We start from the raw sequence: 272,458 nt of genomic DNA, 5'->3' as shown, positions 1-272,458 counted from the left end.
TTTAAGTCCCTTTGTCTCAGAGTGTTTTGAATTTGGTTTAGGTTTTTCTTGTTTTGATCTTTTAATTGCTGAGGCTGGATTTGTCCTCTAGTTTGGTTATTAATTGGGTAAACCATTTGGTGTTTAGTATGTGGAACCCTTTTCTTTGTAATAAATCCTTTTAAACTCCACACCTTTTCATTTGTTTTTCCTCTGGACAAATTTTTATGTTACCATAAAAATGTGTCCAGATCCCCTAGGCCTGGGGTCGTAACAAATTTCCTCCATCACATGAAGTAACACCCTAATGATACTATGTTGTTGTTTTTTTATTTTATAATGGATGCTATGAAGACTTAAGATATGTGGGACAGATTGTCTTCAAAGGTTCAATACTTAAGAAGTACACCACCACCAAGTGATGCCTGCACATTTTTCTTGATGTAAAATAAAGAACATCTTTAACCTCATGTTGTCTCTTATTGCTGCCTTTGATGTGGGCTGTCAGTGAGATGAAATGTGATGATTTCTAGAGTTTGTGTATAATATACTATTTTTCAGTGTAGAGCAAATAGCTTTATCACTATGTTTATTTTTGGCACATTAAGAGGCAGTTCTGCATGGTCATTATTACTGTTAGAAGATATACAGGTCCTTCTCAAAATATTAGCATATTGTGATAAAGTTCATTATTTTGCATAATGTCATGATGAAAATTTAACATTCATATATTTTAGATTCATTGCACACTAACTGAAATATTTTAGGTCTTTTATTGTTTTAATACAGATGATTTTGGCATACAGCTCATGAAAACCCAAAATTCCTATCTCACAAAATTAGCATATTTCATCCAACCAATAAAAGAAAAGTGTTTTTAATACAAAAAACGTCAACCTTCAAATAATCATGTACAGTTATGCACTCAATACTTGGTCTGGAATCTTTTGGCAGAAATGACTGCTTCAATATGGCGTGGCATGGAGGCAATCAGCCTGTGGCACTGCTGAGGTCTTATGGAGGCCCAGGATGCTTCGATAGCGGCCTTTAGCTCATCCAGAGTGTTGGGTCTTGAGTGTCTCAACGTTCTCTTCTCAATATCCCACAGATTCTCTATGGGGTTCAGGTCTGGAGAGTTGGCAGGCCAATTGAGCACAGTGATACCATGGTCAGTAAACCATTTACCAGTGGTTTTGGCACTGTGAGCAGGTGCCAGGTCGTGCTGAAAAATGAAATCTTCATCTCCATAAAGCTTTTCAGCAGATGGAAGCATGAAGTGCTCCAAAATCTCCTGATAGCTAGTTGCATTGACCCTGCCCTTGATAAAACACAGTGGACCAACACCAGCAGCTGACACGGCACCCCAGACCATCACTGACTGTGGGTACTTGACACTGGATCTCTGGCATTTTGGCATTTCCTTCTCCCCAGTCTTCCTCCAGACTCTGGCACCTTGATTTCCGAATGACATGCAGAATTTGCTTTCATCCGAAAAAAGTACTTTGGACCACTGAGCAACAGTCCAGTGCTGCTTCTCTGTAGCTCAGGTCAGGCGCTTCTGCTGCTGTTTCTGGTTCAAAAGTGGCTTGACCTGGGGAATGCGGCACCTGTAGCCCATTTCCTGCACACGTCTGTGCACGGTGGCTCTGGATGTTTCTACTCCAGACTCAGTCCACTGCTTCCGCAGGTCCCCCAAGGTCTGGAATCGGCCCTTCTCCACAATCTTCCTCAGGGTCCGGTCACCTCTTCTCGTTGTGCAGCGTTTTCTGCCACACGTTTTCCTTCCCACAGACTTCCCACTGAGGTGCCTTGATACAGCACTCTGGGAACAGCCTATTCGTTCAGAAATTTCATTCTGTGTCTTACCCTCTAGCTTGAGGGTGTCAATAGTGGCCTTCTGGACAGCAGTCAGGTCGGCAGTCTTACCCATGATTGGGGTTTTGAGTGATGAACCAGGCTGGGAGTTTTAAAGGCCTCAGGAATCTTTTGCAGGTGTTTAGAGTTAACTCGTTGATTCAGATGATTAGGTTCATAGCTCGTTTAGAGACCTTTTTAATAATATGCTAATTTTGTGAGATAGGAATTTTGGGTTTTCATGAGTTGTATACCAAAATCATCCGTATTAAGACAATAAAAGACCTGAAATATTTCAGTTAGTGTGCAATGAATCTAAAATATATGAATGTTAAATTTTCATCATGACATTATGGAAAATAATGAACTTTATCATAATATGCTAATATTTTGAGAAGGACCTGTATCTGAAAGATAATCTGCCTTTACCTTGACATAAAGCTAAGTACATTATGAAGTAAGTGCAAAACGATATGTTTGGCTTAAAAGCAACACAGCTCATCACCCTGAACACACCATCCCCACTGTCAAACATGGTTGTGGCAGCATCATGGTTTGGGCCTGCTTTTTGTCAGCAGGGACAGGGAAGATGGTCAAAATTGATGGGAAGATGGATGGGCCCAAATACAGGACCATTCTGGAAGAAAACCTGTTGGAGTCTGCAAGAGACCTGAGACTGGGATGGAGATTTATCTTCCAACAAGAAAATGATCCAAAACATAAAGCCAAATCTACAATGGAATGGTTCACAAATAAACGTATCCAGGTGTTGGAATGGTTAAGTCAAAGTCCAGACCTGAATCCAATCAAGAATCTGTGGAAAGAGCTGAAGACTGCTGTTCACGAACGCTCTCCATCCAACCTCACTGAGCTCGAGCTGTTTTGCAAGGAAGAATGGGCAAGAATTTCAGTCTCTCGATGTGCAAAACTGATAGAGAAATACCCCAACCGACTTGCAGCTGTAATTGCAGCAAAGGGTGGCGCTACAAAGTATTAACGCAAGGGGGCCAAATAATATTGCACGCCGCACTTTTCAGTTTTTTATTTGTTAAAAAAGTTTGACATCCGATAAATTTCATTCCACTTCACGAATGTGTCCCACTTGTTGTTGATTCTTCACAAAAAATTTGAATTTTATATCTTTATGTTTGAAGCCTGAAATGTGGCAAGAGGTTGAAAAGTTCAAGGGGGCAGAATACTTTCGCAAGGCACTGTATCTGGCACAGGTTGGCTTAAATCTGTGAAGGGTGCAATAAGAGGTCATGGCATATAAAGCGAAGTGTGCTGCCTGGTCTCAGTCAAAGGTCATAAGTCCTCCATAAGATAATGACCCAGAACCAAAAGCTAAAACTAAACTTACTCTCGTGTTTTAGCTGAAACATGGAGTGGGAAGAAGTGACCTGTCAAACCTGAGAAAGCCGGCGCAGTTTACTAATGAGATGTGAGCCAAAATACCTGCTCCAGTTGCTGAAATCTCATGTTTGCAGCAAGATGCTGCATATCTTCTATAAGTCTGTTGTGGAAAGTGTGATCTCTGCTACCATCATCTGCTGGGGAAGCAGCATCAAAACCAGGGACTTAAAAAGCTCAACAAGCTAATAAAGAAGGCTGGCTCTGTTCTGGGGATTCCTCTAGAACCTTTGGAGATAATTGTGTAAAGAAGGATTCTTTATAAAATGAAGAACATTATGGAGAACCCTGAGCATCCTCTTCATGAGACTGTCCTACAACAACAGAGTGTCTTCAGTCAGAGGCTTCTTCAGATCTGTTGTAAGACGGAGCGCTACAGGAGATCCTTCCTGCCCACAGATATCAGCATCTACAGCAGCTCTTTGAAGAAACCTGTATATTATGAGCTACAACAACAATTAATTACCCTTTGCGATTAAAAAAGTATTTTGAATTTGAATTGGAATTTAAATTGAAAATGACAGTAATCACTTATGAGAGGTGACTGCTTCAAAAGGTTGAACGAGAAAATATGAAGTCATGGGTACCATCCTTTGTCTCCAAGCTACTCTCATTACAGTTATTATTTTTTAAATGATACATTTTTATGTCTTCATTATGATTTGTTTCAAACTACTTTTGTGAGTTTCACATTATTTTCATACCCACAACGGGTATATGTACTTTTAGCCCTCACAATATCTCTGAAAAATCAATACTGTTGATTATTAAAAGATCAACTTTATGAAAATAAACAAATAAATAAAAGTCCGATGCCAGGGAATAAACTACTGAAATTAGGAAAAAAATATAACAAGTCCGTAGAGACCTTTTTGTTTATTTTCTCATTTTATTTTATTCAGATTCGATGTAAAAAAAAAAAAAAGGGGGGGGGTTATAGAAGATTATAAGTAGAAAATAAACTCCAATGGCAAACGTCAGTTTAAAAAAAAATCACTTCCTGGTATTGATCAATCATATGTTGCGGTTGAGTTACGCCCATAATCATATGCTTGTCAAATCATGTGCTGCGCTTGATTTCATTCGTCCAATCAGGATTGGTGATTGAGAAACGCCCACTTCGTCTGCAGAGACCCCTACTTGGCTGCAGTCGCTGAGGTCTCCAGGGCTTTTCCACTCAGCTGTCGGATCGTATTTCACCGGCTGCAGACGTCAACACCGGGCAGGTGTCCGTCTAAATGACCAGGCCCTGCATGAGAGTGAGCTGTTATATTTAAAAGCTCTCAGCAGCTGTGAAACCACCATGAAGCTCAGTCTTTGGCAGAGCTTTACTTCACCACCACCCAACAAGAAAAGCGACAACTGCTGCTTGTGGCAGCCGCTTCATCTGTAAGCAGCTCCCCTTGCGGACCCGGTGGTCTTTTTATTTGTTCCGCTTTTAGTGTGATATGTTAAGAACCACTTGCTATTGGTCTTTTTTTTTTTTTTGAGTGAAAAACAACAACAGCCGGAGCAGCAGCAGCAGTAACGAATCTGCGAGGAGGAGCGTCCACCTCCGAGGTTTATTAAAGCGCAGCAGAGACAGCACACAGACAGACCAGGGCGGAGAGGAGTCAACATGTTTGAGGCCAAGGGAATCCCATTTGTCCTGCTCGATATAGCCTGTTTGGTTCTAGGTATGTGTTTAAACATTTAATTCACTGCTGTGTTTGTTACTCTGTTATTAATATAAGCTGATTTGTGTGCGGGTTTAACCCTCCTTTAGGGGCATTTACAGCTTACCATCACGTGGAGGGAGTGACGGATGTCTAGGACAGGGTGCTTATAATTCAGCCACTTGGCAAATAACGTCTTTATGTCCTCTGTCATTTTTCTTTTATTGCAAAATACCTTTCAGCGTGTTAGATGCTGGTAAACATGTAACAACTCCTGCTGGTTTTAATGGCAGAATAATAATTAGATGCAGAATGACAGCGGTCTGTGTTGTGCCAAAAAAAGTCAAAACTGATCAGCGCAACGGTTGCAGGTTAAAATGCGCCCTATCAAACAATATTAACACAAAAAAACCCACATGTAACTAAAGGAGAAAAAAAAAAACCGCTGTCGGGGGGGGGGGGGGGGTGGTGGGTTAAAAAACAACAACAACAAAAAAACAATGGTTAGGGTGAGGATAAATAAAGAGGGTAGGGGTTAATAAATAGACAAACGTAGGGTAAAAAAATGCTGTATTTGCCATAAGGAGACATTACATCTACTAGACAGTAGGCACTGCTGATCAGTTTTTGGTAGAACATCTCTTGTACTGTTTACTATCGTTGTATTTAGTTGCCCTGGAAAGTGGCAGAGTGGCCTAAGTTTATTTGGCTGGATTTTCCTTACTTGTTGCTGCAAAAAGTCGGTCAGCTGGCTGAAAAAATTCCTCAACAAATTTTGCTGTTAGGAAATATAACATGCTTCAGTACAAACAAAAAGCACTGCTGCTCCACCCTGCTATGGAAGAAAATCGTTACCATATATGAAAAAGCATTTTCAGAAATGCTTTTTCATTTTAAGAATGTGGCTGCATTGTTTGACTCATAAATGAAATTAGTAATCAATCATCCTATTTGCATTTAAATTTTCTTCTTCACGACTGCACATTTTATGCCATAATCAAAAAGAAAACAAAGCAGACATTGCTTTTTCGTTTTCGTGGTCTGCCCTCAAAGTACTGCCCAGAACTCGAAAACGAAAAAGCATTCCGAGCGGAGTGCGCAGCAGAGTGACGTCAGCAGCCGCTCTTCCTCAGCTCCCTGCTGACCGAGCTACCCATCTTGTTCGGTAGGGGGCGCTGTGCACGTCTGCATTGCATTGCAAACGTGCTGAGAAATTGATTGAATTGCAGCAGGGCCGAGCTCAATTTGTGGCAGTGGCAGGCAGAACTGGCACTCTGAGTCTCTAAAGACACGCAATTGAATTTCCTGAGTATAAACGAGGGCGATACTTGGATACTGTTCTGAGTCATGTCACTACTTTAGAGTGCAGAAAATTTCCTCTCAGACCAAACCACAAGGTTTCCAGTTTAGGGTCTTTCATCAGCATGTAGCTGTTCATTTTCTAACAGCTGTAACTAACTATGCAAATGCAGAAACGGTGTAACACACACCAACACTTAAATGCGGTGTTAGATTGTCAGCCATGGCTAATATTATGTCATTATATTTAGACTGAAGTGCACAGAGGCCTGAACTGTCTCGCTTTGGCACAGTAGGATATTCTCTTGCTGGGGCTGACTCCAGAGATCTGTGCCACACTCAAGCATTTAAACACTGCTTGATCCCGATTTGAAACTATTTGCTGTTTCTTCAGCTAGACATAAGCTGACTAAAGTTGATTCACCTGGTATGACAACCTTGAGTAAAACTAGCACATTTCTATGGCTTTTACAGACAAAACATGATATGATCTTGTTGCAGTCGTTTAAAACAGGAAATCAATCATTTTTCATATTGCTGCTAAAACAACACAACCTATTCATTAGCACTGTTATTCATATTCATTTATTGATACATATGGTGAGTAAAAGGGAAAGGTGTTTTGGAATCTGTTAGCTTTATCAAGAGCTCATGACAGGGATTTACCAGTCAGTTTGTTACAAATATTAAGTTTAAACTCTGCTTCCCTCATAACCAGTAGTGGAAGGTTTAAGCAAAATATAGAATAATAGCCTGCTGGATTTAGTAGTTGCAGTGCAGAACTACTAACCTTCCCTCCATCCAGGACTTATACAGGTCAAGGGTCAGAAAAAGAGCTGCAAAAATCTCTGCAGACCCCACACACCCTGCACATAAACTGTTTAGAGTTTTACCTTCAGGCCACCGCTACAGAGCACTGTTCACTAAAACCAGCCGCCACAGAGATAGTTTCTTCCCCCAGGCTGTTTCTCTGTTGAACATTCAGTAGAGTACAAAACAACAGCATACTGAAGTTGCAAATGCACCTTTTTATTCATATATGTGTATATTTGTATATTGTATATATGTATATTCTTTAATGCAAAAAAACAAAAACCAGAGATCAAAGTGTACCGGAGTCAAATTCCTTGTTTGTATGTACGAACTTGGCAATAAAGCTGATTCAGATTTTTTTTTACATTCTGCTGTTTACAAAGTGGGCTAACACTGGACGTCTAAGACAGAGATTAACTGGGGGTACTGGCTGTAGCAGAACATGTAGCTGGCTGCTTTACAGACATGTTGCTTGTAGTTTGCAGACTGTACTTTCAAAACTTTGTTACCTAAATACAAGATCTTTAGCTGCTACACCAGTGGCATCCCAATGTTTTGTCACAAGGGCCAAAATCCTCAAGTTGAACATACTCACAGGCCACAGGAACTATTAAAACACAAAAATCATTTCATTTTTTCTTCTTTACCCTGTTCAACAGTAAGCAGAGCGCACTTGGTGTTCTAATTTGGGTAGAAAATTATTGTAGATCCAAAAGATAAAATGTTTGTATTATTAGAAGAAATGCATACAATTTCCCACATTTTGGGTATTCTATTGTTTTCTGTTTGTTTGGTTTAGAAACTAATTAAGCCTAACCAAATTCTTAAAAGGCATCCATCTGCAAATGGGCCGCACCCCGGAGAGCCCTGTTCTACGCCATGGTTTTCCAAACAGTTGAAAATAGTGGAGTTGTCATATTCAGCCAGCTGAGTGGCAGTGTGCAGCAACAAGTGGCGTATCCGTATCTGCCACTCCGCATCCGTAAATAGCTGGGGTCGCCTTTTATAAAATATCTAACCAGAAATACATTAAAATTTTTGCAAAAAAGTGATTAATGCCTACTGAGCTGTGATGCTGAAACATTTGACTCCAAGCTGATCTACTAGGCACTTTTAATTGTAGAAAGTCTCTCCAGCAAAGTGAGCATCCATTGAGAGGCCAGCCAGCTGTGTGCTAATTGGATTCATCTTCCAAGTAAACCAGATTATTAAAGTATAACTGCAGATCTGATGTGAGATGTGAAAAAGGCCTTAAAAGGAGTTAATCTTTTATTGTAGTAACGTAATCTAAAAAAAAACAGCCTTTTACAAATTTAAACGGTTAATTTGAGCCTATTTATAAAATGGGGAAACAAATTCAACGCTAAGAAAGCAAATTTTTTTAATAAAGGTATCAGTGTATTTTTGATTAGTAATCCTCGACGTCTTGTGTCCCTTGAGAATAAATACGATGTGACACAGAAGCCCACTTGACTTAGTGACCCTTCAAATTGGGAAAGACAAGAGAACATGCTGTTCAGGTAAAGCAGATAGTTTTGTACACATCTTTACCAGGGGTGCAAATAATTTTGAGGGCGCTATAAATGAAACAAGGAGGGGGATGTTTTTAATAAGCATAAATATTTCACATGGAGCAGAGAAAATGGTACTCTACTTGTTGAGGCTGCATCGCTGAAATAATTTGCTGAATGAAGTTACTGCTGGCTGCCCTGCTTTAGCCGCTGTGAAATAGTTTTGGAGACTCAGCTGCATCTTCATGTGATGGTCTGTGTGTTATCTTGCCAGTTAATGTGTGTCACAGCTCAACAATTAACTTGGCTTCCGCATGAATGAGCAGACCTACTCTTTACTGCAGCACAATGGGCTAAACGGGCCAAAGGCCAGAGAGATGACAGCGGTATTACGCACAGACTTTGCACTGTCAAAACCAATTAGTATGATCTTTTATCTTTTATGACATTTTATCTGTGGGGAGTGTTGAGTCATGACTACAGCTCTTTTAACACCAGTGTGCACCAAAGAAAAGCCTCTCAGTTCTTTCATGAAAAAGTAAAGTATAAAGAATTTGAGTCAATGTGGTTAATGTGATTGGGTTTGTGTTCTTCCTGTTTGACTCACAATGCTGCCAAGTATCTAATTGAGGGCAATAATGTACATTTTTGTGGTTCCCAACTTTAAGGCATTCTCTCATTAGGAATAAACCTACTGAGAAAAACAAGTAACGATTGAATGATCCTATTGGTTTGGGTTTCCAAAGCCTGACAAGTTTTTCCTTATGTTACATAAACTGTTGCTGTCTTCACCTCTCTAGGTGATATAATTATGCTCTGCAGGTAATTTTTATCCATTTTATCATGTAGTGTGTATTGCTTTTTTCACCTTTTTTCATAAGGTTTCTTAAACCCAGCTGCTGTGTGAATGTCAGAAGGTTTTGCAGGTTTTAATCAGTTTGGAACAAGTTGAGGAAAACCAGCTAAAACCGTGTTTAGAGAAACAGCCATATTGCTGCCAACGTTTTAAAATAAAGTATGCAGGCTGGGAGAAAAGGATTGATATTTAAATATTTCATAGAATAATTAACATAATGTGCTTTATATCAAGCTAAACATTAGATTACCTGAAAAGTTGTTCTTTACAAATAAGTTTGTAAACGTAATAAATCACTCCATGTCTTCGTATTGTGTCACTTGTTTTGTTACCAGTAGCACGAGGGATGCACCGATCTGATACACACCTCTGACATTGCTTCTTTGCTTTAGTTGAACACCCCAAAATCCTGTGCTGGATCACTATTACTGTCACATGTCCAAACAAATACCACATGGCCAACCCCCTCCCGAAACACACACAAATAAACATCAGTAATTAATACTGGCCCAGTTTTACTTACTGGACTGATGCCAATATGTTAAAAATAGAGTAACATCGGCCGGTACCGATGTTAATGTCAATATATCGCGCATCTCTTAATACGACTACTGGCTTCTATTTTGAAAGAATCTCCCCACTATAATGATGATGTTTTTACAGCCTTTATTTTGTTAACCCCTGACTTCTTCTTGTGGTAACCAGTCCCGATCTTTCCTTCCGCAGGGGGTCTACCTCTGGCAATCTTTAACCTGGGTAAGATCCGCCCTTACCAAAGGGGCTTTTTCTGTAGCGATGACAGCATCAAGTACCCTTTCCACTCCGGCACAATCTCCTCCACGGTGCTCTACACTGTGGGCCTCAGCCTGCCTATTAGCTCTGTAAGTAGTAGCATGGCAGCCTGTCTCATGGTTTGTATGTTGACATGTCAAACACAAGCGTAACACATATGCTCCAAGGAGTGCCGAGGCCGTTGCCTCAGGTAAAACAAATGCGGTTTACCAGCCACGCCCGCATTGGAAAGCTGTCATTTGTTTTGTTATCGGCTACACTTTAACTTCGTCCAGGTTTGGCAAGTCAAAATATCCACTGTGAGAGAGTTTGTCGGAGCTGATAAAGCTGCACATTAGTGAACACTAGTATATTTTGATAGCAAAGTGTGGTGTACAACAAGCTTAGGGCGAAGGAGGATGTCCACTTAAAAACATCAAATAAAACAATAAATAATAAAAAGAATCTAATCAGTAAAGACCTTCAGTTATTTGTTGAAGTGAAGCAAACAGTCTGATAGTGTGAACATGGAGGACACCTACAGATTTGAGGCTTTACACAAGGCCCTTAGTTGAACTTCCCCTCACTGTTTTTAATCAGTACGACAGGCATGCAGTCAGCTGGAATGCACCTCTGGGCCAGAGCACTTAATTCTGCAGTCTGTAATGGAAGCTGGAAGGACTGCTTGCTGGTGTATTTGTGTTTTTTTTTCTGTCTTTTTATTAGTTGTGCTAGGGTTTTGTGTATTGTTGTTATTTTGGTTTTTCAGGAAGTTAAGGTGCGTTTCGACTCTGCTATGCTAATACCTTTTCCCCCTGCAGCTTAATTGCACTCAACCTCTTATATTAGCCCGGCTGTTGTGTGGTTTTTAGCTAGAACTGCACAATATATTAAATTACAATTGTCATTGCAATATGAATGTGTGCACTATCACAATCGTAAATGACTGCTTGGGTGCAGTGTTTGCTAGGAAATTACATTTTAAGTGCCGTGCATGGAAATTCTTCGTGGCAAAAGTATATTTTGGCCAATTAGACAAACCTTTACTGCCTTTATGCCCACAGAATATGTCTATTTTCAGTGGAAGAGATGCACCTCTCACATTGTGATCTGAACATAGGGATTAAGGAAAAGAAAATCGGGGTTAATAGTAACCCATATTGTCATTGCAATATTCAGCAATAGTATAATAATTACTCTTTTCCTAATATTGTGGAGTCCTAATTTCAACAGTATGTCATAAAGTAGTGGATTGTGAAAGTTATGTTACATGCTTTTATGGTAGAGAAGGAGCTTTTTCACAGCATTTACACTTAGAATCAGAATTAAAATCCTTCCAAAACTAGAGAAAAAAGATAACATCCACAGATTTTATATTCAACCCATCGGAATAGTTTCACACCCTCCCAGCAAGAAGCTCCACCCTGAAGGTTCAGGTTAGTTTTTTGGACAAATTTTACCTTTGTAATGTGATTTGGCCCTGGTTTTTGCTGGAATAAACAGAGGTTAAAGGATAACCCGGGAAATGTTTCCTGGTTAATGGAAAAGTCAAAACGCACCTTTAAGCTGTCTTTTATTTGTAGAAGTGCAACTTGCAGGGGAAGATTAATAAACTTGGACCTCTATAATCAGTTCTCAGGGGGAGGAAATTTCCCTACAGAGAGATGAGACAATCCCTTGATTTCAGGCAAACATGAATGGTTTGGTCTGAAGCCTGTTTGGAAACACTGTCCCTGCTGCTCAGATGAGAATGCATTGGTTTTTAACTTCATGAGAACTGTGATTAATGTGTTCTGTCTTTTGTTTTGTTTTTTCTATTAACCTTCATTCTTTACCAGCATTTGACTGTCTTTTAACCATTAACAATGTTCTTGAAAAGCTGGGGAAGACACTACCTGCAGGGGTTGCTTAATTCTCTGGGACCATCTCACCGGGCAGCTGTCTCCGGCTTTCCAAAGGGGTGCACTGTTGCATGATGGGAAGATGTTTCGACCCCTCTTATAACCCATATTTTCTTTCTCTCTTATTGCTTCTCTGCTAGTTGGACTCCCATTTGCAATACTCAATTTGCAGCACAGGCCTTTCCGCCGAGGCTTTTTCTGTAATGACGAAACGATCAAGTACCCCTTTAAAGAGGACACCATTTCCTATCAGTTGTTAGGAGCTGTTATGATTCCCATCACAGTACTCATTGTAAGTGCATTTTTTGTCTGCTAACGGTTCCCCTCCGTGCCTCTTCTAACAACTCTTCTTGCCCTTTGATTTTCTTCCACTTTTACACCTCTCTAGATGTAATGTTTCTACTAAAATTATTCTATTAAAGTCTATTAAGTTTTTCTATCGCTTCCCAGAATAGCTATTAATCATGTTGGAGCATGTTTTAGAACAAGTTTTTATCTCCAGTGTTAAGAGGAAGAGGTAAATTTAGGTTTTACTTTAAGATACAGGTCCTTCTCAAAATATTAGCATATTGTGATAAAGTTCATTATTTTCCATAATGTCATGATGAAAATTTAACATTCATATATTTTAGATTCATTGCACACTAACTGAAATATTTCAGGTATTTTATTGTCTTAATACAGATGATTTTGGCATACAGCTCATGAAAACCCAAAATTCCTATCTCACAAAATTAGCATATCATTAAAAGGGTCTCTAAACGAGCTATGAACCTAATCATCTGAATCAACAAGTTAACTCTAAACACCTGCAAAAGATTCCTGAGGCCTTTAAAACTCCCAGCCTGGTTCATCACTCAAAACCCCAATCATGGGTAAGACTACTGACCTGACTGCTGTCCAGAAGGCCACTATTGACACCCTCAAGCAAGAGGGTAAGACACAGAAAGAAATTTCTGAACGAATAGGCTGTTCCCAGAGTGCTGTATCAAGGCACCTCAGTGGGAAGTCTGTGGGAAGGAAAAAGTGTGGCAGAAAACGCTGCACAACGAGAAGAGGTGACCGGACCCTGAGGAAGACTGTGGAGAAGGGCCGATTCCAGACCTTGGGGGACCTGCAGAAGCAGTGGACTGAGTGTGGAGTAGAAACATCCAGAGCCCGTGCACAGGCGTGTGCAGGAAATGGGCTACAGGTGCCGCATTCCCCAGACCTGGGCTACAGAGAAGCAGCACTGGACTGTTGCTCAGTGGTCCAAAGTACTTTTTTCAGATGAAAGCAAATTCTGCATGTCATTCGGAAATCAAGGTGCCAGAGTCTGGAGGAAGACTGGGGAGAAGGAAATGCCAAAATGCCAGAAGTCCAGTGTCAAGTACCCACAGTCAGTGATGGTCTGGGGTGCCGTGTCAGCTGCTGGTGTTGGTCCACTGTGTTTTATCAAGGGCAGGGTCAATGCAGCTAGCTATCAGGAGATTTTGGAGCACTTCATGCTTCCATCTGCTGAAAAGCTATATGGAGATGAAGATTTCATTTTTCAGCACGACCTGGCACCTGCTCACAGTGCCAAAACCACTGGTAAATGGTTTACTGACCATGGTATCACTGTGCTCAATTGGCCTGCCAACTCTCCTGACCTGAACCCCATAGAGAATCTGTGGGATATTGTGAAGAGAACGTTGAGAGACTCAAGACCCAACACTCTGGATGAGCTAAAGGCCGCTATCGAAGCATCCTGGGCCTCCATAAGACCTCAGCAGTGCCACAGGCTGATTGCCTCCATGCCACGCCGCATTGAAGCAGTCATTTCTGCAAAAGGATTCCCGACCAAGTATTGAGTGCATAACTGTACATGATTATTTGAAGGTTGACGTTTTTTGTATTAAAAACACTTTTCTTTTATTGGTCGGATGAAATATGCTAATTTTGTGAGATAGGAATTGTGGGTTTTCATGAGCTGTATGCCACAATCATCCGTATTAAGACAATAAAAGACCTGAAATATTTCAGTTAGTGTGCAATGAATCTAAAATATATGAATGTTAAATTTTCATCATGACATTATAGAAAATAATGAACTTTATCACAATATGCTAATTTTTTGAGAAGGACCTGTACATGTGGCCTAAATGAAGGCAGATGGGAAAGTCTTCACTTGCAGAGAAAGTTTCTACTTTTTATTTATTTATCTGAAAGCCAATATCATTTTATTGTAGTGAACAATCTTTGTAAAAAACATTAAGACAAAGCCAAAATACAAAACACATTTACAGCAATTTCTTTCAAACTCAAACACACAGACATGTAAGCTTTATGATCCCTTATAGTTAATGGGCACCTCTCAAAATAAATGATTTTTTTTATTCCAGCAGCATTAGCTCACACTATATTAAAAAAAAAATGAAAAATGTGTTCTTGTAATGTGGGTGCATTTCTATAATGTGGGAAAACATCCTATGTTGAGAAATAATAGCTTTTTTAAAGAAAATCACCAGTGCCACAGCTGCTATAAATGAATGAGACTGAACCATTTTTATCTAAACGTTTAAGTTGATCACAGCATGAAGGAACATTCAATTATCAATTCATAATTTCCTGTTTCCCTGTTTTCCCTTTTTCTCTAAATGGGAAAGACAGGAAACCATGATACAATTTTAGATAGATTTGGTTTGCTCTTCCTAAGTCTAGAAATACCTGCTCAAAAGAAGACCCAATTTTATCCACAGTGAGGATGATGGTAATAGGTGCTAAAAAAATAAATCTCCAAAGAGTAAAGAAATACTATAGTTTTTGTGTTACTGCAATAAAAGAATAGATGTTTCTTACACATCTCTACCAGGGGTGCCCATTATTACACATACTGTACAATTAAGAAACATATTAAGGTAAGGACAAAGATTACAACTAAATATTATGTTTAAGTGGACATCTTCCTGGAATAAAGATTATTTTCTTCGGGAATCTCTGGAAAGTGGAGACACTGAGCTATGGTGTCTTTCCATAAGGGCTTCTCCAGGTCAACACAGAGTGATGACATAGCTCAGCAAAAAGAGAGGAAAACAAAAAGCAGCTGCTCTGGTTCTGTCTAAAGTTAAGAAAATGTACTTAAATAAATAATTTTTATATTCTGGCTTAGTAACATTAGGCAGAACTGTGCTTCATCTGTATGCTCGACTTTAATGCTTATTGCTTAGTTTTTTGTGACTGTACAGGCGTAGATAACCCTTCTTCCAATAATGTAAATTGAGGCAGAAACCTCTGTACTTTTGTCAGCTTTTTAACATCACGTAAATATTTTGAAGATTCTAAATTCTTTTCTTTGCTTTTTCTTAAAATGATCATTTTTAACTTTTTCCTTTTCTCTTAACTAGGCTCTTACTTACTCCTCTCCTTCCTTTGCAGATGGTCGTTGGCGAGTGCCTTTTAGTCTATCTAAACCGCCTCAAATCCAAGTCAACATTCGGCAGCTATGCCGCCTGTGTTTACAAAACCGTCGGTACCTTCGTCTTTGGTGCCGGCATGAGCCAGTCACTGACAGACATCGCTAAGTATTCGATCGGCCGCCTCAGGCCGCACTTCCTGGATGTGTGCAAACCCAACTGGAAACTCATCAACTGCTCCGCAGGGGTATACATCGAAAACTTCACCTGCACTGGAGACGCAAAGATGGTCAATGAGGGCAGGTATGTGTCGATCAAACCTCATCAGCCTTCAGATCTTTACTTTTTTCTTTGTTGGATGATATGAAGTTGCAACATCTGTGCTATTCATGTTCTTATCCAGGCTGGTGAAACTAGGGGAACTTCAGTGTCAACTACATGCAGTGTCTCTGTTGAGGGAATGAAAAAAATAATGAGCGATTGTTTCTAAAAGAGGAAATATGTTTTGGAAAGTTGAACCTAGAGTAAAAACGTTAAACCAAAATTTCCCAGTTATATTTAAGAATTGAAACTGTATTGTTGGGGAAAATAACATTTCTCCACATTGTTTAATATCCTAAACAGAACAAGGTTATACATAATAGATGGTTAAACTATGACTAGAGGATCTAGAAGTTACTACATTTAATCTTTCAATTTTTTTCCTATCTTTTACCTTCCTTGATCAGATAAAAACCATGTCCCATTTTGAGTGATCCATGAAAATACTCATTATAAAGGGTTTGCAAGTCTTTTTAGACTTGTGCTAAAATTTCAACTTGGAGGACTCAGTTTCCTTTTCACCCTAACGATTACTGAAAACTGAAGGGGTAAAATAAAAATCCGTCAAGTTTTATGCTCTGATTTGCAAAGGTTACACTGTAAACTTTTAATCTACATTGAATAAATTAAACACCAGCACATTATCAGTTAAATCTGTCAAAGATATGAGGAATATTGTATTTAATTAAAGAGTCAAATACATTTTTTTTTTTTTTTAAGCTATAAGCAGATGACATGTACAAGTGGAAGCTGGTTGGATTGTAATGGTGATGGTTGGACTGTGTAACACCACAGGAATGTAAAGCTTGTTTTCATTAGGTCTGTTATCAGCTCAGAGCAGCGGGAAGAACGTTGGGAGGAGAGGATTTCCTCTTCTCATTCTGATGTAGATGAAACCACAGAGAAGTACTGAGGGTGGAGAGTTTATTCTGGGATGTGACGAGTATTCTGCTCTTTTGTTACTGAACAAACTTTGTACTTTCCAGGTTTCCCTTTTGTTTCTTTAACCAACCCAAAGCTTCAGCCTTTATGCCTTCAGCTGATTTTGCATTTGACCACCCGCTCGCCAGTTTTTACTGTTCCCCACGGTATATTTACAAGGGTGTGGTGCATGTTGATGTTTTCCTAGTCACACTCCTTATCTGCGGTCTGCTTATTTTAAATGTAGCGTAGCAGCAGTCCAAGAGAGGGATCCAGTGATTCACGGGCAGATATCCGGTGCTTTTAAGATTAATATTGGGGCACAGATTTCCAGCTGCTTATGTTTGGGATGACCTGCTAGACACTAATAGTGCTACAGAACAAGAGAGGGAGAGAGAGCAGGTCAGGGTGGCCTGCTCAGCATCATCTTACAGTAACATGACTCTAGAAGGCAAAGCTTCTGGTCAGAGCTGAGGTCGTCTGTCTTTGCTGGAGGGTAGACAGACATTTGTTTGCAAGGTGCATTACAGGAAGAGACATATGTCTTCTTGGAGGATAATGACCAATAAGTGTGGCTCACTGCAGGGTTTGCACACATTTATTTTAAGGTGGTTTCTAAGACCTGCAGAAATCGGTTTTAAAATGCCTCTGCTGGTGAATAAAGTGCTCAGTTACAGTGCTTGATAAGGATACATTGTTGACAAGTTTCCCACAAATCTGGAAGATGTGGCTTACATTTTTATTAAGTCCCTTTTACTTTGGTGCCCCTGAATAAAGTCCAGCAAACAGGTCAGGGTTAGGTTATATAACAATTTTCCAAGGTCTGAACATTTCTTTACTTTGTGTTGCAGAAAAAAGCACTGCAGATTGACCTGAATAGACCTTTCCCACCTTAAAAAATAGTTGTGGCAGCATTTTGCTATTGGGATTGCTTTTCTTCAGCTGGGGCAGGGAAGCTGGTCAGAGTACATGAAGAGGTTGATGGCACTAAATACAGGGCGATGTTGCAAGAAAACATGTTAGAAGCTTTTAGATTCATATTCAGAAAGAAATGGAAATCCAATGAGTCATTATTCTTCCACTTCAGGAATAGGAACAACTTTGTTGGTCGGTGATATAAAATCCCTCAAAGGGAAAATTACATCATTTGTTTCAAACAGGAAGTAACAAAGGCAGAGGGGGCAGTTGAAAAGAGCAGCTCTTTTTAACCTCAACATCCCTGCTCAGTTATTATTTCTGTGGAACGGGCATGAACAAAAGCCCACTAAAGCAGGTTTTGCGCAGCCTCTCCTGTCATTTGTTGGAAAGATTACACCCGCGGTCACATTTCTGAGTCATGCTTTTGTCTTTCTGTTGCAGACTGTCCTTTTACTCCGGCCACTCATCATTCTCCATGTACTGCATGCTGTTCCTCGCTGTAAGTACCCCCAACAAGCTGCAGAAATTCTTTCCAACTATATTTACATTTTTGTTAAAGTTGTCTCATTTATTTAAAAGTGTTAAAATAATTTCTAATGGTATGCAAGACAAACTTTAGGCAGAATCCAGTGATAAGTTGAACACCCATAATCTATATCGGACACAGTATACATCATCTAACTAATGGCACATGCCTTGTTTTACCTCATCAGTCCAAGCTAAGATTAATGTCTAATGGTTACGGATCAACAGAACTTACTGATAAAGACATCAGAACACTGATAAAGACATCAAACACTGATAACTGGATATAATATCCAGGCCCGGGCAATAGATAATCTTGAAAGCAGTTGAAACGGATATATTTCCATGTAGTGGGAAGGTTTATCCTGGAATATTTCCGTGATAACATCCCTTTAACTCCCACTAAGCTTGCAGCTTTGTGTTTTTATATAAGATGCCAACAAACCAAAGACAATACAGTCAGCCCTCTGTTCAGCATTAAGACTGGAAACAAACTGGTGGTACTGATAATGAGACTTCCTAAAGAGATGGGTGGGAAATGACAGGATTGTCTAATCGTACTCTCCTCGGTGAATGTTACTTACTGACCTCCTAAAAGAGTTATGAAACAATAGAACCCTTTGCATTTTCCTTGATGGACAGATCTGAAAGATAATAATACAAAAACAAAACAATTAATGTTTATGTGCTAATTATGATGCTTTATTAAGAGTATTGCATCCTGTTGCTCACATGATGGTTCTTTTTGAAAATACTTTATTTCCTTGAATAGCCTTACCTGTGGTGACTGTCTATGTTGTCAGATTTGCATGACGTATTGTCCAAACATTACATGCACCAATAGCTGCTCAGCTCTGCAAACCGTCAAGCAGGACGGGTCAAAAGTCGTGTCTGAGTTGCTTCCTTTTCTTTTTTTAATTTTTGGTTTCCTGTTGGTAGATTTTTGATATGGGGAGAGGCTGAACTGTCAGGTAGACCTGATTAGTAGCAGAATACATTATGCAGCCCCAACGCAGGTTCACCTAATCTCTACAACTTAGTAATAAAGTAAACTATCCAAGACTAAAATCTATTAGATTGGAAAAATATGCTGCTTGATTACTGGTGAGGCCTGCCTTTACTGCAGAACACTGTTTTAAGATCACCCTCTACCTCATGATCAGTATTAGTAGCACTCTGCTGCGATTGTTCAGAGCTGGTTTTACCGCAAAGCCCTGATAAACTTTGAGCTGCTGATTCATTCAATACTTAGCTATAAATAGACCTGGGGACAAAGTCTCAACAATAATTCAATAAGCTCCTTTCTCCTGTGCGGGGTGGGGGCTCACTTATGGAAGGCACAAGCTTTTGGTCAGCATTTGCGTCAGAAAAGTGCAACAGGAAGGAACTAAACCCGGATCAGAACAAAGGTTGATACAAAACTATAAATGAGAGGGAGAGAGCCCGAGACGATACAACTTCATAAGGTTGTCTGGTTTATAGTTCAATTAAAACATGTCTGGCAAACAGATTATTCTGTTGCAGACGTTGTGTGGCATTTATCACATTTGGTATCAGATTCATTTTCATACCCCTGACAAAATACTGATTACTTCGATCAGTGACCTAGTATTTTTTTATCAAGAAAGGTCAGCTTGACATGCTTGCAGCTATTTATTCCCTCTACAGCTGATGAGTTTTGCTTGTTAGTGTGGTCTGTATTAAGGTTATGAAACTTGAGTAATCTATAGCTAATTTTCTTTAATCCTGCCAAATATGAATAAGTAGTGAATCTATCTGAAAGTAAAAATAACCAGCCCATGTATTTCACAGCTCTACCTGCAGGCACGGCTTCGGGTCCAGTGGGCGCGGCTGCTCAGACCAACCCTTCAGTTCTTCCTGATCGCTGCCTCGGTGTACACGGGCCTGTCGAGGGTGTCGGATTACAAACATCACTGGAGTGACGTACTGACAGGACTGCTGCAGGGGGCTGTCATGGCTCTGGTGGTGGTACGTACTACGTTCATCTTGCAGTGATAAGATCAAGGCAGAGTAGTATTGTGAATTCTTTTCATATTTTGTCACATTACAACCTAAAATCTTTAATATGGAGATTAAATTTCATATTTGTGCAATGTAGTCATCCAGGGAACGCTGTAAACACGTGGAAGGTTCTCTGGTCAGTTGACACAGAAATGGAGTGCATGTAAAATGCTGTGTAGAAGATCACTCTTGTACCTTAACACACCTTCCCCACCTTTAAACATGGCGGCAGCATCATGTTGTGGGGATGCTTGTTTTAGAGCAGGGACAGGGAAGCCAGGCGGAGCAAAATACAGGGCTTAAGACTAGGGCAGAGGTTCACCTTTGGCCAGGATAACAACCCCACCCATGCTGCAAGAGCTACAGTGGAATGGTTTGGCCATCTCAGAATGGTCCGGCCGAAGTCCAGATGTAAATCCAATTCTGTAGCAAGACCTAAAAACTGCCATTCAGATGCTGTGCATTCAATTTAACGCTATAGCAACTTTGACTAAGTCAAAAAAAGGTGTCAGTCTCTACATGTGCGAAGTTGGTAGAGATCAAGAAGACTTGGTATATAGTGTTGATCCCTTTTAGGATTTCAAAAGCACAGCAGTTTTCAGACAATTTGTAAAGACTTTTAAAAACCATTTTCTTTCCAGTTCCAAATTCTGCACTTGCGCAGTTCTACTGTGTAAAATATTAAATACATTAAAGTTTGTGGTCTGTGTAGCAAACTGTGAAAAAGATAAGCATATGAAAACTTTTGTACAGCAATGTAAAAATTGTCTTTTCATTTTCAATTCTTGCAGGTGTTCTTTGTATCCGACTTTTTCAAATCAGCTGAATCTCGTAAAGAAATGGAAATCCCTCATGCAACGCTCCAGGAGACGCCTACAAACGGGAATCACTTTGAGAGTCCCAACTAAGCTAAGTGGGTGGGGCAGCCCTCTCCTCCCGACGCACACCCAAAATTCCAGCTCTGAAGCCTTTAATCCCAAACAAATCCTGCATCCAGTACGCTGCATGGACGTCCAGTTTAAACTACCTGATTATTCCTCAAATAAGCTGAACTTTCTGAACCACACATGGCCTCTTTTAATTGTACTCTAGTGAGTAATTTGCGCTTGTTTACCAGTGTTTCATGTGGAAAAACAAAATTGTGATATGTGTCTAAACCCCCGAAATGACTGATGTGGATGTAGGTCCGAGGCTGGACATTCAAAAATGAGGCGGGGGGGATCTTTTAGCGCGATCTACTGAGGTGGAGGAAAAACTTTCATCCAAACACTAAAGGGTCTGACCACTGCTAGGGCGGAGGGGTGTTAGAAACCTGTGAATGTAACCCTGCTTTAGTGCTTTTTCTGAACTGCAGTCATTGTGCTCAAGGATCTGATTTAGAGTCAGCTTTATGTCGTCAGGATCCAGTTATGAGTAAATTAAAAGGGTATAAGAGGAAATGATTTGTGTCATCAGAGAATGAAGCTGACCCTAAAGCAGAGAAGTGCACTGCTGCACATCCAGGCTGCTGCTGTCAACCTGATATTATAAAAAAAAAAAAAAAGTGTTCATCTTGGGTTATAGTGATGCAGAGCAGGCTGTTAAGTCCTGTGTTGCCTTGTACTGGACTGCTGTGGCTGCGCTTACAGCTCCCTGTGTATATCTAATGTAAAACAACAAACACAACAATGTGCTTTTGTATAATCTGTATGTAAACAAATCACCATACAGACTTTTTATTGAAAAACAATGTTACAATTATGTACAAATGTCTAAGATAAGGAAAAATAAAGCCATCTTACTCATGATGCATGTGTCTTATGGATGAAGTAGTTATGAAGTAGTTGGTCTTTGTAAGCAAACAGTTCAATAAAAGCTTGAATGTACAATGTTTTCTGACCACTTGGATGCCTTCAGAATGAAATAAATGTTAAGTCAAGATGTGATGGAGAAAACAAAATGGAGTGGAAACCTATCCATATGAAAGCTGTTTAGATAACTGGGTGGGATCGAATCAGGGTGGAAGACGTCATCGGATCATGTGTCTCTATAAATAGAGACTGGCAGCAAACACTATGTCTCTCTTAATCTTCGTTATGCCTGCAAAAACAGAAACAAAGATAATTGTTCACTGGTGCTGTTAAACAGCCGGATTGTTTTGTTTCAAAGCTCTTAATTTTCTGTTATATTCAGTAAAGAAGAACTAGTCAAACGAATTTCACAAGAACTTTAGTAGATGACCACTAAGGCCACTGATGCTGAATTAGTGAAGTAAATCCAAAGTATTTGTTTGGTGGTTTTGTGAAAGGAAGAAATGTGTAAAATTAGAAGTTATTTTTGAATAGGATTACGTTAAATACATCTTCCACCAACATTCAACTTGTCTTGTACACATGGGACGGTTATCACCATCAAGGTTTTTAAGAGCTACGGTTTGAAAACCACCAAAATCCTCCATCATATTTTTTCTACAATTTAAAGCCCTTTTTATTGAGCTGCTAAAGAAAGTGACCCAGTGATCTCTACCTTCTCTGGTTCTATTTTGCATGGAGCATTAGTTACCACACCCTGAATCCCATACACACTAATGCCTACATGCATGGGTTTTTACATTTTATTTCTCCACAAAGGGATAAAAATATTTGCAAATATATTAACATGACGGGCAAGATTCTGTGATTTTATGAGCAGCAAGTTAAATTTTTTCAGTCCCTTCTGAAAAGGCTCCAATTTTGCTAATTTGATTTGTTTATAAACTATTAAATCTTGCGTAAGACAACCAACTATTTAACCGTTTCTTTACCTTCTGCAAACTTGTTCTCCAGTTCAGTGTTGCCGATGGCTTTGGCTGCAGAGCACATCTGTCGCAGAACCTCCTCCAGACGTCGCATACAACGAATAATGCTTCCTGCAAAAAAAAAAAAAAAAAAAAAGGAATAAATGTTTTGCAGTATCGGAGATATTTACACAGAAATTAAAAATAAGAAAACACCCTAGGGGTCATATTAAAGTTAAATGAACAGAACTGAATAATCGTAGAAGTTTCCTCAGTTCTGTTTCGGTTGCCAAAACACACACAAGAGCTCATTGAATCCTCCCTCGAGTTTCTCAACCCAGATCCATATTTCTTATTACGGTACCATCCCATAATTTACTCATCAGATCACTTTTAGCAAATAAGGAAACTTCTGGGAAAACTTTGGATTGGGAATTAAACCACACAATATATCACTTTTTTAACACCCTAAAATGCAGCTTTAAAGAAGAAAGAAAATACAAGAATGTAGTGAGAGAAATGTTGGGGGCAGGTAAAAACCTTCGAAGACGTCGGTCATCTTGCAGATCTGAGCAAACGTCGCCCCGTTGGCCCAGGCAAAGACTACATCCATCAAGTGGGGTTTAAACTGGTTTAAATAAGTCTCCTCATCGACCTCCAGCTTGGCGTCTGCAGACACTTTGGCAATACGCTTTGCACACTCCTGAAAGCAACAACAGCAGTGTTCACATCTCCACTAAAGCTAGAAATCCTTCTAACAGTTTGTCCATCATTTAGTCCCACCTGCATTTGCCTGAGGGGTGCAGCCAGCTGTTCAGTTAGTTTTGGCATCTCGCTGGCCTGCAGGGTGAAATGACCTCATCAGTGGTCAGAGAGCAAAACAAACAGAGCTGTAAATTAGACCTTATATGAGCCTGACTGGGGAGAAACTGATAAAATGATGAAGCCCTGAAACTGGGTTTATTTAAATAACTATTTTGACAAGCTGGATAGAGTCTACCCAGGATAATAGCCAGAGAAAAGCTCTGCTCAAACATCTGATGCTGGCCCACCTTTTTTCAAAGAACAGGTGTCATTAGACGAGCCAAACAAATCAAACTTTACTTTGTTTAGCTTGCAGAGCGATGAAACAGGCTAAGAATGCAAGCTAATCTGGACTCTGCGGGAATGGGATTCAGATTGTGTCGGGAATGTTTGTACAGAGAATTAGAGGAACTGTGCGAGGTTTTGTGTGTTTGTTCATACGTTCTCCTGGAATACGAAGCAGGACAGCAGGGCGGTGGCTTGTTCTACCGTCAGGTCGTTGAAGAGGCCATTAAACACCATTTCTGTCAGCAGGAGCTCATCGGCGCTGCACAGGTTAACACACAGAATCAGCACTTTGTAATGTGTACAAACAATGATGGCCATTAAAAAAATAACTGCTGTAATAAGGAGTTCCAACAGCAAATTACAAATCAATTGCTCATTGAAAGTTGTTTTCATATCAATCTGCAGTATCATAAAATCCACAACACCAGCTATTTGGTTTGTTATAGCTGAAGCTAAGCTGCCATGTTAAACATCTTAATGGTTTGGCATATTTGACTGAAATTACACTCAGATAAATGTACATTACTGGGAAATCAGATTATTTTTTGGATTATGCATTCATGGCTAGCAGACAAGAGTCATCAACTGAGCCGCTCAACAGTGGAAACTTCATGTTTACACTGAAAATATCTAACTTATAGCGCAAATGGTCAGTGGGGGGTGAATGGCATGTTAAGGCTGCAACAAACACCAATAAAACCTGTTTATTCCCTACCTGCTGATTTCACAGGCGACCCTGCCTTTCATTTCGATGACATCAGAAGGGCTGGCGAAGCCAAGTCTTCGGAGAACTCTCTTTCGACACTTCAGCTCATCCATCTGCAGGACGGTCCGAGCTTTCTTCAGCTCCCGTTTGGCGGTTCGAACCTCGGTTGCGATCTGAAACACAACGACGCGTGTTTTTGTTGTACCGGGGGATTTGAGACCAAAGTAAGGTCTAGCGGTGCCAACAGGAACACAGTGTGGGGCTTAAAAAGTCAGGTCATTCTTACCACCGTCTGTTTTGTAAGATAATCTCAAACAGTGAAGTAACTGTCATAGTGATCAAAAACGGTTAAAAGGATATTGCAACACGACTAGTGCTTTTCTCACACACATTATTCTGTTTCTCATTACAGAACAACTCTGTGCCAAAGACGCAAAACTACACATTTCATCAGCAGGGCCTCTTGGGAGACGAGACGTTACCAGCTCTTGCTTTATTTAACTGAACTCACAGTTATGTGTGTTGTTGAGAAATTGTCATAGGAGCACAAAATAAATAGATTTAAAAATGTTTTGATGTTTTTGGTCCAAGTAATTAATGTAAAAGACAACATCCACCATTTCAGAAACCAAGTTACACATTAATCTAGTTTTAGAGTTTCAGTAGAACATGCAGCTCATTAGGTGGGACGACCTTTTGTAAACATATTAGGTAACAAATAAGGTGAGTTCTGTGGTTTTAGTCAAAACTGGATCTGATGCTCAACGCAGGGGGTTGCTAATAGACAAGAAGGTTAGATTGTTGCTGCAATGACCAAACGGTTATTCTTCCCGATTTTATAATACCACAGCAAAATGTAATCCGACCAGTAAAACATGTCTGTTCTGTGTCTATAAGAGAGGAGGAAAAGGTTAACTTGATGAGTCATCACATTTTCTGGTCAAATTCAAATATTTGGGCAAAACTGTTGAAATGTGGACAACAAATGGCCACTGTTTTGTTTTTATGTCTTTCACTGAACTTGTAAAAATGTGAATTTGTACAAATTTCTGTAAAGGATGATGCTCTGTGCTTTGATTTTTATGTTGCAGACCATCTTCTGCCCCCTATGCCCCTCTGTTAAGTTCTGCTACCCTTGGCATCCCCACTTGGATTCCACACTCTCCTGTGATTCTTACAATAAATCCATCTACCTTCTTTCCTCTTAAAAAAAAAAAAAATCATACCAAGAATTTAATGATCCCTCCACAGATGTATGACAGAAACCCTCACTTTCAGTGGAGCCTTTTTGGTTGGGTATCTTGCAAACAGTTTTAGGTTCTAGCAGATCCAAATCTCTGGAGTTTCAGCTGCCCCAGTCACAGACGGACTTCTGCTGAACCTCGTTTTGTCTTCAATGACCTGCCATTTCACGCCCTTAGTCGTTATCACCTACCCACACTTCTACACCCTCACATATCCTGACTCCTTCTCCTAACTTCTGATTTTAACATTCCTACCACCCAAATCGTCTGAGGGCTAGAGCCTCAACTCTTTGCTCTGCTTCATCTGTTAATCTTCACAGCACCTTATCCCTGAATTTCTTTAACGAAACACTCCAGCTGAGCACTACTGGTGGGACACAGTGGAAAACATGACATCTTCTAGCTGGCTAATAAAACCTGGCTTCCTGGATAAGATAATGAGTGAGAACCATGGAAAATCTAGATAGGTTTTAAAGGTGCCATTAAACTCTAGAGTATTTACCGTTTATCAAGGGTCATATGCAGCTCTAATTAATCAACAACTTGTTAGAGCGGATGTGTAGCTTCTAACTAGATGTTTCCGTTTTTTCTGAGATTAGTCCATCAAATTCCTCTGGTTAGGTCCCAGAACATGGATGTTTTGGGACATCCATGTTGGCAGATGGTGGGAATGATTTACTTAACTGTAGGGGAGAAAAATAAAGTGCTGGTCACTTGGAGGTCTGAAATACATCAAATGTGTTGTTTTAGGGCAGTAAAACATCACAGATCTGATAAAGAGATGTGACGTCATAAAAAATGTTGGGTTTGTCATTTAATGAGGCTGGTTTTATGTGACCTTTGACAGTAGATGTTGGAATATTGCTGCTTTCTTCCTGTGTTTGTAAAAAGTTTTACAACCATAACGACCTTCTCCAAATAACTATGTAAGCATTTCATTACAATAGCAGAAACTTCCATCCATTGTGTAATTGTTGGCTTATAGTGAAGACTGACCTTTACCCAGGTATCCCCAGATACCACATTCTTACCTGGGCTTTCCTCTCACAGAGGGAGTAGACCGATTCCAAGCTAGGGTCACTGTGGAGCGGGTGTGTGTACATCCGGTGTTCGAAGGCCTCCACCTTCTGAATCACCTTCTTCAGGGCAGGGTCTTTGATGCCCATGTCGTCGATGGGGTCGAGTAAAGGAACACCATCTGGGAACCGTTTCTGCACCTCCTACAGACAGAATGAATAAAAGGAAATTAAAATACTTGGATAAAGATTTTTGTCAAAACTTGTAATATCATTATTCAAGCATGAAAACACTTTGTACCTGTATGGACTTAAGCATGAGTTGTCTGTTGTCAAAAGGCCTGAGATCTTTAGGGATGTAAAGACGAACTGAGCTGACAGAAGTGAGGAGGTGGAGCATCACTGGGACCACCTGGATAGAAAAACAGATTAAAAAGTGAGACGGATACATAATGGACACAGTTCAGAGTTTGTGTGTGAGTTTCATCAACCTGCATCTCTCCGGTCTCCCCTGGAGCAGCAGGCTTGGCCGCTTCAGTTGCAGCATCTTTAACGCTTTCCTTACTACAATGAAGCAAAACCTCCACCAGGTACAGCGGCTCAGAGTCTGTGCTGGCCTAAAGGGTGAAAACACATTAACCACAGCAGCATTTAAGTAGACAAATACATGTCGCTGTGCGGGCAAATTCATAGACTTTGAATTACAACCATAAGCTTCAACGAATTTTATTGAAATTTTCTGTCAGTTTACACAAAGTAGTGCATAATTGTGAAAAAGGCCGGGTTTTCCATAATTTGTTTTACAAATAAAAATCTAAAAAAGCATAGTTTTTAGTCAGTCCTTTTCTACTGCTTATTCCATAGTGGGTAGTGAGGAAGATGGTGCGTATCTCCAGCAGTCTAGGGGCGGGAGGCGGGGTACACCCTGGACAAGTCGACAGTCCATTGCACAGCAACGCAGACACACACTGGACAAACAACCACACATACACTCATTCACACCTAAGGGCAATGTCCATGGTTCTTACCCGGAAGCCACGCATGCACGGGGAGAACATGCAAACTCCATGCAGAAAGACCCCAGGCCGGGAGTCGAACCCGGGACCTTCTTGCTGCAAGAAGGTCCCGGGTTCGACTGCGTCGTCGTGTAGCCCTTTTAGTCAGTTGATTTCTATTTTAATTAGGGGTATCAATTTTCCTTGAGACGTCATCCCAATTAGTAAATAAAGTCCACCTTAACTTAGTATACGGACTTGAACTAAGAACATCATGAATACCAAAGAATAACGCAGACAGATCAGGGAAGATGATGTGGAGAAGTTTAAAGTAGGATTAGATTTTCCAGTGGTATCCCAGGCTTTGGCCATTCAGAGGACAGAAGTCCAGTTGGCATTTTGCACAAGGAATGTATAGCAGACAGCAAACCTGTGAAAGAAGGTGCTCTGGTCAGATAAGACCACAGCTGAACGATCGTTTATGTGGAAAATGCTGTGGTGGAAAACTAACACTGCAAGTTACCGTGAACACACAATGCCCACAGGTAACCCTGGTGGTGGCAGCGTCATGCTGTTGGGATATTTTTCAAAAGCAGGGACAGGGAAGCTGGTTGCAGTTGATGGAAAAGATTGATGGACATAAATACAGGGAAGAACACCTTTCAGGGGGTCCATGTAGGGCAATGTCCTCAACATAGAGCCAGAACTTCGATAGAACAGCTTTGACCAAAGCATATTCACAATTTTGAACAATTCTGACCACTTAATTCCCAACAAAATATACCAGCACTAGTGACCATAAAGTCTGGCTTACCTTTGTGTTTGCTTTTTTGCTAAAGTTTACAACCACTCCCCAGCCAAAGTCAGCATCCTCCTTTTTCACCTGTGGCAGCAGTACAGGAAGTTATCTTTAATGAAATGTAAAAGTCCAGGAACATTGCCAGAATATGAATGAGTAAAGACGTACCTTCACAAGTCGCCCAGGCTGTAAGAAGGGCAGGCAGTATTTGGGTTTGTGGATAAATTCTTGTATCTCTTTACCCAGCTTAGCCAACTGCTGCCTGATCTTAAAGTAAGTAACCACACTCTCCTCATTAGGAATCTCAATAGTGTGGTACTGCTCCTCTAGTTTCTTAATTTCTGCAAAAAAAAAAAAAACAGAAGCAGCAATCCGATTAAACCTGTACAGGTTAATACAACTTTGACCCCTTACCCAAAGTGGTATTTAATAACCAGTTATTACCTAATCAAGTCTGGCCTGTGTACAAATAATAAGAATGCTTACTGTCAACAACCCCAGGCAAAGCCCTGTAGTGCTGAAACTGGTAGAACGACTTCTCCAGCATGTACTCTGGGTTGATCTCCTCTACACGCAGCAGGTTAAGCACCATATTGTAGGTCAGGTGGAAAGCACTGTTCAAAGGGTCTGCTGAGCCCTGCAAAGCACAATGACAGCAAAAATGTACACCTTTACAGTAGAACACAGTTGGGATAAATTAAAGAACGTATCTAAGTACGCCAAAGTTGTTGATTTTGTAACCACAGCAACTTGTCAGTGCCCTCACCACGCCAACAAACAGCTACAGATCAGAACTATGAACTTCAAACGGCACACAACTGTACATTTACAGCACTGTGCCTATAAATCTGTCAAATCAAAGACAAACGATAAAGACTCGGGCTTCTCTGTGACAATGTTGCCAAGTTATGACAGCACACCGAATGGCCTGATTATCCTCAACAAGACCACGTAGTCAGCTATGATGAGGTCCAAGATTTGCAGCATCCAGATTTACTGTACCTTCAGTAGCTGTTTGCCCACAGCTGGACTCATCTTCTCATCCACCATGAAAATAACAATTCCTCTGTCATCCATTCCTCTCCTCCCAGCACGCCCAGACATCTGGATGTACTCGCCTGATGTAATCTGAACGAAAAGAAAAGGGACGGTTAGGATGTAACAGAAACTGCTCCTAAATCTGCAGGATATTGTGTGTATATTGTCTGGACATATACATCTTATCTACAACAGACTCATCAAAATAAAGAAATAAAGACAATTATTATCATATATCTAGATGTGAATATAGCTGCTCCACAAACAACACTTATAAAATAAAGGACTCCAGGGTGACGAGATCTCTTTTTATCAAATGTGCCACAGTGTCTCATCATGTTTTTTTTGTTTTTTTTACCACAGCATGGATCAGGAATGAAAAGCAGAGTGTTTTGAAGTGCGAGTGCCTGCGTGGAGCTTTGGCACAACCACAGGCACCAGATGTTCTTCATGGACTGGAGGATGTTTCCTTTTCCCTCTCTTCAATCATCAGTGTGTTTGTGTGTGCAGGTCAGCTGCTTCACACACGGCTCTTATAAACAATACGTGGCTGTTTATGAGGCAAAGCAAGCGGCCACGTTTGAAGACCTTATATAGACTTCAGAGCGACAGGCTGTGTAAAAGTGAACACTAAACACAGACCAGAGCTGTTTTAAAGAGATGGGCATGTTTACAGGATGCTTTATTTTTACCGACCACTCACTGAAGACACACAAAGTTAGCTTTCTTTTTGAGTGTTTAACTTCTCCAAAGACAGATATTTACACGGGCATCACTGTTTCTAATTACCTTCTTGCTTCTGGAAGGCCACAAAAATCAACCATGGAAAAGGTGACAACCAAAACTAATTTTATGTAACAAGCCATTGGGTTAATGTAATAGTCTAGGAAAAAAATTATTGCTTTGAGAGATCTTACAAAGCGGTGATTCTTGCCATCGAACTTGCGTGCGCTGGTGAAGAGCACGGTCCGAGCTGGCATGTTGATGCCCATGGCGAAGGTCTCTGTAGCAAACAAGGCCTGGAATAAGAAGACAATCAGTACCATTAACGTCATCAGTGTTATTTTTTTTTTTTATCCCGCTTCCAAGGTCTTGTAATGTCAACCTCCGTCTATTTTGCTCTTTAAAATGTCGCTAAAGTATTCATATCCCTTGAACCTCTTAACATTTTCTTATGCTACAGAACGATTTATTTTATTTGGTTTTTCTATGACACTAACATAAATGAATGCATTTGTATTTAAGCCCCTTTAGTCTGATACCTCTAAAATTTTGCCAGTGCCACCAACTGCCTTCAAGAAATCAGTCAGTTAGTGAACAGACCTTTATGCAATTTAATCGCAGTATAACTAGAGCTGGTTTGTGAAGGTCTGAGTTTTGTTGGAGTACATTAGTGAACAAACAGCCTCTATAAGACCAGGAAACCCACCAGACAGGTCAGAGGACACCACAGGGCAACATTCAAATCTGCAGAAAATACGGTATAACTGCATAGCTTCCGAGCCTTGAAAGGGAGCATTTAATCAGAGACACAGCCAAGTGGCCCCTGCTAACTCTCAAGGAAAGGCAGAGATCTCCAGCTCAAATTGGAGTCTGCTGACAGGAAAACTTTAGGTTAAGGATTTAACCCCGGTTCTCTGAAACATGAGTGAGGTATCTCACTATGGGACACGCCTCCAGCGCCTGTCCCCCAGAAGCTCTATTACATTACGCCAGTCTTGACTGGCAGGCGGAAGTGACGTCCGCTCCCATGGGAGGACTTCCTCCCAGTATAAAAGTCGACGTCACGTAGGTGATCTTCAGTTTAATAAGCACACCTCTTCCTCGCTCCCTTTGAGGAGGGTGATCTGGTGAGATACCTCACTCATGTTTCAGAGAACCGGGGTTAAATCCTTAACCTAAAGTTCTCTTTCAACATTCGTTTCGGTATCTCACTATGGGATATTTCTGCTCCCGTATTGCCAGATAAGCTCACTCTAAGACCAACAGATTGCATCTTGCATTCATGGCAATGTGGAACCCACACCCAGAACCGTGTGAGCCAGTGTGGGCCTGGTGACATCCAGTTTATAGAACCTAGTGAAGGTGTGAGGGGTCGTCCAGCTGGCAGCCTCACATATTTCCTCCACAGGTATACCCTGGAACAACGCCCAGGATGAGACCACACCACGAGTGGAATGAGCCCGCAGACCTGCAGGGGGTGCAAGGCCTCTGCTCTCATAAGCTATAGTAATAGCCCCCACTACCCAATGCGAAAGGTGTTGCTTTGTGAGAGGTTTACCTTTATGTGATGAAGCCCACGACACAAACAGCTGCTCTGATTTACGAAAATCTGCTGTTTCTTTCACATATAACCGCAGAGCTCGTACTGGGCAGAGCATGTGCAGTCGTTCATGCTCCTGAGAGGAGAATGGTGGGTAGAAAGCCATTAATTCAAGGGCATGTCAGAGCCGTAGCAACCTTAGGTATAAAGGCAGGATTAGGTTTCAGTAAAACCTTTGACTCCCCCAGAAACTGTATGCAGAACGGGTTAACTGAGAGCGCTTGAATGTCACTCACACGCTTAGCAGAAACCAGAGCAATCAATAAGGCCGTTTTAAAGGAAAGCACTTTGAGCTCAACCTGCTGCAACGGTTCGAATGGTGCACGTGACAACGCATCGAGTACCATAGATAAATCCCATGAAGGAGTGAGGCTCCTCGACACTGGACGGAGCCGTCGTGCACCTTTCATGAATTGACACACCAGCGGGTGCTGCCCCACTGTTTTGTCACCAAAGCCAACTTGACAGGCTGAAATAGCAGCCAGGTACACCTTCACAGTGGAAAAAGCCAAGCCTTTATCCAACAGTGCCTACAGAAAAGTTAAAACGTCCGACACAGGGCTTTGCATTACGCTCACCATAGGTTTTGCGCACCAACCCACGAATGCCTGCCATTTAACCTCATACACGTTACGCGTGGAAACGGCCCTTGCATTTTGAATTGTGTCAATAACGTTCTGGGGAAGCCCACTGGCAGCCAGATTTAACCCCTCACAGGCCAGGCCCATAGGGCCATGCGCTCTGGATGCAGATGAAATATTTCTCCGCGTGCATGCGTCAGGAGATCTCTGCGGAGGGGAAGCCGCCATGGCTCACCGTGTAGCATCTGAAAAATCTCCGCTAGCCAATGTTTCCCTGGCCAGCGGGGAGCTATCAGAATGAGTGAGTGTTTTCCCTCTCGCACCCTGGCGAGAGTAGGAATGATCAGTTCCAGCGGGGGAAAGGCGTACAGTAGGGCCGGCGGCCATTTGTGCGCTAGAGCATCCAAGCGGAGCCTGTCGCTCTGTCAGCGAGAAAAACATCGGACACTGAGCATTTTCCCCTGATGCGAAGAGGTCGACCTCCGCTCGGCCGTACCTCTTCCATATCTGGGTCATCACCTCGCTGTGGAGTTTCCACTCTTTGTAGCGGGGATTGCCCCTTGACAGCAGATCCGCGCCTCTGTTCATTACCCCTGGCACGTGAGTCGCTCTTAGCGACAGCAAGTGTGAGCTGGTCCAGATTATCAGTCTGTATGCCAGCTCGTGTAAATGACGTGAGCGCAGACCCCCCTGTCTGTTGATGTAAGCAACCACTGTTGTGTTGTCCGTTCTGACCAAAACATGGTGCCCTTTGATAAAGGGCAGAAAGTGTCTCAGTGCCAGCATCATGGCCAGGAGTTCCAGACAATTTATGTGAGCTGTCTGTGTTTGTGGACTCCAAACGCCGTTTACCATCATCCCCTTGTGAGTGGCTCCCCAGCCTGTCAGCGAGGCATCTGTGGTAATTACCTTCCTCGTCAGGATGGTTCCCATGGTAACGCCGGTGTTGAGAAAACCGGGACGCTTCCACGGGCTCAGCGCGCGTGCACATATGAGAGAAACCAGGACGCTGCGGTGAGCATGGCGTGTGGGGCTCAAGCTGAGTGACGCCACCCACCTTTGAAACGGGCGCATGTGTAGACGGCCGAGTGTGATGACCGCCAGCGCAGATGCCATCAGACCGAGCAGTCTGAGGCATAACCTGAATTTCACCTGTGTGCCTCTGCGAAAGAGTGCCAGACAAGCCTGAAAGGCTTTTACTCGTTCCTGTAATGGAAAATTCTTTTAAAGTGCTCTGACATTCCCTTCACCTCTCTCATTTGAGTCTGTGTTTTATCACCCACAGGTGATTTTCCATCTACCCCTCACCTCTGACCTCTGTGTTTTGTTAAGTGTTCTGTTTTTATGTGCAGATGGACTCTAAATTCCAATGCTGGAGAGTTTATCATTTAGGATGATGTCAGGAAGGGCAGTTAGGTCTGTTCCTAGATAACCTTGTCACCTTTGAACTCAAGAAGGGTTTGGGTCATAAAGCACAGACTCTTGGAAGTTGAGATAACACAGTCATGTTCTGGTATAAATACTGTGTGTAAATGTTGTTCGGGGCTCTGTTTAACTGACTTGCTTGGTGACAGAGTCATTCAAACGCTGAATGCCTTTGAATAAAACTTATTAAGACAAAGTCCGGATTTTCTCTCTTTGTGAGTCAACTTCTCTCCACTTTGATAAGAAATTCCAGAACAATTTTGGCGTCACGAACAGGATCTAACGTGCCAGAGGAGACCGCAGGGGGGACACGGACGCCTGGCCAGCCTGAGACGTTGTCCTCAGTCCACCTCCATATTACGGTAGTGGAGTCCGGGTGTCCGCCTGCGGCTTCTGGTCGATTGGATCCGAACTAATTGTCTACAAATATATCTGGGTGAGAAGTTGCTCTGTATGATATAATGTTATTATTTTTATTACACATTGACCATCATCTCCTAACTAATTAATTAGGTTCCAGAGTTGCGAGAGGGAGGACATCAGCTGAGGGCCCGGTTACCCTGCAAAAGGAATTGCAGGGAGGTTCTTATTGGTAACAATAAGATAAAGCAAAACACAGGGTTTTGCGGGTGGTTTTTAGCAATTTTCTACACCTTATAAAGGAGAAAAGCCAGTCGGCAGACGTGCCGCTGAACAGGTAAATAGAACAAAATGGGTTCCGGAACCTCAAAGGCATCAGGGGTGTCTCCTTCTCCAGACTCTGCAATTTATAAAATAATGAAAGAAAAAGGGGGAGATGATTGTGTTACATGTGCTTTAATTTGGGAGGACAAGTTTGGTTTTCCACAAGGTGGAAGTTTGAGTGTAAATCAGTTGAATAAAATAAAACAGTTGATGGATGGTGATTGGGAGAAAATAAAAAATAAAAAAAGGATTAAAAAACAAGATTTAGATCAGAGAGAAAAATGGGTAAAATGTTGGGATGAATGGATTACGGAGGCTATACGTAGGGAAAGAAAATCCGAATTGAAACAGATGGCAGGGGGAAAAGATTTGTCCGGGGACGTGGGAAACAGGTATGACAATGCTGGTCGTGCCGTTGATGATCCCACGTTTCCACCTCCATATAGACCTAGTGATGCTTCACCCTCCTGTCTATATCCATCTTTACAGACGGAGTTGCGGGCCCTCCAGATGGCAGACCTCGATCTAGACTCCCGTCCTCCTCCAGCTGCGGGCCAACCAGCAGCGGGCCAACCAGCAAATCTGCCCGCAAGTCAGCCAGGACAACTCGCCAGTCCGCTTCAGTATCAGCCCGTGAGTCAACCCACACATCCACCTGCAGTGCAGGCTGATGTCACTCAGCACAGCGGCCCCAGCGGAGTGGAAGGTGTGATTATGCACCAGCCTACAGATGAGCAGCGACCGGGTTCATCAAAGGACCACAAAATACCTTTCCTCTCCTCTCCTGTTAGCTTTCATGAGTTTACATGGCTACGAAGTGGAAGACAACGAGGACAAGATAAAAAAGAGGAAGAAGAGTATCAATGCCCTATGTTGGAAGTAGCCGGAACAAATGAGCCTCAGTTGGTGTTTCGACCGTGGACTGCAGCAGACATCCAAGCCAGTGCCGCGTTACTTCCGGATCCCGTAGGAGACGGAAGAAAGTTTGCTACGGAATTTAAAGCTTTATGCCATGAAATGAGACCTACCGGCACAGAAATTCGCCGGCTCCTTGCAGCAAAAATCAAACCTGGAGATTTGGTTGGTCTGAGATTGCCAGATCCTGCAGTGCGCCTTGGCGTGACAACTGGAGGTGAAAATGGTGATTTAAATCATCGTAATGGGCCATGGTATAATGCCATAGAACATTTGTGCGCTGACTTGATCACAAAATTTCCACAGAGGAGTGATTGTGCCGTGCTACAACAAGTTAAACAACGTCCTGATGAGACTGTTGCTGATTTTCTTTACCGGATGGAAGAAGCGTTCAATAAACATTCAGGTATGGAGCGCCCCGCTGACTTTACCGTTTTGGGTCCCTGGGAAAAGATGCTGTGTGGATATATTATGGAAGGACTTCTCCCTGAGATCGCAGCACAAACTAAGACTCTTTATGTTGGTTGGAGACATGGGGTGCGTTTTGAGGAGCTGAAAAGACATGCTTTACACAGCGATGATGTTATCAACGACAGGAAGAAGAAAAAAGCGGACAAAAGAGAGACTGATTTGCATAACGCTGCCTTGACCCTGTACTGCAGTACAAATCAACGTGGTTCTTTTCCTCGAGGACGAGGCCGGGGACGCCGGGGCAGGGGTCGGGGAAGGGGACAGTGGTCCCGCTCCGATGCTTGCCATAAATGTGGAAAGTTGGGACACTGGAGGAATGAATGTCCAGAGAAACTGCAGCAGCCGGACACCGGTAACTGACGGGGGGAGGACGGGACCCTGGATCTGGCTGTCATTCGCATTGAGGAGGGGTCTCTTAAGGAGCGTGAGGTTTCACAAACACATACACAGTTGCATGAAAATACTGATTCACATAGGTTGCTTACAGAGGCCATATTACACTTAGAAGGTGCCTCCGTAGTTTTACCAGGCACATATCTCCATACACAGAACCCTGCTTTTAAAAGAATGCCTATGTTTTCTATGATGGTGATGGATGAAGAAATTTCTTTTGATGTAGATTCAGGAGCGACACACTCTGTTTTATCAGCTAAATGTATCAAAGAGCAGCCAAAACTGAGTGGTCGTTATGTTCATTCTGTCTCTGCTTCAGGTGAAACAGTTAGGGAAAGTTTTTCTGTTCCTCTAAAGTGTTGCACTCCACAGGGAGTGCAGTTAAAACATTCTTTTTTGGTGTCTCCTTTGTGTCCCTTGAATTTGATGGGTAGAGATTTGATGTGCAGATTAAATATTGCTATTATTTCAAACCCTGATGGACTGACAGTTCACACTCAGAAGGACTTTGACTATGACTACACTGCAGTACATTGGGCCCCAGATCAACCCTTATATGCATATCAGTGGAAGCTTCCAGTTGGTCCTGTACCTCAACATTTTGTCACATTGGCAGTAAATGCTGTGACACCTGATAGTGAGATAATGAGTGCAGATGATCTGCATTGTACTTCACATGTATCTGAAGGACCTGATTTTGATTATGAGGACAGTTGGTACAAAATTACAAATGAGAGAGTGCACCTCTCTGACATGTACTGGAATGATCACACAGCAGCTTTATCTGTGACTTTAACCTCTGAATAGCTGCATTTCTTTCAAGTTTCTGGTTCGGTGCCACATGTATCATTGGCCAAGTCTGAAAATATGGAATGGATGGATGTGGGGTTTTTTGTTAGACGTTGTCTCCTTGCCACGGATTGGAGGGAGACAGATGTCCCATATGTGTTTGTGTCTCCTTCTCAAAATGCTTTTAAAAGACATTGTCCCACTGTTGTTTCCTGTAATCGTACAGTGCAACTGATTTCACATTCACATCTGTTTTTAGCTACGGCTTCTTCTGCGGATGCAGATCTTGAAGAGCTGCCTGATTCATTGTGGGCTGCTCACAAATATGATGTTGGTCTTATTACAGATTGTGAGCCAGTTGTTGTTACTCCTAAATCAAACTACAGGCCATGTCAGAAACAATACTTATTGAAGAAGGAAGCTTTGGAGGGAATTCGTCCCGTTTTTGATTCCCTCCTTAAAGCTGGGGTAATTGTACCCTGTCCAAATTCACCTGTGAGAACACCGTTGTTCCCTGTGAAAAAAATTAGGCCCCCTGGAGAGCCTGACGAATGGAGATTTGTCATGGACCTTCAGGCTGTCAACCAGTCTGTTGTGGCCCGGGCACCATCAGTTCCGAACCCTTCTACGATTCTGTCACAAATTCCACCAGAAGCTAAATATTTTTCAGTAATTGACCTGGCAAATGCGTTTTTTTCTGTCCCTGTACACAAGGACAGTCAGTATTGGTTTGCTTTTGAGTTTGATGGAAAGCCATATTGTTTTACTCGTCTTTGTCAGGGCTACACAGAGAGTCCAACTATTTTTAACACAGCTCTGAAGGACTCTTTGGCTGATTTGACTCTGTCTCCTGGAACTGTCCTTACACAGTATGTTGATGATTTATTATTATCAGCAGGATCAGAGGATCAGTGTAGGAAAGACACCTTGAAACTGCTTCAACATCTTCATAAGAAGGGTCACAAAGTTTCAAAATCTAAAATGCAGTTTGTACAGGAAGAAGTGACTTTTCTTGGTCATGTTCTCTCACATAAAAGCAGAAAACTGTCCCCTCAGCGCATTGAAGCTGTTCTGAAAATCCCAAAACCTGTCACCAAGAAACAAATGATGTCATTTTTGGGTATGACAGGTTATTGCAGAGCTCACATTCTGAATTACTCTGAGCTGGAAGCGCCTTTGGCCAGTTTAATATATGGGCGGAGCTTGGCAGCTGCAGACAAAATTAAATGGACAGATGAGGCAGAACTGGCTTTCATTGATTTAAAAACAGCCCTGTCTTCTGCGCCTGCATTGGCTTTACCAAACTCTGACAAGCCATTTATTCAAATGGTGGATGAAAAATCTGGTTTCATGTCATCTGTGTTGTTGCAATCCCATGGTGATAAATTGCGACCTGTGGCTTATTATTCCAGTAAGCTTGATGCAGTTGCAGCTGGGCTGCCTGGTTGTTTGCGAGCTGTTGCTGCAGCTGAGAAAGCCGTGTTGGCATCACGTGACGTTGTTGGATATAATCCATTGACAGTTTTTGTTCCACATTCTGTTTCCATCATCCTCCTGGAACAAAAGACGTCTCATCTATCAGCAGCAAGGTGGTTGAGGTATTCTTCAATATTATTGGACATGCCCAACATTACAATTAAACGTTGTAACACTTTAAATCCAGCCACACTACTGCCTACTGAGGAGGATGGTGAAAGTCATGACTGCGCAGCTGTCTTAAATGTTGTTTGTACCCCTCGTCCTGACTTGCAAGACACCCCTTTGACTAACCCTGATCTTATCTTGTATGTAGATGGGTCTTCCTCCCGTTCTGCAGTGGGTCTGAACCAAGTAGGATTTGCAGTGTGCTCTGACTCAGCTGTTTTGCGCTCAGGTCCTTTGCCAGCGCATTACTCAGCTCAAACAGCTGAATTAATTGCTTTGACTGAAGCTTGCAAGTTGGCAGAAGGAAAGACTGTGACTATTTACACAGACTCAAGATATTGTTTCGGAGTGGTGCATGATTTCGGGGCCTTGTGGAGACATCGCTCCTTTTTGAAATCAGATGGAAAACCTATCTTGAATGCTAGACAAGTGTCTGATCTTTTGGATGCTATTATGTTACCCGCACGTTTGGCTGTGGTTAAGTGTGCTGCGCACACAGGACAGTCTGATTTTGTTTCTAGGGGTAATGCAGCCGCGGACTCGGCAGCAAAAACCGCAGCTTTGAGGCCTTTCTCCTCAGATGAATCTTTTCTTTCTCTGACTGATCCGCAAGGTGTCACTGTTCCTGAAATGCAATCTTTTGCTACTTCACAGGAAAAAGAAAAATGGCGAAGAGCTGGGTGTATCTTTAACAGCAGTTCTGGCTGGCATGTTTCTGATGGTAGACCATGCCTGCCTAAACATTTTTTTCCCTGGTTTGCTAAATGGACGCATGGTTTGGATCATGTGTCCAAAGGGGGAATGCTGGATATGGTTAAAAAATATTGGTATACAAATGGGTTTTCAGTGGTAGCTGAAAATTATTGTAAAAGATGTTTGATCTGTGCTTCTCACAACCCCTCGAGGGTTCCTGCACAATCACAGGCGGCACATCCACCTCCACGGTTCCCATTTCAGCATTTGATGATGGATTTCATTGAATTGACACCTGCTGAAGGGAAGAAATATTGTTTAGTGGTCGTGGACATGTTTTCTAAATATGTTGAAGCATTTCCAACAAAACACGCAGACAGCAGTGCTGTAGCAAAGTCTTTGTTGACAGAGATTCTTCCCCGTTGGGGGGTCCCAGAGGTGATTTCCAGTGATAACGGGACACATTTTGTCAACAAAGCTTTGCAAGAAATTAGTAAGCTTCTAGGTTTCCAGTTGAAGACACATTGTGCTTACCACCCACAATCAGGTGGAGCAGTAGAACGAGAAAATGGAACAATAAAAAATAAGTTGGCTAAATGCTGTGAAGAAACAGGTTTGTCCTGGCCAAAAGCGCTCCCTCTGGTTCTTATGTATATGCGAATGAGGAATAGATCCAGAGCTAATTTGAGTCTTTTTGAAATCCTTTTTGGGAGACCTGCAAATACAGGGGGAAGACCGAGTACTAACCTAAGCACACTAACAACTGCTCATTTTGAACATTCCATGTTGGAATATTGTAAGGTTCTGTCACGTTCTCTCTCTCTCTCCCATCAGACGGTGAAAGCTGCCTTACCCCCAGTAGCTGACAGACCTCTGCACCAGTTCCAGCCAGGACAGTGGGTGCTGATTAGAGATGCCAGGAGACGTCACTGGAAAGACAAGCGGTGGAGAGGTCCGTTTCAAATTCTGCTGGTGACTCACACTGCCGTAAAGGTCCAGGAACGTGACACCTGGGTCCATTTTACGCACTGCAAGGTGTTCACTGGAACACCACCCGAGCAGCATCCTGGTTCTGAACCTCCTACCTAGAGGAGCTTCCAACGACCGCCCACCTGTACCAGACTGGTAACAGGGCAGCTTGAAGCGCAGAAGCCACTCAGGAGGGGCAGCAGGATTTTTGTTTTTCTTTTTTAAGTTGTTTATAATTTGTTTTCTTTGAGAAAAAACTGTTTGCTTTCAGTACCAGAAGAAAGGACATTCCACTTCAAGGTCACGATGCAGTTAAGTGGACGATGGTCTGTTCTGATGCTAATGATTGGTATTTCAAGTATTTTTATAACTCTTGTGTTCATTTGGGAAAAGGTACAGCAAAGACAATGTAAGGCTAATTTGAGGAATTGTGCTAATAATACTCATCAGCGGATTCGGAGAGAGATCCATCACTTTTCTGACTACTATGATCATGCTGATAATGTCTGGTGGCAACTGATGCATCAAACCGTGAGGAAGATAAGAAATGATAGTTGCTATGTTTGTTGTTTGATTCCATATGCTATTAATGATCAACCATTTTTGGTACCAGTTCCTATTGATACTGCTTATACTCTAGCTACTTTCTTTCCAGATAACCGGTTGGTGGAGGTCATTTTTCCTTGGGTGAGGAATTATACGGTACGGAAAAGCAGAAATGTTGGTAAATTTTCTAGTGAGACTAATTTAACGTGTGCGTCTACAGGAACTCTTTATAGATTTCGGGGTAATAGAAATCCAATTAAAGATCCAGATATTTGTATTGCTCAGGAGGAAAGCACACCTTATTTCCTTGGAAAGACGGTGGGTTGTAAAACTATTATACCAGTTTCATGTGCCTTGATCCACAGTAATACATCTAGACCTTGTCCTGTCAGAACTGATCCGTATACTATTTCAGAATCTTTGGCTCCAGATCCTTTTGTGTTAACTCTTAATCTTACAGCCTTACCGAATGGAAGTCAATTGTATGGCATGGCAGGTAAATTAACCAGGGTTCTTGTTACTTTTCCTAGTAGAGATGGGTTCTCGTGTCCTAAGAACATGGTTTGGATGTGTGGAAACAGATCATATCTGTATCTGCCTGCTAATTGGTCTGGAGTATGTTATCTAGCTCATTTACTACCTACAGTCACGACTTATGATTCACTCAGCCCATTATTAGAGAGGAAGACAATGCTCAAACGGCAAAAGAGAGCTAGGATCCCACATTGGAAAGGGATTTTGGGTACAATTTTTCCTAATTATGGTGCTGCTAACGCCGCCCATAGGATTAATGAGTTGTCAGTTGAGTTAGAAAATCTTACTGCTTTATCTGAGGAAGGTTTCACTGTTCTGACTACGGAGCAGCAGGCTATAAGAACTATGAGTTTGCAAAATAGAATGGCTTTGGATTATCTGTTAGCTGAGAGGGGTGGTGTTTGTCATTTAATTGGGGAACAATGTTGCACTTTTATTCCCGATGTGTCTAAGAACATGACGAATATCCATGATAAGTTTGAGGACTTGCTGACGACCCAACAGAAGGAGAATATGAGTTCCTCTTGGACTCCTTGGTCTTGGTTCTTTACTGGTGGATGGACATCTTGGTTAGTAAAGATTGGTGTGATTCTTTTATGTTTCTTTTTGATTTTGATGTTTCTTTCATGTTGTATTATTCCAATGGTTAGGGGACTGGTGATGAGACTGGTACGTTTTTCTGTGTTGCCTGTTGATAAGGATGTGAACTTAATTTCTGTTTGTCATGATTGTGATGATTCTGCGTTTAAGGTGGCAGATGGTATGGATACCGATGGATTTTATGTTGCTTGAGATGCTTTAATGATGTGCTAACTCTAAAGTGTTTAGGGAGTTATTACTGATGTTCAGCATTTTCGTGGTATATATAGAGATTTTGAGTTTTTTTTAGTGTTGTTATCCTTATTGTTTTTTGCTTTGTTTTGGTTGTAATTGCGAACAGTAGATCTTAGAGGACGCCATGAAAATAACACATGTATTTGTTATGTATTCTTTTCTTTTATTAGTTTTACTTGGATTATAAGCTTTGGGTGATGCTTTTGTAGAATTTTTTTTAGTTTTGTGATTATCTTGTAATCAGAAGAAAGGGGTGTAATGGAAAATTCTTTTAAAGTGCTCTGACATTCCCTTCACCTCTCTCATTTGAGTCTGTGTTTTATCACCCACAGGTGATTTTCCATCTACCCCTCACCTCTGACCTCTGTGTTTTGTTAAGTGTTCTGTTTTTATGTGCAGATGGACTCTAAATTCCAATGCTGGAGAGTTTATCATTTAGGATGATGTCAGGAAGGGCAGTTAGGTCTGTTCCTAGATAACCTTGTCACCTTTGAACTCAAGAAGGGTTTGGGTCATAAAGCACAGACTCTTGGAAGTTGAGATAACACAGTCATGTTCTGGTATAAATACTGTGTGTAAATGTTGTTCGGGGCTCTGTTTAACTGACTTGCTTGGTGACAGAGTCATTCAAACGCTGAATGCCTTTGAATAAAACTTATTAAGACAAAGTCCGGATTTTCTCTCTTTGTGAGTCAACTTCTCTCCACTTTGATAAGAAATTCCAGAACATTCCGCTGAGAGGCGCGCTCTGAACTCGACTGAATTCAGGGACAGGCCAATGAAGGTGATTGTTTGTACTGGGGTTAAAATGCTCTTTTCCCAGTTTATTGTGAATCCCAGGGCTGTCAGATGTAAAATAAGCATCTCGGCATGCGTCCTGAGCTCCTCTAAAGACTGAGCTGCAATCAGCCAATCGTCTATATACGTCGCCAGACGCATCCCCCTTTCCCTCAGAGGCGCGATGGCTGTCTCGGTGCATTTCACGAACACACGTGGGCTCAGTGAGAGGCCAAAAGGAAGTACCAGGTACTCGTATATCTCTCCCTGAAACGCAAATCTGAGGTATTTTCTGTGAGGGGGGTATATAGGAATATGGAAATATGCGTCTTTCAAGTCTATGGAGACAAACCAGTCTCCTTGACGCGCAAACTTTATCAGAGCTGCGTGTGTTAGCATCCTGAACGAATACCGTCTCAGATATGTGTTCATAGCCCGCAGATCCAATATCGGTCGCAGACCCCCGCCCCTTTTCGGCACGAGAAAGTATCTGGAGTAAAACCCGTCTCTGCTTTGCTCCTGCGGTACCAGCCGGACAACTCTTTTGTGCTGCAGGGAAATTATTTCCTCTTGCAGGACGCGAGCGGACTCTCCCCGGGCGTATGACTGTACTATGCCCTTGAAACGGGGTGGGGCTGTCACAAATTGGAGCCTGTATCCCTTGGATACAGTCTTTATCACCCAATCTGACGCTCCACACGCTCGCCACAGCTGAGTGTTGTTTGCCAGTGGACCTAAAGGTGCTTCCGTGTAAACACTGCGCAACACCGGCTGAGGGATCTGCTGTTCCGCTACAACTGCCAGCTGCGCTCGTCCCAGGTCTGCTTCTTCCACAGAAAAAACAGTCTGCTGTGTTAGAGGTAGGGTGAGAGCTCCCCCTTGAGGCCTCATGTGCAGCTGTGGCAAGGGTGGAGCGGAAGCTCCAGCCTGCCGCTGTGCCAAAGCTGGAGCGAGAGCTCCCCCTTGTGGCCTCATGTGCAGCTGCACGGCCATGTCCTGTCCTTGTGTTATTTTTAACATATTTTTCATGTTTTTTTGTTGTGGCTGCGCCCTCGGCTCCAGGCCTGGATGCGTGCCAGAAAACAACTTTATTGAACATGTTGTGAAGGGGGAAGGTCGTGTTTTTAGACACTGGCGTGTGTTTGTGCACTGGTGTGTGCTTTCTGGCCACAGCTGCGGCTCCACTGAGCTCTCGGTGGCTTTGATCCTCCTCCGCTTCGATCGGCTCTGAACGATGAGCTCCAACGTCGGCTCTGCAGGCCGTTTGAGTTGCCTTGAACGTGGCGTTCTGAACTCGAACTGGGACAGGACGTGTCCTGGTAGGGGGGGTGCAGGTGTCTGGCAGATCCTGCTCTCCCACCCCGAAGACGGCTCCCTAGGTAGCGCACCTCTTTTTCTTTGCGCTCACAGTAGCGGAAGGGGTCGCTTGGTTCCCCGGCGTTGTCGGGGGAGCGAATGGCTTCCTTCCCCAAGCACCTTTGAGCTCGGTATGTTTCCCACGGTCCGCTGACTGCGGCTGAGGCTGGCGTTTGGGGATGCGGTAGGCCGGTCGAGCCGCCGCTTGAGCGAACGGCACACGGGGTGCTGGAGGGGGAGGAGGCTGCGCTTTCCTGGGCAGACACAGCTTTAGCGCTTCACCTTCCCTCTTCTTTTCCTCACAGCGTTTTTGCATGGCTGCCACAGTGGGTCCGAATAAGCTCTTCGGGTCCACGGGGGTGTCGAGGAGCTGGCTCTTTTCCCTCTGAGACAGGCTAGAGAGGTTCAGCCATCTAGCTCTCTCCTGAGTGACCATCAGGGCCATGGCTCTCCCGGATGCTTGGACAGCACTTCTGTGGAGACGCAGGCATAGGTCTGTCACCACGCACAACTCGTCCCACAAATCGGCCATCGGTGTGCCAGTCATCTGCTCCTGTAATTCCGCTTGGTAAGCGAGGAGAAGAGACGAAGCGTTTAAGGCTTTAACAGATGCAGCCACCGCCTTGTAGCTTTTCTCATTCAGAGTGGACTGAAAAGAGTCAGCTTTGAAGGGAAGGGTGGGTCCTGCCGCTGTCATGGTTGACTTCTGCGATGGGTGCAGGTGAGATGCCAGCAGAGGTTCTACGGGAGGCAGATGTGAAAAACCGCCGGCCTCCTTGCCAGACTAGTCCAGTGCCGACCCTCCCAGGGCAGGGTTCTTGGCGGTGAGAGGATTGCTCCAAGATCGGGTCGCTTCCTCGAGGCACTCGGGAAAGACCGGCAACAGCTGTCTGCCGGAAGATTTGGCTCTCGGAAGCCGCTTCCCCTCATATCGAGATGTGGTAGTTTCGGTGAGGGTTTCTGGCCACTCGATGCCCAGCTTCTTTGCTGCCCTTCTGCAGACATCATGCAGGTCCGTTGCCGTCGGGTTTGGGGAACCGCAGCGGCTGGTGTCATCCGTCACCGAGGGCTTTGCAACCGACTGGATGGCATAAGGCCCGCAGTCCAGCTTGTCGTCGTCAGACCCGAGACTGATGGACTCCATTTCAGATTCAGACTCGGCATTAGCAAGAGTGCTGAAACCTGGAAGTGCGGCCTCGTCTTCCTCTGGGTCAGTCAGTGGCGCGACAGCGTCGAGCTGATCACCCCAACTGGCTCCAGCCAAAGTGGGCTCTCTCTCATCAGTACCAGGAAGCTCCGGTGGCGGGGGATTGGCTACCCCCATCATAGGATCAACCTCCGACAGGCTAGCTTGGCGTGCTAGCCTGCGCCGACGAGACTTAAGGGAGAGCCGTGCACAGTGCTCGCAGCTCGCCGGTGACGCCAACGCGTCCTGGGCATGTTGCAGCCCCAGACACGAAGCGCAGACAGAGTGGGTATCTGCCCCAGCTATGAGATTGCCACATGTGCAGGTTCTAGATGGTGGCTTGACTCTGTTCATGGTGAGAACGAGTGCAAGTTACACAACTTCTTAAGCTCCGTTAAGGTTGCAGGTAGTTTGATGACCAGTTGCAGCGCTGCTGTTTGGCGACAGACCAGCGTTGAAAGGGACTCAGAACAGTTGAGCACAGTTATTGAGAAGCGCTCGGCGACCGAGTTGTTAGCTCGCTCTGTGAACAGTTAAGCTAGCTCAAGTTACTGTAATGACCGTCTGAGAGGTGCTTCTGGGAGCGAGAAGAGGTGTTAGACTGAAGATCACCTACGTGACGTCGACTTTTATACTGGGAGGAAGTCCTCCCATGGGAGCGGACGTCACTTCCGCCTGCCAGTCAAGACTGGCGTAATGTAATAGAGCTTCTGGGGGACAGGCGCTGGAGGCGTGTCCCATAGTGAGATACCGAAACGAATGTTGAAAGAGAACTATTAGCCGCTCATCCCACAAATCTGGTCTTTATGGAATGGTGAGAAGAAAGCCAGTGGTGAAAGAAAGTCATTAGAAAGACGGTTCGCCACAAGCCATATACGAGGCACAGTTAACATGTAGAAGGTGATGTAGTCAGCTGAGAACAAGTTCAAACTCTTTGGTCTAGAAATAAAACACCACAGCACATCCACTGTCGAACATAGTAGTGGCTTCATCAAGCTATGAGGATTCAAACTTCACTGCCAGCAGGTCGACGACCCTTAAAAAAAAATAGCCAGAGCAACAACAGACTGGGTTGGATCCAAGCATGTTTATCTGTCACTGCCCAGTGAAAAGGAAAACTAGAAGCGTTGTTTGGGAAGTTTCATCTGTGAGGCAGGTCAACAGGAAAAGACAAAGAATGTCAATCAGCCCTTATGCAAGCTGTGACACAGAGGGGTGGCGATGAAGTCACGCAACTCTACAAACTTGATGATGCATCTTGTAGACAGACTCTCCAATGTTAAAGAGGAATTTAAAAAGGTGAGTAAAGCTCCCATATCTACACCAGCAAATAATTAAACATGCTGGGAGGGATAAGAGAACAGGATTTGTTTAAATATTGGCAGCTTGCTGATAACAACTAGCCCCTCTATAATCTTGGCAAATACAAATGAACATATGGTGGGTTTAAAACATCCAATTTTATACCTAAAATACAGTTGGTTAAAACTACAAACGTACAAAAAGGTGAAGAGGCAAAAGGGCCGATACCTTTCCATTATTTGTCTGTGAGCTCATAAAGGAATTAGAGGCTGTGGATCATAGTTCTGTTTCTAACTATTCAAAAAGTTAAAATAACACGTTTTATTGATTTGTGAAGTAAGGAAACTAAGAATACTCGACCACAAACTATTCAGACCTTACTCTGCCATCTTTAGCTTATCGCAGAAGAAAATATGATGCAAAATTCAATTTGCAAAGATCAGATCCTTGTTTACACTGTTAAGAAAACAGTTTCATAAATCTGTTTGACTGAATACAAATGCATGCCACATGGTTTTTAGATTTTTACAACTATTCACCACTATGGGTTGATCGGTCACATAAATCCTGATGAAATGCATTGGAGTTTGTGTTTGTAACATGTCAAAAAGTGAAAGTTCAAGTAAAGTTCAAGGGGAATTAATAATTTCACAAGATACTGTCTCTCTAAATACATAATCCCTGGCCTTCTGGGAGGGAGAGACAAATCAGTGTGATTGAAGAAGCATCTTTTCACAGAGATGGGGGTACCTTGAGCAGACCCTCAGAGAAAAGAATCTCGATGGTCTCTTTCAGGATGGGCAGTAGGCCTCCATGATGGATTCCTATCCCTCTCTTTAAGAGCGGCAGCACATGTTCGACCTGTGGGACACCAGAATACCATGATACTTTACTACAGCAATGAAAACCAATAAAGCACAGCATGGAAATGCTATACTCAGTGTGTGACATGGCTGACGGAGCCATTGTGAACGCTGTAGGGGTTTACTCACCACCACAGAAACAACATGGCTGCATTTAATAAAGAACACAAGCTCAGGGTTTGAACCAGTGATTTAACAAGTGCAGCTATTTTCCCTCAAGCTGGTTAGCTGGAAGTCATTGTGAGGCTTTTCTAAAGTTTTACAATGTGTCAACATTAAGTCAAAAACCTGAGGTAGTAGAAGAGAGGAACGCATTACGGGTGGCGTGCAAACTGTGTGAAAAACACACCAGTCCTGCTTACCTGAGGCAGTTTCTTGTCCTCATCTGAAAGGCAGTCCACTGCATTGTTAAATACTTCTTCCACAAGACGTTTCTCATCATCTGCAACGAACAAAACGTGGATTACTAATATCTTCTTATTGCTGGAAGGGATCCGTCGTGCTGTTAAAAACGTATCTGAAACATTGACTGATGTCTTGATTATTCATCAATGCACTTTGGGAACAAACAAATCCTATTCTAAAGACTTCCTAAAATAATAATGGCTTCAACTGTCAGATGGAGCCTGTAATAGTGAAAAACCTGTGTTTCTGCACCAGCTAGTCCAGGACACTGACTCTAGGAAGAAATCTGTCAGAGCTGTAGTATTTGAAGAGATGGAGAAAAAAATACATGCAGAAAGAGTCTAAAATACAAATAAAACATAAACAGATAAGGGCAGCAGAGAGAAGCAGCAAAGAAAGACAACTAGTAGAGTTAGTTGTTTCAGTCTCCTCATCGTTACCCACCTCACACACATACAGATGCACAAGCATCCTGAGTAAACACATCGGTCCAAAATATGGCTTAACCTGCATCCTCAATCAAATGTCCAACATGAGTTTATAAATAGTAGTAAGTAGCTGGATTTGCAGATTGCAATTCAGCTCTTTCCTTGGTTAAAACACTTGATTTTATACATTTTACTATTGTCTGAGGGTTTTTGGTCCCTTCACTCAAATTATCTGTGTTTCTTAAAACCATTTGGTGGTTTTATAAAGTTTAATTTTCTAGGATAATTTCAAAACAGTGTTCGAAAAGCAGAATTTTCTTTGGCAGAGATTATTTATGTTTTTTTATGCTGCGTTGATAAAGACTGGCAGCTTTGTGCTGGAGGAGAGCAGCATTGAAACAAAATGTATTCATAATAGTGGCCCAATCCAGGAAAAACAAATGAAGATGTGGAAGGAAAACGTTTCATAATATAACTTGTTTGACTTTATGGCAGAAATGTTAACAGCAGGTGAATGGGAGCCAAAAATCACTTTATAGCTTCGTTTTCTCCAAAATGAAGTTTTCTTCATGAAGGAATTCATCTTATCCAACTGAATGAGAATAATAAGTCATTTTCATGACATGACTCCAGTGAGGAGGTTTCAGTCTGCAAACAGTTAAGTGTTTAACACTAGAACTCCCAGAGCCGTCAATTCCCCGAGGGGAGGCCCGCAGAGTTTTAGGAGATGATTCCCCTCGGACATGAGTGTGGATGAGCTGAAGGCGTTTTTAGCACTAATTTATGTCCGTGAAGTGAAAGGGGGGCGTAACATGGAGCTGTCCGGCTTTTGGTCAGATTAGTAAAGCTTTTTTTTTAAATGTACCCACTACTCTATATTATTTTCAGTACTATTTATAAATAATAATAAAATTTAATAGGTTTTGATCAAATACTATTATTAATTCTTGTCAAAAACAACATTTATAGCATTATTGCGATGACGTCATCACCGCCCTCGCATCCAGAATGCTCGCCGTCAAATTGACGGGCTTGGGAGTTCTAGTAGTGTTAGAATTCTGGGAGTCCAAGTGTTAAGTGACGGGTTTTGATTGCCTAATGTCAACTCCTACCCAGAATTCATTGATCTGGTTTAAAATCAACTAGCATAGCAGAAAATCCCAACTAATCTCAACATACCATCACTATTCCAGAATTTGCACATCTACAGGTCCTTCTCAAAAAATGAGCATATTGTGATAAAGTTCATTATTTTCCATAATGTCATGATGAAAATTTAACATTCATATATTTTAGATTCATTGCACACTAACTGAAATATTTCAGGTCTTTTATTGTCTTAATACGGATGATTGTGGCATACAGCTCATGAAAACCCAAAATTCCTATCTCACAAAATTAGCATATCATTAAAAGGGTCTCTAAACGAGCTATGAACCTAATCATCTGAATCAACGAGTTAACTCTAAACACCTGCAAAAGATTCCTGAGGCCTTTAAAACTCCCAGCCTGGTTCATCACTCAAAACCCCAATCATGGGAAAGACTGCTGACCTGACTGCTGTCCAGAAGGCCACTATTGACACCCTCAAGCAAGAGGGTAAGACACAGAAAGACATTTTTGAACGAATAGGCTGTTCCCAGAGTGCTGTATCAAGGCACCTCAGTGGGAAGTCTGTGGGAAGGAAAAAGTGTGGCAGAAAACGCTGCACAACGAGAAGAGGTGACCGGACCCTGAGGAAGATTGTGGAGAAGGGCCGATTCCAGACCTTGGGGACCTACGGAAGCAGTGGACTGAGTCTGGAGTAGAAACATCCAGAGCCACCGTGCACAGGCGTGTGCAGGAAATGGGCTACAGGTGCCGCATTCCCCAGGTCAAGCCACTTTTGAACCAGAAACAGCGGCAGAAGCGCCTGACCTGGGCTACAGAGAAGCAGCACTGGACTGTTGCTCAGTGGTCCAAAGTACTTTTTTCGGATGAAAGCAAATTCTGCATGTCATTCGGAAATCAAGGTGCCAGAGTCTGGAGGAAGACTGGGGAGAAGGAAATGCCAAAATGCCAGAAGTCCAGTGTCAAGTACCCACAGTCAGTGATGGTCTGGGGTGCCGTGTCAGCTGCTGGTGTTGGTCCACTGTGTTTTATCAAGGGCAGGGTCAATGCAGCTAGCTATCAGGAGATTTTGGAGCACTTCATGCTTCCATCTGCTGAAAAGCTTTATGGAGATGAAGATTTCATTTTTTCAGCACGACCTGGCACCTGCTCACAGTGCCAAAACCACTGGTAAATGGTTTACTGACCATGGTATCACTGTGCTCAATTGGCCTGCCAACTCTCCTGACCTGAACCCCATAGAGAATCTGTGGGATATTGTGAAGAGAACGTTGAGAGACTCAAGACCCAACACTCTGGATGAGCTAAAGGCCGCTATCGAAGCATCCTGGGCCTCCATAAGACCTCAGCAGTGCCACAGGCTGATTGCCTCCATGCCACGCCGCATTGAAGCAGTCATTTCTGCAAAAGGATTCCCGACCAAGCATTGAGTGCATAACTGTACATGATTATTTGAAGGTTGACGTTTTTTGTATTAAAAACACTTTTCTTTTATTGGTCGGATGAAATATGCTAATTTTGTGAGATAGGAATTTTGGGTTTTCATGAGCTGTATGCCAAAATCATCCGTATTAAGACAATAAAAGACCTGAAATATTTCAGTTAGTGTGCAATGAATCTAAAATATATGAATGTTAAATTTTCATCATTACATTATGGAAAATAATGAACTTTATCACAATATGCTAATATTTTGAGAAGGACCTGTATATACGACAGGTAAGAAAAGGAAATTGCAAGCAAAATCTACACATACCATTATTAAAATCCAGCTTTGACACCTGCAGGGCGTAGGCCTCACATTCCTTCTTACTGAAGCTAAAAATGATCACTGGCTGGAAGTTCCTCTCCATAATCATCTTCACTATCTTGAAAACACTGGATGGTCCTAAACAAAGTATGCAAACATACATTTTTAGACTAACTGAATAATTTAAAGTGGCATGTTTTGCTGTGTTATTGAGACTCGCCCTTGCATACCCTTAGTGCCGCCTTTTCGTCCTCGATCCCACTTGCCACCTCCACTGCCACCCCCGGAGTCCCCAGCATCTCTGAGAACCTGCATGGCTGTGTTGAAATTATCTTCTCTGAAGTCCCCCTGAGGAAAGGTACACATGCTTACACTATATGCATCAAGCAACTAATGACTTGCATTATGTGACATAATTAAATTTAGAAGAAAAAAAAATTACAGAATCTTATCTTTCCTCAATAAAATTATACAATTATCTGAACTGTAGATAAAAGTGTGCAAGGGGAGATCTACTTCATGTTTGGTGGCTTCGCTCTACCACTTATAATGGTGGTTTCACAGACGTACTTACGTTCTCATCGACAACTAGGTGGAGTCCATCGCCCCCTGCTGGAAAAATATAATGTTGCAGTGGAGTGGGGCGGTAGTCTGTGTAAACCACATGGCAAGGCTGCAGGAAAACAAAAACACACTTTTATTACCAATACCGACAGAAGAGATTAAATGAATAAGCATCAAAATCAATAATTTTAATGGTGATCCTTTTAATGATTGTTTCTTTATTTTATTTTGAACAAAAGCTACAGTCTCTACTGTTAAATTTATTTACATTAGGAAAACAAGGAAATCTTATAATGTTGGTGAAGAGCCTAAATGCAATTGTACTTAAAACTTAAAAAGAAAAAGCTGATTATTGGATAATTTATTGCAGTCCTAGCAGTGCTTTATGAGGTTGATATTGTATACATTAATATTTTGACAACCAGGCATTCACCACATAATGAGGAGCCTTGACAATAACCGGTAGTGGCAGCCCTGATATACACGCAGTGTTAGAAATATGCGCAATGCCCCACCTGCTTGTGTAAATGGCAGATCCACTCAGCAAACTGTTTGGCGTTTGGGATGGTAGCAGACAGGAATACATAATGCACATTATCAGGAAGAAGGATGATGGTTTCCTCCCAAACTACACCACGCTCTGAAATAAACAAAGTAGAAACTGCTGTTAATGACAATAGACTCCAAACAAGAACATATTTATGAACGTACCCTGAAATAGAGCTACTGACAGGTTACTGAACCTGTAGCAGCTGTAATAAAGCATGGAGATAAACTCAAAATATAACTTCGCTCTAATTCATGCTTTTCATGCAGCATTCAAAGTGCTTCAAAAACCAGTAATACAACATTTTTATTCTGACTAGAACTTCACTAATTTGTCTGCTGTGTTCAGGAGTCATGACAACAAAAAATAAAAAGGTATCAAGCAAATCCTGCCTTTATAAACAAGAGTTCCTAACGTTAAACTTTGTGTACCTATCCAAATCCCAGAGCAATCTACTGCCATAAAACCTGCAGTTTATGGACGTTCTACATGATGGAGAACTGACACTTAACTGTAGCAGTCAGCTTACCGTTACAGTACTTTGCATTTGTATCTGCGGTGACAATTTTTAAAACCTGGACAACTTTAACTTAAGAAATGAATGTAATTATACATAAAAGCCACTAGCTTTCATACATTATTGTAGGTTTGTTTACCATTAGCTTTCTATAAAGTTTAGGTTAATCTTTGCACTATTTTAAAAACAACATATGCTCATTGAAAAATACAGAATATCTTTCTCACTGTATTCCCCTAAAAACCTACGGTAAAGGAAATCATCGTTTAAATTATGTGTAAATGTCCTATATCCTTGTTCAAACTCAGGTATATTTACTCTGACCATTTAGTCCTTTTTCATGCTAGTTTTAGTCACATTAAAATGCTTAATTCATGAATGTTCTAGAGGTTAAAAGTCACTGTTAAAAGCTGTAAGGAAACAGGAACATAGTCTTGTGTTAGACATTCACACCGTGACTAACATTTGCAGTTGTATGTTTTTTATATTTGTTACAACTTTATAGCCTAGATTTAAAACGCTCAAACCATAAATACAGAACTTGTCCATTAAGCCTAATGTGCAATGGGGGCTGAGCAGAGTTCAGCTAAAACTCATGTGACCCTTCTGTTGTGTACACACCTGTATCTCTCATGTAATGGATCTCATCAAAGATGACCCACGCCACCTCCCTCATGATCTCAGATCCCCGATACAGCATGCTCCTTAGAATCTAGGCAAAAAGAAAACACAGCCATGTCAGACCTGCTGCAAAATGTAAACAACCGACTTCATTAAGACCATCTCCCAGGGAATGACACCAATCAGCTGTGAATGGACAACACTGTGCCTCACCTCTGTTGTCATGACAAGGCAGGAGGCGGTAGGGTTGATGGTAACATCACCAGTCATCAATCCCACATCCTGGAACTCTTCATACATCTCTCTGTACTTCTGGTTGGAGAGAGCTTTAATTGGGCTGGTGAAGATGACTCTCTGCTTCTCTCTAAGAGCCAGAGCGATGGCGTACCTACAAGAGGAGCCGGTTTATTAAAAATCAAAAGGACAACTCAAAAAAACGTGTGCTTAAAATGATTTCAGACAGAAACTGTTTTATTTTTATTTAGGATTCTTACTCTGCACAAACAGTCTTTCCTGCAGAGGTGTGAGCAGACACAAGCACAGACTGGTTGTTGTCGATACACAGGATAGCCTCACGCTGGAAGGGATCCAGTATGAATGGGTATTCCTGCAGGACAAGTTTAACATCAGGGGAAAGGAAAAAACATGCAACATTAATTATTGCAAAACAATGAAGCAATTCACACTAGGGCCGCACCTTATATCACCAATATATCGTCATAGCAATATCAGTGCAAATATTCATATAGCAGAGGACTGCCTGGAGTGCAATCATTTTTGTGGCTAACATATTTAAGTGTTTGCATTTTACATGCTAATGTAAGATTTAGCAAGTTGGACAGAATTGTACATCAGAAGATGCTCACAAATGACATCACCCAAAATGGTAAAGGTCACAGAGAGCAGGAATAAGAAAAGAGAGAAAAGAAGAAAATAGGTATATGTCGCAACTGATTTGCCATCGCAAGATTTTCTAATATTGTGCAGCCTTAATTCCCACATAAGCCTATAAAATAACACAGTGCTCTATGTTATTTAAATGACTACCCCCTTTCCACAGAATCAAATGTGTTATTGTAAAAACTATTAAAATTCAAAAGTATTGTTTTTAAAATGTACTGTAAATGTAATGAAATGTTGAGACCAGAAAGTTCAAATTAACTCCTTTACCTTAGCTGCTTTCCCCACTCTTGGTTTCAGAGGTTTATACACCTCATCAGCTGGAAGAGCAACCTGTTGGTCACAGAAAACATCTGGAGCAATTAAACAGACAAACTAAAGACAAGAACAAAAATGTTAGTTTTGTTTTTTTTACCTCATGTGAGCATCCTTCCACAGTTTCCACCTGCTCCACCTTCACTTGAGGCATAAATTCTGCGAGGCTGAAATAAACAGGAAAATTCTTATCCAAGAAACAGTGAGGGAACTCTTATATCAACATTTTTCATGCCAGTACACATTTTTATTAATTCACGATATTTATTATTTTGATAGAAAACTCAATCAGTTGTAATTGTTATGTTAATGAATGACATCTTGCATTAAGCCTATAATTTCTTATTATTAATGAAGGTAGAACGAATCTGGACATTAGAGACAGGTTGTCATCCCCATTTTTATTAGGCTGAAATTAAACATTTACTCACAATTAGGATGTGATGTTTGGCTTTGATAATAATTAATATTAGAAATAATACCTACATAAACTGGATAAAATGTAAACTACAGAAGTTATGGCATGTTTTTATTTAATTTCCCTTCGGGATTAATAAAGTATTTTGAAATTGAATTTTAAAAACATAATGAACGGAACAAAATAAATAAAAGCTTCATTAACAGTTACAGACACTCAACATTTTTACTTCATTTTAAAAGTTTAATTAACAGCCTGAGAATTTATTTAATAGTAACAATTAAGCAACAATTCTTAGAAAAAACCTACAAATCAACTAAATAATGACTTATATAATATCTTATTAGTTTGAAATTTAAGCAGTTTCTTCAAAAAATGACCAACTATGTTGTCATCAATGATTGCCACCTTTCCTTCATTATTAATTATTTTGAACTTGATGGTGCTATGTTTTTTCTAGGAACGACTTGATTGTTTTGCCTAGTCTTAATGAGTGTCATGCGTTTGCAACGTTTATGTTTTTATGTTAAACAAGAGCAGGAGTTGCAAACTAACTTAGGCTGTAATGTATGAATGCATGAAATAGAAGAACCGACCAAGCAATATTTTTACACATTCTATGTAACACTGCAACAACAATTACGAATCAATGCAGCTCTAGTTTTAAATGCAACAACTGCTGTCCTAAAACCAACGCAGACAAGGGATACAAATAATTATCAATAACGCGGTCATCGTAATGAAAGTATGAAAATTCAGTTTGCACCATGCTTTTCACAAAGCATACTGAAAATATGATGATTATTATCATGGTTTTTAAGATCATCAGGATCCCAACTTGGAGATCTGTTTAATGACAGACCCACAGAAAATAAAGTTCACATGTAGGTTCAGATTAACCAAGGAAGAGCAGTTGTAAAGGGAATGGAAGTTGATTTAACCAAAAACATATATTATTTACAGTTTTTTAAACAAATTCCTTAATTTGCCAGACACTGGGTAGGCTTCTTCGTCCTCTTTTTGAGACAGGTACAAACCCTCCTTAGTATGGGTCTGTATGACATTTTTACTGTATTAAACATACCCAAACATACCTAAATAATTAAAAATACCATGGTTTAGGGATATCACAGTATTAACAACTGCAAAAATATATACATATAAAATTCAATTATGTTTCATTGAAAATAAGAAGCAACAATTATTGCCACTGCAGCTAAAATAATCCCATACTGATTATTACAGCTGTATTAATTTGATCTATTTTGATCATAATACATGAGTAGGGCTTCTTTTTGTTTCCACGCTACGGCTGACTGCGTTTTTCAGGACTGGGAATATTTCTTTCTTCAAAGTAAGGGGAAAAAAAAGGAGTAGTGGCCTTCTTTCAGCCAGCTGAGCGGCAATGTGCAGCAACAGATAAAAGAGTGGTAGCCAGGCATTTCTCTATACCACATACAGCGCAAATCCCAGTTATGGGCACTTAAACCGCAGAAAGGTATGACGGAAAATCTTTAACAGTTCTGAAATATTTACAAACCTTCGTATACCTTGATATTGGTAACTGGGCCATGCACAGTATAAACACAGAAGAACACTATGAATAGATTGCAGATCAGAAGCTAAAATGCTGGAAGGGTGGATAGGTAAACATATGGATGGATGGATTTATGGTAGAGCTGTACAATATTAAGAAAAGTATTGCTTAATATTTTGACGACTATATTAACTGCAACAAACCCACATCTTCCCCATGAATCTGTATCTTTGTCATCATCACAATGTCCTCACCCCTCTAGAGCTTTCTGGACCTGGCCAATGAGATCTGTATCAGGTGTGGGCATTAAGGACGGTGAAAGTCCATCTAATTGACCAAAGATATTACTGGCATGTGGAGCACCTGAAACATTACAGTCTATCAAACATTGCATCAATACGTTTGCGATATTGCACCCATTGATACTGTTGAGGGCGAATGTGATTAGATATATTGAGCAGAACGGGTGGATAAACTGACAGATGAATGGTACCCGGAGCTCTCTCACCAGAGAAGAACTCATGAACATCAGGGCTACTACACCAGAGGAGTTATTTCCCATATTTGTATTGTATTGCACCGACTACGCCAAAACAAATTCCTTGTATGTCCAAAAACGTACTTGGCAATAAAGCTTTTCTGATTCTGATTCAGTCGTTGGATGAATGGATTCAACATTTATACAACCAGACAATAAACAATCTTTATTTCCAACTGAAGCTCACACTGTGTTGGACCCCTTTCATTAAAGTGGCAAGTACACCTCTTCGGGGATTATTTCTAGAAGAACTTAGTATTTCATCTTACTTTAGGTCATTGGATGAGACCGTTTCATGACGAGGTTTCTTCCCAAACACCACCTCCTCTCCGCCATCACTGTCCGCTTCTCGCTTGACCCGAAGAGATGAACCTGCATCCCCGTCAGCACCACCTTTACCTGCAGATTTCCTGAAAAACACAATAATATAGCAGAGAGGGGGATAGATTAGCTGTCTGCGCGGGATTCAGACGCTTAATTTCAATCCGGTTTCGTTAAAAACATGTTAAACGCCAGGAGCACAGCTTAAACTTCAGCATTATCTGAATAATTCCTACACTTTATTATGTTCAGTGTCTTAAATGAACAAGCTAGCTTATTAGCCGGTTAGGACATGCACGAGCCAACATGATGAAGCCACGTTCACACGACGTACATAAGAAAGTGCGCTAACATGAAAGACAACACGTTTTAAATTTAAAGTATCGCACCCTGTTTCACCAGAGATGCCTGTGGGTGTCTTTTTGCCAGAAGAACTTTGTTGTTCATCATCAAACACGCTGAACAATCCGTCTCCAAAAGGGTCCGCCATGTTTGTAAGGGACGAACTTCCCACAATACAGCATGAGGCTGTTTCGACACTTCCGCTACGGAAGCCGTGTGGTACAAAACGTAAACGAGTGAGACGTACGTCTCGACACCGCCGTTTTCACTCTCCTTCCATATTATATCCAGCGCCTCGCTGATGTATTTAAAGCGTGTTTTCGCGTAAAAGCGCCACACTCAGGCAGGTGTTGTTGACGTAATGGGTGGAAAGAAGAAGAAATCAGCGACTCAGACTGTGGCCGCGGCGGCGGCGGCCAGCTCCGGTTCTACCCCTGCTGTCGGTGGTACCGGTGCGGTGGTGGACCAGAAGATACATACAGCTAGCAGCAAAGCGAGTAAACCAGCTAAAGAGAATAAATCCAAAGGTGGTGATATAATATCTGGCTACGCAGTAAAATGAATCAAGTTGGTTATTTTCACAGAATTACGTGTTAAAGTAATCCGTATGTGTGTGACGTCAAGAAAGCCTGCAAAGCAGTTTATTTATATCTAATAAGCACGTCCTTATGACTTGTCTGATTTTCCTGTGCCATTATTTGCTTTACTATGTATATGTCCATATTTAATAATGTCAGACTCAGAATATACTAATGTGGCAACCTATAAGGGTTTCTGGACCATCAGAATATCTGTCAGAAAACGTTCTTACTGCACCAACATCCAGTAACACTTGCTGGTTTGTTTTGTCCTCCACTCCCCTCAGCCCCAAAGACATACAGTCTTGCCAACACAGCTCAGGTGGACACAGGTGGGGTCTCAGACAAGTCTATTCTGAAAGTAAGTATAATATGTCTACAGTTCCTTAAAAAGTATTTGATACGCCTTGAATTTATTTACATTTCGTATGGGTACAGCCACAAGATTCAGTGTGTTTTATGCGATCGGCCGACACAGAGTAGAACAACTGTAAAGTGGAAGGAATTCAGTTTTCAATTCAGTTTATTTATATAGCACCAATTCACAACACACGTCGTCTCAAGACACTTCACAAAAGTCAGGTACTTACATTCCAATTAATTCTAACCATTGAACAGTGCAGTCAGTTAGTTATTTATTCAAATTGGATAAAAAGTTTTTCTATCTAAGGAAACCCAGCAGATTGCATCCAGTCAGTGACTTGTAACATTCACTCCTCCTGGATGAGCATGTAGAGACAGTGGACAGTCACTGGCGTTGACTTTGCAGCAATCCCTCATACTGAGCATGCATGTAGCGACAGTGGAGAGGAAAAACTCCCTTTTAACAGGAAGAAACCTCCAGCAGAACCAGAACCAGGCTCAGTATGAGCAGCCATCTGCCACGACCGACTGGGGGTTTGAGAGAACAGAGCAGAGACACAAAGAGAACAAAGAAGCACTGATCCAGGAGTCCTTTCTATGGGAAGGAAAAGTAAATGTTAATGGATGTAGCTCCTTTAGTCATTTCACCTGGAAAGAAAGAACAGATAAACTCTGAGCCAGTTTTCAAGGTTAGAGTATGAAAGAGAGCACATAGAGTTAGTTACAGTAAAAGCTCAGTCAATCGCCATGTCTAGGAGAGAGAAAGGGTTAAACACTGAAAGACAGGGCTATGTGGATCATCGGTAGAGGGTGAGCATTAAGTTGTTGCCAGCAGAAGCTCGGACGATTCCCCTCTCCAGAAAGGTGTCACAGGTAGACACAGAGTCAGGCCAGGTGTAGCTTCTAGGAAGAGAAAAGAGAACAAAGTTAAAAGCTGAAATAACAGCAAATAATGCAAAATTGGAGAGTAGTGTGAGAATGTAGCGAAGAGGGTGAAAGTGGTCGTTATGTCCTCCAGCAGCCTAAGCCTATAGCAGCATAACTACACAGATAGTTTCAGTTCAGATTATTTAGTTAAACGGCGCTTATTTACAACAATGTCGTCTCAAGGCAGCCCACAAAGGGTCCCACTGGTGACCACTGTTATACTAAAAACCACAAGGATTGGGATACCTCTCTCTGTCAGACTGATTATAACCATTGGAAAAGAGAAGGGGTCATACAGGTAGCAGAAATAAATGGAGGGTGTGTTTGCACCTCAACCATAACTGAGCCGCTTTAGGCTAAACCTGACTACCTCTTACTCCATCCAACAGGGAGGGAAGAGGGCTCCCTCCCTGATAACCTAAGCCACTCTAACTATAAGGTTTATCAAAAAGGAAAGTTTTAAGCCTAGCCTTAAAAGTAGACAGGGTATGAAGGAACATGAAACAATTTTTGTTTTTAAATAAAAAAAAAGTTTAGCATGCAATTTTATACAGCCCTGTGTGCTCTGAAGATCCAGTGCAACAATTTGCCATCAGAAGTCACCTAATACCACATGTACTAATAAAGGATGTTCTGTGATGATCTCAGAGGTTTGTTAGAGAACATAGAAGACCAAGAAACCCAACAGACACATCGGGGATAAAATTGTGTGAAGGTTTAAAGCACGGTTAGGCCTACCTAAAGTGACAGGATGGGCTAGAAAAGCATTAATCTGAGAAACAGCCAAGGCCCATGTTAACTCTGGAGGAGCTGCAGAGATCCATGGCTCTGCCAGAAGAACCTGTCAGCAGGACAACGGTTGGTCATGTACTCCACAAGTCTGGTCTATATTGAAGAGTGACAACAAAGCCATCTATGTAAAGCTTGATTTATGATTAAGTTCAGTCTATAAATGTGTAAAACTGGCAAAGGCTTGCAGCTGTAGTTGACACAAAGGGTGGTTCAACAAACTGTTGGCTCCAATGTAAACACTTTTCTGTTTGTATTTGTAAAAAACTTTAAAAACCTTTAAAATCTTCATCCCAAATTATTCCAAATCACATTTATGTACTACTTTGTGTGGATCTTTCATATAAAATCCAATTACAATACTCAACAACAATGGTTGGGAGGTATGAATACTTTTGCAAGACACAATAGATATTAAAAATCGTCCCTTTTCAACATAAAAAGTTTGAATATTCATAAATGTTGCGTTTTTTTCATAGGTTTCTATCCAAGCTGAGCTGGAGAAGAAAATCATCAAGCTGATCAATGATTTCCAACAGGACAATGGGGACAAAGGGGCCATTTCTGGCAGACTTACGACCAAGAAGCTGTTGGTAAGAAGAAATCCACCATTCTCATACCTCTTTTACACATGTACAGTTTTTTTTTGTTTAAACCAACTTTTGCATTTTCATGTGCTTCAAGGACCTTTACACAGCTCTGGAGAAATTCAACTTTAAAAGAGAACACATTGAAGAGGCGATGAAGAGTAGTGTCCTGCATGGGGGCGACCTCCACTCCGCTCTCGACTGGCTCTGTCTTAACCTTAAAGATGGTAATGGAGCGTCAACATTCATAACAGTGTAAATATAGCACACATTATTATTTACGCTGACTTTGTGAATTTCTCATCTGTTTTACAAGATGAATTGCCAGATGGTTTCACCCAGCAGCTGCAGGAGGAGAGCCAGACGAGCCGACCTAAATTCCAGCCTCCACCACAGCAGAACCCAGCTGAAATGAACCCCAAAGCATCCATCAACACCCGCAGAGAAACCAACGGGGTGCGTGTGTTTAAAGATTTGCTAGATAAGTGTTTTGTGGCTCAGCCTGTGAGCTTAGTTGTGCTGTTCGCCAGGTTTCAGAGAGGGATGAAGCTGCAAGCGTGAAGGACTGGATCTTAAGGTACGCAGAGCAAAGCAGCGATGAGGAAGAGGAGGAGGAGGAAGGAGAAAAGAGGACACACAATCCTGAATTGGATGAAAAGTTTGATCCTGTAAGTTGAATTTAACAATCTTTCAGCTGAGATGTAGGATATTTTGGAGACCTTCTAAGAAAAATGTGCAGCAGCTTCAAGTCTTTATAGAAATGTCATTATGTGTTCTCTGTAGAATGACAGGTATTTGATCCTCACTGCTCAACTATATGATGCTAAAGAAATGGCAGCTGATGCTAAGACCAAAGGAGACAAAATGGGCCAGAGGACGGCACAGGACAGGATTCGGGTCATACAGCAAGGTGCATGTGTGATTATTTTTCTTTTTAACCACATTTATCAAGTATTTAAAGGCCTCATTTTCTTTTTCTCACATAGCATGCCCCCACACCCAGCGGATAGCTTATTACCAAGTTCTAATCATGAAGTAATCTTAAGTAACCAAAACTTCCAACTAGGAAAAAAGAAACAACTGACAGGATATTTTGGTAATCCAAAAACACTTTTTCTCTCTTTTCTAGAAATGAAACAGCTGGAATCTCATCCCATGTTCAATCCTGCTATAAAAGTGATAGATGTCCCTCAGAAGGAAAAGAAGTCTCTTCCTGTGGTTGATGATAAAGACGAAATCAGCTTCAATCTGTTTGAACAAGCAGGGAAGGACCCTCCAGCAGAAAAAGGTCAACCATACAGTGATGACCCTAACACATTCAATGTTATGTCACCTCTAATGGCACAGAGGTCATATCTATCAATTTATTAGGAGCATGTCTTCATAGTTGGAATAAGGCTATTTCCAGACACACCACTTATACTATCAATTGTTGCTGTCAGTTTGCTTTATGACCTTTTCTTAGATATTTTTTTGGTGAAACATCAAGATCTCAATAATTTTCAGATAGTCCTGAAAGTCAAGAACTGTCAGGGATGCACTCATTCATTTGTGTAGGGAAGAGACGTGTTGCACAGTACAGTGTCTTAAGGAAGCAGAGCAAACTAGAACCATTTACGTGAAAATGTTCACAGTTCACACGGACAACCTGGACAATCAGTTCAACCTCAACAAGTGATGATGAACCGATGTTGCATTTTTCGTTTGCAGTTGTGAAAAAGAACGAGCCAAAAGATATTCGTAACTTCGACTACACGGCTCGCAGTTGGACAGGAAAGTCTCCCAAACAGTTTCTCATCGACTGGGTCAGGAAAAACCTGCCCAAAAGCCCACCTCCAGCCTTCCACAAGGTTGCTGCGGGCAGATACTGGAGATGCAGGTAAGCAAGAGTGTGTGCATCCCCAGAACTAAGGTCCAGATGGTAAAATGACTGACTAGTGCTGTTAGTGTTACCAGACTGAAAAATGACCTCAGAATAATATCCAGAATTCATTTCATGGCTAGCTGAGATTTTATGTCTTCGAGACATTGATATGATGTTTTCGCATCCATCAGGGTGCGAGTCCAAAGAGCGGATGATGTTCTGGAAGTTTGTCCTACCATCTTGACTGAGGATAGCATGCAGGCTCAGCATCTGGCTGCAACATTGGCACTCTACAACCTGATTAAAGGGCAGGTAGTTGGCTTTATTACCTGTCCAGAACGCAGCAGTTTCATTTGTAAGCCATGGGAGAGAAGGGAAAAATAAATTCTAGGAAGGAAAAATATTTGTATGTTTTTATGACATTGATTGCCCTGTTGTTTGTGTGATGATTTTCTTAAAACCTGTTGCTCCAATCAGATAAACATTATGTTGGTTTTATTAATGTGAGCCATTGGTGAGCATTGTGTCATTATTTTCTTCACCAGATCTAGAGTTCATTATTTTAGAGCAGAGGTCTACAACCTGTGGTTCTGGAGCCGTAAGTGGATCTTTGGACCTTCCACATTGGCTCTTAATAACTTTGGATCTACTTTCTCTGTCATTAGGTTGGAAAATGTTTTTTTTTAACATAATTTAAGTTTTAACTATTAACACCCCACGCAAGAAAATTTATCCATCCTTTTTTTGCTAACAAGTTTTGTGTTTTTATTTTAATACCTAAAAATAGAAACAAAATGACTTCTTTATCTGACATCAAATTTCCTGTAGTAGAAATGTATCAAAAATATGTTTTTTTTGTTGTTTTTTTTTCCAAAAGGTTATATAACATTTGGGGCTCATTTGGCTAGACTAGAGGTAGAGTGGCTCTTTGGATTGTAAAGGTTGCAGACCCCTGTGTTAGAGGCTCCATCCATCCATCTATCCATCCTTCCATCCTTCCTTCCTTCCATCCATCCATCCATCCATCGCTCATAAACCTAAAGTAGAAAGACATTAACACTGCAGACTTAGGATTTGCAATAAATAACTTTTCTCTGACGTTATCACACATCACATAATTTTCTCATATCATGCAGCACTATTCATTTTTGCAAGATCGACTAAGAAATCTGAAAATCTGCATCTGGAATTTATTACAAAAGAAAAATGTGTAGGAGCTCTGGATGTTACTTTTGCTCAGTTTTAGCGGTGTGCATCGTTGTGTCTCTGGTGAACCGTTCTGCTTCCTCTCGGCTTTTCTGCAGTCTGTGCATCAGCTCCTACCTCCAACCTACAGAGACGTGTGGCTGGAGTGGAGAGACAGCGAGCAGCAGCAGCAGGAAGCGAGCCGCACCGCAGCCAACAAACCTCGAGACCAGTTTATATCCCGGCTACTGACCAGACTGAAACAGCAGCAGAACCAAAGTCAAGCCCAGCAGCATGTGTATCCTGAAGGGCAGGGGCTCAACAGGGCAGGAGAAGAGGAGCCTGAAGACTCCTGGGAGAATTTGGCAGGTCTCGATATTGAGGAAGAAGATGGTAAAGTTGAAGACAAGAGTGAGAAAAGTAGGCAAAAGGAAGGAGCAGCATCACTTAAAGCAGCCAGAGAGCTCTTACTAGAGCTCAAAGAGTCTGCCCTTGCCCACAAGCTGCAGGTAAATACTCTCTGCATTGTTCACAATTTATTTTATGTGATTTAATGCCACGGTGTGTAACAAGCGTTTTACCTTTAAGGCAGAGAGAGAGCAGCTTCCAGTCTTCCAACACAGGCGTCCCATCCTTGAGGCTTTGCAGCGCCACCGTGTGGTGGTGGTGGCTGGTGAGACAGGCAGCGGAAAGAGTACTCAGATCCCTCAGTTCCTGCTGGAGGAGCTGTTGACGGGGGGAAAAGCTGCTCAGGCTTGCAACATTGTTGTGACTCAGCCTCGGAGGATATCAGCCATGAGTCTCGCCTGCAGAGTCAGCCAGGAACTGGGTTGTGCGGACGGACCAGGCTCCAAGGTGCTTTTCAGCTCGTGGATTTTAGTGTTTGTCCTTCTGTTTTGTGTGCCAATGTAAGCAGATCAGAAGCAATCTCACCTGTTGTAATGACCATGTTTTGGGTTGAATTCAGTCGTCGCTGTGCGGATACCAGATCAGGATGGAGAACCTGTCTGGGGAATGGACCCGCCTCTTGTACTGCACAACCGGAGTTCTCCTGAGGAAGCTTCAGCATGACAGACACCTCAGCTCCTTGACCCATATTATCGTGGATGAAGTACTAAGGAGCCCTTTTTGGGTTCAAAATACACAGATTTATTTTCTTCTCAGGCTGATGCATTAAACTCTTTTCTTTTCCCTCACCGATTTTCTCTTAGGTCCATGAGCGAAGTGTCCAGTCAGATTTTCTACTAACCATCCTAAAAGATGTTGTAATGAAGAGATCTGACCTGCACCTGATCCTCATGAGTGCCACTGTTGACTGTGCCAAGTTTTCCAGCTACTTCAACCGCTGCCCTGTGATCAGCATTCCAGGCAGGACCTTCCCAGTTGAAGTAAGTCGTAGTTTGGGTTAGTTACATGAAGAAACGGATTTAAAATTTTGTAAAGTATTATACTGTCTATTATTTCTTTATATTTTGCTTGAAAGGACCCAAACTTTCTCGTAATGATTTTAAAGTTAGCTTGATCATTAGCTCTCCAGACATCCTGAGGGTCTTCTCAAGGTTTTTCTTTAGGAGCATTCTTATTTATGTTAAATTATTACTTATTAGAAAGTACTTTAGGCCTCTAAGTTAAAGTGCTAAAGTACACAAACAGTTATTGTCCTTGTATGTTTTTGTGGTGGAAATTAAACCTTTAAATAATCTGGTTAGAGAACCAGTTGGGTATAGTAAGACGAAATATTTATTGCCGTTGCAATAGAACAGTATCAGACAAAGCCGTCAGGCTTTACAAAGACATCCTGAAACTCAGCTACTACCCAGAGTCTTTATAAACGGTGCCAAAAACCCCTCCTCCTTCAACCCACACATACACAAAGTTACAAACCGTGGGAATATGCGAAATTTCTAAATTCTAAAATCCCGTCCTTATAAGAATCTGTTTGCTAAGTTCCTGCTAAATGGACTCATATTCTGCTTAGTTAACCCCAAGTTAACCACTAGGTCCCTGCAGCCTAATTGCACAAGAACTAATGTCACTCAGGCAATTTCCCATTTCCTATTTGTTGCATTTAAGCTTAACTTCTACTGATACCATATGTTCTGAGAATATGTAAGGATTAACAAACATAGGTCATTATAAAAATCCTTGTACATTCTTCTCCCTTTTGATTGAAATAAATACATTTTATATTAACCAACTTGAAGAAAGTTGACAAACAACATCAGGAGGACAAATTCACAAAAAATTAAATATGTTTAGAAACAAGAACTTTATTCTTTTGGAAGTTAAGCTTCCATAATCAAGCCAAGCAAAGCTGGAAATGACTTAAAAATGTAATAAGGATAAGTGTCAAGACATAAGAGAAACATGAAAAATTAAACAAAAGCATCAGTTATCTTATTTTCTTTTTTTCACAATAAAACCACAAACCTTAATGCATTTTATTGGGATTGTATGTGGCAATGCAGAGTGCAGTTTGGAAGTGGAAGTAAAAACATGCACAGTTAAAAATGTACAGTAAAACATCTAAAAAGTGTGCCATAAATCTATATTTAGCCCTCTTTACAGGGAAATCCTAAATAAAATCTGAAAACAGCTGTTCACAGATGCTCAACATCCACTCTGACTGGGCTTCAGCTATTTTGCAAAGAAGCATGGGTAAAATAAATTAAGTCTCCATATACGCAAACCTGGTAGAGACAGCAAAAGACTTGTATTCAAATAAAAATGTATTTAATTTTTGCTCCGGTGATGTGATTTTCTAATAGGTATTAGCTGACACCTGTGAAAGATTTATTGCTCTTTCTTAGGGGAATGAGATACAGATTCTGGATATCAAAGCTCTGGTATCCATGGAGTGCATTCTGCTCAATTTGCTGTAATCTGTCAGATTTGGAAATTACTATAGTGATGCAAAAATAATAATATGTAAAAGTATGTCCTAAACATTGTTATTCTAGATGTAAATCTAGTAAATAAATTGATCTCAGATTGACTGGTTAGTCATATGAATTAAAATATGAAGGAATTTAAAGATGGTTCTTGCTTCTAAAAATTGTTTGGCATTATTTAGGGAGAATCATCAAGATCATGATTTATTCTTGTCTTTTCTTAGGAGCTACAATAATAAGTGCTTAAATGTCCAAGGAAACATGATACTGTTTTTCCCAGGTTTATCATTTGGAGGACATAGTGGAGCAAACAGGATACGTCCTGGAAAAAGATTCGGAGTACTGCCAGAAGATTTTAGAAGAAGAGGAGGAGGTCTCCATCTTTATCACACAGAAAGGTGGCAAGACTTTGGAGCACCAGGTAACCTTGGCTCTCTGGGCTTCACCTGAGCCGCCCTAAAGCACTGCCGTAGTTTTAGACGAGCTTGTGTTTCTGTCAGGAGGTTATAGTGAGGGACTCCTCTTCCAGCTGGGATCTGGGTCCAGACCTCGACCATTTCAGCAGCAGGACTCGGCAGGCGCTCCAGCTTATGAACCCTAATAAGATCAACGTGGACTTGCTCGTAGACCTCCTGGACTACTTGGGTATAATACCATCATCACACCACGAGGCACGTTTTGATTTTATTCTGTGAAACTTCCTTCTGTGACCCTTTGGGTTCCCTCTGCCAGACAAATCCCCACAGTTTGCAGATGTGGATGGAGCTGTGCTCGTGTTTCTACCGGGTCTGGCTCATATCCAGCAGCTCTACGACGTGCTTTCGTCGGACAAGAGGTTCCGGGAGAAAAACAGGTATTTCCATAAACTGTGTGGCGCTTTAAGACACAATACATAGTAAAAGAACCTCAACAAATGGACCTGTTCCCTCTCTGTTGTAACATTACTCCAGGTATAAGATCGTTGCCCTCCACTCAACTCTTTCATCTAAGGACCAGGCTGCTGCTTTCACAGTGCCACCTGCTGGAGTTAGAAAGGTAGTTTTAGTTGTAACTTGGGACTTTCATGAACTGGTACCTTTTTGCCTTCAGCTTCTTTTGTTGTGGTGTTGTTTTTTTTTAGATTGTGTTGTCAACCAACATTGCTGAGACAGGCGTGACGATTTCTGACGTTGTATTCGTCATCGACAGCGGGAAGACTAAAGAAAATAAGTAAGAGTTCTTGAACGAATAACATCAATTTTCACTTTCTTGCTAACAAAGGCGTTCTAATGTTCTTTCACAACCACAATGAGTCTGATTCTCTTTTAAATGATTACAGCAGATTTTGCAACTCATAGGCTCATTGATCAAAAACTGTCATAGCTTCGGGTGCAAAATGCAACACAAGTTTCACACCTGATTTATGAAACCATTCATGTATTTGTTAACGTCGCCTTACAGCATGCATTCATAACTCTTGTGCCTTAACATACCACAGCCCTATTTATTCATAGTATTTTAGTGACAACCGCATTTCTCTTACATTTAAAAATGACAGCATCAAAACAGTGGATCAACAATGCACTAAACGACATAAACAAAAAATGAAACAGACTGTTACTAAAAGAAAATCTCTACTAAATGCAGTTTTAATATTTTCTGTTTGTATGTCTCATAATAGTTAGACACAAATCTGGGTATCATCTAGACTAAGAATCTGCAACACGTGCCTCTTATTAACTTTGGCTATATATGATACAGAAATGAGAGGTGTTTTTAATAAAGCTATGTGTTTTTATACAATATCTGCATAGACCTTTCCCAACAGAATGCTATTATTGGCACAAGGAATACATTTTTTGTTAAGTCTGTCTCCAGCGGTCATTGGGCGAGAGGTGGGGTTCACCTGGACAGGTTGCCAGTCCATCACAGGGCGGTGAACAGAAACACGGGACAAAAAAAAAAAAAAATGCACACACACATGCACATACCAAAGGGCAATTCAGAGAGACCAATTCACCAAACAATCATGTTTTTGGATTGTGGGAGGAAGCCGGAGAACGTGGAAAGAACCCAGGGAGAACATGCAAACTCCATGCAGAATGACCGCAGACTGGGATTCAAACCCAGGACCTGCTTTCTGCAAGGCATTAATGCTATCAACCAAAACAAAAATTTTACATAGTTGGTGCTGTGCATTAAGTTTTGTACAGCTAACAAAACAGGCTTGTCTTAGTCACCATTTTGTTTTCCAGGGCATAGTGATATCTATTCATGAACATCTGCTGATGTAACTTATTTCTGTTGTCTTCTTCAGGTACCATGAGAGCAGCCAGATGAGTTCTTTGGTGGAAACGTTCGTCTCCAAAGCCAGTGCCCTCCAGAGGCAGGGGAGAGCAGGACGTGTCCGAAACGGTTTCTGCTTCAGACTTTATCCCAAATACAGGTTTGGAGCTTCCCACTAATCGGCTCTTTGTTTGCAATCAAACAGCAGTAAAGCACTCATCATGTCTGTCTTTCATAAGAAGTCGTTTCATCAACAAAATACATTTAAAACTTTACTATTTTCCTTTTGTAAGACGTGCTCTGCTCCTGCTTAACCTGTTTCACACCAGGTTTGATGCCTTTATGGATTACTCCATCCCAGAAATCCTGCGGGTCCCACTAGAAGAGCTCTGTCTTCATATAATGGTAACTGAGTCATTCTTTGTGACTTAGAAATAAAATAACACAAAGTCGAGCAAACTTTTCCTCCTCTCTTGTAGAAATGTCAGTATGGGTCCCCGGAGGACTTCCTGAGCCGGGCCCTGGATGCTCCTCAGCCTCAGTCTGTCAGTAATGCTGTGAACCTGCTGAGGAAGATCGGCGCATGTCAACCCAACAACCACATTCTCACGCCTCTGGGACACCATTTGGCAAGTCTGCCGGTCAATGTGAAGATCGGGAAGATGCTCATTTATGGAGCCATCCTTGGCTGCCTTGAGCCCATAGTAAGTCCTGTTAGGTATTCTTCAGATTACTTTTGAATGAACGTTTTAGGATTACAGAGCTTTACAAAAATTATTCATAACCCTTGAACCAATGTTTGCCCGTTACAACCACAAACTTTACTTATGTTCAAGAGCAGCTGCTTTTGCAAGACACTGTAGATTCTGCAACTATTTAAATACTGTATATATTTTTTTATATTCTTGTTTTGTGTGATGTTTATAAAAATCTTTGTTTCAGGCAACCATTGCAGCAGCCATCACAGAGAAGTCTCCTTTTTCCACACCGATGAATAGAAAGGAGGAAGCTAACCTGGCCAAAGCCGCCCTGGCAATTGCCAACTCTGATCACCTGACAATGTATAATGCACATATGGGGTATGGTCTAGTTGAAATAATTTAATTATTTGATTGATGTTTTTGTCGAAAGATTAAAGTATCAAATACCTTCTGAAAGTGTTGAAACTATCGATTAAGGCTTTCTCCTTGGAAAGAAAAAACATAAAGAAATTAAGAGTGCTTAACAGTTTTTGCTCAGTACTGTGGTTATGTAATAAACAAATGTGCTGAGTTAAGTTTGAATTAACTGCTAAGAAAAGGTGATTAACTGCTTCTCTGCACTTCATTCGTATGTTTTTGAGTTCAGCTGTGAGGTCTCTGGAGGTCATGAAGTTTTGCATAAAAGTATATTAGGAAACACACAGGAAAAAGTTTTTTTTTTTTGACAGTTAATTACTTCAGATGTTGACCATTATCCAACATTCTGACTACATGACAAACTGCACTCCAAGCCTACATTCTTCTTATAACTACTCCTGTCTTTCTAAGAGGGCTATCAGGTATATAACAAATATGCTTTTATGACAGATAAATTGTAAAATAGTCAAGAATGATGGACAAAAGTATTTCAAGGCCCTGGACAGTCATAAACAGCATGTAATGTAGATCGCTGTCATAATCAGCGATTAATGAAGAACAAAACAGTCCAGATTTGACAACCTTAAGTGTTGAAATAGAGCTGATCTAAGATAGTTCAGGTGGCAAAGTAGCAGTGAAATCGTCCTTCAGCACAGTGGCCAGTCGGAAGCCAACTTCACCACAGTGCTAATTTGAGATAAGAAAACTCAGCAAGGTAAATATTTGCACTCAAGGGTACACGGTGTTAAAGGAACTGTCTGAAAATGGACAAATCTGAGTCTAGAAAAGGCTGGATAAGTTCTAGGAACATCTGGAACAATTAGGCTAGTCTTGTTAGATATTTGTCAGGAGACATTACGCAACTCAACATAGATGGTGCAAGTTGTGCATTGGGTTGTGCAGCTGTAAATCTGCATCATCAAAACTTCCACTGCTGACATTGAGCTGGGACGTGTCTCCAAAAATCCTAACTTAAATAAACATAAAACATTTTCTGCCGCTTCCCACTGACTGATTAATTACACTGATAGGAGTTATTGTTCAGATCTGCTGGGAACTAATGTGATTCATGTGTTTTATTATTGGTTCAAAGTTTTACTGTCTCAATCGGCTCTCTGTCAATCATTAACCATTATTAATGTCAGAAATGTGTGTAGTTATGTTTTCTGACATAAAGTGAACTGATTTCCTACCATACTGTTGGTCTGCAGTTTCTGCTTGTGATATTGGACAAAAAAGGTGAAGAAAAATGCTCATAATCCTACAGGGACACATTAAATTGTTTCTTTTTGTGTTGATAGAAATTCTTGGTTTCTTTTAGGTGGAAAAGCTCACAAATTGAAGGAACGAGAGCAGAAATGTTGTACTGCAGGAAGCACTTCCTCAATCGGACGGCTCTCATCACAATAGAGGTAGATTTAAATTTGAGTTGTTTTAACGAACTTCCCTCTCCCTTCACTAATCGGCATCCCGTCTCGCATCCAGGATGTGAAGCACGAACTGATGAAGATGATGGAGCAGGCAGGTTTCTGGTCCTCTCGCTCTTTCTCTTCTCGCTCGAAGCAGCAGGCAGCGTCACTGTCCAAGCAGCAGATCTGCGTCCTGAACGCGGCGCTGACGGCAGGGCTCTATGACAGCGTGGCGCGGGTGCTGTGCAACCCCCCTGTGGATGGGCTGGAGCGGGTAGCCTGCACGGTGGAGACGTCTCAAGGCAGGGCTCAAGTCCATCCGTCATCTGTTAACCGTAGCCTGCAGGTGCACGGCTGGCTGCTGTACCAGGAGAAGGTACTGATGACCTCCAGTGTTTTCCGATTGCCTCATGTCTATATATACAGCTATTGTTGTTATATGTTCTTCCTTAGGTTAAATACACTAAGATCTACTTGCGAGACACCACCCTGATCTCTCCTTTTCCCATGCTGCTGTTCGGAGGCGACATTGACATTCAGCACAGGGAGAAGCTCGTCTCTTTAGATGGATGGATTCATTTTCAGGTCAGAACCCACATTTGGTTAATTCTTATACATGTATGCATGTACAATATATCATATTGGAACATAATGGAGGATACTTATGAAATAATAAATAGAATCCATTTTATTTTTATTTATGTGTTATGATTTAATAGATTTATAAAACCAGGATAGACTTTAACAAACTAGCTCTTTGATTTTTGTAAGGAAAGCACTAAATAAGTTTACAGACTCAGTTTACTGTTGCTAAAATGGTTGTTTTTAATGCTTTACATATCTGAGCCCAACCCACAGAAAACCTTGTCTGCTCTGACCTTTTCTTCTTCTATGATCAATAATTGAAATTGTTTTTGCCTCACTTTTAAGGCTCCGGTACGGATTGGAGTGATCTTCAAACATTTACGGAAACTGATGGATTTTTTACTTGAAAGGAAGTTGGAAAACCCCAGGATGAATCTGGAAGGTAAACATGAAATTCACTAAATTATAAATGAAGAGTTTTCATTATGCTACCCTGAACCTTAATTACCATGGACCCTCAAACAGCCGCTGGACTGTTGTCTGAGTTTAGATTACGAAGCTGTTTATACAAAATACGTTCGCTTCATAATCTGAGTGTTCCTCCTCCTCAGTAGCTACTGCCTGCTGGGGTGTTGCTGCTTTTGACAGAACGATAATAAGGAATGAGAGTTCAACTAAAACTACTTCATGTCAGAAATGGCCTCTACATTTTATCTGGGCTTTGATTTTGCAACTTAATTAAAATAATTTGCTTTTTAAGGCAAATTGCTCCTTTGTCTCTACAATGCACCCGTCTCTATCTAGTATACTTTTAAACAGCAGACCAGAAAAAAACCTTTATTACCCTGCTAGATCTGTTACATTTCTGTCTTCTCATCGTAGGTGATACAACCATCCAGGTGATTCTGGATCTGATCAAATCTGAGCACACTGCGTAACATCAGTCCACCACAGGAGCTGGAGGCCACAGAAGAACCTGCACATCTTTCCTGGTGCCATCAAGTGTCTGCCTCTAGGTGCCTTGAAACTTGTTCAAAGTTCAGCAGAAGCACCTACAGACACATTTTACTCACATTGAGGAGGACTGTATATGAAATGCATAAAACCCACTGAAATTTGAATAGTAATGTTAGCCAAATATGGTTAAACTTCTGTTTATTTCAAGATGTTGATTGTATCATGACTGACCAATAAAGTTACAACTATCAACTGTAAAAAACATTTTTTTAATGAAAAAAGAAAATTTCTCTTAGTTTTGGAGCTGTGGTAGGAACACTTCATGTTTTGGGGATTTTTGTTCTAACAGCACAAGGAATAAGCCTTTACCCTCTTTCTTTTAGAGAATCGAGATCCTTTCCCAAAAACTCTAATGTGTTTAATGCCTGACATGGTGAATCTTATTAAACCCTCTGATTTGTATAGTAGTAATGGCTGTCTTTTTATTACGGAGGTGTGTAGTATCATCATTCCAAGATCTGAAATCTCTCTACCGCTTTCAGCAACTTGGTGCTGAATAACGGTAACAACAAAGATTTAATGTTTAATGAAAATACATTGACGCATGTTTTCAATAATCATACATCTCCGAGCAAACTGCTGGCACAAAGCAACATGTGGCACTCCATGTGACAACAATCACAAATGGACACATGTAAAATTGGTCCTTAGCTTGAAAAGAGCCTGGAGGAAGTATTTATTGTGTTTGGAAAAAAAAGAGATTGGAACAAAACAGGTATTTATGATCGGTAATATACAGGCCTGGCTCATTTTCTTCGCAAAGCGCAGTTGGTGAGCCCAGTGACGGCTCTATGCGAGAGGACCATGTGTATGGCCTTGAAGCAGCTGCAGCTGGAGCTCCCGCTAGGAGAGGAGTCTGCTTCCGGAAGTGCCTTTTTCAGGCGTGGACAGGGTCCTACTCCTTTTTCTGTCCCTCTTGAGGAGTACCTGAGGGAGTTGCACGCCTGTTGGCGGGACCCAAGAGCGTTGTCACGTCTCTCCACGGACGGCCGAGTGTTGGCTGCCATGCACGAGTCAGTCGAGGCAGGCCTGGACCGTATGGCAGCAATTGAACCCGCTGTTGCTTCACTGATCGTGTCACTAGATGAAGCCCTGCGTCCTGATCTCCGATGCCCACGTACTTAATGTCGGGCTACGGATGACCTCCTGTGTAAAGCATACAATGCAGGAGCACGTGCTGGCCGCATTGGCAATTCCATGACACATCTCATGTTTGCCCTCTCTGCATCCCTTCAGGACGCTGGTGGTGCAACTGCGGCAGTTGGGTTTAGCGACGCAGCATTGCAGGCCTTTGTGCTGATGATCAGGGAGCTCGGCCGTGTCATGTCTTTTCTTGTCCATACTCGTCGACAGGTCTGGCTGGCGCTGTCTCCTCTGACGGAAGCATGCCGTCAGACCCTCAGGGGTGTCCCAGTCATGCCGGTAGAATTGTTTGGATCAGCAGCTGTGGAGGCGCTGGAGCGAACTGTTCAGGCGCGCCAGACTAGCCAGCAACTTTCTGGCCTCCGCAGGAGTATGCCCCCTCCTCCTCCTCAGGGCTCGAGCCATCCTTCCGTTAGCCCCAGTGCTCAGCCGTCACCTCGACATGGTGATAGATTTGGGGGTTTCTATCCCCGAAAGGTGCAGCAGAGACCACGCAGGGACTTTCATCAGCCAGTCCACCATCCAGTTAGACAGACCCGGGATCAGTGGGGATCGAAGATGATGCCACCGGGCCAGCCGTCTGACATTTTTCCCATCAGCAGCTCAGTTTCTGGGCTGCTTATACTGTAGATCCGTGGGTGGTTGCCACTTTGACCCATGGTTACAGGCTACAGTTTTGACGGTGGCCCCCCTTTTCACTCCGGGTCAAAATGACTTACCGCCGACCCGGTGAAATCCCAAGCACTGGACCAGGAACTTTCCGCCCTTCTGGCCAAGGGTGCAATCGAGGCTGTAGACCTTCTGCGGCAACCCATGGGCTACTATTTGATGTACTTTGTTGTGAAAACAGGTGGTTTTTGCCCCATTTTAGATCTGAGGGGACTCAATCAGTTCCTGAGGGTGCTTCCCTTCTACATGCTTACGACGTCAGAAGTTCTTCAGGCTGTTGCAAAGGGAGACAGGTTTACGTCAATAAATCTGACGGACGCCTACTTTCATGTGCTTGTTGTGGAAGAATATCGCGGTTTTCTCAGGTTTGCTTATTGGGGTTGCCATTGGCAATTTCGGGTACTCCCTTTCGGCCTCTCCCTTTCCCCAAGGGTGTTTACTCAGTGCGTGAAAGCGGCCCTCTCTCCTCTGCAGGCCTCTTGAGTCAGGATTCTTCCATACCTGGACAACTGGCTCCTTTGCGCCCCCTCTTGGGATGGAGCCGTCCAAGATACGTGCCCCCTTCTTGCTCATGTATCGCAGTTGGGCCTCAAAGTCAACTTGGTGAAGAGTTGCCTGGTTCCGTCCCAGACGACCACTTTTCTTGGGATGCTTTTGGACTCGACTACTACCATCTGTTCTCAGGGTGGCCGACATACTCCAGTTGGTCAGTCAATTCAGGCTGGGCAGGCGGTTTCCCTACATCCCCTTCCTGCAGCTGCTAGGCAAACTGACTTCAGTCACTTGTGTTGTGCCCTTGGGTTTGCTCCTTCTGCGTTCTTTGCAGAGGTGGCTCAACAGCTTTCGCCTGGACTCCAAGCTGCACAGGCGTCAGAGGCTCACGGTGACGTGGACTTGCCTTTGTGCCCTAGCTCCATGGCGAGACAAGACTTATTTGTCCAAGGGCGTCCCTATGGGGTTAGTGGTGTGTCGCAGGGAGGTGGTCACAACAGATGCCAGCCCCATGGGCTGGGGCGCTGTGTGGCAACACAGAGCGGTCCAAGGTCTCTGGTGTCAGCGGGAGCGCTCCGAGCACATAAACCCTGCCACAGATTCTCATCTGGAAAGCTCTGGTTGTATGTCTAGGTTGTTTACCTGATGGAAGGTGAACCTTTGGCCCGGCCTCAAGTCTTTTACAGCCTCTAACAGATTTTCTTCCTGGATTAGCGACTTGTTTTCCTCCTGCTGGTGAAGAAAAGCATCCCCTCAACATTATCCTGCCACCACCATGTTTCATTATTGGTATGTTGTGTTCAGAGTAATATGCAGTTTTAGATTTCCGCCACACAATACTTTGAGTGCCATAAAGTCAAATTTTGATCTTATCTGATCAGAGCAGCTTCTCTGCAAGTTTGCTGCATCTGCTATATGTCTTGGGGCAAACAGCATATGAGACTTCTTATGGATTTCTTTCAACATTTTTTTTTCCAGCAACTGTTCCATAAGAGCTAGATTTGTGTAGTGCATGATTAATAGTTGTCTTATCAGTAGATTCCTCCATCAAAGCTGTGGATCTCTGCAGCTCCTCCAGAGTTAACATGGGCCACTTGGATGCTTCTCTGATTAATAGTCTCTTTACCAGGCCTGTCACCTCTGGTAAACAGCCATGTCTTGGTAGGTTTCAGTTATGCCATACAATTTACATTTTCAGATGATGTGGTTGGTTGCTCTGATTTCACAATTATGCATTATGTGTTGGTCTTTCACGTGTAAAATCAAAACAACAAATGGGAATTTGCGGTTGCAACGTGGCAGAATGAAAAAATTCAAGGGTTATGAAATGCACTGAAGAAAGGCAGGAAGGATAAAAATGCAAGAAGAAATCACATTTCCTCTTAACCCTGTTTCAAACTCAGCTATATTTAACGGCATCATTAATAAAATGCTGTTTTGCCAGCAGGTAAAATAAATTCATGAGATTTTATGGAAAGGATTGTTGGTATAGAACCTAAAACAACAGATTTGACTGGAATGTTTTAGTATATTGAACAATTTGTAACAACTTGTAGTTGAAGAACTTGGATCAGGTTATTATTATTTTTTGTTTACTGGACGTCTATGAAAACGGGATGGTATAAAGGTTCAAGAGTCGTGCCAATCACGAGACAGTGGTCAGTTACTTTCACATCAACAAGGAAACGAAAACTGGTAAACAAATGGCACGTTTAAATTTGTCTCCAGTAAATGTAAAAAACAAAAAAAGAAAATAAACTACGTTGCTGAATTCACACTTCACTTGGGTTTACATAATCATTTTAAGATTTTTGTCGGATAGTAAAAACACTTAACTAAAAACAATGAAGAAAAATGTTTATTATGCTTAATAATTTCATTTCATACATTAACTTTAAACAACTTTGATTTTTTACCTATTTTAATAAATCGAGGTACTTTCAAAGCATGAAACAACCTAAAGTGAAACATTGACTATATAGTTATGACACTAATCTTCCATCTGAAATGAGTGTTTTACAGGAAGCCCAAAAAGAGGAAGTAATAAGCTATAACGGGTAAGTCTGAAACTGATGTTAATACTGGATCACACTATAGTCTTCGTCTTCCACAAAAGGCCGGCGTCCGTCATCTGCAATCAAAAAGCAGCACGAAGTTCATTCCAAAATTATTGAAAAATCTGTAATAAAATCAATAAAATATCTAAAACCCATCATCTTCTTAATACCCTTATTGACATTTAAGTGCAGATAATCAAATCATGAGGAGATCACACTTCATTAAACGAAGACATACCTCTGTTGTTCTGTGTTGGATCAGGTAGTGGTCCCCTCCTGCAAATTCACAAAACAAAGTTGAAAGCTATGATCAGAATTCTGCAGCTGCAAAGAACCAGTCAAAACAAACAAAACAAAATCCTGAATTTCATTTTATTTACCTGACAGCTGGTGGAGGCAGCCGAGTGGGTGGCGGTCCAGTTGGAGACATCTGACCAGTGTAGAAGTTCTCATACACCACTGGAGCTGTTCCATGCAAACACAGATACCGTTAATTTACTGGCAAACAATGGCTGATAACTACTTCCCTCAGCCTTTAGCGCTGGTTAATTATAACTGGCACACCACTGTGAGTTTGTGCTGCCGTTATACCTGGTGGTTTCTCTCCAGTCCGTCTGAGGTTTACAAAGTGTTCGACATCTTCCTGGATGTCACATTGTTCCAGTGACCTTCTCACTTCCTCATACAGCTTGGCGCACACACACACGCACATAAAACACAAAAACAGCAAATAAGGGGGTCAGTGTCCAGTTATAGTTTTTATACTGATAGAGTTAAATATTTATTAAATGAGTAAAAATGATCACACTAAGATTATTAATGCAACAAACTTGAACTCTAGGTCTACGAAGTTTATAAACACAACTAATCCAGCATACAGTGCCTTCCAGAGAGCATTCTTTCACAGCAAAACTTACCAAGTTATGACCCTCCACCTAAACTGACAGGCTGGACAAAGGGGAGCATTAATCAGAGAAGCAGTAGAAGAAGTGGCGCATTGTAACTCTGGAGTAGCTGCAGAGATCCACAGCTCAGGTACGAGATTCTGTTTACAGGACAACTATTACTCTTGTATTCTAAAAAATGTCTCTTTTTGGAAGAGTGGGAAGAAGAAAGCCATTTTTGAAAGAAAGTAATAATAATTAATGTTTAAATTTTGCAACAGGCCATTTAAAGGAACCAGGAAATATGTAGAACAAGCTCCTCTGATCAGCTAAGACAAAAATATTTTTACTACCAACAAGCAAAATGTGATATGGGAAACCTCAACCTGCATATCATCCTAAACACACCATCCCCACTGTAAACGTGGTGGCAACATTTTGTTGTAGGAATCCCTTTTCTTAGCGGGGACACTGAAGCTAGTCAGAGTGTAGATAGATAAAGCTGACTGCATGGGAATACAGGAAGAAAACCTGATGGAGGCTGCAAATATCTTGAGACGTTCACCTTCAGGAAGCACAACAACCCTACGCATACAGCAGATCAAAGCACATCCATCTGTCAGAATGACCTAGTCAAAGTCCAAACCTAAATCCAACTGAGAATTTCTGTAAGGCTTGAAAATTGATGTTCACAGATACTTTCAGTCTGTTCCAACCAAGTCTGAGCTATTTAGCAAAGAACAAATTCAGTATCATGAGACATGATCTGAAATATTCATAGCTGTTATTTTGGCAGGAAGTGGGTCTATAAAAATATTAACCCAGGGAGCTTGAATACAAATGCAATTCAGACTTCTTACATTTTTGTTTGCGTTTTTTGAAAGACTTTCCTTCCACTTTACATTTATATCCTACTTTGTGTTGATCTATCACAAAAGAACCCCATTAAAACATACTGAAGTTTGTGTTTGCAACTTGGCAAAATATAAAAAGATTCACGGTTTATGAAGACCTTTGCAAGCCACCGTATGAGCAACATTTTACAGGTAAGAACAGCATTTATTTTCTGTTGCCTGGTGATGTCTGATTCTTAAGCTGCTAAGTGCTGAACTGAGGTCTGCAGGTGTTAGGTGTCTCTGTCTGCTGTTTGGGTTGAGTGCTGTGGATTAAAATAATTCTGTCAGCACTTTTTCACTAAAAACATACATGCCATAACAGACATTAAAATCAACAAATCTAAGGAGCTCTAAATCCAAACCAACAACCTCAGGGAAACCTAAAGACTATCCTGAAGATAAGTAAAAAATTCTGACTTTAGCACATTTAAAGTACCTAAATGTCCTGATGTACAAATAAATTTTATATGTGAGTTGAAAAATAAATTTCTATATTTTGTAATATTAAAAAGTGATTATTTTCTCCCTTTTTATGTTGCCACAGCACCTTTTGTCAACTTGTACTTAATACATTACTAAAACCTTTGCATCTTTAACGCCCTGTGTGCTTTGATTGGTCAGTTAATTGGGCACATATGACAGTTTAAAAGTAACGGTTCATTTATTAATTGAGAAATGTTGAAAAGGTTCCTTGTCAGGGTTTCAGGAACTGTTTTCGTGTGATGTAGATCAGGACCAGAGGTTAAGTTTATGGGCCAGTGAGTCGCTTTGGAGCTTTACCTCATCGCTGGTGACACATTGCTGTGAAAGCTGGTTAAGATGAGTCCACACTGTGTTCCTCAGGAAGTTAATGCGTTCTGCTGACTGTTTTTCAAATATCTGGGAGTTAAAAGAAGATTGGGCATTCAGCTCATTGTTTATCTAATGGTTCAACTATTATTGGAATGAGGAAGTAATTCTCAGCCTTACCTCACAAGCGTTTATGTGCTCCTTCAGCCAGTCATCTCTAATTTTTCCCAGATTTATAATATTGTGTTGGTATAACTTGTCTGTCAATGAAACAGAACCAACACCATGAACATTCAAATATATCACACTGACCATTAAATTACCCATTATACTACTTTTGTTAGACCTTTAGCAGTTTTCCACCATGATTGCAGCAATGGAAGACTTTAGCCTAATTGCTCCTCTATGGATGCAAACATTGACACAAATGATGGTGCTCTCTGACTTTTAAATGTTTTCTATATTCAGTCTTGTTAGCATCTATAAACGTTAACTCCAAATAAAAACAGCATGTTTTGTGTGTGAGAATTTTATGACTTTTAAAGGAACCTTGCAACAATCAAACCACAAAACAAAATACGGAAGGATTTTGAGTATTTCTTTTTCATCAATAATATCAATCAGCATGTATAGTACAGTGGATTTAGCTTTTTAAGTGAACACATTCCTGGTAAATGCTAGGCTATTGTGATGTATCTAAGGCCTCATTTTTCCACCTTTGATGTGGCATCTCTCTTGCACAATTCAATTGAAAGAAAGACATCAAATGTGTTTGAGGCAAAACTATTTAAAACATGTAGAAAGTGCAATAACCTGGTTGTAGAAATGTTCACGCATTAAAGCTAAAGCTTTAAAGCTCTGCTTGATATTTATAAAAGAAAGTTTATTAGAAACTGCTTTCAGATTATTTCAATTGTTACGGACACTGAAACAGAAATGAAAAGGAAAAAAATAAGAGAGAGAGATGGGGCCAAAAGAAAAAAGGGATGAGAAGGAGAAAAGAATGGAGGAAAGAAGGATGAAGAGAATACAAGGTAACACCCTGCTTGCTTCTACACCTGCAGAAACGTTCATATTAACAGCTTTTTTACCAAAATGTGCACGGTACTTATGAATGCAAGATGTATTTAGAGGTAAATGCGGCTCAATATAGAACATTTGTGTATCTGTCGACACCTGAATCTAAACACCTGTGGGTGTTTATGTAGGTTTCTACATAAACATATGCAATAGCGAGTGTGAGGAGCCACAGACCTGCCCCCCTGGATCCGGGACACACACAGACATCCAAAGGCCCCCCAGAGCACAAGAACCCCAGGAGAACCACCGCCGGGACTATCGCAACCCCCCCAGAGAAGAGTAGGGGAGAGTCCCAGGGGAACCACCCAGCAGCCACAGTGCAGAAGCCCCAGGGAGCTGCAGCGACGAGCCTACAGGCCCCGCCGGCAGCGGTCTACGTCCGAGCAGATCCAGCTATCGACCCAGAGACCCAAGACATATCACTCCCCAAGCAGAGGCCCGACAGAGCCTAGGGGTCCATGCCCCAGCAAGCTGCCACTGGGAGTGAGCCAGCACACACCAAAGCACCCAGCCCCGGATACCGAGAACCACAAGTACACCAGCGGGCAGAGGCACTAACCACCGGCAGGTAGTGTGGCGGGGAGGAAATAGGCCCCACATTTGATGGTGGGCCTAAACTGATCCAGGCAAAGGAGCAGCCCAAGACCCAACCTGACACAAAAAACAGTCACACACAGTCACAATCACACATTCCCACCCTCATGCGTACACATAACACTCACACCCACACACCAAACGTAAAGACAAACATCCATGGACATCGTACACTCACTCACACTCCCCATACATACTCTATACTCCCAGGTCCAGGTGCCGATACCCCATAGGGGCAACCAGCCCCTGGACCCAGAAGGTGGTCCCCTTCCCTCTGGGGGTAGAGACAGGCGGACCGCCCCAGCGCCTGAACCTGAGCGACCCCAGCCCAGACCCCAACCCCCTGCCCCGACCCCAGTCCTCAACAACCCCCATCCTCATCCGGAGAGGGGGACATGTACAAAAAAGGGGTCTACATGATCCAAACTAGCCCGCCAACCAGAGCCGCCACAGAATGAATTAGTCCCAACCTTCGCTATCTTTTTGTGTAATTTCTGACATTTATTTTTTTGCATCCTTTCGCTAAAGCCATACTTTGCAAAGACATTACAAAGTATCTTGAACAAAATTAGCGGTCAGCAGTCAGGAGAAGGATTCAAAAAAGTTTCCACTGCTTTATGGATTTGTGTTATAGTACAAAAAAGGATAGCAAAGTTGAAACAACTGCACATCAACATTTGGCAAGAGGAAGCTGTAATCAAACCTACTACAAATGAAAGCCTCACTTTTCTTTTTTGTATTACTTTTTGATATAATTATTTTTTGTTATAATTGCAAAAGCAAATAATACCAAATAACTGCAGCAACACTGAAGGACCTGAACTCTCAACTGCTCTGAACTACGAACTAGGATTTCAAGACAGAGGCCTTTTCTTACAAATAAACCTTCCAGTAATACCTCAATTCTAAAATGTGTATTTGCTGCAAAAACTACTCTGAGCATTACTTAAAGAATACCATACACATATTGAGGCATGGTGGTGGCAACATCATGGTCCAGGGTTGCTTTTATCTCAGGTGGAACATGGGTTTTTGTTAATGTGGATACCTTTCAATTTAGACCGAAAACACACAGGTGTTTTTCAAGAAAACTGAGGATGAAGAGTCATCACTGTGAGCCCAATCATAAATCTAAATCAACAAATTAATGGCTTCATTAAAGCTAAATGATGGTTTTGGAATGGCCTAGGAGAGTCTAGAGCTAAATCTGAAAAACAAATCTGTCTGGTTGCCTGAAAAGAGCTTTGAACAAGAGATTCCCTCACAATCTCATTGATCTAGAGAACTTTTCTGAGGTAGAATGGATAAAATTACTAAGTCACAAAGTGGAGACTCTGAGCAAAGAAATTGAACTCTGTGGTTAAATATAAAAGTACATTTATCTAAGAGTGTACGCAGAGTTATTTGTAATTCAGTCTAACTTCATACAATATATAAGACAAATTAAAGACTACTGTAAATCCAGGGGATCTAATGATATTTCCAGCTGGCATTAAAACGTTTATTAACAGACACATGCTGAAGACTCAAATAGCCGAACATTGAACTTTCTACACCTGCCCAGAAGCCAGGGGAGCATGTTTAGTGTATATGATTCGTTAAAACACCCAAATAAATGAAGTAGAAGATATTTTTAAGGATTTCTGTATTAAAACGTGAAAAGATGTCTAATGCACTTTAATTAGCTTTTGTGAGATTAAGTTATTTTCATTTGGGAATAATTTGTAGACACAACATTTAATTATTTACACATAGGTCATAATAGCACAATAGAGTGTACCAGTATGGGCCTCAATTTGAGAGACACACTTCATTTAAAGCAGAATGGATAAAGTCACATTTTTAATGTAGTCCAGTCAGTCCATTCTGACATTTCTGGTTAACCTACCTGCTTCTTCTGCATTCTGTTTTGCCTGCTGAGCTTTTAAATGGAGCTGAAAGATAATAGAGAAATGAGAACGTTTAGTTTAGGCTAACTAAAATACTTTTCAATGCAAATAATACAGTCAGTAAACTGCATGTTTTATAGTATAGGACTAACCCCTTCGTGAGAACTGACAGATCTTATCATGAATTTTCAGGGAAACAAATGAGTCACATGTTCCAAAAGAGTGATTTTTGGGATTGTTCCAAAATAACATGAAATAAATGGAACAGTTCACCTTTAAACTGAGGTTAGGTTATAGAGTAATAATTTATTCTGGCAAACATTAAGTTTAAAGAAGCTTAGAGTAACATTTGTACTTCATCTTTTTTGTGTCATGCAAGGATAGGATGTCTGTGTACCTTCTCCACAAGCTTGGTGTTGTTGGTGTTGGTGTTTCGGTTCATGTTCTGATCTGCTTCTTCTTTGTCACGACACTTCTGCTCATATGCTTTCTTTGACTGGGCACAAAACCACATTAGTTAGGAACTGTCATCAATGTAAATATTTTATACCACGAGGATCTAAAAAACAGAACATTTTTAAAACAGAGGAAATCACTCTGGTGTCATTAGTTCTCCTTTTGTTACCAATTACTTGCATGATTTGTGTGTTTTTGAATCGTTTAGCCAGGATTGTTTTTAATGGTGTAATTCAGTTCTCCTTCAAAGTGGAATAACAATAGAAGGACATTTTAACTCTTGACTAATACTGTTGTAGCATGATCAAAATCTGCATGTCCTATTTTGCTTTAATACTTCTGGTTTTCATTTTACATGGCAGGTTGCACAGGAGCAGTAGAAGACAAAGGACAACCAGCAACACTACGTCTTTACATGTGTATGGGGGAGTATTTTAGCTTTAAAATGGCCCATATAGAACCCTGCAAATGTATTAGCAACCCTAGGAAAGATATGTTTGAGATTTAAAATAACAAATCTGTGGCGCGGCGCTGATGGTGCAGGGGTTAAGCGCAGAGGTTACAGTCCTCGAAGCGGCTGTCCCGGGTTCAAGTCCCAGACCCAGCAACATTTGCCAAATGTCTCCCCCTCTCTCTACCCCTCTTTCCTGTCTGCCTACTGTCAATAAATAAATAAATAAAGGCAACTAGTGCCTAACAAATATCTTAAAATAACAAATCTGTTATTGACAATCATAATTTGTCACAGATAAATTAGGAAAATCAAACTAGAAATACAAAGAAGTATTTGGAAGAAAAATAAAAAAGGTGGATTTTTTTTATGGTGGAATTTCTTTTTCCATTATAAAATAAAGTCAACATTTTACTTCAAGAATAATCTTTTTGAATAAAAGTTGAAATATTGAGAATAAAGAGGAAATAATATCCTAAAGAAGAGGCAGAATGCTGAACTGCTGTGCTCTTCCCAGGCAGTGTGCATCCACAGTATGTTTATATGCTAAACGACAATAAATTTCTATCTTATAAAATCTTAATCTAAAATTTAAAGTTACTTGCTCATTTACAGAAGGCATGTCCTTCGCAGGGGTGTGTGCCAGTATCACTTCGACTTTATTGTTTATATACATTTCCACTTTTTTCATATTGTTTCCACTTTTTTCTGGTCATTTTTTTCTTCAATCCTAAAACAGATCTCCAAAAAAAACCAAAAACAAACAAAAAAAAACTTCCTCATCAACAAAAAACTATAACTTTTTGTTGTCCACTGTTCTCTTCAGCTCACCCGACAGATATTTAATAGGACCTTGAGACTCAGATGACCATGGAAGAAAGATAATATTGTGTCCGGGTAACTATTTCTATGTTGATTTAGCCATGTGTTTTGAATCGTTATTCTGCGAAAAGACACAGTGATAACAAATTATTTAAAATGTCCTGGTATTTCAAAGAGTTTATGATCCCATGAACGTTAACAGAATCACCAAGGCCTTCTATAGAAAAACAGACCCACAGTGTCATGCATCCTCCACTATTCCTAACAATTACTTTCAGCTGCTTTTCCAAAAATTCCTCCTTTGTTTTATAGTAGACCCACCTGGCATGTATGTTACCAAAACGTCTTAATCTCATCTGACCCTAGCACACGGTTCTGTTTAAAGACCCAGTAGCATTTGCATAACTCCACATATATACATTTGTGAAAGTAGGAGATAACATAGCTCACTTAAACATCTGGCTGGCATGTACATACAATCTAAAGGCTGTTATGGACACTCTGTGACCCCAAGATGTGACTCTGCTGCAGTTCTCCAACAGTGAACTATAAATATATTTTAACCGCCCTTAGCATCTTCCTGACTGAGTGGTGGTAAGATTTCATATATTTCTGTCAAGCCTTGCAGTTGCTTTAAACTTTTCATGCAATGTTTTCACTGTAAATATGGTCAAGTTTAGCCAAGTGGCTTTTTTATTGTAACCATTTCACAACACTGGCATAGTTGAATGACATGTTCTCTTGTCTTTCCTTCTTGGAAGAGTTGCTGAAAGCAATGGGCCTCTGTGTCCCTTAATTTTTATGTTCCAGGGAAACAAGAAGTCCTGGATAACTAATTAATGTTGCAACACTGATTAACTTAAAAAGGCAAAGCATAAATTAAAAATGATTGCATTAGCACTTTATTTTATATGAAATTGTCGGGTGCCAATAACTATGGCACTGGTTATTTTGTAAAAGATAAAGAATTATTTCTTAAAGTGAGATTTTTTACTTCACTGAATGAACATACTCCAGTTAAAAGTTGGATTTTCTAACATTTTTGGTGAGATTCTGCCACTCTGCTATAAAAGATGGATGTATTTAAGAGGTTTTACACATCTAAGTGTGAAGGGTGCTGTAACATATTTTCCTTTCTACTTACATCCATCGTCCTCTTAAACTGTGAGGACTTCTGTTTGTGGAAAGCATCCATCTGTTGCTCTATCTAAAAAAAAAAAAAGTATACGTCAAATAAACACATACTATCTAAATACATCATCGCATGGGAAAAAGCACCAACCTTTTTCCTTGCTTCTCTCTGCTTCTCTTTGAATTCCTCCAGTTTCTTGGCCTCTTCTCTCATGCTTTGTGCCAGTTGCAAGTGTGATAGACTAACATTTTCGATTTCTTGAAAGAGGAAAGAAAAACTTGGTTTTAGATAATTCGGCAAAGAAAGCACGCACTGAAAGAATTATTGTAGCATTCATGACAAAGCACTTACGAAGTTTAAACATGTCCAGGGATCTTTTTAATGTGCTTGAAATATAAAAGTAAAACAGAACAATTATTGAATGTGGGACTGCATTAACATGTCCAATTTGAAAAACATTTAATTTCAATGACAGTAAGAATTTGCATGATTTTCCTGTGGAAATGTAGTTATTCTTCTCTTACATCGGACCTATACTCTATCTTTTAAGAAAGGCCTAATAATGCACCATTAAAGGAAATACTATCCACTGTATCATCACCATCTATTTTTCTTGCTTCCTCTTAAAACTTACATCTCTACTCAGAAATATAACCAGACTGATCTTTGACTAAAATGAAAATGACATGTTAGTGGAAGCATTTTAAACATGACAAAAATATAATTAGGAAACGCTATGAAAGGACTAGTGCCATCACCTATTCTGAATTTAACTCTATGACCACATTTAATTTCCCTTTGGGGTTAATAAAATGTATTTGAATTGAATTGAGTCAGAATAAAGTAATGTTTGCTGGAAGCATCTGTGCCTAAATCCAGAATCAAAGGCAGTTCTGTTTAAGTATATTTATACATTTAATAGCAAAAGGATTGTGTGCTATCTTTAAAGCTGGTCAAACTGGTTAACGATTGCATCTGGACTCAGAGGTTGCTTACTTCATCTCATTGTGTCCACACACCTTCTTGGACAGACCAAGAAGATCTTTTGCGTACCTTTCTTCGATTGAAGCCCTGAAAGACACAGTTACCAAACAGGAAATCCTTTAAGAGAGCAGATATTTTCTTTTTAAATGGTAATTGTATTTGAGCTTTTTCATATTTTGTCACATTACAACCATAATCTCTGAAGTATTTCATAGGTTTTTTTTTATATGATAAACCAACATGATATAGTGCATAATTTTGAAGTGGAAGGGAAAAATACATGGTTCTTTGCAAAATAGCTTAAACTCAGTCACAGTGAATTGTGAAAATCTGTGGAAAGCAACACATACAAATCCATTGTTCCTCGGTTTGTGTGTTTAGGGTCATTGTCCTGCTGCTAGGTGAACCTCTGTGCTCGTCTTGAGTCTTTTGCAACATCCACTAGGTTTTCTTTCAGTGTTACCCTTTACAAAACTTCTGATTTTCCTATCAACTATCACCACCTTCCCTATCGCTGCTGAAGAGAAGCACCCAGCACCATGATGCTGCCACCACTGTGAGGTGATCAACGCTTGGGATATTGTTAAATAGATGGTAAATGGACTGAACTTATAAAATGGCTTTCTAGTTATACCGACCACTCAAGGGGCTTTAGAAAGAACCCAAATTACTCATTTACTAACACACACATTCATGCACCAGAACGCAGGTCAGTAGGTAACTTGGGGTTACCTGCCTTACCCAGAGGCACATCAACATTTGGCAAGAGGAAGGTGTAATCAAACCCACTACAAATGATTGCCTCACTTTCCTTTTGTGTATTACTTTTTGATATAATTACTTTTTGATATAATTGCAAAAGCAAGTTTAATGAGGTACTTACTTCACTATGCTTGTCACAACGAGACCAAGCCCAACCATTTATGTAGTAATCAAATGTGTGAAGAAATACAGCACAGGAATACCAAAGTACTCTCACCTATTTGAGTATTATTAATCTTTTAGTTTATTACTTTACTGACCCTGCCTACAAACTGTGACACACAGCATTTACAGTACCTCCGGTAACATTTTGTAAATGCAAGCGTGTATTCCTGCAAGAACAGACATGGCTTAAAGAATGAATTCACTTTAATTCAGTTTTCCATTTTTATGTTTCTGTGTATTATAGCTCAGAAATGCCTCTGTGCAGCAACAATCATGTTCAAAAGGCTTACTTCTTGTATTTTTTGAAGCATTTTTGGGTAACAAAACACCCTTTCCTTTCTTAATTTAGGGAACTTTCAGTTTTGTTATGCAATATGCTTCCATTGCTATTTTTACAGTTTATTACTGTGTATCATATAGTGACACAAATGCTGTTCAGTCTACTGAATCATAAAAATCACCTCAATCATGTACAGAACTTTGGCTTAAGCCCGTAGCAGATAAAACAGGAGTTAACGTGTGTGTGTGTGTGTGTGTGTGTGTGTGTGTGTGTGTGTGTGTGATAGGGCAAAGAAAAATTAATCATTGTTGGAGGAAGGAAAAATTTAAAATGCCAACACGTTTTTTATGACTCCACAATAAAGTAAGCCTAAAGATACTTCACACACATATTCCAACTTAAAAAATGCCAAACTGTCATACAAGTAGTTTGGTATAGAAAAGGCCTTTCATAGTCTTGTAGGGAGTTACTTTGCTTCCTACCACAATGACACTACAAATTCTAAAGTTAATTTCGCTTCAGCTTTCGTTTTGTTTTTTTGTCTATTATTGGCATCTGGACAGTTTTCCAGAGAGCAAGCGCAGTCTCCCGAGCAGAATCAGTTACATGTACTGGCAAAATCCTTACCTGGCCTTCATAAAGTCCTCCACCTCCTTGCATGTTCTTTTTCCATCACTGAGATACTGAATGATGGCATCATAGCCAGCAGTGGAGGTCAGATCTGGGTACTGCAAGAAAAATAACAATTGTTTTCTTCATTAAAAAGACCTTCTTACTTGCTCTCTGAACATCCTCTCTTAACTGCAGCATGTCTTCTGCCTAGACCTGTTTGGAAATAACAATTCCAGTGAACACTTGAACTTGCACACAATGGAAATTTATATTTTGAGCTTTAGATCTAAGTGAAGGATATCAGCCTGCAATAATGGTCTCTATGTACACATCCTTTGTATAATATAAAATATCTATACTGCAAAGTTAATTAGATGAGAGTCTTTAGGCACATCAGGTACATCGCATAATTCTGCACATGGAAAATGTTCTCTTATGAGCATTTTCAATTATATGGTATCAGCTAAAGATTGAAGTACTAATTTCCTCCCTTAATTATCTGAAATGTACACAAAACATACAGTAAGTACTCATGGAAAAAGGTTTAATACATAATTTGATCAGATCTAACTAACTCATTCATGTATGCATCAAATTAAGCTTTTAATTTAAAAGTACACAGCTAAGGCGTATAAACTTTAATATTCAATTTTAATTAGAAAATAAAGCGTAAAATAAATCCCTCACCCAGAAGAAATCCTTGAAACGAAGGTTCTTCATGACTGAAACACAGCAAGCAGCAAATAGCCAGGTGTAACTGGGTTCCAAGTGTGTATATTACCTCTGCATCAGCACAGCTTGTCAAGTGTGAACTATCTGACTGAAAACAAGCAACACTTGCTCGGGTCAAAGTGACGCCTACAGATAGGTGGGTCACGACGCTCTCAAATTGATCTCGATAATGCTGCCCTCTGCTGACTGCACATAGCAATTACAAATGAAAATGTAAAAATTGCTCTTGGAGTCGCGGTAGTATTGTTTACAGATGTGATGTGTAACGTAAAGTAAGTGAAACCTTTATCAGAAAAATACAGATCTTACTGGAAAAAGATAAAGCATAAAGTAGCACTGATTCCAGGAGTAAACAAAATGTTTATTTTCCACCAAACAGATTCCACAATGTTTATTATATGGCATTAAATAATTATATGATATTAATACTGAATGTCACCCCGAACACACCATGGCCATTTCTAAACATGGTGGTGGCAGCATCATGCTGCAGGGATGCTTTTCTTTAGCAAGGACAGACTTACCTGACAGAGTTGATGGGAAGATGGATAGAATTAAATTCAAGTCAATCCTGGAAGAAAATCTGTTAGAGACTGCAAAAGGCTTGAGACGTAGGTGGAGGTTTACCCTCCAGCATGACCACAACCCTAAACAGACAGTAGTATTACTTACTAGTGTGATGTTTGGCCTAACAGTGTAATGTTAAATATGTGTAACCTTTATTTGAAAAATTACAAAGAGAGAGAAAAGATAATGTAGTATGTGTAACGACAGTAAACAGGTTAATGAACTCATGAACAATATTTATTACATTGTATATTATAATATTATATATGTTATTAACATGAGGAGTAATATAGATGAATTCTGATGTACTCTGATCAGACTGTTATTGTCCAGTCTGGATAAAGAAAACCATACAATTCAATACAAAATTCATTTGCTTTTAAATTAAAAAAATGCAGTGGGAATAGTTTACACTATACTCAAAAGAACCTGAAAATTATTAACTCATGCAGAGCACAGAAACACCTCAGGTTTGACCTTCCAACTACTCTAACAGTTTTTCTCCAGGTCACTAAAACATGTCTATGCCAGTGTTTTGTGTCTAGTCAAAATACCCTCTGATTGCAGCAGGCGGTGTCTTGGAATCTCCTAAACATGAACACTGAATGACTTTTCATTGTTACTGTGCCCTCCGTTTAGATTAAAAGGTTGTTAACAGAAAAAGTTCCTTCTAAGTTGGGACAAATCAACAAATTTGTAGGACTAATATGAATAATCTTATTTTGTTAACCTGATAGCCAAAGAACCTTGAAAAGTGTTGATATTGATTACTAGTGTGTCAGATGGAAAAAGTGAATGCTGTCCTTTATTTAATGTAATGATTACATGAGTTACAAAAGGTAATCTGAAAACAGCCTCAGTGATGTGTTATTATGTCTAGTGTAACAGATTGTTGAGATTTCAGTCTCTCTCAGTCTCACGTTTGAAAAATAAGAGTTAGAATCTTTTTTTTTTTTCAGTGCAAGTTTAAAATGACATGTTGGTCGTCTTCTGCCAGAAGTGCTTGCTTCCAATGAGAGCACTGTTTAGACTCAGCCCACATTTTTGAATCCATAAACAAAGGCCTTATCGTCCTTTCAGAAGATCTGATTTCGATAAATGTTTTTGTTAGTTTATTCTTTGTAAAGGGTAAAAATTAAAATTTTCTTCCATCTTTCTCAACTTGTGTTTAATGTTACTTTATTATTTTTTTCTATGGGCATTTGCTCTTGAGAGGAACCAAAAGGAGGACACATTTAGCAAGCATCCTGTCTGATGCAGCTGTCTGTGGTGAGATTTCCCTTGTTGACCAAGCTAAGAGACAGGAATGTCAGAACAACATGAGCAGAAGTCCCTTCAGTTCTCAACAGAAACAACATTTCAGACCAAGTAAGGCTCTCCTCACTGGTGGTTCTGGGAGGTTCAAGTGGCACCCAAACTTTGAATTCATCCTAATTTTTTATTTCCATGCCAGTTGATCATTAGAGATTAGAATCAAAATTAGGCTCTAAAACTTCAATCTTTTGTTATGATGTAGAGTTGTTTGGTTTTTGGTTTCGGGGTTGTTCCTCATGTTTTTCACTGTTTAAGTTTTGAATCATGTTTCTGTTTATTTTCCTGGTCATGCTTTTGTTTTGTCGTCTTGTTCATGTTTTGTCAAGTTTGGTTTTCGGATCTGGTTATGCTTTGGCTTCATGTTTTTCTAGTTTGTGTTCAAGAGTCTCTGTTTTGCTCCAGTCACGTTTTGTTCTGTTAATTAAGTTTATTCAGTTCATCTGCTTCAAGTTAATCTGTCTCCTTACTCCACCTGGTTTTCACGCCATATATTCACACCTGTTCTGTTAGTCTTCTCGGAAACATCTTTCACTCTCATGCTCATGTCTAGCTCTCATGTCTAGTTCTCTAACCAAGTCTTGTTTTGTTTTGATCATGCCATGCCTGTCTTGCCTGCCCGTTTATTTTGTTCCTGCCTCCTGCTGAGTGTGAGTTTTTGTTATTAAACTTTTTTTTTTCACTTACCATCACGCTGCCTGCTCGTCTGCATTCTGGGGTCCAATTCCAAGTAAACCGTGACAGAACCGTGACATCTTTAGGCTCCTAAGATCAACATTTTAGATCTTTAAACAGCTTAGATAAAAACATTTTGAAAATTCATTCTGTTATCATAAAACTTACCTATAATCTGTAGTAGTCACGTAGAATTAGTGTATAATTATTATTTTTGTCTGTGTTTACTTGGGTTAATTTATACTTAAAATAGAGTAGAATCACTAATTAAAGTCTTGGATAGGGTTGCTTAGTGTCAGTTTTAGATAAACCCCTATCTTGTGAAATACACAGAAATTTCTGTATGTTTTATTTAGGAGATAGTACTCGTTGGAAAGTTCAAGAATTTTGAGCTCACAAGTTGATTTTCGATATGTTGTGATTGATTTATTACCTCACAAACTTACACCTTTTTTATTGTCTCTAAAAACTTAGAATGCATTAAAAATATTCCTATCCAGCTAAATATGCCAGACAGGTGAAGCTTTGCAACCGAATATTAAGTTTTGCAGGAACTATCCACTGATACACATGTTCATAGTACATTTACTGTAAAACAGAATCTCTATGAGTACATTACCTTTAGTACTTTGTGATAACAGCCAACTCAAAAACATTTCATGGTGCTGCTATGAGCTGCGATGGGCACGCCTTCTTCAACCATGTGATCAGTTTGTTCTGTTTGTAACTTACAACGTGGAAGATATCAGAAAGGCGGAAGAAGAACTTGCTTAATTTGAGTGTAACATTTTACAGATTCATCACTTACAATTACATAACACTCCAAAATGACACATAATATTGATATTGTTCATGTTAAAAACAGTAATTAAGCATTTTTACCTGTTTACCAGTTTCTACTTGAGACGTATTTGCTTTATCACAAATCAAATACTGTCCCTCCATCTAGCATTTGTTACGCTGTTAATGAGTCTCTTACATCCCGGTGGAGGATTCATGGTCCATTCTTCCTTGCAGAACTGTTTTAATTCAGCCCCACTGGAGGGGCTTTGAACATTGTTCTGTTTAAGGTCATGTCACAGCCTCTCAGCTAGACTCCTGTCCTGACTTACTCTTTCATTTAGGGTTTTTGAGCTTTTCAGCGGTAGAGTTGCAGGTATGCTTCAGATCATCGTACTGTCGCATAAACCATGGTTGGTTTAAATAACTTTTTTTCCCTGACTAAAGACAATGAATAGAAACAAGCTACTCAGAATATAAATCACCTGAAGAGAAAAATCTCTCTTGTGCCATGGGGCATTCAGTTACATGAGACATGAAACCAGGGTCATAGAGCCATATTTTAAGAAAATAAACAATGCCACTTTGTCTTTTAAACAGAATTGCCAAATAAAGTAATGAATACTGAGTAATGAGTACTTTGAATGAGGTAATGTTGTTCCAACTTGCCTCAGATCACCTGACTGCAGAAGGAACTATATATTGCCCAGTACTTTCCCATCTACAGAGAAAAGAGAAACTACTTGCAGTGCAAGTAGCAACATGTTGCTTTTTTTCACTTTCAATACGAAGTTCTGTGTTTCTGTTTACATGTTTCATACAATGACACTAGTGTTCTGAATTTTGGACTCTTGTTCCATTAGCACACAAAACAATCCTCCTGTAAACTTTGAAGCTCTACATTTAGATAAAATAATCTTTATGATAGGTAGGATTATATAAATGTAATTCTTTGACATATAGCAAAACATGGGTTTTTGAAGTGATTTCATCTTGGATCATGTGACTCACTGTAGTTGTTTACATCCTGCTGTGAACTCAATAAATAGGTTTTTAACCTGTGAGTATGTTTTTTTTAATTTGTTTTCTAGTGCTGTCAAACATGACAGCAAAGATGTAAAAACATAGAATGTATAGATAAAACAATTATGTAATTCATCTGATTAGAGAAATTTATAACAATATCATAAACACTAGTCCTCATAGTGGGTGGAACTTGGCTGTTACTGCAGGGGATTCCACTAGTCTACGTCACCTTCAGTAGGCTTGACTTCCTACATGTAGCTATAACTTGTCCTGCCTTGTCAAAAACACTACAGAAGGCATTTACAAGCTCCACGATCAGGAAAAACTGAACATCTGAAACATTCTGGTCTAAGATGACAATCAAAGTGGAAGACCACGGTGAGTTAAACAAGATTTATATGAACATGTTTGAGTAAAGTTCTGTTTGTGTTAAAGTATGGGTCTTAAATTTTCTGATTGGAACTGTGACTTTTTTCCTTCCCTACAGATGTTGCTGCTGCCGTTGACCTCTGCGCACTCGAGCTTCGGCAGCTTGGCGATAAAATGTACTGGAGATACAAACTGCTGGAAATACTGGTCAAGAACTATGAGACTGTCACTAAAATAAAATGAATCAAACTGTTACCGGCTGGAAGGAATCATGAATAAGAGAGGCACCGAGCCAAAACCAAAAGGAAACTTGGATGTGAACCCATTACTGGTAATGACGTAGTGAAACTCAGGAGGGATCTCCGCTGTTGCCACATCTCACCGGACTGTGGACTGAAATTATGATCAGAGACAGAAATGCGTGGGAGGATGTTGTTCCGGCAGCTGACTGGACCAAAGAAGAACGTCAACAAGGCGGTTATCTGGTGAAGATAATGAAATTCAAAAACACATACTGTCATGCTCTAAATCATACTTACAAGCAAGTTCATTTCAGAGTTGTAAAATGGCAAAACTGATGTTACAAATTTGTTAAAAAGGTTACAATGAAACTAATTCCTTCATAAAAGAAAGCACTTTGTGGATTGCTACCGTAAGATTCACATTTAGGATACTGGTACTATCTCTGTTTAATGGGACACAGGTAGCATTCATGAGTATCTATGGTTACTGTACTATTTATGGTTTTAGTATGCATGAGTTTTTTCTTTTTGTCCTAAAGTTGAAATTCTCTCAGATTTTGGACAACCTAAATAACCAAACTGGTCTGTTGTCTCTAAAAGCATTGCATTTTAAAATACTAGATGTTTGAAATGGGGCAAATCTGACTAAACCATCTTTACATGTTTATCTTTGTATATCTAATGCTGAGGATTGTATATTTAATATAAAATTTTTGACACTGTGATACTTTGACCTTAAAAATAAATTATTCTCAATACTGCTGCCTAAAAACAATGATGACATTTAAGGGCTGCCCAGGAACTAAGATGAAGACTGTTAGATTATATATTTGCTATAACATCAACTTGGAGCCCCCTGACTGTTAGTGTGTTGAAGGAATATTTAAGGAAATGTTTTTATTTTTATTTTGTCTTGAATGAAAAATACTGCTTGCTTTCTTCAGTATTCCATAAACCAAAAAAATATTTACTAAGCGGTGTCCCCCAGGGCTCTACACTTGGTCTAGTTCTCTTTTATTTAAGGGGAAATAAAATATCATACCTGGGTTTGTAATTAGATTAGAATCTTAACTTTAGAACTCATATATGTATGTATGTATATTTATATATAGATATCTATGTATCTTTATAGATATATATATATGTATAAGGTGTAAACCTGTATAATTAACATAAATAAAGGCTTGAAAACATCAGTCTGTGTGTAAATAATCTATATAATGCATTTCACTTAGTGAACAAAGTCATTAAAAAAAGGAACTTTTCAATAATTTATCAAATTTATCAAATGTGACTGTATATACAGTGATGCGTAAAAGTGTTTGCCTTCTTCCTGATTTTTTTGCATGTTTATTACACTTAATTGTTTTAAATATTAGTCAAAGACAACCCCTAGCAGCAACAACTGCAATCAAGTGTTTGCGATAACTTGCAATGAGTCTTTTACAGCGCTGTGGAGGAATTTTGGCCCACTCATCTTTGCAGAATTGTTGTAATCACCCATATTGGAGGGTTTTCGAGCATGAACGTCTTTTTAAGGTCATGCCATAGCATCTCAATAGCATTCAGGTCAGGACTTTGACAAGACCACTACAAAGTCTTTGTTTAGTTTTTCTTTAGACATTCACAGGTGGAGTTGCTGATGTGTTTTGGATCATTGTTCTTGTAAGGGAGCAGACTTAAACAAGGACAAAAGGTGTTGAAAATTTTTTAAAAACTTCAATTTAATACTGTCAAAAATAATTAAAGGATCAAACTTCAGTACAAAATAACTCAAATAATAAATAACTTGGATTTGGGCCCAACTCAACTGAACAGTAACTAAACTCAAACAAAACTGACCTCCAGACAAAGAACAAAGGCTGCTTAAATAGGGGTGGAATAACCTAAACTCACCAAATGAGGGAGGCACAACATAGCAGGGGAACAACAAATGAAAAAAATACATACAAATTTAACTAAAACATAAATAAGGCAAAATCATCTTTAACCTAGCACAAATAAGTGAATATTAAAGTGACAAAATAACTAACAATTTTAACAAGTTAAGTCCCCCCCCTCAGTCTTTTGGAATAATAGTATTTTCCTGGCTTCCACCTCCCGCTGGTCTGCGTTTGCCAAACCTCTCCTGGGAAGGTTCACCACTGTTCTGTGTTTTCGCCATTTGTAGATATTGCCTCTCACTGCGGTTTGCTGGAGTCCCAAAGCTTTGGAAATGGCTTTATTACATTTTCCAGACTGAGAGTCTCAATTACTTTCTTTCCCATTTGTTTCTTGATTTATTTTGGATCTCCTCATGATGTCTAGCTTTTGAGGATCTTTTGGTCTACTTCACTTTGTCAGGCAGGTCCTATTTCTGATTTCCTGATTGAGAACAGGTGTGGCTGTAATCAGGCCTGGGTGTGGCTTTAGAGAAGTGTACTTCACTTTATCACACAGGACCATATAGTTTTGGAGTTTTTTTCTCCCATAATAATAAAAACCTTGATTTAAAAACTGCATTTTGTGTTTGTTTGATGATCTAATACACTTGTGACAAACAAAAATAGACAATCAGGGAGGAGGTAAACACTTTTAACACCACTGTATACACACACACACATCTATATATATCTATAGATATATAGATACATATGGCACCAGACAAGTTCCAAAGGTACCCCATATCTGTTCTAACTAGAAGCTTCCTTCTTATAACAGCCATATAAACTAACCACATTCTTCAGTCTAGCTCAGAGGGGGCTTGTTACACTACTTCCACTGAAACCTTGGGTGAGATTAACAGGACCTTAAACTGTAACAGACCTTTATCCCTATCTGTCTCTCACATACACAGTTCCTCCCCAAGCGGTCAGAACAAACTAAGCTGAGGTCATAACTCAAACATAACTCAGGTCCACTACTGTACTACTACTTTTAATATGTCATATAAGATGATAAGACAATGCTACTTTCTTAATGTTTCATTACACCAGTTTACTGGCTGATTAAAAACAGTAACACCTTGGTCATTCAACCAGCTTTTGGTACCTTTGGCAGTGTGGGCAGGTGCCAAGACCTTGTCAGCAGAACGAAGCATTAAGTGCTGTAACATGTCCTGGTAGATTGCTGCAATGACTGTGGACTTCAGAAAACACAGTGGACCAATGCTAGCAAGATGAAAATGGACCCCAAATCATCACTGACTGTTATGACTTCATACTGGACTTCAAGCATCATGGATTCTGTGCCTCTCCACTCTTCCTCCAGACTTTAAGTCCTACAGACTGTAGGTTTCTCCTGTGCATGGTGGCACAGAAGAAACCCCAATAGCATACACAGATTGCTATGAATAGTTTTGAATGGTTCAGTAAGATTCTCCATTAGATGTTTAACTAGATTTAGTGACTGAAAGTCAAAGAACCATACTTCAAACCACTTATAATCAAATATTTGAATATGGCATTGTAATAAACTCCAGTCCTTTCCTCCAAAGAGAAACTGAATGAAAAAAGATCCCAATAGCATTAAAATAACCACAGAACATCTCCCAGATGAAGAAATCAAAACCTGATTATTTCAAAGTAAACATCCTAAAATATGAAAATAAAAACATGGAAACAGTGTGAATTCAGGCACTTAAAGGATCCTTACTTTATTTTCTGTGGTAATACAAAAAAAGCATACAGAATTATAGAGGATAGCAGAGTAGATCCCTTTCATTGAATTCCATTAGATCGTACACGTAAATGACTAATAATTACATACAAGCCTGTTCTTTGTGGCTACATCCGTTAAGCACCCCGGGCCCGCCACCAATAGCATGCATGGTCTCTTTGCTGTAAACGCATTGGAACAGTTCTTCAAACCTCTCGGTATGCATGAAGAAATTAACACCAAACAGAAAAAAAAACATGTATGCCATCGAACAAAAAGCAATTTCACATTATACAAAGATTACATTGACTATACATATATATATATATATATATACATATATATATACACACATATATATATATATATATATATATACATATATATATATCCCCGATTTTTATGGACTAATTTCCAGGTGTGATTTCCTCCACAGACGGAAAACTGTTTACAGCCAAGTGGGGAATGGGGCCTCTGAATTTTGTAAAACAATCTAAACAACTGCTCTGCATAAACAAGACTTTTAAGTCTTCATGGGTGCAAAACCATCAGTATTCAGAGAGGAGACGTGTTTAATTACTATGAAGAACAAAACGAATCGACACCAACAACTGAAACAAACCTGTATAGCAAATTTCTGTAAGTAACCACGTAACTCTTATCCTCAGAGATCCCAATCTGAGATTAGTTTCTGCGAGCACCTTTACCTGTTAACTCATACAGAAATGTAAGCAGAAGCTATAATTACCCGGAAGCTCTCTACATGAAGAGCTTTTTTTAAATTCTTTTGTCATAGTTGCTAAGGTTCCTAATTTTTAAAGTTACACAACCCTGTAAAATACCTATAAATACAATCCAACCTACACAGGTAAAGATTGAGCATAATAGGTGATAAATGAAACGCTAGTCCAAACATCAGCTAGCAACATAAACAACAATGGTGAGACTAGCCATGTTCTATAAAACACAGAATGGACCCTCGCAAAAACAAAAAGCAAATTAAAATGATTTGTTTATTAAATACACTTGAGGTTAAATTCTTCATTTAGGTCTCAGGGTCAAGTGATCCACCTTCCTGTCAGTGGTGCAAGGACTGAACTAAGGTGTTTTTATCCCCCCCTTTCTTTCTCAGGATGCCATGAGGAAGAAGGGAGGAGAAAAAGCGTTTGAGGACAAAACAATGTGACAATCTGTAAAACATTCAGGTATTCTGTTCCAACAGTAACGGTAAGCAATTTCTCCCTAACACAGTGGGAATGAGCTGGTGGAAGTGGGGGTCGGTGAGTGCAAAGAGCATCTATAGTCATGTAATTTGCTGTCTTTTAATCCTTGAATTAGCATGAACGAGCGTACAGAGACTAGTTGCCAACCGTGGCCAGATCTTGAAGCAATGCAGGTGACGTTTGTTTTTTTTGTTTGATGCAAAACTTGGCTCTGGTCAGTTTCTTCATATTCACCATGACTACTATCGCCATCTGCTTTGCTCTCTGGCGTCCTCCTGTGCAAGCAGAAGTTCGTCCGCTTGTAGTGTTGATGTTTCTAAATAGATCCATAGTCCACGGTGGCAGATCACTTACCTCACTTGTGTGAAAGCAGCCCGTTGTTGTTTTCCATTCAGACACCATTCCATCCAATCAACAGTTACTTGGTGAAACCCACCACCAATCAGACTGCACTTTGTTAATATGGACTACCACCAAAAAAATGTCATCCAGAATAGATGTATGAACAGGCTCCTCAACCAGAATAGATTGTCTCATTTAAGTGAAGTCTGTCTCATTAAGTCCTTCTACCAATTAAATAACCTGGACCACAGGAAGGTCTTTTCAGTCACAACCAGTTAGGTGTTTTCATTTAGTAAACGCAGCAACCACAGCCCACATGAGTTCATTGGCGTTGGGCTTTGTGCTCTCCTTCTCGGGCTCAAGCTCAAGCAGGGTGTGGACCCTCTTCATGCCTAGGTCGTATTGCTCGTCCTGGAGCGGGGCGAAGGCGTTCTCGAGCACGTCAGACGAGTGAGCCAGGAGAATCAGGGAGAGCACCCGCTTGTCCATGCGATGGGGATCGTTGACCCACTTCTCCAAAACGGAATCCTGGACTTTCTTGACAAGGCGCTGGAGTGGATAAAATAAATGTGCAAGTTCAATATAAATAGCTGAATGAGAAAACAGGAATTCCTTTTTATTTTGACAGTTATACCTGAAAGTAAAGGGGAAACCACAGAAATATCAGCATTCACCAAACCTTTATGACTCACAAAGAAACCTGAGAGGTTATTACTAAGGAAGTTCCATGAAGCAGCGCATTCTCTGTGGTTTGACCTAACAAATAAAACTCCTCTCGGGTGACGGTGAATATAAGCCAACTTTATTAACGCCTTAATCAACACTTCACAGGATGTCAAGCTCTCACACAAATCTGTAGAACGACAAACACTTATCACCCCAAAGATGAAGTCATTCAGACTAATATGAAATAAAACGTGTACTGACGGAATAATGACTTGTCTGTACATGTCCTAATCTTGTTAAAATGAAATCAGCAACCCAAACAGACTTCCTTACAGATCTGAAGAGCATACAGTTAAGACCACAATTATTAACGCCCCGGGCAAAATTTTATTTTATTCAACACAGAAGTTCAATTCTAATAGAAAATGAGACAGGTGGCTCTGAAAAGTTAAAACAATGTAAAAGGAGTGTTAATTGAAAAAGAAACGTTTTTTTACATTTTATTCAAAGATAATCAGAAATTACTACTATGCGATTCACAAAAATCTTTATAGACAATATAGCTGCTTCTTATATTAGCCAAGCATCTTTTTGCATATTTCCACCGGTATTTTGAGGGTTTATCTTCGGCTATCATTTCTACAGTTCAAGTCCCTTTAATAAAATACCAGAAAGATCAAGTGGCTGAAAAAACACCAAAACACGACACTAAATTCTCTCTTTTGCGCACAATGATGCTAACTTTATCTGTTCATGGCCATATCCAGTGGCAAAAACCTCCAGCAGCCATGGAAATAAAAACATTCCACCAACAACTTTTCTTAAGGTAATGTTATTTTGAAACCTGAGAAGTATGGCGATGTCTCATTAAAATGCTTAAAAATCTGTTTTCAAAATAAAAATATGCTTAGCTAGAAGAATGCATAATTTAGAATCGGAGAACAAGAAATATTAGTCATGTCCTTGGAGAGAGGCACTATTTTATTGTTCATTTTACATTCTTGTATTCCTACTTCATTCAGTCCTGTAAAAACACTAAGCACGCAGATAAAACATCTGTTCTCTAAAGTTTTAGATTTTAGCCATAGACTGCTAAAATCTTTAGAAAACAGAAACGCATCCTCTATTCTTAATGACTTTGCAACACTGTTGCGCTTGTTTCTGTGAATGTTTTAATGCAAGCTATGAGATAAAAGCAAGACGGAATAATGACACACGACTGCCTCTCAAAAAACAAAACTGATGCGAGGCTGTAGACTGCTTTCAAATCCCTATGACATTTCAAATGTTTACTGTTCAAACAAATGTATTTAATAAAGAAAGAAATGTTACCCCCGTTGAGTCAGTACTTCGTAAACCACATTTTACTGCAATTAAAGCTGAAAGTCCCTTGAGGTACGTCTCTGCCAGCTTTGCACATTTAGAGACTGAAATATTTGCCCATGCCATGATTCAAAATCCGTCAAGCTCAATCCATTCTCAAGTCTTGCCACAGATTCTCCGATGGATTTAGGACTTTGACTGGGCCATACTAACAGGAATATGCTATGTTCTAAACCATCCATTCTACCCCTGGCTGTGTGTTTTGCTTTTTGTTCTGGTGAAAGGCAAACTTCCTGCCCCAGTTTCAATTCCCTTGCAGCATCTGAAAGGTTTTCTTCCTGGACCACCCTGTATTTAGAACCCGGAGCATGATGCCGCCACAAATATGTTTTACAGTGGGAATGGTATGTTCACGGAGAGGTGCAGTGTTTGTTTACCCCGTTTTAAACTTCTCCAAAGCTTAATCTGATCTGTCTGGTGTGTCTCATGACATGTATGTTTGCCTGTGATCTCTAATAAAACTGAGGCCTTTAGAGAACAGCTGGATTCAGTGGTAAGATTAATTGCTCACCGATGGGCTCCATCTACTAATGAGGCGACCTTTAAAAACGCAACTAATTGTACTGGAGTTTTTTTTAGTGGTATCAGATTAAAAAAGGCTATATAAAATAAAAAAAGATATTAACGTGAAGAAGTTCAAGAGCTATGAATACATTTGCAAGACAAACATGCAAAGTAAAGAGAAATTACACACAATGCATTTACATAAGACTTTATCAGGATCAAATGTAACTGTCTCACATAGTAACAATCTAATCTAAAAAAAAAAAGAAGAAAGAAATGCCTTTATATTATAGATTACAATCATCCAAAGCTGTGATGACTGATCAACCTAATAAGATGTCACAATATGATGAACACTGCCTCATCATACCTGCTTAATGGGGCTGTTGGTGAGCGGATGCGTGGTCATGTCAAAAAGCAGGAAGTTCTGTTTCTCCGTGGTGAGCACCCCCTTCTCAACCAGGTTTTTAGCCAGACGTTCTCTGACGTTTCGGAGCTGGTAGTGGAGCTTCAGGGGATTCCAGGTCTCTCCTACAGGTCAACAATGGGACAAAAATGTGTGGAAATAATAAGGAGACAGAATACTGCAAAAGCAGACTATGAACGCCATTTGACGACAACTAAAATCTAATTTCTTTTTGATAATTATTCAAAAGATCAAAAAAGATCATTGATTTCATCAATCATATAGTTCATTATACAATGCTTTTACATTTAAAATAGAATGTATAACACTGTTACAGCAGCTAAACATTTTACACGTTTGTGAAATATAGAAAAGTTCAAACTATACTTTCTAAAAATACGGTTATTTAGTGGATTTTAAGACAAAGACAGAATTTGTTTTACCAACTGGCATCATATCAAGTACCGTAGAAGGTCCGATTTAAGACTTTTTAATGTCCCGTTTAAGACCAATACGATTCAAATTTAAGAATTACATAGAAAAATAAAAAGTTTTATCACAGTGCAACATAACCTGAAAACATCTGCTGGAACTGCAACACAAGGAGTGCAGTTAAAGGAAGAAGTAAATAAAAAACAAATGTACATCTTTCAACGTATATACAGGTCCTTCTCAAAATATTAGTATATTGTAATAAAGTTCATTATTTTCCATAATGTCATGATGAAAATTTAACATTCATATATTTTAGATTCATTGCACACTAACTGAAATATTTCAGGTCTTTCGTTGTCTTAATACGGATGATTTTGGCATACAGCTCATGAAAACCCAAAATTCCTATCTCACAAAATTAGCGTATTTCATCCGACCAATAAAAGAAAAGTGTTTTAATACAAAAAACGTCGACCTTCAAATAATCATGTACAGTTATGCACTCAATACTTGGTCGGGAATCCTTTTGCAGAAATGACTGCTTCAATGCGGCGTGGCATGGAGGCAATCAGCCTGTGGCACTGCTGAGGTCTTATGGAGGCCCAGGATGCTTCGATAGCGGCCTTTAGCTCATCCAGAATGTTGGGTCTTGAGTCTCTCAACGTTCTCTTCACAATATCCCACAGATTCTCTATGGGGTTCAGGTCAGGAGAGTTGGCAGGCCAATTGAGCACAGTGATACCATGGTCAGTAAACCATTTACCAGTGGTTTTGGCACTGTGAGCAGGTGCCAGGTCGTGCTGAAAAATGAAATCTTAATCTCCATAAAGCTTTTCAGCAGATGGAAGCATAAAGTGCTCCAAAATCTCCTGATAGCTAGCTGCATTGACCCTGCCCTTGATAAAACACAGTGGACCAACACCAGCAGCTGACACGGCACCCCAGACCATCACTGACTGTGGGTACTTGACACTGGACTTCTGGCATTTCGGCATTTTCTTCTCCCCAGTCTTCCTCCAGACTCTGGCACCTTGATTTCCGAATGACATGCAGAATTTGCTTTCATCTGAAAAAAGTACTTTGGACCACTGAGCAACAGTCCAGTGCTGCTTCTCTGTAGCCCAGGTCTGGCGCTTCTGCCGCTGTTTCTGGTTCAAAAGTGGCTTGACCTGGGGAATGCGGCACCTGTAGCCCATTTCCTGCACACGCCTGTGCACGGTGGCTCTGGATGTTTCTACTCCAGATTCAGTCCACTGCTTCCGCAGGTCCCCCAAGGTCTGGAATCGGCCCTTCTCCACAATCTTCCTCAGGGTCCGGTCACCTCTTCTCGTTGTGCAGTGTTTTCTGCCACACTTTTTCCTTCCCACAGACTTCCCACTGAGGTGCCTTGATACAGCACTCTGGGAACAGCCTATTCGTTCAGAAATTTCTTTCTGTGTCTTACCCTCTTGCTTGAGGGTGTCAATAGTGGCCTTCTGGACAGCAGTCAGGTCGGCAGTCTTACCCATGATTGGGGTTTTGAGTGATGAACCAGGATAGGAGTTTTAAAGGCCCCAGGAATCTTTTGCAGGTGTTTAGAGTTAACTCGTTGATTCAGATGATTAGGTTCATAGCTCCTTTAGAGACCCTTTTAATGATATGCTAATTTTGTGAGATAGGAATTTTGGGTTTCCAAGAGCTGTATGCCAAAATCATCCATATTAAGACAATAAAAGACCTGAAATATCTCAGTTAGTGTGCAATGAATCTAAAATATATGAATGTTAAATTTTCATCATGACATTATGGAAAATAATTAACTTTATCACAATATGCTCATATTTTGAGAAGGACCTGTATTTAAAGTTAATTTGAACTTTTTAATAGTTGCACAACTTAGATGGTTAAATGTAAGACATTTTATGACCCTGCAGATACCCTGAATAATAAAGACCAAAAGAAAAAAACTCAGTTTATAGTAGAGTATATCCAATCAGCCCAAGATATTCAAATGAAAGCACAGGTTCGACATGTCTAGTTTTATGATGACTGCAAGCTTTGGTTTGCAAAGTCAGAAGTGCTTATCTCACCGCTGAGGAGCTCTATCCAGCTCTGCACCGTCTCTGGAGGCTGAGTTTCTTTAATATGCTTCAATGCCTCATCCAGTAGCACATCTCCTGTTGGAGCATCCGACTTGCAAATAACCTTGCAAAAACAAAAAGATGTGGATTCACATCTTGTGGAAACAGGAATTACAAGAGAGGCAAGGAGTGCTTTGTTGGTGAGATGTAAAAAAAACAAACCACTTCAACAAACCGCTGAAGCCTTAAACAAAAACATCATCTCTAAACTGGTGTCAAACGTACAGCAAGAAACAGAAATGCAAAGAATGCTGGTGATAAATACTCACCTTTCTTGCCAGAAGGCTTTTCCTCCTGACGCCGCAGGCGTCTAGCTGTACTCTACCTCTAAGGGCCAGTTCTACCAGCATACAGCCGCGGAGGCCGGAAGAAATACAGTCGTTCCAGAAAGACGTGTAGCCCTGAGCGGAGAAGAAGAAGAAGAAGAAGAAGAAGAAGAAAAAAAAACACTTGCTTAGCTGACGTGTTGAGTCTGTCGAGCTACAACACTTCCAACTTCCAAAGGACCTCACACCTGGAGAACTGCCCAGGTAACGCACGCTGTGGAAGCTGCGTAGCTCAGTAAACAAGTGGCGTAATTGCTTGGATCCGGGAATTCATAAAACCGGATGCTTCAGAACCGCATCCGAACGCCGTATTCAGACTGCACTGATATCATTAAGCAGCTTGACAACTGACACGTATCACGTCGGTAAATAGAAGCTGCTTGGCAGACATTGGCTAACAAACTTTACACCATCACACTTTAAGGTCAGACACTCCAAGCTAAGGGTAAAAAAAATCCCGGAAAGCTTAACTACCGAGTGCATAAACTCAGTTTTCTGTGTTGACATTTAGCTAGTGACGCAACGTAAACACTTAATAAGTTAACGGCTTACAAAACAGCACGCACCTCTCGATCCTTGAGGCCCAGAAGCAGGACTTCTTCCATGAGCGTCAGCCTGGTTTCTTTCGAGTCCCCCTTGTCGTCCTCTTCCTCTTCCCCTCGGCGAGCCTCGTCCTCCTCCCCGCCGGAGTCCTTCTCCTTCTCGGCGGCGGCGGCGCTCCGAATGGCCTCGGTCCTCCGCTGGACGAGGCCCGAGGTCCTCTGCGTGAGAGAAGTCATAGCTGGGGCTGCGGAACGGTCGGATTTGAAGACAGGCGCCTACCTCGGTCAGATAGGGAGCCGTGCAGCATGCAAGCTGAATTTTAGAAGAGGACAAATGAAGGAGGTGAAAGACCGGTTGATCAAGACGAGACAGCGGCCGTTGACGTTAAGCTCTGTTCGGTATTCTTGCGAAGACTGCCTACTTCCTGATCCAACATGGTGGCGATGGCACTGACGTCGGCGGAGGTCTAAGCGGACATTTCTGAGCAGGGCAGTGAACGCCTCTTAGTGTGTTGCCTTTACTATTGTCGGGAAATCACAATATGGATTATGAGTAATTTGTCAAAAAATGTTTTTATGTGATACTTTAAAAAAAAAAATATATATATAATAAATACTGGAAAAACGTGTAAATCATCCATTAAAACTGGAATTCATTATACATTAAATTCAAATCGAATTATTTCAATAATTATTTAATTGTTTCATATTGCCTGTGCTACAGTGAGCCATCAAATAATTTAAACTGTCAGTATGGCGCGTAAATTAGACCTTAACATTTGTTAACTTGCACTGCAGTATAACTACAGAACAATTACCTTGTCAGTGTAACAATATCAATTCAATTCAAAAATACTTTATTAAACCCAAAGGGAAAGTGAATGTTGTAGCTCATTATGAGCCACTGACTTTGATGGATAGTGCTGAGCGATTAAATAAATTCCACATGTACTTCAACGCAGTACTATGAATTAAATAATCAAACACTGAAATGATTGTATATGCTTTTAACATTTTAATCAAAAGTTTTAATGTGCAATTATTGTCATTTCATAAATTATTCAAATACGTTCTTTTTATATTTCTTTTCAATTTCATATAAATGGTCACATGTATAAATATTTATTTAATAATGCTTTATTAACTGAATTAAAGCACTTTTAGCCATTAGATGTTCCCAAATGTTTCAAGTTCCCCTGTGGAAAACAAAAGCATATTGGGGCTCAAAAAGAAACACCTATTTATTGAATACCTTAGCCTATTGTTGCTGATTGTTACAATTTAATAATTGGCCTGTTACTTAAATCAATGTATACCAAGGTTTAAACGTTCATTTTAAAGCTGCAAAAATATTTCCGTTATACTGTGTAGGTAGGCAATATGTATAGAAGTGCTGACTTGACCAGTTTGCTCCAGGAGTTATAGTATAGCAGCATGCCTCCTCCCACCCATTCAAGAATTGCAAACTTCAAGGTGGCAGGTTGTTGTCTTAAAAAGTTTTATTTCTCATTTTGTCTGGTTAAAACATTCCTTTTCTGTGCCCTTTTATGAATATTAGCTGTTGTAATAGTACTATCCATACCAGTAAGGTGTTTGATATTTTATAACTGTAAGCAGCTGATTAACATCTCATACTACCATGAAATATTGTTTTTGCTGCATGGATATTGAACTGTTTGTCCATCGTTGTTATTTACCAAGATAGTTCACCAGTGTTATTTTCAGTTGTCACCGAGACCGCATGTGATGTCATTAGCTCAGTTGCTGCTAAACTACAGACATAATATCCCAATGAATCTGTGGCAATATCTGGTCATTTTAATCACACTTCAATCTCTGCTTTCCAACCTTTCAACAGTTTATCAACTGATCTGCCAGAGATAATATGTTGGATTTGTTCTATGCAAATGTCAGAGATGCATACATCTTCAAATTAAGACCTCCTCTTAACAAATCAAATCATAATTTTGTTTTTCTCTACTCTGTGTATAAATCTTTTCATTAGAGGAAAACGGTTATTAAAAGAACAGTGAGAAGATGGTCACAGAAAGCTGAGAAAGCTTTGTGTGGTTGTTTTCAGGCTACAGACTAGGATGCACTATGCCAGCCTTTGTGGAGATCACATCAGTGCTATGACTGAATGTGTGGACAACACTCTCCTCACCTAAACATTGAGTTGCTTCAAAAAAATAATATATCCTGGATTACAAGTGAGCTGAAGGAACTGCTAAACAAGAAAAAAGAGTAATCGGCGAGGGAGATAGAGAATTATTGAGGAGTATGCAGAAGCAACTTAAAATTTAAGATTAGTGACAGTAAGAACGTATACAGGAAGAAGCTAAAGAGCAAGCTCCAGTAGAACAATATGAGACGTGTAGTCAGGTATTAAGAAGATCATAGACTTCAAGCAGTCTGGACAGAGCCAATGAAAAAGTTCCAGTGCTGTGGAAGACATTCTTCCAAAGAAAGTCCTCAATGACTATAGACCTGTTGCCTTGAGATCACATATAATGAAGTTCCAGGAGAGATTCCTGTTGGACCACCTGAGTAAGCAAACAAGCACACATCAAGGCCCCCTGCAGATTACTCGGCAGTCGTGGGGTGGGTCAGAGATAGACAAGAAGCTGAGTACAGAGGGCTGGTGAACCTCTTTGTGTCATGGTGTAGTAACAGTTGTCCCATCTTATATATTTTCTTCAGGGAGCTATAATCCCTCAGTGTTTGTGACAAAATGCTGGAAATATTTTCTAAGACTGTTTTGGAGAGTGCCAACTCTTTTGCCGTCATCTGCTGGGAGTTAAAAAAGCTTGACAAGCTGATGAAGAATATACATACATATATGTATATATGTATATATGTATGTACATACATATATGTATGTACATATATGTATGTATGTACATACATATACATATACATGTATGTATGTATATATATATATACATACATATACATATATACATACATATGTATATATGTATATGTACATATACATATATACATATGTATGTACATATATGTATACATACATATATGTACATACATATGTATGTACATATATGTATGTATACATATATGTACATACATACATATATGTATACATACATATATGTATGTACATATATGTATATATACATATATGTACATACATATGTATATATGTATATGTACATATATACATATATACATATGTATGTACATATATGTATATATATATATATATATATATATATATATATATATATATACATGTATGTATATATAATATATATATATATATATATATATACATACATTATATATATATCATATATATATACATGTATATATATATATATATATATATATATTATATATATACATACATACATGTATATATATATATATATATATATACATGTATATATATATATATATATATATATATATATACATGTATGTATGTATGAATGTGATAGAATTTAAACTCTTTTATAGGCACAGGATGAATGGAGTACAAATAAGCTTTAGGAAAATGCAACATTTAAGTTTAGATAAAGAATGAAAAAATATTTAAAATAAATAAATTTAAATAATCTTTTTCTGAATACTTAAATCTCTGATATATACACAGATTGTAGAGTTTATATGAATATATGAAACATTAACAGTTTTCCCTAAAAATGCATTAGATACTCAGTATTTTTCTTTTATTTAAATGGAAATCAACAAGCAAGGGTTGTGTGTAACATCGGCTATAGACACAAGGTGGCAGGCTTTGACTGGAAATAAGGACTAGCCTCGTTCCTCTTCATCTACAGGTCCTTCTCAAAATATTAGCATATTGTGATAAAGTTCATTATTTTCCATAATGTCATGATGAAAATTTAACATTCATATATTTTAGATTCATTGCACACTAACTGAAATATTTCAGGTCTTTTATTGTCTTAATACGGATGATTTTGGCATACAGCTCATGAAAACCCAAAATTCCTATCTCACAAAATTAGCATATCATTAAAATGGTCTCTAAACGAGCTATGAACCTAATCATCTGAATCAACGAGTTAACTCTAAACATCTGCAAAAGATTCCTGAGGCCTTTAAAACTCCCAGCCTGGTTCATCACTTAAAACCCCAATCATGGGTAAGACTGCCGACCTGACTGCTGTCCAGAAGGCCACTATTGACACCCTCAAGCAAGAGGGTAAGACACAGAAAGAAATCTCTGAACGAATAGGCTGTTCCCAGAGTGCTGTATCAAGGCACCTCAGTGGGAAGTCTGTGGGAAGGAAAAAGTGTGGCAGAAAACGCTGCACAACGAGAAGAGGTGACCGGACCCTGAGGAAGATTGTGGAGAAGGGCCGATTCCAGACCTTGGGGGACCTGCGGAAGCAGTGGACCGAGTCTGGAGTAGAAACATCCAGAGCCACCGTGCACAGGTGTGTGCAGGAAATGGGCTACAGGTGCCGCATTCCCCAGGTCAAGCCACTTTTGAACCAGAAACAGCGGCAGAAGCGCCTGACCTGGGCTACAGAGAAGCAGCACTGGACTGTTGCTCAGTGGTCCAAAGTACTTTTTTCGAATGAAAGCAAATTCTGCATGTCATTCGGAAATCAAGGTGCCAGAGTCTGGAGGAAGACTGGGGAGAAGGAAATGCCAAAATGCCAGAAGTCCAGTGTCAAGTACCCACAGTCAGTGATGGTCTGGGGTGCCGTGTCAGCTGCTGGTGTTGGTCCACTGTGTTTTATCAAGGGCAGGGTCAATGCAGCTAGCTATCAGGAGATTTTGGAGCACTTCATGCTTCCATCTGCTGAAAAGCTTTATGGAGATGAAGATTTCATTTTTCAGCACGACCTGGCACCTGCTCACAGTGCCAAAACCACTGGTAAATGGTTTACTGACCATGGTATCACTGGGCTCAATTGGCCTGCCAACTCTCCTGACCTGAACCCCATAGAGAATCTGTGGGATATTGTGAAGAGAACGTTGAGAGACTCAAGACCCAACACTCTGGATGAGCTAAAGGCCGCTATCGAAGCATCCTGGGCCTCCATAAGACCTCAGCAGTGCCACAGGCTGATTGCCTCCATGCCACGCCGCATTGAAGCAGTCATTTCTGCCAAAGGATTCCCGACCAAGTATTGAGTGCATAACTGTACATGATTATTTGAAGGTTGACGTTTTTTGTATTAAAAACACTTTTCTTTTATTGGTCGGATGAATATGCTAATTTTGTGAGATAGGAATTTTGGGTTTTCATGAGCTGTATGCCAAAATCATCCGTATTAAGACAATAAAAGACCTGAAATATTTCAGTTAGTGTGCAATGAATCTAAAATATATGAATGTTAAATTTTCATCATTACATTATGGAAAATAATGAACTTTATCACAATATGCTAATATTTTGAGAAGGACCAGTACTTCTAGCATTGACTTATTTTCTGAGAAATATTTGTTTGTAATGAACATCACTGATTCTCAATTTACTTTTGAAAGTAGGCAGTTTAGGTAAACTGTTGAGGAAACTTTGTGGTGGAGATTTTCTTAATTTCTTAGTGCAGTGTCTCTCACTGTGAGAATTCACTCTGTTGGCTTCAGGTAATGTGAGTCAGTTCTTTCGGGGCCACCTTGTCATTATTAAGTCCATCGAATATAGATTATAAACTTTATTCTAAGATTGATTTTCATCCACTTCACCCTTCCCAGAAGTGTGCAGCAGTTGGTAGCGGCAAACTATCAGGGCATTAACTATGACTGATTGAGTGGATTGTTTATTGGTCTTCTTTATGATCTATGTATTGTTTTAGATCAAGATAAATGCAGGTGTAACTGAATAAAATATTAAACTGACATACAGATGAAACCAGATATTTACACACTCTGTCTAAACAACCATTGTTTATGTCCAACATCAACTGTGACTAAACTATTCATTTATAGATCTACTAGGATTGATAAAATTATTTCTATTTGCTTGATGCCAGAAGAATGACAATCAGAACTTTTTAGACAGTTTTTTTTTAAATGTCAAGTTTACTTACAGGTCCTTCTCAAAAAATTAGCATATTGTGATAAAGTTCATTATTTTCTATAATGTAATGATGAAAATTTAATATTCATATATTTTAGATTCATTGCACACTAACTGAAATATTTCAGGTCTTTTATTGTCTTAATACGGATGATTTTGGCATACAGCTCATGAAAACCCAAAATTCCTATCTCACAAAATTAGCATATTTCATCCGACCAATAAAAGAAAAGTGTTTTTAATACAAAAAACGTCAACCTTCAAATAATCATGTACAGTTATGCACTCAATACTTGGTCGGGAATCCTTCGGCAGAAATGACTGCTTCAATGCGGCGTGGCATGGAGGCAATAAGCCTGTGGCACTGCTGAGGTCTTATGGAGGCCCAGGATGCTTTGATAGCGGCCTTTAGCTCATCCAGAGTGTTGGGTCTTGAGTCTCTCAACGTTCTCTTCACAATATCCCACAGATTCTCTATGGGGTTCAGGTCAGGAGAGTTGGCAGGCCAATTGAGCACAGTGATACCATGGTCAGTAAACCATTTACCAGTGGTTTTGGCACTGTGAGCAGGTGCCAGGTCGTGCTGAAAAATGAAATCTTCATCTCCATAAAGCTTTTCAGCAGATGGAAGCATGAAGTGCTCCAAAATCTCCTGATAGCTAGCTGCATTGACCCTGCCCTTGATAAAACACAGTGGACCAACACCAGCTGCTGACACGGCACCCCAGACCATCACTGACTGTGGGTACTTGACACTGGACTTCTGGCATTTTGGCATTTCCTTCTCCCCAGTCTTCCACCAGACTCTGGCACCTTGATTTCCGAATGACATGCAGAATTTGCTTTCATCCGAAAAAAGTACTTTGGACCACTGAGCAACAGTCCAGTGCTGCTTCTCTGTAGCCCAGGTCTGGGGAATGCGGCACCTGTAGCCCATTTCCTGCACACGCCTGTGCACGGTGGCTCTGGATGTTTCTACTCCAGACTCAGTCCACTGCTTCCGCAGGTCCCCCAAGGTCTGGAATCGGCCCTTCTCCACAATCTTCCTCAGGGTCCGGTCACCTCTTCTCGTTGTGCAGCGTTTTCTGCCACACTTTTTCCTTCCCACAGACTTCCCACTGAGGTGCCTTGATACAGCACTCTGGGAACAGCCTATTCGTTCAGAAATTTCTTTCTGTGTCTTACCCTCTTGCTTGAGGGTGTCAATAGTGGCCTTCTGGACAGCAGTCAGGTCGGCAGTCTTACCCATGATTGGGGTTTTGAGTGATGAACCAGGCTGGGAGTTTTAAAGGCCTCAGGAATCTTTTGCAGATGTTTAGAGTTAACTCGTTGATTCAGATGATTAGGTTCATAGCTCGTTTAGAGACCCTTTTAATGATATGCTAATTTTGTGAGATAGGAATTTTGGGTTTTCATGAGCTGTATGCCAAAATCATCCGTATTAAGACAATAAAAGACCTGAAATATTTCAGTTAGTGTGCAATGTATCTAAAATATATGAATGTTAAATTTTCATTATGACATTATGGAAAATAATGAACTTTATCACAATATGCTAATATTTTGAGAAGGACCTGTACACTAAGATTACTATGCCTATAAATGATTTGTGAAAACCAAGAAGGTGATGCCATGGCTTTGTAAGCTTCTGATACATTACTTGATTTGTAGATGTATTTTAAGGCAAAATCTCAAATACCCTACTTCCTTGTGTTACATCGTGGGAAAATCTAAAGAAAGCAAGCAAGATACCATGAAAAGAATTGTGGACCTCTGCAAGTTCGATTCATCCTTAGGTGCAATTGCCAGATGCCTGAAGATGTCTCATTCATCAATGATATGCAAGTGTAAAAACCCTGGTATTGTCCAGCCATCATACGTTTAGTTAAGTTGGGTTCTGTATCCCGGAGATAAAACTTGTTTTTAAGCCAATTGTGCATATCAATCTTAGAATAAAAAAAGACCTTGTCAAGATGTTGAGGGAAAATGGCAACAGAGTGTAATTACCCACAATGAGACAAGTCCTTTGCTGACATGGGCGCAAAAGTCATTTAGAAACTCTAAAAGCAACATAAAAATAGAGATTTCATTTTGCACATGGCCACAGGGATAAATACCTTAAGTTTGGAGACATATCCTGTGGTCTGATGGAATAAAAATTAAATACCAAGCCTTAGAACACCATCCTGACTGTGGATGGCTGTGGCCTTTTACACAGGAAAGGTTTACTCTGACAATGAGGAAAAAAGGTTTAGGTGGCCATTCATTGTCTATACTCCATGCAGGGGTAGCTGGTGCCTAGCTCCAGTGCTCATTGGGTGAGAGGCAGGGTAAATCACAGGGTATACCATCATGCACACTCATACCTAAAGGCAATTTCAAGAAACGGTTAACTTGACAGTCATATTTTTGGACTGTTTTTGAACCTGTAAACTGCATGTAGAAAGACTCCTGGTCAGGATTTGAACTCTAGACCTTCTTGCTGCAAGGCAACAGTGCTACCACCTACACCACCGTGCAGCCCCCTACTTTCATACAGGTGATGTAAATATTTGCTGTCAGCTTAAAACTTAAAACTTTTTAAACCATGAAAAAACAGTTGCCAAGCTCCCTATTGACAAGGTAGGACTTGATTTTCCTGGCTTTTACAATTTTTGTCATTAAAATGGGCTACATGTTATTCAGCTTGTTTTTTATTCAATCTTATGGATATTAGACCTAAAAAAAACATTCAGTTCCATCAAGATATAACTGAACTGGATCTAGAAAGTTTAGTTTTTGATCTTATCTACGCTCTAATTACATTCCAAGCCAACCTGATGAGCCTGATCAGCAACAACAGATCTTGAACAGGAGGATTTATTCTGATATAAGATGACATCGTTCATCCCTTAGTGGAAACTGCTTCACTGCAGCAACATTGTCAGGTTTTTAATCACTATGTGTAATAAAAGCACACAAAACTAGTTTAGAATGGATTGCAGAATTAGTATTGTTCACATAAATATAGATATAAGAGTAATAAAAGTTAAAAACCAAATGAATAGTTGTGTTGTAATAATGAGGCCAAGGATTATATCATCACCCGCCAATGAGAGGACTTGAGCCACAAGGCAAACCAAACTGATGCTAAATAATTTAGGTTTATGAGACCAAAATGCTTGGTCAGTTCCAGTTGCAGAGGTACTTGATGCTTTCTTAATTAGAAACATTCTGCTACGGTTTTTGTAAGCTGTAAACAATTCACCTGTATTACCACAGAACTCTATTATCTGTATTTACTTAAACTTTCAGTTACACATACAGTACTTTAAACTTTCAGCTATATATATACAGTACTGTGCAAAAGTTTAAGGCAAGTTTTTAATCATTTATTTTCATCAATCAACAAAATGCAGTGAATGAACAAAAGAGAAATCTAATTCAAATCAATATTTGGTGTGACCACTCTTCTAGGTACACTTGCACACAGTTTTTCAAAGAACTCGGATGAAAGGTTGTTCCAAACATCTTGGAGAACTAACCACAGATCTTCTGTGGATGTAGGCGTTCTCACATCCTTCTGTCTCTTCATGTAATCCCAGACACACTCCATGATGTTGAGATCGGGGCTCTGTGGGGCCATACCATCACTTCCAGTAACTCTTGTTCTTCTTTACGCTGAAGATAGTTCTTAATGACTTTGGCTGTATGTTTGGGTTTGCTCACTTAATGTTTTGTAAATTGATAAAAATTTCTGAAAGCATTCTTTCTTTGCAGCATTTTTCACACCTGTCTAAAATACCTTAAAATTCTAGGTATATACAGTACAGACCAGAAGTTTGGACACACCTTCTCATTGTCAGTGTGTTTTCGGTTCTGTATTTGTTTATGTTTAAATCAGATGTTTTTGATGTCTTTGAGTTCCTGCTTCTGATGTTTTATGTCCTAGGTTCTGTTCTGATTGACTGTGAGGTTTTATTGTAATTTTTAGATATGTTGTTCTGCCCGTGTTCTGGTTCCCTGGGTGTGTTTTTCAGTTTGTTTCTTCATCTTGCTCCTCTATGTCCTCATTTGTCTCTGTATGCTTCACCTGCTCCCTCTGTCTCCCTGCGTCCCTGTCACACCTGTTCCCTAATTAGGAGACAGGTGTAATCCACTAATTAGGTAATAGGGTCCATCCATGTTTAATTTAATCTCAGTATAAAACATCTCTTCTCGGAAGGCCTCAGAGGTTGTTAGAGAACATTTGTGAACAAAAAGCATCATATAGATATTAAAGAGCACAACAGAAATATCAGAGATAAATCTATGGAGAAGTTTAAAGCAGCCTACATTTGTTGAACAACACCTAAAACTTTGAACATCTCATAGAACGCTATTCCATCCATCATCTAAAAATGAAAAAAAAAAGGAATCTGTTGACAGGACAACTATTACTAGTGCATTCAACAAATCTGCAAGCACTTTAAAAAGAAAGACATTTTTGAAAGAAAGCAATTATATGTTCTGTTTATTCAAGCCATGCTAGAAACACACTTATATGTGGAAGAAGGTGCTCTCACAGGAGACCAAAATTAAACTTCTTGGCAAATGTTAAACACTGTGAAACATGGTACTGGCAGCATTATGCTGTGGGGATGATTCACTTACGCAGAGACAGGGAAGCTGGACGGAGTTGATGGGAAGATGGAAGTACATAAAGACAAGACAATTCTGGAGGAAAACCTGTTTAAGGCAGCAAATGTGGACTGGGGCAAAGGCTTACCTTCAAGCAGCACAAGGAGCCTAAACATACTACTGGAGCTACAATTGAATGGTTTAGATCAAGGCATTTTAATGTGTTAAAATGGCCGAGTCAAAGCTCAGACCTAAATCCAACAGAAGATTTATTGCAAAACTTACTGATTATTACAGTTGGTGTCAATCCAGTCTGACAGAGTTTGAGCTATTTTCCATTAGGATGGCCAAACATTTCAGTCTCTGTGAAGGTGGTAGAGATAGAATTTAAAATTCTCCTCCTCACATATAAAGCCCTTAATGATCTAGCTCCATCATACATCAGAGATCTGATTGTTCCATATGTTCCTAACAGAGCACTTCGTTCTCAGACTGCAGGTTTACTGGTGGTTCCTAGAGTCTCTAGAAGTAGAATGGGAGGCAGATCCTTTAGTTATCGAGCTCCTCTCCTGTGGAATCAGCTCCCAGTTTTAGTCCGTGAGGCAGACACCCTGTCTACTTTTAAGGCTAGGCTTAAAACTTTCCTTTTTGATAAAGCTTATAGTTAGAGTGGCTTAGTTTATCAGGGAGGGAGGAAGGCTCCCTACCTGTTGGTTGGAGTAAGGGGGAGTCAGGTTCAGCCTAAACCGGCTTTCAGTGAGGTTTCAGAGCTCATCATAGCACCGAAATAGCTCTACTGAAAGTCACTAATGATATTCTTATGGCCTCCGATAATGGACTTGTGTCTGTACTGGTTCTGTTAGATCTCAGTGCTGCATTTGATACAGTCGATCACAATATTCTCTTAGAAAGGCTGGAATATGCTGTAGGGATCAGGGGAACAGCGGTAGGCTGGTTTAAATCTTATCTGTCTGACAGATTCCAGTTTGTTCATGTAAATGATAAATCATCTTTAAACTCCAGGGTTAATTGTGGAGTAGCACAGGGCTCAGTACTTGGGCCAATTCTCTTTACTATACAGGTCCTTCTCAAAAAATTAGCATATTGTGATAAAGTTAATTATTTTCCATAATGTCATGATGAAAATTTAACATTCATATATTTTAGATTCATTGCACACTAACTGAAATATTTCAGGTCTTTCAATGTCTTAATACGGATGATTTTGGCATACAGCTCATGAAAACCCAAAATCCCTATCTCACAAAATTAGCATATCATTAAAAGGCTCTCTAAACGAGCTGTGAACCTCATCATCTGAATCAACGAGTTAACTCTAAACACCTGCAAAAGATTCCTGAGGCCTTTAAAACTCCCAGGCTGGTTCATCACTCCAAACCCCAATCATGGGTATGACTGCCGACCTGACTGCTGTCCAGAAGGCCACTATTGACACCCTCAAGCAAGAGGGTAAGACACAGAAAGAAATTTCTGAACAAATAGGCTGTACCCAGAGTGCTGTATCAAGGCACCTCAGTGGGAAGTCTGTGGGAAGGAAAAAGTGTGGCAGAAAACGCTGCACAACAAGAAGAGGTGACCGGACCCTGAGGAAGATTGTGGAGAAGGGCCGATTCCAGACCTTGGGGGACCTGCGGAAGCAGTGGACTGAGTCTGGAGTAGAAACATCCAGAGCCACCGTGCACAGGCGTGTGCAGGAAATGGGCTACAGGTGCCGCATTCCCCAGTCCTGGGCTACAGAGAAGCAGCACTGGACTGTTGCTCAGAGGTCCAAAGTACTTTTTTCGGATGAAAGCAAATTCTGCATGTCATTCGGAAATCAAGGTGCCAGAGTCTGGAGGAAGACTGGGGAGAAGGAAATGCCAAAATGCCAGAAGTCCAGTGTCAAGTACCCACAGTCAGTGATGGTCTGGGGTGCCGTGTCAGCTGCTGGTGTTGGTCCACTGAGTTTTATCAAGGGCAGGGTCAATGCAGCTAGCTATCAGGAGATTTTGGAGCACTTCACGCTTCCATCTGCTGAAAAGCCTTATGGAGATGAATATTTCATTTTTCAGCACGACCTGGCACCTGCTCACAGTGCCAAAACCACTGGTAAATGGTTTACTGACCATGGTATCACTGTGCTCAATTGGCCTGCCAACTCCCCTGACCTGAACCCCATAGAGAATCTGTGGGATATTGTGAAGAGAACGTTGAGAAACTCAAGACCCAACACTCTGGATGAGCTAAAGGCCGCTATCGAAGCATCCTGGGCCTCCATAAGACCTCAGTGCCACAGGCTGATTGCCTCCATGCCACACCGCATTGAAGCAGTCATTTCGGCAAAAGGATTCCCGACCAAGTATTGAGTGCATAACTGTACATGATTATTTGAAGGTTGACGTTTTTTTGTATTAAAAACACTTTTCTTTTATTGGTCGGATGAAATATGCTAATTTTGTGAGATAGGAATTTTGGGTTTTCATGAGCTGTATGCCACAATCATCCGTATTAAGACAATAAAAGACCTGAAATATTTCAGTTAGTGTGCAATGAATCTAAATTATATGAATGTCAAATTTTCATCATTACATATATAGAAAATAATGAACTTTATCACAATATGCTAATTTTTTGAGAAGGACCTGTATGCTTCCAATAGGTCAAATTATCAGGGAACATAGAATAAATTTTCACTGTTACGCTGATGACACTCAGCTTTACTTATCCATGAATCCTGATGAACCCAACCAGTTAGATAGACTACAAGCATGTCTTGAAGACATAAAAACTTGGATGACAGAAGTTGTCTTGGGACTGGAGTCTTTAAAAAAAGAAACTGTTTAGTCAATCACTTAACCTGGATGGCATTAAATTGACCTCCGATAATAAAGTAAAAAACCTTGGTGTTTTTTTTGACCAGGACATGTCATTTAAATCCCATATTAAACAGATTTCTAGGATTTCCTTCTTTCATCTCCAGAACATTGCCAAAATTAGAAATATCCTGTCCAGGAGAGACGCTGAAAAACTAGTCCATGCATTTGTTACTTCAAGGTTGGACTATTGTAATTCGTTACTATCAGGATGTCCACAAAATGCAGTTAAATGCCTTCAGCTGATTCAAAATGCTGCAGCAAGAGTTCTGATGAAAATGAAAAAGAGAGATCATATTTCCCCTATTTTAGCTTCCCTTCATTGGCTCCCTGTTAAATCCAGAATAGAACTTAAAATTTTCCTCCTCACATATAAAGCCCTTAATGATCTAACTCCAATTATACATCCAAGATCTGATTGTTCCATATGTTCCTAACAGAGCACTTCGTTCTCAGACTGCAGGTTTACTGGTGGTTCCTAGAGTCTCTAGAAGTAGAGGGAGGCAGATCCTTTAGTTATCAGGCTCCTCTCCTGTGGAATCAGCTCCCAGTTTTAATCCGTGAGGCAGACACCCTGTCTACTTTTAAGGCTAGGCTTAAAACTTTCCTTTTTGATAAAGCTTATAGTTAGAATGGCTTAGGTTAGCCTGAGCTATCTGTGTAGTTATGCTGCTATAGGCTTAGGCTGCTGGAGAACATAATTACCACTTTCACCCTCTTCGCTACATTCTCACAATACTCTCCAATTTTGCATTATTTGCTGTTATTTCAGTTTTTAACTTTATGTTCTCTCTTTTCTCTTTCTGGAAGCTACACCTGGCCTGGCTCTGTGTCTACCTGTGACACCTTTCTGGAGGGGGAAATCGTCCGAGCCTCTGCTGGCAACAACTTAATGCTCAACCTCTATCGATGATCCACATAGCCCTGTCTTTCAGTGTTTAACCCTTTCTCTCTCCTAGACATGGCGATTGACTGAGCTTAACTGTAACATACTCTATGTGCTCTCTTTCAGACTCTTACCTTGAAAACTGGCTTAGAGTTTATCTGTTATTTCTGTCCAGGTGAAACAACTAAAGGAGCTACATCCATTAACATGTACTTTTTCTTCCCATAGAAAGGACTCCTGGATCAGTGCTTCTGTGTTCTTTTTGTGTCTCTGCTCTGTTCTCTCAAACCCCCAGTCGGTCGTGGCAGATGGCCGCTCACACTGAGCCTGGTTCTGCTGGAGGTTTCTTCCTGTTAAAAGGGAGTTTTTCCTCTCCACTGTCGCTACATGCATGCTCAGTATGAGGGATTGCTGCAAAGTCAACACCAGTGACTGTCCACTGTCTCTACATGCTCATCCAGGAGGAGTGAATACTGCAAGTCACTGACTGGATGCAATCTGCTGGGTTTCCTTAGACAGAAAAACGTTTTATCCAATTTGAATAAATAACTGAATCTGACTGCACTGTTCAAGGATTAGGATTAATTGGAATGTATTTACCTGACTGTTGTGAAGTACCTTGAGACGACATGTGTTGTGAATTGGCGCTATATAAATAAACTGAATTGAATTTAATTGAATTTAACTTTTGACTCTACTTTCACAACAATGACACTTGTTATAATGTAGCTATGTACGTCTTTGTGAACAAAAACTCACAATACAAATATGGGTCATATTCACAAATCCGCTGCATTTTTCAAGATTTTTTCTAAAAACTGCAGCAGTGACTTAAAGTTAGCACCAAAAAGTCAGCCTCCAATGGAGAAGAAGAGGCCATATATTCAGAGGAAGCGATTCTGGAGGTTTCTTCTTGTTAAAAGGGAGTTTTTCCTCTCCACTGTCGCTACATGCATGCTCAGTATGAGGGATTGCTGCAAAGTCAACACCAGTGACTGTCCACTGTCTCTACATGCTCATCCGGGAGGAGGAAATGCTGCAAGTCACTGACTGGATGCAATCTGCTGGGTTTCCTTAGATAGAAAAACTTTTTATCCAATTTGAATAAAAAGCTAACACTGACTGCACTGTTCAAGGATTAGGATTAATTGGAATGTATGTACCTGACTGTTGTGAAGTACCTTGAGACAACATGTGTTGTGAATTGGCGCTATATAAATAAAACTGAATTGAATTGAATTGAATTAACTTCCAGACTTTGTAAAAGGTTTAAAAACAATGCATAACACAGCATTGAAGACAGCTATAACCCATCAGGAGGGGCCTGCATGAAACAAACAGCCTGCTTTTATGACATGAAAGAGTGACTCTAAAATTCCTCAGAGAGCTGATTCCTCCAGACGTTTGAAAATATGCTTTGTGTAAATAATAATCTCTGTTTGCATCACAGCCAAGACAGTTGTTCAGTGCTGACCATCTATGTAGAATAGTTGCACACATTCCAAGATGAGAAGAAGCACAAGTGTTCAGGGATTAGGTCTGGAAAAAAAGTCTCATGGATAGGTCATAGTAGAGGTTTTAAAGAGGAGTAAATATGAGAACCATTGTGGCGTTACACTTCAATCCTAATTTTTAAGTATATTTTTCAATTGCACAGAATTTTTTATATAATTTAACTTGGTAATGTTAACATGTATAAAAATTTATTAAAAAGCATAGTTTTTAAAACATAATTTGAAACTGGACATAAATGTTTCTTGACGTATCAGCCAATCATCTGTTGCCCCACTGACACTGTTAATAAACCTCTGGAGCCCTGTGAGGCCTGACACAGATCTATGGTTTGTAATGCAAAGAACAACACATCTGTATTTTTTACTTTGTCTATTTTGGCTCAGTGATCTCGGAGTTCTGGTCTTGACACGGGGCCCAGATCACTCTCGGGAGCCTTCAAGGAAGCTTCACTCGGTCCCATATTGGAGCCATTTCCTGTCTCTGGAGTGGGCAAAAGGGACGACCCTTAGTGACCCGCTTGTATAAACGTGCACGAGTGCGCTCCCATGCACACATATGGAGACACTTTTAAGAGAACACCCCCACACTGAGAACAAGGGAAGTTGCTCACACTTGAACTGCAGTAAGTGAATTATTAAATCTCTCAGCTGTCTGGTACACTATATCTTAGCAGGGAATAATGGCTGAAAAAATATGATTACATTTAATGGCTTGTGATATTGAAAAGCTTTAGTGTTTGTTTGAATTCTGAGCAAAAGCAGGAACATCATTTTTGGAATAAGCAGGGCTTTAAAATAAATATCCTATCAATTTTCCCACAATTTGTTAGCAGTGTGAGAAACCAAGTAGGACAAGAGGCCTCAATGTATGGGAATAATTAGGGAATAAAAGGTCACATATGGAGATTTCTCACTGGATGCTATTGTTTCTCTGTTGTGGGCTTATGTGCACTCATATAGTGAATTTAACAGAAGCTCAAATGACAAGATAATTATGATAGCACCACTCTCAAGGCTGTGGTTTTCAGATCTGATGGCTTAGATAAAGAAAATAAAAAAAGAAATAAAGTGGGGGGGAAAGAATAATGAGGGGACAGAGTTAAAAATGAAGGGGAAAACATGGCTGTTTGAAAAGTCCAGCTCCAGCTCTGTACAATGACAGGAAGTGCAGTGCTTTTGGTCCATTCACATGAACAATAAACATAACAGTGAGCTAATCTAAAGCCTGTGAAGCGACTGACCAAACCTTACTGCACAGCATTAAAAGTCTTTGGACCAGGAATGTCTTATATAGTAGCATGGAATAAGTCAGAAACAAAGAACAAGACAGTTGAATTAAGAATTTTAACATGCTTGAATAATCTTTTTTATGCATAAGACTTAAAATTAAAGTAAGCCTTTTTTCCAAGCCTCTGTGGCCTTACAGACGTTCAAAGTGAGCTCAGCCAAGGTTTATTTACTCCTGTCTCACGTGATCCATCTCTGCACCAGGATAGAGCTCTGAAAACCCAGTATCAACATTTCCAATTCACCACAGAGAACCAGTAAGATACACAATGATGTAACATTAGACAACTTTACCCATTAAAGAAATTTGTAAATATCCTAGACGTTTTGGGGACCAAAGCTTGTACCAGACTGGAAATGATAAATGATAAATCCATCCATCCATCCATTGCAGACCAACCTTAATCTTCGGGAGTGGTCCTTAACTGCCGTGAAAAGGGGTCGAATTCCCAGGCTAAATAATGCCAAAAGTTGTATAATCATCACACAAAGTAAAACAATGGTCTAATAAATGATTAAATGCACCAAATTGATATGAAATGAGTGGAGAATGTGAATATGTCTCCAGGACCGTCCATTTAATAAATAATTAACCTGTTGCTAATTAGCGTCAGCATTTTCCATTATGTGTTTTAGACACACGCACATCAGGTTATGATTAAACATTTGTATTATTTATAGCATTTATAGCATTTCTTATTGTAAATGATGTCAGACACTGTTCCAACTCACTCCGTGTCAAATTTTTCATAGTTTTTATTCTAAAACTGAATCTGAAAATTTTATTTTCTTTCTGCTCACCTTCCATATTTGTGTGATCCTCCCTTTCCCTTGCTCTGCCTGCTCAATTTCTGCAGGAAGTCTTAACAATAGGAAACCTCCAGGGCTTCTGAAACTTAGCTGAAAAGCAAACACAGAGTGCACACAAACTCTGCACATACATACAAATAAAGGTCCATACTCAGTGGCCAAGTTACTTACATCAAAAAGAAGCCTCCATTCTTTTTAAAAGGAAAACATCATCTTGACAGGTCACTCACTTAGTTCATTCAGGCTATTCATTATCAGATCCAGGGAATAGGTTGTGAATAAGCACAGTTGATCTCAGATTTTGGTTTATTTTACTAGCAAAAGTGAAGGAGTAACTCAAGGAAGCCCTGCCCAGTTTAAGGCAAAAACAACCAATTTTGGAAAGAGATTGAAACCAGGTTTTTCCAGAGAGGACAATTATAAGGGACTTTTGTTTAAGTGGTTCATGGCAGGGAAATGTAGAGCTTCTTTAGGTTCTGTTTTCTAACAAGGATATCTGAACAATTATAATTTCAGTGAAAGTCATTGAGGTCACACTAAACACACCAGGCCAAGTATCAATAAATAATTTTTATTTAATGAACTTATGTAATAAACTTCAAAACAGCATTGACCAAGATGAGCATCTGTCACAGATCAGAACTAGAGGTCAGACCTCTGCCAAGGCAATAAGGTCTTTGACACGTCAGCTTTTTTCTATACTGATGAGCAAAATTGTGGATGGCTTCTGGCCACTGCATGTCAGCTGCTGACAGGGTGACAACCCTTAGGCGACTTCCGATTTGTCACTCCATGGTTGCTGCCTCTGGTAGTGTAACCACTTTATACAGTTGTTGTCAGAAGTTCACATAAACTAATAAATGGCATGGTAGATTAATGTTTCTTTTATGTGGGATTTTTCTTGAGCTTGAGTTTTTAAAAGTACACATAGATGTTCCAGGTTGAACATTCCTTACAAAGCAACACATGATAATAACCTGAGCCTGATTGTGCTGCTCATATGGTTTATATTCTCTTTTCGGTTTATCAGAACATTTTATAACACTTCAACATTGTCATATTGTTTTTTTTTTATTTTTTTTTATTAAAGATAATTTGAAAGATAAAATGCAAACAGTCTGCATGTTTTTTGCACAGCTAATGTACCACAAAGGTATCTGGAAAATCTAAAATGTGCCAGTTCACTGCAGATGAAGGCAGCAAATAATCCTGACCAGATGACTTCTTATGCTGCTCTTTAGTCATGGTCAAAGGCCAAACAATGTTCTGCCCGAAACATGAGGTTTACAGCTGAAAAAGTCAAAGTGAAAGTGAACACGAAGAGGGGGTACTCGGACCTTATGATCTCAGTCATCGTCTGGTTGCACAGTGGGAGGTCAAGCATGGCACGGTCAAACACAAAACACACATACACACACTCACATAGTATATTCCCACTGAGGAGCACAGAATATACCTGTGGAGATGTGACCCCCTGAGGGCCAGAAATGTAGCATTTGTGCACAAAGTTCATCGCAGCAGATATTTATTTTTGACCAGGACCAAGCATGTCAAAACTTAACTTTCACACAGTTATGGCATAAAAATTATTAAACAAAATCCAGACTGCCAACAGTGTCAAAGCCCTTTGGCCATGCCTTTGATTATGACAAAATATTCTACTCAGACTGCCACAGCCTCTCTAGTTATACTGATTCTTGCCTGCTACACTTGGTATCATATTCCTGATGTGGGTGTGATTACCTTTGCCTCCTCTGACATTAAACTAATAAACAAATCTCTGCTTGCAGTTTAAAGTCAGTAAAAACTGATCAGGTAAAATAACATGTAATAAAGTCAGAAGGCAAACACGATGTACTTTAATCCCAAACTACATAGTGTTAGAACAAAGTCATGAGAGGAAGAACCTAAAATCACCCTTCAAGAGCTATAACATCAGGAAGAGAACTGCTTTAAACTGTTTCTGCTAAATGCGTCCTCCTAGTTTTTATGATGGAAGGAAAATGTTATGGTTGAAAGTAATTAAAAGGTGTATGACTAGTAAACACAGTGGTCATGTAAACATAACTTACAGACTCGTAGTCAGTTATTTATTGATTGTAAATATTTCGATTTTTGTCCACCATGCACTACAATCTGCTCACTTTATGCAATAGAAAAATAATAAATAAATAAAATGTCTGGTAATGCATTATTGAATTCCAAAACAAAAATAAAAAAATTGCTTTTTAAATATTTCTATGCTTTAGGACTTTAGCTTTCACATATGGTGCACCTGCTTCATCACTGTGATATTTGGTGCCCTAATTTGGTCTTTGTGACATGTATGAAAGATATTTAAAACATTTTAACATGTAATGCAGTATGAAAACGTAAACAAAACACATGCAGGACAGTATGATTGAGGACTTGGGTTTGAGGCCTCGGTTGATGATACTGTTGTGAAAAATAAAAATTTCAAAAACTGGCACCTATCGACACAAAATGTTTCCACCACACAATATTGTTCAGTTTGTTTGTCTGGAAGATCTGATGCAACTTAGCTAGACACAGACGTCTCTTTTTCTCCCTCAGCTTCTGACTTTCAACACCTTGATTTTTTTAACATATTTTTAGTACCGATAGTTTATAAAATTTTTAGTTTTTCACAATCGATGTGATTTTTACAGTAACTATAGCAGTAGTGTACCATTTTTACTTTTTTTGTTGGGCATAGGATGACAAACTTAAGCCGTTGTTAGTTTATACATATTTATGTCTATTCAAAGACTAAGAATTTATTAAATGAATGGTGAACAATAATTTGAACTGGCTACAAATTGCTCTTGTTGACATCAGCTCATGCTTCTCATAAAAATGAACACGGTTTCTGCATAAATCACTAACCTATTTATCATTTACTGTCATTGTAATTGTTTTTTTTCTGAGAATCTGTGACTTTAATGTATATACTCAATTGGTAAAAGCATACTGTAACCAAGACCAACATAAGACAATAACACAAAGATAAATAAGACAAAGGAAAACAATAGGCACATACAGTTATTTCAAGAAGATTCTTTTTTGTCTGTTCAGTATTTTATATGATAACTTTAAGTAAAACATCTCAATATCTTCTGCTTGTGGTCAGGCTGCTGTTGAGCTGCTTTCTGTCTCTGTTAAAGCACATGCAGTTTGAAACACAGACCAGGCACAGCATGTACTTGTGTTAAACTGTGAACATAGCTTCCAGAATCCCCTCCTTCCTAACACCCCCCAGCCTCCAGTTGTCCATACTGTTTTCATGTCAGACGTCATGCCAATAAATGACAATACTCTAGAATAGAATAATATGCTATATGCTATGCCAATATCCTTCAGTGATAATGGCTCTGGGACATGCCAAGACAGTGAAGCTGGAAGTCATTGTTCACGTGCATTTTTGGGTATCTCCATAAATTTGTTTCTGCCCCTTCACAAATGGATTCTTTTGTTCATAGTGTTACTTCATCATTGCGTGATGCATTAGACAATGTAGCCCCCTTGAAAAAGAAGGTAATTATTCATAGGAGGCTAGATCCCTAGTTTAATTTAGAGCTGCGTACTTTAAAGCACAATGCTTGAAAATTGGAGAGAAAATGGCGCTCTACACACCTAGAGGATTCCTACTTAATCTGGAAAAATAGCCTACTGTTGTATAAAAAGACACTTCACCAAGCCAGAACAGCTTATTTCTCATCATTAATAGAAGAGAACAAGAATAATCCTTGGTTTCTCTTTAGTACAGTTGCTAAACTTACACAGAGTCATAGCTCTGTTGAGCCATCCATTCCCTTAGCTCTCAGCAGTCATGACTTTATGGGATTCTTCTTAAATAAAATTGATTCTATTAAAAAGAAAATCTTTGACATACTCCCGAAGATGATTACTTCATCCTCAGCAAGTGAAACAACATTGGAAATAACTGCAGAACCTGATCTGTGTTTGGACTGTTTTGATCCTGAGAAGCTTCCTGAGTTATCAGAAATATTAGCTTCATCTAAACCTTCAACTTGTATGTTACACCCAATCCCAACCAAATTATTTAAGGAAGTGTTTCCTCTGATTACCAGCCCAATTTTAGATATGATTAATCTATCCTTAGTAAATGGATATGTACCACAGGCTTTTAAGTTAGCTGTAATTAAACCTTTACTTAAGAAACCTTTGCTTGATTGAGATGACTTGAAAAATTACAGATCTATATCCAATCTTCCATTATTATCTAAAATTCTTGAGAAAATAGTTGCTATTCAAATGTGTGAGCATTTACACAACAATGACCTGTTTGAAGAGTTTCAGTAGAATGGGAGATCATATTTCCCCTATTTTAGCTTCCCTTCATTGGCTCCCTGTTAAATCCAGAATAGAATTTAAAATTCTCCTCCTCACATATAAAGCCCTTAATGATCTAGCTCCATCATACATCAGAGATCTGATTGTTCCATATGTTCCTAACAGAGCACTTCGTTCTCAGACTGCAGGTTTACTGGTGGTTCCTAGAGTCTCTAGAAGTAGAATGGGAGGCAGATCCTTTAGTTATCAAGCTCCTCTCCTGTGGAACCAGCTCCCAGTTTTAGTCCGTGAGGCAGACAAACTGTCTACTTTTAAGGCTACGCTTAAAACATTCCTTTTTGATAAAGCTTATAGTTAGAGTGGCTTAGGTTATCCTGAGCTATCTGTGTAGTTATGCTGCTATAGGTTTAGGCTGCTGGAGGACATAATGACCACTTTCACCCTCTTCGCTACATTCTCACACTACTCTCCAATTTTGCATTATTTGCTGTTATTTCAGTTTTTAACTTTATTTTCTCTCTCTTTTCTCTTCCTAGAAGCTACACCTGACCTGACTTTGTGTCTACCTGTGACACCTTTCTGGAGAGGGGAATCGTCCGAGCTTCTGCTAGCAACCACTTAATGCTGACCTTCTACCGATGATCCACATGGCACTGTCTTTTAGTGTTTAACCCTTTCTCTCTCCTAGACATGGCGATTGACTGAGCTTTTACTGTAACTAACTCTATGTGCTCTCTTTCAGACTCTAACCTTGAAAACTGGCTCAGTTTAACTGTTCTTTCTATCCAGGTGAAATGACTAAAGGAGCTACATCCATTAACATTTACTTTTCCTTACCATAGAAAGTACTCCTGGATCAGTGCTTCTTTGTTCTCTTTGTGTCTCTGCTCTGTTCTCTCAAACCCCCAGTCGGTCGTGGCAGATGGCTGCTCACACTGAGCCTGGTTCTGCTGGAGGTTTCTTCCTGTTAAAAGGGAGTTTTTCCTCTCCACTGTCGCTACATGCATGCTCAGTATGAGGGATTGCTGCAAAGTCAACGCCAGGGACTGTCCACTGTTTCTACATGCTCATCCAGGAGTAGTGAATACTGCAAGTCACTGACTGGATGCAATCTGCTGGGTTTCCTTAGACAGAAAAACTTTTTATCCAATTTGAATAAATAACTGAATCTGACTGCACTGTTCAAGGATTAGGATTAATTGGAATGTATTTACCTGACTGTTGTGAAGTACCTTGAGACGACATGTGTTGTGAATTGGCGCTATATAAATAAACTGAATTGAATTGAATTGAATTTAACTTTTGACTCTACTTTCACAACAATGACACTTGTTATAATGTAGCTATGTACATCTTTGTGAACAAAAACTCACAATACAAATATGGGTCATATTCACAAATCCGCTGCATTTTTCAAGATTTTTTCTAAAAACTGCAGCAGTGACTTAAAGTTAGCACCAAAAAGTCAGCCTCCAATGGAGAAGAAGAGGCCATATATTCAGAGGAAGCGATTCTGTGCAAGTAACTGTTATAGCTTCATACTCATTTCTCCTCATTTTTTTGTTTTTACTTCCCACTTTCTGTTTCTAACTTTCAATATAGTTATCAATTAAAATGCCACAAACCGTCATGTCTGTGTATACTGATTAGATGTTGTTGATGGAGTGTGAAGAAAATAAATTTTTTTGTCAGAACAAGAAAATCTGTGTGATGTTTAGCCCTAATTTGTCTGGGTTTTGTCTTTTATTTTATGACATCTTTATTGCTACATGTGCCTTTCAAATGAACTCAAAACCATTGTGGGTATCACATTTTTCGCTTGAAACAGATGAACAATGTAAAAGGATTATCACTTTTGAAATAAAAATAATGAACAATTTATCTGTTTTATTTACATTTTATTTAGAAAAGGCATGCTGAAAAGTGCCTTTCTCAATAATTAATGGAAAAATCTTTATGGACATTACAGCAGTCAAATCCTTCTTATAACTGCTGAGCAGCTTTTTACATGTTTCCTCTGGTATTTTGACAATTTATCTTTGAGGATGCAAGGCCTCCTTGCAATCATCATAATCTTTAGTTGCCTCCATAAACTCTTTCTCAGGTTCAAGCTGAATCTCCATAAAAATGTTAATATAACTTCCAGTGAGAAGAAACATGTTGGTAAAATTAAATGATTGCTTAAATCTGCCAAGTTCATTTTTGGGCTTAAGTACATGATTGACCCAGATGGAAAGGGAGTTTGCAGGAAAATCACTGTGTTTTCTATTCTTTAGGTAGAAGATTTTTATGAAATGCTTTCAGATGTGTTTAGTGAGGACAGAAGTAATTTATGGAAACATTGCTTTTTGTTCTCTCCTCATTTTTCTGTTCCAAGGCCAACTGCTTTTGTGGTTAGCTGTGTCTCTTTCTTGCATTAAGTCATTAACACAAGTCATTGCTGCAATCAGCTGGACTTCCTTTAATGCAGGGATGGGCAACACCAGTCCCCAAGGGCCAGAGTGCTGCAACTTTTACTGTGTCCTTGGTCCGACACACCTGAATAAAATGGCTGAATTATCTTCTCACTATGCAGTCAAATTGTGCACAGGCCAGGTGATGAGGCATATATTTTATTCAGGTGTGTTGGACCAAGGAAGCATCTAAAAGTTGCAGAACTCCAGCCCTTAAGGACTAGAGTTGCGCACCCCTGCTTTAATGGATAACTTATTAGTAATTACCACAAAATGATCAGCTAAATTTTACTGTAATTTATTATATTTAGAACTGAATCTGACTATATGACTATATTAAATTGGAGTGAAAAGGATTGATTTTAATTTAATTTGAACTGAAGGATATTCTACACAATATGAAATAAATTTTACCCATTTATCTTGTAAAATGCCTCTTCTATGTAAAATGTAGTTGTCTGTAACGAAGATGACTGAGCCATTGTTTGCCATCATACTGTTCAATATTACGCAATCAGGTACTTTGGATCAAAGACTGATGATGTAATTTTGAAAAAAAAGGTACTGTGGCTAAAAAAACAAGCTGCTTCATCATATTTATTTTTATCAATTTATAGTATATTTGCCCATCACAATTCTACTTTATATTAATGCGGTAAATATAAGCAGATGTTGCTTCTATGCTAAGATATGAAGATGCATGTGTCCAAACCCCTAGAATATTTTAGTGCTGTGTAACAATATGTTGGACAGAGATTAAATAAGCATCACAGTAGTGGCTGGAAGTGACCCCACTGTGTCTGTGACAGAGACAGAGAACCAGTTATTGGGGTGTAACTGAAGCTTCCTTGTTGTTGACGGAGTCAAAGGTTCCTGACCTTCTGTTGGCCCTGTGTGAAGTAAAGCTTCAAGTCCTGTCTAACACACAGGGAGAGGAGATTGAATTGATCTCAGATTTATGCCCTCATATGTCAGACTATTGTTTTCCTCTGCCCAGAGAATGAAGCCTGGGTCACTTTGAAGATACTCATATAATCCTCGGACTAGTTCTATGATCATTTTCATCTGTTCAAATGTTTCTACTTTAGGGAGTTATTGGAATTAGGGAGTTAAATATATATTTCTCCAGGTACTCTGGCTTCCTCCCAGAGTCCAAAGACATGCCTGTTAGGTTAATTGGTCTCTCTAAAAATTGCCCTTGGGTGTGTGAATGAGTGTGTGCTTGGTTGTTTGTGTGTTGCCCTGCGATGGACTGGCGACACTTCCAGGGTGTACCCCGCCTCCCGCCCATAGACTGCTGGAGATAGGCACCAGCTTCCCCGCAACCCACTATGGAATAAGCGGTAGAAAATGATTGACTGACTGTTTTGATAGCGAGCTGATTCATGACAGCTAAAACTTTGCTGCATTTTCCTTTAAAGTTGATTATTAAGTGATGGTAAGTTCAAGATCTCAATAAAGGTAATTATAAAGATACCTTCATGCACTTTTCCTACAGCCTTTCCTTTCAAAAGTATTTAACCACAACAAACTATTTTACATATTGTTATGTTGCAACCACAAACTTCAATTTATTTTGGGGGGATTTTATGTAAAACCAATTTATCCTTGCAGGTAGTAGTCATTGGGAGAGAGGCAGAGATTAAATAACTTAATAGTCCAGTTTTTAGGACTGTGGGAGGAATCCAGAGTACCGAGAGAGAGTCCACATATGCAGGGGGAGAACATGCAAACTCCATGCAGAAAGGTCCTGACTGGTATTCAAACTCAGAACCTTCTTGCTGCAAGAAACAGTGCTAACAACCGTTCCATCATCCAGTCATCAAAATCAATAATTGGCTTTCTAGATTTTTACAAATGAAAATGTGAAAAGTGAATATGTCTTAAACTCCCTTTACTTCGAAACCCCTGAATTAAATTCTGTGTAACCAGTGATATATAAATGTACAGGGGTTAGACAATGAAACTGAAACACCTGTCATTTTAGTGTGGGAGGTTTCATGGCTAAATTGGACCAGCCTGGTAGCCAGTCTTCATTGACTGCACATTGCACCAGTAAGAGCAGAGTGTGAAGGTTCAATTAGCAGGGTGAGAGCACAGTTTTGCTCAAAATATTGAAATGCACACAACATTATGGGTGACATACCAGAGTTCAAAAGAGGACAAATTGTTGGTGCACGTCTTGCTGGCGCATCTGTGACCAAGACAGCAAGTCTTTGTGATGTATCAAGAGCCACAGTATCCAGGGTAATGTCAGCATACCACCAAGAAGGACGAACCACATCCAACAGGATTAACTGTGGACGCAAGAGGAAGCTGTCTGAAAGGGATGTTCGGGTGCTAACCCGGATTGTATCCAATAGACATAAAACCACGGCTGCCCAAATCACGGCGGAATTAAATGTGCACCTCAACTCTCCTGTTTCCACCAGAACTGTCCGTCTGGAGCTCCACAGGGTCAATATACACGGCCGCGCTGCTATAGCCAAACCTTTGATCACTCATGCCAATGCCAAACGTCGGTTTCAATGTTGCAAGGAGCACAAATCTTGGGCTGTGGACTATGTGAAACATATATTGTTCTCTGATGAGTCCACCTTTACTGTTTTCCCCACATCCGGGAGAGTTACGGTGTGGAGAAGCCCCAAAGAAGCGTACCACCCAGACTGTTGCATGCCCAGAGTGAAGCATGGGGGTGGATCAGTGATGGTTTGGGCTGCCATATCATGGCATTCCCTTGCCCCAATACTTGTGCTAGATGGGCGCGTCACTGCCAAGGACTACCAAACCATTCATGAGGACCATGTGCCTCCAATGGTTCAAACATTGTATCCTGAAGGCGCTGCCGTGTATCAGGATGACAATGCACCAATACACACAGCAAGACTGGTGAAAGATTGGTTTGATGAACATGAAAGTGAAGTTGAACATCTCCTATGGCCTGCACAGTCACCAGATATAAATATTATTGAGCCACTTTGGGGTGTTTTGGAGGAGCGAGTCAGGAAATGTTTTCCTCCACCAGTATCACGTAGTGACCTGGCCACTATCCTGCAAGAAGAATGGCTTAAAATCCCTCTGACCACTGTGCAGGACTTGTATATGTCATTCCCAAGATGAATTGACGCTGTATTGGCCGCAAAAGGAGGCCCTACACCATACTAATAAATTATTGTGGTCTAAAACCAGGTGTTTCAGTTTCATTGTCCAACCCCTGTACATACATATATATATACATATACATATACATATACATATACATATACACATATATATATATATATATATATATATATATATATATATATATATATATACATTTAACATCCGAAAAGAGAAAGAGCATGGAATAACTGCAAACCTACCAAGAAATTACCTAATCTTACAGAATTTGCAGGGAGAGCATTAATCAGCAGCAAGAGGCAACATGGTAACTCTGGAGGAGTTGTAGAGATCCACAGCTCAGGTGGGAGGATCTGATGACAGGACAATTACTACATTGTTGTGTTATTGAAGAAAGCCATTGCTGAACCATAGCCATAAGAATTCCCTTTTAAAGTTTATCACAAAACATGTAGGGACACAGTAAACTTGTGGAAGAAGTTGTTCTGGTCATATAAAACCACAATGAAACATTTTGGCGTACATAAATAATATGTGAGGCTGAAATTTAACACTCCTAGAAGACACCTTCTCCTATAGTAAGCCATTGTGCTGGGAACATCATGGTGTGTGGATGGTTTTCTTCAGCAGGGACAAGGTAGCTGGGCAAGTTGGTCATAAGATGGATGGACCTAAATACAGGGGGGTCCTTGAAGTAAAGCAGTTAACCCCTGCAAAAGACTTGGGACTGGAGTGAATGTTAACCTTCCAGCGGGACTACAACCCAAAACATCCAGCCAGAGCTATCCTGGAATTGGAAAGAGACATATTCATGTGTTAGAATGGCCAGTCCATTCTGTAGAAACACACCCTGAAAGACGTGTCGCTTTCAGGGTATGCTTTCAAGTCCACGCTTTTCAGCTTTTCCGTTGTTAAACATTTAGTCAACCATGTGTCCTTTTCCTTCAACTTTACACGTATGACATAGTTTAGTCTTTAGTGTATTACATAAACTCCCCAAAAAACATTGATGTAAGTAATTGTTTACATTATGTTTTAAAAAAGGGAATGAACTCTGTTTAGCACTGTATTTAGAGATGACTGAGCAATCTAGGAATCATAAAAGAACTGGAAAAAAAGGCCAGTCAGTCAGTCAACATGAAAGAGGAACAAATATTTAGACAACATATTTCCATTTTCTCTTATCCGTCTGGTTAGTGTCAGAGTTCAGAACAAAGTCAAAAGCTGTTCTCATCAAAATGTAATCAGGAAGGATGGATCTGCTTTCTTTCACTCTGAGCTGCCGCATGACATAGTTCTTTCCCTGAAGTTCATCCATCGGAGGTATTGCTTAGTCATGCCTACAAGTAACCCGCTATGCTTTCAGTAAAGGAAGCTCTACATTGCTGCAGCATGAGAAACTAACCTGTTTCTCTCTTGCAGTGCCATTTGTGTTTGTTGAAGATTAACCATATAGCAGACTAAAAGCCATTTTTCAAGCCATGCCCTGCAAAGGTATAAAAGCAATATATCCTTATATAGTTGTATGAGAGTTCCTCTGAAGGAACTAGCAGCTGTTACCTCTGGACTCTAAAAGTGCTTTCCAGCATCTTTGTTTACTGTGTATGATTTTATATTCAGTGAACAGAAAGATTGCAGAAATTTCTCACGAACATTTCTGATTTCTTAGCATGTGAAAAAAGGTCTTATATACATGTATAGAACAGCAAAGCTTACAGTAAGTATTTGGTATTAATTTCTTTTTTGACAATGGTCCACCCAAATTAATATTCAACTGAATTAAAGTGCTGTCTTTTCTCTAGTTTTATCTTTGGTTAGGTCTTTATCATCACCTGGGGAACCAGCCTTGCTCTCCATGGACTTGATGGAATGATGTCGCATTCCTGTAGGGTTGGAATGACAGTGAAAGCATCTTTAACCTTTGATCCTGGAGAGTTACATTTACCAATTTTCACCGGCTCATTTTTAGGCTGTGTCCTCTAGTTGTTCCATGTTTGAGTGTTTGCAATTTTCTGCCACATCCACGTGTTTGCTAATATGCAGGGATTATTTCTTATGGGATTATAACATGTATTTATCTAGGTGGCTTGATTGAGAACCAGTTCTTATTTACAGCAAGAATTTGGCTGTCCAGACAAAGCGACAGTATTTCTAATAGGACTAAATCACACCCAGGTGGAAATGTCATTCGGGGCCTTTGGAAGGCATTTGGTTGCACTGGATTTTATTTTAGGGGAAAAGAGTAGAGAGGGCTGAATACAAATGAATAGTACCTATTTTTATTCCTAGGAAATGTGGAAAATTGTTTATCGTTTTCTTTCCACTTCACGATTAAGCTCCATTTTTTGTTGGTCAACCATATAAAATCCCAATGAAATATTTTGCGATTTTTGGTTGTTTGCTGACAAAACGTATAAAGGTTTAAAGGGCATAGATGCTTTTGCAAGGCGGTCTGTTTTTCCATAACTTAGTTTGACATGAGCCATTAAGGTCCTCCTTACAGGGGAAAAGATGTGTGAAGATATGAAGCTAAACAACGCTTTAAAATGCCTAACTATCACTTCTGCATCAGACACCATAACAGTGAATACCAAACATAGGATATATTTACTGTGAGCTGTCACTAACACAGCAGCACTGTCCTCCTGTATACATTACAGATTCCTCAGATCATCTCTGTGTATGGCTCCCACTGAATCAGAATAATTTTTACTACAAGAAGTTTATGTTTAGCATCTTTCGGTAATTTAATGTCTGGTGTAAACCAGTCTAAGAAGCGCAGTTTGTTTTCATAACCAAAGTGGAAGTGATAACAGAGGCTGTGTTAAGCGTAATTGCATGATATGAACAAGTCTTTTCTATTTAAAGAAAACATAGCTAAAGATGAAAGAAAAAACTTTAGAGCAAAGTATCTGTGCAGTCTTACTGCTCTCTTCCTGTCTCTGTGCATAGAAGAAGATACAGAGATAGAGAGAAGAAAAACACATTAGCATAGACTATGTGAGGTACGCAGCAAGTCAGAAATGAAAGGCAGGGCAGCAAAGGGGAAAACCGAGTAGGTGATAAAAATGAAAACATCGATTAACATTAAGACGTGTTCTATGCATTGTTACCAGAGGAGCAAATCAACTGAGTAAGCTGAGGCATGTAAGAGGATGAGCAAAGTTTGGGTGGATGGGTGAGGAGGGGCTATTTTGTGCATTGAAACTAATTAGAGTCTTCCTGAGTCTCATTCAGGGATGTCTGGGGGGTTGAAGACAGGAAAGACTGCTGTAAACTGTCTCATTTGTTGGGTGTTCCTGAGATTCTGTCTGAAGCAGATTTGCTTCTTTATTTAGGTTAAAAACGAGCACATGCTGTGTTTGCTGTGATACATATTTTTTATGTATTCATCTCTTTTACTTTCTTTGAAACAAAGGATTCATTGTATTGATGTGGAATTGTTCATTTTTTCCTATGTTCATAGTTCTTTATCTGTTAAAAGGTCATAATATTTAGACACAAGCATGGATATTGGTTACTTTGTTGCTAAAATTCATAAAAGAGATACAGGAGTGAAGGTGTGCATGAGTATACGCTGTGTGGTTGAAAGTTAGGCATGTATGATAAGCATGAGTAATGGTCCCACAATTTTGTGGTGTTTGCACAAAAATTTTAAACACAAAATATACAAATGTACATTGAGATCTCATTGTTTTTGACATTTGTACAATTATATCATTTTATAACATCAAAAGGCCCCTAGTTATCTTATTCGACATTTTAAAACATCAATTTAAGGAAGTTAAAGAATAACACTTGCTAAATTCAGTTGTAATTATCAAGTACTGATTGCACAGAATATTAGACCTTTTTGCTGTTTATACGTTTACACAAGTACAACAAGCTGATGGTATCATGATTACCTGTTTGAGTTTTTGTTTTTCATTGTTGTGTTTTGGATCTTGTTTCTGATTATTGTTCTCCAGGGGCTGCTTTAGTTCCCTCCTACGGTTTTGTTTCTTATGATTCTTGTATCCTATTTATAATGCATTCTAGTTTGTGTCCTGCAAGAGTTTCCTTGGGTTAGATTGTTTTCTTGTTTTTGATCATGTTCTCGTTACCACTGTTAATCGGCTTCATTTAGTCCACCTGCTCCTTCTAATCAGTCTCACTGCTTTCACCTTTGCCATGGTCTATATTTAGTTTTCAGTTCTGTTTATTTCTTGCTGGTTTACACGTCTGTTCATGTCATGCTCAGTGAGACCATGCCTGTTCTGTTTTTGCCAAGCCTGTCAATGATCACTTGTTCCTGCCACATCTGCCCAACTTCATGCCTGTGGGCTTTTGCTTTTCAGTAATTAATTCTTTTGATTCTCCATACCATCTACTCCTGCCTGTCTGCACTTGGGTCCTACTCGAAAAGCCACCTTCCCTGAAAGACAGTGCAAAGTTAGCCTGCAGTCAGCTGCTTAACAGACATGCTGCTTGTAACTTCACAGTAATTTTAAAAAAGCGATACCTGAATACGACTGATGGAGGTGCTCATTTACTCTCCTCACCATAACTTTTCATATTTTTTTCCCCAACAGATAATATTTTCTTTGTTGTAAATGTTCTTTCAGCAAGCTGACTGTCAGTGTTCAGCAACATATGGACATGGGCAATGATGTAATGGTCTATGCTGCATATACTCAGAGATAAAATTTCTGATCATTCTGGTCCTTTCTCTGGCATCTCATTAAAAGTGCTTTAAACCTTATAAACGCTATGATAAGAATGATGCTGTAGAAAAAGGAGAAAATTGCGAGCCTATTGACAAAGGTCCTTAAAACTGTTCCTGCTGCAGAACAATGCCAGGGTGTGACGGCATTGGATTTGAGACAATTTACTGTAAGTGAAAACTGGTCATGTGCTAAGAAGCACAGTTTTCACATTGTAACTGCAACGTTAATTTCTATCCATACCAACATGAAATTTTAATAGCAGCTTTTCTAATCTTCTGGTTCCCTTTTTAAATGTTTTACAGTTCAAAAGTGCTCTATGAGAAGGGGAGCATGTGCCTTGCATCAAAAAAACAAAAATAAATATGTAAAATATTCCCCAATGCTTTCACAAAAAGGGAAATGTAAAGACTTTCTTTTAAGATTTGTAAGCAATATGTTGTGCATATAATTATTCAGCAAAGTTTTACTAAACGTCGGTCTTGAAAAGAGGCAGCGGGATGAAACTCTTTTTGCCACTACAGTAATCAGCTGTGCTTATATCTCAGTGTTTGAGAGGGTACTTCTCACGTCAGTATTTCTGACATTCATTTATGTTCATAAAAGTGTCCTGTACAATCAATGTTAACGTCAAAATCTAACATGAGGCTCATGGAAGAAGGGAAGCACCAAGGTGATGTGTTTTGAGTCATTTTATTCCTGTGATGATTCCAGCTGCAAGAATGAGGGGATTGAATGGAGACTTTATAGACAAGTTTGATTAAATATTAAACATTAGATGAATTTGCAAAAATGTATCTTGAAATTTTCTAAGAAATGACTTGCCTTTGTAAAATGCCTTTGCCTAGAAATTACAATGGCAAACAAATTCATAGCTACTTCAAAAGAAGACAGGATCACAAATGTAGTGACAAAACTGCTGAAGTAAACTAAAAAAGAACAAATGAGGAAATCAAATGCTGCAAGTAATTAAGTTAGTGTGGGCAGGACAACCTTTTGTTCTCCAATTTCTAACTTATTTAATCATAAAAATCCCGAGGAGCTGCACCTACATTTTTGATGTTTAGGCTACAAACATCCTCTGTTGTGAAATACTGAAATTTCCATTTTCTTTCATAAAACATTGGTAACCATTTATTTGACCATAAATATGACTAATGAACATGATGTAAGCAAGTAATTTCCAGCTTGAGGCCAAATTTTTAATTCAGGAAAGCACCCAAATCCACTCTAAATAAAGATAGTTATTGAGAATATGTAGCCATTAAATAGAAAAGGTGCAATAAAATGTAGCAGTGTGTGCGTGCGTGGCTTTCGTATTAGATATCAACATTTAAAGGACTCTTTAAAAGCAGCATATCTGGTCTCTGCAAAATTATTCTCCAAATTGTTGGCTGTTGATTGGCAGTCAACAAAGTAAACACTGTTTATTCTCAAGTTATAATGATTGGACTAAGCTGAGATGAGGAGCAGACAAAGGTTTAAACTCCCTCAATGAATAAAAGATAAGATCATAAGATTATGGGGTAAAAACTGAGCTCCAGTCTGACTTTCCCTGTTACTGAACCTGTGCAATTCATAAAAATGCTCAGGAAAGATGTTATTTGCATACAATGTAACACTACACAAATTGAATAACAACAATCATGGATCAAATCCCAATTGCAGTAAGTTAATCTTCTTCACCAGTATTCCTGTAATAATTCTTTAATAACCTGACTGATTTCCGTGAAGCTTTTCCATTTCCTGAAATCTGGATGTTAACCCACATGTCTGAAAAGTAAGTACGCTTGTAAGATTTATATTCATATAATGAGCAAGAATCTCTCCCTGTGCAAAAAACACACCAATATGGTTTCTTGCAAAAGCATGTGTATGTCTTGAACTTTTTCACGTTTTGTCTGGTCATAAACACAAGCTCATAATTGTAAATTATAAGTAGGCATGCATTAATTTCCTGCCCATTGAGTCAACACCTTGTACCTACTTATCTTGATTTTTCTCAGCAATTAAATCTGCAGGATTTTTAGGGTATATTTCTACTTGCTTTGCACATCTAGAGACTGCATTTTCTCATTTTTCTTTGCTACAAAGCTCAAGTTCAGTCAGATTGGATTAAAAGCTTCTATATATACCAATTCATTAAACAGATTATCATTCAAATTTAGGTCTAGACTTTGCCAGGGCCATTCTAACACACGATTCTGATTTAATCTAAACCATTCAGTTGTGGCTTTGGCTGAAGTCTTTTGCAGCCCTTTAGAGTTTTATTATTGCCCTTTATTTTGCATTATTCATCTTTTTGTTAACTCTGGTCAACTCTTGTTGCATTAAAGGCCAATTTTACGGCATAAATGACTTTTAAACATAAATGATGTTTAATGTTTCTGTTTAGCTGTAGCTTTCTGGACCTCATTTAGTGGTCATCTTAACATAACTTCACAATGTATTAATCTATTTCATAAAATCCCACTAAAATAATTAATAGATTTCTGCAAGGCTCTGTACTTTGATTAATAGGATCATGCTGCAAATGGTTGAAAAATATTTTAGAATAGGTTTGCCACAGCCAGATAGAATCAAAGTTTTGTTATGCTTGAAACAAACCAGTTGCTGCTGAAATTCAGTGCATCATTTTCTTTTTTGCAAAATGTCAGAGCAGCCTTGGGCACAGAGGAAAAATGTTCCATCATGCTTTGAGCCTTGATTAGAGGAGAAAGGAGTAAAATAGGTAGCTCTGTTTACACGGTACAGTCTACAGGGCAAAGTGAGTTATGCTTCAAATGAGTGATAGGAAACATCTTTCAACAGCTGCAAGTCAAAATGATGAGTTTTCAGACGTGTTCTTAATATATTACAGTTGGGTGACCCTAAAATCTCAACAGCAAGATAAATTTGGTCAGTTAGCATTGGTCCCTGGGGAAAATGTTACCTGGATGATTGAGTGATAAGACAGAGAAAAATTTGACTAATTTTATTATATAACACGTTGCAGCAATGTTGTTGTTTATGTTTTCTCATATGATATTCACTGTTTTACTTTAATTCCCCAATCACAAAATCATGTCTTCCTTTTCAACTGAAATAATTTACAATTAAGCCTCATTTTGATGTGCCATTACGCAATATCACACCAATCATAACGCAATCACTGTTTTGCGTCTGTGGACCACCACATGGACACACAAGTCATGTGAGTGCCTTGTTCTTAAAAATCGCTATATAAATAGACTGGACTTGACCTGACAAGCCGCCTTCAAGCTTCTAATATATTCAGATCTGTCTGCTCTGATAAATCCTGGTTTTGTTCTAAGATTTTTATTCTACAGTTGATAGTTCTTCTTCCTCTCGGGAGGCAGACCAACCAAACTCAAAAGCGCCTGTGAGGAAGAGGACGTACTCTCCCCGCCCACGTCTTGCTTTTTCCAGAGCCGCCGAGTCGAGCGGATGCACACAGAAGTAACATCTTCTGTCAGCCTGAACAGGGACCTGACTTCTAAAACCTGAAGCACAGGACAAACCTCATGGACTGCTTTTAGTGCTTTACCAATTTTCGCTTCTTGGAGGATTTGTGGTGGAAAAAAAAAAAAAAAAACAACGAAACGCATGCTGCGCCAGGATGCAGCGGCACAGTCAGATTTTCACTTTGACAGCAGCGGCAGTTGCTGGTGAGTAACGACTGAAAGGGAGCGGCGGGGAATTTTGGCAGATAAACCCATGAAATAATACGACAGGTGGAGAAGTTCGGACAAGGCTCATGTGCATCTTTGCGCATGCAGCTTGAAACGTCTTGCGTATTGAGTGAGTCTTATATAGGTGTGCCAGTCTCATTGCATGTACTCCCAATGAAAAGTAGTTCTAGCGCAGAACAAAGTATGCCAGTTTATTGCTCCTAAAGACCCTATTGTCCAAACGGGATCATTCTGACAGCAGTTGTTTCTTAGAAGCATTTATTCATACAGTACAGAGCCTCGCAAAATCTTGAAATTGTTTAACATTTGCTGATGTTACAAACAGATTTCAGTACATTTTTATTTGGATTTATGTGATAATAAAAATAATTGTATACCCCTAATTTACAACCCTTAAATTAAAGTTAATGCCTTCAAAAGTCACTTTTTTAGTAAATATAGTCACAGTTATTCACTCTGTGAAAATCTCAGAGGTTTGTTAGAGAACACTGGTGAGCAAATAAAAGCATGAAGGCCACAGAACAACCGCAAATGGAAAGAAAATGACACAACCGAAAAACTGACAAAGAGATCATAAATTAGAGAAACAGCCAGGATGGCTTTTTTTTTTTTTTTACTCTGGAGGAGTTGCAGAGATCTGCTGCTCAGGTGGGAGAATTTCTCCACAGGACAGCTATTACTCATGGACTATTTAAACTTGGGCTCTAGAAATCTGGAAGAATGCAAGTAGAACGCCGTTGTTGATAGAAAACCTCAAGAAGTCCCATCAGCAGTTGGCACTAGCCATGTAGGGGACACAGCAAACATGCAAATAAAGGCGCTCTGGTCAGACGGGACCAAAGTTGGTCTTTTTTACCCACATGAAAAATGCTAAGCATATCACCCAGTTCACATCATCACTATGGTGAAACATGGTGGTGGCTGAATAATGCTGTGGAGATACTTTTCTTCATATGGGAAAGATAGCTGCATGAATGAATTGACTTAAATGGAGTGCAATCCTACTGTATCAGAAAACCTGTTAAAAGTGGCAAGAAACATACCCCAAATTAATCACAGTTGGAATTGCAGCAAAAGATGGTTCTGCTGGTACTACTCAGGGGGGCTGAATACAAATACCCACTTATCACACTTTTGAGTTTTATATTTGTTCAGAAAAAACATAATTCTCCTTCCATCTCACAATTCTGCACCACTTTGAGTAAGTTTATCGCATAATTGCCAAAAAGTACAATAAAGTTTGTGGTTGTAATGTGCAAAAATATAAAAAGCAAAGCATATGAAGTGAATAACATCTAGCCAAGTAACTGTATGGTGCTCAGAGTCAATGTTAGTGTTTATTCAGCAAGACACTAACCATCAGCGTTGGATTGGTGTCATCCAAGTCACTTCTTTCCTTAAAAACAACATAAAAAAATAATTCTCTCATTGACTAGAACTTGATGTGATGGTCTTTGGAGCTTTCTCACACTCAGCTTCAGAGCAGCAGCAGCTACTTATCTATAGTTCATGTCCAACTATTGAGTCTCTACTTTGAGAGAAAAAAAAAAGAAAGGGAAGCAAAGCGAATAAGGACTTTCTCTTTTTATTTGTGGGATTCCTTTGCTTTCATGTGATACTGGCTTGTGACTGTCTTTAGAGAATTGAATTAGGGATACATAGATAGAAGTGTGTGTCTGTGACTGTGAAGGAATCAGTTAGAGATTGCAACAACTCATTAGTATCGCATTCAGTTTGATGTTAATTAGGTAACCACACCTGCCTATGGAAGCAAATCGTTACCATATTTTAAATGAAAAAGCATTTTCAGAAATGCTTTTTCATTTTAAGAATGTGGCTGCATTGTTTGACTCATAAATGAAATTAGTAATCAATAATCCTATTTGCATTTTAATTTTCTTCTTCAAGACTGCTCATTCTTTCACTTAATTAAAATGAAAAAGAAAAAGACATTTGAGATTTATTTTTCAAAATGTACCCCAGCAAATAGATACCAAAATTCAATTTGAAATGTAAATTTTGAAAATGAAAAAGCATTTGCTGAAATGCCAGTTCTGCCTGCCACTGCCACACATTGAGCTCGGCCCTGCTCCAATTCAGTCAATTTCTCGGCACGTTTGCAATGTAATGCAATGCAGACGTGCACAGCGCCCCCTACCAAACAATATGGGTAGCTCGGTCAGCAGGGAGCTGAGGAAGAGCAGTACAAATGATCAAGCACAGTGGCAGCCCCCTGTGCTTGATCATTTGTACTTTTTCAGGCTTTAAAGCCTCACCTTGACACCTTCAAACATTCTTCTTGACATGTGACCAAATAGATCAATCCTTGTCACTTCTGAACACAAACCTTTATCCAGAAAATGTTTGGCTTGTACAGATGACCAGCAGCAAATGTCAGTGTGCATGTGATAGGTATTATTTAGTCAACTCAGAGGTAAAGAAACGACACAGTCAGTTATACTTGCGGCAAGGGTAGGTCACACTCTGCAGTGCAAAACTACAAAGTGTTGGCACCCCTCTCTCTTTATTTATACAGGTCCTTCTCAAAATATTAGCATATTGTGATAAAGTTCATTATTTTCCATAATGTCATGATGAAAATTTAACATTCATATATTTTAGATTCATTGCACACTAACTGAAATATTTCAGGTCTTTTATTGTCTTAATACGGATGATTTCGGCATACAGCTCATGAAAACCCAAAATTCCTATCTCACAAAATTAGCATATCATTAAAAGGGTCTCTAAACGAGCTATGAACTTAATCATCTGAATCAACGAGTTAACTCTAAACACCTGCAAAAGATTCCTGAGGCCTTTAAAACTCCCAGCCTGGTTCATCACTCAAAACCCCAATCATGGGTAAGACTGCCGACCTGACTGCTGTCCAGAAGGCCACTATTGACACCCTCAAGCAAGAGGGTAAGACACAGAAAGACATTTCTGAACGAATAGGCTGTTCCCAGAGTGCTTTATCAAGGCACCTCAGTGGGAAGTCTGTGGGAAGGAAAAAGTGTGGCAGAAAACGCTGCACAACGAGAAGAGGTGACCGGACCCTGAGGAAGATTGTGGAGAAGGGCCGATTCCAGACCTTGGGGGACCTGCGGAAGCAGTGGACTGAGTCTGGAGTAGAAACATCCAGAGCCACCGTGCACAGGCGTGTGCAGGAAATGGGCTACAGGTGCCGCATTCCCCAGGTCAAGCCACTTTTGAACCAGAAACAGCGGCAGAACGCCTGACCTGGGCTACAGAGAAGCAGCACTGGACTGTTGCTCAGTGGTCCAAAGTACTTTTTTCAGATGAAAGCAAATTCTGCATGTCATTCGGAAATCAAGGTGCCAGAGTCTGGAGGAAGACTGGGGAGAAGGAAATGCCAAAATGCCAGAAGTCCAGTGTCAAGTACCCACAGTCAGTGATGGTCTGGGGTGCCATGTCAGCTGCTGGTGTTGGTCCACTGTGTTTTATCAAGGGCAGGGTCAATGCAGCTAGCTATCAGGAGATTTTGGAGCACTTCATGCTTCCATCTGCTGAAAAGCTTTATGGAGATGAAGATTTCATTTTTCAGCACGACCTGGCACCTGCTCACAGTGCCAAAACCACTGGTAAATGGTTTACTGACCATGGTATCACTGTGCTCAATTGGCCTGCCAACTCTCCTCACCTGAACCCCATAGAGAATCTGTGGGATATTGTGAAGAGAACGTTGAGAGACTCAAGACCCAACACTCTGGATGAGCTAAAGGCCGCTATCGAAGCATCCTGGGCCTCCATAAGACCTCAGCAGTGCCACAGGCTGATTGCCTCCATGCCACGCCGCATTGAAGCAGTCATTTCTGCAAAAGGATTCCCGACCAAGTATTGAGTGCATAACTGTACATGATTATTTGAAGGTTGATGTTTTTTGTATTAAAAACACTTTTCTTTTATTGGTCGGAAGAAATATGCTAATTTTGTGAGATAGGAAGTTTGGGTTTTCATGAGCTGTATGCCAAAATCATCCGTATTAAGACAATAAAAGACCTGAAATATTTCAGCTAGTGTGCAATGAATCTAAAATATATGAATGTTAAATTTTCATCATGACATTATGGAAAATAATTAACTTTATCACAATATGCTAATATTTTGAGAAGGACCTGTACATGCTTGGTCACACACAGTTCGACAAACATTCAGGGTGGGGGTGTGTGTTTGTGTGTGTGTGTGTGTGTGTGTGTGTGTGTGTGTGTGTGGGGTTCATTTGTCTTGAGGAAGTGGGAAGTGGGCACCTGGTGTATAGCCCCCAGATGCTGCTAGTAAAATAATAAAAGAATAAAAGCATAACTCATTCTTGTGACCATCTCCCTTCCTGCAACATGTAAGGAGGGAAAAGCACTTAGATGAGTTATAAACAATACAAAAAGTCATAAAAACCCTAACAGTATGCATATGGAGTGTATGCATATATTTGAGACTTCATCTATTATTCTGACCCTTAATTAGAGAAAATGTCTCATAAATAAAATGTTTACACACAAATCTTGCTTTAAAATCAATTTAATGCATGTCTAACCACAGTAACAGAATGGTTCAAATAAATAGTTAAAAGCACCAAAATAAAAAGGACATTGATACTACATTGATACCAGAACTATATCTGCAGTTTACCTGCAGTCTGCTGGAGATAAGCTGTTATCAGCTTCTTTGTAGCTTAGTTTAAATTCCAGCATAGTTAACAGATGTGTGCTTAAATCCATGCATGAATTAAAAGTAGTTAATTAGATTTTTCTTAGAAGCAGTCCTATAAGTATTGTGAAAAGTCAGAATCAAGAAGTTAATAAAGTCCGGAAAATAAATATTGAAAAGATCTTTGTATAAATTTAATGTAGTAAAATAATGTCTGTTTCCTCTTGCCCAGTTGCAGTTATTATTGAGTGCATGTTTTTACTTTGCAATATATTTATTTCTGCTTTCATGTTTACCATGTGTTAGGCCCAGAAGCTGCAGGAAGTTACTCAGCCTTTGGTGCAGTGTATGTACAGAGAACAAGATTCTTTCAGTTCCCTCATTTAAAGTTTCAACTGGTATGTCCTGGTTTTTAGAGTTAAGCTGGTTGTTTAATGCAGCTGTGCTCAGCAATCTCATGTTCAAACTAGTCTCATCGCAATGCCTGGGTAGTTTATTGGCGGTAGAGCTCCACACCAGATCCGCTCAGTTTAATCTAATAGATTGTTGAAGGAAAAAAAATGAAGCCTTAATTTCTTAGTGAATTGGATTGTTTGGGCCTTTTTTAATAAATGGTCTATCGATGATGAGATCACTACGAGGACTCACAGCTGATTTGACTTTCTTTTGATGGTTTGTGATGTTCATTTTACAACTATGCACAAGACATGAATTGATAGCTTGCACCAACAAAATAGAAGAAACTCTTAGCTTAACAAGGGTATGTAATGTGACCCACTTGAAGACAGAACCTTCAGAATACACATTCACACTAATGTGGGATAGGACAATTGAAATAGATTAAATCTTATGCATACTATTGCAAGACTTTGTGCTTCTTGTCTGATCTAGACATCTAAATAAAGCTTTGATAACATTGTTATATTGCACTAAGTCCTCATGGTAGATATTCTATCTCTAAAAAGCTCAGTATTGTTTCCTATCACATCATTCTCAGCTCTGCAGTTCAAGTACAATGTGAGCTCTTTGAACATATGACCTCATGTGGTTCACAGGTTCGTCTGGTTTGAGATCCTGAGAGAATGACCTTAAATTCTCATCTATTACAACCTTGAGTCATAACTGTTTATGGTTTAAAACTTGCTTTCACACAGTAACAGTCAACATGTTTAATTTTCTTGGTATTCTTTATTCCTGTTTGTCCTTGTGAAAGCTGAATCTTTCGACTTTTATCACAGAGATTACACATAATGGGATGTTTGTCTGTCTGATGAGAGAAACAACCAAAAGAATGTTTGGAAGTCCAACGTTTATTTCTGGTAATTATGATATTTCTTTTTAGAATATAACATCAGACCGATAAAAAAAAAACATTTCTAATACAGAAATGTGGACTTAATGACATGTATGTCTAAAGCTGCAGTAGGGAGTTCAAAGAAAACCGTTGGCTTAGCCTGAAAATTTGAAGAAGCACTTGTACAGGTGCCTCCCAATTGCTCTCTGCTGTGTTACAGCCCTCCCTCCACAGCAGAGCCTACTGTGAACGTGCAGACTAGTAAGCAGGGCCACCGATGACGGCGGATAAATAGCTATGGCACAGTAACTCGTAGGGATGAAACATCAACAATATGCTTAATTCAAATTCAAAAATACTTTATTAATCCCAAAGGGAAATTAAATGTTGTTGTAGCTCATTATGAAGGTTTCTTCAAAGAGCCGTTGTAGATGCTGATGGCTGTGGTCAGGAAGGATCTCCTGTAGCACTCCATCTTACAGCAGATCTGAAGAAGCCTCTGACTGAAGACACTCTGTTGTTGTAGGACAGTCTCATGAAGAGGATGCTCAGGGTTCTCCATAATGTTCTTCACTTTATGAAGAATCCGTCTTTGCACAATGATCTCCAGAGGTTCCAGAGGAGTCCCCAGAACAGAGCCAGCATTCTTTATCAGCTTGTTGAGCTTTTTTAAGTGCCTGGCTCTGATGCTGCTACCCCAGGAGATGATGGCAGAAGAGATCACACTCTCCACAACAGACTTATAGAATATCTGCAGTATGTTGCTGCAAACACCAAAGGACCTAAGCTTCCTCAAGAAGTACAGTCTGCTCTGTCCCTTCTTGTAGACAGCTTCACAGTTGCATCTCCACTCCAGTCTGTTGTCCAGGTGAACACCGAGGTATTTATACTCCTCCACCATCTCCACCTCTTCTCCCATGATGGAAATAGTTTTTGACTTATTCCTATTTCTCTTAAAATCTACAATCATCTCCTTTGTTTTAGTCACGTTCAAAATGAGATGATTGTTTCCACACCATGCCACAAAGCGGTCCACCACCTTCCTGTACTCATCTTCTTGTCCATCTCGGATCCACCCCACGACTGCAGAATCATCCGAGTATTTCTGCAGATGACAGGAGTCTGTCTTGTACTGGAAGTCTGAGGTGTACAGAGTGAAAAGGAATGGTGAGAGTACAGTCCCCTGTGGTGCTCCTGTTCTGCTGACTACCTGGTTGAACACAAAACCCTTCAGTCTCACAAACTGTGGTCTGTTTGTCAGGCAGTCTTTGATCCAGGAGATTGTGTAGGCCTCCACCTGAGTCTTCTGGAGTTTCTGACAAAGAAAATCAGGTTGGATTGTGTTAAATGCACTGGAGAAATCAAAGAACATGATCCTCAGAGTGCTGCTGGCTTTGTTCAGATGACAGTGGGTTTGTTGAAGCAGGTGTACGATGGCATCTTCAACTCCAACTCCACAGCGATAAGCAAACTGAAGGGGGTCCTGATGGTTCTTTGTTTGCTTACTCAGGTGGGCCAACAGGAGCCTCTCTACGACCTTCATGATATGAGATGTCAGGGCAACAGGTCTATAGTCATTGAGGACTGAGGGGTGAGTTTTCTTTGGTAACGGAACAAGACAGGAGGTCTTCCACAACACCGGAACCTTCTTCTGGGCCAGGCTAAGATTGAAGAGGTGCTGCAGAATCCCACAGAGCTGCTCTGCACAAGCTTTCAAGACTCTAGGCCTGACATGATCTGGACTTGCAGCCTTATTCCGATTCAGTCTCTCCAGTTGCATCTTCACCTCCCTTCTTGAGACACACAGGTGGAAGGGGGTGGCAAAGGGAGCATCAGCATCTTCTGATATGGTTGAAGGTAAACATGTAGAAGCAGGAGGGTCCATGGCTGAGGTGGAAGATAAAACATTTGAGGTGTTACTGGACAGCTGTGGGTCCTGTGGGTCAAAGGAAAGTGGAATGTCTGTTTGGCTGTGAGCAGGAGAGGAGGATGCGAAGCTTGTTTCTGAACTGAACCTATTGAAGAATGTGTTCAGTTCATTGGCTCTATCCAGACCTCCATCGGTCTGATCATCCTTCTGCATGAAGCCTGTGATCTTCTTCATCCCTGACCACACATCTCTGAGATTGTTTTGCTGGAGCTTGCTCTCCAGCTTCTTCTTGTACACCTCCTTGCTGTCTCTTATCTTGACTTTAAGTTGCTTCTGTAAACTCCTCAATAATTCTCTGTGTCCCTCTCTGAAGGCTCTTTTTTTCTTGTCAAGCAGGTCCTTCAGGTCACCGGTGATCCAGGGTTTGTTATTGGGGAAGCATCTCACGGTTCTGGTGGGGATGATGTTATCCACACAGAAGTTTATATAGTCGGTTACACACTCAGTCATGGCATTGATGTCCTCTCCATGTGGCTGGCACAGTGCATCCCAGTCTGTAGCCTCAAGGCAACCTTGCAGGGCTTCTTCAGCTTCCTGTGACCATTTTCTCACAGTCCTCTTTATTACAAGTTGTCTCTGAACAAGGGGCTTATATTTTGAGCAGAGAAAAACAAGATTGTGATCTGATTTGCCTAGAGGAGGTCTTGCTGTAGAGATGTATGAGTCCTTGACATTTGCATGAAACAAATCCAACGTTTTGTTTTCTCTGGCAGAGCAGCTGACAAACTGTTGAAACGTTGGAAGTGTAGCAGAGAGGGAGGCATGGTTAAAATCACCAGAAATTGCCACAAACGCATTGGGGTTTTGTGTCTGTAGCTTAGCAACAACTGAGCTGATGGCATCACATGCAGTGTTGGCAACAGCAGACGGTGGAATGTAAACTGTTACCAAAATAACACTGGTGAACTCTGGGTAAATAATATGGAAGAAAACGTACTGCCAAGAGTTCAATATCTAGACTGCAGTGACGACACTTCACAGTAACATGTCCTGGATGACACCATATGTTGTTTACAAGTACTGCCAGTCCACCTCCTTTACATTTGCCGCTCCTCTTTGAATCTCTGTCTGCTTGTATGGTTAAAAAGCCAGAGAGACGCTGGAGTCGGGGATATGATCCTGCAGCCATGTCTCAGTGAAACACATAATACTGCATTCCCGGTACTCTGGCTGGGTCCTTTGTTTGGCTTGGAGTTCATCCAACTTGTTTCCCAACAATCTCACATTTCCCATCATAATCAACGGAAGAGGTGGTTTGAACTTCCTCCTTCTCTCTCTTCTCTTAGCTCCTGCTCTGCATCCACGGCATCTCCTTTTCAACTCAACAGTGATTTGGGGTTGTAGTTGAAGTATTATTTGAGCTTTTGAGATCTTAATCAGCTGCTCCCGGTTGTAAGAAACCACCCCGTTGCCATGGCAATGCATCATAACAAATGTCCAAAAGTAAAAAAGTATTAGGAAAAATCCTCCAAGCTGCACAGCATCCGACACCGGAGAGAACAGTCGTCCAAAAATAATCAACTGTATCCACCACAAACGGAAGTGTTCCCAAAAAAGGATCAATCAGAAACAAAAGTAACAGAGCTACTCCAACCTGCTGCCACCTTGAGCGGCACAATTCTAGAAAAGAATTGACTATGACTTAATTGACTTAACATTGACTATGACCTGCCCCTACCATTAGCACATCTGCAGTGCCCTGGCAATCTTGAGCTTGAACAACGGTAGGCACTGTGCACTGGAGGGATGTGAACAGTGCATGCACAAATGTTATTGACACCGCTTGTGGGTTTCTGTTGAACCAATATGCAGGGAAAATTATTTGGCCAGAACCTCACCCCTCTTGAATTCCCTCACCATTCCTCCCGCTTGGTCCCGTTGGCTGGTTCCTTCTGTCATAATGTGGGTTTCTGTTGGACCAATATGCGTGGAAGAGCTCCTGAAGCTCGAAGTTTGCAGGTAAGACGACACTTTATTGCTCATGGCTGGACATGGACAGGGTACCAGGTGAGCACACAAACACAAACAACTCATAAGGAACCAGCGGGGAACAAAGAAAACAAACTGACTTAAATACAAAACAGGACAGCAGGGGGAACCAGTGACACACGTGACCAGACAATCAGGGGAAAACACAGAACAGGCATGGGCTTGGGGTGCAAGGAGACAGAAAACAAAGGACTAGACCAGGTAATATAACAAAACACAAACTCAAGAACTCAAAACACAAGCAGGTATGACACCGCTAAGACATTCCACCTGGCTATGACTGGTTGGTTCTGATCGGGAGTGGTGTATTTCTGCAAATGGCAGTAGGACCACTGGGAGGAGCCAGAGGAGCTTGATTTTTTCAAACTGCAGCTTTAATACCTGCTTAAAGGTTGTTACTTTCAAAAAAGTATGTTTAATCTGACAGCCTCTTCAATCGCATATTCTAATTGAATAAATATGATTGTAGATTGTGATTCCAAGGTGATGCACCAAGGTGTTTTCCAGTTTAGCTTGCCAGATGTTAAACTTTTTGTTCTGTAACAGCTTGTTTGCCTCCAACACAGAGAGAAAGGGTGAGAGGTTAGCCGAGCCCATCCAAATTTAGAAAACACAGAATTCTTTTGGGGATTGTTTTTTTTTTCCCTTGCAGTTTTTCACATCTTGAATCTGGGAATTTGCCTTTTCCACACATACCCCCTGAGCACATGGACAACTGCAGTAGATGGCTTGAGATGAGGGTTTTTTTTTACTGAAAGCTGCAAGGTCAGAGGATGGAGCTCTTCAGACATTAAAGCTTTAGATTGAATTTATGAGCTTGGCGAGACTTTTTGTGAACCCAGCCATCTCAGTCATTAGCAGTATGTCTATGTATTCCCCCCTCCTCCTTGTGATGTCCGTATCTTGCATTTGAGTCAGCTCCCTGCCTGGGTTGCACTGCCCCGCACTAATCTGAGAGAATTTGTCTGCTGGCACCAGTAGACAGATTTTCTGGAAGAGTGAATAATTAGGTCATTCAGTGTTAACTTACCTAACTTTTCCAGGTTATTTAATTCATTGTCTTTTAAAGAAACTGCAGAACAGCCTTTATTACAATCCAAAAGCTGAAACGGACATCCTTTTGCATTTATTTTGCGATCAAGTGCACATTTAATACAGAATGAATGCATATTTTAACCTTGTTTTATCTCTATGACAGTGCATCCTCTGGAGTTCAGAGGAGACAAAACATCCAGCTGGTTATCAACGAGCAATTCAAAAGGCATTGTTGGTGCATTATCATTACCTATGGGTAATACGTTTGCATGCCATATGTTACTTCTGAGAAATGCCATTAATGCTGAATGGTATTATACACTGCCCTGGAAAAGAACTTTTATTTTCACGTTGTTAGTTTACATCTACATATTTCAGTATATTCTAATGGGATATGTGTGATTGATGATGCAAAGTAGCACATAGTTGTGAAGTAGGAGGAAAATGAAGCATTGTTTTCAAAATGTTTTACAAATAAAAATCTGAAAAGCTTGTTGTGTATTTATAGAAGAACTTTGTAGAAGTGCTTTGTAGAAGAATCATTTGCTGCAATTACAATCTTTAAGGGGTATGTCCCACCAGCTTTAAACATTTCGAGACTGAAAGTTTCAGAGTTAATGGACAACGTCTGGGTACATCAGTGCTCAATTGGATTTTAGTCTGGACCATTTAGACTGGGCCTTTCTGATTATGGTGTGTTCAGCATGATGTGCAGTATTAGTTTTCCACCACTCATAGCATTTTGCGAGTAGGCCAAAATGTTTTTTTTTAAGTCTCATCCAATCAGAGCACGTTCTTTTATGTCTGCTATCTGTTTGTTTTACACATGGAACTTCTTATAGCTTTCTTTCAACAATGGTTTCCTGCTTGCAACCTTTCCATGAAGGTCAGATTTGTAGAGTGCATGACAAATAAACATCCTGTTGACAGATGCTTCCACCTGAGGCATTGATCTCTGCAGTTCCTCCAGAGTTCCATTGGGCCCCTTGAGCAGTTGTGTTTATATTGAGAATAAATTACACAGGTATACTCTTAATAATAAATCCTAATATTTAGGTGAATTTGAGGGCGGTTGGTTACACTGGATTTCTTTTAGGTTTATCACCAGAAAAGGTGCTGAATACAATGCACATTACAATTGTTAGATTATTATTTGCACTTGAAAAGTATGTAAATTTTCTTTCATGTCATAAATAGGAACTAATTTGAGCACTTCACAAAAAATTCACATAAAACACAATTAAAGTTTGTGTTTGTTATGTTCAGTACATCCATTGCTTAAACTGTAACGCTCATCTATTTAATTTAAAATATCTCCATTAAGATATTTGTCTTTTTTCTTAACATTCAGAAAATATGACAAAATTTCACAGCTTTTTTTTCATAACCTCTGATGATCTCTGATGATCTAATTACCTGTGGCATGCTTTTTTCTGATAGACAGACAAAATTGTGTGTTCTGTTGCGTGGCAACAAAAACAGCGAACAACCAGGATGAAGGAATATTGTACCAACTTGAAAAAATACAATATTTGGTTTAATCTCAAAGACAGACATGCTCAGCAGATTTTGCATGTTTTATTTTTTCCTAACCACTTAGTGTGATTTCCTAAATGACAGAGGTGTGACCTTTTCACAGAAATGGTGCCATTTAGACTTACGCTTCCAGTTTGACTGAGTAACCACTCGTGTTCTCTCAGTATGGTACAATGCTCGCTTTGTGCACTATAACCACAAACTCCAGAAAAGATGAGAGCATACATCAGAGAAGCAGCCAAGAGGCTCGTGATAACCCTAGAGGAGCTGCAGAGATCCACAGCTCAGATTGGAGAATTTCTGGACAGGACAATATTAATTGTAGACTCTGCAAATCTTGCAGTTATGGAAGAGTTGCAGGAAGATAGCTCTTACTGAAAGAAGGCAATGGGATATCCTCTTTGCAGTTTGTCACAAACCATATAGGGGACTCAGCAAGCATGTAAAAGAAGGTGCTCTGGTCATAGGAGACCAAATATTAAACTTTTTCTCCTACATGCAAAATGCTATGCACAGCAACCCAAATACACAATACTCATGGTAAAACATGGTGGTGGCAGTATCATGTTGTAAGGATGCTTTTCTTCAGAAGGGACAGGGAAGCTGGTCAGATTTGATTGGAAATGAATAGAGTTAGGACTGAGGCAATAGTTCAACTTCCTTCAGAATAACAACACTAAACATACAGCTTGAGGTACGATAGAGTGTTTTAAATCAAAGCATATTCATGTCTTAGAATAACCTGGTCAAAATCAAAGACCCATCTCTAATGAGAATCTGTGGGAAGAATTGAAAATTACTTTTCAGAGTTGCTATCCATCCACTCTGAGTTTGAACAATTTTACAAAGAAGAATTTCTGTCTAAAAAACTTAGAGGTGTATGAAATTAAACACATTTTAGTCTTCCGTGGGATACTAAAGGCAATTTCTAAGTGTTCTTTGTCTTTGAAACAATTAGTATTTTTAATATTCAGACTTAGGAAAAATTTGCAGAACCATAATTTCTCTTATAAAAGATGCAAGCAAATAATAAAACAGTTTACATGTTGTGTTTCTTTATAAAGGCAGGTCAACATTTTAATTTTCCCAAGTGATACTTATCAGGGTAGAATCACATGAAAACCCTACTGATAATGAGATGATTGTGGAGTATGGGTGCATGTAGAGTTGAACGATGCTAGAATAGGCCTAATTTGGCATACAGTTGCCCTCTGTGGCAAAACAAAGCAGAGGAGCACATATTGACTTGATGCACTGTTAGTCTAAGGAAGAGTCAAACCAATTTAGCCCAAAGATGTTGAAATCCACAAAACCCAACCGCATGACTGTTTCACACTCTGCAGCTTGAAAAAGGGCTACAGATGTGCACAACGTTACCGACCCTGTGGTCTGTGCAGCATGTGGCCTGCATGAAACCACCTGTGGTTTGTGCTGTTAGCAGTTAGGTGGAGCTGATGCATGATGTGCAGTCAACAATGGTGTTTTAGGCACTAATGAAAAGTGATGGCAATGCAGCATTTCTCTGTAAGAATCTCTGTGTTTTTTTGTTTTTTTTTACATTATTAATGTTTGAGACAAAATTGGAATTCAGGTATTGGGTTTTTAAAAATCATATTTGATGCCTTTATTAGACAGGATATTGGACCTGAGCTGGGGATGTGTTAAAACTATTTGGTGTAACTGCTAAGCCACTGCTGCTTATCTTTTTCCAACACTGAAACATGGCTGTTGTTGGGTTAATAGAAACAAAACGATTCCCATACTTTGAAAGTTTTATATAATCCAAATTTGCAATGTCAGGAATAGAGAGTAACAGAAAGAGTGGAGTGGCGGTGTGCTTTTTACCACTGTCACCTCCCATCTATTGGTTTGAAACCAGTTCTTTACTAAAGACGTTCTACAAGAATAAATCTGTTTACAGCACACTCTGGCTTCTACCTCCTAAGCATGCAGTTCAGTTTTTTTTACCCTTGTGAGCTTCAGCATACATAGTTGTTTGTCTTGTTTATCTCTATGTGGGATAGATTATCTGTTTATGGTCTTACCTTGACAGCTTGAATAAACTCTTGCCCTCTTGCAGCCCTGAAAAGGATCGAAGCTGAAACAAAAAACTTAAACATATTTGCTACTATGCTGTTGCACATAATGGTAATGCATACAAAATACAAAATATGTCAGACAGAGATTACCTGAGTTAATACTAAACTCAGTTTACGGTTTATTTTATTAAGGTTAAAAAGCTATTCCAAGCAACAAATCTTGAATTAAGTGTAATTAACCACATTTTTGGTGCAAGTTCACTTGCCATACACAGGCCTGATTACTACCTGACCTGTAGAAATGTCTTTAAAATAACCAGTCACACTAAATGAAGATCAAGATCTCAAAAAGCACAATGTCATAGCCGAATGATGTTTTACAAATGGAAACCCTGCTTTCTTTGTTCAACAGGGTTTCGGTCATTGACATCTATCATTCTGGAAAGTGATACAAAAAGCATTTCTGAGGCTTTGGGACTCCAGTGAACCAAAGTGTGAGCCATTATCCAAAACTGGAAAAAACACTGAGAATCTTCCCACCAAAATTACTCCATGAGATCATTGACAACTCATAGGGTTACAAATAAAACCAAAACAAAATCTACCGCAATGTAGGCCTCCCTTGTCTCAATTAAGTTTCGCACTCATGATTCAACAGTAAGGAAGAGAGGCAAACAGCACCCATGATAGAGCTCTAAGTCAGAAACCACTGCTGACCAAAGAAAACACAAAGCATTTTCCAAAAACATCTTGATGATCCCCAAGACCTTTGTCATTATATTCTTTGAATTGATCAGACAATGTGCAACTTTCTGGAAGGTGTGCCTCCTGTTTCAGGAAAAGTAACATCATATCAGCAGTCAAACATGGTGGTGGTAGTGTGATGCTTTGCTGTTTCAGGATTTGGACTACTTAAGGGTGGCACAACAAGTTGTTAGGTTTAGAGGCAATACTTTTTCACAGAGAGCCTGGTTGGTTTAGAAAACTTTATTATGAAAAGTATTTGAAGTGAACCACATGTTTTTGTGAAGTTGTTAAACATGAGTCCTTAATCAAAATAGATTTCCATTTTCTTTGTTCTACCCTAACTATAATTGATATTTTGTTACTTACAATGGAAGAAATCAAGGAAAATTCTGTTTCCAAGCCTAAAAATGCTAAATTTCATGTTTTAATGGGAATTCATCTGCAGATGCCATGCTGTTTTAGCACCAGGATACAAACATTAGTTTCCTCTGCATTATTCTTAACAGCCTGATACGTAGAGGAGTTGAATTGTTTTGTGTCAGATCAGAGTGAGGGAATGAGAAAGTTACTGATTGTGTTTAAATGTTTGAAAATCGAATCTTCCTACAAGCATCCTTTAAATTCAAAAATGAACCAGTTCTCTCCTTATTAATGTTTGAAGTGATTCTGATATGTGGAATAAATTAGCAAAACACCCGTGAAGATGCAGCAGGACACATTGTCTCATCTTGCAAAGGTCTTAACCTGCAAATGGGGTCAGGTCAAACACGTGCACAAACACACCAACACACACTGAAAACATAAGACTGTGCATGTGTTTTCACGCTTCAACGCCAATCATCACTTCTCTGCTGGATGTTACAAATTCAACAAATTCAGGAGCATCCTCTTAACCCCTCAGAACACTGTTTTAATTGTTCCTAGACTGAAACAACTCATTCTACGTCCACAAAAATGTTTTCTTCCAAACATTAAATTGTAGACTAAAATAAACTTCATAATCTCAGCAGCACATGTAACCTGTTATTTCCAGGAATTTGTGCCTATCTGTCCACTCACCCCTGCAAACAAAGTGTTAGCGCTGAGCTATTTTTCAGTCACATGACCTTTGGCACTGCACAGTTGCTGTTGTGAGGAATCAGGAGCAAAGAGGAGGGATATGGGGGGAGCAAGAGAGACACAGAGGCAAAGGGGAACAGAGGGCACTGGGAGGGGAAAACTGCTGCTGTGGGCTAGAAGACAGGGAGCCACAGAGGAGGTCCACTATGCCGAATTTCTTTATTTTTAATGTTAACAAAACCATGGATGCTAACGCAAAAACAAACAGACAATCACTGCTTCTGTTTTTAGACAGAAGCAGTGATTGGAGGCTTGTTGATCTCTGTAGGCTCTTTATTTGGTTTATTCATAAATTCTCATGAACAAGTTGTGGTAAATACTACAATTAGGTATAATAATTATTTCAGTCATTTGATAAACTCTTCATGTTTCCCAGTATTGATGTTAATTAGAAAGCTTGTTCTGGAAAGTGATGCAGTTTGTGATAAAAGTGTTTTTTTTTTTTTTTTGTTCATCAGAGCAACACACACACACACACACACACACACACACACACACACCTGCTTAGGGGGATCTCAGTACCTCCTAGGTGTTGATAGCTTTAGGTCCTAAATATATGTGTTTGTGAGAGTTTCTGCAGCCAGATCAGGTCCGCATCTGTGCACCAGGCGTGTCCGGCCCTCCACCCTTCCATTTTTCTCTCCCATGCCAGCAGTATTCTGGAGTTATCCATCAAACTGGCATTGAACAGGGAGCTGCAGAGCTGCAGCATCTGTTGGGAGCAGTGAATTCACATTAACCCCTCCAATAAGAGGCCAACAAAGCCAGCCATGCTGGTGATGATGATCTCCTACAAGAGATCATTTTAAATGGAATTAAATAAAGTGAAAAACTTTAAGGGAGGTCCTACTAAGATACAAGCTTTAATTATCATGATGTCCACATATTTGTTCACGATCAAACAGGGGAGAGAAATTTATTTTTAAATCATCCCACACTCACAGAATAAGAACTTTGTATATAAGTAAGTTTGTGATTCAAATTCCAAAAGATATTTTAAAATGATTATAAATGATACCAGTTGATAAAAATCTAATATTGATTGGCTTTGCCACAAAACACTCACACCATTCAATACACAATTAGGGTTTGTATTTTTTCTAACAAATATAAGACGTGAAAACATGCTTAATATATTTATTTCTTAGTAATGTGAAGCTCTAAACCATTACCACATCCTGTTACCTTTTAAGTGTACTTTGGTGGGTGCTTTGGTTATACACAACATTAATTCCGCTTTGTGGGCTCTTTGGCTCCTCCTACAGTCAAGGTGTTGTAAACGAATGAAAAATAAATCTGACACACAGGTAAATCTGTTCCCAATAACGAAGAGAGTGTATGTTTTTTCTTTCAAACAGAAGTCAGAAGCACAAACCTTTTTTTTTCCCTTTTGATCAGTTAAAGGATTTTTAGGTTTCATCGATTTGTCTACTGCTTTGAAGTCTTCAGTGACCCTAGATCTTCTTTTAACAATGAGGGTTCCCCTATATTACTAGAGAAAATGTTTGACACTTATGTGGACTGCTCTCCACCTACTCACCGACTCAGTTTTGTCCTGAAAACTGAACAGATACTACTCAAACGTGTGGTTATTATTAGGGCAAAGAAATTGAGGATATACAATTGTTTGCCTGGATTCTAATACTTTAGAGAAGCCCTACAGTAAGATTAAAAACATTAAACATAAAGAGTTGGGACCTTTCTTAAACAGAAGTGTTTGTTTCACAGAGGGAAGGAACATGTTGACAGTATTTATTCATGCTTGTAATCAACGCACTTAAGAACTATCTTTTGATCTTCTGCTATAATCTCCATTAATCAAGCCAAGTTTATACCAAACATATTTTTTTATCATTTATAATGGCCTTTTTTTTCTAACCGTTCATTCTGTGCTACAGTTTTACTTTTTTACTCACCCATAATATTTTTAGAAAATTAGAAATATGAAATGGTATTGAATGTAACTGAGAAAATACTGATATGATATGATTCAAGATTTTAACAGCTAAATGTGGTTTTTAAAACACAACACTGGTTATATATCTAATAACTTTAGAAACAAGAGAACTGCTTTCCTTACGTTTTTTTAATGTTAGTTCTCTATTTCAATACAGCCGTTTCTTTATAAAACAGCAACACTTTAAAGCTTTTCTGTACATGTTGCTTTAGCTGACCCTATGTGGTATACATCAGAATCAATAATTTTATGTTATTGACTAAGGCTACATTCAGTAATAAATGTGTTTTCACAACATATCACAGCTAACAGTTATATTAATTCACTAATCATCCTCAATAAGAACTGACTAACTAATGATGAGTTTTGTGCTTTTTGCTGTAATAATTGTCAAACAAATCCTCATTGCTTTGTGTGTGCGTGTGTGTGTGTGTGTGTGTGTGTGTGTGTTTGTTTGTGTGGTGTGTATGTGTTTTTCACAGTAGGAGAAAGCAGGCTTACAGGATTCATTCCTGATTTTCATTGTGTACCTTGGAACTTGATCTTCTGATCTTCTCTGCTACCATCTCCATAAACCATACAACTTTTTTGAACTCATCAAATCACCCACACCACTGAGATATATATTTCATACCTCTCCCATAGTTATATTGTTCTACTCATCCAGTATGTGTTTTAGGCGTGTTGCAGTGTCTAACAGTCAGTTTAAACAATGAGTTAATGCCACTGAACAGAAAGCATGCCTTATTGATGCTTTAGCTGGCATTACTAGTACTTGGCATACTGTGATAACAGTGACCATTCTGGTTTGCATGTGGCCAATTGGTCATATTTTACTGTGCCATTGCCTGACATGTAGGTTTTAACAAGGGCCCAACATTAATATTAATGGTCAATTAAGCAAAACTGCTAACCCTACTGTTGTCCTGCATAGTGTTATGAAGAGGATGCCCTTATTTCTGTTCAGCGTTTCTGTAAGCAAGTCTCTTAAGTTTCTTTATATTATGAATGAACCAGACAGCAACTAAGTACAAAAGAAGAAGGTTGCGTTTTATGTATTTTTTTTAGTTTCATCAAAAAAATTAAAAATACAATTGTAATCTGGATATTTATAAAAATCACCCAAATATGCCTTCTTCTTTTTGTATTAATGTCTTACAAAGCAGTAACCTTTGATTCCAGTAATCCCACTGAACTACTAACAACAGACCATGAGTATGCATGTTTCCTTTAACCTTTGGTATAGGGCGCTGTTTGTTTCTGAAAATGACAGTAACGAAGTTGATATAACAAAAGAAACAGATGTCATTCATTCTTGATTTTCCTGCTTCTGACCAAACAGCAGACAGGAAGCAGACCCCTCTTCTTGTGGTGCTGGTGGCAATTTAGGCATCATTAGCAGTCAGTACATATTCCCGGAGTGTGGGAAATGGGAGTCTGGGTGCGAGCTTCAATTTAACTGCGCTATTAAAAATGCCTTAAATATAAGACAAATAAACAGAACTTTGTATCAAAATATATTGTTGTAAGTTTAGTTTTTTAGAAGTAGGAAATGTTTTTTTTTTATGTCAGAATTGCTATGTAGACTCATCAAGCTCTGCACGAAATAGTTTTCGTTTATATCTGTCATTTTTTATTTCTATTTGCTTTTATTGGCTTAAAAAGTAAACTTCACCAATATTTTAAGAGCTTATCATTTGCTGCTGATTTCCTCTCAGGGTTTCTTCGTAAGATGCAAGATTGTTTTGGATGATGCTTATTGATTCTGGAAGGAGGTCGCCCTTTGACCCTTGTCAGTGTGTATTTATAGTTTGATGCAACCCTGAAGTGCTCTTTATTGCAGCTGCTCCATCAGCCTTAAATCTGTTTTGCTCAGCAAATTTGTCATTTGTATGTACAGTATGTTTGCAGAAGGGATGTGGTTGGGAGATTTCCAGCCACCCCTGCATTGTTGGAGGAAGAGATTCTTGCAGTGGTGAAAGCTTTGACAGCTGTCAGGGGGGATGATGTAATCTTGGGCTACATGTTTTCTGTAGCAGTGGGAAAACAGAGCTCCAGAGAGTACATCTGGAATTTTCACAGAGTGTAATTTGACACCACCAGGCATGTTCAATCAATAGAGAAAGGGTCACAAACATGGAGATGGTAGAATGGATGGTGAGGAGGGAAGAGCGAAGATAAAATGTAGAGAAGAAAAAATATGAATGAACGATGATGAATGTTCTTGGGGGACAGAGAGATGGTCAAATGAATTAATGATTGAATGGAGGAGAGGAAACAGTGAAGAGGTTGTAGCTAATGATTTTAGGCATGCCAGAAAACTGACTGGAGGACCACCTGTGATTTTAAGCTCTAGCTGAAATATTTCAATAATCATTTCAAATCTCCTTATAATCATGATGTCCTCCCAAATAATTTTTGGGATAGAGATATAAAATATGACCAAATTTGAACACACATAAATGAGTAGGAAGTATAAGTTGGTAATGTCATCATTGACATTTTGATTTTGATTCAGTAATTAAAGCAAACACTGTTTACTCTGACCTAGTAATTACCCCCTAAACCTTGTAAGAACATTATGCACTTGTTATGAACCGATGGCGACACATTCTGTTCTAATTCCACAAAATACTATAACCTACCTTGTTATGGAGTTTTGATGAAAATTCTAACTGAAAGACTCACCTCCACTCCCCGGGCATCCTGTGACTCCACCGTGCGTCTCTCCTTCGTCCAATCAGCATCAGATCCGCATCTGTCTTCAATCAATCATCCTCCGAGGCTTCGCTTTTAAGAACCTCCAGTCATGGATTCCCAACACTTCAGCTGAGCTTCCACTTCAGTGTAAGAATATCTGACTACTAGTCTGACAATTTCACTGGCTCCGTTCAATTCCTCGTCGCGGATCCTCTCCCTCCTCCATCTTCTTCTGCGTGTAGGAGTGCTCGCTTAGCCTCCTGCCACGATCGCCCTTCTCCATCGTCCCAGCTCAGGGCGAACGGGTTTTCTCCGGGCTCTGACCTGGACGCAACTCAACTTGCTCAGCTTTCCGGGTTACTGCCTCACTCCAGTTCTTCTCCATCTCCACCGCCTCCTGCCTCCGCTGAAAAGCGCCTTCGGAAATCCGCAAACACCCCAGCCAAACGTTGCGGGGGCCGCCCTGCCTCCACTCTGCTCACCCAGCATCTCCAGGAACCAGTTGCTAACACTGCCACATCAGCACCTCTGCCTCTCACTGCCCTGCCTGACTCTCAGGTCGCTCCTCCCTTGGCATTCACCCTCGCCAACGCCCGGCCGGGCTCGTCTCTAGGTGGGATGTATTACTCCGTTTGTTGTTTTTCTGCTTTCCTCTTCCCCTCTACTTCCCTTTTTCATCCATACACCCACCAAGCGGTTTGTTTCACATTCCTCTCTTACATTCAAGCAGATCATACATCCCTATGCACGCAAATGTTTCGCCCAGGCTCCGCTCCAAGATCCTCCAGGGGCAGCTCATCAATCTCGTCTCCCTAATTATGCCTTCTCCCGAGGCTGACCACAGAATAGCTTCCTCCGGGGGCTTTTATCCAAGATGACACTGACGATGGCAGCCTCGGAGCTTCGCTCTTGCTTTGTTTTTGTATTTTGTGTGTTTTTATGTTTTTCAAGCCACAGTACTGTGGTCTCGGGCCACAGTTCTGTGGTCTCATTCAGTAGAGAGGATCTTCTCAACATCAGAGAGTCCTCTCTTGGGATTTTTTCACCATCTTTCATTGATCCGAGGTTCACTGAGCTCCTGGCAAGCGAAGCTGCTGTACTATGCAGGATACTGCGCCGAAAACGCCAGAGAGGAAAGCGTGCTGGCGCGCTGGTAAAGCTCCGCAAAAGAGGACTTCGCACACCTTCAATCCACCTGGCAAATGTCCGCTCTCTAAGCAACAAGATGGACGAGCTGCTTCTTCTCACCGGTAAAAACACAGACCTCCGCAGATCAGCGGTTCTCTGCTTCACTGAGACATGGCTGAGTGGAAACATCCCGGACCGTGCACTGCTGTTGCCAAACTTCCAGCTGTTCAGAGCGGATCACAGCGTGGAGCTATCGGGGAAGACGCGAGGAGGCGGAATCTGCTTGGTGTAGAGACGTAAAAGTGCTGGGGAAAACATGTAGTCCTGATCTGGAGACATTTTCCATAAACTACAAACCGTTTTATTCACCAAGAGAGTTTTCCTCGTTTATAATAATCAGCTCATATTTTCCACCGCATGGCTGCACTTCTGCCGCGGAAAAACATCTTGCTGAGCTGATTACAGACGTGGAGAAAAAATAGACTGACTTTTTCATCATAATACTGGGAAATTTTAACAGAGCTAACCTCTCTAATGAGCTTCCTAAATACAGACAGCATATTAAGTGTCCCACCAGAGACAAAAACACACTAGACCATTGTTACACAGCTCTAAAGGACTCATATCATGCTGTTACCAGGGCTGACCTGGGTTTTTCGGATCATTGTCTTATCCATCTCATCCCAACCTACAGACAGAGACTAAGAGCTTCCAAACCCACGGTTCACACTGTTAAGAAGTGGACTGAGGAATCTAAGCAGATGCTACAGGCCTGCTTTGAATGCACAGACTGGACTGTCTTTGAAACCTCAGCCACTGACTTAAACCAACTAACTGATGTGGTGACATCATACATCAGTTTCTGTGAGGACATGTGTGTGCAGACCAAGACATTCTGCACCTTTGGGAATAACAAGCCATGGTTTACTCCGCATCTCAGGAATCTGTGCAAGGATAAGATAGAAGCTCACAGCAGTGGAGATTGGGTGCAGTACAAGCAGGCCAGGAACAAACTAACAAAGGAGATCAAAGCAGCCAAGAAAAGCTACAGTGAGAAGCTGGAAAACAGCCTTTCTACTGGTGACACTTCAGCTGTATGGACTGGTCTGAGAAACCTGACTGCCTACAGGAGCCCCCCCACCCTTCCTGAACAGAGTCCTCGCCTGGCCAACCATCTGAATGGCTTCTACTGCAGACATGACAAAAAGCCATTCACACCTCAAACCATCTCCTCCACATCCCATTCAGGAACAAATTCCTCCCATAAAGTAACCAACCCCCTACCTTCAGATCCTCTGCCTGCACTAAAAATCTCCGAGGAAGATGTAAACAGATTCTTTCAGCGCATGAAAACAAAGGAAGCTGGAGGACCTGATAACATCTCCCCATCATGCCTGAAAGCCTGTGCAAATCAACTCGCTCCGATCTTCACCCGGATCTTCAACAAATCTCTGGAGAAGTGTGAGGTCCCCTCCTGCCTCAAACGATCCACCATCATCCCAGTGACCAAGAAACCATCCTAGGATTAAATGACTACAGGCCTGTAGCCCTGACGTCTGTGGTCATTAAATCCTTTGAGCGGCTGGTGTTGAAGCACCTGAAAGACATCACAGACCCCCTGCTGGACCCCCTGCAGTTTGCTTACCGAGCAAACAGGTCGGCAGATGATGCTGTTAACTTAGGTCTACACTTCATCCTGCAACACCTCGACCACCCAGGGACGTACGCCTGGATCCTGTTTGTACACTTCATCTCGGCCTTCAACACCATCATACCAGACATCCTCCACCAGAAGCTCACCCAGCTCAACGTCCCAGCCTCTACCTGTCAGTGGATCAACAGCTTCCTGACGGACAGACAGCAGCAGGTGAGATTGGGGAGCATCTTCTCCCGAACCAGATCAATAAGTACTGGTGCCCCCCAGGGGTGTGTTGTATCCCCACTCCTCTTCTCCCTGTACACAAATGACTGCACCTCCTTAAGTTTGCAGATGACACCACTGTCATTGGACTGATCCAGGATGGTGATGAGTCTGCATACAGACAGCAAGTGGATCGGCTGGTACACTGGTGCGGTCAGAACTACCTGGAACTCAACCCACTCAAGACTGTGGAAATGGTGGTGGACTTTCGGGGAACACCACCCCCGCATACACCCCCCTCACCATCCTCAATAACACTGTATCGGCTGTGGACCACTTCAGGTTCCTAGGAACCACCATCTCTGAGGACCTTAGATGGTCTTCACACATAGACACTGTTCGAAAGAAGGCCCAGCAGAGACTGTACTTCATGAGGCAACTCAAGAACTTCAACCTTCCACAGGAGCTGTTGGTCATCTTCTACACTGCCATCATTCAGTCTGTCTTGTCTTCATCCATCTCAGTGTGGTTTGGCTCATCCACAAAACAGGACAGGTGCAGACTGCAATGAATAATCAGGACTGCAGAGAAAATCATCAGGGCTGACCATCCCTCCATCCAGGACCTATACAGGTCTAGGGTCAGGAAAAGAGCTGCCAAAACCTCTGCAGACCCCACACAACCTGCACATAAACTGTTCAGAGCGTTACCTTCATGCCACCGCTACAGAGCACTGTTCACTAAAACCAGCCGCCACAGAGACAGTTTCTTCCCCCAGGCTGTTTCTCGGTTGAACATTCAATAGAGTACAAAACAACAGCATACCGATGTTGCAAATGCACCTTTTTATTTATATATGTGTATATTGTATATTGTAAATATGTATATTCTGTAATGCAAAAACAAAACCAAAGAGCAAAGTGTACCGGAGTCAAATTCCTTGTTTGCATGTACAAACTTGGCAATAAAGCTTATTCTGATTCTTACAGCCGTGTTTAAATCCTCCAATCCTCGCCTCTCTAAGGATCTCTCCTTTGGCGAGTTTGTGGCGGCTTTTAGCATTTTTAGGGATGTTATTGTTTCACCTACCCCAAGCTCGAGTGGAGCTGGACTACTATTTATCTCTTGTTTCTGCCCTCCACCTTAGATACGGCCGCTCCCTCTTCTACCAGTACCATAAAGCTTTCTCTCATAAAACCGCATCCATTCTCGCTCAATCGGGCATCTGCTTGGACTGGTCCATCCTGGATACGGAAATTCTCATCATGCTCACCCAAGCCGCTGCCTGTTTTATCTGTGGCTCAGTTGGCTATCAGAGCTCCCTTTGCCCTTCTATCCTCTTCTCCTCTTGGGTTTCCTCCTGCCACCAACCCTCACCTTCTTCAAGTTCTCGGTTTCACGTTCGCCGGAAGAAGAATCGAGGTTCATAATAATCAACCTATCTGAAATAATCTCAATGAAGGTATCTGCACTTTCTCTTCCTGTTCTTTTCTTCATATTTGCAGCTTTTGCAAGAATGTCCATCCTAAGTCCGTCTGCCTCCGCCGTTCATCTCTCCTCAAACCACGTTGTGGTTCCAAAAACTGATTTCCAGTCACCTTTCTACTCCTGTTAATGTCTCAAAACTATCCCTCCTTCTTCAATCCCACCCAGGCCGCGCTTTCGCAGACTTCCTTGTCACTGGCCTTTCGCAGGGCTTTCTCATAGGCGTTCCTCCTTCTCTAACTTCCACGCTTGTCTGTGCTAACCTTCAGTCTGTGCTTCGTGAACCCGAGGTTGTGGAGCAACTTCTTTTTAAAGAAGTCTCTAAGGGCTACATGGTAGGACCTTTTAAATCCCCCCTTTTCCCCTCCTTTTGTGTTAGCCCCCTGGGAATCGCCACCAGGAAATATTTGGGCAAGAAACGACCATAATCGACCTTTCCAGCACGAAACATTCTTCTCATTGCCTCTGCGGCAATGCTTCTGTTTCTTGATGCCTCCGCGGCAATTCATTCATTTTCAATACCTCCGGCAATTCATGCATCCCTCTTCATGCCTCCACAGCATGATTTCATTCTCTCAGCCTCTGCGGCTGTCTTTTCCTCCTTCTAACTGCCTTTGCGGCACGTTTTATCATTTTCTTTCCTCTGCATTCTCAGCTCTTATTCCCAGGGCCTTCACCGTTAAATCAACCATCTAGTATCTCAAACATTCTAACCTCCCTCTCTCCTCAACAGGTCCAATCCTTCCCTCTCTACGTCCTATCAGGCTGGACTCTTCCTCTCTCCTTCCTCATCCTTTCCATTCCAGCCTCGGCCCTTTTCGGGCGAGGACACATCTGATACTAAGCCTAAGACGTTCATTCAAGCTCATGTCATTCTCAGCATTCATGTCTTCCTCCGGGGTCCGAGCACCAAAGATATAAACTTTATCAATAAACATCTCTAATCACCATCTTTGTGTTTCTTATTGTGAGTCTTTTCAGGGTAAAATGGAGTTTTGATGAAAATTCAAACTGAAAGACTCACCTCCACCCCCCGGGCGTCCTATGACTCCATTGTGCGTCTCTCCTCCGTCCAATCAGCATCAGATCCGCATGTGATTCAATCAATCATCCTCTGAGGCTTCGCTTTTAAGGACCTCCAATCATAGATTTCCCGCTCTTCAGCTGAACTTCAACCCTCCTCCGCACCACCTCTACCATCTCCCTTCCATACTCCTCCCAGCTCCCTTACCTTCTTAGGCCTTCACTTCACCACCAGTATCAGATCCCAAGGGGGGAAGACTCATCTAATACTAAGCCTAAGCCGTTCATGCAAGCTCATGTCATTCTCAGCATTCATGTCTTCCTCTGGGGCCCGAGTGCCAAAGATATAAACTTTATCAATAAACATCTCTAATCACCATCTATGTGTTTCTTATTGTGAGTTCTATTCAGGTTCAAATACCTTTTTAACAGCTGGATTTGTTTTGTTTTACGATAGGGAAAAGTGTAGGAGCCATCTTTCAGCCACCTGACTGGCACAGCAACATGTGGGAGAGGGGCAGCACTGCCCTAGTTTATGCTCCATTAATATGGAAAGTCAACTCCAGCACTTTTTTTGGCATCTCACTAAAAGACCTTCCTTCAAGTCTTACAAAGGTTATGGTGTAAATATGAGTTCTTTTGCCTTTTTTGCCTCGTGAACTGCCTTCACCATTGGTTAAAATGAACAATTACCCTTTTTGGAAATGGGTGACAAACAACAATGGTGCAATTTAACAGGCACCGTCAAAAGGCTAGTGCTTGTAGGTTGATGACTGAGTAATGGTAAATGCAGACAACCCACAGATCCATGTTGTTTCTAAATGCCTACTGTGTAAAAACACAGGCAACACCAGCTTCTGCTGCTTTGGTAATGGTTTTCTGCTGTGTGGAACAGAGAGAACTTTACAGAGCTGCTGCTGCTGTTTCCACTCATATGTCAGCTTGGGTTATTTATCCCATCCTCCTCTGCTTGGAGACATTTGCTCTAAAACTCAGAATTCAGCCCCTTGTTCACGAGTGCATACAAAGACTCGAACACACCCACGTTTGTAACCCCTCGTGTCCACTGCACACCCACGCACTGTGAATTTGCCAGAATGCAGAGTCTGACCTGAAATCCACATGAGAAAATTAAGTCAATATGAAGAGAACTAAAACCTATAAAACTTAGCATAATCATTCCCAGAGTGATTACACCAGAAAGTATTAACACCAATGAAAAAAAAAAATCATTAAACTGTATAGTGGAGAAAAACTTTGGAAAGTATGGGAACAAGGATAAGCAGGGTAGAAAACAATAAAGATAAAAGAATAAAGGAGGAAATATTTCAATTTCATAAGGCTGGAAGCTGCCCCTAGCCATGCCAGAAATCTCTCCCTTGCCAGGACTGTCTGTTGTTAAATGCCAGCAGAAGGTGCAGAGTAGATCCAGGTCCCACCCTAGTCCCTTCTAACCTTACTCTTTCATGTTGTCCTTTTTGTGAAGTGATTTAGATATTTGACCCACTTTAATTGCAATCCCTTTAACTGTTTTGGATTATGCTTACTCACACCTTCCATCCCACCTTAATTAAGGTTGAGTTTCAGGGATGTGGGTCACTTTGCTTCCCAAAGGTGCTGATTTGTGTTAAGCTTTAAAGCTGTTTATAGCTGGTTTGAGATGCTCAAATGAGCAGGTGTCAGTTGGATGTGTGTTTTTGCTGTGACTGATTCAGGCTTTGAAGCCTACGGGTGCTGAGCTGGGTGACTTTTATGACCGGTGCTAAGTCTAACAGGTGCTGACCTGTGCTGATCATATGTGACTTTGGCTGCAAGGCTTGATGTACAGGGGTTGGACAATGAAACTGAAACACCTGGTTTTAGACCACAATAATTTATTAGTATGGTGTACGGCCTCCTTTTGCGGCCAATACAGCGTCAATTCGTCTTGGGAATGACATATACAAGTCCTGCACAGTGGTCAGAGGTATTTTAAGCCATTCTTCTTGCAGGATAGTGGCCAGGTCACTATGTGATACTGGTGGAGGAAAACGTTTCCTGACTCGCTCCTCCAAAACACCCCAAAGTGGCTCAATAATATTTAGATCTGGTGACTGTGCAGGCCATGGGAGATGTTCAACTTCACTTTCATGTTCATCAAACCAATCTTTCACCAGTCTTGCTGTGTGTATTGGTGCATTGTCATCCTGATACACGGCACCGCCTTCAGGATACAATGTTTGAACCATTGGATGCACATGGTCCTCAAGAATGGTTCGGTAGTCCTTGGCAGTGATGCGTCCATCTAGCACAAGTATTGGGCCAAGAGAATGCCATGATATGGCAGCCCAAACCATCACTGATGGTTTGGGCTTCAAAGAGAGAAGCCCACTTATTGGATTATTTGGCAGGGGTTAGAATAGCCCTTAACAAAAGCTGGTTTTAATTTGATTGGACATAGTCAGATGATACCAAGGACAGAAAAATTAAAAAGACAGGTACCTTAAGTGTGCCAGTCAACTAAGGACATTTTTGCTATAATTTACTTTTTAGGACAGCTTGACTCTGATCTAAATGAAAAAAGACCTGACTGGCCTTGGGTTATTTTAAATTAGCTAAATTAGCTGTGTTTCTTGCAATATCCATGTCTGTATATGTGTGCCTGTAGAGTTTAGAGGATCTCTGTAATTAAGTTGTTAGGGACAGGAAATGGAGCTTCTCTGGGAGAGAGTCATAGAGGAAGAGCAGATTGGATGGAGGGTAGAAACAGTGGAGATAATTTATCTTGGCAGAGATTCCTTCATGTGACTCTGCAGGACTCTTCTTAATAACCAGGACTGAGGAAGTGCAATATTATATGAAATCGTTGTGATTGAGATCTGCATATGAATGGTGGCAACGTTTTTCTAACCTTTCTGTTTGTAAGTGAGAGAGGCTGTATTACAGTAATTGCATATAATTTAGGCCCCTGAGTCTCCTTGTACTATGAACTCTATGCATGCATTTGTGTTTGGCTCATTCTCCCTGTCTGTTTTCAACAAGCTATATCTTTTTCACCTGAAGAACTGAGTATACTATATTCACTGATATGGGGTTTAAACGAAAATTCAGAATAAAAGACTCTCCCTCACCGTCTCCGCCGTCCAATGACGCCTCTGTGCCTTCCAATCAGCATCCTATCCACCTGATTCATCATCCAATCACCTTTGGACACCCTGTTTTTAAAGGACCTTCAGCTGTGTTCCTCCTCGCTTGTCAGCTGAGCTCATCCCTCCTCCACCCCACCTCCACCATCTTCCTCCACATCTATTATGGCTTCCTCGCTCCCTGGCTGCCAATCCACCACCAGTGTTGGATCAGGGGGAAGACACCTCTAAATTTAAGCCTTACAAATGATCATATCATTCTCAGCATTCATGTCTTCCTCCGAGGTCCGAGCGCCAAATATGTAATTTTGTAATTCCTCATCATTAAAACTTTTCTAATTGCAAACCCTCTCTCTGTGAGTCTTTTCAGATTGAAATTAATTTTAAACAGTGATCAAAATGTATTAATTGTCACATTTGGCTATGAAAATCCAGAATACGTTTGGACATTTCTTTGACATGAATGGATCACTGTAGTTTTTTCACTGAAGATTCTGAAGATCACCAGTTTATCTTAAATTATATCCTAAAGATAAATTTGGATGTCTGAGCCAAGTTTAGCTACAATCAAAACATGCTACAGTCACATGGCCTACTCACCATAAAGTTAAGCTTGTTCTCTGTTGGACCTCACCACTAAAAATAAACTTGTGACAAGGATCTGCACTAGTGGACTTCGACTGATGGAGTCCACCAGTGCCGATCCTTCTCACCAGACCCATTTGTGATCTTCATTGAAAGGATTCTTGGCATTGTCACAGACATGAAGGTGTGTAGTTTGGGAACCTTAGTGTCTCATCATTGTTTTCTGCAGATGATGGTTCTGTGGAGTGGACTGTATCTTAGTGCGAATATGTAAGCTTTGGTGGTTAAGAAATCTATTTAAGATGCCCACTTTTGAAAGTTTTCTATCATGTTACACTTGGAGGAGACCTTGTGGCAGACCTAGAACTTGCCCATTCCAGAATAAAGTGGTGAATCAACTGACCAAATGATCACCATTATCACGCTTCAAACTGCTGAAAGATCTATAATTACCTTGGTCCAGACATCACATCATACTTTTCTGCAGTGTTTGGGTCAAAAGAACAACAAAGGATCCCTATCAAAAGACAAACAGTGTCTTGTGTTTGTGTCTCCATCCATGTGGTTCATGTTTACATGTTCTACTTGTAATCCCTCTGTTCCTTCACATCTTCTTGCTTCTTCACAAGTCTCATAATTTAATCAGTTATTCTGGAGGAATTCACTGGCACATTAAGTATAAAGAGTGTCATTGTAGCAGAGGCCCAAATAGACATGGAGGGATTTATATAGAGCCTCTGTGATATGTTCAGACGGAGCCAGACAGAGAAGGGTGCAGAGAATAAGTCATTGTCCCGCAAGTCCAGCTGAACTCTGACCAATGTGCTTCACTCTGGTGTATGAAATTCCCCCAGCGTCCTCCAGAATGATTCAATGTGGACATATGTATATTTGTGTGGCTTTTATCCTTATGGTTGTTATCTCACCATTTTGTTTGCTACCATGTCTAAATGTCCTGGACATCTAGATTTTTAAAATTACTTCAAGATAATATTTTTCTTGTTTGTTTTCATTTCCGACTTGCATCTTGAGTAATTTAGAAACATGTCCCATTAATGTTTATTGCTCTCTGAAAGGAAGACACTCATGTGCCCTTCTCCTGTTCCTGGATTCCAGTCAGTTTATTTTATATAAACTCACTCTAGAGAGCTCTGCAGTAGACTGAAATAACTAATTTTGTCCTTCAGCTTTAAACTGCCTTATTGCATTTGACCTTTTGTCTTCTTCTGTTTTGTCCTCGCAGTGCTGCTGACTTGTGTGTTGTCCTTCAACGTGGACCAGAAGAATAGCTTGTCCTTTAGCGGCCCGTTGGATGACATGTTTGGCTACACTGTCCAGCAGTTTGAGAACAGCGAAGGGAAATGGTAAGCTTCGTTTTGGATAACCTTTTCTCCTGTCCAACTTATATTCAGTGTTCAGACAAACTCAGTACATGCAACTCTGAATGTCTTCATCTCCTTGTTAGGAGCATAATAATAATTTCCTCATGAAGAACATTAAATAAAGGGCATTGCCTTGGGTATCTGGTTAAGATTTGCTGCTCTCACAAGACTCTTCCACACATTCTCTATGCAATAAATCAAACGAGTCTGAACGAGAAACCTCTTCGGCTAATATAGCCTTGCTAAGACCACTTTCACAAGCTAACATGATTTCCTGTTTTCTCAGTGAATTGTCTGTGACATGCATTAGGTAAAATACAACAGGATCAAAGTAGTAAAGCCATGCTATTTATAGATTGGCTTTGTTTCTGTAGGGAAAAGGAGCACATTTAGTTATGTTAAAAAGTTTGGACAACCTATGCCAGCCTGTGTGTTTTTCTAACATTTTTAGACACATTGAAATTTAATATAAATTTTAACAATTCTGAAAAAGACCTTTACATTCTTTCTGTAAAATGTAATACAAAATACTATGTATTGTGAGCAATGAATTAGAAAAACCCCCAGAGCATTATGTGAGAGTGAAAAACATTGTGAGATTAAAAGAGCTGTCTGAGGCCCTTAGAAACAAGGTTCAAGTCTGATAAGGGATATAAAGAGGTCTCAAAAGAATTTGAAGTCAGCCATTCAATTGTATGGCAAATATTCTTCAAGTGGAAGACTTTAAAACAACTACCAACATGCCCAGGTCTGGCTGTCTATGTAAATTCACCCTGAAAGCAGACTGCAAGATGCTGAAAGACGCCTCCTAAAACCCTTAAAATACCAGCAGAGGATGTTCTGTTGATCTCAAAAAGCAAGCTTGAATCTGAAGGGAAAGATATTGACTCTGCAGAAGGTTGGTAACTTCTAATCTACAATACTGTTCACTTGTGGCCTTGGAAGTGATTTAGAACACCTGGTTTTAATGATCGAATAGATGGCCCGATACTTTTTGCAATAATGTACTTTTGAAAAAAGAACAGGTATGTTTTATCTTTTATATTGTTAGTTTCTTTGTGGGGCTTTAATTGTATGGAGTGATATATTTGTAGCCTTAAAAACTATTTACAATTTTTAAATACTATTAAATACTTATGCTTGTTACTCTGTTATTGTTGTATTGTTTTAAATCCTGTAAAATGATTCATGTTTGAGAAACTAAAAGGGATCAGCACAAAATGATCTGAGACAACATACTGTATTATTTCATCTGAAAAATTCCTTAGTTTAAATTATTTAAACTCTGGAACATTTAAGGATGTAAAACACTGTCCTTAATGTGTAAAAATAATTGACAGGGGGCACACCAGCTGCTGCTGTAATAGTGATTCTTTTTTTTTATTGGCTGAAACTGTAAACTGCTCACTAGAGTATCTTCACAACCAGCCTGTAAATACACCAAAACCAAGCATTCCTGATCGCCTGCTAAATTAACCTGTGAACACACTTTTAAAACCTTGTTAATACTCATTAGAGTGTTGTAAATGACTCGTTTCTATATCTCGTCTTTAGTTACAATCTATAATGGTTCATTTTGCTTCTCTCCAACCTGTTGCAAAGCCACATCTGATTCATGTTCAGATTTGTTGTACCTAGTGCTGTTGTGCAACATCTAGCTTGACAAAGCTAATGCAATATAAGTTACTCCAATTCACTTAATGCTAATCTGTGGAGTCAGCTGTGACTGTAACCATCATATTTTGGTTCTAAACCACGGGAGAGTAATCAGCCAAAGTCCAAAGTGAAAAGAAGCTGAACCTGAGAGAAAAAGCAGGAAAAAACAGACCAGAGTGAGAGACTCCGGATGATTGAGAAGATAACTGCAAACATTTGGAAGAATACTGTATTTAACAAACTTCACAATCACATGGTGATTTAACACAAATATTGCCAGGACTGGGAGGTGACTAACTAGCTGCAGATGCATCCACCAGCTCTCCACCCTTAGTGGTCTTAAAAACTAAATCATCTGCACAAATAAAGTAACTCAGTTCACTGCAGCTTCGGTTCACCATAGGTTTCATATTGTTCACGAGTGTTGCAATAAATCTTAGGAAAATGTTGCATTGTTGTTAAGTCAACCAACAATATTGCAGGAAAATGTCTGCCTTTGCATAAACTTGTTTTGCATGTTTGTGGAGAAAAGTCAAAGGAACCATAGCTACAGAAAAACATCCTAATCTGACCCAAAAGATTGTCTGAAGCATTTAGAAATGTCCATTTTGATGTCATATTTATTTGCTTGACATGTGTAAACAGGTGGACTAAAAGAATACCTGTGGAGCGGCGTAAATCATTATCTCATAGTGTTTCTCGCAAGCAGCTGATGCCAGTTTAAGTCCCTGCGCTCGGTTCCGCGTTGTAAATGACCCCATTAGAGTTGAGGAATGTTAATAAGCCTAAGTGTTCAGAGGAGGCAGATGACCGCCTGTTTTTAGCATCAGTTTACTGGCAGGGTGGCAGGATTTCATGTAACACACACATGGATGGTTGACACAGTTGGGCACGCTGACCATAAATGCCTAAAACAGGCCCACAAAAAAAGCAACACCTCTCCATTCAGCAAACAGCTGCAACATTATAACTTAATTAAGTGTGGTGAAAATTAAATAGAATAATTTTTTTTTATTGTTAGCTTAATGTGATAATAAAGTTAATTAACATAAGCCACATAGACTAATCATGATAAGCTCTAACAATTTTCCCAGTCAATCCAACCATATTGTTTATGGTTAATTTAACAATAAAAGTATAATTAATCCTGATTTAAACTGTTGTTCATAGCGTTGGACCTTACAGTCACTCCTGCCAACCTGCCAACTCTTAACTGCTGTTCTAGAACGTGTGTTCTGCTTGTTATCATAATTATAAGAAACATAATTTTTTTCTGTAGGTTTTGGCTGCAGTTTTACACATCCAGCAGTCTAAACCATTCTTTTCCTTTCCTCAGGGTTCTAATTGGATCGCCGCATTCGGGCCAGCCAGCTAAAAGGACGGGAGACGTTTACAAATGTCCTGTTGGAACGGGGGACAACAAATGCGTCAAGCTGGAGCTGCCAAGTAAAAATAAAATCTTTGTGTGTTTAGGATAGGTATGGGCCAATTTCCAGTAGGTTTTCAATTCAATTCAGTTTAAATCAATTCAATTCAAAAATACTTTATTCATCCCAAAGGGAAATTAAATGCTGCTGTAGCTCATATCAAATGAAAAGCATCGGAGCCACTCCAACCTGCTGTCGCCTTGAGGGGCACAATTCCAGAACATGATAAAACATAAAAATTTCAATCACACTTTTTAAGTTTAAAGTTTGAATGAAATGCCAGAGAAAGAGCTGTAATGAGTTAAGGTTTTCTCTGGGGGATAGACTAACCCATCTCTGCCCCCTCCTCCCCCTATTGATGTGCACTGCTGATCAGGTGGCTGAAAGAAGCCTGTCAAAATTCTATCTTGCTCACAGGACAGAAAATTTTTTTGTTTATATTTCACGTACACTAAAAGCATGCAGAAACTAAAGAACAGCCACGCATAACTATTTGTTAAAGTAACAATTTAAAAACCCACTGTTGACAAGCTACAAATATTCTGTACATTAAATGAAATCAAATTTAACTAGTGTTTTCTGTATGCTGTTGTTGATGTAAATGTAAATATAGATCTTTTCCAGTCATATCAACCACTCGAAGCGTTTTACACTAGAGCCAAATTCACACAATTGCACTCACAAACGTGGACACTTTCACACACCACTACAGATCGGTCGGCAACTTCAGGTTAAGTGCCTTGCCCAGGGGCTTATTGACATGTGACAGGAGGAAGTTGGAATCCAACCCACAAATTTCGGATTGCAGGACAACTACTCTTCCCACTGAGCCACAGTCGCCTCAAGTGCATGTGTAAAATCGAAATAATTTTGATACTAAATGTTATAGATACAACTATTATCAGCATATTCACATATATATATATTTCTTTTTTTAAATCTAAATTAAAGTGTAAAAACTAGGGATATACAGATCAGGATTGTTACACTGATACTAACTGATAACCGAATCAGCTCTGCTGTTCATATTTGCACCAATGTGCTATGCATTGAGGTTATACTGTGGGATTGAAGTGCTAGGTTACTCAGTGCAGTCTGTGTATTTTCTTGCAGCTGACAAACAAACTTTAGGTGCTTTACCGGCACCTATTGAGCTGGAGTCTGTGCACCAGTGGTAACAGTGAGCTAGAAATAAGGGAACTGTCCAGCTGCACTACACAGACCACAGGACAAAGTACAAAAAGCAGGTCACATGATAGACAAAAGTTGAACATTGTTGTAAAGAATAAAAAACAAATTATTAATGAAAACTAAAATTTCTTAGCTTACAGAATTATGTGGACTCTTTGTAACACAATTTTGGACATGATTACAGCAACAGCAACATGATTACAGCAACTAGCTATGTAAGCTGCAGCTGCATGGCTTGCAGGGTGTGCGGCTGACATAGTTCACAGATAGTACAACAACGACCGCTAGCAAGACTTGCATACAGTCAGGGAGACCAATACTTTTTGTTTAAGATTGTTTCGATTGGGATCCAGATCAGATCTTAAGTAATTTATCAAGTTCCCCATCAAGACTTTCCAGGTAGGCAAAGGGAAACTGCGGTGTATTTACATAAAGTTGTTGTACTTTGGAAATCTCATACTGGCCCATGCATAGTTACATTGCATGTTCAGACTGGTTATATTGAAGTTAAGGTTATAGCAAGATTTGTTATAAGCTTGGATATTTCATACTATATGAAAAAAGCTGTTGAAAGTAAAAAGAAAAGATCTTTAATACACCTTTATGTTTTCTCAGTACGTTTATAGCATAGTAGTTTATAAATGTGTGGCTTTAATAGTGAAGTTATTTTTAGGAATAATAAATTAAAAGCTTGCAGTTAAAAAATTGCATTTGAACCTTTTGGGTCTGCTCTACATGGTGAGACATGATAACCATAGATATGCTGCTAAATAGATTAGAAGTTAGTTTCTTCTCAAATGCTAAGTACATTAGAGACAATACAAATTATTGTGTTGTTAAAGTAATCTCCGGTACATGGGGGTGTCTACAATTCTGAAAAAAGCTTTAGGAGCCAAATAGCATTTAAATAAAAAAAAGAACACAACTCAAACTATAAACAAACATGAGCTTCAGGGCTGTGTCCTGTTTCCAGTCTTTATCCTTTGTTCATCAAATAACATCCATTACTTCCTACGTTGAAATCATATGTACCAAATCTATAAAACAAAGATTTATTGAATGCAGTAATGTTTGTATGTAATTAATGCAAAGGTCATTAATCTACTGACAACCATGAAATATGATATTTTGATACAGACTGTTTAGAATAATTGCTTATCTAATTGGGTCTTGGCTGGAGGATGTTGCTCCATGTGAACAGGAAGACAGATGATAAACAAGGTTTTAATGTTTCATCCTTGCAATTTATCCTAATTACACAGATAGACAAAACATATCTGCTATTCAGCACGCAACAAACCCTTTGCAAGTTGTCTATCCTTGAGTTGACATAACAACGAAAAGAGGATTTACACAGCAGATATGCAGCCCTCAGGTCAGGAATGAATGCTACGGCTGGTAGTGCTAGGGCTGCTCCTGGTCACAATCGGCTTCCTCCATAGGGTGCCTGGCTCATCCTTAGAGACAGGGTGAGGAGCAGCACATTGAAATGAGTCACTGAAGTGGCTCAGGTCTCTGATTAGACAATTTTCTTTGCTTTTGAGGTCTTTCTAGAATGTTCCACTGGGAGGAGACTCGGACCGACTCTTCTATACCCCTTTTGGAAGGAAAAGGTCTTGGGATACTCCATGTCTGGAAGTATGTCATTGAGGATAGGGATCTCTGGGTTTCACCTCATGTACTTGTTTCCCTCACAACCTGATCTTGGATATGAAAAGACGATGGATCGATCAATGCATTAGTTTTCTCTTCGATGAATCAGACATGCTTATATTTGGAAAAACCCATGTTAAATACACAAAAATCAGTCATTTAGAGTTGAATTAGCTTGGCACCTTCAGGCAGACTACCCACAAACAAACTTGTATCTTGCCATTTTTATATTAACAACAGTGCTGTAACTTCCATTGAAAGTGAGCATGACACATTAGCCACAACTGGCATCTCTGTTGATATTTCTTCAGTGTTCCCATCCATCATAACAGGTTGTCAGTCAGTCTGTCGCTCTGAGCTTACTTACGAATGACACAGTCCCACTCAGCCAGCTCTGTCTCCACCCTGGGTGTATAGTTTTCCCAGGACAGACGAGCAAGCTCAAACTATATTGAGCAAAGTTAAACTGTGCGGTTGGTGTGTTGTAATCCTGATCCTCCCTTCCAAACAGTCAAATTGATCAGTGGTTATGCCACAATCATTATGCATGATGAAGTACTGGCAAAAAGTCATCCAACACCCATGTTTTTTTTTTGTCTGGCTGCTTGACAGTGTTGTATTATGGTTAATTACATTTTTGTAGTGTATTTATGCATGAATGCACTACAAAATACACAACTGAGTAATCAGTCCAATACTCATCATGAATTCTGTCTGACGGAGGATTACATATTATCAAGGATTATATGTATTATTAATTCTACTAAGGTCTTTTTTGTTGTTATTTAATTTAGAAATAGAGAAACAGAAACAAATGCAAAAGCAAATATATTACTTATTCCACTCTACTGCTTCAGGGGCTTAAAAGGGCAATGTTTTCTGAAAAGAAAACTGAGCATTCAGATTGTTATCTAAGCTGATTGAAGGTTTAACCAAAGGTTTTCTGCTGTCTTTAGAGTTTGATAAAAGGGCTTCATCTTTTGGATTTATGAGTTCTAATATCTAACCTTAATTTGAAAGAGGCGTTTGGGAGAGGAAACAAAATGCAGAAATTCAAATTGTCCAAACCACTTTGACACGTTGGTTTTACCAGTACCAGAAAATCAGTTTAGCAGAACACTAAAAAGGCCTTACATGTGGTCCAGGGCTTATGGTTACACATCCTAAAAAAGCTCTCTGGGACCACAGTTCCCTCACCAATCTCTCAGTTAGGTTGATAGGAAAAATCTCAGTAACTGTTGTCCTCGCCTGAAGGTATTGTAGAAGGAAATGGAATAATGATGAAAATTCAATATGGGAGACTCACCCACTCCTCCAGCTTCATCCAATGGCTTCTCCGTGCGTCTTCGCGCCAACCAATCAGCATCAAGTCTGCAGTGATCCTCAGCCAATGATCCTTCAAGGCTCTGCATTTAAAGTTCTCCATTCATGGATCTCCCAGCTGTCAGCCGAGCTTCAATTCTCCTTCTATGCATCAACGAGATACTCCTGCATGTAACCCAGCTCCTGCTACCACTTCACCCGGTCGTCCCCGGCAGCAGCTTCTCTTTCGAGCGATCATCCGGCACCCCAGGCTTCCTCGTCTTCTTCTACTCCGGTTCTCCCTCAATCCTCCCTGCTTTACTCATTCCGTTCATGGACTCTCTCCAGCGCTCAAACTGTCATCCATTACTCAGCTTCTTCAGAAGTTCGCTTCCATCTCTGCCACGTCAGCACTTCCTTGTCTCCGCTCTGCCAACGCTCAACCCGTTCCTTGGCTCCTCCCACTGTCATTACCATCACAACGCTCATCCTAGCTTGTCTCTAAAGGTGAGATTTATCACTCCATTCTATTTTCTCAACTACTCCTCATTCATATGCAATTCGGGTCGCTGCGTTTCCACTCCTCGTTCACATTCAGGTAGATCATATACTGCCACGCATTCTATCATCTCACTCAGGCTCTGCTCCAAATTTTTCAAGAGCAGCTCATTAATCTGGTTTCTCTCATTGTTACCATCCCCTGAGGTTGACCACTGTGTCACTTCCCCTGATTGCTGTACTGCTAAGTTTGGATCATCTCATCTCCGCTTCTAACAATCTCCCTTTCGGCGAGCTCATGCTGCCTTCAAGCATTTCAGACGTCCTCTACTCTTAACCCTAAATAAGCTCAATCTCATCAGTCACTCGTCATCGACATTCATTTCAAACATGGCTTCCCCATTTTTCTATTATATCACATTCCTTCTCTGTCAAACGGCATCCTCTTTCACGCAATCAGGAGTCTGCTAAACTGTTCATTCTCGTCAATGAAAGTTATATCATGACGCAAACCACCTCTGATTCCAGCGGCTCGTTAGCCATTAGAGCGTTCTTTGTTCTCGTCTTCCTTTCTTGCAGCACTCCTGCCCAGCAACTCAAGCTGCTGGCTTCCCGCCCAAGCTTCCTCTCGATCTGGATGGTATTTCTTTCTTTTACGGCGATGTCATTCTCCCGGCTGACTCGCTCCAGTTTTCGGTCTCTAGTCCTGGTCCAATAACCAGCCTCTCGAACGGATGATTCACAATCCTTTTTTGTCAAAACGTGCACGTGAACTCATCATTATAGCTAAGAATATACAGAACCTATTACCTTCGTATTTCTAACAATATGCTGCTTTAACGTTTTGCCTTTTTCCTTTGAGTACTTTTACCCTATTTACCACGCATATTAAACTTGTAAATTCTGCCTTCTTTATTTTCTCTGTAGCATTAAGTCAATGCTATATATAATATTTCTATTGTCTGCGACTTTACTTAGCTTTTAAAAAATTCAAACTAGTTATAATATAACAGCAACTTTTGCTCCGTAGAATATCTATTATTCATTTACATATTCGAAAATTTCTACCAACCTCGTTCCCTTATCATCCAGGCACTAAGGGTCATTTACTGTTTCAATACTTCATAATGATCCTTTCCCGTTTTTATTGTGGTGCACACTTTCTCTCGGCAGATGAGGTCGGCGCTGCTGTTCAGCTGCGTCAATCGATTTTCAGCACCTTCCTGAACTAGTGTTTTCACATATAAGCATTAACTGCATTATTGCCGCAGCAGAATATCAACTTATGAACATTTCATGTCAGTCAATATCACGGACGTAGCTCTTTCCTCCATTGTATCCAGGCAGGCCTGTCATGTTCCAGGTTATTCAATTCAGCCACTGATGCTTGTCTTGTTCAAATTTCCAGGTATTTTGCCATCTCAGCCGTCAGTTTCACATCGTTGTATCTCAGGTCCAGCTCCTCCCACTTCAAAACCCATTTCTTCGCCCGGCAAACTTTTGTAAATTTTGTCCACCCTTTACTCACCGTCGTACCCGCTTCTCATTTAGTCAGTTCTAGCTTTTATTGTCTCAGTGTTTTGACATTGTTTCAAGCTACCCTACATACCTATTAACAGGCATCAATTTTATCAAAGATCATCTTTCTGAGCCTACACCGAGCTTTTCTCTCTTCACACTATTTAACTTCTTCTCAAGACATTTCAAATCATTGCATTTCACAGCCTGACTCCAGGCTGTGGGAGTCTCCTTACGATCCTTCGCTCTGATCGTTTTTTTAACTTATTCTGAATCTCTTCTCTCCAGCGCCTTCCTCCTTGCCTTTATGGCTTACTTCGACTAAGTAATTTACAACTCCTTCTAATTCATGGTCGACTTCAGCATTTTTTGCATATGTCCGCCTAAACTTCCATTTTGTGCTCTGCTCGACGATCTATCAGCTCTTAGTAGAGCTTTTGCATTAACAAGTGACGGTTGGCCTTTTTAGTTTTAACTTATCCTTGCTTACTCTACTTGTTCGTCAGGCACGACCAAGTCCTTCTCTCTGCCTGCATAGTTTGGTTTACCAAGTTTCCATCCTTCTGCTCGTCAGCTATCACTTATTTTCTCCCTTCACCTGTTGGGCTCACCCACATTCGCATCTGCCAGGCTTAGTCAGGTTTATCATGTCCCATCCACGCCTCATCTGGCGCGTTCCAGCCTTACCAATTTATTTCATTCCCTCTCCAGCCAGTCTGCTTCATCTTTCTCCTTCACTTGTTAGGCTCAGCTTAGCTCTTACTCAATAATTTGTTATGTTTCCTTTCCCTTGACTTTGGCCAGATTCATGTCCTTCCCCTTCTACACCTGCTAGGCTCTTATCATTTCCTCCACACCCTCGTCCTCCATCCATATCACTTTTGCTCAGTCTTGGCCTCGGTTTTGGGGGGTGAAATATCTAATCCTATCTCCAGGACGTTCAAGCCCCCTACGGGTTTCAGGTTAAGTGTTTTTACTTCCTTAACTTTCATTCCATCTAAATATTTAGTCTTTTCAGACTTTAGTTCTATTTCAAACCTCATCTCTATATGCCAACGCAAGTCCACGTTTCATCTTTAGCTTTTGCTTCGATGACCCATTCAGCTAATTTCAAGCCATGACCAAATTCGCACTCAAACATTTCCCATCGTAATTATCTTTCACACTCTGAGGAGCCCTACGTCTGCCTCCTGTTTTCTCACATTTTAGACAGACTCTAATTCCAACCTGCCCCAATCAATGTTCTAGCCATTCACTTAAAATTGGGGCTGCAATTACTGCATCTACCCAAGGAATCTCTACAGATTCCTTTTAACACCTGGCCTCTGATCTTCTTCATCATATGCATCATAGGTTCAGACTTCCTTTTCATTTTCAGCTCAACAGTCTCTCAGTGCCTAAGTAGGATTTCATGCAATAACTGGTGATGGATGGCCTATTAAATCGTTTTTATCATCTCAGGCATGATTCATCTCATTCATTATCTGTTTCCCAAGGTTTTTGTTAGCATCTTCAATCCCTTTCATTCATTCTCTTACCTCCTCGTCATCTCTTCATTCTCCTCCCAAGCAGGTACAACCTCCATGGAATGGTTATATTCGACTTCATGCAGCTCGCGCATCATTCGCATGTTTGTCAAACACTCACGCACCACTGCAAGCTTTCGAAAGCTCACACCACTCGCAAGCCTACGCAAGAGAGAGCCTACGAAGGTGCACTCTCCAGCATTCATTCATCATTTTCATGTTTCTTTTATTTATTTTTGGGGCACTCTCATAATCACCTACAGGGTCATGTTCCATTCTTATGCCTACGCAGGCTCACTCACGTGCATCCATTCATCATTTCCATGCCTTCGTGGCTCTTTACGTTCATGCCTACGTGGCTCATTTTCCATTCTTACTTTATCTAACTTGTTTCTCTCGCTCATCATTCTATATCTACTTCATAGCCCGGTATTTCTGGCATTTTACTCTTCCTCTCCTGCTGTCATCTTTTAACCATTCTATCACATTTCAGCCTCGGTTTGGCCTCGGCCTTTTGGGGGAAGACAATTCTAATTCTAAGACGTTCATCAAGTTCATGCATTATCAGCATTAATGTCTTTCTCTGGGGTCTGAGCGCCAAACAAATAAACATCCATCATGTAACTTCTCTAATCGCATTTTGTGTTTCTTATTGTGAGTCTCTACAGGATTGAAATGTTAGTTGGTTTGTCCATTTAAGGTTTTTGGATGTTTGATGGTTTCCTTCTTTGGTTTACTCTGTAACCGTATTGGAGACGAAGAAAAAAGACCTGTTTGGAGAGGGTCACTGAGTGTCACTGGGTATAACTGAGGTGTGGAGAAAAAAACTAAATAAAAGTTTGCAGCAACTTTACGCAAACATGAGACACAAGGAAAAAAGTGTATTTTTGAAAGAAAGGTAATTATCACAACTGAATCTGAAGAGGAGGATTTGGGCTTGGTTCTGATTGACTTGATAGGCAAGTGTCTTGCTTGTTTTGGGATCTAATTCCCTCTGTACCAGTCTCGGACCTCTGTTGCTTTGGGGGCCACCTGCTTCCAAGGAAGTAGTCGTTCATGTAAAGGAAATGTACTGCAACATCTTAAGAGGTTGGATATTTTGAAAGGAAATTTCTGTTGTGCATTTAGTTCAATTGAATATCCTAATTTAGTACTATTTCTAAAAGCATAATCTCTGTATATTTTACATTGGAGAGAATATTTCAGAAAGCTTGCTCAAGACAGATTTATTTGTGTTTTTCTGGGTTTTTTATCAGGCATCACTGATGGTAAAGCATCTATCTTCCTCTGCTTTGCTTCCTGTTGCATGCTAACATATGATGAGCCACTGGATGTGCATTTGTTGCATTCCTCCTTTGTTTAGAAATGGATGACTGATAAACAAAATTTTATTCTGTTTATTATATTGTCAAATCCAAAGTATTCTCCATGGGATTTCTTTGGCACATTTAAATAAAATTTAAGGATGTTGAATAATGGCGGGAGGCACATTTCTTCTCATGAAAATGCCCTCCTGGGGAGCATCATTCAGAGTTTAAATAGCATGTAAATGTGTTTGTGAGAATATGTGAATCCCTCTGAAGAAAAAAACCAAACCAGATCCAGATCATTCCCAAGTCAAGGAATTAGTAGCTAATTTTAGCCACATGTTGTGATTGCTTAATGACTCAATCCCTGCTTCATCCCCCACCCCATCTGTTTTAACAGCAATAAGCTACATATAGAGGAACATCATGGTAAAAGCTAACATAATCAGTGTTAAGCATTTATGTTGGGGATTATTATGTCTTCTAGACCGACAGAAGTAAGGAAAAAATGGGAAGCTGCTGTCTCCTTGTCCTGGGAAAATCCAGGACAAGAATTTGTTCAGCTGTTCGTCTTCTGTGCTGAGTTCTGTTTGTCTCGTTGTGTTTATTCACTTTATTTTTTGCTCTTTTTTAGAAAACACAACTGTTCCCAACGTGCATGAAGTGAAGGAAAACATGACCATGGGAACCACTCTGGTGACCAATCCCACTGGGGGGTTTCTGGTAAGCGAGGAGTGTATATATTCCACACCATAGACAATGATTTTCTTCCCTGCTAAAAACGGTGCATAAGTTTACCAGACCTCTGAACGGCACAGTTTACTCCATGTTTCTCATCGAGACATTGCTGTCCTGGGAATGTAATGTGACACTGTAAACCAACTGTACAGATGAAGAAAAGTTAGAACGTGTAAAAGTGGAAAACACTTTATTCAAACCTGATGATGAGAATGACAAGGATTGAAAATAACAGGCTTAAAGATGAGTATGTTTAGCTTGCATACATTATATATTTGCTCCAAGAAATTTAGAGAAAGGAAGATGATGTTAGCAGATCATTTAAAGTTGCATAACTAAAACCATGAAACTGATTATAACGTGTTGGCGTAACATTTCAAGTCACTGTGTTTTTATTTTTGAATCCAACAGCCATAGTCGTTAAACGATAAGCCACTATATGTGAGGCCTCTGAATGAATAATGTAGCTGTCACCATAAAAATACTTTTATCTGACTGGTATGGGTGTTTGTAGGTTCAGTGCAATTGTTATATTTAGGCATTAGTCTAGATTAATAAGATCACACATATGAACATAGGCACATATTTCCATTCACTTTAAAGATAAATTATTTGAATAGTTGATTTTTTTTTTTTACTCATTGTTTATATGAAGTATGGGCTATTGAGATCCCTTTGAAAAATCAAATTTACCAACATGGTGACCTTAAACCATGTTTACCCTATACTTGTTAAAACATAAAACAGAAAGAATGCAAACAAGAAATAACAGGAAAAAAAATAAAGTCATAAAATATCTACTGTTATTGTCTCTTTCTGATTCTAAGATTCTTTAAAAATAAAATGTATATAAAATGTAAATCTCACTAGTTTTGTTCTTACTCCTTTGCTCTTTTTTGGCTTGTTCAGTTATCTAACTGACCTATAAATTATTCAGTGCCACAAATTGCATAAATAAATAGATAGAAAAATAACTAGTCGATGACAAATGCTTCTCAGGTCCCCTTTCAAGTTATTGTTGGATCAAAACAAAAACTTTATTTTAAGACCTTCAGTTTAAAAGATTGTATCTCTGACTCCTTAGAAGGGGATAAGCATTTTAAAATGTACACATTTTTCATTAATTCGTTCCTTGTATTTTTTTTCAACTGCACTAACAGAAGAAATTCTCAGTGTTTGCATGAATAATGAGAGAAACGTTTCGGTCAAGCTGGAAAAAATCCATCCAACCTGATTTTTTAATTTATTTTTATTGTTATTATTATTTTTTTTTTAACGAGTAACCAGAGTAGCACTCAGGCATATTTGTACTGAAAATACAATAACCAATGCATGTTTTATAACTGAACATATTCAGAATGTTTATGTGCCGAACTAAGTGTTCAATGCAACGTTCGGTAGCGCGACTTTAAATGTGACACCAAAACAAAACAGAGGACTCACAGCCATCAATAAACTCTGCTATTTGGGAACGCTAAGGGTTCTTACTCAGCTATAATGATGATGGAGAAAAAAAGGTGGGCCAAACCCAAGCTTGCTGATGGCATTTATCAACATCAAAGAGGTATATACAGTAGCTCTACAAGGAACTTGGTTACTAATTTGAAACAACTTTGAACCAAATGTAAACATCAAAGATATATCCATGTCCAGCTACTTGTAGCATCTAATCAGCCCAAACTTTGTACATGGTATGTGATGCAAGTCAGAGGAATCCTGTTAATAAGAGGGGATTTTCCCAACAGCTCAATATGCTGCATTCAGGTACAGCTAGGACACTAGGTTGTCATAATATCAAAACAACTGCAAAGTGTTTTAAACATGTTTTATTTTTTTTTTTTGTTTATTTCAAATATCTGCACGGTTATATTCAAAAACTTCAAAACATCATTGACAGTTTCAAGTGGTTATATTGTTGTACAATTGTGATTTTTATCTGTGAATGGTGCTATATAAATAAAAATGACTTACCAGGCACTGGTTATGCCCACTTATGCTCATTTATTCATTGAAAAAATATCTTAACAAAATCTTCACTCAATTCTAAATTTACCACTTTGTTTCTGTTTTAGGGCATAATAGATTTCAGGAATGTAAATGTATTCTTTGTTTACTGCTGACCGAACGAAAATCATATGTACCATTACACCCCTAATACATACAGAACAAATAAATCTGATCTCTCTCCCAGCGCTACATCATTTTGTTCTTGTAGCCCTAATTTGGGAGTTCTTACTGCTTGTTCTTGGTAGATATTAAGGGCAGCACTTTTTTTCTGCAGTTTCTGGTAAATATTGTGTAATTGGTCATAAACTTGAATGTGGGTGTGTTTATTACAATGACAAATGCTGCAGTGGAAGGGGAACTATGACGACCTCCCAGTAGTTCTGCACTTGGGTTCTTGTAAAATATGAAATGTCCTGGCCAGAAAGATTTTTTTTGTTTTTGTTTGTATATACAGGCCTTTAGCATTCAGTTAGTCAAACTTCAAAGCTTCACAGGACAGTGAAAGGGTTGTGGACGACTCATCTTTTGTATATGCCTCAAGGATTAAGAACATCTTGGAATATTTGTCAGAACTTAATTGAGAATATTAATTGTCTTTTGAATAGTGATTTGTACTTTTAAAATCCTGCATTTTCACAGGGCCTCTTTCTGCTCCTTTATCTCCATTGAGAATTCTCTGGCACTTTAAAACTGCATCTGTGTTGTCCTCCATTTGAGTAGTTCTTTTCTGTTGGGATATTTAGTTTTGCTTTCCAGTAGCTCTGAACCTCCTTTCACCCATGACCTCCTACTGGTGGAAAGCTAACCAGTCACAGTCCTGTGGGATCCTCTTTCTCAGTGTCTGAATTTATTAGTAAGTTTGTGTCTCTTTTCTCCACAGGCGTGTGGGCCTCAGTATGGCTACATGTGTGGCCAGCAGCAGTACATCTCAGGAGTTTGTGCGAACGTCAGCTCATCATTCCAGATCTTAAGCTCCATAGCTCCTGGAGTGCAAAGTACGCAGCCCGCCTCAGTAATACGCAGCCACTCGGCACAGGACATGATGCATTTGTACAAACTATCTGAGCAAGATATAAGAAGTATCTACCAATCATCGCCGTACCACCCAAGACCACAACTTCAAACTCCCCCTCCCTTAAAGGAGAGGAAGATTAGAGCATTCTTCTTAATGTAAACTTGTCTGCTACCCCCAATTCCTCTCTGGCTTGGCCCAACCCAACACGTCTGCTGCATTGTATGCCCAAGTTAGGAGACAGTTTACTGTGACAGCACCATATTTCCCTGGAAAGAGACAAGGAAAAAAAAGTGGAGCGTAAACAGACTCCAGTCATAGTCTCTTTCTGTTTCTCTTATTATGTCAGGATCCCTTTATTTTAAATGAATTTACCAGAAACAAATATACAGATGGATCATGTTGTGCTTAAGAGTAGATTTAGCTCACTAATCGACAGATTACATCTTTAGATACAGTTTGTTGTAATACTTAACATAGGAAGAGTTCCTTTCATTACCTTTACTCAGTTTTTTTATTATTTCCCCACATTATCATTCTTTATATTTGTGATTTCAGTATATTTTATCACAAATTCTTTAGAGAAAAGAAAAACAATTTTTTCTGTGTGTCTCTAGCCTTAAATGTTTGTGATACAACAGCTTACAGATGAGAGCTGGATGTGACACAGAATGTACACTCATTGACAGCTTTATTTTGTACACCTTGCTGGTACCAATTGGACTCCCTATTGCTGTCAGAGCTTCCTTAATTCTTAGATGTCTAAGATTTACCAGGATTTCATAAACATTCCTTAGAGATTTCTCAGAGAATGACTGTGGAGGCCATTGGAGTGCCGTGTTTGTTCAGGAATACTGTTTCAGGCAATTTGAGCTTTGTAACACAATGCATTATTCTGCTGGAAGTAGCCACTAAAAGACTAGTAAACAGCGACCATAACGTGATGGGCATGATCACCAATAATTCTCAAGCTGGCTCGCTTGGTATTAAGGAGCCCAAAGTATGCCACTAATGTATTTCTCAAACCATAATATCACCACCAGCATAAACCGTACAAGGCACGTTTCACATGTAAACATTTAAATAATGTTTTTTCATGCCATTTATGCTAAATTCCAACCCTAAAACTAAATGCCACAGCTGAAATTATGACCTTTAGAGCCTATTTTTCTAATCTGTTATTGTCCAACTTTGTTGAGGCTGTGTGTGGTCTCCTGTTGTTGCCCATTTGCTTCAAGGCTGTCACAAGGTATTTTAGCTACAGTTGTCTTTCTATCATCTTGACCCAGGCTGCACATTCTCTGGGATATTTTCCCTTTTTTAGACCAGTCTCAGTAAATCTCAGAGATGGTTATTCTGAAAAATCCCTAATTTCTGAGCCATTCAGACTTTGTCAGGGACCAACAATCATACTAGGTTCAAAGTCACTTTAATCATTTATCTTATGTAAGGTGATGAAATGTGTTGACTATTTGTGTTAACATCCAATTGAACAGATGTACTTCATAAAGTGGCTGTGAGTGTATATGGAAAGATAGTAGTTAGTAGTCCAAAGTGTCTATTCAGACCTGTATAAAAGGGCATGGAACAAGGAATATACTTTTTCAGATACACTGTTATTCAGTATAGAGAAAAATAAACATGCCTCGTTAAACTCCTCCTAACAAAATGTGATTTTAGGCAATCATTCCTCTTCTTTAGGTATACCAATTGGGGTTGTATTTCATATTGTTGAAAAGCTTTAGTCACATTGGCTAGAAGGTATAACTTCCACCAATTGATTACAGTGATTGTCCATCTCTGGAATCAGCAACACAGCAAAATGTGTTTTATAGTCCTCTCTCCACCTGTTGGTATTTATTTTGAGGTGTTTGGTGGATATTCATGATTATAGTCTCCCACAGTAGTAGGTAAAAATAGGTTTTTACCCTGTATTTATTATGCTGTCAAGGACCTCAGTAACATGTGGACAAGCCATACACAGCTTGACACCACTACCTCATGGTGATCACAAACTGGGTCACATTTTTCTGTGGAACGGCATCCACACAGGAGCTCAACCAGTGGCTAGCATGTACAACACACCCAGGCTGATCCAAACACTGTTCAGCTGGGCTCAAATTTGTACTCATGATAGACCATTTTATCCTTTCAACTCCCACATTCTAGAGGTACAGTGCGATGGTCCTGGCTTTGTAGAATAATCCTGGTGCTTTATTGTCTTCCTGGAGGATGGAATTCGGGCACTGATTCTGGAGATAATGGATCACCACTGGTTCCAGAATTCCATTTCTCATTGCATTGCTGTATTGAGGTTACTGTCAATGATAGGTTTTGCTTGTGAGAGAGCTACTGCCCCACACCAGTACACTGCCTCAGCTTATTGGTATTGAGCAATTTGTGCAGCAATCAGCAAAGTGTTCTCCAAACCATCTCCATTCTTTAATTCTGCCATCCAGCTTCATTAATAACTATGACACCAGTGCAAATGGATCTGATGGTACAGGGCAGTCATTGCAGGCTCCCTGAACGCCCTATAAGTAAACAATCTGTCAAGTTGCACCTCATTATAAAGGTGACTAATCAGACTTTCCAATGATATAAACACGAAATAAAATGCAGGGGAGAAATGATTGATATAAATCAAATTTTTTTATTTATTTATTTATTTCAGACAATGATTTCAGACAATGACAAACAACAGTAAATAAATAAATCAATTTCAGAAATGCTTATAACAAACAAACAAATATCCAAATACCATACAAAGAAGTGTTTGGTAAACATTAAATTAAATTAAATTTCCAGTTCCAAATAAATTAAATTAACTTAAACACAAATAGAAACCAGTAAAATAAACATTTTCCAACAAGCAAACTTGTCAGTATATTTCACCTGAGATCTGACATTGATTATTAATTAATATAAATTGTCATTTCTCAAACCTTTATTGACATTGTTATATTTTGTGGCTTTTTTTCAGATTGTTCGAGCAATCTGGACATTGTCTTTGTGCTAGATGGATCAAACAGTATCTACCCATGGTCTAGTATTGTTAATTTTCTTGTCCGCTTCCTGGATAGAGTCAAGATCGGGCCTACCCTCTCACAGGTTAGTAATGTCAGTCCCTTTATATCCTAATGGTTTTAGCCTTTTAATGTTAGGTGCAGTGTTTTTTGATGATCAACTTTCATTTTTATTATGACTGTCTTGATATACTCTGGAGCATAGTTCTCCACAGGTAGGCAGTGAAAAATATTTCCACTCTGCAGTTGTGGCAGAGATGCTGAGATCCACTGTAGACAGAACATTGTAGACAGGCCTCCAATCCAGGAAAGAAAATGTAATAAGGGAAAGGAAATAAAATGTTCAATATGGAATAACCTTTAACACAGTGTCTGTGTTTTTTTCCAGGTGGGCATAGTATCCTATGGTGAGGATGTGGCTCACCATGTCAACCTCAGCCAGTTCAACAACAACAGCAAGCTGCTTAATTTTGTCAAAGGCCTTCCTCAGCACACCGGGACAAAGACTCATACTTTCTTGGCCATTGATACTGCCAGGTACTCCACCTCAGATAAACATTTTATTCAAGCTAGTCAATATAAGCTGTAATTTCCAGGTGTTTTGGTAAAGGTTAAAATGGAACTTTAGAACAGATTGGCATTTCAGTGCCACGGGCCAGATCATCCCTATAAATACCCAGCCCACAGGATTACTGGAACTTAGCCTTTGCTTGAAGTGTTTAATTCTGTGTGCACATTAAAATAGGCTGCCTTTTATTTGGAAAAACACTTTTCTTTTTTTCCTACACATGCACCGTGGTAAATTTCTCCGGTAGTAGGTCATTGTTAGCAGGCTTTGCAGTTATAAGTAGTAAGCGGGAAGTTGCTTTAAGAAATGTCAGATCAAGCTTAAAGAAATTTGTTTTTAAAACGACATTGTCCTAATTTTTTATTTACAGAATTTTAAGTGTTGTGTTCAGGTTGCAGAAAACAGAGTCAGACTTCTTTTCTTGAATTTTAACTTCTTCATTTTGTCTTCTTCTTCTTCTTTTATTCTTCTTTTCATGTGTTCCACTCGAATGTATTTTTATGCATCATAGTAATGGCATTCATAAAAGATACACAGGTGGAGCACCAAATGAAGAGGTCCCAGGGATTATAAAATATTTAAAAATGTCAGTTATGAGCATGTTGGGTCACATTTTATTATTCAGCTGCAATGTGTAGTGTTGCCATAAGATGATAAAACGTATATTTATATTATTTATAATGAAATACATACTTTGAGTAGAGTGTGATTTCTAGGCATTTCATACGAGACTGTCACATATTATCTCCTTTAGTCTTGTAGGAAAAGCTGAGCTTTACCTAACTAATGTGGTTCAGTTCAGTTTTCCATTTCATTATGCAAATTACCTCCTAACCTATAACTTTCAGCTGACCTGTTGAAGTTACACCTGTGGAATTTAAATCTTATTCTTTTCATGTTTAATATTGTACTAATTTAGGAGGGAGGCCTTCATGCCAGAGAGAGGTGCACGACCTGATGCAAAGAAAGTCATGGTGATTTTGACTGATGGAGAGTCACATGACTACTACAAACAAAAGAGTGTCATTGAAGAGTGTGAAAATGATGACATCGAGAGGTTTGGCATTGCTGTGGGTACTAAAATTACATTTGTGTTGTCAAATATTTCAGAATAATTAGTCAAAATTTGATTTATTTTAACAAAAAATGAATAATTTTAATTAACAACTTTTTGGTCATCTAAATCCTATTGTTTCTCATTGATTCCTTTCATTAAATCTAATGATGCACCCATCGTTTTTCTGTTATGTTTACAGGTTTTGGGCTACTACAACCGTGAAAACAAAAGTGAAGGAGAAGTGCAGAAGTTTATTGATGAGATTAAGTTAATATCCAGTGAACCAACACAAGATCACTTCTTCAATGTGTCTGACGAGCTGGTTTTGGTGAATTTAGCAGATACTCTGGGAAAAAAGATTTTTGCACTGGAAGGTAAAAAACAGATACGAGTCCCTCTCAAATTTGTAATACACTCATTAAACATATACCTAATAGATTTAAAGCAGTAGTTTGACGTTATTTGAGAAATACACCCACCTATTAAAAAAAAAATATTTACATGAAGCTACATCTACAGCATATATTTTAAAATCACTGTTAAACTGGGTAAACATCTGTTTTTCCTCAGAATTGTTGTTGGTCATTTAGGATACATTGAGCAGGAAAATGTGTTATTGTTTGAGTCAGTTCCATCTTCTTTTATAAACATTAGAGGGGCTTGTAGATTTATTTAACTTCTCCTTGACTTACTTTCACTTTTTGTGATTTGCAAAGCTAATCTGATGAGGTAACAGTTTCTAACTAGAAACCCAGGTGCTGATGTATAACTATGTATTTGTAGGCAAGAGTCTAGGAATTTGGGAGTCTGTCATAGTCACCGGAGGCCTCATGTGTATTGGGTGTGTACGTACAAAAATGTGGCAAACACCCCTTTCCTTGCAAAGCATTATAAATAATACTGGAAATGCCGTGGCAATCTGCACAGCCTTATATTAAACACATGGTGTTTCTAGAGTGATTGGACTGCTGATAATACATAAAGATTGTGCAAAAAAAAAACAATTATTGTACTGAACAGGAAAAAAAAAACAAGACAAACAATTAATGCACCCACCTGTTTGCCTTTACATGAGATGATATTAAAGCATGCGCAAAGGGGTGCACAGCCTTAGCAGCTTTTGAAATACGGTTTCAATATAGAGAGGATTTTCTGACCCAAGATGACGAGTTTACCAGCTGGCTCAAAGTTGAGGTCAATCTTGACATACAATGCAGCAAAAACATGTGATGCCTGTACCCATACAGTTGCTGACCAGGCTTGTGTTACTATGACAACAGAGCCACTTCAAAGGGAGCTAGCAGAATAATTATGGCTGTCCCAGTCAACCCCAAGACAAATTATGCCAGCCTTGCGGGATTACGTAATCTGTATGCTTGCCAGGTATTTAAATGGCAACATTAAGGTGTCAGTTGCAACAAGATCAGGTTTTGCTTATGTAACTGTAGCCCATTTCCAAAACATTTTCATTCAATCACTGTACAAATTATGTATGTGAAAATTAGATGTGATTTATTTGTGCATTTTTTCAGTTTAAGCGTAGGCAATATGTTAATATAAAATTTACAAAAGCCTTGTTCATCAAACCCAGATAAGATACTTTCGAACTTAAATGTTTTCTTTGAGTTTGACATTATAGTTTAAATGAAGATTTTTTTTTTGAAGCTTGATGTAACCACAAGATGGTTTAATTGTTTGCTATGTATTTATGTTGCTCAACCCAATATATTCTTCCTCAGCTACATCTGGAAATTTTACCTCCTCCTTTGAGATGGAGATGTCCCAAGCTGGCTTCAGTGCCCATGCTTCTAAAGTAAGTCCTAACCCGAATTTTGATGTGTGAGTCTTAAAAAAACATTATTTGTTCTATGAAGAGTCAATCATGATGCAACATATTTTTCTGAATTAGACAGAGCCAAGTGACAGAGGGAGAAACCGAGGTACATCTTTAGAACATAGTTTACATGTCGGCAGGCAAGGAATAACAACATGTCTAGAAATGTGCAACTCCTAGAGAAATTTGCTGAGGCATTATCTCTGATGAAACTTCAGCCCTTCGGTGATTCATCTCAGTCAGTAGACGACTGTAGACATAGACCTGCTTTTTCCCCTGAGCTCGTTCTTCCGCAGACTGGTGTTTTGTCTGAGTGCATCATAGTAAAAAAAAGATATAAACAACAAGACATAAACAGCATAAGAGATGCATGAGGAAGCTGAATCAGAGGGTTGCTGATATTGACCCCTCACCCACTGCTAAAATTCACCCAATAGGTATTTCCTGTATTGGTTTAGAACAAACAGGATCCTTTCTTATATCTCTTCTTCCTGTTCCTGACTCGTGTTTATCACATCCTCTGTCGCTTTGTACAATGATTGTGCCTGAGGTGACTTTCATCTTGACACATCCAGACAAATTAGTTCTGCCACAGAGGGCTGAGCATGTGAAAACACAGTTCAACAGTCATAGTGTGACTCACTAAGGATCTTAATGCAGTTCAGTGTGACCCATACTCCAAATAATGATTTAGTTGAACCCACCTAAGCTGTTTGCATCAGAATGTATGATTTGTTTAATTTTTCTGACATGTTTTATTTTATTTTCTTTCCAGTGCCCTACAAAAGTATTCTTAACCCCCGAACCTTTTTACCTTACAACTACAAATTTTAACATATTTTATTGGGGTCTAATAGGAACGATAGAAAGTAGTCTATAATTGTCAAAATTAAGGAAAATACACATACTGTAGCTTTACAAATGCCTAAAAAAGTATTAACCCCATGTTTAAATCTCTAAGTGTTTTTGTAAATTAAGGCATGGACATTATAATTAATAAATTTGGAGAAAAATAAAAAAACACTTTTTTAATAAGATAGTGAAAGCATAGTTTTGCAAAAATAAATTGTATTAATGAAACATGTATAAGGTAAAATAAATGATCAGAGAATCATCACCTTTAAAGTAACTGATCTAATTCAACATGGGGTCAGCATATTGACGTCAGCAGTGTCACAGCTAGTAAAACACAGATTACATGAGAGCAATTGATGTGTGTCTAGTGACTGCAGTATAAAAACCGCTGTCTGGGAGGTGTCGTCTAATGTTCATCTCTATTCCTGCAACAGATACAACGTAAAGACAAAAGAACACTTCAAGCAGCTCAGAGAAATTAGATCTAAAAAGTATGTCAGAAGATGGCTACAAAAATATTTCCAACAAACTGTAGGTCTTATAGAGTTTAGAGTTTAATTAAATACCTCATTAATAAATGGCTTAAGTATGATATTGTTTAAATTTACCTAAAGCTGCCCATACTCACATCCTGACTGGCTGTTAAGAAAAAGACTATAGGGAGGAGGGCCAGCAAGACACCTACAAAAACTCTGTAGGAGTTAAGAGCTTCTAGAAACTTCTACAAAGCACAGTGATGGCAGCCTCATGTTCTGAAGATGCTCCTAAACAGCAGACCCTTGAAAACTGTAATGGATGCAGAAACGTATTGCTAAATCTTGGAGGATAATCTGATTGAGTCTATGAGAGAAGTACGACTTGGACGGAGATTTATTTTCTAGCAAAACAACCAAATCAAAAAGCTAAACAGAAATATTTGAATGACAACAAGAAAAATGTCCTGGTGGGGCCAGATCAAAGACAAGATATTAATCCTATTTTCAGTTTGTGACTTGAGAGATAGACCTATCCCTTTTGGTCTTCATTATGCTGTATGTTCACTAATGTTCTCAACACTCTAAGGCTTTCACAGAACAGTTATTTTATACACAGGTAGACACTATTAAGCAAATAAGGTGACTTCTAGAGGCAATCTGTTGTACTAGATTTTATTTTGGGGTTTTAGTCTAAGGGGTTGAATACAAATTTACTTCATGCTTTTCATATTTATATTTGAACAAAATAAATCATAATCTTGAATAACTTTGTGTTGGTTTGTCACAGAAAGTCCTAACAAAAGGCATTTTAGTTTTTGGGTCTAACAGGAAATATGAAAATGTTTTGAATACTTTTGTGAAGCTCTGTATTTATAAGTTACACTTTTAATCTACATTTCCATATTCTCTATATTGTACTGCTCCTTTAGTTTAAGTTTGTAATTCTTGAGGCTGCTGTTTAATCAGTTTAGTCATTATAGCTGTTAAAGCTTGCCATGTTCTTCTCACATTGACTGGGTCGTTTCCCACAGGAAGCTTTGTTACTGGGAGCAGTTGGAGCGTATGACTGGAATGGGACAGTGGTCATGCAAACTGCCAGATCTACAATTACTCCAGAAAGAGATGAATTTTATGATCCAAAGGACAGGTACGGAGGACTGGCAGGGTACTTTGGTAAGTCAATCATCAGATCACATAGTGTATCACCCTATACATCATATATGTAGAGATGATAATAAATCAATATTCCTTACTGATTATAAAAGAATATTGTAGAAATAGTAGATAACAATGTCTTTACTTTCAATCTTTGAGAGATTTTGTCTGACATTTTGGCTTAGATGACAACAGTATTCTCTTAAATATGAAGCTACATATATTTTCTGTCCGCTGGGTATTTTGTTATTGCTTTTCAAGGCACTGTAATTCACTTCCAGTGTGAACCATGTCTTGTGCCTCAGTGCCTTTGTTAGGAGATGCTGAAAACAATCTAGGCTGAGAATAAGCAAAATACTACAACTCCAGAGTAAATATTGAGTTTTTACCATATAGAGGAGAATGGCATGTTATTAGACTCTGACAGCAGGTGCTCCCCTCTCTTTTTTCCAATAAAATAAAGCATACAGACTCTTTCTTCTGTCTTCTTGCCTTTTAAGGCCTTTAAACCAACCACAGACTCTTAATATGAAATTATTTAATCAACATGTCATTAGATGGAGCACTGATTGGTCCGGTCTGTAAACTCAGCCATTGGCACATGCTAAAGGCCAGACTGCAGTTTGCAGAAATGTTGTATTCCTTTCTGAGGAGGTGTCCATGCTTGCCAGTTTCCACTGGTGTTTTATGGTTTATACACAAGCTGACATAAACAGTAGCTCGTAGAGGCATTTATAAATATCACAAAAAGGCAGTGTGTGTTGATACTTTGATAAGATTTTCTTTTTTGTGACTTCATTTGTGAATTCGTTTTTGCAGGGTATGACGTTCAGTCTGCATTCACGCCTCAGGGAGTGCTATACATCACTGGGGCACCACGATACAACCACACAGGCCGTGTAGTTATTTACCGCCTGAATGAGGACAACAAGGTTGACATTGTGCAGACACTAAATGGAGAGCAGGTCAGTGTTTATCTGTTTATCTCTGTAGATACAGTATTTGCTGAAATATTGTAGCAGATCATCTCTATCTAGGTGAAAACATGACATCTAAATGGCAGCACGATATTCAGACATGTATATGAATAATGAGTGTAGTTTTATATTTGATTATGCATGATGACACAAACACTCATTGAGGGCATGGATAACATGTATAATACATTTATTTTATACAGACATTGCGAAAAAAAAGGTTTATTGAATGATAGCACATTTTTGGGAAAATTGTGGATCCTTGCTGCTTCCAGGAAGGCATGAAGCAGTTGGGCTCTGCTGATCAAATGCAATTACTGATCATGAGCAAGTGTGACTGCCTCTTTAAAAGGATGTTTAGCAGTTTTTTTAATCTGTAGCAAACAGGTGTTCATTAAATGCAGTGACCTTAGAGAAGCTTTTGTTGCTGCCCATCAATCTGGGAAGGGTTATAAAGCTACTTTTGAACTAGTAGAAGACAATGATCGTACTATGAGAAAAACTATTTGTAAGTAGGAATACGTAAAACAGCTGCCAATCTTTCCAGCACTGGAAGTGCTAGCAAATCCACCTCAAGGTGAAACTGGAAGAAAACCCAAAGACCTACATCTTAGCGTATTAAAACTCCTACATCCACCCTACAGACTCCAGTTAACTTGTTAAATGATAAAGTTCTTGACAGTACAATTAGGAAAAAAACTGAACAAGTGTGGTTCTTTAAAACAGAAATTTAAAATGCCAGAAGAAAGTCTTTTGAAAAAGATTGACAGAATTACTTTGGTTTGTTGCATGTAAGTTAAAACTAGATGATTAAAGGCACCAAATGAAAAGACACACAACGTTTTGATCACTGACTAATCAGAATAAACTGTTTTAGGTCTTCGATGATTACCACAATTGTTCATGTTAGATAAATGTCTGAGTAATAACTAAGAAAAATTTAGAGAATTCTTTATGGATTTCTTTCAAAGTCAAACGTTCACATACCTTTTAATTTCTTAAGTATTTTATAGAAATGCATTTTAAACTGTTTAACTTGGATCAGATGTTTCAGGTATTTTTCCAAAATCTTCTCGCAATAGTTTGCTGGAATTCCGGCCTATTCATCCTGACAGAACCAGTTTGTAGGCCACATTTACAATTCTACACTTCAATTTTCTATGGGGCAGAGATCGGGTTTTTGATGTCCGCTTAAAAAAATATATTTGTTGCCCTTAAGCTAGTAATAAGCCAACTAACTTGTCTGTATACTGTGGGTAGTTGTCACTTTGAAAGACCCATTTGTGCCAAGTCTTTAACTTCCTGGCTGATGTCTTATGATGTTGCTTCAATATTTTTACATGATGTCGTTTCCTTATGGTGGCATCGATGGCTTGAGTGCTGTCCCCTTTTCCTTCCAAATGTAATGACACTTCAACACTTCAACTTAAGACGAAAGGTCATGTCTCCAAAAACTAAGGTCTTTGTCCCTAAGCGCATTTAAACTATAATCTGTTTTTTTATGTATATTTTGGAATAATGGCTTATTTCTTGCTGATTGGGCTTTCAACCCATGTAAGTCCAGGACATGTTTCACAGTGGGTAATGACCCTGTTGTGCCAACTTTATCTTCACAAGGGCTATCGCTTTAGTTCTGGTGTTGAATTACACATTTTGCACCAACCACATTCATTTGTGGGACACAGAATCCTTCTCCTTCCTTAACAGTATGATGCCTAGACATTCACATGCTGTTCACACTTGCATATAATTGTTTGAACAGACAAACCTGTCACCTTCAGGAATCTGCTAATTATACCCAAGGATAAAATCTACAGAATTATCTTCTTGATATCTTCCCTGACGTCTTCCCATGATGTCACAGAAGGAAGCAGTGTGTTGGAGGTGTTGCCTTAAAATACATTCACTAAAATGTTGTGAATTAATGAGAAGCTTACAAAACCAGGACAGCATTATTTGGACTGTCCCAAATTGTTTAAAAACAAAATAGAAGTTATCTTTATAATTCTAACTGGCCTAAAACAGGAAAAGTTTAGCTTGATTTAACATCAGATAGTTAGGAAAAGATGACATGTTCATGCAGTGTATGTACATTTCTGGTTTCAGCTGAATGTGTTACTACATATTTATTTTTGTTAAATGATATTTAAATTAATACTTGAAAAGTATTCTGCAACAAGTTCTGGTGTAAATACCTAATCTTTTTTATTAAAGTTCAACATTGAGTCTTTTACAGTAACAACATTAAATCAGCCAAATCTTCATTAGCAGTTCATTTCCTGCTTCTTTCTATAGATTGGCTCCTACTTCGGCAGCGTCTTGCAGAGTGTTGATATCAATAGGGATTCCTTCACAGACCTCCTTTTAGTTGGAGCTCCAATGTACATGGGTCCAGAAAGAAGTGAGCAGGGTAAAGTCTACGTCTACAAATTCAATGAGGTATATAACACTGAAAATAGTAGCACAGGTTAGTCAATTCGATGCTGAATGTCTTGTTGAGTAATTATCATTTCACAATCTTTATTTCCAGAGGGGCTCAAAGTTTGTGCACAAGTTTAACTTAAAGCCTGTCAACCAGTCCTGTTGTATGGCCCACTCAGACGGCTGCATCATGAAAAACGAGCCATGTGGGGCTCGGTTTGGTACAGCCATAGCTGCAGTGTCCGATCTTAACCTTGATGGGTTCAACGACGTGGTGATCGGTGCACCTTTTGAGAACGACCACAGAGGAGCCGTCTACATCTATCATGGGAGCAAGGATAGGTCGCTGAAAAAGGACTTTGTACAGGTTAGACTCACAAAGGCCAATATACTTTGTGGTTAATTTTTAGAAAAAGTCTAATTTGTCAAAGATGTCCTGAGTTACTGAAAGATTTTCTCATTTGAAATTTGTATCGCCTTGAAAAAAGCTGACTTTAGCTTTTGTCTTTACTGTCTGTGCAGCACATCCCTGCAGGTGGTGATGGAGACAAGGTGAAGTTCTTTGGTCAGTCCATACATGGAATCATGGATCTGAATGGAGATGGGATCACAGATGTTACCATAGGAGGCCTGGGAGGGGCTTCCCTATTCTGGTGAGGCGCCCATCCTCACCTATAAAGTTCAGCCCTTGCACTATACATTCCACTTCAATCATGAGTAGCAGCAACTTTTATATCCCAAAGGCATCATTTTACATGTCCGCTTTGCATTTTAATATTCTGGCTTTTTACAGCTGCGCATGTCCCGTTTGACTGAAGCTGAAGACGACTGGCTTGATTAATGATCTATGTGTTAAAACTCCCACCCACGTACAGTATTTCACTGCTGGACACCAGTATGCTGAATCCGCCCACATTATGACTTAGCTTCCCAGGCAGATCTTCTCCCACAGTGTCTCCTGGCAGGCAGTCACCAAAGCTGTGTGAAAACTCAATTTCCCATGTGGCTTAGGGCCTAAATAGGATTTGGCAGCATGGAGCAGCTCCCCCTTAACTGATGGCTGTGTTTTAGAAAGATTTAGCAGTGAGACAGAGACTACTAATTACCAAACAAAACATCCACTTGTTGCTATTTAAAAAATTATTGCAACTAACTTTAAGCAAATATCAAATCGTTACTGAAACAGAAATATTATATTTAAATGATATTTCTGTGTGCTCTTGACATCCCTTTACATTATGCTCCATTTGGTTACGTTTTCTGGTAGGATGCTGTGGTTGGGCCAAAAGATCAAAGGAAGAAATGTAAAACGACAGAGAAATGTCATTAACAACTTTTTTGGCATTTTTGGCGAGATATATTGTGTCCTGCAAGACTATTCATACTTTAGTGTGTTTTGTTTTTATAGTTTTAATGAGAAGGATGAAAAATAAAACGGTGCTTAATTGTTAAGGGAAATTATATTTTTATAAATAAAAATCTGTATACAAAGTATACAATGCATTTTTGTTCACTAATCTTTTGGATTCCTCTGCCTCCTTTGCACATCTGAAGATTTATTTATTTACTTTTTTTTGCCAATTCTTCTGAGGAAAATATTTATCTGTCATATTGGATAGATAGTGTCTATAAAAAGAAATGTTCAAGTCTTCTACATTCTCTATTAGATTTAGGTTTGTACTTTGACTGGGCTTTCTTCTTCCCTCTCTTTTTTATTCAGTACTTTGTGTTGGTCTGTTACGTAAAAAGGTTGTGTTTATAGCATGACAAAATATGACAAGGTTTAAGGGGTACTAATACTTAGGGAAATTATTCATACCCCTGGCAGATTTATAGAGTTATTTTCCTTTAACCAAGAATTTGTTTTTTCAGTTAGAAAATACACCAGTCATTCCAGAAGATAACAAGAAAGTGTGCAATGAGGATCATTATGGAAAAACATTTAATAATATTTTAACCAAAAATAGCTATTTCCAATGTAATTCATAGCTTTAGTTGCTATTACAGCAACCAACTGCTGCTTATCATTGCTGAAAAAGCTTTTTACATGACTCTACTTGTATCTTTGACTGTACATGCTTTTCATGGGCACCAAGTCTTTGAGTTTGGAGGGGTTCTTTTCCATCACCCTAATCTTTACCTCCCTCCACAGATACTCAGTCAGATTCAAGCCGGGGCTCTGTTTGCATGTAGGCCAAAACTATAAAATTTCCATTCCGAGCTCACTCTACATTCATTACAAAATGTTAATGCTTTTGTTGGTTCACCATTTTTGTACTTGGATTATTGTTAATGTATGCTGAAATGTCCAATGTTACCCGTTGCATTTCCCTGCAGAAAGCTTGAATCTGGTAGTAGACTTCTCTTTTTCATGTTGGAGTCATCCATTTTGGTCGCACAGTTGAACATGCGCAGCTCAACAGACATCGCTGCTCTGACGTCACCCGGGATTGTAAAACCTGCAGAAAATAAAGTTTCGTTGCCATTTCCAGCGTGTCTCACGGGACGACGCAACGGAGGCACATATCTGGAGAGACAAAAGCTCACCGGCGAACCTTTGCTCCACAAGGCCATTCCCGGAAGAGCTTGAAAGCTGGAAATCTGTCTTATATAAGAAAGTCTGAAGATTCATATACCGATCGAAGACCATGCCGATACCTGACGCAGGTGAAAAACCACAGAGGTTTTATTTCCAAGGAGATGAGTTTCCTCCTTGTCAATTCAGTCGACTAACGGTTCTTCATATTTTCCCCTCCTGGACGGATGAGAAGTTTACCGTTTTTTTTCTTGAGGTGATCACGGACACGTGATCCCCCCCTCTCTCGTTTTTCTTCAGACCTGACCCATCCTCAACCAGTGGAGAGAATAAATCAACATCAGCGTAATTTTGTTCTTTTTATATTAAATTGGATGGGTACATTTAGAGGTCTGGGCAGGATGAGGCATAGTTAAGGTGATTTAGAATCACCAGTAGTTAATCTAAGGTATCAACTTGTTGGCTGCAATACTGATTGAAGTGTTTTATGCTGAGTTGTGTTTTGATTTGCTGAGCAAGCGCTGCTGAATTGTGCGTGTTCATGTTTTGTCCGGCTGATCCCAAATCAGCCGGGAGTTAGAAGTTGGACTTTTAAAGGTTTTTCATTCAAAGCAACTGCGGTCTGGGCCTCGCCTGACTACTCTTTGTTCCAGTTTTATTACTGGAGTTTTTCCACTGAGTTCCTGCCTCAGAGTTTTATGACTCTTTGTTCAAGATTTGGGGCAATCAGCCTCTAGAGGCTAAAGGGATGTGGCCCCACCGTTTTAACACCGGATCGCTGCAATGGAGACATCAGCACCAGGAGGACTTCTCTTTCCATTTAACCCAAATCACACATTTTGTCCATAAAACTGCTGGTTTGATCTTCATAGACACTCAATGCGCATATATTTTTCTTTTATTATTATTGTTAGGTAGTCCTTTTTATCCCCTTTGTGTAGAATAGTGCTTGTTAGTTAGGTGAAGGTTTTTGGACCAGAATAATGGTATATCAGGATTATTTGGCTTCAATAAATCTTCATATATATAATTAGGAGAAGCGTTTGTGTTTATTTTGTGCAAGAGTGATTTATGTGTCAAAACAAGGTCGAAGTTCCCCCACCTTCGGTGTAGTGGTTAAATAAACAGTGACATTTTGTGGTTTTGGTTAATAATTTATCAATTATTAACGATGAATAGCTAATTGTAATTATTAAAGAGCCTTGAGCCCACAATCACAACACCAGAGGGCATCTCTGATTTCTATTCGTGAGTAATGATTTTTGGTTAAGAGATACATTTTCTCCAAATTATGATTTTAAATTATTGTTGACGAAAACAGCTGTTCATAATTAATCAGAATGCTTTAGAACAGCTTAGACTATTTGGAATAGTGTAGGGTCCTAACTTTTCCAGCAGACTCTCCCAATTTCCTTGTATGCATAAATTGAGACATGCTGTCTTTTATATTATATGTAAGTCAAACAAACATACAGGGGTTGGACAATGAAACTGAAACACCTGTCATTTTAGTGTGGGAGGTTTCATGGCTAAATTGGACCAGCCTGGTAGCCAGTCTTCATTGATTGCACATTGCACCAGTAAGAGCAGAGTGTGAAGGTTCAATTAGCAGGGTAAGAGCACAGTTTTGCTCAAAAGATTGAAATGCACACAACATTATGGGTGACATACCAGAATTCAAAAGAGGACAATTTGTTGGTGCACGTCTTGCTGGCGCATCTGTGACCAAGACATCAAGTCTTTGTGATGTATAAAGAGCCACGGTATCCAGGGTAATGTCAGCATACCACCAAGAAGGATGAACCACATCCAACAGGATTAACTGTGGACACAAGAGGAAGCTGTCTGAAAGGGATGTTCGGGTGCTAACCCGAATTGTATCCAAAAAACATAAAACCACGGCTGCCCAAATCACGGCAGAATTAAATGTGCACCTTAACTCTCCTGTTTCCACCAGAACTGTCCGTCTGAAGCTCCACAGGGTCAATATACACGGCCGGGCTGCTATAGCCAAACCTTTGGTCACTCATGCCAATGCCAAACGTCGGTTTCAATGGTGCAAGGAGCACAAATCTTGGGCTGTGGACAATGTGAAACATGTATTGTTCTCTGATGAGTCCACCTTTACTGTTTTCCCCACATCTGGGAGAGTTACGGTGTGGAGAAGCTCCAAAGAAGCGTACCACCCAGACTGTTGCATGCCCAGAGTGAAGCATGGGGGTGGATCAGTGATGGTTTGGGCTGACATATCATGGCATTCGCTTGGCCCAATACTTGTACTAGATGGGCGCGTCACTGCCAAGGACTACCGAACCATTCTTGAGGACCATGTGCATCCAATGGTTCAAATATTGTATCCTGAAGGCGGTGCCGTGTATCAGGATGACAATGCACCAATACACACAGCAAGACTGGTGAAAGATTGGTTTGATGAACATGAAAGTGAAGTTGAACATCTCCCATGACCTGCACAGTCACCAGATCTAAATATTATTGAGCCACTTTGGGGTGTTTTGGAGGAGCGAGTCAGGAAACGTTTTCCTCCACCAGTATCACGTAGTGACCTGGCCACTATCCTGCAAGAAGAATGGCTTAAAATCCCTCTGACCACTGTGCAAGACTTGTACAGGTCCTTCCCAAGACGAATTGACGCTGTATTGGCCGCAAAAGGAGGCCCTACACCATACTAATAAATTATTGTGGTCTAAAACCAGGTGTTTCAGATTCATTGTCCAACCCCAGTATGTAACCAAAGTTTTTTTTTTTTTTTTTTTTTGCTGAAATCTATGACACATCTTTGACACACATCTTTATCCTTTCCGGTGAACAGAATCATGTCTGTCAGATTAAATGTCTACTTTGAATCTGTCTGGAGTATCAATAGTTTTGGGCCTAACAACATCCCTTTGTTTCATTTCAAAAGGTCGAGAGATGTTGCAGAGCTGCATACCAACATGACCTTCAATCCTGTTAAAATCAACCTGCAGCAGGCTCAGTACCAGTGTGAACACAGGGGACGCAAATCTGTTTGTGTGACAACCACGGTGTGTTTTCACTATCTTGTTAAGTCTGACAAGAAAGACGTAGACTCATATGCAGGTGAGCTATCAGGCAGTTTGTGCTTCTCTTGCTTCATAGCGCATACAGTATGTTGTTGCTTCTGCCGCTCAGTGTTTTCTTTTTAATTGTTGTTTTTCTTTTTGTTGTTGTGTCCCTTAGAAATTCGCTATAACATAACTCTGGATGCTCTGCGTGCCAAAGCCAGAGCTTCATTCGCTGACACGGACTCAGATAAGAGTGATCGTAGGATGACAAAGACATTCAACATCAAAGACCAAGAAAAAAAATGCATGACGGAAACATTCATCATGTCGGCAAGTACTCTGACTTTTATAGTGTGTAGTTATTTATGTTACTTTTCTTCTCAAAACCAATCCTCAGACTTTGCTTTCATTCACTATTTACAGTAATCAGATGTACTTGATCTCTGAGATTTACCTACAGTTCATTTTGCAACTTTAGTTTTAGGGTTTGAATGCAGGTAAATGATTAATAAAGGCGGTTAGTTGTAGAGGAGACAGGATAAACCTATCAAAGGTCCCCTGTAGAGCAGGAAGAGCTTGGTTCTAAGATGAAACAGACCTGTCATGATCAAAGGATGCAGAGTTTAGCCCAGTGCTCCTTAGAGTGATAAATTATTAGATCTGAAGACTCATGGAGGCGTGTAAAAAGAATAGTAAGAAGTTGTATTCTGTGTTTTATGGATATGACAATATACATTCCATTTGAAAGCATTTTTTGCAAGGGAAAGAAACTATTAAATCACTTGCTGCTCATTACAGCTTAATGTTACCTCTTCAGCAACTACTGTAAACTATAGAAATCACCACTTCTGTTTTTCCTTCAGTATCAGTCCTTCCTTGCAACATAAGAAGTCAATGATTGGCTGTTTTGAAGTAACAGAAAGAGGAACTAATCAGTGGAAACAGCTGCTGTTGCTGTGTGCACACATCATGAATGTCTGCTCTGTTCTGTTATGTCCCGGACATAAACACTACCACTGTTCTTCCCTTGGCTATCACTGCTGAGGGCAACTGCCGACTTTGACATTGGTTTTAAAATACTGTGAACCAAAAGGACAGATACTTAAACAACAAACTATCATCCATTGGCTAGTCAGTTTATGTTTTTTACTACAATTCGGGAAAACTCCACACAGAAACGCCCCGGTTAACCAGATGCTTCACACCTAGAGGTTCTTATTCTCAGTTGGCTTTTAATGCAAATTACTGAGCCAACATAACTACTGCTGTCTTCTCTGAATCCAAGATGGATCCCATTCAAACATTGACAAGTCTAAGAGGAAGCAATGTAGAGGTGATTGCTGATTAAGTACTACCACAGCAACAGAATTTTCTAAGTTTACCCTAAAAAGCTGTATATTTACAGGGTCTTGGATATCATTCATAGACTTTTTTTCACTTTTTGTGAGTATTTTATTATAATTTAAGTGTATTCTACCAGGGCTTTAATTTGACAGACCAACATAATGTAGTGCATAATTATGAAGTATTCCTTTCATTCATTCATTCATTCATTCACAAAGTAACTGTTGCCCTCTATATAGGCTTTGTAGCTGCCAGCTATTTTACAGACCCAGTGCACATTTGGGCTTCTCTAGTGAATGAAAATAATGAATGGTTTTAAAATAATTTTTCAGATACAAATCTGAAAATAATTGCATATATTTGTATTCAGGCCCCTTTACTCTAACACCCCACAATAAAGTGTAATTGCCTTTAGAATTTATTTAAAAAGTAGATAGGGTCCACCCATGTGTAATTTAATTAGGCCTATTTATAAAGAGGCAAAAAGTTATGTTATTAAAGGGAAGCCTGAAGAAATCCTCTTTGCAATTGGCCACGATCCTAGTAGGCTCGCAGCAAACTTGTGGAAGAAGATGCTCTGATCAGATCAGACTACAATTGTGCATTTTGGCCTGCATTCAGAATGCTATGTGCATCACCCAGAACACACCATCACCATGGTCAAACGTGGTAGTGGGACTCTGCTGAAGTCTCAGCAGAGTCATGAGAGCTGGTAGGTGTTGAGGGAAAAACAGATTGAGCTGAAAATAGGACAATCCTGGAAAATACAGTTTCCAGATGTGCAAAGGTGGTAGAAACATAAACTTCCCAAAACATAACTGTCTGCCATTCTTCTTGGTTCTCATGATGCGGTTTGTTTAGCTATATTCACTAACACACCTCTGAGACCTTAACAGAAAAGCTGAATTTATACTAAGATTTATCAAGACACATGGACTCTATTGAGATAACTCCCGAAAGCAGTTGGTTGCCCCTGATTTTATTTAAGGGTATAAAAACAAAAGAGAGCTGAAATAATATTAAACGAGGGGACGTTTATCAAGCTGCATAAAATACATCTCAGTTAGATCTTACAGGTACTGATCTTTGGCTGTTTGTAAAAGAAAAACTCACACTCCAAATGTTGATATAGTGCATTTTTTCTGTGTTAGAATTAGTGATGTTGGTCTGAGACTCACACCTTGCAAATCCCTACCCTTTCGGCTTGTGCATTTTGTCATGTTACCACTACAAATATCAGTGTATTTTATCAGTATTTTATTTAATAGACCATGACAAAGTGGCAAATACTTGTAAAGTGGAAGTAAACTAATAAGTGAATAAAGTGTGACATGAATCGTATGTCATCAATAGTTTGTAGTAATGGTAAAAACTCATAAAAGACAATCCAAGATGATATTAAAAAAAAAAAGTCAATATGATGTCATAACGTTTTGTGTCTCTTGTTAACTGCCTACCACCCTGGTAGGCCTTATGCCCCCCTCTAGCTTAACAAGTAAATGCATCATCTGAACATCTGCTACATGGACTGGCACATAAATCTGTGCAGACATTCATGGTTCCCTGAGGATAAATCCTGATTGTCTGACCTTTGCTCGGCCATCAGTTTGGTGTTTTTGTTTATAACAAAGGATCGGGTGGTTTACCCGTGAGGTTTTCTCTATAGACTACAATAAAACAGTTTGCTAACATAGGCATGGATCAGTGCTTATTCCCAAAATACTCTTAAATCTTTGTGCCATAGATCACACAAGTTGTTGGAAGGTTTCTTGAGAGCTTTGCATCCGTAACGACTTGGTAGCATCGGTTCTGAACCTTTCACATCTGAAAAATCAATACACGGTTCTAGGTGTGACAAGTATTATCTTGTAGATGCGGGGGGCCGAAAGGTTCTACGTTGTATAAATACTGTCCACAGTGTCACCATATTACCATCAGTGTCAGGTTTATGCTGAATTCTGGCCAACCGTCTGAAGCAACTGCACATGTCAGATTTGGTGAAGATTTTGCAGCTCAGAAATCGTTCAATCAATCATTTGTTGGGTGTTGATTATAGAAGACAAGGAAGTTAGCTCTGTGTTTATTTTGTTTAGCCCATTTCTCAATCTTTTTTCCATCTTCTCTGCTCCAGGCCCAGCTGGACTTCAGAGACCCTCTCTCGGTTACTTTGGACTTTGGACTTGTTCATGAGGACCAAGGCCCTATCCTGGATGAAAACCTACCCAAATCTATCACTAAGAAGGTAAGAACAACCTGTGTCATTCAACTTTTCAGCTTTCAAAGAGACTTACAAGACATAATTATATTCAGCACAATATCTCATCTTATTACCTTTCTTTGTACAGTGCTATAAAAAAGTAGTTGGACCCTTTCAGATTTTTTCCCTCTTTGCTTTTTGGTCACACATAAATATATCAGATTAAACAAATTTTCATGTCTGTCAAAGATTTAAAAAAAATTTTTAAAGTAATACAAAGCACAGTTTTCAAATTGTATCTATTTTGAAACATAATTGGCCACTGAACACTAAGCATTGTTTTTATTTTTTTTATTTTTTATTCTACAGTCTCTTACAGAATGGACAGCCTGTTTAAGTTCATACCATGGCATGATTTAAGTCCAGACTTTGACTAGGCCACGCCAAAACCTTAATTCATTTCAGGCTCAACTTCCATCTGTTATTTTTTTCTGGACACAAACGAAATGAAACCTTTTCCTAAATGACCACAACTAGGATGAAAATGAAATGAGGTTTCTGTTAACTAATAGAAATGAGAGACAAATGTTGGAGGGACCTAAAATCCAGTCAGATCTTATGTTGTGGGATTATTTGGAAAAACAGGCAATGAAACCTAAGGTTTTTAAGTTACGTGTGTGTGTGTGTGTTCCTGTCTTGGCATCACAGTGAGAATCATTTTCCCGATTTCACCATCAAATTGAGGACCGTTTGTACCAAAGTGAGGACATTTTGCTGGTCCTCACGACCTATTTTGCTAACAGTTAGGTTTAGGACTAAGGTGTGAATTGACTTTAGGTTAAGGTTAGGGTTAGGCATGCACTGGTAATAGTTAGGTTTAGGGTTATTGTCAGGGTTAGGGCATAGAAAGGGTTGAAAATGACTGAAAATCAATGGAAGTCAATGGGAGTCAACACATGATCCTCACTACATATAGCAAAACAAGAGTGTGTGTGTGTGTGTGTGTGTGTGTGTGTGTGTGTGTGTGTGTGTGTGTGTGTGTGTGTGTGTGTGTGTGTGTGTGTGTGTGTGTGTGTGTGTGTGTAATAACAAAAATGAATTCATTTAATTGTGTTTTGCAAAATATAACTAATTTGATCCTATTCTAGAAGAAATGATTTTCCTTAAAGATGTGAAAAGCCCAATAATGCATTTCTCTATGACTTAATATTTGTTTTCAGGTAAATTTAAAATGAACTTAGTTGAATCTATTGAGTAACATTTAGTCAACTGAAAATACACTAAAAATAAAATGATTTCAGATAATTAAATTGTCACTAAACCTACATTTCATTTTAGTCAAAAGTCTACTGCTAACACTTAATTAAAAAATAAAAATGTGCTGTCAAAATTAACAGGAAATGAATGGATTTCAGGACAAATTGTGATTGTCGATATTTAGTCAAGTTTACAGAAACGCAATTACACAATCTAACATTTAATGTGAAGACGTGAAAAAGTAATATGAGATAGGGATGAAACATCAGAACATTCCAAGTTTTGAGTATTCAACAAGTAAGGCTCTACGGTCAACCAAAACTAAAATGCACAGAAATGCAATGGTTTTTTATCCCCTTTAAGAGCCACAGACAGGAGGATTAAAACCTCAGCTAAGATTAAACATTGTCTCCCTGTCAGTATAAACCACGAGTAACAAATGCCTTTCTGAATCTGAACATGCTGCTGTACCAGTACTTTAATATCTACAAACAGCTGACTGCCATCCTTCAGTGTTTCCCACGTCTGCCTCTTCGTGTTTTAATGTCTAGGCAATTTTCCCACACTCCCACATGCATATTTGCCCTAACAAATGGGCTGAAAGCAGCGATTCAAAATGCTTGACTAAAACAATCAAAGGGGAAACTTTTAGAACCTTTTCTGTTGTTGTTATTGATAAGAAGAGGGGACGCTCACAGAAAGGAAAAACCATTGAAAAGATGCTTATTTTCTTTAACATTTTGCTTCAAGTCATTGTTTAGCGTCTTCTCAGCAAAGACACTGTTGATCTTGAAGGTTCACCTTTGAAAAATGAAAAACAACCCACAGGAAAGAGAGGCAGAGAAAATCAGGCTGCTCTGGATCCATCTTGTTTCTCAGATTACAAATATTTTGTGCCATAAATAAGCTATGGTTTACTAAAAATGTTTTTGGTTTTTTTTAATGAGATTTTAATTGCACGAAACTTAAAACAACACACCAGTAAGCCAATTTACCCTCAGTGAAATAAGTAGACAGCATTAAGGTTGTGGTTAAGGCAATGGAAAAGAAATCCATTAGGGTCTCCGCATGCAGGTTCAAATCCTGCCAACAACATTCAGTGTTTTAGGGGAGTGGTGGCCTAGTTGTTAGAGAGCAGGGCATTTGCATCCTGGAGAGGCCACAAGTACCTTGGTTTGAATCCCACAGTGGGCCACTCTGGGTCCCTGAGCAGGATCCTTAGCCCGTGAATGCTCACTGGGCGCCGCACAATGGCAGCCCACTGCTCCCTAAGGGATGGGTTAAATGCAGAGGACAATTTCCCCATTGTGAGGTCAATAAAGTTTGTATTATTAATAAAATTGTTAGTGCAGAAGTGATATATATCCATCCATCTTACCATTAACTCCGACCAGCTTCCCTGTCCCTGGTGGGGAAAAAAGCACCCACACATCAAGATGCTGCCACCACCATGTTTCACCATGGGGAAGTTGTGTTCAGGAGACTGTGCAGTGCTTGCTCTGTGCTTCACATGAAGCACATTCCTCTACATGTTTACTGTGTCCCCCCAGATATCTTGTAGCAAACTGCAACAGGGATTTCTTATTGTTTTACTTTCATCAAACACTTTCGTCTAGCAACTTCTTCCATGAAAACCGACTTTGTGGTGTGCTTGACTAATAGTTGTCCTGTCGACATGATCTCCCACCTGAGCTGTTGATCTCTGCAGCTCCTCCAGAGTTGCTAAGTGTCTTTTGGCTCCATTTCTGATAAATGCCCTTTTTCCCAGCCCCATCAGTTTAGGTAGATGTGCCATTCTGTTTCAGTTTTCAGAGGATGCATTAAGCAGTGCCCTGTGAGATGTTCAAAGATTATGAACCCTGCTTTAAACTTTTCCACTTTCTCCCTGATCCATCTGCTGTAGTATTCCTTGGTCTTCGTGGGGCTGTTTGTTTACTAATGCTCTCTAACAAACCTCTATGGCCTTCACAGAACACCTGGATTTACACTGGGATCAAATTACACAGAGGGACTTTATTTTATTTAAGAATAGCAAAGTAAAGAGGTTCTGAATACAAAACCATGTCACCTTTCATATTTTTGCTTTCAACATTTTTACTAAGAAATTATGCACTTGACAATTATGCACTATATTGTGTCAGTCTGTCTCATGAAACACCAAAAGATATATTAGGTTGTAATGTGACAAATAGTGAAAACTTTTGCAAAGCATTGTATGTTCCTCGGTTTAAGACATGCATTTGTTATTCAGTTCAGCAACTCAGTCTTTTGTATAAATATCCCTGTTAAAGTTTACATAAGTTTGTCCCTCTGAATTATTTCTATCTTTAAGATTCCTTTGGTCGACTGTGGAGACCATGAAAGGTGCATCACTGACCTCTCCCTCAAGGCAGAACCAAGTGAGAAAAGGTATTGCTCATTAGGAATAAAATATTTTTAGACGTTTCACGTTTCCTACCACCCTATCACATTATTGACCCTGAAAAGGGACCATGAAGCTGACATAGTCTGTAAAAAGTCATTTTTGTAGAAGATTTAATTTAAAGTAATTGGAGGGTGAAATGTATGAGAGGCATCAACAGCAACGTCTGAAGTTGCTGTCTTCTGAATCTTGGAATCGTCTAGTTTTATTTAGAGCAAGAGAGCAAGAGAACCAGAGCATGACTGCTCCCCGGTGGAAAAACATGAACATTACAGTCAGTAATGATGACCCTTTCTTTGTATTTCTCCAGCATGCTGATCCCACTCAACTCAAAGGATAAGATCGACGTGAACATTGACATTAGTAACAAAAAAGACAGTGCCTACAACACCAAGGTCATTCTCAACTTCACACCAAACATCAACTATGTTAAAGTCGAGGTAAGATTTCTGCTAGCCTTACCAGTTCACCCTTTTTTTATGGGAGTATGTGCTAAAAAATGACATTAAATTATGTTATATTTTGCGTAATTAGCCAGAGAAACAATGCACTCCAAATCACACAAGAGTTGAGTGCGAAGTTGGATATCCCTTCCTTGGAAGTAATGATGAGGTAAGATTCTGTAGTTTAGACACCTACTGTTTACTGCACTCCTTTTTCCTTTACTGCTGCTTATTAAAGTTGTTCTGTGAACTCACATCAACAGGATCATTTTAAAGTGAAATTTGAGACAGACTCATCTCACATACAGGAGAAAATCCACATAAATGTGACAGCAGTAAGGTGAGTTTCAGATTTTCTGCTGCACATGGTTGGTTGCAATGTGGATGGTTTTGTTAAAGGGACTGTTTCTGTGAGAAGAATTACATAAATGTACATTTCTTACAGTGACAGTGAAGAACATCATTCTACCCTGTATGACAACAATGTTCAAATCTCCATCCCCGTGAAATATGAAGCTGGAGTCATTTTCACTGTGTAAGTAGCTGTCGAAATCTTCTGTGCAAATAAAGCAACATAATCGTGCCACCATCAAAGAATTATGAATTATCTTAACAAATTCTGATTAAAAACACCAACTGACATAATGTTTGTTTCATCACGTTTCTGGATCTAAAGTGCCTTTTTCTTAACATGTGCTGTAATATGCTGCAGGCCTGAAATGCAGGAATAGATGTGCATTAACATTAAACTGACATTAATGTCATTCCAAAGGCTTACAGTTACTGGATTGTTTCGGTCCATATTTACCATATTAACAAAGGTTCATGGGTATATTATGTAAAATACTTTTTTCAGCGATTATTTTAATAATGAAGCAGGTTTCATCTCTCAGTTTTAGCAACATATAACAGATAATGAAGCCAGAGATGAGTTAGTGAGCATAAGGACTCATTGCTTTTCTTAGAAATGTGAAGCAAAAAATCTAAAGTGAGAAGATTTTGTGTAAACGTTCAATACCCCAACAGACAAAAGGTCTGACCTTGTTCAGGTTTATGTAGTTTGCTACCCCCAAGTGGCCAAATTGTTCTTTAGCAGGTTTAATTTCTTAGTACATATTGTATTCATTTCAAAATGTGCATCTTTCAGGGATTATACGGATGAACACATAATAGTTAAGGATGGTGAACAGTACTCCTTGAAAGACACTGACACTGGGATGACGTTTGAGGAGGTCAACATCACCTACACGGTAAGATCTGCAAATAAAGAAATTACCTTTTGTTAACATACATATAAGGAATTTTAGTTGTAATGTTTATTCATCTTCTCCATCGCTCTGTCTCTCAGCTGGAGAAGGTAGGTAATACCTTCATGCCGCCTCTTCAGCTCACAGTGACGTACCCACATCTGTCTCCTCTGACCAATCTCTTGCTGTTCCCTACACACATCGTTTCCAGCGCTGGGGTATCAATGCACACAGCCATTTAGATATATTTTCATATCTGTCCTTCTAAGGTGATGCTCATGTCAGCTTCCCACTGCTCTGCAGGTGATATGTAACCAGCCTGATAAAGTCTACCAGACCGCTAAACAACACAAACCAAAGAAAGAAACTCTTAGTGTCTTCCTGCTGGTTAGTGGTCATATTTCACCTTCAGTGGCTACTAAGTTGTTCTTGTTCTTGTCTCATTGGCTGATTTTTCTTTGTAGCAATGTGGACAAACAGGATGTGAATCATTCAGCTGCTCCATCCCTAAAACCAATAAGAGTCAGGTCCACGTTACTTTCAAAGTGTGGAAACCTACTTTCATTGAGGTAAGATCAGATGATAGACGAGTACTTTTTTTGACCTCCTTCAGTGTGCTTCATCATAGGTGAGATGGCATCATCTGAGTGATGGATATATGTGAAAATGACTATTTAACGATGCTTTGTCCTACAGGGTGAGTTTTCTAGTTTACACATGGTGGTGAATGCCTCGTTGACATTCAAACAGACTCATCTGTTTGAACTGGTCAGCAATGCAAAGAGCAGAAGTGTAAGTCAGATCTTGGAATTAGATGCTTAGAGTTGCCATTTTAATTACGCCTGTTTGTGGAGATGTATGTGAGAGTTAATATTGTGTCTGTTTGTGCTTGCCAGGTGAAGATCCAAGTTTCAAAGGAAACAGTCGGTGGAATCCCTATTTGGATCATCATCATCAGCATCTTGATAGGATTGTTGATCTTAGCGCTTGTCATCTTCATTCTCTGGAAGGTAATATCTCCTGTCTCATTTCTCTAATCTAAAACTGTAGTTCACTCCTGAATGAAACGCCTCTAAATGAAGGGGTGAGCTAAGTTCTTTTCACGTTTTTACTGTTAAAAAAAAACAACAATATCGCTCAGCTCAAACTTCCCAAAACTATGAGCTCCACTCATGACAACTTCATACGCAAAATTGACTATGGGTAGTGACGCTCAAAATTACTAGCTTCAGCCAGCATCTACACATGGTCTTTTGCTTTTGCTCTGGGGTTGATATGCATATTTTGCCCCAAAATCTATTTCTAGGGTAAAGAACCTGTCTCCTTAATAAACAAATGGTAAGATGACTAGACGTTCCCAAGGAACTTGATTAAAGACTTGTAGATACAGTTCTCTGCCTAATATCCTGGATGTTTTTTTGTTTTTTTCTCAAGATGTCACACAAGGAGTGAGTGTGTTTGAGGTCTACTGTAAAATACACCAAGGTTAAATTTGAATTAAATAGTGGTACACAGTTAACTCAAATCTAGCCAAGCAGAAGCTTACAAAACCATGACATCATCTTGGTTTTCCTAAAGGCCTAGTAATCTTAGTGTAATCTGAATTTAAAGAAGGTAATAAACAATTATCTCACTCATATCTCATCACTCTGACATTTAGCAAAAAGAATTAATTTTGGTCATTCAAACTTAAAACAAGAAATGTTTAGTCTGATTAAATGTCAAAACAGCGCGAAACAAAAATGGTTATGTGACTTTTTTATAGTGCGTGTGAATATCTAGTTTAAACAGTAACTGACATGTGAATAGAAAACCTACTTCTGTTGGACTGTACATCAGTACTTGTGTAACAAAATTCTCTGTTTCTGCAGCTTGGCTTCTTTAAGAGAAAATCCCGGGACTTTTCAAAGGAAGAGATGTCGGAATGAGGCATTCAGATTGGCTCTGTGAAGCTACATTCAGTGACAAACAGCCAAAAAGATGGAAGAGATGCCATAAAACCCACAGACACCTCAGAGCTGTCACATGCGGACTAACAGGAAAAAAAGAGTTATCCTCACTATTTCCTATATTGTCATGTGTCACATAGTGATGGAAAATACTCTCAAGCTCCTTTTCATTGATGCTTGAAGCAGCGGGTTGTAATATTTGGGCTCCTCTGATGGGATCCACATAAGAGCCAAAGACACTCACTCTAAATCACTGTAAATGTGATATATTTAATTTCTGTTTTCACTTATATTATCTTTTTACCAGCCTATTGAAAAAGTAGCATTTTTTACAATAAATATATACTAATCTGGGATGGGTTCACTTAAGCTTTATTCAAAAAAAGCACTCAGGTTTTTTACCATAAGGATCCAAATTGGCCTCTGTCACCAAAACTACTTAACATTAGAGTGATAACACCAAAAGATGGAGAAGAAGAAAGGAGTCTACATCAATTTTGCTTTTACAGGAGCTTTAAATCCTGTGTTCAAACATGTTTGCTTGATGACTTTTATGAAACACTGTACTTTGAAGCATTTCTATAGCGTTTTATGGTTGTTGCTTAATTTTAACCAAACAACACGGCACATCTTTCATGTTCAGTCAGCTCCAGTAATAAATGAGTATAATGTGTGCCAGCAGAGCCTTCTCTAATTCAACTCTCTGAGTGTACTGTAAATAGAAGAGCTAATGGATGTAAAGCTGTAAAATGTACAGAGTTGTTGGATTTAATTTAATGTTTCTGTGACAAGTGATTTTGCTCAGGTGCTAAAATAATCGTAAAAGATTACCTTTGCTTTTGACACATATACAAAAACTACCTGGCTTCAGAATTTAGAGCTTATGCATACATGTAAATAAGGTTATATTTTGAAAAATGAATTTGATAGTATCATCTGCTTAAACATAGACAAAGATGAACGTTCTTTTATTCAAGAGGTTTGGTTTACTTGATAAAAAATGTTTGGTTTGAATGATGATGTTTAAAATTTTATTCCATTTTCTTTGTTTTTATTGCAGAATAAATTATATTTTCGAAATTTGAAATAAATGTTTGCCTATTTACCTATTTTTTTTCTAACCTTTAAAGAGACTCCCTGTTACCTGCATGTATTGGCGCACTATAGGTTTATGGTCATTCCATTATTGGGGTACATAGTACATTGTTCATTTAGGGTGTTCAAATGTGTTTGTACTCAGCAAACAGCTAAACGGTGTGGGAGGCAAGAAATTATTTTCCCCATAGTGGTAAAGATTAAAGTTAAGGGAAAGAAAAGACAGCTTTTGAATATTTTTATACTCTGCAGGTCTCACCCTCCACAGTAGACACATGAAGCACAGGTATTTAATTGTATATACAGAATGTATTGCCACATTAGGTTTATGCAAGAGGGTGGAGCAAAAAGCCCAAAGCGAAAGTTGTGAACTCACGGCCAGCTTTCTACACTGCTGTGAAGTCTTTATTGTAATGCACTGGTTTGTCAGAGTGTGTGTATGTCGCCATGTGTACAAAAATGATCTGAACAATATCTGCTAAATAAAGTTTTTATGCAACAAATTCTGACCGAAGGTTCTTAATTTTTTCTTTTTTCTTTTGTGTGTGTTTTTAAGTATTTTAAATCTGAAACTTTTGGAAGTTTACATGTGAAAAAGTGTGGTAGAAACTAGGGTCCCAGAGTCTGGAGGAAGAGTGAAGTGGCAAAAAATCCCAAGTTGTGAAGGTCCAGTGTGAATTTTCTAGTCGGTGATGATTTGGGGAGCCATATCATCTGCTGGTGTTGGTCTGTTGTGTTTTGTCAAGTCCAAAGTCAGTGCAGCCATGTACGAGAAACTTTCACAGCATTTTATGCTTATTTCTGATTACAAACTTTATGGACATGCTGGTTTAATTTTTGACTAGGACTTGGTTCATTCCCACACTGCCAAAAGTACCTATTCCTGCTTTAATGACCATGGTAACAATGTGCTTTATGATCCAGCAAAATTCTCTGAAAATAATCCCAGAAGTAATCGATGAAGTACTTTTAAAAGGAAGATATAATAAATAAATAAAAACAGACCCAACAATGCAATTGTGCTGAAGGCTGCCATTAAACCAGACTGGGTTTTCTTACTACCTCATCAGTACCACAGGCTGTCTGTCTCCAAGCTCTGCTGCAATAACACATTAAGTCATGCAATAGAAACCCTAATAAAGTATTGAGTCCATATAGTGTTTATAATATGGTACATTGACATATTTTCAGTAGGTCAGAATTTCTGTGTTAAAAATCCACTTGTGATTTGTGTCATCCAAGATTCAAAGTCTCTGAGAAACTGAAGTTTTATCAGCTATAAGTTATAATCATCAAAATTAACAGAAAAAAACACTTCTGTACGTCATAAATCAATGCATCGATTTGAACTAGAACTGAATTACTAACATTAATTTTTCATTATATTTCAGTTTATAGATATGGATATTTTTAATTATTAAATATTATTATATATTATTGTATTTTTTGGTGATCCAGCAGATAATTATGCTTATTGCTAAATTACCTTGTCTTCTGTAAACGTTATCTGACTACACTTCATAGTTCCCCAAATTCTTCTTAATTCTTTTGATTTTTACTGATGAACATTAGAAAGAAAACGCTTTTCTTTTTAAAACTACAATTGAAATACACAACAAGCTTCTGCGTTGCATTAACCATGTAATGTAGGATTCTGCAAGTCAAGGCCCAGGGCTAAATATCTCTTTAGCTCATACATCAGAGAGCGCCTCCTAGTGTCCACACTTCGCAACGTTCGGCCATAAAGTGACACTCTGGGACGGGAAGCAGAACAAACTGTAAGCTGCTGGGGATCCATCTTGCTCGAAAAAGAGACGAGGTTGGAAGGGTTTACCAGCTAAGAGTCACAAAAACTGTATCGTTCCTCGCTGAGAGCGCTGGGGAGCCCGAGGAGGGGCTGTGTCGTTATCTGTAGGATGTCCCGACATGAGGGTGAGTTAATAAACGGGTCCACAGTGCCCGGGATGGGGACTACTTTACCTGATAGGCTAGCTGCATGACTAGCTTCGTTAAGTGCTTTTTCGTGTTAGGAGGGGTGGTTACGCTTTCCTTGGCGGGCTTCCAAGCTTGTCCCTTGACTTTTTATATTTGCTGTCAGCAGCGTTGGTGGTCATGTGCCTGTCATGTAAAAGTAGCAGTTGTTACCTCGTTCAACCTGCTCGCAATGAGACAGCAGCAGTTAGCAGCTAGCCGCGGCTAGGTGCTACATATCCTTACATTAGCCGGGCTAGCGAGTAAGCTAATCTATGCTAATGTCAGAAGCCTTCGGTTTGCTAAAGACTTCCCAACATTTATACTACCACAAATCAGTTTTACACTAAGATGCACATTAAAAACTGTTAGTCTTTCTTCTACGTGTTGAAAAGACCAGAAACTACTATGTTTCAGGCTCTTCTAATTTTGTATGTTAGTGCACTGTCACCCAAAAAAACACAAAGTCTAAGGCCTCTGATCATAAACCAGTCTAATCAGACTGAACTTACAGTATTTTTGGCTGGAGTTAGTGGTGTTTTTTTTTTTTCTGTTGAATCACTGGTGAGTCACCTTTTTCAAGTTGAAAAGTAATACAATCGTGAGCACAACAGTTTTGTCGGGATACATTTATTTCTTCAAACATTTTGACACAGTTGTCTTCCACCAATGTAAAAGGTATTTATTATGAGCACATTTTTTTTAAGGCTGTGCAGTTCTTTTATGCTGATCCTAAAGAGAGCCACACATGTCTGGTACCACCTTTTATTTAACTACCAAACTTTATTCCCCAAACAAACCTGATAAACACAGTTCTCATAGTAGGTCAACTGTAGTTTTGAAACCTTGTTACCTTAAGAAGTATAGCTTGTTCATTTGAGTTGAGACAGTTCATGCAAGGTCTTACAAACTCTTAAACTCAGTTTTAGGCTTTTAAAAGTCCTGACTCTGCCCATATTTCCATACTATGACATTTTAGGATTAATTTTTAAATCATTTTATTTGTCTTGCCACATCCTACCTATGTGAGCTGCTCCACCCTTATATGTAGAAACTAGGGTCCCAAAGGTTCTCCCCGGTTCAGCTGATCAGCTGCTCCTCGGTGCTCCAAAGACCAAGGGTAAGCTTGGGGGGGGGGGGGGCCTTTGCCTTTTCGATTGCAGCTCCTGAGATGTGGAAAAACCTACCACTGCACATTAGACAGGCCTCTTCATGCTGTTTTTAAATCACTTCTTAAAACTCATCTCTTTGCTCGGGCCGTTGTCACCAGTTGAGATGTTGATTTTTACTCTGTTTTGTTGTTAAACCTGTTCTTTTTTTTTTTGGTTTGTATGATTGCTCTTACCCCTGTTTTGTTTTTTAATTCATTCATTTTGGGGTCTTTTTAATATATATGGCCGTATGATCCTGTATGATGTTTTAATGGGCATTATAAGTAAAGCTAAATTGGACTGGATAATAGGCATTAAATTACATTGAGTTAATGGCATTATGAAAAATAAGTGGGTGGTATTCATTTGTTATGTGATTTGTAGTTGTCGTTTTGGGGTTTATTACCCTGTAGCAACATTACAAGCCACATGGTTCAGGGCATCGGGTAGCTTTGAATTCTGCACCTGGAACCAGGTAATTGTATAATTAGGCACTTAAAATCACAACATCCTTGTTACATTATTTACCATCTTCTCTTTAATTATGGAAATGTTTGTTATTTAATAAGATTTGGTGTGTGATTTCAGTAGTTGTAAAAATCCTTTTATCAGTAACTTTGTACTGTAAATTGGCATTTGAAGTTGCATCATCTAGGTGGTAAAATTCTGGCTACACACACCGGAGATGAAACACATATTTAGTTTGACAAAGTTACTTGCTTATAGGCTATATTTTGTAATTGTAAGGGTCTTAATTGAACTTAAAAGTCCAGTAATTTGTGTTCTTAAATCTTGCAGTAACCCTGTCCAAATAACCTAATTTATTTTTCTAATAAGCTAGAGAAACATGTTCTGGCCTTCTTTCAGCCATCTGACTGGAAGTGTGTAGCCACTGATAGCTCTGCGTTAATCAGTGCTTCGGAAAAAATTCTGGTCACTCGGGCACTTTCACTGGCATCTCATTAAATGGACTTATAACCGTCTGAAGGATATGATGGAAAGATTTTTGCAGTTTGAAATCGTTCCAGCCTCTCACTCTCATCAACCCTTCTTTCTGTTTTTATGAGTGCGTATTTTTGAGCAGATCTATCTATAATTATCAGCACCACCATAACTGAGAACATGTGTGCGCCGTTCTATAAATGATTAATGAAAGTTGTTGTGAAAACACGTCTTGGATGTTTGTGTCACATTTATCAGTTACTTGTTGAGTAAATCTGGTGCCAGGGATCTTCCTCGTTGGCACTTGTGCTTTATTTCTACGTCACCCACATGCTCCAGCAAGTAAGACTGGATCTTTAATAGAGATTGCCCTCTCCTCGCCCGTCTCACAGGCACCTTTGTAAGGAATTTCTAACATCATTGTCAGCACAACAAGTCTGACTTAAACCTTTTCTGCTTTTTTTTTTTCCGTTGTTCTTTTTGCAGGTGTGAGCTGTGATGCATGTTTAAAGGGCAACTTTAGAGGAAGGCGATTCAAGTGTCTAATTTGCTACGACTACGACCTGTGCGCATCGTGCTACGAGAGCGGAGCCACTACCACACGACACACCACAGAGCACCCCATGCAGTGTATATTAACCAGAGTAGACTATGGTAAGGACCTATTAAGAGAAACTTGAGTTGCCTATTGAGCCAACGCAGATGTTATGTTTATTTCTCTGGCCGTCACTAATAATCGATGTTTTGTTGCAGATTTGTATTATGGAGGGGATACGTTTTCAGTGGAACAGCCTCAGTCGTTCACGTGTCCTTATTGTGGAAAGATGGGCTTCACGGAGACATCCCTACAGGAGCATGTCACCTCAGAGCATTCGGAGACGTCCACAGAGGTGGTGAGTACCTGAGCATTTTATTTAGCAGGTCAAGCATTAACGCTGTTTTCTGTCTGCCACCGATTTGCTGGATATTGAGGTCATTCAATAAGGGAGGATTGTTTTGTCGTGTTTTTGTTACTTTGTGACTTGGCTGTCTTTGGTGAAGCTGAAATGTCTTCTAGACATCGAGAGCCACTTGGATTTCTCTCATGGTTTTGCTTCTAATGATTCAGACTTTCTTGTAATCTTTTTAAGGGGTTTTATCAATAGTTCTGTAATCTTCCATCCATCTGTCTGCTCTTTCTTCTTCATTACTTGTCCTACCTCCCTTCACTCCTTCTGTCCTTTCCTCTCTGTGTCCTTATTTTCCTACCCCAGTTTGTTTTTGCAGATTATATTTTTAAAGTCTGACCACTGCTGAAGTATTTGCCATAAATTTGCAGTGAACTTTAGTGTTACATAGGCGACTGTATAAATGACTGGGAGCTCTGGAAAGCAATTTTTGCATTAAAAAAGAGCAGGAGCCCTGGGGTAATGTTGACTTTGAATCATTCGTGGAAAAGAAAACCTGTTGCCGTCACATAAAAAGGTGGTCATCTAACTTGCACAAATGGTCTTTATAGTGGTGCCTTTTTCCAGTATGCCACCAAAACATTCGGCACTAATCCTGAGGAACACCATCACCATATTGCATCGGTTTCACTACAGTAAGCTGTACAGGAACTACAACATTCATACACACAGTTTAAAATTCAGACATTTTTGTCACTTTAGTTTAGTCGTAAAGATGCCTGTGAAGCAGACATGCTTTTGGTATCCTCCCTTCTGTGTTTCTCATTCATCCGGGCGTCACTCTCAAAGTAAGAGACAAGTAGCAAATATCAGAAGGTGCCGGGCCAGTCTAAACCACATCGATGTGCCTGGGGAGAAAGGTATCATGATAACACTGCTTGTCACACGCTGTTCATTTAGGTGAGAACTGCTACAAGAGACTAAGCTCAAGGAATAATCAGACAAATAAGCATCATTTTTTTACTTTTTAAACTTTGTTCTGACAGTCATATTCCCAAAAAAAAACAACATAATTTGTTTATTTGAATGAATAAGAATCTAATGTGGGGATGTTAATACAATAGTGATACTCTTAAGAGGTACCGGTTTTATTTAGCTTATATTATTAAGCTTTTTTTCCCAGATTTTATTGTTTGTGATAGATAGTGTTTGCCATTTTGAATTGGTATTTATGACTTATTATGATTTGTCTGTGTGATACTAGATATTAGTAAAGCATTTGGATTTATGTATATCTTTAGGTATTTTTGTAGATTTTTATGTATTGCAGACAGTCATTTGTAAATGTATGGGATAATATGAGAAGAGTTTTTGTTTGTGTGTCCTGTGGTCAGATGGATCATGGGTTATTTAAAGATGATAACTCTCTCTGTATATAACCTTTGTTAATCTATGGTGCCCGTAATGTTACTTTGTCAAAGTTTTGATGTGGGAGCTTGAAATGGAGCACAACTCCAATTTGTCTGCCATATCCAAGCTAATAGAAAGGTGTGTTTCCACTGAAGGAACCAGGGATGTTTTCTGGGGTAGTTTTCTTTCTGATTACATTTCCACTGCAGGAACCAGAGCCAAGGTCAGGGGATGTTATCTACTAAAGGCCCAGTTTAGGGGCCCCAAAAAGACAAATGCACACAAAAAATGGCAGTGTAGTTAATTTCCAAAGAAAAAACATTTAGGAACCAATAGTTAAAGCCTGCATGACAGAGTCTTTAATGTAGTAACGACTTTGAGACATTTTATACCTTCCCTCCTCAGTTTCCATCAGGGATGGACCTTTATCTCATGTTTAAAAATGCCTTCGCACCATCCTGTTCCAAGCTGCTGCACTGATGTTGGTTTTTTTATTTAAAATTATTTAAGTTTTGTGCTAAGAAGCAGCTGGGTACTAGTATCATTCAGACTTTTTATGTAGATTGATTCACATTTGTAGTTTTTGTAAGTAAATCTGGAACTAAAATCTGTTTTTAAATGTTTTTTAGATTTGGTGACTGTATTTGGCAGATAACAGAAAAGATCTTGTTAAGTATCAGTACAGTAGATTAAATTATTAATGCTCAATAACGTTGCTGTCCTTCTGTTTACAGCCACATACATGATCTCCTTTTTTTCCGTTTATTGCCAAAGGTCAAACATTAAAAAAGCTGCTTTAAATGTCCATGGCACACTTTATTGGTTACTTAGTTTTCATTTGATATGTTTGGTATCTTATTGGGATGTCAGACAGAAATGCAACCTGAACTGAAAAACGGTGCACAAATATGGTTAGAAAGGACAGCTTTATGTGAAAGGGATTTGGCAACTCCGTGGTCAGATAAACATGCATTTATATGTTGTGTGTGCAGTGCTTAATAGACTTTACAAGGAAGTTAAATGTTTAGATATGAAAGTTTACCATGACCATGACTGAAGGTGGGGGCCTAGAGTTTGTTTGCATGTTCTGTTTGTAGTTGGATGAAAAATTACCTGGAATGATCTCATTTGACCTTGGTCGATTTGTTGCATTTTGGGCATAGATGACCTCATTGTTTTGCACCAATTACACTTAAACATGCATTTGCTCGTGTTCTATGGTGTCTTTAAAGGAGCCTTTTCACTTGCTCCCATTTCAGATATGCCCAATCTGTGCTGCCTTGCCAGGAGGCGATCCGAACCACGTGACGGATGACTTTACGGCTCACCTCACCCTTGAGCACAGAGCGCCAAGAGATTTAATATCCTTTTTGCCTCAGCACATCACCATCTTTTGGCATGCTCATTGATCTGATTAAAGTAATTTATGTTTACAGCATACACTGTGAGAGGGTTTCACCTTAACGGTCCGTGTTTACGATGAGTCCAGCAGTGTACGGCATGTACGCAGGATGTTCCACCCAGGAAGAGGACTCGGCGGCCCCAGAGCTCGGCGGACTAATATGCACTTTACTAGCGGCTCAACAGGGGGACTTTCATCCTCCTCATCACAAAGCTCCACTTACACCCCCAGTAACAGAGAGACAATGGACCCAATTGCAGGTGAGAGTCAGGTTCATACCAGGAGTAATGCTCCACACAGAGTTGGATCCTCCTGTCTTATCTGCCACCATTAAAACCTGAATGTTACTTTTAACAAAATGTAACTAAAGAAAGAAATACTCCTCCTGCATATTACTTTACATTGTCTCAAAGTGTCATCTCTCCAGTGTTGTCCCATGAAAAGATATAATGAAATATTTACAAAAATGTGAGGGGTGTACTCACTTTTATTAAATACCGTAACTCACCAACCTAATATGCATACTATACTTTGTTTATGTTGTTGTCCCTCATGAGCAGAACATGTAGGCCTCTACACTGTTAGCTTGCTAAACATGTATGGTACAGTACATGTACAGGTGTAGTGAACAATAAAATATAACATGCTTGCCAAAATTGTTAAAGTTGGATAATCTAAAAGAAACACGGGTCTAAAAGAGAATTTTTAACCACCAAAATAAAAATTATAGGGTTGCTACAAGTTTTCATGAGTAGAAAATAAATGTATTTCCAGATTTTACCCCCATCTCATTCTCTACAGGTAGTATCCATTCATCTGCCCATCTATCAGTCAGGTTGTCCATCCATTTGTCATTTCGTGCATCCAGATGCTGGATTGTACGTCTGTCCTTCCAACTCTCCATCTGTCAGTTCATCTGTTTGTTTTTTTTAATCTGTCCAGGCTTCTGTTTGGCCATCTAGCTGTGTGTCCATTTCTCCATTCATGTGTCCTTACAGCCATTCCTCTGTTAATTCATTTGTGCAGCCATCCATTTGTCCAAATGGGAGACATTGTGTTTCCTTTCTTATAAGAAAGGGCCTGAACATTACATTTTAAATAATACTAATCATTTTTAGGTAGGCATCCTTTTTTTGTACCTGAATGATTCATAGTTCCTTATATTATTTAGCAATAAACAAAAACTTGGTTTGAAGTAGGCCACATACGAGTGGACTGAAAATGAATCTTGTATCTAAAGAAAACCTTTAAACACCACTTTAAGAACTACTGCGTTTAAAAATGTGGTTATAGCAAGAGAAGACTAAAAGCTGTGTTGTGTCTCCTGCAGAGTTGTTGTCTCAACTGTCAGGCGTGCGGCGGGCTACGGGCGGGCAGATAAACTCGTCGGGCCCTTCCGCCTCCCAGCTCCAGCAGCTCCAGATGCAGCTGCAGCTGGAGCGGCAGCAGGCCCAGGCAGCCCGACAGCAAGTAGAGGCGGGCCGCCACGCAACACGGCGTGGCAACAATCCCAACAACGCGGGCAACTCTGTCCCTCCACCTAGCTCGTCCACTGCCAACACCAACACTGTGGGGGAAAGCAATCCCTCTTCCTCCTCGCAAAGCTCCCAGTTTCTATTAGCACGGTGAGTGTGGCCAGTCAGTCATACATATCCAGGCAAAGACAATAGATCTGAGGACTCACTGGTACATTTAGCTTGTTCATCTTGGGCTTTTTCTGGTTTTTCTACTTTGGTATAGACTGAGTCAACATTTACTGTTCATAGCCCTTGAACGTCTGTGTTGTTTTTTGGGATTTTCTGTGATGGACCAAAACAAAGTAGGACATGGTTCTCAACTGGATTTAAATCTGGACTTTGACTAGGCCATTCTAACCCGTGACTTAGCTTTGATCTAAACCTTCTTCCGCTCCGTATTTATTTCCACAAAGCTTTCCATTAACTCTGACCACCTTTTGTGACCCTGATGAAGAAAAGCATGCCCTCAAGCATGATGCACCATGTTTTACTGTGAGGGTGGTATGTTTTGGGCGATGTGCAGTGTTAGTTTTTATGTCCAAGAAGTTCGGTTTGGTTTCATCTCAGCAGAGCATCTTCTGCCACCTGGCTTGTGTTAAACTGAAAACAGGACTTCTTATGGCCACTCTTCCTTGAGCTTCCGGTTTGTTGGAGTGCATGACTAATAGTTATCCTTCTTCACAGAACAATGATGACTTATTGGTTGCACTAGATATTTCTTTAGTGCAATGAGGGCTCAATACAAAAGCATTTTAAGCATTTCAGGTTATTTTTATAAACAGTTTTGAAAACCATGTATTCTATTCCCTCTACTCACAATAATATGCTGCCTTTTGTATATTTATCACATAAAATTCCAAGAAAGAGTCGACTGCACCTGTTGTACAGATGTTGTGAGCTTTATGGGCTTGTTTAGTTACTAGTTACCTTCATCAGAGAGTCAAGTAAAATATTTTTTTTTTATTTAGTTTGTAACTAATCCTGGGGACCGCTCATGCAAAGAGAAATAGAGAAATCAGCTGTGGGGATTTATGCCCTGGTATGGAAGCTCGTATAGGCCATAACTCTTATTTTAACTGGCGCCTTATGCGCTCGTTTCAGGCACACAGTTCAAATAAAGCACATATGTATACACACCCCCAAGACCAAAATCCAAGGGAAAAACACTTAAAAGACATAGAAACACCTGCGTAAGGTATGAAAACATCCCTTTTTTCTGTAACTTGACAACTTTGTAGAAAAGTAATGACTTAAACTGTTAATTATCTCTTTTTTTTTTTTTTTTTATTCTTCCAGGTTGAATGAACCCAAGATGTCCGAAGCAGAGCGCCAGTTCCTAGAAGGAGAGCGAGCTGACCGCAGCTTGTTTGTCCAGGAGCTGCTTCTGTCCACGCTAATGCACGAGGAGAGCTCCTCCTCCGACGAGGATGAGCGCCGAGACTTCGCCGACTTCGGAGCCATGGGCTGCGTGGACATCATGCCTTTAGACGTGGCTCTGGAGAACCTGCAGCTCAGAGAGAGCAGCTCTTCGGGGAGGGAGCCTCCGCCGCCTCCTCTTTGATGTCCGGGCATCAAACAGACTGTGTCCTCTGTGCTGCAATTGTCAGTGAAGGGACATCAGACAGCCGCGGTCCTCCCTGGCCCCGCCCTTCTCTTTCTCTTTCTCTCTCACTCTATCTCTCTCCTCTCTGTCTTCTCAGTTTGTTTTTGGTGATTGTAATTCAAGGCCCGTCACCGTAACTTGTTACATTGTAAACAAAACGTAAAGAGATCAATTGGAATAAAATGTTCATATGGGGAAGGAAGCAAGAGAAGAGCTTTATATAAATATATATATATATATATAAAATATATATGAAGTTGATAATCAATTCACTTAACTTTTCTTTTATCAGGTAAGTGTTGCAGGCAGCTTTGCTTCCTGTGACATAAAAAGGGCCCTCCTTATAAATACTCCACATTCAGAAGTCAAACGAACACAAGCCCCTCTAATGAAGCAACACAAGCCCCTCTAATGAAGCTGCTGTGTGTGTTAATGATCATTAATAAATAAAACATGTTTGAATGGGTTACCATAACTTACCGCATGCAGTTATTTGCAGCGTGCATGACCTTTAATGACCCAGTCATTGAAATTTTGTAGTTTTTATTATTTGTTTTCTTTAAAGATATCCCAAAGCTTTTATCTCTTTCAAATGGTTACATCAAATATAGCTTAAGTGTTGAAAATTTAGTAGCATATAAACTGACATGCAGACATCAGACTCTTTAACGGTATGTCTTGTTAGGTTTTTCATTGAGTTTTTAAAATGAAGAGAAACAACTGGAATCTGAAGAAAACGCTGCGATTTGAGAATCCTGTTTGACTTCTCTGTATTACAGCTGCAGACACGAAAGCTAAGAATGTAAGAAAAGAGCTTTGCCTCTAGATGCTAATCTTTAGTTTGAAGATTTTAAAGCACAGTCTAGTTTTTAATTTATAAACAAATCGATCCGGTGCTCCTCCACACTCTGCTCGTGTCGGACCACGTGCTTTCAAAGGCTTGACTCACTGGAGCTTAATTTGTTTGGTTTTTCCTTCCCCCTCTAACTTTAAAACTCTTTTTCTGTTAAAGCTAGCACTTTCTATTTATTTATACCTGTTTTATGATTTGTTTGAGCCTTGACATGGTTCATGCCACCTTCATGCCTCTACTTTTACCCTCTGTGTAAAGAAATGTACATGGATTGTTTTTGCGTTAACTTTCATAATGATTCTATGACATGAGCAGACTTTTTTTAAATGTAAATTTAGATTACAATAAATATGGCACACATCTTTTGATGGAAGTGAAAACCTCCACACTTTGCACATTGTCTTATTATTTCATATTCATTTTGTCAAAGGTAATGTGTTAAAATTGCTGATCTTGGGGATGGACTTGTTGGCTGTTCTGACACCAATCTTTTTTTAAATAGGTATGTATTTAAAATATTTGTTACTCAAAGATCTTGTGTGTTCTATGACAGGATAGTGAAGTGAAGCTTGAGCCGTTCCAATTTCGAAAAGAAAATAGTTAAAAATGCCACTTTAAAAAAAATCTTAGCCCATTACAGGTTCATAATCATTGAAAATTATTTCAACAATTCAAGTTAAAAAGTGACTTGTAATGACTAAAACAGATCTTTCAGGTGCTTATTTCTTTTACTTTTTGATTATTTTTGACTTACAGTAAATGAAAAGAAAATGAATTTTTGCAGAAAATTACAATATCACATGAGACCAAGAAGAAATAATTTATTACAGAGACTTCCTGAACAGGATTTCCATCTTCTGCATTAAATACTGCATCAATGCAGTGTGGCATAGAGGTGATCAGCCTTTGCCTCTTCATCCAAACTTGACATCTACATGAAATGCAAAACTAACTTCATCTGAAAAGCAAACTTTGGACCACTGAGGAACATACCATTACTTTTTCAGTTTAGCCCAGGTAAGACGATTCTGACATTGTCTTTGGTTCAGGAGTTGCTTAACACAATAACTGCTGCAGTTGTTGCCCATATCGGCGATACATCTTGGAGGACTGACTCTACAGGAGCAGCAGTTCATACCTTGAGAATCTTCCCCCAAAACACTTGTTTTGTACATCTCAAAATTAAAATATATTGGACAAAGTTCAATATTTTTTTTCACTCATTTCAGAAAGTGGTATTTGTATAGATAACACATAAGGTGAAATATTTCAAGTCTTTATTTACTGTAATTCTGATAATTATGGCTTGTAGATAATGAAAGCCCAAAATGTTGTGAAAATTAGAATATTACATAACACCACAGTCAATATTAACCAAGGTGTAACACTGTAAAACCAAAAGGAGGCATATATAAAACTACAGTATGCTGTAGCTGCTTTGCCCTTGTGTGTCAGGGCCTGTGAACCAACTGTCCTTGTCACTCCTCTGCAGTTATTGTTAGAAACAAATGGTGTCCACTGGATAACCTTTATGACACTTGGGGCAGCTGGCACTATTCAGGAGCCCTGCACCAAAAAACAACACAGATTGAGTTTCAGCCCCACTTGAGGAGACTTTAGTTTGTCAGTGTGGGGATTTACTTTAAATTGCAGGGTCAGTACTGTAAAACACCATGTTAAATTGTGAAAAAAATTTATATTAATATATAAGTAAAGGCTCTGAACCAGACTATTTCAAACTTTGTCTATGTGCTTGAAAGCACATTATAGCGAGAAGAGGCTGATGGGAACCATGTTGTGACCACAGGACTTATGAAGAGGGGTTTTATGCTAACTTTATGGTTTGAACAGTTCTGTAGAGGTTCCTCTTGACCTTATGTCATTAAAACATTTAGGCATATAATTGAATATCCATCCATCCGTTTTCTTTTTTTTTTAAAAAGGATGACAAAGCAAACAAAGTTGACCATCATCCAGTTTTCCTTTTTGCCTTGTGTTCTCCTTTCCATCTCTGTCCTTCCTTCCTTATGTTCTCCCTCCCTTCTTTGTGTCCTTCCTTCCTTGTGTCCTCCTTTCCTTCTTTGTGTTCTTCCTCCCTTCCTTCCTTCATTGTGTTCTGCCTTCATTCATCCTTGTGTCCTTCTATCTTTATTTCTTTCCTTGTGACCTTTGTTCCTTCTTTTCTTGTGTGCCTCCCTGCTTCCCTTTCCTTCTATGTAATCATTCCTTCTTTACCTCCTTCCAGTTTTTGAGTTTTGCTGAAATCATATATGTAAAACAAAAATCTGTGATAAATTCATAATGAATGTTATGAATTTACATGCTAGGTGTGATGTGGGAATTAAACAGCTCTTTATCATGAACCAGCCAGGTTTTGTGTGTAAAACTTCTTAAAACATCCTTGATGAAGGACAAAGGGCTTACTGTAAGACATATCACCTTTATTAAATGCACAGTATCACAAGAAACATTTCCAGTAATTGTGGATAAGCTACTCACATGATGCACAAAGCATTGAATTGATTGATAGAACTGGCTGATTAAAGCAGGATCAAATCTGCCAGGAGCGCGCCACTCACACATACACACACACATGCACGCACACACACATATACCCACACGTGCATTCAGTCCTATGTGCAAATACACACACAGTCACACCCAAAAACATGAACACACTCCATGTATTTCATGAGTAAAATTTGTTATCTTCACAGGAATGAAAACTGTTCTTTTTTTTCTTCTTTTACCATATATTTACAAAAAAGATCATTGACACTCCCACCCCCCAAGATAGATTACATTCAAAAAACATCCCCACCCATCTAGATTACATTCAAAATAATATACTATTCATGATGCAAAGTCACAGTTATTCATCTGAAAGAGGATCAAATTAGGCTACAGTCAGTCAGAGGTTGGTCAGGGTTGTGGGACTGGACAGGAGGAGATCTGTAGATCACCACCTCACCCGCCTCCATCGGCCACATATCAACTGGGACGCCTGCTGGCAAGAAGAAATCCGGGTATCTAGAGTCTGTGGTCCTCCTACAGACAGACAGCATCTCAGATCGCCTCTGTATGAGCTCTCCATCACAGTAGAAAGGAAAAGAGGAAATCATTTTTTTTTCTTTTTCAGAGAGAAAAATGAAACACATTGTTCAAACAACGTCCTCTGCAGATCAAAAGTCGCCAAAGGAGGAGGATTGTAGTCTCACTGGTATTATGAACGAGCACAAGGAAATCATACAACGCAGCACAAATAAAATCATATTTACATTTTGTATGTATTGCCAGTGGCCCATAACACATTGTCTTCAATAGGTGTCACACAGTTTTGACATACCTGCTTGGAACAGAGTATACTATTAAACGTTGCCTACTAATAATATAGACAGTTGTCAGAACTGTACAGGATGGACAGCAATTTATATACAGCCCACACAGGACTATCATACAGAACAGTGTATAAAAAACATAGTGAGACGCACACAAAAAAAATGCTTGTTTTTTTCCCAGGTTTAAACTTGCTTCAGCTTGGCCAGGCTGAAGGGTACAGCTGAGCTTGACACAAAGGGTTCAGTGATGAGGGCAGCTGCTTAGGTTGTGCATTTGGGAGGGGGTGGGGGGGTTACAAAAATGCTACAAAGTGCACCTGACAAACAAAACTCATTGCCTGACTCCTTTACATATAAAAAAAAAAACCCATTGGTTAGTTTGATGAGGTGGGACAACAAGTGAAGATGAAAGCACCCTAACATTACATTAAGGGCAATCAGATGTTAATTGACTCTTTCTACTGCAGTTTAGCAGCATTATATTTTACAATGCCTTGTAAAAGTATTCACACCCCTTTAGTCTTTCCACATTTTGACATGTTACAACAACAGACTTTAAATAATTGTACTGGTATTTTATGTGATAGAGCTAACATAAAGTAGTACATAATTGTGAAGTGGAAGAAAGGTGATACACAGGTTCTTAAAGTTTTTTTCACAAATCTAAAAAGAGTGGAATACATTTGTTTTGATGTCCCTAGATAAAGTCCTGTGCAATTTTTTTTCAGAGATCATCTATTGGTAAAAAGACCTAAACGGGGTGTAATGTACCCTCAGCATTAAATCAGCAGTTCTGTGAAGGCCTCAGATGTTTGTTTGAGAATATCAATCAATGAACAGCGTGAAGACCAACGAACACATCAGACAGATTATAGTTGATGTTGTGAACTAGTTTAAAGCAGCGCAAAAAAATGAAACCCTTAAGTTCTTAATATATATTACACAGCCATCATACAAAAACCTACCACACCTACGAAGACATTGTCGCCCACCTAGACTGACAGGCTGGGTAAGGAGAGCATTAATCAGAGAAGCAGCCAAGAGGCCCATGGTAGCTCTGGAGGAGCAGCATCGATCCATAACTCAGTTGTAAGAATCTTTCAACAGGACAACTATCACTCATGCACTGAAGAAACCTGGCCTTTTATAAAAGAGTAGTAACGAAAAGCTCTTGTTGAAAGAAAGCCTCATTTGGAGTTTGGCCCATGCCATGTAGAGGACACATAAAAGATGTAAAAGGAGGTGCTCTGGTCAGATGTAACCACAATGGAACCTTTTGACCAGTATGAGAAACACTAAATGTGGCAGAACACTGCACATTACATCCCCCTAAACACACCATCTGCACAGTAGAACATAGTGGTGGCAGCATAATGCTGTGGGGATGTTTCACTTTAACTGGGACAAGCAAGCTGGTCAGGGTTAATGGGAAGATGGATGGAGCTAAAACAGGGTAATATATAATATTGTTTATATAATATAACCAGATGTTTTATGGTGAAAATGCTTTGATCTAAATCATTCCATAGTAGCTCCATTTCCAGTCTTTTGCAGCCTTTTCCAGGTCTTCTTCCAGGATCACTCTGTATTTAGTTCCATCCATCTTCCCATCGACATCTTTTTCCCTGCTGAAAAAAAGGCATTACCACAGCATGATACTGCCACCACCTTTTCTCACTGTGGAAATCGTGTGTTCAAGGTGATGCTTTCTTGGAAATATAATGTTTTACATGTAAACTTTAACCTATATTTTTGCTTTTAAAGTAAATAGGATGGAATGGAAATACACACCACGCTTTTTTTTTTTTACTTTTATTTGATGTATGTGTATGCATTACTTTGTAGTGGTTTAACATATAAAATTAAAGTTTGTTATAATTATCAAAATGTGAAAAAAAAAATTCAAGGGGTAAGGAATATCTCTCGAGCCACTGGGTATAAAACTAAAGATATGAGCATCAAAACATGTTAATGCAAAGCAAAGATTAAAAAAAAGTGCTGAAAATGCTGAAAATCTCTGTATCTTTAAGTAGCCTCAGAAAGCCCATTAAGGCCATACCTCCATCAGTTCTATAAGAGCCCATAAGGTTTGAAATCTGGCTCTGTAACATCATTAGATGAGCCACAAAACAACAAAGCTTTTAGTTTTTTTACTCAATGGCACTGCAGGTGAATGACATACAAATGTAAAACAAAACAACCAGTGCTCCCAAGTTCACACTCTATGCTCCGGGTAGCTCTTCTGATTAAAACAAAGCCTGAACAACTGTTTCCCACCACCGTATTATATTATTTTTTTGATTAGTGTAAAATATGAACAGATTCACAAAATATGCCACTTTTTAAATTAAGGATGTAAAATATATTCCCTTTTATTTCACAACTTTGAATTGATCTTTTCTTGTTTTTTGCTTGTGTGTAAAATGTTTTTACATGTACATGACTTAAATACCAGATTTAAATCAACTGAAATTAAGAAGCTCTTATCTACATAGATGTTTCCATATATTCTCACTCAATGAGTGTTCCTGCTTTTTGCCTTTTTTTTTACTCCCAGGAAATATGAAACACTGCTGATGTATTCACATGATGCAGAATGACCTGTCTACTCATCTTAGTTTTTTTAGACCTGTATTTTGAGCATAGTGACATAATCCTGTATGTATTTTCATGTCATTCTCTGAAACATGCCTATGATAATCTGCAAATTAATAAGAAAACAACAGCAAAACTCAAGCTTTAAGGCTCCTTTTCATGGAATCAGGACAGGGACAGTTTGCATTTTACAGTCACCTTTACAACCAGATTCTGTACATAGATGTAATCACACCACCTTCACTTCCTTCCCTCTCTCTCCCTCACAATGTGCTCTCAAGCAACCAAACACCCGTCCACATACGAAGCACACATGCACACAAACTACATACGGAGGCGCTGGTGGATCAGCCCAATATATCCAGGTACACAGGCGAGGCCTTGGCCAAGCTCTGGAGCATGCTGTGGATTTCCTTGATGTTCAGCCTCATGTAGGGCTCCCTCTGCCAGCAGCCCAGCATCAGGTCGTATACTTCCTTAGGACAGGTACGGGGCCGCTGCAGGACTCGGCCCTGTGTGATGCACTCAATCACCTGCAGTACACAGCCGGACATTATATTGCGTCAGATTTCATCCATTCATAAAATAGAATATATTTTTATGTGAAACATCTAAACAACCAGGCTCATAAAAAATTGTCTTGTAAGCTCTGCAGTGATTTTAAGAGCTGCATTTTGCTGATTTATGGATATGTCTCCATCACCTTTGCACATCTGACTGAAATTTCTGCCAATTCTTCTTTGCAAAATAGATCAAGCTCACTCATAAAAGGGGCTAAACTCAAATGCAAAGTATACTTTCTTTCGTAAAATATTTTTTAAAACCATTTATTTTTTTCCTTCCACTTAACATTTACAATATTCTGTGCGAGTCTATCACACAAAGTCCTAATAAAATAGACAACAATGTCCTTACAACAATGTATGGTGGGTTTAGATTTTATTCAAAACATGTTTAATTCATTCAAAATCCAATGGCGGAATTTTCTGTTTTTATAAGTTTCAATTTATTATATAGCTTTTAACTGCCCCTAACTATACAAGCTATGTTCCTGTGAATGGACACAGACATATGAAGTATAAACATGAAAAGTATCATCCTGTTTTTGCAAGACAGCATTTAGAGACACATTTTGATGGATCAGAAATTGTTTTGGACACAAAAAAACACAACACACAACTACAGTAAACGTCTGAGGTCTTGTTCCAGATCAAGTTTATGCTGTTCACATTTTCTCTACCAGTACAAAGTGTTTAAGGCAGGTGCTAACCATCTTTTAGACCCAATCTCTTCTGAAATGTATCTAAATCAGGAAAATTGTCATAAAGTACAGAGCAATCATGCTGAGCAATTACATCTAGCTCTTTTAAAGCTCTATGTAATATGTAGGATACACAGAGGAACAAACTACAAATTGTATTACCTTCTTGCTCCTAAACTGTGGGACTATAGAAAGTATAAATAGTCAAATGAATTAATTTGTTAGAATAAAAACATAAACATTAAATGTTTGGTTTCTAGTAGCTGTCAACCTCCTGCAACAATAAATACTACATTTTCCATAATGCATTCAATAGAGTCTTGCAGCAAATCAAAGCTTGGAATGTTTCTGCAGGTTTAAACGTCATGTAACTGACCTCATTATTGGAGAGCTGGTACCAGGGCTGCTTGCCGTAGGTGAAGATCTCCCACAGCACCACACCTAGACTCCACACGTCACTCTCTGTGGTGAACCTCCGATACATGATGCTCTCCGGGGGCATCCAGCGGATCGGCAGCATCGTGTGACCACCCACCTGGAGAGATGGAGCAGCCTCCATTAGCAAGCCTCCTCAGGTCAGATAAAAGGGTTTCAGTTGCTGGTTACACCATCTCCTCTTACTTATATAGTGGGGGACTGTGACTGTTGATGGATATTTCTAAAAATTCCTTGATTTTCTGCTGTTGTGAAAATCCAGATCAAAACATATAATGTATTAAATTAATTACCGGCCTCATCAAGCTTAATCAAATACAATCTACTACAACAATCTTACAAAGATTCCCATATTCATTACAGTAATGATGTTTGGATGAATGCTACAAGTTAGAAACTGATGTCAGTGAAACTCACTTACAGAACATATCCAAATCAGTTTTTTTCTATTTTTTTGTAATTTTGTTGTAAGTAAGCATTTAATCAAGGTGAAATATGCCTTTCCATATACAAGCTTCAATGCCTCACTTGACATAAAGCCAAAGTTTACTAATCAAAGAGAACCTCATTTTGTATTATCCTTGTTTTTTCTTTTCTATTTTTCAGTTTTTTTCTTACTCAGATTCGTTGGACTTCAGGAAAACCTGGCATCAATAAAACACATAGGAGCAATTAGGCAGACTGTGATTTCAGTTGATTATCAAAAATCTTCAGCGATCATTTAAAGTCAAGCTATTCCAAAAAAATATTTGCTTTTGCCCTTCCATTAAGATTGGGATTTAGAAGTCTCACCAATGATCTGCACCACTCATTTAAAATGATTGCAGATATGCTTGCAACAAACCCAATCCTTTCAGTTAGCCGCACCATGCATGCACCTACAGTAAAGCCTTTACTATCACCATCATTCCAATCAACTCTAGAGGGAAGAGGAGAAAAAATCCCATTGGTTGGCAGTTAGAAAGAGAAGTTATTTGGGTAAGCTAAAGGAGAACGAGTTCAGGCTGCATGGTGAAAAGGTGAAACAGCTTAGGTGTGTATGTGGAACCATTTGGTTGTACTGATACACACTCCATGCTAGTACAAAGACAATAAAGATTTATCTCTATCTCTAAATAGATATGTAAAGAGAAATAAGAATAACTGCCAATAATTGCCAACATCAACCTTCTTATTCAGTTTTATTTGAATAAAATTATTGAATATCAGTGGAAGGTGAAAGGCCCTGATTGCGGTGACAGGTTTGTTTTTCTGTGCAAGTGTTTTACATTTCTGACTCCAGCAGAGGGCGCTATGTGATTCAAGTTAAGATCCGAGACAAAACAGAGATGCTAAATGTATACATCTTTCTTTCACTCTTATCTGTTTTATTATGTCCATAAATGGAGCTAGCTTTCTCATGCACATACCAGGATGATTACAGTTTATTCCTTTGTAGTTTATTTTGATGCTGTCCATGTTTTTTGCACTGTTGATCCTTATAACCATGGAAACTGTACATTTATGTAGATTGCAGAGTTTGCATTTAAATGGTTTTAAAAATAGATACAATATGCATTCTAAAAATGGCTATTTTTGCTGCAACACACTCATGTCACCAATGCTGGAGAATTAAATTAATATCTGTAGCTCCTCTTGTTTATGTGTTAATATGTATATTATTAGCAGATTACAAGGATGTTCATTAGCAGTAGCAATTAATGAGGGCTCACGTAGAAAGATGAAGAGGAAACAGCTCTAGGTTACTCACCCTATAGTAGTCTGTGCTGTAAACATCTCTTGACATGCCAAAGTCCCCTATCTTGACCAGCAGGTTTTCCCCCACCAGGCAGTTCCTTGTTGCCAAGTCTCTGTGGACAAAATGCTGGGATGCCAGGTAGACCATGCCAGCAGCAATCTGTTGGGCAATGTGCAGCATTTGAGACTGGGTGAGCTCCACCAGGATACTGTGCTGACCGTCTGCCATTAGAACTGCATCAGGGCCGTGGGACCTGCACCCAGAAACCATTGCATATTTCACAGATGTCAGCATTAAAAAAGCAGCCTTTTGTTGTTTAGGAGAGATTTTTTTTATTTGGAGGCTCCAAAAAAAATGAACCATCCTGTTTACTTATTGCCTCCAGTACCTTGTAACACTACATTTCTATGCTAAATCAATGTCAAATTCGAATCGTATCATGTGAAGAAGTGTGGCATTTATCACAAATATAGAAAGTTGGATGGGATAGACACAAACACAGCGCCTCGCCTTGTAAAACTTCATATACCCTGGAATTTCTTTTCAAATATTTCCCCAACTAAAGATGGAATATAGTAAAAGAAATGTGAAGCCATGGTAGTCACATTTTTGAGGTTGGATACTCTGACATTTCAGCAGCTTCAAAAATTCCCCCAATTGAATTTTCATTAAATCAAGTAAAGGTTTCTAGTTTCTATTTTTTGAAGAACTTGTTCAATGTTTATTTAAAGATGCACAAAGGTTTTGAGACTTTGTTCACCTAAATAGTGAAATTTGAGACTCAGTTCAAAGATTAAATCTATGTACAAGTGGCAGATTGTGGATTTATGGTGGCTTAAGAATTGAACTGTTCCTTGGATGAGAAGGAATATCTGGTTAAGCAAGTTTATAGTGATGACAAGAACCAGAAGGGTTACTGCTTGCAGGCATTAAAAAGCCTTCATAACCCACAATTGATCACTTTTATTCTTATGCTAATAAATGACTGCACAATGTATAAAATGGGAATTTGTGAGTAAAGATACTAGTCTTGCCATAATTGTGTAGTGACCGCATCAGTTAGGATCTGACCTTTCACCCGCATCTCCATCTTTTGACCAAGTCCTTAGCAGACGGCCTTCACTATGACTTGAGATTGAGTTCAAAATAATCTCATATGCTACTGATTATATTCCTGAGATTTTTCAGTGTTTTTATAATCCTGAAGTGTTATGATCAAGAAACTGTTTATTTAGATGTGAACACATCATAGAGCCCTTTAAAGCGAATGATCTTATTCTGGTAGTTGTAGGTTTTTTTTAAATGATCCATAGTTAATTCATGATTACATTTACCTTTAAATGGTGATTTATTGCATAAAATTGTGAATGCACACTTGTCATTTTCTTCTTTGGAAAGAACATGTGTAAAACCTTTAAGGGTTTTACCTCTTCCAGCCAAGATATTTTATCAACATAGTGTTTTGGAACTCCATGCAGATGATTAATATAATTACGGAGCCTTTATCCTATAGTTGAGAGGGGTGGTTCTCAGGTTAATACTCAATAGCAAAATTGCTCTACTTTTAAAGATTTTGTCTGTAATTTCATCGCAAAAGAATCCCACCTGAGAAACTTGTTCAGGTCTCCATGTTTCATGTACTCAAACACCATGATGAGCGGGTCGCTCTCCACACACACTCCATAGAAGGTGACGATGTGCTCATGTTGCAGGTTGGTGAGAAGCTCAGCCTCTCTGTAGAAGTCTGTGCGACCGCTTTCGGTGGCCTCCTTCAGAGTCTGACAAACAGGGAAAGGCAGGATCAACAGAAACGGACATCAAATCAAAACAGTTCTCCACTTTTTTGAAGGAGGGGTTTCCTAATCTGTACCTTGACGGCCACATGGATCTTCTCATGGTCTGGCACCAGGTTGTAGCATTCGGCAAGAAATACCTTCCCAAAGGCTCCTTCCCCCAGCTCCCGCTTCAGCACAATGTTGTGCCTTTTGATGTGCTGAACAACTTCAACACAGAACGAATCAAATTACACAGAAGATCATGTATCTTTATTTTTAGCAGATATTTTGAGATAAATATTTAAACATTATACTGTAATTTGATCAAACCGGTTATAGCGGACTCGTTGTTGCAGCTGAATTATTTTTTCAATTTGCATAAGATCCAACAACACTTTTGTTGCTTTCCAAATATATGAAAGTGTGTTCATAGGGCACAAATCGTTTTGATGAAAAATCCAAAGGGAAAGTTTTGTTGTTATTAAAATCCTGTAAAACTGCTTTGCTAGGGTCCCCAGCAAGTCCAGCTCTTAACATTCATAAGTTTCTTTGTTTCAGAAACTCCAGATTCTTACAATGTACAACTTTAATATGTGACAGTGTTTTTATTCATAAGATACACCACAATTAAGCAAATATTCCTAAGCATTTCAGGCTTATTTCACAACAAACATATCCATTCTTATTGAGCTCATCAACTTTTGGATCTTAATCCTCCTAAATTTCTCACATAGAGGGCACATTGCTATAATGTAAAGGGATGCTGAACAAGTCAATAGGTTTTCCCACTTGGCTAAAAAATGTCGATCCGTATGATGTGACAAAATAATATCAATGCAGTCAATCATCCATTGCAGCCGTATGCTTGTACAGGAGCTAGGATTGCTGTGAAGTCATTGACTGGATACAATTAGCTGGGTTTCCTTAGAATGAAAACATTTTACTAATTAGCACAATAAAGTGAACCTGACTAGATTGTTTTATATGTAGACTCAAAATAGAAAGGATGTGACTGAATTTAAATCTGTCTTTAATGTTGGATTGAGTTGATTATATATTTCTTTATATAAATTGGATGAATTTGTCTTGTAAAGTGCCTTGCAATTTGTTGTGAACTGGTGATTTATAAATAAACTGAACTGAAGAGAATTCGGTTGCATTTCGTGTCTCAAAACTGCCACAATTTAATAAAAATAAATAAATAGCTTATATGACTTATATTAGTATTAATCATAGTTGCTGTACTGCAGTGCACCATAAATAAATTTAAATTGTTACTGTTCATCAAATAGACCCTAACATTTAATTGGTTAACCTGCCACACAAGCCAACTTTAGACCAATTATAATATCAAAATCCATGATAGCCCCTCCTACTTACAGGTCCTTCTCAAAATATTAGCATATTGTGATAAAGTTCATTATTTTCCATAATGTCATGATGAAAATTTAACATTCATATATTTTAGATTCATTGCACACTAACTGAAATATTTCAGGTCTTTTATTGTCTTAATACGGATGATTTTGGCATACAGCTCATGAAATCCCAAAATTCCTATCTCACAAAATTAGCATATTATTAAAAGGGTCTCTAAACGAGCTATGAACCTAATCATCTGAATCAACAAGTTAACTCTAAACACCAGCAAAAGATTCCTGAGGCCTTTAAAACTCCCATCCTGGTTCATCACTCAAAACCCCAATCATGGGTAAGACTGCCGACCTGACTGCTGTCCAGAAGGCCACTATTGACACCCTCAAGCAAGAGGGTAAGACACAGAAAGAAATTTCTGAACGAATAGGCTGTTCCCAGAGTGCTGTATCAAGGCACCTCAGTGGGAAGTCTGTGGGAAGGAAAAAGTGTGGCAGAAAACGCTGCACAACGAGAAGAGGTGACCGGACCCTGAGGAAGATTGTGGAGAAGGGCTGATTCCAGACCTTGGGAGACCTGCGGAAGCAGTGGACTGAGTCTGGAGTAGAAACATCCAGAGCTACCGTGCACAGGCGTGTGCAGGAAATGGGCTACAGGTGCCGCATTCCCCGGGTCAAGCCACTTTTGAACCAGAAACAGCGGCAGAAGCGCCTGATCTGGGCTACAGAGAAGCAGCATTGGACTGTTGCTCAGTGGTCCAAAGTACTTTTTTCGGATGAAAGCAAATTCTGCATGTCATTCGGAAATCAAGGTGCCAGAGTCTGGAGGAAGACTGGGGAGAAGGAAATGCCAGAAGTCCAGTGTCAAGTACCCACAGTCAGTGATGGTCTGGGGTGCCGTGTCAGCTGCTGGTGTTGGTCCACTGTGTTTTATCAAGGGCAGGGTCAATGCAGCTAGCTATCAGGAGATTTTGGAGCACTTCATGCTTCCATCTGCTGAAAAGCTTTATGGAGATGAAGATTTCATTTTTCAGCACGACCTGGCACCTGCTCACAGTGCCAGAACCACTGGTAAATAGTTTACTGACCATGGTATCACTGTGCTCAATTGGCCTGCCAACTCTCCTGACCTGAACCCCATAGAGAATCTGTGGGATATTGTGAAGAGAACGTTGAGAGACTCAAGACCCAACACTCTGGATGAGCTAAAGGCCGCTATCGAAGCATCCTGGGCCTCCATAAGACCTCAGCAGTGCCACAGGCTGATTGCCTCCATGCCACGCCGCATTGAAGCAGTCATTTCTGCAAAAGGATTCCCGACCAAGTATTGAGTGCATAACTGTACATGATTATTTGAAGGTCGACGTTTTTTTGTATTAAAAACACTTTTCTTTTATTGGTCGGATGAAATATGCTAATTTTGTGAGATAGGAATTTTGGGTTTTTATGAGCTGTATGCCACAATCATCCGTATTAAGACAATAAAAGACTTGAAATATTTCAGTTAGTGTGCAATGAATCTAAAATATATGAATGTTAAATTTTCATCATGACATTATGGAAAATAATGAACTTTATCACAATATGCTAATATTTTGAGAAGGACCTGTATACTAAAATAGATAAGATTAAATTAATTAAATTAAATAAAACCATGATTTGCAAAATGCAGCAAATTATTTTTTTGTACAAGTATCAAAATCCAAAAAACAACAAGTAAATGGTACAAATAAAAATCTTATATTATTTTTAAATAACTGACTGATATGGTTATATAGTTATGGTGTATGGCAGCAATAGGAGTATTATAAAATATTTCTTTTAAATTAAAACAATAACATAATGTCGGATATTTTTGTTATTTCTTTTTGACTAAATACTGAGAAATCTTTGTATTTATTGGGACATTTAACCAAGATTATCATATAATGAAACCCTGGTGTGTAAATTATTAGAATTGGGGTATGACATTGCTGTACTTGGTGCATTTTTTCCCCTCATTTCTTACTTTTTGCATTTTTATTATAAATGTAGACATTACTGTCAGTTTTATTATTGTCTGCATTAATTTATATTATTTAGGGGGAAGGGTTACAAAATGTTTTTTGAGTTTTCTGCCTTTCTCCATGTAATGGGCTGTTTCTCATTTTTTTGGTCCATTTTTGTTCTTAACAAACTAAACTAAAAAGGAATGCTGGAATTCAGAAAATTTAGCACAAGAAAGGACTAAAACATTTCAAAGCTGTAGATTTTCAATAAAATGAAACGTTCGTGTTTGTGAATATCTTCTATGAGCTTTCTGGTTGACTCCTGGAGCAGGAGTCACTACCGCGATGCAGTAGGAATCTGATGATAAATATGGCGCCAATAGCAATGATCCCTGCATGGATTTATCTGAAAGAGGTTCAGGTTACCGGGCGTTCGTCTAGCGAGGCAGTAACTCACATGTGTCAGCTTTCAGCATGCTGCCGGAGTTACGGAAGTACTGTGGGTTCTCAATGACAGGAATCTTTGTCATCCCAATGATCACTGCATCTGGACCCATATCTGAGGACGACGGGGTGTTGTTGCCATTGGAGACGTGATGAAGAGGGCTAGCAGAGTCATCGTCGTTACTGATTACCGAGGAAGAGCCTAGGGACCCAGAGAGAAGGGAAAAGAAGGTGGAGGTGGTCAGGAAACAGGAGGAGGAGAGATGGGAAGAGAAGAAGGTGAAATGTAGGATGTCGGTCATTAGGATGAAGGAGTAAGAAAAGATGGGAAGAGGAGAAGAGTGGCAAACAAGGTGAATGGGTTTGGTGGTTTGAAGGATTACAACCTAGCTTTAGGTTTCTGCAAAACGTGGCAGTAATGGAAGCCTAACAGTGAAGTTTGCAAATATATGAATTTACAAAGGAAATAGTCATATTTATATTAATACAACGTGTTTTTGACTGTTGATTAACTGCGTAATAAGAATTAACTATTGTAATCATTTTAGGAAAAACAAATATATTGCCAATATTTATCCTAAAAAGTAGAACAACCTATTTATTCTTGAAAACACTTTTCTTGCTAAGAGTGCAGGAACCAACCCCATTATGTAGTAATCTGTAGTATAACTAGTAGTGATACTGGGAATATAATAGTATAAATAATTTTCTCCTATATAAGGTGCAAATTGCAAAAACTTTCAAATTGCATTATGTCACTTTTAATGAAATACTTTTGAAATCTTCTGTACATTTTTGCCAATTTTAGGGTTAAAGGTACCTATAGGATTAGAGTAAAGGTACTGATACCCCTTTAACATTTTCCCATTTTGTCACATTATAAGCAGAAAATCCTGGTGTAATTTATTTAAATCTTATTAGAGAAAAAAAGAAAGTAGCTCATAACTGTAAAGTAAAAGAATATATGTGGTTTTAATTTGTTTTTGCAAATAAAGGTCTGAAAACTGTGACTTGCATTGTATTTACCTACCTTTACTTTGTCACTACTAAATAAAATAAAATCCAATCCAACCAAATGTCTTCATCGTTCACTTAATTTGTAAAAGCATCATTTATTAATATTGATCCACTATATAATGCGTCACTAATCTCTGTGTAATGCAGCTGTTCTGTAAAGGTTTGTCAGGGTTTGTCTGTAAAGGTATGTTCACAGGCGCTTCCTATCCAATCTTACTGAGTTGGACCTATTTTGCAAAGAAGAATAGGCATAAATGTATGTCTGGAAATAGACCTGTTGATCCATCAAAAAAAAATCCAAATAAAATGCATTGAACCTTGTGATTGCAATGCAACCAAATGTGAAAAGGTTCAAAACATATAAACATTTTTGCAAGTCACCGAGGGTGTGTCCTCTAACAGGAAACATCAAAACATGGCCTACATAGAGTTTGCATTGCTTACTATTATTTTGCAAAAACACTTCAAAAAAGGCTAGCCTTGATCTGAAGGCTGAACGGATTTTTATCGGATTCATTTTTATCTTTCAAATATGATGGGTTTAATCTTAAGTCACTTTATTTATAATATACAGTACAGACCAAAAGTTTGGACACACCTTCTCATTCAAAGAGTTGTCTTTAAATTCATGACTATGAATATTGTAGCTTCACACTGAAGGCATCAAAACTATGAATTAACACATGTGGAATTATATACTGAACAAAAAAGTGTGAAACAACTAAAAATATGTCTTATATTCTAGGTTCTTCAAAGTAGCCACCTTTTGCTTTGATTACTGCTCCGCACACTCTTGGCATTCTGTTGATGAGCTTCAAGAGGTAGTCACCTGAAATGGTTTTCACTTCACAGGTGTGCCCTGTCAGGTTTAATAAGTGGGATTTCAAGCCTTATAAATGGGGTGGGACCATCAGTTGTGTTGTGCAGGAGGTGGATACAGTACACAGCTAATAGTCCTACTGAATAGACTGTTAGAATTTGTATTATGGCAAGAAAAAAGCAGCTAAGTAAAGAAAAACGAGTGGCCATCATTACTTTAAGAAATGAAGGTCAGTCAGTCCAAACAATTGGGAAAACTTTGAAAGTGTCCCCAAGTGCAGTCGCAAAAACCATCAAGCGCTACAAAGAAACTGGCTCACATGAGGACCGCCCCAGGAAAGGAAGACCAAGAGTCACCTCTGCTGCGGACGATAAGTTCATCCGAGTCACCAGCCTCAGAAATCACAAGTTAACAGCAGCTCAAATTAGAGAACAGGTCAATGCCACACAGAGTTCTAGCAGCAGACACATCTCTAGAACAACTGTTAAGAGGAGACTGTGTGAATCAGGCCTTCATGGTAAAATAGCTGCTAGGAAACCACTACTGAGGACAGGCACCAAGCAGAAGAGACTTGTTTGGGCTAAAGAACACAAGGAATGGACATTAGACCAGTGGAAATCTGTGCTTTGGTCTGATGAGTCCAAGTTTGACATCTTTGGTTCTAACCACCGTGTCTTTGTGCGGCACAGAAGAGGTGAACGGATGGAGTCTACATGCCTGGTTCCCACCGTGAAGCATGGAGGAGGAGGTGTGATGGTGTGGGGGTGCTTTGCTGGTGACACTGTTGGGGATTTATTCAAAATTGAAGGCATACTGAACCAGCATGGCTACCACAGCATCTTGCAGCGGCATGCTATTCCATCCGGTTTGCGTTTAGTTGGACCATCATTTATTTTTCAACAGGACAAACACACCTCCAGGCTGTGTAAGGGCTATTTGACCAAGAAGGAGAGTGATGGGGTGCTGCGCCAGATAACCTGGCCTCCACAGTCACCGGACCTGAACCCAATCGAGATGGTTTGGGGTGAGCTGGACCGCAGAGTGAAGGCAAAAGGGCCAACAAGTGCTAAGCATCTCTGGGAACTCCTTCAAGACTGTTGGAAAACCATTTCAGGTAACTACGTCTTGAAGCTCTTCAACAGAATGCCAAGAGTGTGCGGAGCAGTAATCAAAGCAAAAGGTGGCTACTTTGAAGAACCTAGAATATAAGACATATTTTCAGTTGTTTCACACTTTTTTGTTCAGTATATAATTCCACATGTGTTAATTCATAGTTTTGATGCCTTCAGTGTGAAGCTACAATATTCATAGTCATGAAAATAAAGAAAACTCTTTGAATGAGAAGGTGTGTCCAAACATTTGGTCTGTACTATATATCTATATCTATATCTATATAGATATATATAGATGTATATTAATTTTACCTTTAATACCAAAGTTTGAGTTTCTTCCATATTTCAAAATGATGACCATGAGGACGCAGCCAGTCAAGGCAACCCCGGCAATTCCCACAACGACATATACCTGGAAATATAAAAAGGAGTAATTGTGATCCCAGTAATCCCAGTGAGGAGTTAAACTGTAGTAATTAAAAAAAAGTGCTGGCCCCTATTAGTGGAATCCCTCTACTGATATGTAAACAGAGTTGAGATAAAAATAAATCTGTTATTGTAAAAGTCTAATCTATCAAAATCAGAATCAGAATCAGAAAAGCTTTATTGCCAAGTACGTTTTTGGACATACAAGGAATTTGTTTTGGCGTAGTCGGTGCAATACAGTACAAATTAAACAGTATAAACATATCTACAATATAATATAAATATATGTGCACAGTTTTAAGTGAGTGAGAGTAAATGTAGAGCAGTATAGGATGCAAGAGCAATACAACAGTCACCATCACCGAACACAATAGGAAAATACAACACTACAAATAAAATACACTACATTAAGAAATAACTGTTTTTAACTAAATCACTGGTAGCCCAGTTATTGGTACACCTGATGCTAATAATTTGCATGAGCCCCTTTTTGGCAAAAGACCGCCCTTAGGCTTCTCCTATAACATTTCAGAAGACTGGAGAATAGAGAGAAAGTGACAAACTCCACAATCTCTTAATAGTCCAGAGCTCTGGGTTCTAGTTTATATGCTCTTCTTTTCAGCGCAGCACACAAGTCTTGGGATTGAGGTGGCCATGGAAGAAGGCTGATTTTGTGACTGGTGAACCATTTCAGTGCTGACGGGGCCATATGTTTTGGACCATTATCCAGCTGAAGCTCTACTGAGAACACATATTCACACATACATGCTTGATGTTGTGATGGTATGAAAGAAAAGCTTTTTTCTACCATGTCTTCTAAACTATCGTTTTGCATGTTGATAGCGTCTCATGGCTGTTATGACCATTTGGTGACTCCAAGTTATTTTAGGTCTTTTTGCACATATAAATCAATAAATTTGTACTCGTACTCGTACTTGTCGTCTTCCGCTTATCCGGGACCGGGTCGCGGGGGCAGCAGACTCAGCAGAGACGCCCAGACGTCCCTCTCCCCAGACACCTCCTCCAGCTCCTCCGGGTGGAGCCCAAGGCGTTCCCAGGCCAGCCGAGAGACATAGTCCCGCCAGCGTGTCCTGGGTCGTCCCCTCGGCCTCCTCCCGATGGGACGTGCCTGGAACACCTCCCGAGGAAGGCGTCCAGGAGGCATCCGGTATAGATGCCCGAGCCACCTCAACTGGCTCCTCTCGATGTGGAGGAGCAGTGGCTCTACTCCGAGCCCCTCCCGGATGGCCGAGCTCCTCACCCTATCTCTAAGGGAGTGCCCGGCCACCCTACAGAGGAAGCCCATTTCAGCCGCTTGTATCCGGGATCAGGTTCTTTGTCATGACCCAATAAATTTGTGAACTATTGTAAATCTAATGTGCATCCATGCCACAACAATCAATAAACTGCAAACATTTTTTTAAGTCAGAAGGTTGTCAAAAAGCTGTAATAATGTTTAGAATCACTTACTGCAACACTGTCGTCCAGAGGAGGAACTGGTGTATCTGGATAAATATATTAGCAAAGAAAAATGTTCTGTAATTCTGACTGATAGATGTTGTCACGTTATACTACTGAGCAAAACTGCATGTCAAGCCCTGGAAAAGTTAAAGAACTTACTGGTGTCTGGGCAGAGGATGCGGATGGAGGGCAAAAGAGAAATAATAGATAGAAATCAAAAGATATTTTAACTCCATAGAGTACAGAGAAAAAATACAGATTTCTTCTATTTGATCTTTTTGGGCACATATAAATGCTTCAGATCATTAAAATAACTTTTATATGAGACAAAGATAACCAGAGTAAATGCAAATTTCAGTTTTCGATTTATAATTTTATTTTATAAGGGGAAAAACCTATCCAAGACAATCTGGCACTAAGTGAAAAAGTAATTCTCCCTAAACCTAATAACTGGTTGTGCTACCCTTGGGGGCTACAACTGCCATCGAACAATTAGTCTTTCAAGCCGCTGTGGAGGAATTTTGTCTCACTCTTCTTGGCAGAAGTGTTTTAGTCACATTAGAAAGTTTTCAATCATAAAAGGCTTGTGTAAAGGCATGCCAGACTTCAACTAGGCCCTCTACAACCTTTACTTTGTTATTGTTACTTTATTTTAGCTGTTCAGATGTGGACTTTCTGGTCTGCTCCAGATTATTTTCCTGTTTGTCCTTTTGTTTTAACCTTGAACTAAAATTGAAATTCAACCATGAACACTGTCCAGACAGGAAATTCAGGGCTGATAGATTTTAAAAACATCTAGCTTAGTAAATCTAATAATCCTTTTGAACATTTAAATGTGAAAAAAAGAAATCTGTCAAGGGGGCCAATACTTTTTCATGTCACTCCTTGTGTCATAAAACTGAAATACTACTTACAATAGTCCATGTCATCTGTAAATGAAAGAAAAGAAAGTAAAACAAAGACATTTGTAAGCAGCTGACTTTAAAGTCCCACTTTAAAAATAACGTTATTTGGAAACACAAAGCAAACTGACCTGTAGGACTAATGTTTGGCGGATCAATGAATTGGGCAGTGACTGTCTTTTCATCCCGACCATACTCGTTCTTTGCCACCAGTTTATACTCGCCATTATAGATGTGAGTGGGATTGACCAGCTGCAGGCAGCCATGGTCCTCGTTCTCAGTGGACTCGTGGATCATAGTGCGGATGTAGTTATACTCCTGGAGCAGCTTGTTCTTATGGTACCAGAGCAGTTCAGGTTTGGGGTTTCCGGTCACGGTGAACGGTATGCACCAGTGGTGGTCCCGTTCAGGACCCAGCAGTTGCTGGATCGTTGGGGGAACTAACATGGAGGCAACAGCAGAAGAAAAGCAGTGATGGGTACAACAGGATATAAACAGTATAGGAGCAAAGACAGTAAAAGCCTTAAATATCAGTTCGCAGACAAAGTGCAGGTTGAAAAAAAAGATTGAGAGGAAAGGACAGACTTATTTAACAATATATAAACTTTGAAGACAGGAAAACATGGAAGAGGAGAATGTGGTGTTAAACAAGCAGAGGGATATGGTAAGGCATGAGCTTTACAGGAAGAAGAGTTATGGACAGGAAACATGGAAAGTCAATAAGATTTGCCAAGAGACACTAATGATAACAAACTGAGAACCCTTCTGCTTCCACAAGAAAAACATGGTTTAGAAAAAAGCATTTAAATGCTCATCACAGAGGAAATTCGATAAAATTAAACCCTGGAATGTAAATAGGATTTCTGAGATGTAGGCCATATTTTAGGTCCTTACAGAGAATATTGAGCTGAAGCGTGGCTTCGGTCTGACCGACCATGTTCTCGGCCCTGCATACGATCACCCTGCCATTATCATCAGGAGACAGGTCTGACAAGGTGAGTGTGCTCTTTGTTTCCAAAGAGTTAATCTGAAAAAGGCAAGATTATTGCATCAGTTATACATTCTATGTACAGATGTGCTAAGGTGGCGAGATGATTGTATGATAATAAACAATTTATTTTCAAAATAGCATAGTGACATTTTCAATAAATTTTTTTAAATGTACTACAACTACTACAAATGATCAAATTTACAGAGTAAATATCTGATTTCCAAGTGCAATTGAATCCTTCATAAAAAGCAGCCACATAGTGCATCCAATTCCCTGTCACAATGCCAGCTCTGATTTTTACAGTTTGTCTCCAACATTGTTTTTATAATGCAGCAATCATACTAGATAGTGATGCATGTTAGGAACTAACACATATAGTCACAACACTAGTGAAATAAAATAACTTTAATGATTCTGCTCAGTGAAGATTGTAGGATTATAGAACCACATGGCTGAAGCATTACATGTATAAAGCATACCGCTTTTCTTCAACACAATTTCAGAAAATATGAGAGGAGAGTATGAGGATTACAAGCCTCAACAAAAGAAAACACAGCAGCATCTACATCCACTTTTCTGATGACACAAACAACTAAGCAAAGTGTTATATTTTCCAGAAAAATATCACATTCAAGACTGGGTCAGGGTTGTACAGTGACACAGTTATTAGCACTGTTGCCTTGCTGCAGGAGAGTCCTGGGTTTGAATCCCAGCCTGCGGTCCTTCTGCATGGAGTTTGCATGTATTTTCTGTGCATATGTGTCTTCTCACTAAGTGCTCTGGCTTCCTCCCACAGTCCGAAAAACATGATTGTTAGGTTAATTGGTTTTTCTATAATATCCCTTGGTGCAGGCATGGTTGTTTGTCCTGTGTGTCTCTGTTTTGCCCTTTAATGCCTGTTCATAATAGAGCAAAACAAAGTATCTGTCTAATGAATGTTGGAGATGGCACCAGCCCCAATGCAACTCTGCAAGGATAAGTGAGTATAGACAATGAATGGATAGAAATCTGGTCATCAAATATTTGGCATCCTACCAATGATTATGAAAAATTTGTTACCTCAGGCTGGTGTTTTAAAAACAAATAAATATAAAAGGGAATCTTCTGAATGGCCCCTTCAAAGAAACCGATCCACAAAACCTGACTTTTTTCAAATCTGTAAGCTGTAATCTCTACTCATCATGTAGCAACTTAAATTTACAGTGCTACCACCTTAGGACAGATCCAAATGCACTGACATTTATTAAAAAGTAACTAAATGTAACTAGTTACATTATTTTGATAATGTAATTTAAATATTTAGACAACTATGATATTTTAAATGAAGTCACTTGTATTTATAATCAACCCCCTACACTGCTTAAGCTTTTAGCAGTGCAGCTTGAGGCAGTTTAATACATCAGCAACATCAACAAGACAAAATGAAGAGATAATTTTTATATCTAGTTTAACCAACTAAAATACTGTATGTAGAAAAAGTTAAAATATAAACAGATACTTAAAATAACTGGACAATAATTTTTTTGTTGAGTTTAATTTGTTTAATATTGTAGCAACAAGAATTTATTAGATACATTTAAACTTTAAAGCTGTAGAACCTAAAGGACGAAAAAAAATAAAAAAATAGTTTTACAAGTTAGTCAAAAGTGGCAGCTGAAATGGCTAGGTAGAGATAACCATAAGCGTAAAGAAAAATGCAATCCTTCAGTTACTTTGGTAAAAGTAACTGTTGAAAAAGACAACAAACAAGTAAAAGATAATTAGCTTAATAGTTAGCCTAATTAGATAGCTCAAAGTTGCAGATGTTTGCTGTGTTAGCTAGCTATTAGACAAGCAGTTGAAAAAGTTAAGTAAAAGTGATTTAGTCAAGCCTTTAAATAAATGTTTTTTATGAAGACTTAGTGACAAAAAGCACTCCTTATTAACTGAGTCTATCTTTTTTTTGGTCCAATCATATTCAGTGTTTACACAGTGTGGGTTTCCGTGCTGAACCACAATCTTCTTCAGGTAAGTAATACCTTTTTACAAAATACAAGGTGGTCAAATATTTATGCGTTCACTTTCTACTCTAAAATGCCAAAGTATTTGCCTGTCTGCTTTCACATACACCCAAAGTCTAAATAATAGTTTAATATGATGTCAGCCCACTCTTTTCAGCTATAACATCTACAATGCTACTTGGAAGGTCTTCCTCTAGGTTTAGCAGGTTTGTGTAATTTTTGGACAATTCTTCTATGTGCACATTTGTGAGGTCAGACACTGATGTCAGACTGGTTCACTGTTCCCACTCTAATTCATCTCAAAAGTGTTATTTTGGGCCGAGGTCAGGATTCTGTGCAGACCTGTCATTCATGGCATTCTTCTGGCAAAAGCTAAACACAAACCTGTCTATTATATTGCCAGACAGAGGGCCATGATTCATCACTCCATTTCACTACTCCAGAGTCTGGTGGCTACATGCTTTACAAAACTGCCTTCAATGTTTTGCATTGCACTTTGTGATGTTAGGCTTGGATGCAGCTGCCCTGGTTTGAAAAACCTCTCTATAAAGCTGTTCATAGAGATTAGCTCAAGAACCTCACTGTTCTCTAATCTGAAGGCCTTGTGAAGTTTGGAGGTCTATACCTATTGACTTTACAGATAATTGTCACTCTGCACACTATGTATCTCAGCATCTGCTGTCCTTGGTCCAAGAGTTTACGTAACCTACGACTTTGTGGCTTATTTGCCTAATGCTTAAACTATGTTATAATACAACAAAGAAACCACTTTAGAATATCAATTAGTGAGAAACCTTTAATGACAGGACTGATTACACAGTTGGCATCCTATCATGGTACCATACTGGAATTCACTGAGCTCATGAAAGTGACATATTCTTTCACAAATGTTTGTAGAATCAGTTTGCAACCCTAGGTGCTTGATTTTGGCCATAGAAATGTCCGCAGGTTTATAAAAAAATACAGCACCCTCCACATATATTGGCCCCCCCTAATGAAGAAAGTGTAAAAATCATATAGAGTGAAGGCATTATTTATCGTAGTATCATGATCTCAATACAACAAACACTGCTCTCTAACAGTACGCTTGGAGGTTGTTTTTTCCTCCCTTACCATCCTCCTCACTGTATGTTGGGACAAAATATACTTGGGTTTACCTAACAGTTATGTTTTCTAGACTGTTGGAGGAAATCGGGGTACCCAGAGGGGACCCATTGATGGATAGGGAGAACATGCAGATTCACCCCTTGATTGTGAGATTATGTAAGATTAAACTACTGCACTAAAAAATCTGCTGTACCAGGTATGCCAATAATTGTGGAGGTCGAAGTACGTAAAGGCCTGTCAAGTCCCAGGTCTTCCTCGTGTCGCTTTTTCACTTGCCTCAAAACCAACTGCACTTTGGGGACAAGTGAGTTGAATTCAGTGAACATTTGCAGCTTTCAGATCTTTATGGAGTTTGAAAAGTTTGAAGTACGCATTAACAGACTTCAGCAGTGGCAACTAAAAGAGCGGATCACACACTTAACTAATGCTGCTAATGTCGAATCACAGACTACATAATTTGTTAAACCAATTAAAGCCAACTCAGCATATTACATTTTTGCGAGGGAGGCAGTAAAAACATTAAACATCCATACAACTTGGCTCAGTAATCAGTTCACACCACCCGACTGAGTCCCAGTTTGGCTGAAAATTACAAACTTGTTGACTGACTGCTAATGAGGTTGGGTCAGGCCGGGTCTCCTTTTCATCCCAGCTAGCTCTACTGAGGACTAGGGAAGAATTTGACCAACTGGGAATTATGGCTAAAATATGGTAAGAACAAAATATTTAGCTTTAGATGGGCCAAAAAAACAAAGATGTCTTTCATACTCCACAGCAGCAGGTTTGAAGATATAATATTACGTATAAAGCAGGTGAACCCTGTTAGATGATTATGACACAAAACAGGCCAGTAAACCCACCATGGTCTGGCTTAGAGTTAAGAAAAGCAAAGTTCTGGTCCAAGTCAAAGCCCAGATCTTGATCTCAGTAAATGCTGTGAGGTGCTTTACATGCAAGAAACCTCTCAGGCATCTCAGAGCGGAGTGTGAGAAGTTTAGATATGCAGTGTTTTTGTAAATAAACCTGTTATTAAATTGCTTTCTTTTCCAGAGATAAACTAAAAATTAGACATAGATATGTAAAGATTTTTATTGAAATTCATTTTAGGACTGTATTTAAATTATTTCACAATATAAATGATTTTGTTTGGCAGCTAGTGAGCATAATCATTTCAAAACATCAGAATGTATTTGTAGTAGGTCTGCATGGCGGATCAGTTGTTAGCTTTGTTGTCTTGCAGCAAAAAGACCCTGGGTTCAAATCTCAGCCAGGGGCCTTTTTGCATGAAATTTGCATGTTATCCCAGTGCATGCATGGCTCCAGTTACTCCAGATTCCTCCCACAATCCTTTAGGTCTCTCTGAATTGCTCTTAGGTTTGAGGGTATGGTTTGTTACCCTGTGTAATGGACTGCCAACCTGTCCATGGTATAACATGCCTCTGATTGGATGACCACTGTAGCCAGGTCAAATGTGACAGAGAGCAGGTGCCTAGGGGTCTTCCGCTGATGCACTACGCCTCCCTCACATTTTACATAGTTTATGGGCATTTGGGGTTAACTTATTTCAACATTTAAAATAGGCTTGAAGGTAAACCATCTCACCTCATAGTGGGTTGAGGGCATTTCAAGGGTCCACTGGATCACAGGAACAGGGGAGCCTGAGGCACTGCACACAGCTTTGACATCACCCCCCTCCATTACCGTTACAGTTTTGGGGGTTAGCTCTACTTTGGGAACCACTGCAAGTAACATACAACGTTTCATAATATTCCAGAATATTGTCTCTAGCTTTAAAGTCCTTCCTTATGTCTTAACAAAGCAAACATACTCAGTCTAAGAAACCCAACAAAGCATTACATTACCACAGTCTGGTGGAGTGAGTGTGGCAAAGTCCCTTGTCTCTCCTCTTTCATCAGTGCAAGTCAGCTCTGGACTGTCTATGTCTTCTTGAAGTCTTAGTTTGATCCACATGTTCTCACAAACACAATCCAGAGGGTTTCCAGAAAGAAGAAGCCTTAAAATGAAGCAAACAAACACATAAAAGAATGTGTAAAAATAGAGGATGTTGGGCTACTGACAGATTTACGTACATGTGACAACTTACGGAAATGTAATGTTGAAGTTCTGAAATGTTCTCCATGACAGCATTGAGAGGTTGTTATCTCTGAGATTTCTAAGAAAAAAGGCCAAAAACTGTGAAAATCCAAACAGGGTGAGCAAGTATGATAAAATAACTTAACTGTAAGATGCTGCTTACACATATTGAAGTTTTGTGTTGTTATAAAATGCATCTGAGGATATTGATGTTAATCTTGTCCTTGTCACCGTTCTGTTGGAAGTTACAATGCACATTTACTTAGAATCAGTTGAATATATCTAGCTGAGCACAAATCGGTGTGATACTTACAGGTTTCTGAGGTTTATGTAGTGCCTCAAACTGCTGTCACTGATGTCAAACAATCTATTTTGACTAGCAATGTATCTGTTGAAAGAAAACCAGATGTTGAACTTGTTATAATGCAGGTTCTTATGTAAAAGGATCATATGTTTATTATGCTAAGCGTTGAGGCAGATTATGTTATAATATAGTGAATTGTATTTTGTTTTACAGAATTAGAAGAATACTAAAAGCACGTTGGAGCAGTTGTTAGCACTGCTGCCATATAGCCAAAAGGTCATGGTTCAAACCCTAGCCTAGGGTGTTTCTAAATAGAGTTTGCTTGTTTTCCTTGTGCATGCAAGGGTTCTCTTCAGGGTTTCCCACAACCCTGTATTGGTAATAAGTGGGTCTAGACAATTAAATAATGCGTCATTAGTTTTTTTTAAAGTTTTGATGAAATAGGTTATTGTAAATGATTGTTTTATTGATGTGCAGCTGACAAGTACTTGTAGAATACTTTGTATGATACACAACTTTAACTATTTTTCAACTGAGTTACTTGGCATTTTATGTTGTTTTAAAAATTATGACAAGTGAAATTAAAAAGATGTCCATCCATACATTGTCTATACCAGCTTATCCTTGTGGGGTTGCAGGGGGCCTGGTGCCTATCTCAAGCGCTCACTGGGTGAGAGGCAGGGCTCACCCTCGACACGTTATCAGTCCATTACAGGACAACACAGACACACAGGAGAAACAACCCTTACGCGCACACTCATACCTAAGGGAAATTTAGATAGACGAATTAACCTAACAGTCATGTTTGCCGACTGTTTGTGAGCACCCAGAGACAACCCATCCATGCACGGAGAGAACATGCGAACTCCATGCAGAAAAACCCCAGGTCGGGATTACAGCCCAGGACCTTCTTGCTGCATGGCAACAGTGCTACCAACTGCTTTAACACCAATGCTGGGTTTATGCTTTTGGGATGGACGTTGGATAGTTTTTACCGAACATTGTGACCCAGTTTGTTAGTGTAGAGAAGACAGAAGACGGAGGGAGAAGGAGGAACTAAAACTGTCGACCTGATTTGACTTAGCTGAACTTCTTTCAGGGTATAAATAAATAAATGGTAAGATGGTAAAATGAGGCTGCATATTAATGTTGATGTAGTCAGTTTTGTTGATAACCTTAGTTAACTATAGAACAGTGGTTCCCAAAGTGGAGGTTGGGACCCCCCGGGAGGTCACAGGACACCAAGTGGGCGGTTGTGAAATGATTTTCATTAGCACTGTTATGTGGCAAAATAAATATATATATATCATTAAATAATTAAACAGGAATGTCCTACAAAAAAAACAGATGTACCATGAAATAAATAAATATACCAATAAATGTCCCATTAAATAATTAAATGTACCAATTATATGTTTAATATACTGATTAATTAAATATACCATTAAATTATAAAATACACCATTGAATAATTGTGTCCTTTAAATAATTAAAAATTACTTTCAAATTATGAAATTAAATAAGTAAATATAATTTAAATAAATACATTTATTTAAAAATACATATAATTATTTCAGAGTGTCAGAGTTAAATTATTTTATGAATATTTAGGGGGTTGCCAGGTCACCAATAGGGGGTCGCTAGTCTCTGGCAGAGTTATTTTGGGGGTCATAGGCTGAAATGGTTGGGAACCCCTGCTCTAGAACAGGGGTTCCCAACCCTGCACCTCAAGGCCCCCTGTACTGCATGTTTTAGATGGTCTCCTTGCTGCCACATACCTGATTTAAATAAGTGGGTGATAACCAGGCTACAGTAGCACTTGATGGCATGCAGAGAAGGTCATGCAATCATTTGAATCAGGTGTGCTGCAACAGAGACACATTTAAAACATGCAGGACAGGGGGCCCTAAGGGCCAGTGTTGGGTACGATTGCTCCAGAGAATGGGTTTCTTCACTTGAGGTGACATCACTAAGTAGTTAGAGTGAGCTAATGTTGGCTTTGTTCAGCATTAACACTTTGACCAAATAATTGGTTGTAAAGTCAGTAGTGTTATATACTGAGCATTTATCTTGACAGCAAAATTTACTTCTATGTCAATAAACATCTTAGTCACAGAGATTATCAGGCTCTACTCTTTCAGTAACCTTCAATAGGTACAGTATGTTACTAGCAGCAATTCTGCGGCTGCCATTTTTTGCTCCAGCCACTTGGTTGGTGTTTTCACTACTGGCTTTAGTGTCCCCTCAAAATCAGCTTTTCATTTGCATTTCATTTGGAGGTTGCAGTTTCAAGAATTCCCAATAATAACTAAAAGTAAACACACAATATTGTTTGCTTATTGTTTTGTTTTTGGTTTTTTTCCTATTATCAACATAGTGAAGGCGTTGGAAATTTGGGTTCGACAAAGCTATGTTTGTTTTACCTGAAGGTGAGGATTATTATTTAAAACCAACCAAATAGTTTGTAAATTACCTACCCATATTCCAAAAGTCAACTGATTTGACATGTGAATCAATCCCTAATTCCCATTCAAGGTCACATTTCTCTTAAAAATTGGATGTATTACTACCTCAGTTTCAAAATGAAACAATGTTTACCGGTACTTTAAAAAATAATATAAGCAGAATACCTCGTTGTTTTTATATGTGTTGCCCTTTTTTAATGATTAAAATATAACATTTTACAGTAACAAACAAATACTTTTGGACAAAGGAAATGCTTAGATGAAGCTTTGTTTTATGATTTTAGTTTAATGATGTTTCACTGCATTCAGTGTAACAAGTGGAACAATATAATTGTCCCAGAAATTAAACCTTTAAAACATGTTAACTGTATTAATTTCTAACCTACACTCAAGGTGTTGGTATCATTTGAAAGTGCTTTCGTTGATCTGTCACATAAATTAATTTCAGATAAAACTATGTTGAAAATGTTGCTAAAATTTCCAACTTTTCATGCAAAAACAAACTATTAAAGCAAAAATATATATATATTTTAAAAGCACACTGAGTGTGAATTTTGTTATTCACATTAAACTGAAAGTCTTATTAGACATGAGATTTATGACTTTATTTTCTGATCATTTTCAAAGCAGATGTTCACATTTCAACCTACATAACTGTGCACATATATTTATATTATATTGTAGATATGTTTATACTGTTTAATTTGTACTGTATTGCACCGACTACGCCAAAACAAATTCCTTGTATGTCCAAAAACGTACTTGGCAATAAAGCTTTTCTGATTCTGATTCTGATTCTGATTGCTTAGAGCCAGTTATTATTTTCAATTTTGACTCATTTTTAGAATTAATGGGATTAAGACCTAACCCAGTATGTTGGGTGAAACCACAACAGAACCCTGTTGTGTTAAGTTAACCCAGGTCTGGATTGGTCCATATTTGACCCATGACAGGGTTAGCAAAATAACCCAAATTGGCAGAGCTGGCCCAAGCATAAGTAGTATATACATACACTACCTTCAGACCCCAGTAAATTTTGATCTAGTAATTAAAAACACTAAGAGCGTTATCTACTGCAAGTAAGAGACTAACTATTCATGACCTTTCAACTAAACCCCAGCTCAAAAAATATATACTATTCCTTTAGGAATGTATCTGTTGGCTCATCAGTTAACTTTAAAATAAGCTATAGAGAAAGTAAAACTCAAAAATGATCAGACATTAAGTATATGAAAGAGATATTAGAGGTGGTTGGTGGACAATGATATTCACAGGAAGAGGGCCCCCAAAACAAATTCTGCCTTTGATTCTCTACAACCTTTGGCCGACTCTGCACATTGAGCTATTTTTACAATGACGAGATCTTAATGTATCTATTACAGTAAAGCCTAACAGATAAAGCAATGCAATTTATGTTACGCGTTAAAACTCATTAATCTGATTTCGCTAGCAAGTGTCTAAATTTCGTAAATTGTTGGCTGTTGCAGCAGTTTTTGTTTTACCCCGTATCTATACAGAATGAAGAAGTCTGACGCCTGTTAAATAACATCCATGATGGCTCCAGCGCGTCTGCCTCAGAAAAACTAACCCAGTCTCCACTACTCCGTGCAGTTGTAGGCTGTGTGGACTTCTGCAGCGTCGTAACAGGCACACTTGAAGGCCTACACACTGACGCAGATAAGGGCGCACAACTCTCGGCAGCCTATTGCCAGCTGTACACAATTGATATGATCTCATGTGTAATCTGTCAACAGTGTGGTCATTTTGAAATATTGAGGATGTCTCACGCCAGACTCCCCCCACCCTCCCCCAAGAAATTTTTTTTTTTTTTGTAAAAAGAGGCAGAGTGAAGACCCCAGAGGCTTTCCTGCTGGGCCTGAGCGTTTTACTCCTCTGGAGCTGTTTTGGAGAGGAAAACACACTAATCCAAAATAAGCGTGACGCGAACTCGCACCGCCTTTACGCACATGTACACGCACGCGCGACCACTATATCTTCTGCACTCCACACACTAATATGGACGCTCACATTTATATATATATATATATATATATATATATGCATATAAATATATGTTGACCAGTGCATATATGTTATGCACTGGTCATTATCAATATCATGCACCTTTGCTGCTGTTCGGTGTCACTTCGACCTGTATGGTAGAATGAGAATGGAGCTCTCTGCATCCCTAATAAGTTAATAAGATAATTTTCCGCACACACTTACATCTCAGTGATGTTTTCCATGTCATCTAACGTGAGGACAGGGAAATCCTCGATCCCTGGTTCTGGATCAATACAAACAATCCTTGAGATGCTGCAAGTGCAAGATTCGGGACAATAAGCTTCGCCGGATCTCCACAGCCCCATCAAAAGCACAAACAATCCAAAACGAGCCATGCCATATTCCCCCGCTCTGGAGTCCATCGCGGGGCCAGTGAATATATCCCACGAATCCCCCACGACAGAACGGAATCTGGTCAAACTGAATTAGTAGGATCTCTTCACTTGCCGCCTTTTACCTTGACCAAGTTAATCCTTCCGATTCCGCAGAAGGAGACGAAGTAGGGGTGAAAAAACCACAACTGCGCTGGCGGCTGGGAATGCGCAGAGCCCACGGTTGTAATATCAAGATGCCATGGACTGGCCTTCTCCGTCTCCGCAGAGCTGGTATCACGCTACTGCATGTCGATGCCGTGCAGAAAGGTGTCAAGTGTTCCGTCCTGCTGCTGTCTCACTCCTTCCTTTGCGGCCACTGAGTTGCCTTGTAAAACAAATATGAGCTGCTCCAGATGTTCAAAGATCAATAGGCAGGATCCCCCCCCCCACCCCCCGTGTGCGTGTGTGCGCGCTGATGGGGAGGAAAGCTGCACAGCGGAGCAACGGGATGCGTGGTGATGCTGCGTGTGTAGGGGAGGAAGGCTACCTGCATCCGTCCATCGATCATCACAGAGGACGGGCGCAGCTCCGAGCCATTTCATATGGGGAGGGGGGGGGGTGGCGGGGGGGTATGGTTGCGATGGTGATTTTATGTCTGACTTAGATGCCTCCGAAAGAATCATATTAGGGAAGCGTCGTTTAAAAAAATGCATCCAAGAACTTAACACGGGTTGCAGTTTTATCATGCGGGCTGCTAACTACTAAGTGGCCACCTTTGGGTCAAAGGGCCCACCCGTCAACAACGACACAGATACAAACTCTGCAGTTGTGGTTACTCTGAAGCAATGCGATAGATGAAAGCTGAGCCTTTTCCATAACAACGCTGTTGTGCGGCTGCCCATTAGGCCTGGTGTGACGTACGGATGACGCACAAGTCGGGGTGCATCTATGAAAAATAATTACCTATACTATGTCTGCAAACTTCAAATAGGTCTCACTCCAATCACAGAGCAGAGCACAGATGGATGTCTGCTATTTTGTTCCTCACAGTCTGAACACCATCTCTGGTGTATTTTCTGACTTTTTTCATATCTTACTAGAGGCAAAAAATGCAAAAAAGGGTCAAGTTCCAAGTTTAAAATATCTCAAGATAAACCTGACCTCCTAGGTACAGGTACATCTGAGTACATTAGAATTGTATCGAAAAGTTTATATATTTCTAATGTAAAGCATAAAAAGCACAGTAAGCCAGATAATCCTGTTGGGTTTTTTTTACACACAGATAGCTAATCATATGGCAGAAACTATGCATTTAGGCCTCAAGAGGTGTTGAGCCGAAGTTCTGGAGTTCAACTAGAGCACCAAAATGGGGAAAAATGGGGATTTAAGTTACTTTGAAGTTGGCATGTTTTTTCACTGCTTGACAGGTTGGTCACAGTATTTTAGAAACTGTTGACCTACGGGCTTTTTGCTCTCAGAAATTTCTTAGGTTAACAGGATATGTTTGACACTCATTACAACAAAGATGGAACACCATTTTGTGCAGAACACATCAAACCATGAAGCACTTTAGCTATAGCTACAGAAGACCACACCGGCTTTCACCCCTGACAGCTAAGAACAGAATCACCAAATTTGGGCAAAAATAAATTGAATAAACGTTGCCTGATCCAATGAGACCAACATAAGACATGGACCCTCATGCCTTTTATTTGGTGTCAGTGGTTTATTAGTTTGGCAGAATTCATTGAAACACTTTGGACTCTGTACTCCTAGTTGTACTAAGTATTGTTGCTGACTGTGTCAAGTCCTTTGACCACTCCTCTGCTGCATACCTCCAGCAGCATAATGCACTATGTCACAATGCCCAAATCATTTTAAACTGGTTTCTTGAGTATGAAGCTGAGTTCACTTTACTCTAGTGGCCTCCACAGTCACCAGATCTCAATTCAGTAGAGCACCTTTGGAATGTGATGGAATGGAAGAATCACATCATCACATCATCAACCTAATACTAGCAAGGTATATCTAATAAACTGGCTTTCATGTTTTCCTTAGAGAGCAGAGGTTTCCAAGTTAAAAGTTAAACCTGTGCTGCCTCTTTCTGATTGTACAAGCATGCAATTTCATATCAAAAGTAGTAAAGGTCTGCTATAGGACCCATAATAAAATTTATTGGAAACTTCTTTTAGCATCTTGCAGTCTGGTTTCTGGGTGAACTTATCTGGACAACAAAACACGAGCATGTCGGAGTTTGTAGGTTATTTACTGTGCAGTGGGGTTGGTGATTTGAAATACTTTTCAGACCTTATTAAATCCACTGCTAGAGCCATAATCTGCAACAATCTTTCGGAAGGCCTCAGAAAGCTCTTTTAATCTTATTATGTTGTTTGCTTTCAATTAGATAGTCAGGAGCACATCTTCCGAAATATCTGAGGTTTAAATTCAGCAAATGTATTTTTATAATGCCAAGCAACAACGTTCTAATTGTTTGCACCTAATGTGTTATACTTGTGCATAATGATAATTGTTTTGAGCAGGAATACATGTGGGGATTGTAGTCTATTCATCACCAGAAATTGCATTAATTCTGTTTATAGCAAAGCTCTGTTCTTTTCTTTGTTTTTATTGTTTATTTATCTAACTTATAATTTTCAGTATTGTTGAAATGTATATTAAACATCCATATGTCTAACTATGGATATTTATGCTACCATATTTCAATGTGCTGTACAATAAATGAGCTCAGAACTTGGGAGGGAGTCAGGCCTGATTTCTGATCATTAAACCACAGTGGCACTATGGACAGCAGGCATTCATACCTTTGGAAGTCTGGGAATGTTGCAAGTCCTAAAGAAAAACTAAATCAGCATCTCAATAAAGCTTGTCAGCAGATTGAAGCTGTGGTCTAAAGGTTCTTGGTAGATGGCTGAGCCAATTTTGGACTTGATAAAACACAGTGGACCAACACCAATGGATGACATTGCCCCCCAAATCATCACTGTTAATAGAAAGATCACTCTGGATCTCAAGCAACTTGGATTCTTTGCCTCGTCAATCTACCTCGAGATTCTCGGACCTCCAAGTAAATCTGGGATTTCTAAGAGAAATGCAAACTTTACTTTCACCTGAAAATATAACTTTGGATCCCTGGGCAACATAGTCATTGTAAGAAAGTACTGATGTTATCTTTGGTTTAGGACTGACCTAACACAAGTAATGTGATAGCTGTAGCCCATCTTTTAGGGAAATAAAATCATAATCTCCATAAAGCTTATCAGCACATGAAAGGAAGAACGGCTCTAAAATAATTTTCTTGGTAGACAGCTGTGATGACTTTGGACTTGATAAAACACAGTGGACCAACACCAGCAGACAGGCACATGCACAGATACTCAGCTCAAAAATGTAAAATGAATACTTTGAAAACACATCTGATCTCAATTGGAAAAAACAAATTATGCCGGCTATCCACACTAATCGGTAATGTGTTAAGAACAAAAGAATTCCACATCATTGGATGAAAGTGAAAATTATCAACCCACAGAGGGCTTAATCCGAAGTAAAGGAGAAATTTAGACAGAAAAACCAATGCAGCAGGCTAGTCTAATTTGTCTTTGCAGTAAGTCAAAATGTTATTCAGTAGTTTGTGTGGCCTAAGTTTGTATGTATGTTTGTATGCATGCCTGACAACGTTGGGGCATGCTCCTTATATAAGACAACTTATGGTGTCCCCTGGTATGTCCTCCCAGATCCTAAACAGTGCATCACTGAGCTCCTGGACAGTCTGAGGTGCAACCTGGTGACGTCGGATGGACCTAAACATGATTTCCCTGAGATGTTCTATTGGATTTTGGTCAGAGGAATGTGGAGGCCATTCAATGGTATCATTTCCTTATTCCTCCAGGAACTGCCTGCCTACTTTTGTCACATGAGGCATTATCATGCATCAGGAGGAACCCTTATCCTACTGCACCAATGGGGAATCTAAGAATGGGTCCCAGGATTTTATCCTGATACCTAAAAGCTGTCAGGGTGCCTTTATTTATTCTGTATGTATTTATCCTGTATGTATCCTGGTCTGCGCGTCCCTCTATGGATATGCCACCCCAGACCAACACTGACCCACGACCAACCCATTCATGCTGAACAATGTTTCAGGCAGCATAACATTCACCACTGCTTCTCCAGACCCTTTCATGCCTGTCACATGAGCTCAGAGTGAACCTGCTCTCATTTGTGAATACAACAGGGCTTCAGTGGTGAACCTATCAATTCTGGTGTTTTCTGGCAAATGCCAGTTGAGCTCCATGGTGCTGGGTAGTGAGCACAGGGCCCGACAGGGCCTACTAGAGGATGTCGGGCCCTCAGGCCACCCTCATGAAGTTTGTTTCTTATGGTTTGGTTAGAGACATTCATGCCAGTGGCCCACTGGAGGTCACTTTGTAGGGCTCTGGCAGTAGTCATCCTGTTCCTTCTTACACAAAGGAGCAGATACTGTTACTACTGATGGGTTAAGGACCTCTGTCGGCCCTGTCCATCTCTCCTTGAGTAACTGCCTGTCTCCTAGAATATCCTCCATGCCCTTGAGGCTGTGCTGGGAGACACAGCAAACATTCTGGCAATGCCATGTAACAATGTGCCATCCTGGTGGCGCTGGACTGCCTGTGCAATCTCTGTAGGGTTCAGGTATCACCTCATGCGACCACTAGTGACACTGATCTTGGTCATATGCAAACTACTGAAAAACAGTCAAAAAAGAGGAGGGAAAAATGTCTGTTGTCTTCACCTGCAAAACCATTCCTCCTTTGGTGTCCCTTTAATGCACCTACTGTTCATGAACACTGAAAGAGCTAACTCTGATTAACAACCCCCTTTACAACTTGTCTGACCAGCTCAAAATTCCAGAGATCTACCTGACTTGATATTATACTCTGATTAATTTTTTTTGTGCAGTGTATGATGCGTTTTGATATAGAGCAATATACAAAAAATAATGAATAAAAACAAAATGGTTCTTAGCTGTCTATTTGATTTTATTAGCATAATAAAAAAGCCCATTGTTAACATTAACCACCCAAACTTGGTTTCTGATTTGAAATGACAGGTAGGTCAGGTAGGTTTTAAGTTAAGCTGCATGACAGTCTGGTGAGGCATATTGATAGTGATAAAGGTATATTATTTATGTAATGCTTCAACTCGGTGAGAAAACAATAAAATAATGTATACTGTAGTCTCAGCTTTATGAAGATTTAGTAGGGAGTATTATCATGCAAAGCACAACAGTAGCTAAAATTTCACGATCAGATTAAAATGTATTCGGATTAAAAAACAAAAAATAGTTGGATTGTACCGTTTATATGGACAGAAGTAATCGGAATAAAACAGCCGAGCTGACAATAAAATGTGTTAATATTCTGTTAGCATCTAGCCAGAGCGACTAGCCACTCAAGGCGGAAATAATTCACTTTGATGTGGGGTGCACATGCGTACTCAGGTCAGTTTGCCGATCGGATTGTCAATCGGCACAAACCACCCCTCTCAGTCGGATTACAATTTCATTCCAATCCTGCCGAATGCGTTTAGAATATTCCGACTGACATGTTTACATGTTTAGCTATTGATTAAATTTTTCAGCATAAAGCCAAGAAAAGAGAGGCTACAAATGTATATAAATATATCATGTTGTGTTTTTTTAATCTTATGAATAAATTTGGTGATGGGTCCCCTTTTTTTTGGCTTGAGCACCTGCCCCCAAAATGTCTGTGCATGTGCCTGGAAGTGTCAAGATGTGACATTTTGGACTTTGTGTTTTGCTTTGTTTACTGTTAACTAGAGGTTTCTTGTTTATGGCTTTGTATTCATGTTTTCTGTTTTTCCTACAGTTCTGTTTTTCTTCTGCCTCCCAGTGTGTTTTCCTCTCACCCTTTGTTCCCTTGGCGTTGCTTTCATGTTCTTAGAATGGTTTCATTATTATTATTATTATTAGTTCTCTGGTCCCCCTTATCCTTGTTCCTCTAGTTTATCTTTGTTCTCTAGTTCCTCCTTTAGGTTAGATTTAGTTATTGTTTCCTTTTATTCTAGTCCTTGTTTCCTCTGCTTTATCCTCAGTTTGGTTCAGTCAGTGTTTGTTTAGGTTTGTTTACTCTTTAGTCAGGGTTCCCTTTTGGTTCCTATTTTGTTAAGTGTTTAGGCCTTAGGTTGTTGTGTTCCCTCAAATTTCTCAGTTTCCTTTAGTTCATGTTTATTCTTGATTCTTATGTTTTATTTATCTTTGTTTATAGTTTTGTTTTAGGTCTGCCCATTGTCTTGTTAATTAGTTGTATTAGGTTCACCTGTTCCCTCTGCCTTCCTGCCTCCTTGCCTCACCTGTCCTTAGTTCCTTTGATTACCTGCCTTTGTTCTCTCTCTGCATATTAGTTGGTTTGTTTCATTATGTTTTGCGGGTAACTTGCATTTCAACTGCTCTACCCTCGTCCATGCCAAGTGTTTCCATGTTCCTGCAGAGTCGGTTTTGTTAGCGTTTGGATCTTGACCCTGGTCAGTACCTGTGTGTTTTTGTTACGTCTGTGAACTTGAATAAAGCCCTGGATCTTTCACAATGCTGCTACCAAGCTCTTGTCTGCGCTTTGGTCCAACCCAAAACCACTCCGTGACAGGCAGTAGATGACATGGCTCCCCAAATCATCACGGACTATGGAAAATTAATTCCGGACTTCTGTGTGTGTGGTATTTCTTCAAGCTATGACTCCAGCCATAGTCCATACGCTTTAGATCTCCCCCAATCTCCTGAATGACCTTTGCTTCGTAATCCACTCAATGGTGTAGTAATTCCTGTTGCCTGTGCACCTTTTTCTACCACACTTTTTCCTTTCTCTAAATTTTCCATTAATATGCTTGGATACAGCACTCTGGAAACAGCCAGCTTCTTTAGGAATGACCTGCTAAAGAAGCAGATCATTGCTTCTTTTCCCAGGATTCTAAAGGCCATAGACTTATAACATTCAGTGTTATAAATAGTTGTTTTACTGGTCTGATGTAGTGGTGTCCAAACATTTTGCCATGGGACCAAAAATGTCAAGTTGTAAGTACTTGCAGACCACAAAAGTTTGATAAGTATATATTTTTTTAAATTAAAATTGCAAAAACTGTTTCATTTTTACCTGCTCAACAATAAGCTAAGCACACAATATTTTAATGAAACTAGCAAAGTAGTCTGATTTCTGTGGAAAAGTGATCTGTATATCAATTGATTTAAAACACAAAAAGTGTCTTGCAGGTTTGCATGAAAAGGTTACAAGAAAAAACAGCAAACAATATCCAGATTTTTCAGGTTGATAGACTTTTTCTAGATTTTTTTTGTGCGTCTTTTCAGCAACAAGAACAGGATCAGTCTTGCATTATGTTGCCAAGTTTAATAAATGGCTGTACTCAAGTCTGCTTTTTAGTAAAAGTAACTGGGAATTTGTGGTCCTATTTACTGTTGTTTTAAATTAAAAACAAAACATGGCTGATAAAAGATAAATAGCTTGTGTTGTACTTTCCATTTTCCATTTTAAGAAGATTTTGACTATTCTGTATCTTTTTAGAGGCATCAGTGAAAATTGAAACCTACACTTTTTTTATCTGGCCTGGCAAATCAAATTTAGGCTGTTCTTGAACTGTGATCAAGGGCCACTAAAAACAAAGGC

The 272,458-nt window shown here is 39.6% G+C and overlaps 8 protein-coding genes and 1 long non-coding RNA gene across 11 annotated transcripts; 5 read left to right on the top strand and 4 right to left on the bottom strand.

The window, feature by feature from the left end:
* Positions 1–4,394: 4,394 nt before the first annotated feature.
* On the top strand, positions 4,395–21,917 carry plpp1a (phospholipid phosphatase 1a). Of its 2 annotated transcripts, XM_047372549.1 has the most exons (7): positions 4,397–4,632; positions 4,735–4,919; positions 10,104–10,258; positions 15,446–15,726; positions 18,025–18,082; positions 19,921–20,097; positions 20,922–21,917. In XM_047372549.1, exons 2-7 carry the CDS (start codon positions 4,862–4,864, stop codon positions 21,036–21,038), a joined length of 846 nt encoding a protein of 281 aa, XP_047228505.1. In that variant the 5' UTR covers positions 4,397–4,632; positions 4,735–4,861; the 3' UTR covers positions 21,039–21,917. The 2 variants fall into 2 exon arrangements, with proteins under 2 accessions (XP_047228506.1, XP_047228505.1); XM_047372550.1 differs by lacking the exon at positions 10,104–10,258 and adding an exon at positions 12,190–12,341 and having other exon boundaries at positions 4,395–4,919.
* Positions 21,801–58,580, bottom strand: mtrex (Mtr4 exosome RNA helicase). The gene is made up of 27 exons (XM_047372547.1): positions 58,421–58,580; positions 57,980–58,120; positions 55,318–55,384; positions 55,173–55,235; positions 54,497–54,609; positions 54,216–54,390; positions 54,003–54,093; positions 52,833–52,957; positions 52,328–52,426; positions 51,984–52,101; positions 51,760–51,891; positions 48,423–48,502; positions 47,948–48,058; positions 30,693–30,794; positions 29,740–29,865; positions 29,224–29,374; positions 28,906–29,078; positions 28,753–28,821; positions 27,435–27,560; positions 27,245–27,355; positions 26,959–27,147; positions 24,693–24,856; positions 24,131–24,236; positions 23,669–23,725; positions 23,426–23,588; positions 22,913–23,017; positions 21,801–22,209 (listed from the first exon to the last, which is right to left on the bottom strand). Exons 1-27 carry the CDS (start codon positions 58,519–58,521, stop codon positions 22,157–22,159), a joined length of 3,111 nt encoding a protein of 1,036 aa, XP_047228503.1. The 5' UTR covers positions 58,522–58,580; the 3' UTR covers positions 21,801–22,156.
* An 11-nt stretch (positions 58,581–58,591) lies between these two features.
* Positions 58,592–74,358, top strand: dhx29 (DEAH (Asp-Glu-Ala-His) box polypeptide 29). The gene is made up of 28 exons (XM_047372546.1): positions 58,592–58,900; positions 59,239–59,312; positions 61,510–61,623; positions 61,715–61,844; positions 61,934–62,073; positions 62,148–62,285; positions 62,401–62,527; positions 62,747–62,905; positions 63,328–63,496; positions 63,673–63,793; positions 64,786–65,175; positions 65,255–65,521; positions 65,634–65,777; positions 65,878–66,054; positions 67,838–67,978; positions 68,058–68,202; positions 68,290–68,410; positions 68,508–68,592; positions 68,678–68,766; positions 69,854–69,982; positions 70,152–70,227; positions 70,302–70,526; positions 70,765–70,901; positions 72,262–72,352; positions 72,426–72,725; positions 72,803–72,934; positions 73,280–73,376; positions 73,817–74,358. Exons 1-28 carry the CDS (start codon positions 58,735–58,737, stop codon positions 73,870–73,872), a joined length of 4,140 nt encoding a protein of 1,379 aa, XP_047228502.1. The 5' UTR covers positions 58,592–58,734; the 3' UTR covers positions 73,873–74,358.
* A 3,741-nt stretch (positions 74,359–78,099) lies between these two features.
* On the bottom strand, positions 78,100–90,934 carry pstpip2 (proline-serine-threonine phosphatase interacting protein 2). The gene is made up of 14 exons (XM_047371777.1): positions 90,796–90,934; positions 90,124–90,224; positions 88,302–88,376; positions 87,657–87,691; positions 87,456–87,562; positions 87,318–87,380; positions 84,842–84,940; positions 84,444–84,489; positions 81,062–81,141; positions 80,873–80,971; positions 78,904–79,000; positions 78,693–78,777; positions 78,551–78,588; positions 78,100–78,386 (listed from the first exon to the last, which is right to left on the bottom strand). Exons 1-14 carry the CDS (start codon positions 90,826–90,828, stop codon positions 78,331–78,333), a joined length of 1,014 nt encoding a protein of 337 aa, XP_047227733.1. The 5' UTR covers positions 90,829–90,934; the 3' UTR covers positions 78,100–78,330.
* A 4,512-nt stretch (positions 90,935–95,446) lies between these two features.
* Positions 95,447–97,006, top strand: LOC124872803. The gene is made up of 2 exons (XR_007039361.1): positions 95,447–95,577; positions 95,687–97,006. It is a non-coding gene; the product is annotated as an uncharacterized LOC124872803 (long non-coding RNA).
* Positions 97,007–99,415: 2,409 nt separating this feature from the next.
* On the bottom strand, positions 99,416–108,049 carry LOC124872975 (Golgi phosphoprotein 3-like). Its single transcript, XM_047373429.1, has 5 exons — positions 107,418–108,049; positions 106,795–106,926; positions 106,475–106,589; positions 103,935–104,095; positions 99,416–101,560 (listed from the first exon to the last, which is right to left on the bottom strand). Exons 1-5 carry the CDS (start codon positions 107,628–107,630, stop codon positions 101,297–101,299), a joined length of 885 nt encoding a protein of 294 aa, XP_047229385.1. The 5' UTR covers positions 107,631–108,049; the 3' UTR covers positions 99,416–101,296.
* A 35,302-nt stretch (positions 108,050–143,351) lies between these two features.
* itga1 (integrin, alpha 1) lies at positions 143,352–221,510 on the top strand. 2 transcript variants are annotated; one of them, XM_047372959.1, is made up of 30 exons: positions 143,352–143,642; positions 175,131–175,251; positions 178,262–178,371; positions 187,982–188,070; positions 190,973–191,087; positions 194,088–194,215; positions 194,519–194,667; positions 195,618–195,768; positions 195,955–196,129; positions 197,495–197,568; positions 199,952–200,093; positions 200,895–201,040; positions 203,348–203,491; positions 203,583–203,840; positions 203,996–204,126; positions 208,933–209,108; positions 209,229–209,383; positions 212,529–212,639; positions 216,184–216,260; positions 216,584–216,713; positions 216,808–216,885; positions 216,980–217,056; positions 217,162–217,251; positions 217,864–217,966; positions 218,065–218,181; positions 218,267–218,350; positions 218,428–218,532; positions 218,660–218,755; positions 218,860–218,973; positions 219,835–221,510. In XM_047372959.1, the coding sequence occupies exons 1-30, from the start codon at positions 143,594–143,596 to the stop codon at positions 219,889–219,891; spliced, it is 3,552 nt and encodes a 1,183-aa protein (XP_047228915.1). In that variant the 5' UTR covers positions 143,352–143,593; the 3' UTR covers positions 219,892–221,510. The 2 variants fall into 2 exon arrangements, with proteins under 2 accessions (XP_047228915.1, XP_047228916.1); XM_047372960.1 differs by lacking the exons at positions 143,352–143,642; positions 175,131–175,251; positions 178,262–178,371 and adding an exon at positions 181,157–181,181.
* A 1,219-nt stretch (positions 221,511–222,729) lies between these two features.
* kcmf1 (potassium channel modulatory factor 1) lies at positions 222,730–233,129 on the top strand. The gene is made up of 7 exons (XM_047371691.1): positions 222,730–222,939; positions 225,558–225,725; positions 225,825–225,964; positions 228,628–228,729; positions 228,847–229,030; positions 230,101–230,395; positions 231,584–233,129. The coding sequence occupies exons 1-7, from the start codon at positions 222,924–222,926 to the stop codon at positions 231,846–231,848; spliced, it is 1,170 nt and encodes a 389-aa protein (XP_047227647.1). The 5' UTR covers positions 222,730–222,923; the 3' UTR covers positions 231,849–233,129.
* Positions 233,130–235,163: 2,034 nt separating this feature from the next.
* Positions 235,164–265,338, bottom strand: ntrk2b (neurotrophic tyrosine kinase, receptor, type 2b). The gene is made up of 18 exons (XM_047373163.1): positions 264,616–265,338; positions 259,934–260,008; positions 259,784–259,855; positions 259,631–259,699; positions 259,389–259,540; positions 259,129–259,265; positions 254,323–254,455; positions 253,560–253,868; positions 253,441–253,455; positions 252,686–252,691; positions 252,536–252,570; positions 250,952–251,051; positions 247,704–247,892; positions 243,981–244,111; positions 243,716–243,888; positions 242,123–242,363; positions 240,314–240,472; positions 235,164–239,209 (listed from the first exon to the last, which is right to left on the bottom strand). The coding sequence occupies exons 1-18, from the start codon at positions 264,813–264,815 to the stop codon at positions 239,024–239,026; spliced, it is 2,382 nt and encodes a 793-aa protein (XP_047229119.1). The 5' UTR covers positions 264,816–265,338; the 3' UTR covers positions 235,164–239,023.
* Positions 265,339–272,458: the final 7,120 nt, after the last annotated feature.

The sequence above is a fragment of the Girardinichthys multiradiatus genome, chromosome 8 (genome assembly GCF_021462225.1).
Source record: "Girardinichthys multiradiatus isolate DD_20200921_A chromosome 8, DD_fGirMul_XY1, whole genome shotgun sequence".
NCBI lineage: Eukaryota > Metazoa > Chordata > Actinopteri > Cyprinodontiformes > Goodeidae > Girardinichthys > Girardinichthys multiradiatus.
The sequence above is the reverse complement of the archived record's forward strand: the minus strand, read 5'-3'. Positions and strand labels throughout refer to the sequence as shown.

What these genes read in the sequence shown, in the direction of transcription:
- dhx29 (XM_047372546.1), top strand. Translation starts at nt 58,735, where the DNA reads ATGGGTGGAAAGAAGAAGAAATCAGCGACTCAGACTGTGGCCGCGGCG. An exon ending in GCAGGACCTTCCCAGTTGAA is followed by an intron (nt 66,055 to 67,837) that starts GTAAGTCGTAGT and finishes TGTTTTTCCCAG; the next exon opens with GTTTATCATTTGGAGGACAT. An exon ending in AGACCTCCTGGACTACTTGG is followed by an intron (nt 68,203 to 68,289) that starts GTATAATACCAT and finishes TCCCTCTGCCAG; the next exon opens with ACAAATCCCCACAGTTTGCA.
- kcmf1 (XM_047371691.1), top strand. An exon ending in ATTAACCAGAGTAGACTATG is followed by an intron (nt 225,726 to 225,824) that starts GTAAGGACCTAT and finishes GTTTTGTTGCAG; the next exon opens with ATTTGTATTATGGAGGGGAT. An exon ending in TCCCAGTTTCTATTAGCACG is followed by an intron (nt 230,396 to 231,583) that starts GTGAGTGTGGCC and finishes TTATTCTTCCAG; the next exon opens with GTTGAATGAACCCAAGATGT.
- itga1 (XM_047372959.1), top strand. Translation starts at nt 143,594, where the DNA reads ATGCAGCGGCACAGTCAGATTTTCACTTTGACAGCAGCGGCAGTTGCT. An exon ending in TTGGCCATTGATACTGCCAG is followed by an intron (nt 194,668 to 195,617) that starts GTACTCCACCTC and finishes GTACTAATTTAG; the next exon opens with GAGGGAGGCCTTCATGCCAG. An exon ending in TCCTTGGAAGTAATGATGAG is followed by an intron (nt 216,886 to 216,979) that starts GTAAGATTCTGT and finishes TCACATCAACAG; the next exon opens with GATCATTTTAAAGTGAAATT.
- plpp1a (XM_047372549.1), top strand. Translation starts at nt 4,862, where the DNA reads ATGTTTGAGGCCAAGGGAATCCCATTTGTCCTGCTCGATATAGCCTGT. An exon ending in TCAGCCTGCCTATTAGCTCT is followed by an intron (nt 10,259 to 15,445) that starts GTAAGTAGTAGC and finishes CTTCCTTTGCAG; the next exon opens with ATGGTCGTTGGCGAGTGCCT. An exon ending in AAGATGGTCAATGAGGGCAG is followed by an intron (nt 15,727 to 18,024) that starts GTATGTGTCGAT and finishes TTTCTGTTGCAG; the next exon opens with ACTGTCCTTTTACTCCGGCC.
- pstpip2 (XM_047371777.1), bottom strand. Translation starts at nt 90,828, where the DNA reads ATGAAGAACCTTCGTTTCAAGGATTTCTTCTGG. An exon ending in AATGTGTCACCAGCGATGAG is followed by an intron (nt 79,001 to 80,872) that starts GTAAAGCTCCAA and finishes GTGTGCGCCAAG; the next exon opens with CTGTATGAGGAAGTGAGAAG. An exon ending in TCCAACACAGAACAACAGAG is followed by an intron (nt 78,387 to 78,550) that starts GTATGTCTTCGT and finishes TTTTGATTGCAG; the next exon opens with ATGACGGACGCCGGCCTTTT.
- LOC124872975 (XM_047373429.1), bottom strand. Translation starts at nt 107,630, where the DNA reads ATGACTTCTCTCACGCAGAGGACCTCGGGCCTCGTCCAGCGGAGGACC. An exon ending in AAAGCCTTCTGGCAAGAAAG is followed by an intron (nt 106,590 to 106,794) that starts GTGAGTATTTAT and finishes TGTTTTTGCAAG; the next exon opens with GTTATTTGCAAGTCGGATGC. An exon ending in CTGGATAGAGCTCCTCAGCG is followed by an intron (nt 104,096 to 106,474) that starts GTGAGATAAGCA and finishes GTTGACCTGTAG; the next exon opens with GAGAGACCTGGAATCCCCTG.
- mtrex (XM_047372547.1), bottom strand. Translation starts at nt 58,521, where the DNA reads ATGGCGGACCCTTTTGGAGACGGATTGTTCAGCGTGTTTGATGATGAA. An exon ending in GTCTCATCCAATGACCTAAA is followed by an intron (nt 55,385 to 57,979) that starts GTAAGATGAAAT and finishes TGTTTATTTCAG; the next exon opens with CCTCGCAGAATTTATGCCTC. An exon ending in ACCTAGTTGTCGATGAGAAC is followed by an intron (nt 52,102 to 52,327) that starts GTAAGTACGTCT and finishes ACCTTTCCTCAG; the next exon opens with GGGGACTTCAGAGAAGATAA.
- ntrk2b (XM_047373163.1), bottom strand. Translation starts at nt 264,815, where the DNA reads ATGGACTCCAGAGCGGGGGAATATGGCATGGCTCGTTTTGGATTGTTT. An exon ending in AACTTCAACATTACATTTCC is followed by an intron (nt 259,541 to 259,630) that starts GTAAGTTGTCAC and finishes CTTCATTTTAAG; the next exon opens with GCTTCTTCTTTCTGGAAACC. An exon ending in ACCAGCTCTCCAATAATGAG is followed by an intron (nt 239,210 to 240,313) that starts GTCAGTTACATG and finishes TGTGTACTGCAG; the next exon opens with GTGATTGAGTGCATCACACA.